The 287,633-nt window shown below is 45.2% G+C and overlaps 7 protein-coding genes and 2 long non-coding RNA genes across 21 annotated transcripts; 4 read left to right on the top strand and 5 right to left on the bottom strand.

Annotated features, from left to right (window-relative positions):
* Positions 1-59,071: 59,071 nt before the first annotated feature.
* CMC2 (C-X9-C motif containing 2) lies at positions 59,072-74,603 on the bottom strand. Of its 3 annotated transcripts, XM_081215565.1 has the most exons (4): positions 74,044-74,603; positions 67,571-67,686; positions 63,225-63,296; positions 59,072-59,458 (listed from the first exon to the last, which is right to left on the bottom strand). In XM_081215565.1, exons 2-4 carry the CDS (start codon positions 67,649-67,651, stop codon positions 59,372-59,374), a joined length of 240 nt encoding a protein of 79 aa, XP_081071691.1. In that variant the 5' UTR covers positions 67,652-67,686; positions 74,044-74,603; the 3' UTR covers positions 59,072-59,371. The 3 variants fall into 3 exon arrangements, with proteins under 3 accessions (XP_081071691.1, XP_081071689.1, XP_081071690.1); XM_081215563.1 differs by lacking the exon at positions 67,571-67,686; XM_081215564.1 differs by lacking the exons at positions 63,225-63,296; positions 67,571-67,686.
* CENPN (centromere protein N) lies at positions 74,517-95,112 on the top strand. Of its 5 annotated transcripts, none has more exons than XM_081215561.1 (12): positions 74,517-74,734; positions 77,128-77,308; positions 78,588-78,633; positions 80,465-80,524; positions 80,825-80,901; positions 86,938-87,114; positions 88,909-89,010; positions 89,299-89,382; positions 90,285-90,348; positions 91,893-92,005; positions 94,036-94,162; positions 94,423-95,099. In XM_081215561.1, the coding sequence occupies exons 2-12, from the start codon at positions 77,138-77,140 to the stop codon at positions 94,503-94,505; spliced, it is 1,104 nt and encodes a 367-aa protein (XP_081071687.1). In that variant the 5' UTR covers positions 74,517-74,734; positions 77,128-77,137; the 3' UTR covers positions 94,506-95,099. The 5 variants fall into 5 exon arrangements, with proteins under 5 accessions (XP_081071687.1, XP_081071688.1, XP_081071684.1 ...); XM_081215558.1 differs by having other exon boundaries at positions 74,615-74,677; positions 94,423-95,103; XM_081215562.1 differs by lacking the exon at positions 89,299-89,382 and having other exon boundaries at positions 94,423-95,088.
* On the bottom strand, positions 89,022-98,194 carry LOC308605494. Of its 3 annotated transcripts, none has more exons than XR_014013698.1 (5): positions 97,848-98,194; positions 97,017-97,151; positions 96,336-96,425; positions 91,209-91,886; positions 89,022-89,339 (listed from the first exon to the last, which is right to left on the bottom strand). It is a non-coding gene; the product is annotated as an uncharacterized lncRNA (long non-coding RNA). The 3 variants fall into 3 exon arrangements; XR_014013699.1 differs by having other exon boundaries at positions 91,209-91,308; XR_014013700.1 differs by lacking the exons at positions 89,022-89,339; positions 91,209-91,886 and adding an exon at positions 92,012-92,963.
* Positions 98,195-98,288: 94 nt separating this feature from the next.
* ATMIN (ATM interactor) lies at positions 98,289-116,342 on the top strand. Its single transcript, XM_081217234.1, has 4 exons — positions 98,289-98,639; positions 109,042-109,167; positions 109,751-109,950; positions 110,647-116,342. The coding sequence occupies exons 1-4, from the start codon at positions 98,301-98,303 to the stop codon at positions 112,457-112,459; spliced, it is 2,478 nt and encodes an 825-aa protein (XP_081073360.1). The 5' UTR covers positions 98,289-98,300; the 3' UTR covers positions 112,460-116,342.
* Positions 116,343-124,132: 7,790 nt separating this feature from the next.
* Positions 124,133-146,790, bottom strand: LOC308606183 (uncharacterized protein C16orf46). Of its 3 annotated transcripts, none has more exons than XM_081216790.1 (4): positions 146,584-146,790; positions 131,822-132,610; positions 130,450-130,697; positions 124,133-125,357 (listed from the first exon to the last, which is right to left on the bottom strand). In XM_081216790.1, the coding sequence occupies exons 3-4, from the start codon at positions 130,657-130,659 to the stop codon at positions 124,344-124,346; spliced, it is 1,224 nt and encodes a 407-aa protein (XP_081072916.1). In that variant the 5' UTR covers positions 130,660-130,697; positions 131,822-132,610; positions 146,584-146,790; the 3' UTR covers positions 124,133-124,343. The 3 variants fall into 3 exon arrangements, with proteins under 3 accessions (XP_081072916.1, XP_081072918.1, XP_081072917.1); XM_081216792.1 differs by having other exon boundaries at positions 132,480-132,610; XM_081216791.1 differs by lacking the exon at positions 131,822-132,610.
* Positions 146,791-146,923: 133 nt separating this feature from the next.
* Positions 146,924-163,319, top strand: LOC308605490. The gene is made up of 4 exons (XR_014013697.1): positions 146,924-147,010; positions 152,661-152,703; positions 162,760-162,867; positions 163,235-163,319. It is a non-coding gene; the product is annotated as an uncharacterized lncRNA (long non-coding RNA).
* GCSH (glycine cleavage system protein H) lies at positions 152,589-163,878 on the bottom strand. Of its 3 annotated transcripts, XM_081215555.1 has the most exons (6): positions 163,605-163,878; positions 160,071-160,150; positions 159,404-159,494; positions 158,858-158,917; positions 153,994-154,065; positions 152,589-153,108 (listed from the first exon to the last, which is right to left on the bottom strand). In XM_081215555.1, exons 1-6 carry the CDS (start codon positions 163,750-163,752, stop codon positions 153,011-153,013), a joined length of 549 nt encoding a protein of 182 aa, XP_081071681.1. In that variant the 5' UTR covers positions 163,753-163,878; the 3' UTR covers positions 152,589-153,010. The 3 variants fall into 3 exon arrangements, with proteins under 3 accessions (XP_081071681.1, XP_081071682.1, XP_081071683.1); XM_081215556.1 differs by lacking the exon at positions 159,404-159,494 and having other exon boundaries at positions 153,994-154,125; positions 158,858-158,921; XM_081215557.1 differs by lacking the exon at positions 159,404-159,494 and having other exon boundaries at positions 158,858-158,921.
* Positions 163,879-167,906: 4,028 nt separating this feature from the next.
* Positions 167,907-249,685, bottom strand: LOC308605428 (polycystin-1-like protein 2; the record flags this gene model as incomplete). Its single annotated transcript, XM_081215450.1, is given in 41 exon segments — positions 167,907-167,996; positions 168,001-168,092; positions 170,678-170,691; positions 171,518-171,845; positions 172,722-172,907; positions 174,883-175,020; positions 178,010-178,106; positions 179,285-179,380; positions 179,382-179,490; positions 180,702-180,930; positions 184,373-184,589; positions 185,484-185,701; positions 186,395-186,594; positions 188,629-188,840; positions 190,300-190,488; positions 192,479-192,907; positions 196,504-196,697; positions 197,260-197,482; positions 200,403-200,498; positions 200,502-200,534; positions 201,229-201,336; positions 201,340-201,355; positions 202,398-202,478; positions 202,584-202,671; positions 204,049-204,193; positions 204,195-204,299; positions 205,842-205,983; positions 209,613-209,700; positions 209,703-209,819; positions 211,341-211,458; positions 213,191-213,240; positions 215,654-215,731; positions 217,891-217,933; positions 217,935-218,072; positions 218,076-218,227; positions 218,230-218,295; positions 220,270-220,387; positions 220,391-220,490; positions 228,767-228,914; positions 234,385-234,531; positions 249,673-249,685. Coding segments are annotated over 41 exon segments (5,451 nt in total).
* An 11-nt stretch (positions 249,686-249,696) lies between these two features.
* On the top strand, positions 249,697-287,249 carry BCO1 (beta-carotene oxygenase 1; the record flags this gene model as incomplete). Its single annotated transcript, XM_081215449.1, has 11 exons — positions 249,697-249,760; positions 253,476-253,604; positions 262,893-263,022; positions 264,794-264,941; positions 266,529-266,676; positions 268,919-269,124; positions 271,698-271,955; positions 279,685-279,790; positions 283,069-283,163; positions 284,951-285,062; positions 287,020-287,249. 11 exons carry the CDS (start codon positions 249,697-249,699, stop codon positions 287,247-287,249), a joined length of 1,626 nt encoding a protein of 541 aa, XP_081071575.1.
* Between the last annotated feature and the right edge of the window lie 384 nt (positions 287,250-287,633).

Raw genomic sequence — 287,633 nt, 5'->3', positions numbered from 1 at the left:
CCCGGCATTTGCCACAAGCCTTTAGGCAGAAGTGGTGGGTTAATAACATCATTTCTCTTCTCACGTCAGGATCAAGTATTATCTCTTCCCTGGTCTCCCAACCTCCAGACTCTCATCAATCCTAAATCAGACTTCCTAAAACATCACTTTTATCAGCTCACTTCTTAGCTGTTGAAAGCCAAAGTTCATCACTTTCTCCCACATTTTCTTTTCTGTCCATGTTCCCAGTCTCACAAGCATCCATCCAAATGCCCAAGCCAGAGTACTGATATTTTCTACTCTCTCTCCCCATAGCCAGTTGGCCACCAAAACCATTAGATTCTCAGGACTTCCCTGGTGGCACAGTGGTTAAGACTCCGTGCTCCCAGTGCAGGGGGCCCGGGTCCAATCCCTGGTCAGGGAACTAGATCCCACATGCATGCCGTAACTAAGAGTTTGCATGCCACAACTAAGGAGCCTGCGAGTCTCAACTAAGACTCAGCGCAACCAAAAAAAAAAAAAAAAAGGTAAAACCATTAGATTCTCCTTTTGAAATGTTTCTTGATCAAGAATAATGGTCCAGATGGGTAGTTCAGTGGAAGGAAGGCAGATGCCATGACTAAGCCCTACTAGAAACACATGGGATGGGAAAAAGGAGGTTTCCCAAAAGAAGTATGATGGGCAAGTAAAACCCATGACAGCATCTCAGCAAGCAATCCAGGGGCTGTGATGCTCCTAAGTCTTGAGAGCTGGCTTCATAAAAGTGTATACAGAGAATCAAGCCACGATCAACAGAACCAGCCCCTCGGAGAGGGACTGGAAATATCAGATTGGGGCGGGCGTTGGGGGAAGGAGGTATGTCCTCGAGAAAGAGATTGAGGCACCAGTCCATTATCAGAACTAGGGCAGCCAGGACAAAGTACCAGACCGGGTGGCTTAAACAACAGAAATTTATCTTCTCACAGCTCTGCAGGCTGGAAGTCCAAAATCAAGGTGGAAGCAGGGTTGGCTTCCTTTGCAGTCTCTCTCCTTAGCTTGTAGATGGCCATCTTCTCCCCTAGTCTGCACATGGTCTTCCCTCTGTATGTGTTTGAGTCCTAATCTCCTTGTCTTATAAGGACACTAGTCATATTGGATTAGGATCCACCCTAATGGCCTCATCTTAACTTAATCACCTCTTTAAAGACCTATCTCCAAATACAGTCACATTCTGAAGTGCTGCGGGTTAGGACTTCAACATATAAATTTGTGGGTAGGGGGAACACAGTCAGCCCATAACAAGGGGCCACAGCCAGAACCAAACTGTCAGCAGAAAGATGACTTGGTGATGAATCTGAGAGAAGTGGCCAGAGCCACTCAGGAGCCTCCTGTGGCCTGCAGCCAACTATGCTCCCCAGGCCCTTCTCATTTATGACACTTTTATTTTTTATTGACTGACTTCTGAGCTGGAGTTGGTTAGGGGCTTTGAAGCATCATCAATGATTAAAGAAGAATTAACTCAGTCACTGCAAACTGGATTCCATTCACAACTAAAGACTAAAAAAATCTTCCCTGGTCATCTAGAAAGCAGAAGGGCAGGTTTCTTTGGCCATGGTAGTGAGTTACCTGGAACTGAAATCTTGGTTTTTATATCACAAAACTCCAAACAGGGCCGTGCTCTCATTGAAGGCTCTAAGAAAGAATCTGTTCCAGGCCTCTAGTCATTCTCAACCTGACATTTATACATGAATTGCATTTCATGTGGGATGTGGGTGCATTTTATTGTGATTGATGGGATGCAAGAAGGTGCTTCACAAAGTGAGAGTGCCTAGGGCCTCTTGTGCATATGGAGATCTTAAAACGGCCAGCCTTTGCAGCGTGCGGCCCCCATGTCAAGAGAATTCTAGCCACAACTCCCAAGTTGTGGAGTTTTGCATTCGGTGGACTTCAAGGTCTCTATAAAACTCCCCGCCTGCAGACAGGGAGCCCTAATTCACCTTGCCCTCGGAGGCCTTTCACATGGATTTCCTGCCAAAATGCACCCCATTGGAGCAACCTCAAGATGGCCCTGACCTCCAGGGTGGCAGCCAGCAGCCCCGCAGGGGCAGAGGAAAGTGGGCAGTAACCGGGGTAAATGCCTCTGTCGGGAGCAGCCTGTGGCACCTGAAGTCACAGCTCCCATCCAGCTTCCTGGAGGGAGAGAAGAGGGAGCCTGAGATACTGCATTCCCCTGTCAGTGTCAGGGAAGCAATTCTTTAGGTCATCAGTCAAAAGCCTCCTTGGAAATGAGAAACGGGCCTGAACACCAGGTCGTTTAAAACGATATTTATTGTGAAATGTAGAAGCAGCAGTGCCTTTCCAGAGCCGAGACAGACGCTCAGCATGAATTACGTCGGCTAAGTCTGGAGAAGCAGGCGGCAAGTACCCGGGTAGAAATGAGATACGACCTCGAAACCATCACTACAAACAAAGGCCTGGGAGGAAAGAGCACACGTCGGGGGCGAGGACACTGGTCCCCAGGACTGTGGAAAGGGAACACGGGGAGCCCATGGCCCAGGGCAGATGCCAGTCCTGGTGGCACTCCCCAGAGGGTCTTCAGCCCTGGGTGAAGAGTGAGGCTAAACTCATTACAGTGCAAATGGAAGATGACAGCTGAAATGACTTGCTGTCTGAAATCTGCTTTGAAACACTCAAAAATATCTATATCTATCTCTCTCTCTCTCTCTCTCTCTCTCTCTCTCTCTCTCTCTCTCTATATATATATATATATATATATATCAGGGGATGGATAGATAAAACAAGATACTGAGGGAATTCCCTGGCAGTCCAGTGGATAAGACTCCGTGCTCCCAATGCAGGGGGCACGGGTTTGATCCCTAGTCGGAGAACTAAGATCCTGCATGCGACACAGTGCAGCCAAAAAAAAAAAAAAAGATATTGATAATGGCTGAAGCTGGGTGATGGATATTTAGGGGTTCATTATATTATTTTTTCTACTTTTGTATAGACTTGAAAATGTAAATATTGAAAACAATCTTTTGAAGAAAATAGGCCTTTATCCTGCATTCATGAATCTATATACATGGACATATATATCACACATATATATTGTATGCGTGGACACACACACACCAGTATTGTAATTGCTACGTGTAAACTATACAGCATGCCAGGCACAAAGTATACCGTTCTATGTGCATTTTATCATTTAATTGTCATGACAATCACATGAGGCAAGGGACTGAGTAAGTCATCCAAGGGCAAAGAACTAATAAATGCCAACTCCAGGTTTCAGGTCCAACACTGTCTGACTCTAAAGCCTGGAACGTCACCCGCCCTGCTATCCTTACCCAGCTAACCTACGCTCTCAACTGAGGGTAGGAAAAGCCTCACTGTACAATCACAAGGCCAACAGAAACGAATGGCTTGTGTCAATGAGGAAAGGTCAAAGGAAGCCCAGCTGGCCTGACTGCTTCTAACTCCCCTTCCACGTCTTGCTTCAACATCACCCCGCTGCTCACGTCCCTTTACGCAAATCTGTGTGCACCTGACGGCACCCAAAGAGGGCCACGCACTGGCAGTTTCTGCATGAACTGCTGCTCAGCATTACGTGGCCACCCGCCCTCGGGCATCTGCAGTTGGCTGTGGAGCAGGACCCCGGAACTGAGTTCAGGGGCCAGAAATGGGGAGAAGAGGAATGGAGTTTCCAAGTGTACAACCCACTGTTATCTTTAAATAAAACTGGCCATGTTTGATTGTCTAAAGATAATTGGGTTCCACCAGAAGCAAACCTTGAGTTAACTTGAGTGCAAGTAGATTCGGGGTAGTGTCAGTAGGGGAGGGGGGGATGAGTCAGGGAATGGAAGGCAGCCACTGAAGGGCTGTGTTACTAAGCAGGCAACCACCATGGGAAACGCGGGAGCTCATTTCCACTGGGAAAGTCTGGGAGACGACGTAGAACATGCATTGGAGTTTCCCACCTAATAGGCAAAGAAGCTGGGACAGTTGTCCTCCAACTCCACCCACCACTGGCTGAATGCTGCTCCTGGCATCAGTAACTCCACCCACCAATGGCTGAATCCCGCTTCTGACATCAGTAACTGCAGCACTTCTAGTACCTCTCTTGCGCCTGGGGCACCATTGACATTTTAGACTGGATGATTCTTCGTGAAGGAAGCTGCCCTGGGGCACTGTAAGATGTTCAGCAGCATTCTTGGTCTCTACGCACTAGAAAGACAGCAGCAGCTCCCCCACCCTAGCTGTGTCCACCAAACATGTCACCAGACATTGCCATGTGTTCCTGAGTGGGAGGATAGCACAATCACCCCACTGGTGAGAACCACTGAATTATGGTGGCCAACCATCCAAGTTTGCCCAGGACTCTGGCTTTAGCACTAAAAGGCCCATATTCTGGGACAGCCCTCACGTCAGTTGCCCACCCAAAATACATTCCCTTTGAGGGCTAAGAGTAGCTCATGTGCCACTGAAAAGCCCTAAGTTTTTCCAGACACCCCAGTCCAGATCCAGAGTGTGTAGGGGACCTTGGGATGAAGCTACAGATAAGAAGACCTTTGAGACATCCCACCCAAGGGGCCCAGGGAGGTCTGAGCACCCACCCCACTAGACTGAGCAGTCCATGAGGGCAGAAGACCAAGTGTCTCCTTCCCCAGTGATACCCCAGTACCCAGCAGGACATGAAACATGATCAGTAAGTATTGTTGACCAAGCGGTGGATGGATGGTTGGATGGATGGATGGACGGTTGGAAGGATGGATGGATGAACGGATAGACAGATGGGTGGATGGATGGATGGACGGGTGGATGGATGGGTAGATGGATGGATGGATGGATGGGTGGATGGATGGGTAGATGGATGGATGGGTGGGTGGATGGATGGGTAGATGGGTGGATGGATGGATGGGTGGATGGACGGATGAATGGATGGGTGGATGGATGATGGTTAGATGGATGGATGATGGATAGATGGATGAACAGATGGCTAGATGAATAGGTGGATGGATGGGCAGATGGACAGACAGATGTATAACTCTAACTAAGGGACCACAATTAGGTTGTTCAATCTTTCAAAACTTCAGCATACTCCTACCCATCAAATGTGGATAGTAACACCGTCTGTGTAGAGCTGCTTGGAAAATTAAATGAGAAACTGAACTGCTGTGTGAGGCTTCCAGGATAATGCAGGCTTAATGCAGTGCCTAGCACATAGTAAATGCTGGCTCCCTTCTTCCTTTTCTGGGGTCCAGAGAACTAGTTAAATTTAATTAAATAATCTGAAACATGAGGAAAGGTAGGAGAGGCCTCCACAATGCCCACAACACAAGCAGGGGCAAGGATGATTGCAAGCACTCTTATCTTTGATTTTTATCTCGTGATCGTAATTTCAAATTGTTCCTAATTCAGATAATGGATCCAGTAAATGAGATCTCACAGTGTCCTGCCAAGTGCATTCTGTCTTGCCTGTCCTGGGGTCGGGGAACCCTTTATAACCAGCCCTCTATGCATTAGGATGACCCTGCTTCTGAGTCATTTGGTCCCTCTCATCACTCAGATCACAAGGAGTTAATCCTCCCACCCACACTGCAGTGCAGAGAAAAGAGAGCAGAAGGCAACAGCCCAGGCTGTACTCAGCATTTTGAACCTGGGGACTTTTGCCTTGGCTCAGCTAGGGGCCCCTGACCCTATGTCCTTCTCAAGTTCAGCAGCTGACCTTGGGCTGGAGACCTCTTTGAAGCCTATGGGGGGGGGGGGAAAGGAAGGAGGTAGAGGAGAGAGAAGAAAGAAGAGAGAGAGAGAGAGAGAGAGAGAGATTTGTATGAATTGATCCCATGGCCATCACTAGGCTGCCACCCACCCTCGAGCCTTCTCTGGTTCGTGGAACCCGCCCACCTCCTTCCCCCCTCAGGCTTTCATGTCTGCTATTGCTCTGCCTGAAACTTACATTCCGTGCCCAGCACAGAGCACGTGAAACATGCCACCTCCTCAAGGGAGCCCTTTCTGACCCCCAATTGACCCCAGACTAGGGATGCCAAGTACTTTTCCATTGTAGATTTTATTGTATTAAAGTTTTAAATGTTTGTAGAATTATATGTTTGATGCCTGCCCTGAAAATTCCTATGTCGAAGCCCTAGCCCCCCGTGTGATAGTATCTGAAGATGGGGCCTTTGGGAGGTAATGAGGTTTAGATGAGGTCATGAGGGTGGGACCCCCATAATGAGATTAGTGTCCTTATAACAAAAGGAAGAGAGACCAGAGCTGGTTTTCTCGTGCACGCACTCTCTGCCACATGAAGACACAGTGAGAAGGCGGCTGTCTGCAAACCAGGAAGAGAGCTCTCACCAGGAAATGAATCTTGATCTTGGACTTTCAGCCTCCAGAAATGTGAGAAATAAATGTCTGCTGTTTAAGTGCCCCAGTCTATGGTATTTTGTTAGGGCAGCCAGAGCTGATTTAAGACAATGTCTGTTGACCCCGGCCAGACCAAATCTGTCTTATTATTGTTCCCTTCACTCCCAGGCCTCACGGGAGACTTGATGGCACACCTGAACTGGATAAGCAGAGGAGGGTTTATTTATATAAAGGGGTGGGTGTAGGGGCTGTAACCCAGAACTTACCACCCCAGGCTTAAAGGGAGGAAAGGAGGGGACATTAGGGAAGCCACAGAAGGGAGAGCTGTGACCAGACAGGGAGCCAGAGGAGGAAGTGCCTGACCCCACCCTCCCTCTTTCTCACAATCTCCTGCCAGGACCCCCTGTTGGCCAAGCCCAACCGGAGGCCAGAGGGCAATGGAGCCCAATGCTTCCCATGTAGGTCAGCCTTCTGGGCCAGAGCAAGGTGGGGACAGGTGGAGAGTAGGTCTGAAGGGGCAAGTGGAGGCTACCTGGAGCATTCCTCTAGCACCCGGCACAGTTCTGAGCACAGGTGTGAAATCAATATTGTTGAATGAGTGACCATTCTGACCCTGAACCTTCTCTCCTATGCCTGGAGTCTGCCTGTAAAAGCAGGTCTTAAGGATTTGGGGTACCTTCCTCCTTTGCTTTGAAGGGAAAAGTGCAGAGGTGATTCCCATACTCCAGTCTTGCGACCATGTGCCCTTTGACAATCAACACCATTTTGGTGAAAAACCACAAGAACTGCCACCTGCTCCAAAGCCATCTGGTTACTGTTCCCGATTTAGACAAAGACAGACACGTTTACTTGGGTACCTGTCTCTGAGTCAAGGTATTCCATATGTCTGCTCCACATGAATGTCTTCTAAAAAGGCCAAACTCTCTCCTTGAAGAGATCTGATTTCTTCCCTTCCCCAACCACCCATTCAACTCAACACGTATTTATTTAAATACATTTCTCTATTCAGGGCATAGTGGGTGAGGGCCAATCTGCGATTAAGAGTATGGCGGCCAGAGAAATGCATTGCTCAGATCTCCAGCTGTAGGAACACAGTTGACAGACAGACCCAGCTGCCACCCGTTGGGATGTACCATGTTCATGACGAGGCTACGCTTCTCCCAGGCTACACCACCCAGTGATTGAGCACAGCATGGTACAGTGCCAGCCCTTTTCCACAGGACATGGGACTCCTCTCAGGGGTGACTTTAGCTGGAGGACCCCTTATCAGCCTGGCCAAAATGTTCTTAGACCTGTACTGTGGTCTGAGGCTCTTCCTGCCTAATCCTCCCTCCTTCCCACTCTCCTTTCAAAGGTGTCAGACTTGGATCTAATCTGAAGGCTCGTCCTACCTCTTCCTGCTTCCTCCCCTTGTCACAATTTCACAGGCAAGTCCCCCAGTGAATCTTTTGCTTGCCTAATCCCATCTTAGCGTCTGCTTCGTGCAGACGCAATCCATCACATAAAGCCTGGCAGTTTGCCAAATTGAATAGGCTGTTGATGCCTACAGGCAGGTGTTTGCTTGGGTTTGCATGCCTGTCAATGCAAAGATGCTTTCATTTATTTTATTTATTTTTATGAAAGAGGATGATGGGGGCTGGGGACTAGGGAGAGCAGGCTGATGGAGGGAATGACATGAGTACTGTCTTTTTACCCAGTTTTAACAGCTGGTTTGAGCCTGAATGGAAGAAGGGGAAATGGCCAAAAGTCAAAGGAGCTTCATTCAAGAAAGGCTGTTTGAGAAGCTGAGCATAAGTATGACCAAACGTGGGGAAAAGGACAGTCACACACACACACACACACACACACACACACACACACACACACACAGTTGGCCACTGACCACCAGGCACTGGCAGAAATGGCTATATGCAGTGGGGCAGTGTTTTCATAGAAGATGGTATCAGTTAGCTATCGTTAACCTCAACATGCCCAAACATTATTTATTATCTTAAGATGACAGTAATTTATTATCTCTCATGTGTCTACAAGTCAGGTTGAGTTTGGCTGATTTAGGCTGGGCTCCACGGAGGTTCCTTGGAAGCTGGGAGAGGTCCAGTGTGGCCGGACCTCAGAGATCAGGGGAAGAAGCGAGTTAAAGGGCTAGACCATGCATGGCCCCAAAAGCCTCTGTAAGATGTTTGAGTTTTATCCCAAGAGGAGATGGAATCATTGAAAGGTCTTCAGTAGAGACATGACATAACCTGATTTGTGTTTTCTTCATTCTCAAGCACTTTGGAGAATGGGTTGGAGCTGTTAAGAGTAGAAACAAGAGGCCTATGAGGAGGCAATAGCCGTGGTCCAGACAAACAAAATGGGGGCCTGGAGATGAAGTGAAAGGGACAGATCTGAGGGATGGCTTTTTATTTATTTTTTTATTTTTATTTTTTGGCTGTGTTGGGTCTTCGTTGCTGCGTGTGGGCTTTCTCTAGTTGCTGTGAGAAGAGACTACTGTTCGTTGCAGTGCGCGGACTTGTCATTGTGGTGGCTTCTCTTGTTGCGGAGCATGGGCTCTAGGCACGTGGGCTTCAGTAGTTGTGGCATGCAGGTTAAGTAGTTGTGGCTCGTGGGCTCTAGAGCACAGGCTCAGTAGTTGTGGTGCAGGGGCTTAGTTGGTCTGCGGCATGTGGGATCTTCCTGGACCAGGGCTCGAACCTGTGTCCCCTGCATTGGCAGGCGGATTCTTAACCACTGCACCACCAGGGAAGCCCCTGAGGGATGTCTGAGAAGTAAAACCAATAGAACTTGGTGGAAGATGAGGGAAGAAGATCACGTTGGTGACCTCTTAACTCTGGACACTGCTTTCCACTGAGGACACTCTGATTTTTCTTTAATGACCCTTATCCAACAGCCCAAGGAAGTCATGGAAGATTGTCTTGGCAGCAAAGAGTATAAAATAGACTCCAAGCTAAAATCCACCCAACACTGCCACAAACTTTCTCATTCCGCCAGCACAGTATGGGGTGAACTACATAGGATTGTGAAACAGAGACCCGGGTTCCGATTCCACCTCTGACCCTCATTACCTAGAGAACTTGTGTGACCTATTTTAACTCTGTTGAGCTTCAATTTCTACATCCGTAAAATGGGAACTAAAATACCCACCTCTTGGGGTGGCTTTAACATGGGTGGATTCGATCAGATGATAGAACGAAAATCTTTACAAAGTACTATATACAATGCTAGTTAATTTGGCACAATTATAAGGAAAATCATCCTCTTATGAGAGTACATTTATCTAGCACACTGGTTTCTGGCAATGGCTAGTTCTATATTTACTCATCCCCCAAAAGGGAAAATGCTCTTTGGGTCTTTGTTGTAATGTTACATACTTAAAATGCAGGGGACAAAACCTCCCTCTGTGACTTGACGATGAAGCCATTTCAAATGGAAGAGCACAAAGTATCCTATTTTGAGGACAGTTTTCTCCACTCAGAAAACCTGTCACCGATGACCTGTTGTCTTGTCTACAGTCCTCTTTGATAAATTATACAGGTGTTGAAGCCACAGGAGAGCAAATGTTCAATGCAAAATGGGATCAAAAGAGGCCAAGTGAGGAGCAGGGCTGGTCCCGAGCATAAGCCTGGTTTCAGGAGGGGAGCACTTCACTTACAGATGACTCAGGACAGTTGAGTAAAACAAGGGAAATTCATTGACGTGAACCAGAAAAGACTGAGGCAGGGCTGGATAGTGGGACTTGAACAGTGTCAGCAGCTTCTCTCTAGCTTTTACTTCTGCCATGTTGGCTGCAGCGTAGATAGACTTTGCCCTCATAGCCTCCCAGTGGCAAGTCCAGCAGAAAAGAGAGAAATCCTCTTCTGAGCGACTCCTGGGCAAGTCCTGGGCTTCACTCTGATTGGGCCCACTTGAGTGTGAACCATAAGTTGGTGAGGCTCGAAGATGCCTCAAGCTATGATGGCCCGCTTCCCCACGCAAATGCAGGAGACCTCAGTTTGAGGTGGCCCAGTGGATCTCCCTTTTATCACACTCCTAGGCAAGGACCTGCCTTCAGACTCCCAAACCTAGTGCCATGGCTCGTGTGCCATGCCATGTGCCATGCCGTCTGCCACTCTCTGCTTCCTGAGACTGCCACTTGCCAGGTATGTCAAATTATTCTAGAGTTAGAGGGACTAGTGTATTTGTGGTTTTGTTGTCCCAGCACCCATTCGCCCTTCTTTTTTTTTTTATTTCTTTTATTTTTTTTTATTAGTTTCTGCTTTATAACAAAGTGAATCAGTCATACATATTCATCCGTTCCCACATAACGACAACCTCAATTTTCCTTCAGAAAGACACATCTTTCTGATTCTCAATCCAGTGGCTTGGGAGAGGGGGACCTCTGCCAACTCCACCCCACTGCCCATTTCCCAGAATGAGCCCATGACACTGGTCTGACCAGTCATTGTAATATCTGCCCCAAGCCACAGTGATTAAGTCAAGGATGGGTATGAACTGAGTCAACCAAGGGAGAGTCAGCCCAAGATCTCTCTTGGGATTATGGGACAAGAGTCTCTTTCTTTTTGCTGAGCCTGTTATGGGGTATTAGAGGACTGTCCTCAGCTCTTCACTCCCACCTGTCATGTGACTTTGTAGTGTATGAGTGGCTGGAGTTTGATTCTTCACCCTCCCCAGGTGACTGGTTTTGGTCAAAGGGCTGTGGTCAGAAGCAACAGTGTGTTTGTTCTAAGCCAAAGCCTTGAGAGGCATCACATATTTCCACTTGCACTCTTGGGCTCCCACCCTTGGCCATGAGGAGAATATTTCATGGACAGATGTGGATCCAGGGAGAATATGGAGACATATGGAGTAGACCTGAGCCCAGGCAATCCCCAACCAAGAGCAGAGCTGTCTCAGCCAACCAGCAGAAAACTGTGAGCCAGAAAAATAGATGTTTGTTGTAGAAAAGCCACTGAGTCTTTGGGTGTCTTGTTATGCAGCATTATTGTGGCAATAGCTGACTAAGATTCCTGTCAAGCTGGTAAGGTATAAACCTAGAGCTGTTAGTGGTCATTGCCCCCGGATAAGAGAAGAACCTACCTGAAAATGAAGCCAACAGAAAGAAAATGTCAAAAGATAGAAATGAACAATGTTTGTATTTAAATAACAATTTCAAAGGCCAAATTAGTCCACTCCCAAACAATTCAGTTCATTAATTCAAAAAAATTTCCAAGAAAGTTTTATTGAGCACCTATTATATACCAGGCACTTTTTTGGGTGCTGGGAATAGAACAGTGCACAAAACAGACAAAAAAAACCCTGCCTTCTTGGAGCTTACATTCTACTGTAGCATATATAGATAACAAACAAAGAAAATAATTAAAATAGGGACTTCCCTGGTGGCACAGTGCTTAAGAATCCACCTGCCAATGCAGGGGATACGGGTTCAATCCCTGGTCCAGGAAAGATCCCACATGCCACGGAGCAACTAAGTCCGTGTGCCACAACTACTGCGCCTGGACCCTAGAGCCCACGAGCCACAACTACTGAAGCCCACGCACCTAGAGCCTGTGTTCCGCAACAAGAGAAGCCACCGTGATGAGAAGCCCACGCACCACAGTAAAGAACAGCCCCGGGCTTCCCTGGTGGCGCAGTGGTTGAGAGTCCGCCTGCCGATGCAGGGGACGCGGGTTCGTGCCCCGGTCCGGGAGGATCCCGCATGCCGCGGAGCAGCTGGGCCCGTGAGCCATGGCCGCTGGGCCTGCGCGTCTGGAGCCTGTGCTCCGTAACGGGAGAGGCCACAGCAGTGAGAGGCCCACGTACCGCAAAAAAAAAAAAAGAGTAGCCCCCGCTCACCACAACTAGAGAAAGCCCACGCGCAGCAACGAAGACCCAATGCAGCCATTAATTAATTAATTAATTAATTAAAAAATTAAAAGATATATAGTATGTTAGAAAGTGATAAATGCTAAAGAGGAAAATATAAAGCTGAAAAGGGGATACACTACCAAACGTAAGGTAGATAGATAGTGGGAAGCAGCCGCAGAGCACAGGGAGATCAGCTCGGTGCTTTGTGACCGCCTGGAGGGGTGGGATGGAGAGGGTGGGAGGGAGGGAGATGCATGAGGGAAGGGATGTGGGAACAGATGTATATGTATGACTGATTCACTTTGTTATAAAGCAGAAACTAATAAAAAATAATAATATGTAAAAAAAATAAAGAAAAAAAAAAAAAAAGGGGAATATGAAATCTGATGGGAGGTGTCAGGATTTTAGAGAGGGTGACCAAGGAAGGTCTCACTGAGAAGGTAACATTTTAGAAAAGACTTGAGTGAGTCAGCCGTTCAGGCAAAGGGAAGAGAAAAGTCTCTGCTCCGAGGTGAGACTAAGCCTGGCATGATCAAGGAGCGTAAGGAGGACATTGAGGAGAAGCTGAAAGGAGGGCAGAGTAGCAGGGTATAAGGTTAGAGAGAGGATTGGGGTGAATAGTGCCTCCCCCTAAAATTCACGTCCACCCAGAACCTCAGAATATGACCATATTTGGAAATGTAATCAGTTAAGATAGGTAGGCCATACTGGATTAGAGTGGGCCCTAAATCCAATGACTGAGGTCCTTATGAGAAGAGAAGAGACACACAGGGGGATACACAGAGGGGAAGGCCATGTGAGGATGGAGGCAGAGATTAGAATGATGCAGCCACCAGCCAAGGAACACCAAGGATTGCTGGAACCACCAGAAGCTAGGAGAGATGCATGGGACCGTTCCTCCCTCTGAACCTTCGGAGGGAGCTTGGTCCTGCTGACACCTTGATTTTGGACATCTGGCCTCCAGAACAGTGAGAGAATAAAATTCTATTGTTTTAAGCTACCCAGTTTGTGGCACTTTATCATAGCAGCTCTAGGACATTAATACACAGAGTCAATGGGAGACACGTGTACTGGAAGATTTGGGACATGGGAGTTACATAGCCTGATTTACATGTGAACAGGGTTTCTCTGAGTGGAAATTACCTGCAGGGGAAACAAGGGCATAAGCATTTAGGAGGCCACTGCAAAAATCCAAGCAACAGATAGATAACGGTGACCCACAGAGAGTGCTGAGAATTGGACTCTGGATAGATCCAGAAAGTAAGCCAACAGGACTTGCTGCCAGTTGGATGTGGGATACAAGAGAAGGAGAGGCATCAAGAATGAAGCCAGAGAAATAGAGACACAGATGTAGAGAACAAACGTATGGACACCAAGGGGGGAAAGCGGGGGGTGGCGAGGGGTGGGATGAACTGGGAGATTGTGATTGGGATTGACATATATACATTAATATGTATAAAACAGATAACTAATAAGAACCTGCTGTATAGCACAGGGAACCACCCCACTTCGCTGTACAGTAGAAACTAACACAACAGTGCAAAACAACTATACTCCAATAAAAAATAAATTAATCAATTAATTTAAAAAAAAGAATAAAGCCAGGGTTTTTGGCCTGAGTTATAGGAATGACGGCACAGCCATTAATCAAGGTGGGAAAACTGTGTCAAAGCCGGAGTTGGTGTGCATGGGGGATACTGGGGCTCTGCTAGGACTTGTTACATTTGAGAAGCCTATTCGACGTCTACGTGGAGACAGTGTGAAGGCAGGTGGATATTCCAGAGTGGAGTTCAGGGGAGAGGTCCAGGCTGGGGATATAAATTTGGAAGTTATCAGCAGCACATGGATGGGCTTAGAACTGTGAAGCTGGATGAGATCACCTAGGAAGAGAGTATGGATAGAAAAGAGGCCCGAGGCCTGAGCTCTGGGGAACTTCAACCTTTAGAGAGTGAATGAGTGATACACACTCAGCAAAGAAGACTGGCATCCAGAAATGGGAGGAGGATCTCAGGAGAGGAGCTTGCCCCAAAAACATGTCAAGGACAAGGGGATCAACCGTGTCAAATGTCAGTGATAGGGCGCATCAGATAAGGGCCCAGAAAGTACAGGGTTTAGCCTCAAGGAGGTCACAGCAAACCTGGAGAAGGGCAGATTCAGTGAGTTGAGGTACAAAAACCTGATGAGGGTGCGTTCAAGAATGAGCGGAAGTGGAGACAGCAAGTATGGACAAGTCTTCATGGAATTCTTGAACCCATCAAGATTTTCTTTTACCTTAAGCTTGTCAATTGCCTTCTGTTGCTCATAACCAAAAAAAAAAAAAAAAGAGTCCACTAAGGAAGGAGGAAAGCAGAAGGCAAAAGAAGGTATTGAATACCTCCTATGTGCCGGGAACTTCATACACATTATCTCATTTATTTTTAATTTTATATAATAACCTATAAAGTAGGTATCCTTTATCCCCATTTTACAGATAAGGAAACTGAGGCTCAGAGAAATTACCTACCCTTGCATTCAAACTTGCATTCAAACCCAGATCTGACTCTAGATCCTACAGCACAGCCATGGGGGGGAAATATTATTGAAGGGACCAGAGGGTGGTCACTGAGGCTCTACTTTTGCATTAAAATATATGCCAGTGGCTCTCGAACTTCAGAACCACATGGAGGGCTTGTTAAAACACGGGTTGCCAGGTCCAGTTCAGCACTGGGCAAGAGAGAGGGGATAATCTGCATTTCTAACAAGTTCCAGTTGGTGCTGATGCTGCTCCAGGGACCACACTTTGAGAACCACCAATCTATACCATCACACTCCCTTGCTCAGGCTCAGGGTGCCCGAAGAGCCCCATTCAGAACTTAGATCTCTCAGTCCCACATATTTACAGGCTACTAGAAGGAACCTCACAGCATTAGACTGTAATCCTTTAGCCTCTTCTTTTGAATCCCTCCTGAGACCTAGCAGTGGGCAGTCATACAGCAGGCACTTCATTTAAAATGTCTTGTGTTTAAAAAAAAGTCTTATATTTAAAAAGACCCCCTATATTTATCATCATATAGCCCATAATCATCTATAATCATGATTGTCGATTGAGACATGGAATTCCTTGAATTCCACTACTTCAGAAACAGTTTCTTTGGGAAATTTGATAGGTATATAATCTAGGGGGATTTCTTCCCAGTTCCTGCAGGCCAGGCTGCTACAGATAGGACCATCCTGAAATTCATGTACATTTCTTGAGATTTACAGCCTCTGCAAGATAATGCGGAGAACAATCCATTGGTGCCTCACCCAAACCTTGCACGGGCCCCTTTGGGCTGAAGAGCCCATCTCCCTGATGCTTTCTGCCCAGACCATAGTTCCCAGCCCTAGAATTTTGTGTCTGCTCCTCTTTGACCCTGCCTATCCTTGCCAAGCCACGGTGTGGGGCTGGGTCCCTTTTAGGTGTCTGCATCAACAGGAGAGAATGCAGGGCTGAAGGGCACACTGATCTCAGCGTCAGACACACTTGAATTCTATTCCATATTCAGCCAGGCAGTAGCTATGTTCCCCCAGGCAAATTACTTGACCTCCCTGAGCCTCAGTTTCTTCTTCTGCAAAAAAGAGACAAAAAGAGGGAAGTCCCTGGCAGTCCAGCAGTTAGGACTTGGCACTTTCACGGCCGTGGCCCGGGGTTCTATCCCACAAACTGTGCAGCGCGGCCGAAAGAGGGAGAGAGAGAGAGAGAGAGAGAGAGAGACAAAAAGAAATATTTCACAGGCTACTGCTGTTGATTATCAAAACTATTTAATAAATGCCCAGAATAAAGGATGGTTATTAACAGTTATTTATCTATTCATTTAGCAAGTATTTATTGAGCACATACTATGTCCCAGGCACTGCACTAGGAGCTGGGGATACAGCAGTGAAGAAAGCAAACAAAAATTTCTGCCCTCCTAGAGCTCAAAGTCTGGTGGGATAAGTCAGACAACTAGTGAAAAGTAATTAAAATTATTATAATTATTATTATTATTACATGACATTAAAAGGAGCTAAGTTTGTTGGAAGGCGGCCAGGGCCTGCTTTGGCAGGGAGTTTGCAATTTTCAAGAGGATGGTCAGGGAAAGGCCTCATGGAGAAAATGCTCTTTGGGCAAAGACTTGAAGGAGATGAGGAGGTGAGTCAGGGAAGAGAGAACAGCAAGCAAAAGGCCCTGAGATTGGGGCATTCTACATGGGTTGGAAGACTAGCCAACAGGACACTGGGCCAGTGCAGAGTGCATGAAAGGAAAAGGATTAGCAATGGGGTCAGGGCGTAATTGTGTGGTTTTTATTAATGGAAGTTACAAGCCAAAGGTAACTCACAGCTGCTCTGTCAGCTCACCTAGTGGCAGCTACCTAAATGACACTTTTTAAATGATTGCAGTATATTACACGTGACACAACAACCCTTTGTAAGCACATCTGAGTAATCAGGTCTTTCCCTGTATTGCCAACTGTTATCAAAAGCGACTTCCACTAATACCAGTAAAACCCCAATTCCCCAAAGGTGTAACTGGACCACGTGGGAAGGAGCAGCTGGATCTCTTGACTTGTTCCCAGAGACCAGTCTTCCTTTCGGGATCTGTCCCAGCCACCGCCCTGCTGGCCGCTAGGGGGCGTTGCTCCCCACTTAACGCCCTCCTGGTCTTGACGAGGAATCATCGCGCTCCTTTAATGCCCCTTAGCACAGGAGTCAAGGCGTTTGCAAATACGAGGAGGGAGAGCAAAGGGGAATGAAACACAGCGGACCTGCTGGAAATGTGATCATCTGGGGCCCTAGGCCAGCCCTAGAATCCAGCTCTCAGCCAGCCTCCCTGAGGTAGGCAGCTTGCAGGGTGTATGTTCATTGAACACATCTCTGTTGGGTGAATACCATGTGCCAGGCACTGTGCTAGGCAATGGGGATATATTTTTAATAAAAGAGGCATAGATCTTACACTTGACAAAGAAATCAATACATAATCCCAAAGTGGAATAGGCCACTGAAGGGAATGGAGAGGTGTGGTGACAGAGAACATCGGAGCTGCGGTAAGGTGGCCAGGGAAGACCTCTCTGAAGGGGTACCCTTTAATCTGAGACTTGAGGAGGAGCGGCCTGCCTTACAAAGATGAAACCAGGCAGGGGGAGAGGCTGTGTAAAGACCTTGATGTGTTAGAGAACCAGAAAGAAGGCCAGATGGGCTTCTCACTGGGCAAGGGCAGGGGACCAGGCTCTCTGACACGGCGTTTGGACTTTACCCAGGCTCGAAATGGAATCCTACTGAAGGTCTTTAAGCAGGGGGGTTCCTAAATGACCGCCCCAAGATCTCCATCCCACACGCCCTTCAGTGCGGCTTGGACACGCCCCCTCTGAGAGGTGGGGTCCACGTTCCCACCACCACCCCTCACCCCCGGTCCCGGCAGGGGCTGAGATTGCTCTCCCTAGCGCAGGGGGCGAGGTGGCGGGCTGTGTGATTCTGGAGGACGTGGGGTCCAAAGGATACAGCTCCTGCCTGTCCACCCTTCTGGACGCCTGCTCTGGGGAAGCCAGCCATCATGCTGTGAAGCCAACCCGAGGAGCGCAGGTTGAAAGCCCACGTGGACAGAACCACGTGGAGGCCCCCAGACAATAGCCGACAACAACAGCCAGACAGATGAGTCAAGACGCCTTCAGAGGACTCCAGCCGCCAGCCCTGGGGAGCCGTTTGAATTCCTCCCCCACAGAATCCATCAATTCAAAAAATGCCTGTTTGACACCACTAAGTTGTGGAGAATGTATTACGCAGCATTAGGTAACCAAAACAAAGGTCTGTTAGAGTGTGAACTGGCCGGAGGCGTAAACACTTTACTAGACATTTCAATTCCTTTAAGTCTAGATGCAAAGAACAAGACCCTGAGATAAAGCAGAATGCGCTTTCTCCCCTGCCTGGGATAAAACTTTCCGGTCTGACGACGCCCGCTCACACTCAGGTGACTGACCTGCGGAAGAACCATTTCCTGTAGGCAGGAGCCGCCTACCCACAGGTGGGATGGGCGGGGCCTCGCGGTGAAGGACCACGTACAACAAACAACAGGATCACCCAGGTGGCCCTACATGGCGCACGCGCTGCCTGGAATCGTTTCCCGGCTTTAACTCTTGAGCATTTTCAGCTTATTCATCCAAGGACATGTCCACCTTAATTTCATACTTGTAGCAAATCATTTGTCAAAAGCAGTTCTTTTTTCCATGATATGTAACTTTTTGTCCCTTCAGTGTTTTTGCTTCCTTTTAAATGTCTTTTGCTATTTTGCCTGCTTTTAGCATTTTAAAGACTTTTTTTTTTTTTAGCCATTTCATCCGAGTACCTCCATCTTAATAGGCTGAAAATCCTTGAAATGTTGAAATGTAGCTAGGCAAGAAAAATACAACCAGGATAGAAGGCTGCCTCTGGCCTTCAAGGAGCAGCACCCAGGGTTCAATGTCTTGTCTTTGGGACATAAAATTCAAAACCCAGAATGCAAAACTCATTCCTTGTGGTGATAAAACAAATGAGTCATCTTTTTCTTATATTATTACAAAATAAATACATGTTGATTATATAAATTTTAGAAAATACATAAGCCAAAAAACAAAGGAGGAGAACGGGAAGCAAAAGTGGGGTGGGGGGGTTAGAAATAACCACTATCACTATCCAGAAAGTTATAATTTCTCATTAATACATCTTGGTAACCTATCAGGTCTTAATATGTTCACTTGGTGCCAAGCCAATCTCTCTGTGTTTGTTCACTCAACTTCTGTACAAACATTTCTTAAGCACCTACTAGGCGCCAGGCTCTGTATTAGGCAATGAAGCTACCACAATGAACAGGCAATTATGATACAGCCTGATACCTGACACTGTGGGGAAAACAGAGGGCACAATAGGGATGCAGGGGAAGGACCCCGACCCTGCCAGGTTGGGGGCTCAAAGAGAGACGTCTAACTAGACTTCAGAGATGGGTAGGAATTAGCTAGCAATGGGAATGCCAAAGGCATGGGGGCCGGGTTGGAGGGGAACTGCAGAGAGTGGCCCCCATACTGCAGGAACTGAAAGAGGATCCTATGGCCGGAGCCTGGATTGCAAGGAAGGGAAATCCGGACATACAACTGGGATAACGCACAAAGGTGAGATCACGAGGCCCTTTATCCTAAGAGAATGCAGACCATCTGTGGCCTGTGGTATGACTGGATTTGAGGAAGGGCAGTAGTGAAGGCAGGGAGACTAGTTAGGAGGACTCTTCACTTACCAGCCCTGGCTGGAGATGCTAGGGGTCCATGGAGAGAAGGGGAGAAGGGGCAGACTGGAGAGACACTTAGGAGGCAGAATCATCAGGAACTGGTGAGTGACTGGATACGGGGTTGAGGGGAAGAAGGATGTTGAAGGTGACACGTGGGTTTCCACATGGACACGTAGACATATTCGTGGTCTTACTCACTAAGAGAGCAGATACTGGGCTTCCCTGTTGGCGCAGTGGTTGAGAATCTGCCTGCCAATGCAGGGGACACGGGTTCGAGCCCTGGTCTGGGAAGATCCCACATGCCGCGGAGCAACTGGGCCCGTGAGCCACAACTACTGAGCCTGTGCGTCTGGAGCCTGTGCTCCGCAACAAGAGAGGCCACAATAGTGAGAAGCCCGCGTACCGCGATGAAGAGTGGCCCCCGCTTGCCACAACTAGAGAAAGCCCTCACACAGAAATGAAGACCCAACACAGCCATTAATTAATTAATTAATTAATTAATTAATTTTTTAAAAAAGAGAGAGAGCAGATACCAAGAAATGGGATGAGGGAGATTTTGGACACATGGAGCTCCAAGTCTCTGTGGGATTCCAGCTGGAACTCAACAGTGGGGAGGTGAAGGTAGTTTGTGTTTTTGTCATTCATGGCTGGTTTTCAGGTCCCCTGCATAGCATCTGTCCCTATCAAACTTTTCCATGTTGGTAATTAGCTGTTTCTCTGCTTGGATACTGGGTTTTGGACTCTTACCTAATTCTGAAGCAAATGGTTACAGAGAAAAAGCTAAACAACTTATTGTTTTGTCCACAAAGTATCAACATTCGAAACAGACAAAAACTTAGTGGATTCACATAGGTGTTTACGCTTATAGACCCTCCACCCACAGCATCTACCAACCCAAGGACATGTCCCTCTCCCCTTATTCAAGGGACCCAGGGACCAAGGGACCCACATCACCAAGTCGGCAACCTGTTGGGGCTCAGAAGGTCACACTGCTTAGTGTCATTTAGGTTAGGCTGAGAATAACAGTCCATGAGGACAATCTCTGTATTCCACAGATGGCTGAAGACTCAGCTCCTGGTGGCTACAAGGCACCTTACAAAGAAGAAAGGAAGACTAAGGAAGTGAAAAGAGGCTGTCAGGACTCAGGAAATAGGCTCAGATGATCTGAGTGTTTACTGTCAGGGTAGTGGCACCTTTTTGTGCCAAAAAGCCATCCTATGTCTGCTCCTTTGAATCTCCCCTCCACCCGTGTCTAGGAAAGATCCCCCATCAGGCTGAGCCCCACCTTTCTAGCCTTGACTGTCAAAGTGAACCAGAGGCAGACCCTCCGTAACTCCTCGTGGAGTGTCTGGACATTGCTGAACCGCCACAGTACAGGTTCAGGGTCACTTTACATCCACATCTTTGGCGTCTTGAATGCTACAGCCAAAAGCCCTTTAGGTGGCTCCTTTGCCCCATTTCAAGGTCTGCCTTCCTACCTCATTTCCCACTGCACCAGGAGGGGGGCACGGTGAGCCTCCTGAATGGATTTACATGATTCATGCCTTTGTGGCTTCAGGAAATGGACCAAAAAGTTTTCAGTCCATTAGTTTGTCCATTCATCCATCCACTTAATCCTATGTTCTGAGGATATGAGAGTAAGAGAAACAGACATGGCCCTTGTCCTCATGGAGGTATACGGTCTAGTGGTGGCAACAGCATTAATCCTGAGTCTCAAGGAGGCTGTTCCTATTCAGCAAGGCATCTGCCAAGGGAAACACAGAGAGTGTCTCCTGCATCTCTGGCCGTGTCCAGAGATGTGGAAAAAACCCAGATTCTTTGTCACATGCTCCCCTCCCCGCAGGGTACAAGAGTCCCTATGTAAATCAGGCCCCATGACCATGCTACAGGATGCTCACATATCTCCAAGGAAGCTGTGCAAGCTCAATCCTAATAACGACCTGGATACGGAATTGGAAATAATCTCTCAGCTGCTTTAAGAAGTTGCTAAGGAGAATGTTTGATTACTTGAATATTCAGCTAGTATCAAAACAAACCACTCCCTTGAATTTAAAGTCACATTTGCTCTCAGTGTGCCAAGGTACCCTAACCAGGTGAGATGCCACCTCACTTCATCTTTCTCATCCCAGGCAGTTACCCTTGCCTCCAGGAGAATGTGTTTAATTTTCAGCATTTTCATTTCTGCCACTAACTATTAAAATTCCATTAAAATTGAGAGCTCACAGCAAGAGAGCTCTCAGGATTGTGCCTCTTTATCCAAGAACGCCCAGAACTGGGCCCATCGTGGTGGAAGATGAGGTGTTGACAAATGACAGCCACTCTCGGAAAGGAGAATGGACAGGTGTATGGGTTCTGCTTCTTAGGGTTCTCCTATTTGCAGAAGAAATTGCTTAAGTAAAAATCTTCTCATCAGAAGTGATTACAAAGGAAAAGACTGGCTGATAGACTTAAATATTTAAAAGTCCAAAATTTTAGAGAGATGTCACAGAACTAAAAAGAGAAGGGTTCAAGCAGAAAGAGAGATAACAAACTGCTATGGTCATACAATGGAATATGACTCAGCAATGAGAAGGCACACAACATGATGAATGGCAAACGTGGTATGCTAAGGGGAAGCAGTCAAGCTCAAAGGGCTACATAGTGCATGTTTCCATTTATATGACATTCTGGAAAAGGCAAAACTATACGTCAGAAAAATAGATCGGTGATCACCAGGGTCTGGGGAAAGAGGTTCACTACAAAGGCTCATGAGGGGATTTGGGAGGTTATGGAATTGTTGATTGTAGTGGCGGTGACACCACTGCATGCATTTGTCAAACCCCTAAAAAGGGTGGATTTTCGCTATATGTAAGTTGTAACTCAATTTCTAAAACTTTAACTATGAAAAAAAGCAGACAGAGGAAAATATTTAAGTTAAATATGTCAAACCCTGAAGTAATTCAGGTTTTTAGGGACACTTCAAGACCTAATAGGCAGATAGATAAAGACTATAAATAGATAATTTATATGGGCAAATACAAGTGGTAAAAAAAGCATATGGAAAAAATCCATACTATTAAATTTTAATGCAGGCTAAAGCAACCTTGACATATCATTTTAAACCTGCCCAAGTTGGCAAAATTTCACAATATAAACAATATGTAATTCAGGCCCAGTTGGAGTGAAAGTAGAACCTCATTCATTAAGGGTGTCATTGTAAATCAAAATGGCCTCTTTGGAAAGCACTATTATAAAATGTTTCCGATCATTTCATTCCTGGAAACTTATACTAAAGAAATGATTCAACAAAAGCAAAAAGCTATATGTCACAAATATGTTTATTACTTTCTCAGCTATTACAGAAAAATAACAACTAGAATCTATCTAAATGTCCGACACTAGAGAACTGCCTTGTAAATTATGATATATCTACTAAAAATGACATCTGGAATACTGAGAAGAATTTTAAAATGCTAGTGATGTATAGTCTTGTGTAAAAAAAAAAAAATAAGACACAAAACTGTATGTACAATGGTTTCTCACCATAAGCAAGAACTAAATTTTATTCCCTGTAAACAAAAAACATCCTATGTATTTCAAGATAGCAGGAGCCAAAAATATTTGGAAAACAAGTATAGGGATTGTGTTGATTTCCATTTCTCTGCTTCTTTTTCTCCCTTACCAGCCGTGTAGGAAAGTCACACCTTTTAAACCTTGGTTCCTTCATTTTTAAAATTATTTAATTATTTAATTATTTGTTTATTTTTGGCTGCATTGGGTCTTCGTTGCTGTGTGCGGGCTTTCTCTAGTTGCAGCGAGCGGGGTCTACGCTTCATTGTGGTGTGCGTGCTTCTCATTGCAGTGGTTTCTCTTGTTGCAGAGCACGGGCTCTAGGTACGCAGGCTCAGTAGTTGTGGCTCGCAAGCTCAGTAGTTCTGGCTCACAGGCTCTAGAGCACAGGCTCAGTAGTTGTCGTGCACGGGCTTAGTTGCTCCATGGCATGTGGGATCTTCCCGGACCAGGGATTGAACACATATTCCCTGCATTGGCAGGCAGATTCTTAACCACTGCGCCAACAGGGAAGTACCCCTTCATTTTTAAATCCAGGTAAAAAATGAGTGTAAAGTACTGGGTTGGCCAAAAAATTCTTTCAGGGGTTTTCTATAAAATGTTACGGAAAAACCCAAATGAACTTTTTAGCTAACCCAATTAAAAAAAAAAAAAAGGAAAGTAAGGTAGGGGAAAAGAACGATGAGAAAAAGTAAGGGAAAACACTTTCTAAACTATAATGTACTATATACACAAAATGTTGCAATTACTAGGAAATAGCAAGAAGTTAAGGGATGGTTCAACAGGAATTTGGAACACTAGTAAATAGCAGGGCTGATGACATAAGATTTTAAACAACATCAGGGACTTTGTGTGTGTGTGTGTGCTGTGTGTGTGTGTGTGTGTGTGTGTGTTTATGAGCTGATTCTAAAGTGAACTTTTCTGGCAGAGTTTTTAAAATTGAAAGATAAGGGACTTCCCTGGTGGCACAATGGTTAAGAACCTGCCCGCCAATAGAGGGGATGCAGGTTCGAGCCCTGGTCCGGGAAAGATCCCACATGCCATGGAGCAACTAAGCCCATATGCCACAACTACTGAGCCCGCGCACCTAGAGCCTGTGCTCTGCAACAAGAGAAGCCACCGCAATAAGAAACCCGCGCTCCGCAACGAAGTGTGGCCCCTGCTCACCGCGACTAGAGAAAGCCCGCTTGCAGCAACGAAGACCAAACGCAGCCAAAAACAAAAAAAAAACAAAGACAATATTTACAACCTAATTTATTCCCCCAGCTAACTTTTAACAACTTGAAAAAAGTTTCTTTAATTTTCTATGTTTTGGGTAGTTCTTACACAATGAGACAATGCTCTCGATCAGTTAAACTGTCTGGATAAATTTGATTTAAGGATGTGCAGTATGTGAAGTCTGGAAGCAACAGTGAAGAAAAATATAATTATCACAGTGTCTTGAACACACGTTATTGAACAAGTGAGTGAATGAATGATCGAATGAATAAATATGGACAAGGGCCAGGGAGGATTTTTTTAATCACAGTGGCAGGCTTGTGGATAACTGGGTGTCATGGACAGAACACAACTTCAGAAATTCCAGGTTAAGAGGTTAAGATGGTAACTGAAATTGCATCTCAAAATTTCCCAGTCCTGACATCTAACACAATGAGTAAAATAGTTAAACAAGCAAAGAACCAAAAAGTCATCAGTACTATTCAAAGAAGACAAAAGGGGTAAACCAATGAAAGATAAATATGGAAAGAAACAAAAAATTCTGGAGCAAAGCAAAAAGTACAACATGGCATGGCTCTCAAGCCACCCTCATCGCCCAGAAGTTCTACCTATAAATCAACAAAATCCAGGGAAGTTTTACTTAATCCCCCAATTCTTATCTCTTTCTCTTCTGATATAGAAATAGGGGAAAGGGCTACTGGGAAGAAATAGGGAGAGATCAGGAAACAACAGAGAAAAGTGAACAGATAGGAAGGCTCCAGGGCTTCCCTGGTGGCGCAGTGGTTGAGAGTCCATCTGCCGATGCAGGGGACACGGGTTCATACCCCGGTCCGGGAAGATCCCACATGCCGCGGAGCGGCTAGGCCCGTAAGCCATGGCTGCTGAGCCTGCGCGTCCAGAGCCTGTGCTCCGCAACGGGAGAGGCCACAACAGTGAGAGGCCCACGTACTGCAAAAAAAAAAAAAAGAAAGAAAGAAAAAAAAGAAAAAAGAAAGGAAGGCTCCAAACCTATATGCTGAATTTGAAAACAAAACACAGGATATCCCAGCCCCTGGAGAAATGGGTGTACACCCCCACAACCCCGCCAACTGAGTGTAGTGAACCTTGATCCAGGATGTTTGGCATAATTTAGAAGAGAGAATAGAGTCCAGGCAACAGACAGCATTTTTGCTTGGAGAGGAAACAATCTGGTTTCAGATAGGGTATGGAAAGAGTCAAGAAGTCATCCACGCTATATAATTGCAAATAGAATGTCCAGTCAGAGCTGCCCGGGCATAAGTAAAATGAAAAGAAATGTGATAGAAACTGTGCAGACTTACTGCAAAAAAGAAAAGAAGAAAGGAAGGAAGGAAGGAGGGAGGAGAGAAGGAGGGAGGGGGGAGAGGGAAGGAGCGGGGGAGAGAGGGAGGAGGAGGGAGAAAGCGGGGAGAAGGAAAGGCGGGGAGGCAAGGACACCAAATATAAAACAAAGAACTCAACCAAGAAGAAAGCACGACTCCAAAAAAAGAAGGAAATCCCTTCCAACTACTTCGTACTATACAGCAACAAATAAGAACATGAATGTCAATAAAACAAGAGCTCCAAACAAGAAAATAAAACAACAGAGTGAGATGCTCTAAATAGACACCGAAGAACTAAGGAAACAAATTGAGGACCAAAACAACAACAATATTATGGAATTAAGACATAATTCAGGACAGCAAAGAAAGAATGGATCTTGTGCTAAAAATTGAATCACTGAAATAAAAAGCTCGCATTACAACTAAAGTGACAAACATTTTTAAACTGTTAGAGAGAAACTAATAGATATGGAAGACAAAAAACATCCAGCATATGGATATTTGATTCCTTAAATTAATAATCCAACCAAGATTAGAGAAGATGTACTTAAAGACCATACAGTGCAGATCATTTTCCTGAAATAAAGAGAGGAATGATTTTTTAGCTCTAAGAGCACAGTTATCCATTGCAGGAAAATTTTATTCAGAATGCTCAAATATATCCCAGTTAAAGTGGAATTATATAGAATCAGAAAGAATCATTCCAACACTCAGGAACAAAAATAAATTACCTACAAGGAAGGAAAAAAATTCTAGTCATCCTCAAACAATTCCACAGGGACTTTCCTGGTGGTGCAGTGGTTAAGAATTGCCTGCCAATGCAGGGGACATGGGTTAGATCCCTGGTCCGGGAAGATCCCACACGCCGCAGAGCAACAAAGCCTGTGCACCACAACTACTGAGCCTGCGCTCTAGAGCTCACATGCCACAAACTACAGAGCCCGCGCACCACAACTACTGAAGCCCACATACCCCAGAGCCCGCGAGCCACAACTACTGAAGCCCATGCTCCCTAGAGCCCGTGCTCCGCAACAAGAGAAGCTACCGCAATGAGAAGCCCACACACCGCGACGAAGAGTAGACCCTGCTGCAACCAGAAAAAGCTGGTGCAGCAACGAAGACCCAACACAGCCAAAAAAAAAAAAAAAGATTAAAAAAACAATTCCACAGCAGCACTCAATGCCAGAAGACAATGGAATCATGTCTACAAAGTTCTAAATGAAAACCAGTGTATCTTAAGAAGGTTACGCCCAGCCCAGTTGTTGTTCAAGCCATACAGGACCCATAAGTCATTCGTGAAACAATGACTTAAATAAATAATTGAGGAATGCAAAAGAAAAGAGCTGGTGATGAGCACTGAATCTATTTAGATATAGAATCAACAGTAAATATGTTTTACTATGGTTTCTATGGGAAATAGATTTAGATAACTGAATATGTAATATGTAAATACATATAGTTACTGAATGTGAACGTTATAAGCCTGTAAAATTAAAAATAATCATAGTGTAACTTTTTTTAAAATCAGGAAACAAAAGAAGTGTTAGGAAGAAATGCATAAATGTCAATGCCCCCATCTTTCTTGGCAAGGATTACTTATACTAGCTAAAAACTAAAGCATGTAGCTTTCACAAATCTCCAACCACTTAATTCACGTTCCTTTTCCCTCTCTCTCTCTTCCTCCTTTCCTCCCTTCTTAAAGGAATATTTTATTCTATCTCTTGTGATAGACACATTTATTTAAAATTCAACAATTCTTTCCATTTCACTATAATTTCTTTTCTTGTATTGAATTTCAATAAAAGTAAATTATCAAATTGAATACTTTTTAATAAAATAGCATTTCATTTTAATAAAATATTTATATCTATCCTCTACTATATACATATACATAATACGTAAAAAAATATGTGCATGTATACATTAAAATCTATCTGGAGCAGGATTCACTCCGTGTTCACCAAGGTTAATTCCAAGCGGTGGGATTTTGCCTTTTTCCATGTGTGAACTTTTCTGCACCCTTGATCTCTTTAAAATAAGCACGTTATCTGTTTAAAAAGACAACAGATTGGTTGTATTATTAAGTACCGATACCAGAAGTGTTAGAGGCGGAGAGGAAGGAGGGGGTATGTCGGGTGGACAGGGAGAGAACAGAGGAGAGAAAGGAGCGGGGTGGGGGCGGGGGTGGGACCAGAAAGAGGAGAGGGCAGGAAGGAGGGATGAGAGAACGGGAACCGCAGGGGGCGCAGAGCGAGGAAGAGCAGAGAGTGCGGAGAAGTGGGGAAGGGAGGGGAGGGCGCGGAGGGGGGCGCTGGGGACCAGCAGGAAGTGCTGCCTGGCCGCAAGCTGACCTACTTTTCTTGGGCCGATTTGTCTGCAGCCAAAGCTACTGTTGAGACAGCCCGGTGCTCGGTGAGACTCGCAGGAAGCCAAGCCGGATGCCCACCACGGCCTCCTCCTCCCTATGCGCAGAGGGCTGTCAGTTTCATCAACTCCAGCTTCCCCAGAAAAGCCAGAATCCCTTCGCAGACAGCGGGGCCAGGCTTCTTGGAGAGATCAGGGGGTTTCATCTATAAACCCGAGTCCCCCCATGGGATTTCCGGCCAGAAAGCAGATTTCCTTTCCCCTGGGGCAGGACTAGACCCCTGTGCTCTGGGACCCTCACCTGATGCTCCCTCTAGGGCCCCCGCGCTTACACACACACACACACACAAACACACACACACACACACCACACACACACACCCCTCCTGGTCCAGGCCAGCTCCTTGGAGTTTCATCTTACTTGTTTTTTAGATGGAGAAAATGCCATCTACATCTCAGGGTCAGGGTGAGGATTAAATAAAAATTATGTGTGTGATAGTGCCCGGAGTGGCAGCGGGAACTTGGTGGGTGCTCAATATAAATGCTGGTTTTATCCACTCGTGAGGAGGCTGCTTCCTAGGGGACACAGCTGATGGCTCCAGACGCTGGCCGATGCTGCTTTATCCACACATGGTCAGGAGTGATTTATGTCATCATAGTTACCTAAGCCCTGAGACATGAAGTAACGAACTGCTTGGGAAAATGCCTTCGTTCTAAAATATTTCATATGAAGTAGTTTGGCCCCATGCCCACCACCTAAAGAACTACCTTTTGGATTATTGGTACAAAAAAATAATAATAAGAAACACTTACAAAGCAATCACTGGGCTATGATGGAGGGTGCCAGAGCTTTAGGTGAAATACCTCTCTTAGCCTCTCAGCAGCAACCACCAGGAGGAAAACTGATACTGAAATAAGCAGCAGAGCTGTGATTGGACATTTGTCATTTTGGGGTCATATGTGTGTGGGGGGTCCATGACCCCTTTTTATGGTTAATATTATCTTGATTTCTTCTGGGGAAATTACTTCGTCTGCACTGTATCATCTCGGGTGACTGAAAACCAAAGTCTCCTGCCCTCCCCAAGCCAAGGAGTGGGCCCATGACCCCACTGGCCAATTGGACTCTCCCTCCCCAGGACGTGGAATCATGAAGGGAACGCACAAGGACAGAAGAAAACAATCACACCGATAATAACAATAATAATAACAACAGCGGGGTTTTTTCTTTCTAGTGGTGGTGCCCTATCTAGGTTATCATTGCTTCCACCATCAGCACCACCCGCAACCCATGGGCCTCATGTCTGTCCCTGTAGGCCCACCTCTCTCCAGAGCTCCAGACACAGCAACCCAGCTGACAGCTGGACAGCCACAAGCTGATGTCCCAAGGGCACTGACATGCTTAAGACTGAACACCTTGCCCTCCCCTCACCCCTAAACCTGCTCGTCTCCCGTGTTCCCTGTCTCAGTGCAGGCCACCACTGTTCACCCAGTTTCCCAGTGGAGAAACCTGGAAATTATCCTAGGTCCTTCCTTTTTCAGCCCCCATCCATCTGGTCTCCAGGTATGCCAATTCTGCCTCCTAAAGAGCTTCTAAACCCATTCCTCTTTCATGGGCCTCAGTTCTTCTGGAAGATGGCAATAGGTTCTCTAGGAAGAGGCCTCCTGCCTCTGGGCCTTTCTCCTCCAACCCATCTTCCATGTTGTAGTGAGGGTGACCTTTCCGAAATCTTCCACCTGGTTATGTCAGGGGCTTGAAACGCGTCAATACTGGGCCCTTGCTCCTCAGTAAAGCCCAGACTCCTTATCATGATAAACAAGGTCTTGTATCTCTTGGCACAGACATCTCTCAACACTCCTACCCAAGCACTCTCCTCTAGCTATACGAACTTCATCACAGATTCCTGGACATTCTTTGCTTCTTTGAGCCTCCAAGCTTTTGCATGTGTTATATTCCTCTGCTTAGAATGCCCTTCACCCTTTTCTCTACCTAGGAAACTCTTCCTTGTGCTTTGCGATGAGGCTCAAACATCCCCTCTTCAGGGAAGCCTTCTCTGAGCCTCACAGGCAGCATTTATCACTCCTTCTTCTGAGTTCCCATTACACCTATACCCCAATTCTACTCTAGCACCTATTTTACCATATTGGATCTATCCTGAAAGTCATGTGTTAATCTGTCCCCTTCGACCAAGACACCACTTCAAAGAGTAGGATGAGTGAATGAGTACATTCTGGTTGGAGATGGGGAAAGGAGATAGTCTTAGGTTTGCTTTTTTTCCCAGGCAGATCATGGGAAGCTGGTTTGAAATGGGCCTCTTTACATTTCTGAGAGCGAATAAGACGTAAGCCTGGACCTGCAGGCAGCCATCCTGCCACTATGAGGTAAACACTGCCTGGGAATGGAACCCAAACAAAGAAGGAGTTAGTACCTGGAGTGAGACCAAGTTCCCATGGTGACACTTGAGCCCCTAGATACAGCTGTGCCTGATGTCAGACATGACTTGAACTTTTCAGTTGTGTAAGCCATTCCCTCTGTTTGCCTAAGACATTGTGAACGTGGATTTTCCATCTATTGCAAGCAAAAGAATCCTGATATCATTAAAAGATGTTGAAATAAGAATACTCCTTGAGAGAAAACCTTTGAAATCCACAGGTCATGCATCAAAATAGAAGTATGGGATCAACTTAAAGAGACAGAATGGCCCTGAAGCTGCAATACTTGACTGCAACCTAATTGAATAGACTTACTGAGGGCATACCTTGTGCCTAGACTCTTAAGTTACTGGACACAGAAAGTGTCCGTGAGAAGGAGGGTTGGTCAGACACAGGTGCCTGGACAAAGGAGGGTTGTGGAGCAAGAGTTGGCAGTGGCCATCCAAGCACCATCTGCGTTAATAGGTATCAGAGTTTCCTTAGCAAGGTTCCCCATCTAGCACAGAGGGTCTGAACCTGGGGTCCCAGGGCTGGGCTTCCTGGAACTTAGTGACCCTCCTGAAATTGTATGTGCAGTTGTACATCTTTCAGAGAAGAGTGTCCACTGTTTCAAGCAGACTCTCAGAAGGGTTGATTAGGTCAGGTAGGTTAAGATTTGCTAATGTAACAAGTGAAAGGGTTTCAGGCAACCTAGTAGAGAAACTCTCCTTAAAACCACCCAAATGCTTTTGTATACTTCAGTCTCATTCTCAGGACACTGCCCTGTGATAATCAGCTTTCCCGTGTGGCTTCCCTCCAGGAAGAGAATGCAGTGAGCAACTGATGGGGGCACCTGGCTCCACCTGAGAGCTGTGTTACTAACTGCAAAGTAAGAAATGTGGACATTGGGAAAGGAGGGAATGCATTCTCCTAGGCAGCCCCAGGTGCAAGGGTAACAGAACCTGGGGATTAATAACTAGTATTTGCTGAGCCTATGTTCCAGATGCTTTCATATGCTACCTTATTTAATCATAGCAAACCAGGGAGAGGGAAATTATTATTCTCATTTTTATATGAGGACACCAAGGTTTATAGAAGTTTAAAAATTTCCTAAGGGTCACACAGCTGCCTGACTTCCAAGACCATGTGTTTTCATGCTGCCAACAATGACCACAAACCACATCCAAGGAACAGTAATCACATGTTGGTCTTTGTGGTAACTTTGGTGATGGTGCTACTGTCTTGCTTCCCCCTTCCACATGTTTCTAGCAGTGGACCCCACCTCCACCACTGGCCACAGGTCTGTGAACCCAGGCATAGCTGACAGGGATATGTCCCTGGACAGAGAGATTGACTGAGGGATGAAAACATGACCCACCTCAGGACCATCAGAGTTATTCCCTGGATTGTGTAAATGGGGAAAGCCCTTTGCTTCTTGGGTCTTGGAAAAAGAAAAAACTAATCTTCAAGAGGACAGAGTAAAGTCAATCAGAAACCAGAAGAGATGAGAGATGGACAGCAGGACTCCAGCAGTTCTAGGCCTCAAGGTCCAGTTCTAGAAGTTCTCCTTTGCATTCTGTAAACATCTCTCCTAAAAGCCTGGACAGATGGAGTCAGTCAGTGGAAAGGCAATAACCATAAACTCCATAGCAACCTTTCACCACATTTATTCTTTGCGTCCAAACTCTACGGTCAGTGCTCTTCTTTTTACCAAAAGGAGAGAAACAAGGAACAAAGTGGTTAAGCAAATTGCCCAGGGTCACACAGAGGCGAGTGGCAGGGCTCCAACTCAATCTCCATGTCACACTGCTTTCCTTTAACATGAAGGAAGTACGTGCCAATATCTGAGCCCTACCAGTGAAGAAGAGGAAGGTCATGCCTCAGTTTGGGCAGGGAGCTGGAAGTAGCTGAGATACCTGCAATGAGGAAGGTTTGCCCCAGAAGATGGACTCTTCCTCGCTTACCTAGAGAACCAATGTATTAGTCAGTAATGTATTCTGCTGTAAGAAACAACTCCAAAAATCTCAGGGGCTTACAAAAACAAGGGATACTTCTTACACTCAGGTTCGCAGCTCTGCTCAGCTCTGACCCACATCTTCTCACTCCAGGACCCAGGCTGAAGGAACAGCCTGAATTTGGGATGTGACGATCTGATGGCAGAACACAGGAAGGCAAGAGGCCAAGCCAAAGTATGCAAGATCGATGAAGGCCTCTGCTTGGACACTGCCTAGATCATGTCCACTCACATTCCACTGGCCAAAGCAAGTCACATGGCCAAGCCTGACGATACAGTCCACCCACTGGAATAACTCCAGGAAAAAATACATTCCACTCATTGGCATCATTCCTGGAAGTCATGTGGCAAAGGGTGTGGATGTATAATACCCTCACCAGGAGGAAGAAGATGGCTGCAAACAATAACGCAATCAGTTATACCAAGAAATGAGCATGTGCGAGAGTAATAGAAGACCTGACAAATCTACCTTTCATCACAGGGAGCCTTCCACCAGGGCTGGTGGGAGGAGACTCAAAGCTCCCAGACTTCTGAGTTGAGCAAAGACAGTCTCAGCTGCAGACCGTCCAAATTTCCGTGGCAGAAACAAAGAGTCTTGAGAGCTACGCTTTTTTTTTTTTAACATCTTTATTGGAGTATAACTGCTTTATAATGGTGTGTTAGTTTCTGCTTTATAACAAAGTGAATCAGTTATACATATACATATGTTCCCATATCGCTTTTGACATCTGGAACCCAAACAGAGGGCTCACAAAAGGCCAGAACACAATGGTCCAAGGGATGCCTCATGAATGTGTCATAAGAATAATCATTGTCTCAAGGCATTGGGTTATGAGTAATTTCCCCTTCTGTTTTCTATTGCGTTATTATGCTACTTTCTTCATTGCTCATTTTTATACCCTTGCTGAAATCGAAAACAGCATGGGCAGCAGAGGCAATTGTTTTTCAGTGTCAAACTTCACGATGTTGAGGAAGGTTTGTATGTCAGATGACGCACCGGGGCTGAGTAATTTCAATCCTGTGGGACAAATGGTCCTGCCACTGACTGGAATGACTGACAAATAGAAAGGTGGTGATCAGGATAATCTTCTTCCTTGGGTTCTATATGTATACAAACTAGGCTTCACTTCCAAAACCTACGTTCCAGGAATTTTCGACTTAGATGCCATCTAAGATTGAAGAAAGAGAATGGCCACCTGTTCTGTATAAGTTGGAAATCATGGATTTCCTTCTGGTCCAAGAAGGGAGATTAGGCCATATGGGCTTACAAATGCCTTAGCCAGCACTGAATCAGCCCTGTGGTTTTATAAAAGTTAAATATGAGTTTGAGGGACTTCCCCGGCGGCACAGTGGTGAAGAATCTGCCTGCCAGCGCAGGGGACATGGGTTTGATCCCTGGTCCGGGGAGATCCCACATGCCACCGAGCAACAAAGCCCATGAGCCACAACTACTGAAGCCCGAGCGCCCAGAGCCCATGCTCCGCGACAAGAGAAGCCACCGCAATGAGAAGCCCACGCACCGCAACGAAGAGTAGCCCCCGCTCGCCGCCAACTAGAGAAAGCCCGCGTGCAGCAACAAAGACCCAACGCAGGCAAAAATTAAAAAAAAAATTTTTTTTAATTAAAAAAAAAATGAGTTTGAAGCAATGTCAGCCCCATTTGATGTAATATGCATGGCAACTTCAGCCACGTTCTTCTGAGTTATACAGACCTTTAAACCTTGCCCCTGTGGCTTGACAGATCTGTGACTGTGGACAACTAATTTAATTTCTCTGGGCCTCAATTTTCTTCTTGAAAAATAGGATAATAATAGCATCTACCTCATTGGAATGTGTTTTTAGGATTAAACACACACACCTAAAGCTCCTAGCACTGTACCCGACATATATCAAGCAAATAACAAACTTTGGTTGTAAGTACTGATATAATAGGGACAAAAATAATTGATATACGTGTGTTCATAGCTTTCCCCTTTCTTTTCCTGTTGGAGAGAGGCTGGCGTTACTTGGTCAACATTTCCTCCTCATGCCCCTTCTCCACACTCTCCTCTACTCTTGGGTCTGTGCGGGACATCTGGCTCATCAGTGGGAGAAGAACCAGAGAAATGGGGATGAGAATGTGTAATGGAAAAAAGCTAAACAGAACAAAACCAAAATCAAGCAAACAATTATGAAGAAAGAGAGGGACTTCCCTGGTGGTGCAGTGGTTAAGACTCCACATTCCCAAGGCAGGGGGCCCAGGTTCAATTCCTGGTCAGGGAACTAGATCCCACATGCATGCCACAACTAAGAGTTTGCATGCCACAACTAAGTAGCCCACGTGCCGCAACTAAGGAGCTGGCAAGCCGCAACTAAGACCTGGTGCAACCAAACAAAAATAAGTAAATAAATAAATATTTGTTTAGAAAGAAGAAAGAGAGACAGAAAAACAGACAGAGGGAGAGAGGGAGGGACGGAGAGAGAGAGAAGAAGAGAGGGAGAGAGAGAGAGAAGGGAAGAATTGGTCCTGAACAATTAAGTGTATTTGTTAAAATTTTGAAAAGAGTGAAAAATAAGAAATAGGATGAGAGATTTTGGAGCTATTGTATAGTGTGAGAGAGGTGGTAACTGAGATCCACCAAGGAAAGGGACTGAATTAGTTACCTATTGCTGCATAATTAATTATCCCAAAATTTAGCCACTCAAAACAATAAAGATTTATGATCTCACCATTTCTATGGGTCAGGAATTTGGGAGAGGCTTAGCTGGGCTCTTCTAGCTCAAGGTCTCTAGTGAGGGTCCTGTTAAGATACCAGCCAGGGCTAAAGTCCTCTGAAGCCTTGGTGGACTGGAAGGCCCTCTTTCGAGATAGCTCACTCATATGGCTGTGGGCAGGAGACCTCAGTTCCTCGCCTAAAGGGCTCTCCTGAGGGCTGCCTGTGTGGCTTCACAACATGGCAGCTGGCTTCCCCAGAGTGAGTGCTCAGGGAGAGAGAGCAAGGAGGAAGCCACAAGGCCTTTTATGACCCAGCCTTGGAAATCACTCACCAGCACTCCCACCATAATCCAATCATCAGAAGTCAGTCACTCAGTCCAGCTCACACTGTTCCGCTGTTCAGTTACTGGCAAGCCACCTTGAACTAGTGCAGGTTTAGTTTTACGATATTAGCGTGGATCTGCGGGAAGCCCAGCCTCTGCAACTGGGTAGGACTCAACTTCCAAACTCTGCCTCAACTGCAAATCTTGTCACGATACTATTGTGGGTTTGTTAGGGAAGGTACAAATCAGGTCTTACCCTAGGGTACGGTTCTCAACTAGGGTGATTCTGCCCCTAGGGGACACTTGGTAATGTCTGGAGACATTTTTGGTGGTCTCAAAGTGGTGGAGCATTCCTGGCATCTAGTGGGTGGAGTCCAGGGATGCTGCTCAGTATCCTACAATGCCTAGGACGGCTCCCACAACAAAGAACTCTCCGGTCCGAAATGTCAGTAATACCAAGGTTGGGAACCCTGCTCTAAGACAGACTTTCCTCCCAAGGTGTGGCCTTTCTAGCATCTCAGCTGGGTGCCAGCATATTCACAAGCCATGAATGGTATCTCTCCACTATGGCAGGACCAAAAATCCAATGATCCCCAGCACTGCTCATCCTCTAGGGCCTGTATTCTTTTCTCAGCCCTATGGCTGCCCTTCTCTGTGAGCCTCAGGTGGTCTTGTTTGCACATGTGTCTCCAGGCCACAAACTCAAAGGGGACCAGCAGAGAGGGGGTCCTCCTGTACAGAGAGCCCTCTTCTGTAACATCCTGCCCCATGGATGCTACTTCTTCACTTGCCCTGAACTCTGATCTCTGCCTCCTTTAGTCAGTGGGACAGCTGTGCTTTGCTCAAATTCTAATTCTTTATGCCACAGTCAGAATATTGTCCCCAGACAGGGTGCTGGATGATTACGGGACTCAACTCTTGAGTTTCCCATCTCTCAGGGATCACGTTATTGCTCTACTTGTCGCCCACTGTCTGACAAAAGTTGCCCCATGTATTTATAGTTGTTTGTGGGGGGATGGTTAATCCACACCAGTTACTCCATCATGGCTAGAAACTCAAGTCCAGTGTGTTTACCTCGGCCTTTCTATTTCTCCTTGAAGCCTTGTAGAAATTGATGAATCTGAAGAACTGTGGTAACACGCCCACGCTGTAGGTGTTCCCAACCTGCCACTCACTGAAGATGTTTCTAGTTCAGGTTCTCATTCAACAGACATGTCCTGAGTCCTCACTATGGGCAAGGTTCTCTTGCAGAAGACAAATCAGTTTATCCTCATAACAACCCTCAGAGGTATGCATCATTATCCCCATTATTTTATAAAATAAACTTGTGTCGGGAAGTGCAATTTTCTTAAGATTTATGGGAGATAAAACAGACCCAGGGAGAGCACATTACTTCCCCAAGATCATATGGAAACATGTCAGCAACATGAATCAGGTCTATCTGATTCCAAGTCCAAAAGTCCTTTCCTTCCTTTCCAACGTCCACAGCTGTCTTTCTGGGATCTATCTACCGCCTCTCAGAGGAGATCAAATGGCCTCAAAACGTGTTTTGAGTTTCTCCCTTCTCACACTCATCTGCTCTCTGATGATTTTATTCATACTTTTCCTTTCTGGCTAACCTGTATGTGATGCTGGGCCTCTTTGTCTAATTTGTCCTGGGACGTATCTGAGGCTGAACACCATCTGTCTCCCAGGGAGCCAGGAACTTACACGGTCAAGAACATGCTGTCCAACATTTACATCACACAACTTCATTTCCTCTGTTAAAATCTAGAAGAAGATAAAAAAAAAAAACTCTCAAATGTTAACTAAGCAGTTATCCAACTTGGATAAGAGAAAATTTAATGCTTTCTGTAGAGCACAAGTAAGTACTGACCTATTTATTCCTATTTTTATGAATCAGGAACCACTTTTTTTTTTTTTTTTTTTTTTTTTCCTTTTTGTGGTATGCGGGCCTCTCACTGTTGTGGCCTCTCCCGTTGCGGAGCACAGGCTCCGGACGCGCAGGCCCAGCGGCCACGGCTCACAGGCCCAGCCGCTCCGCGGCATATGGGATCCTCCCAGACCGGGGCACGAACCCGTATCCCCTGCATCGGCAGGCGGACTCTCAACCACTGCGCCACCAGGGAGGCCCAGGAACCACTTTTTAGGTTGAAAATAAAACCGTGTTATCTGTTTGCGCTGTAAAATCACAACAAAGAGCAACCACATTGTAGTGGGTCGAATGTTGGCACCAAAAAAAAAGCTATATCTATGCCCTAACTCCCCAAACCTGCGAGTATGACCTTATTTGGGAAACTTGTCTTTGCAGATGTAATTCACCTAAAGACCTTGAGATAAGACCATCCTGAGTATCCAGGTGGCCCTAAATGCAGTGGCAAGTGTCCTTACAAGAAACAGAAGTGGAGAGACACAGAGACACAAGGAGGAGACTCTGTGAAGGTGGAGGTAGGTATTGGAATGATGCCAACAGACACCAGAAGCTGGAAGTGTCAAGGAACAGAATCCTCCCCAGAGCCTGTGGAGGAAGCGCAGCCCTGCCAACATTTTTATTTCAGATTTCTGGACCCCAAAACTGTGAGAGAATAAACCCTGTTGTTTTAAGACACCTACTTTGCAGTAATTTGTTACAGCAGACATGGGAAACTAACACACGTTCTCAGAAAAGGACAACCACACTAGAGTCTTCAAGATCTTTTCCATTAATATTTACTTTCCATCTTGTTCATGGGTTTCCTCAATGGCTAACCCTTGTTACTACTACAAGTGTTTATAGTACAAATAGGGGAAAAGCTTAAAATTGAGTAAATTGAGAAACAATTGCTATGTGCTTCCACAACCTATGTGGTACAGAGAGAATGCTTTTGGCGGCAAGACAGTGGAAAGCCCAGACCAAAGTGGCTCAAACCTCAAGAACATTTACTGGCTCCCCTTCTGGAAAAGCAAAAGTGGGGCGGGCTTCAGAGCCAGCGTGATACCGTAAACAGATTTAATCATCTCTCCACTCTGCCTTATACAGTGTTGCTTACTCTTTAAGGCTGTTCCCCTCACTGTTGGCAAGCAGAGCTACATGCTTCCTCTTTGGGGTCCAGGAAGAGAGTCACAGAGTGGGAGACAGAGACAGAGAGAGGCTTCCTGTAGCTCTCTCCTTAGAAAAGGTGCTTCCCTGAACACTTCAGCAAACCTTGCCAAGTTTAATTGAACACAATTGGACCACATGCCCTTTTCTGAACCAACTGCTGGTAAGAGTGATGGGTCCTTAAACTGAGTTCATGCACCCCAAACCTAAGGGTGGGTCAGCTTCCCCGAGCTCCCAATAGGATGCATGAAGGGAGGGTGGATCCCTAAACAAAATGGAGGTTCTGTCAGGAAGAACAGAGGGGAACACATGATGGGTGGGCATTGAATATAAATGATAATGCAACAATGCCAATGTGCCCACCATCGCACCCACCTTAAAATATAAAATACAGCCATGGCTGAAGATTCCTGCACTCCCGTGAACAATGACACTCCCTTCTTCCTCCTTAAAGTTGCCTGCTAATTTAAATTTAGGGCTTATCATTCCCGTGTATTTCATTCTATTTTTATTATATATGCTCGTACGCCTAACCAATATGTTGCATTCTTTTGTGTGTTTTTAAACTTAATACAAATGGGATCATACTGTACACGCTATTCTGCAACTTGCTTTCATTGTTCATGATCCGATTAGTGAGACATGTCCACAGGCATATGCGAAGTTTCAGTTCACACATCTTCACAGATGCATTCCAACGTATGAACGTATTCATTCATTCTCCTGTTCACCGTTTAGGATGATGCTTTTTTTTTTCTTTAACTGCTGCAAAGAAAGCCGCTGTGAACATGCTCATCAGTACACGGCTCTGTATATTCCTAGGGGAGTTTCTTTTGGGTATATGAGTGAGATTGGTATCACTGAGTCATAAGGTATGTGCACCTTTAGCTTTCATTGTTTTCGGTAGAGGCTGTACCAAGTTACATCTCCACCAGCTGTGCGTGAGGATTCTGCCCCTCCACACTCTTTGCCAACGACATGCCAAGTCCCACTTTGAAATGGGTTGGTCTTGTAAATCATCTTTAAATGGTCTGTCACTCTTGCTAGGCTCCAAACTCCACATAGGCCAAGAATGTGTTTACTTCACTCACTCCCAGACACCAGACGACGCTCAGCACTTGTTAAGTTTCATGAGGGAGAGTTGGGCCAGATGCTGAACTTTTTGAGTGCGGGGTCCTGGCCTCATTCTTCTCCTCTGTGTAAATCCTTTGCTGTGTTGTTAACACTTAAGGAGGGAAGGTGGGAGTCTGGTGACTGGGAGAACCTTGCTGTGGGCTGACCCAGCATGCACATGGGATCTGGAGGATGGGGAAAGGATGCCTTTACCTGTGCCCTCAGGTTGCCAGTAAGTCTTATCAGGAGTCCTCCCCCACCCCCACAGTGCTCAGGGTCACTTAGCCCCTCATTATGCTTCCTGGCCAGGGTCTCCCTCTGCCTCTGGCTCAGGCTCAGCCATTCAGGTCCATCAGGTTTACCCTTTGGTGGAGATGGGGAGCAGGGAGGTGGGTGGCAGCACGTGGAGACGGGGATGAAGGAAGAGGAGGAAGGCAACCATCCTGGCAAAGACAAGTGTGCACCACACCCAAGACGTGCATCCAAATTTTTCTGTTCTTTCCAAATCAGTCTTCCCTGCCGTGGTTCTCAACCGGGGCAGCGGCGCCCTCTGGAGGCATATGGAAATGTGCAGTGGCATTTTTAGCTGTCTCCCTGCTTGGGAATTTAGTGGGTCAGGGCCAGGGATGCTGAACGGCCTGCAATGAGCAGCACAGACCCGCAGTGAGGAACTATCTGGCCTAAAATGCCCATAGCGCTCTTGTTGAAAACTCTGCAGGCTCTGGGAGGCTGAGGACAAGTGTGTCCCCAACACCTGGCCCAGGGCCTGGCATAGCGGGAGCCCCATAAATACCTGCTAAGTGAAAGAAGGCATGTGTGAATGCAGTATTCTATGGCACCAGCCCACAGAACTCCAGTGCTTGCTACGAGTACACTTTGAAAACCAGGGTGTTAACTCATCAGTCAGAAACAGACAGGAATCTGAAGGGAAAATATCCTCCCTGTCAGGAAGTCAGTGAGATTTTCTTTCGATGTGGGGAAAAGATTTCGTTCTCTATCCCTGGAAGCTATTGAATCCTGTCTCCTCTCCCATTTAGAAATGTGTTGGTAGCGGGGTGGGCACGGGTGAAGAGATACAGTCACAAGAAAAAAAAAAAAAAGCATAAATGCTCAGACTTTACAAAGCAGCTAAAACCTTATGCACAGTAATCCACACCCCCGAACGCCACGTCAACGACAGTGACCATGAATGAACAGCGCAGGGCAAAATTTGCCAGGTTAGTTCCATGGGCTTTTGAGAGAAAGTTAAGGGAATTCCCGGGCCCATCTCATCAGAGAGGAGAGGGCAAGTGACTAAGAGCTGGGCTCAAACCTCAGCCGTGATGCCTAGTAGCTGAGAATTACCAAACTTCTCCAAGCCTTATTATCCTCATCTATGAAATGGGGATAAGGATACTTATCCTATAGGGCAACATGAGGATTAAATGAGATCTTGCAAGTAAAGCACAGTGTCTGGCGCTTAAGAAACACATTGTTATTATTATTATTATTATTACCATCATCAACATCACCATCGTTATTAATTACTTGAAAAGCAACCTCAGATGAATGGCCAGTAACAAAGCCACTGATCACCTGGGGGAACAGAAGAGATACTTCTCCGCTTCTTTAACCCAAGCACTCAAGCAGACCAACAGAACTCTGTGTTCTTAAGAGACACAAATGAAGTAGTTTTATTCCGCCTCTAAGTCATTTCATCTCCTGTTGAACAACACAAGGTTGTGACTCATGTTAAATGATAATTGTGTTTCTCTATCTCTGTGATGATAAATATTTCACTTTTAGGCCTCTTTTGCCAAAAAAAATGAAGCCAACTTGTTCTTCATTCAAACTTTACAAAATTCATTGTTCTTCCCCCACCTTTTTCCCACCCCAGGCAATTGCTGGCATTTTGCTGTTCCAAGGAGTATATCTGTGGTTGATTCCAATAACTTCGAACATCGATAATAATGAAAACACTTGGCATCTGTTCTCTGTTGAAATATGAAAGCTTCAGAGCAATATTTACAGAACCTACTTCCCCAACCACTGCTCTCAGATTTGATTAAGTAACAGTAAAACATGACATTCCAAATCAGTTACAAGCTGTTCTCGGGCTGTGTTGGGGCCAATCCTTTATATTTTCAAATTTATGAGTATGCCACTAGAGAAACATCACTTACCCAGCTGATCCAACAAATGCTCTCTCCTTTCACTCCCATGCAATACAGTTTGGCTTCTTGACTCAAATCCCAGTCAAAGCCCCCTTCCACAAATATTGGAGACTGCTGGTGATATGGGGAATATTTCAATATTGGAAGTATATGAATTGGGGCATATTCATGAGTTAATCAATCTTTTGGTAAAGATGCTCTGGCATAAACAAATCAAGGTAGGAGCAGGAAAGGGTATTTTATATCAAACTCAAGTCCCTATTCAGAAAGCTGAGACAATTCTCCCCAGGAGAGCATGTGGGCAGGCGGCAACTTTCACACATCCAGTTACACAGCCACGGTATTTGATTTGAAGCAAACCCACATCATTAAATATTACTGTGTGTAGGAGGCTGAATAATGGCCCCCAAAGACATCGGGTCCTAATACCTGGAACCTGTAAATGTTACCTTATATGGCAAAGGGGTCTTTGAGATGTGATTAAAGATCTTGAGATGGGGAGATTATCCTGGATTATCTGGTGGGCCCTAAATGCCATCACAAGTGTCCTTATAAGGAGGCAGAGGGAGATCAAACACAGAAGATAAGAACCTGTGGCCACGGAGGTAGAGATTGGAGTGATGCAGCCACCAGCCAAGGAATGTCAGCAGCCACCAGAAGCTGATTTTCCCCTGGAGCCTTCAGTGGGAACACAGTCCTGCCGACACCATGATTTGGACACAATGAAACCAATTTTGGAATTTTGGCCTCCAAAACTAAGAAAATAAACTTCCGTTGTTTTAGGCCACAGTGTCCATGGCATTTTGTTACAGAGACCGTAGCACACTAATACACCATGCAAATAAAAGGCCAATCGTAAGAGAGCCAAGAATGTAGCACTGGAAAGAATTTAATCCAATCCCTCTGTTCCTGTTTTACAGATCAGGAGACTCAACAGAGAGGAGGCCAAGTACCATGACAAAAACCACACGTAGTGGGAGGCAGAGTTAAAACCAGGTCTTCTGAGTCTCACAGCTCTTTCTTACGAAGGGAGGTCAAGCCTTCGGCCTGCATGGGTACCCTTCTAATTTTCTCAGAATGTTTCCAGCGCTGTACAATACTGTCCAATATGGTAGCCACTGGCCACATGTGGCTGTTTAAATTTAAATGAATTAAAAGTAAATGAAATTTAAAATTCAGTCCCTCAAGCACACAAGCCACATTTCAAGAGTCCTACACTCACATGTGGCTACAGGCTACTGAGTTGCACAGCACAGATATTACATAAATATTTCCATTATTATAGGAAATTCTACTGGACAGTGCTGGGCCGACACATGGAACACCCAGTAGACTACTCACTGAACTTATAAGCACCATGTCTGTTGGTTCATGCTATGTTCCCAACACCTTGGACACTGGCCTGCATGCCCTGGGGATCCCATAAGGATTTGAATGAAGGTGCAGAATGACCCTAGGGGCTGTGACTGCTCATACCTTCTCCTTGCTGAGTAGAGCTTTCCTGCATGCTCTGAGGGACACTGCAATATTGACCAAGGACCACATCCTGGGAAACTCCCTTGTCTGGGCCCAGGAGCAGCACAGGGAGGCCAAGTATAAGACAGTGGGGGCTAGACTCTCCTTCAGAGCATCCCTAAACCCAGCTCATGCTCCAGGACAGTCTACAGAGCATTCAGGGGCCACTCCCTGCTTGTTCTGATGCCTGCTGGGATGCCAAGAGAAGTCTGACACACTCTCTCTAGAAAATATCAATGAATATTTGCATGGCCCTGCATAGTTCAAAAGCAATGCCAGAGTCTCTCCTTTGATCCACCCAACAATTGGTGAAGCAGAGAACTCCATTTTATAACTGAGAAAATTGGGGTTCTATGGCATAAGGAGAGACAACTTGCCAAAGATATGCAAGGAAGCCAAGATTCCGGTGAAAAATTCTGACTCTGAAACTTGCCTTTCACACCACCACCTCCTTCTTCCTTCTTCCCTGAACACACACAGACATATGTCCCAGGCCTTCTTGAGGACACAGGTGGGGTCTTGCTAACCTCTGTAGCCCGGGTGATATCTAGCAGTGCTCTCCTCAGTTAATCAAATGGTCCTTAAGCCTGGTTTTCACATCTCACTCTCTTCCCCTGGGGAAAGTTGAGAAGACAAATCAAGTCCAAAGGAAAATGAGACAAATATATGGAATTACACTTCTGAGCGGTCAACTCCAAAAACAGAGGTACAAATTCACTTCAGAGGAGTGAATTCCTTACACTGACACAGGAAGTTATGTATCACAATTGAGACGGGGTTATAAAGACAGACAAGAGGTATCTGTCTCCATAAGGCCGTGTGCTTGAGTTTCTAGTTTTCTAACACATACATACAAGCTAGGATTCTATGGACACTCACTCACAGTATTCCAAGATCACCACATGTGAAATGTGATCATTTGATCCTCACCACAATTCTATGAGGTAGGTACTATAACAGTCTCATTTCACAGTTGAAGAAACTGAGGTTCAGAGAATTTAAATTTGCACTCCATCACTGCAGATCAGAGGTGACAGAACTGGGATTTGAATATAGGTCTGTCTGATTCCAAACTCCTGATCATGGCAGTGTTCTGACTCTCAACAAAGTCTGAAATAGACATTTTGGATTTATGGGAATTTGTCATGGAAAATAAGGCCCTGGGAGGAAAAAAAAAAGCCTTCAAAATAGTTATGAGTAGGTTTCTGTGTGGGCACATATATATCATATTTTGAACACATTTCTATTCCACTCCTAGCATTTCCACAGTCAACATCTGTCTTTTTTGAAAGGCTGCCCTTTGTCTTCAGCAGAAAAACCCAGAACACTTCAGAGTCAAAAAATTCAAAATAAATCTTAAGTATTTAGGAAAAAAAGAACCAACAGTACTGACTCCTTTCTTCAGAAAAATATGTATTTATGACAAATCATATTTCTAGATGAAATTGCTTCTTGACTCTAAACATCTAGGGCTCTTAAAAAATTTTTTTGGGGGCTTCCCTGGTGGCGCAGTGGTTGAGAGTATGCCTGCCGATGCAGGGGACGCAGGTTCGTGCCCCGGTCCGGGAAGATCCCACATGCCGCAGAGCGGCTGGGCCCGTGAGCCATGGCCACTGAGCCTGCGCGTCCGGAGCCTGTGCTCCGCAACGGGAGAGGCCACAACAGTGAGAGGCCCGCGTACCGCAAAAAAAAAAAAAAAAAAAAAAGTTTCTTATTGTGGAGATTTTCAACCATTCATTAAAGAAGAGAGAAAAGTATAATACACCCTTATGAATCTATCATTCAATTTCAACAGTTATACACTCATGGCCAGTCCTGTTTCATCTAGTAACCCCACACTCACTTTGTTTGCTGGTATTTTAAAGTAAATCCCAAACATCTTATCACTCCCCCGTGAATAATTCCATAATGCATATTTAACTGATAAAGACACCTTTTAAAACGTAATTACAATGTCACTATCAAACTTAACAAAATTACAGTAATCTCTTAACATCATCTGAAGCCCAATCATACTCAAATTTCTCCAACTGTCCCCCAAAATGTCTTTTTTTCAGTTGGCTTGTTCCCATCAGAATCCACACATAAGTCATACATTTGGTTCTTATGTTTCTCAAGTTTCTTACTCTTACACCACTCACAAAAATGCACTCAAAATGGATTAAAACCTTAAACATAAGACCTGAAACTGTAAATCTCCTAGGGAAAAAAAAAGAAGAAAAAACCTCCTTGGCACTGGTCTTGGCAAGTTTTTTGCATATGGCAACGAAAGCATAAGCAGCAAAAGCAAAAATAAACAAGTGGGACTACATCGAACTACAAATCTCTGCACAGCAAAAGAAACAATCAACAAAATGAAAAGGCAATCAGAATGGAAAAAAACGTTTGCAAACCATATATCTGAGAAGAAGTTAATATCCACAATACATAAGAAACTCCTACAACTCAAGAGCTAAAAAAACCACCAACTTAAAAATGGGCAAAGGAAATGAATAGGCATTTTTCCAAAGAAGACATATGGATGGCCAACAAGTACCTGAAAAGATGCTCAACATCAGTAATCATCAGAGAAATGCAAATTGAAAAACCACAGTAAGATATCACCTCACATCTGTAAGAATGGCATCAAAAAGACAGGAGATAATAAGTGTTGGTGAGGATGTGGAGAAAAGGGAGACCTTGTGCACTGTTGGGATATTGGCAAATATGAATCCTCCATGTACAGAGCAAACATTCTAGTGAAAAACAGCCAGGTCTAAAGCTCTCTATACAGAATGTTCCACTTTCTCAGTCCTCTACCCCGCAGCGTTGAGTACAAAGCAAATACCCTGAGAATTTCATAATGGCTTTGCTCCAGAGTTAAGTAAGATTTTGCTGTCATATTCAATATGACAATCTCTCACATTAACACTTCCTCAATGTAATATATCACCAATAGGAATGTTCTCAAAAACCTCAATACAAAAGCCATTTCAGGAAAGTGCTTAAAAATGCTTAAAAATTAACTGCAGAAAAAGGACAAAGCCAGAGAAGTAGTGACAAGAGTGGAGGAAAGGGACTTCCCTGGTGGCGCAGTGGTTAAGAATCCACCTGCCAATGCAGAGGACACAGGTTCGAGCCCTGGTCCGGGAAGATCCCACATGCTGCAAAGCAACTAAGCCACAACTACTGAGCCTGCGCTCTAGAGCCCGCGAGCCAGAACTACAGAGCCCGCATGCCACAACTACTGAAGCCCACACGCCTAGAGCCCGTGCTCTGCAACAAAGAAAAGCCACCGCAATGAGAAGTCCACGCACTGCAACGAAGAGTAGCCCCTGCTCACCGCAACCAGGGGAAGCCTATGCGCAGCAACGAAGACCCAACGCAGCCAAAAATAAAAATATAATTTAAAAAAAAATAGTAGAGGAAGGTTTTTAGCTTCAAAGAAGTAGTCATTTCAAGGAAGTAGTTAGAACAGGAATAGTCTAAGTCAAATTTTCATGTGCATACAAATTGCCTGGGCATTTTATTAAAATGCAGATTCTCAGGAATTTCCTGGTGATCCAGTGGTTAGGACTCCACACTTCCCTGCAGGGGACATGGGTTAGATCCCTGGGTGGGGAACAAAGATCACATCGCTCGGCGAGGCCAAAAAAAAACAAAAAAAAGATTCTCAGTCGGTAGGTCTAGAATGGGGTCTAAGACTCTGCATTTCTAACAAACCTCCCAGGTGATGCTGAAACTGCTGATCCATGGACCAGTTAGGTAGCAAGAGTCCAAACATCGATGAAGACACCTGGAAAAGAATGCTCGCTCCCTAACAGTTCCTCTCTTTGCCATGCCCTTCTCATCTCCCCTTTCCTTCCAACCCCTTTCACTCTCCACTCACCCTCTAGGAATGAGAAATTATTCCTTTAACTGTTTAAAATACAACCATTCCTAGTGAGCAAGTTAAATTTTATGCATGGGACATCTGTTTCTGGTAATATGGATGATTAGATCATCTGAACACCTTCCTACTAAAAAGCTATTTTAAAATACTAGAGCACATCTTTCAAATGAGTTTTTTAAGGTACAGTTGAGCTCACAATAAAGTAAAGAAAATCCTTGAGGGTTGAAAGCACTGTTAAACCAGAAAGGTACGAGCATCAGGAGATGCTATGCATCCTGGACCAGTTCCAGTAACCTAGAAATAGGTTTTCATTCACACACTGAAAAAAGATGGAAGACACTGGGTCTGTATGAGGAGTGGTGTAGCAAGTAAGAATACCACATAGTGCCAGGACCACCAAAGGGTACCCCTCTAAGAAAAGGAAACTAGAAAACATCCACTCACCAGCATAGGGAGACAAGAGTAAAGCCAAGACTCATCTTGGGCTCTGAGCAGAAAACAATTTTTCACCTAGAATTCATAACCTTGAGCCTTCCCTCACCAGAATGTGAGCAATTTTCATTACTCAAGTGATCCAGGAATTCCCAACCAGCAAAATTAGCATAAAAGGTGGCTCTGAGTCCGTAATACCTCTGTGGTGCCTAGTAGAGGCGAATACAGTAGAGATACACCCTCAAGTTACTCTGTACGAAGTCTAATTAAATAAACCCTGCTAAAGATATGGTAACAATAAAGGAATTAAAAACACACAAGGAAACAATCAACCATGAGGAAGAGACAGCAAACAAACAGAAGCACTAGGTATCAAAAACTTCAAATAATAGAACTAGTGGATAAAATATTAAAAAGGAATTTATCTTTAAAAATATAAAGAATTGAAAACATATGAAACATCTTTGTGAAAAAAGAATGGGTAAATTTTGAAAATGTACCAAATAGAACTTCTAGAAAGGGAAAATCAGTCACTGCAATAAAAAACTTGATGGGTTGTTTAAGTAAGTGAAGGAGGGCTTCCCTGGTGGCTCAGTGGTTAAGAATCCTCCTGCCAATGCAGGGGACACGGGTTCGAGCCCTGGTCCGGGAAGATCCCACATGCTGCAAAGCAACTAAGCCCGTGCGCCACAACTACTGAGCCTGCACTCTAGAGTCCACGAGCCACAACTACTGAAGCCCACGAGCCACAACTAGTGAAGCCCGTGCATCTAGAGCCCGTGCTCCACACCAAGAGAAGCCACTGCAATGAGAAGCCTGCACACTGCAAGGAAGAGTAGCCCCCGCTTGCCGCAGCTAGAGGACGCCTGCATGCAGCAACGAAGGCCCAACGCAGCCAAAAGTAATAAATAAATAAAATAAATTTAATAGATAAATAAATAAGCGAAGGAGACAAAGCAGAAGAGCTAACTAATAAACTAGAAAATAGATTTGAGAAAATTATCAAGAAGGCAGCACAGAGTTCAAGTGATAGAAAATTTGAAAAAGTTCAAGAGAAATAGAAAAGGGAATAAAAAGGCCCTATATACATATATATATATATATATATACATATACATACATACACACATAGATATAGATATGTAATAGGTGCTCTAGAAGTAGAAAATAATGAGAATGGAGGAAACAAAGAAATGGCAGCTGAGAATTTTCAAATAAAGGCAAGAATCCTCATATTCAGGAATCAGACAAAATCTCAAGCAAGATTTTAAAAATCCACATCAAGACAAATCATAACGAAACTGCAGAGCACTGAAGACAAAGGGATCTTAAAACTAAAGAAGGGCTTCCCTGGCGGCACAGTGGATAAGGATCCACCTTCCAATGCAGGGGACACGGGTTGGATCCCTGGTCCAGGAAGATCCCACATGCCGCGGAGAAACTAAGCCCGTGTGCCACAACTACTGAGCCTGCACTCTAGAGCCTGTGAGCCACAACTACTGAAGCCCACGTGCCTAGAGCCCGTGCTCCACAACAAGAGAAGCCACCACAATGAGAAGCCCACACACTGCAACAAAAAAGTAGCCCCCACCCGCCACAACTAGAGAAAGCCCATGCAGATCAACAAATACCCAATACAGCCCAAAAATAAAAATAAAAAAATAATGATGCCTTCTGGTATTTGGGGGAAAAAAAAGAAAAACTAAAGAAAAAAGAACAGTTGCTTCAAAGAAGCAACAATTAGACTGACTACACAACAATAAGCCAGAAGATAATAAGAAAATTTCTTCAAAATGATGAGAGAAAATGATAACCTAGAACTCTATACCCAGCCAAAAGATAATACAAGGTGAGGACAAAATTAAGCCATTCTCAGACAAACCCCAAAAAAGTTTACAACTAGTAGACCTTGACTAAAAGAACTTCTAAGGTTTGTTTCTCAGGAACAAAGTAATTAAACCTAGAAGGAGTGGGATACAGGATGGAATGATGAGCAACCTATGGCAAACCTAAACATATACTGAAGTTGAAAAACAAAACAATCACTACTCTAAGGGATAAAAAATAGAGACGTCTCCAAATAGAAAAACAATAAGGTGTAAATAGGAGTTTAAATTAAGTACACTCTACTCAGGAGATACTGATTAACTCTAGCCTTTGTGAATCAAGTGTGCATGATGGGAAATTCTGGAAAGATGGTTGTAGCTGTGGAAGCAAATTTTTGGATCTCTCCAACCCCCCCCCACACAGACACACACACAGACACACACAGAGACACACACACACAGAGACACACAGACACACACACACAGAGACACACACACAGACACACATACACAGAGACACACACACACACACAGAGGAACCAGATAAGTAAACCAAGACAAAGGCCATGGACAACACTTACAACAAAACTAGATAAAAAAGGCAACCTGCAAAGCACAAGTGAGGACAAATCCTCAGGAACCACAAGCGCTGTGATGCATGAGCATCTACTATGTGCAAAGAGGCACACAGGAGCAACTGGGCATTTGAAGCACACAACACAGTCAACAGATCTTCACGGCGAAGCCTGGCAAGCCAATCTGAAACCGGGGCTTCCCTGGTGGTGCTGTGGCTGAGAACCCTCCTGCCAGTGCAGGGGACACAGGTTCGAGCCCTGGTCCAGGAAGATCCCACAGGCCGCGGAGCAACTAAGGTGGAGTTTTGCCTACTTCAACGGTGGGTGAGTGAAAAGGGGCCCATGGATTGTGTGAAAAGGGCTGGAGCAGTTTAGCCCTTGTGAACTCTCAAAACCCACCCTCCAGGGTTCCCTTCCAGGACAAGATCCCACCCTGGGGAGGAAACGCAGGAAGCAGAATAAAGGCTGAGCAGGATATGACAACAGAGGTAAGGAAAAGTGAATGCTCAGAAAAAAATGGAAGAGCAAAAGCCAAGGAATCTCAGAAAGCATAGTATTTGTTTAATACTGTGCAAAACCAATAAGACTTCACACTGTCAGAAAAATCATCCGAATCAAGACTCCTTCTACAAGTTCAGAAACTATAAGGGTGCAAACTGTTATCATCATGCAAAAACCCAGGAAATATTGCTCCCATGAGAACTTCCTGAGGAATCTGCTGGAGAACAAGCTTCAGACAACCAAAATGACTAGACATATTAATATAAGACTAGCAATGAGCATTAAATATATACTTAAAATATATATAATAAAATACATTAAAAAGGAAACAGTGTAGTATGTAATGGCAGAAAAGTATTTACTACAAGGTATTAAATAACCCTACTTAACTACTGAGGAGGATGAAGAAACTTCAGGAACAAATCCCAAAGCCACTCTGCAGGGCTGGGTATATGTTCCTGACACAATTAGGAAGCTGCCTAGCCAAAAAAAAAAAAAAAAGTGTGGGCGGGGGTAACCACAGCAACAATGGCTGGCCCTCTGACTGCTCCCTGTATGCTAGGATCCACACCAGCAAAATGGGCACCTGATGTCCTGCTTCTCCCACACCTTAAGTCAACTTTAAACTCAAGTCTCACTGGTGAATGGATACTAATTCGTATCTGAAAGCCTGACTGTAAGGGAATCCGAGAAAATGCAGCACTGAGCTTTCCCTTCTCAGTAGTTTGGGGAGGGCATGTGGAACTGAGGTGGAGAAAGTCCGTCCACAACATGTACCACAGGAAGAACTTCCTTAACAACAGACAGGTGTTTTCCAAAAACCTACTACAAACATGCTCTCCATGAAATGTTAGGATTTAGTGTCAGTAACAAGAGAAACCTGGTGTTTCTATTAAACATTGTACTAGGTGCCCTAAGTGTAATTAAAAATAAAAAGCCTGAGCACTGGAAAGGAAGAAGCAATACTGTAAACATTCACGAGTGACATGATTGTCTACATGGAAATATCTAAGATAAACTATAAACTATAAACTATAGCAAGCTTTCTAGATATAAGATCAATATAAAGAAATCAATTCCATACCTATATACCACTAACAATAAGATCAAATATGTAAGTTTTTGTGTGTGTGTGGTACGCAGGCCTCTCACTGTTGTGGCCTCTCCCGTTGCGGAGCACAGGCTCTGGACGCACAGGCTCAGCGGCCATGGCTCACAGGCCCAGCCGCTCCACTGCATGTGGGATCTTCCCGGACCGGGGCACGAACCTGTGTCTCCTGCATCAGCAGGCGGACTCTCAACCACTGCGCCACCAGGGAAGCCCTCAAGTATGTAATTTTTAAAGCACCACTTAGGAACAAATCTAGCAAAAGATTCATGAGATGGTTATTTAAAAATCATAAAAATTTATTTAAAAACATAAAAGACCTGAATAAATTGAGAAACATACTATGTTCATAGAAAAACTTAATATCATTAAGATGTATTAATTATATGTCTATAACCATTTGAGGTGTAATTTAGAAACTCCTAGTAAAGTTGAAGATGCATACCTTACAGCTCAACAATTGAAATCCCAGGTTATACCCAAGAGATTCTCTCACAGATTGCACAAGAAGACATGTAAGAATGCCAATTAAAGCACTGTTTATAGTAGCAAAAACTTGGTGTCTCAATGACCATAAAAAGGAAAATGCATAAATAAACAGTGGTACAGTTATACAATGGAACATTATATAACAGTTAAAATGAGTAAAGAGCTCCATTTATCAACATAATATTTTGTGAAAAAAGCCAGCTACACGGGGGCTTCCCTGGTGGCGCAGTGGTTGATAGTCCGCCTGCCGATGCAGGGGACACGGGTTCATGCCCCTGTCCGGGAAGATCCCACATGCCGCGGAGCAGCTAAGCCCGTGTGCCACAACTACTGAGCCTGCGCTCTAGAGCCTGTGAGCCACAACTACTGAAGCCCACACACCTGGAGCACGCGCTCTGCAACAAGAGAAGCCACTGCAATGAGAAGCCCACACACTGCAACGCTCGCCGCAACTAGAGAAAACCTGCGCGCAGCAACAAAGACCCAACACAGCCAAAAATAAATAAATAAAATAACTTTATTTTAAAAAAAAAGCCAGCTACAGAAGGCTACATACATTATGACGACTTCTAATTAAAATGTTTAGACATGCAAAATAATATAGTTTATGGATACTTAACCTATAAATGAGAAGTATAAAATCATACATGGGAATGAAATACAGCAAAGTCAAAATAGTAGTTACCTCTGATAGAGAAAGGTAATGGGATTGAGGTGAGACAGATACCCAGGCAGCTTCACCCACATTTGTAATGTACTATTTCTTAAAAAAAGGAAAAAGGAAAGAAAACTGAAAATCACAACCCTGAAACATATATGGCAAAATATTAAAATTAATAAAGCTAGATGGTGGGTACCTGGGTGTTCATACAGTGTCCGTATTTTTCAGTAAATCTGAAATATTTACTTTACAAAAAGAATGGCAACATTCACGCAGGGACGTGGCACCGTCCTCTGGCTCTTGTGTCAGAGGGGGTCTACACAGAGCCAATTTCTTTTGTGCGCGAGAGCAGCTCAGCCACATCACTCTCACTCCCTGTCTCTCTACCATCAGTCTCGTTTTCAGCCTCCTGTCTGCCCATGTGACCAGCTGCCAGTGAGATCAGACTTGAGCTTAGAGGAAGGAAACTACCAGCCTCCAGCCTAGGCCACCAGCCTCCAGCCTAGGCCACCTGCTCCATCTCTAATACCACAGAGGAAGCAGGAGACTGGTAATAATAAAGCATCCCTCTGCTTTCCCTTTCACTCACCACTATGGACATGTCTCTTTCAGTGACCTCACTGGGGGAAGCAGGCATGCCTGTGGATGAAGGCAGGATTTGGCCTATCTGAACCCCTGGACCTCATTTAAAGGGCACCAATTTCCATCTCAGGGCAGGGTGGAAAAGGCAGCTCACTTGGGACTTGGGGACTTGTTCTTTTGCTAAGACTGAATAATCTCAGGCGTGTCCACCTGGCAGTCCAATGACATCACTGGGGTTCGCCCAAACTCTCTCTCAGGAAACTAACTCTGTGCTTTGAGCTAAAAACCCCATGGAGACTAACCTGATTTTAAACTCCATTTATGAAGGGTCAGAAGAAGCTCAGCTTTCTCTCCTCTCCCTTAGGTAGAACTGTGTAGTGCTCCTTGCAATAAAGCATTAATAAATTTGTTGTGACCAGAGCATCAGGGCTGACAGTGTTCTGCAAAATTAGATTTCTCTGGAAAACACTGGCTTGAGCTCTTCAAGAGATGGTCCTTTATGACCCACAGGCACTGGACACCAGGTAAACCTATCACTTCACTCTGCAGCCCACAGAAACCCGACAATGTCTTCCAGTGCCCTTGAAAGGAAAGCCAACTCTGTACCAGGACTTAGGTGGTCTTTCATAACACAAGCCCTCACCTGGACTATGTCCAGCTTGTTCATCACTGCATCACCAGCACCCAGCACAGTGCCAGGTGCTTGAAAAAGGCAAGAGAACATAGGACTTCTGACCCTCCCTACCCCTCTCTCCCTCCAGCCTCTTAGGCTTCTAATACAAGTGGCAACTGAAAAACAAATGGAAAAGCCAGAAATCCCTAGGAGGAAAGTGCTCTTTCTCTCGCAGCCTGGTTCCCCCCTTCTGCCACTTACCAAGCATTTCACCGTGACCCGCCCCACCCCTCTGCCATTGCCCTGCCCAAATGGGACCACCCCAAGTGATCTGGTACATTCTACCAAGGTGCAGGGGAAGTGTTTCTATTACTCCAGATTGAATGCACTTATAAAGAACAACAATATTGAGTTGAGCCCTACTTTGTACCAGCTAATTTGCTAAGACCTTTACATACATTATCTCAACTAATCCTCACAGTAACCCTATGTGATAAGTAATGATATTATTCCTCATTTACAGATTTGGAACGTGAGGCTTAAAAATTTTTAAGTAACTAAACGTGGGTTGAATTAGTTTAACCATAACCATTCTTCACCCAGCCACCAGACAGATCTTTGTAAGATCCCAGTTCCTTGCTGTGGCTCCCCAGGCCCTGCCCACCTTCCTCTTCTTATCTCTGTCCCCTCTCCCTCATCCGCTGTGCACCAGCTCCACAGCCTTTTCTCCTTCACAAACTCCCTTCCTAGAAGGAGCTGGAAAAGTAGAAAGGGCTGATATGGCCAAGGCCTTGAGTGTGCACATTATTGTACACGGATTAGGACCAGCTGGAATATTCAGAGTAGGACATGAAAAGCAGAGTGTAGGGTTTCCCTGGCAGTACAGTAAGTCCCCTCCATACCAACCTTCAAGTCGCGAACTTTCAAAGATGCGAACGTGCGTTTGCATGTCCAATCACGTAAGTTAGTTCATGTGTCTGGCGTACATTATCACGTGTGTGCATCCTCCACAAGTGGTTGTGCTTTTGTGTACTTTCCTGTACAGTACTGTATAGAGTACAGGAGTACAGTATCTTTATTTCTTGCCTGTTCACTAGATGCCAGCCCCTGTATGCCAGCTGTTGTACTGTACTACTGTACTTTTCAAGGTACTGTACCATAAGATTAAAAATGTTGTTTATTTTTAGTGTTTGTTTTTTATGTATTATTTGTGAAAAGTATTATAAACCTATTACAGTACAGTACCATATAGCCGATTGTGTTAGTTGGGTACCTAGGCTAACTCTGCTGGGCTTAACAAACAAAATGGACTTACTAACATGCTCTCCGAACGGAACTCGTTCGTATGTAGGGGACTTACTGTACTGGGAGAGTTGGTTGTCTAGAGGAGGCCAGACCAGAGCAGGGAAAGGAGTTCTGAGCGGTACTTTGTAACCCTCAATTTAGCCTCCATCCTCCAGGGATACGATATAGTCCTGTTAGTAAAGGTGGCGTCTTACAGCAGTCAGAAAGAGATGCGAAGGTAGGAAGCTAAGACCTAGATGGGATGGAACTTTAAAGGGAAAATGACACAAAACAACAAAAACATCTGGGTCAAATTTCCTTGACAGTCATAGCTTTTTTTATTGCAAAACAAAATTATCTCCTACTGATTACTTAGTGCTTAGTAGGCCTGAGGTAAACAACACAGTAAACTAGTCCGACAACCTCATTTTAAAAATAAGAGTTGAAATCCAGACTGAACAACCTGTGAGAAGTCACACAGCCAGGCGACAACTCAGAGACAGCCTGTGCCCATTTTTGAAGGTCCCCAAAGTCCCTGAGACGGCTACCAAGGTAATGTGATTATGGAGAGGAGGGTTGAGGACAGGAGGCATCTCAGCTCCTGAATTCTGCTGCTGGGGCCCTCAGGGCAGAGGCAGGTCTCATTTCCTTCCTAAACCACCTGGCATATGATTATTCGCTCCTCTACAAAATGACACGCCCTGGAGACACTCTGAACTCCAGGAGTCTTGGACCGCAGCTGCCCTGTCACAAAAGTCACATCACAACACTCTCGCTTTAGCGTTCACCTCAGTTACAGGAACTTTCAACTGACCAAACGCTGGAGGTGAGAAAGGTGACAATCAGGGGGCAATCAAATGACTTGCAGTCCCTTCTGTGCAGCAGTGGAGTGCCCTACGGGGCGGGTGTCAGCTGATACCAGCTCAAGAGAGACCCCTGTGCGCACCTCTTCCCAACACCACCTTCAGTGAGGTCAGCTTGGTACCTTAAAATCTGCCATGGCAGGAGAATTTACACTATGGGAAATGGAAAATGCTGCAAAGGAGTTGTTCCGTTCTGTTTTTTGGGTTTTTTTCTGAGAGCCAGTTATTAAACATTTACCAGCTTATCATTGGTAACTGGTGACCACGTTATTGTGTCTGAGCTTTTGGTGCTCAGAAAGCAGAAACAGAACCTCCTAATTCTTTGTAGAAGAAACAGCACTGTGTCCTGCACAAATAGGTATTTATTGCTCTCTGAAAGAAATACTTAACATTTCCTACAGTGCTTCAAGTTTTCAGAGTTTCTAATTTGCCTTCTGGAAAAAAACATATCACTATCAGCATGAACGCTGAATCTCATCCATTTTTGCATCCTCAAAGACTTGACTCCATAAATATATCCCTCTCTCTTTTCTGGCATTCTTTCAACACATACCCATTCCCAAGTGTCACTCACTACTTCTTTTGATTTTGTAAGAAGACTGTCTCGGGCTTCCCTGGTGGCTCAGTGGTTAAGAATCCGCCTGCCAATGCAGGGGACATGGATTCGAGCCCTGGTCCAGGAAGATCCCACGTGCCGTGGAGCAACTAAGCCTGTGTGCCACAACTACTGAGCCCACGTGTCACAACTACTGAGCCCGCGTGCCACAACTACTGAAGCCCGCGCCTCTAGAGCCCTGCTCTGCAACAAGAGAAGCCACTGCAATGAGAAGCCCGCGCACCACAACAAAGAGTAGCCCTTGCTCACCGCAACTAGAGAAAACCCATGCACAGCAACGAAGACCCAACGCAGCCAAAAATTAATTAATTAATTAATTAATTTAAAAAAAAAAAAAAGAAGACTGTCTCTCAACTCTCCACTGCCCTTCCCTTCAGAGCCAAGCCTTTTCAAAGGTGCTTGAATCCTCCAGCTCCACCCGGGCTTCCACCCACTTCTCCACACCCCACACCACACCATTCTAAGGTCACACATGACAGAGGAACGAAATCAACTGGTACCTCAGCCCTTACTCTGACCCCGTGAAACTCCCTCCTCCATAACTACCTGGCAATCTGAGGCACCCTTCCCTGTGGTTCGCCTTCTACCTCTATGCCTGCTCCTTCTCTGTACACAGGGCTCCTTCTCCTGTCCTGAAATATCCATGTAAGTGCATAAGACCCAACTGTCAACTACAGATTCCTCTGGGGAGTCAAGTAATATAGGGGTATAAAGGGTTTCAAATTTTTACTCTGTAAGACATAAATTGTTTGAATGTTCCATAAAAAATGAACTTATACAATTGTTTTTTAAGTTAAGTGACCCCAAAGTTTCATTCTGGTCTATAAAACGCCACTCACAGTCCACTGTCAACATGGGCCCATGGGGCATTAGCTGCCATCTGCATGCTGCCCTCTCTCAAATCTGCTCTAGTCCTGGTGACTCTAATAAGCTCCAGGTTTGAACACTCAAAAGTCTAAAAGCCACCTCCATCCAGATCTTCCACACACACTGCAAACTCAACACTTCACCACACCTCTGCTGTACTCGCTCCAGTTCAGGGCAGGGACCATCAGCATGAAAACACAAATCAAAAGCCTGAGACCTCCTGGACTCTTCTTAAACCCTCCACCTAGTCAGTCATGCTGACTCTAGGTCCAAATTCCCCTCAAATCTAGTCCCTCTTCTGGATCTCCAAGCCACTTCTTTAACTCAGGCCCTAATTTCTCATTTATGTTGGGGCAAAAACCAAATTGGTCTCCCTGGGTGTAATCTCCCATCTCTTCCAATTTATCCCCCAAACCATAACCAGAAAAATATTATTAAAATACAAATTGAAACACATCATCGTTCCAACTAAGGCCCCTGCACAAATCCCTAGTCACCATTTCTAATTCCCCAACTGGTTATCATAGCACTGAAGATAAAATTGCAACAGAATTCAAAGCTGTTTGGGATCTTCTTCCACCAGTAGTTCTCATATTCCAGTCAGGCTAAACAACCTTAAGTTCCTGAGAAAGTTCCATTTTCACTCTGTTTGCCAAAGGTCACCTTTGCTAAGGAGCCTTCTTGGAATGGCTCCTTCCTCCTGAAGGCTGGGCATGGATGCCCGATGTTTTCCATGACACCTACCTAATCACGGTACTTACTACACTACTGTAATAGTCAACTTGTCAGTTTACTACAAGCTTCTGAAGACAAAATGTCTCACTTCTGTACCTGTACTGCCTGACACTTGGGGGAGGGCTGACTGAATAAATATTCATAAATCTCAGTCCTGAAAGGGACCTCAGAATTAATTCTGATTCTTCCTCCATGCCTTTATCAAATGTCTGTTACCCTGGGTAACCCCCCTGCTAAATGAATGTCCAGCCTCTTGAACACCTCTTGTGATGGGGAAATCACTACCAAACACTGATGCCCAACAAGGTCTCCTGCTGCACATGAAGGCAGAGTTCACTACAAAGAGCTCATGGCTCACAGTCTGCTGACACCTTATCCAACAGGAAGTTCAAGGCCCTGCTGTGGCCATGGCTGGAAGCTGGCTTCCAGACTGTCACAGGTCTCAGAAACACCCGGCAAAAGGAACACTGGCAGGATGGCTGCTAGAAATGAGTCTGGGAAGAAGGGCCCTGTGCCCAGCAAAGAGGAGGCACGCGGGCCTAAGGTTGATGTCCACGAGACAATTGGCACCCAGGGTGGGCACCTTCAACCAAACAGAGAAGCTAAGTCTGCTCAGACTTAAATCCTAGCCAGACACAATTTTATCAGTGCTAAACATTTAACCTTTTGGAAAAGAGCTCTTTAAAAACAATAAAGTTGGAAGATTTTCATAGAGTTAACGCAGCCGGGATTTCCCTAAACTCTGTCTGCCCTAGCTGTGCCTTCAACGTTTAGGCTCCAGAACTGCCACACTGCAAAAAGAGAAGTCTAACGGCACCATTTTGCCCTAATTCCAAGAGAGTCTAAGAGAACAGAGAAAATATTATTAGAATCAATGATTTTATTGAGGGAGATAAGTTACTCAAATGTCAACAGGCCATAGGCAAAGGGAACAAACATGTTAGAAGTCTCAGGTGCGCTGGAAGAGGAGAGAGAGTACTAACAGCTCTGCCCAACCAACATTCCAGATCCAGGGTTTCCATACTTCTCCAAGGCTCGATTTCTCATGGGTCACTTTCCACTCAAAGGATTCTGAAGACCAAATGCAACGGGATTCCTTCAACTACCACCCAAGAGTCTTCGGGTCTTCTCTCAGCCAAGGCATCCAATGAAAATATGATCTATTTTTCAGATTCCTCTGGAGGATTAAAAAGTCTCTTTCGCATTGCATTGCCACGCTCCCTGCTCTTGTTCCTCTTTTCCATGTACTAGAAAATAAAAGGAAGGGGGGGAGAAAAGAGACAATAGATTACGTCATCATTTACATACGTTAAATATTTAGATATATTTGCAAAATAAAAATAACATTTTTACTGACAAAATTTCTACATGGCTCTTATTTCACTGAATCTGAGATTGGAAACAGTGACCTTAGAGGCCATCTAGTAAAATTTCATTCAATACAGTACAGCACCTAACTCCTTGTAGGTGCAGAGATATTTGCTGAGTTAATTTCCTCCCAAAATGTGAATTCAATAAATATTTAGGGTGGATGAGTCCTGTCCCTGTTCTCCAGAAGCTCACAACCTAGCGTGTCATCTAACCTCTACTTGAACACTTCTTAATCAGGAGGCTCCCTACTCTGAGAGGCAGCCTGTTTAACTGTTGGACACTTCTACTTGTTCCAGAGCTTCTCGTGTTGAACCAATAAGCGTTTCCCTGTAAATTCTCCTACTTCCCTCTATTTCTCCTTGCCTGCTACAATCTTCCAAATACCTGATTACAGGTAACCCACTCACTATCTCTTTTACAGGCTGAACGCTGCTGGTTTCTACAACTGTTCCACAGAACATAGCTTCTGCCTTCTAAAGGCTTATCTGTAAAGTGCCTTTTATACAACACTTTAATATGAATAACCCCTTATAAAAAAATACCACACCAGAATTAAATACTCCAGTGCTCTAAACAAAGTCCGGCAGATATGGACTACAGTGGGCCTACTAGTTCTTATGACCTAGACACATCATATTTCTATAAATATTGCCAAAAGAGTAACTGGCTGCTAGTAACCATATTATCCTAATGGTTCATATGGAAACTTATAGTCAGCTGAACTTCCTAGGATTTTTTCATCATGAATAGTCATCAAACCCAATTCTCCCCAAATCTTATGTTCCTGTAATCGGTTGAATCTAAATGTAGTTTTCACCTTGGAGGATTTTAGCCTAGTGTTCTGATCTGGCCAGCAGGTTATAACTAACAGGAAACCCAGAGCCTGGCACTGAGAAAAAGTACTTGTTTAAAGCAGAGAAACTTGAATGTAAGTGGTTTCATAAGTGTATATTTACATGCTTATAATATATACACCAATAAAGACATTTTAAAGGTGCAAGAGGGGTCCTTAGGCAGAGTGGAAAAAAAGGAAAAGCAAATTCAAGTTGAAAAAACTGAGTACATGTGAGTAAGTGGACATCAAAATCTTTCAGCTGTCAGGGATATGGAAAGAAGCCACAGAAACAAAAGATTAGTGACAGCACTAAGCAGGGACTCTGGCTGCCCTCCCCTGAGTCCTGAGGTTAACACCGTTGAGGTACTTCATCTTCTGGGCCAGTAAGCTCAAATGTAAGGAGTTGGGCTAGATAATCTTTAAGAAGTTTTCTAGGTCTAAAGTTTTGACTGAAGAGTTCTAACATATTTTCTGGAATAGTAGCAGTTTTCAAACTTTTTTTTTCCTCATCAAAGGGCCATTTCAAATAACAGATGAAACACCAGGTCCCTTTAACCAAAACATTCCTTTTATCCGTCATACATTAATTTTCTTCATAAGACTGTCAGGGGGAGAGGGGAAGGGTGTTTCATTGCTTTAAAAGGTTAAAAAAAAAAAGTTGTAGAACATGGAGGGATACGTGCTCTGAGAAAAATATTTGATATCCCTCTTTAATCATATGAAGCCTCCAACAATCAGGTTCAAAGGAGGGTCTAATGGGTAAGTCTTCAGAAGACAATACTCTGTAGCAAGCCAATAAAATAAGTCATAAAGCAAATTAAAACAGAGTCTATATTAAAATACATGTTACGGTATCTCCAAAGGGAGTCAACATGGCCCCTGAATAAAAGAAGAAAAAAAAAGGATAACTATGTTATTCACAAAACGCCACCAAACAACACAGACAGCATGGAAGGTCAATTAGCCAAAAACCAAACCAAACAAAACAAGTAAGAGGGACAAAAGAGGATGCTGCAAAAGTAGTATTAGCGATTATTTCAATAAAAAGAACAAAAGCAGCAACAAAGCAGCAAAGAGAGCATCAGAAAGAACTGGCCGGACCTTTTTTCTAGTTAAAAGCTTCAAAGAATGAAGTACTTAAATGACACATGAAGGAAATGGTAGGAGGAGAGCATTAGAAGCAGTAAATGGGAAACTGGGAAGCATTAAAAGCAGAGAGGAAATAAATGAGCACAGGTTCGGAAAATTGAAGGATGAAAGAACAGACAGAAAAACATCTATAAATCAGGTAATGAAGCAATATAAAAAACTACATAGAGGGCTTAGAAAGTAGTCAAGGAGAAAACCTGACATTTATACGAAAACAGACTCAGACAAAATAAGAAAAATATCCACACGGTCTTCTACCAAATAGGAAAAAAAAATTTCATATGAGGATCTAATCACCAAACCAATGGCAAAATCACTGAACTGTAAGGGCAAAAAAAAAATCTAAACTTAGGAAAAAAGCTATCTTATACAACTGAAAGCATGTAAGAAACAAACAGCTATACCAAATAAAACACTATGGGTTTTATTTTTCCATGATCTTACTAAAATAGGAACACAGCCCTAGGTTTAGTTTCCATATAAACTACCATTTACATATGATGAAAAAACTCTTTTCAAAAATCAGTTTAGGGCCTCCCTGGTGGCGCAGTGGTTGAGAGTCCGCCTGCCGATGCAGGGGATACGGGTTCGTGCCCCGGTCTGGGAGGATCCCATATGCCGCGGAGCGGCTGGGCCCGTGAGCCATGGCCGCTGGGCCTGCGCATCCGGAGCCTGTGCTCCGCAACGGGAGAGGCCACAAGAGTGAGAGGCCCGCATACCGCAAAAAGAAAAAAAAAAAAAAAAAAAATCAGTTTAAAACACTTATACCCATTTGTTCACACAAAGAAAATTATTACAACTCCAGGAAGTTTTTCAAACAGGAAAGATGCTGTAAAGGGATTCCAGGAAGGCGGGGGTGTAGGGGGGGAGAACCCCAAAGTGGAAAACACAAAAAATGATTCATAGATGCTGAATGGCTTCAAATATCATATCTAATACCTTTCAATATGAGGCTCATAGGGGAAAAAAAGTTCAAAAGTACAGAAAACACAAATTGGAGGGCAGATTTTTAGTAGTTATATATATTTAAAGGTTCTGGACCTAAAATATCTGATGAACAAAACAGAAATGGAATTAAATTTCTTTTCAAAGATTTAAAATGCACTCTGTTCAGTTTGCAGTACCTGCAAAAAGACAATAAACTTTGGTTGTTTGCCCAAGTCCAAGTCATAGCCTAAAACTCTATTCAGGAAACGAGTCTTTCCAAACAAGTCAAACTAGATCCCTATGGGTTGTACATACTATAATTATAAAGAAGTTCAAAATTTTAAAGCTGAGAAGAGCCTAAGTCTAGCCTCCTCATGTTATACAAGGAAATTGAGGCCCAGAGAGTTTTAGTTACCTGCTATAGCTAAACACTGACTGACAAGTCTTTCTGCTGAACAGATTCAATGTCCTAAACCTTAAAAATTCATCCAAAGGAGTTACAGTGACTATTATAAGATAGTTGTTTTCATTTATGTACATGCAAAAAAACATCAGCAATGTCCCAAAACTGTCCCCAGAAGACACTTTCATTTCTCCTCTTGGTTTTAGGTGAAGACATACATATAAAGTCAATTTTTGATGTTGTACAAAAATTTGCAAAAAACTTAATATTGTTCCAAGATGTTCTTTTCTATTGTTCAACCATTTCCATCCTTTAACATTTTCCTTACCTCATTCTTCAAGCATTTTCTCATCTCCCGATCAAGATCATTGCAATGACCAAAAAATTTCAGAATGCTGTGCTAAAAGGAAGAAAAGGCGTAAAATATTTCATCCCATAATATGCTAAGGTCTCTGGCACACAGAATTGAAACACTTATTCCTACAGAAATGGGTTTAATGGGTCATCTTGTCAGTAAGCAAACAGTTAATAGTTAAGCAAATAGTTAAGTCACAAGTATAAAATATACAAATAAACAGGCGTATCTTGGCATTCCTACAAAAGAGGAATAAATGCTCTATAGGTAGAAATGAAAAATAAAAAGACTTTTCTTTGATAAAAGAGAAGACTATTAACCTGCCAAAACCTCACAATGACCGAGTGAAAAGCATTTTATTACCCAATACCCTTTCTTTAAGGGCATGTTATCCATCCTCTATTATACAGTGATGTCAAAGGGTAGTGTAGCCATATTGACACGACCAGTAACTTCCTTCACGAGCAAACATTCCTGTCCCATAGAAGAGTTACTTATGGAAAGCTTGGTGCCAAAGCCATTCTCTCATTTGCCTCCATTCAAAATGTCATCAAAATAAATTAGAAACACAAAACACTATTATTAGATGGCCTGTAAGGGCCACATAACCAAGCCAGTAATTCACAAGATAAGAAAATCAATGTCTGAATTCAAAGTCTGCTTTGTTTGAAAAGCAAAAATAAAAATCTTCTAGTGGTTTCAAGTCCTGTGACTATTATCATGGCAAAAAGTATATATGCTCCAAAGCAGATAAAGACTGACATCAAGAACCTGAATTTTAGTAGGGCCATAATTAGTGTGTTTGCATGTCACGATTTTTATGGGTAGGTCAGACAGCATGGTGATCTCCTATAATGACATGCCATAAATGCTGAATTTGTAACAATAAGCACATCTTTTCCTTTTCTTTCTAATTAAGGATTTCATGGAAACCAGACAACGCATAATTAGTAATAGTCATGCTACTTCTTTTTTCCCTGTTTCTTCACCACTTTAAATGTACTTTTCTGGTCCACACTGAATAAATGGTCAGAGTTTTTCTGGCAAGCATTTAAGATCTCCTACTGATTACCTAATTACCTTTTCAGGATAAATATTTCCTGTGTATAAACTACCTCCTTGACAACAAACAGGGACAATGCTTTTTCACACACCTTCTGGCCAAACAGAAATACCAGAAAGGGTTAAACTTTTAGAATGTAAGGCAGTATTTCATAGTTTAGTTTATATTTATTCATATCATCCCATACACATACATCTTATTTTAAAAATTCAAGACAAAAACTAATTTATATTTTCACTTTCACCTCAACATTAGCCCAAATGAGAATTATACTCTTGTGACATTATGTGAAAAACGCCCCAGTGGAATTGGTAAAAGAAATGCCCATGGACTGCACTTCTCTTGTATACACGTGCATAAGCCTCCAGTGCCTGGTGTCTGTTTATAGAGAACAAACTGGTAGAGCAACTGATTGAATAAGTGAATCAATTAGCCGGTGTCTGGAAGACAGTGTCCCAGGCACTAGGGACACAACAGCGAGCCAGGTGGACCTGGGCCCTACTCTCATAGCTCAGAGTCAGAGGAAAAGAGACAAATCATGAAGTGACTGCTATAAAGCAGCGGTTCTCAAAGTGTAGTCCCCAGGGCTACCCAAGACCTTTCCAGGGGAAGGTAAAATCTATCTTCCTAATAATTGAAGATCTTATTTGCTTTGCTCACTTTCATTCTCTCACAAGGGTACAGTGGATTTTTCCAGAGGCTACATGAAGTGTAATATCACCACAGATTGAGTGCAGAGACAGATATGAGAATCCAGCTGTATTCTATTAAACTAAACATTAAAGAGAACTGCAAAAATGCAAAAGCAATGCCACTCTTTCCACCATTTTTTTGTTTTGGAAAACAAGGTCTTTTTTATGAAAAATAACTATTGACATGTAATGGGTTTATTATTATAATTTTTAAATAAATTAGTATTTTTCAATTTCTCAGTTTAAATTTCTAATTCACTAAATATTGGTAGATATAGTCCACATAAACAAAAGTTCTTTGGGGTCCTCAATAACTTTTAAGAGTGTGAAGGAGTCCTGAGACGAAAAAGTGTAAGAGTAACTGCCATAACGTAGGAAATCTATTATATACAGTATTACTGGAGTACAGAGAATCCGGGCCAGGAAAGAAAAGGAAGTGGAAATGACAAATTAAGCAGAATAAAGCCTGGAGGATGATAAAACCTGATCAAGCAAATGAGAAGTTGAGACAGTGAGGAAGGCTCTAGGTTAAGCATAGGAAAAAAGCAAGTACAAAGGCTTAGAAGACAAAAACATGCTCCAGTACAACTGCAGACAAGAATACGCAGGAAGGATGAGGGGCGCGGGGGCGTGTAGTCAAGCCCAAGAGTAAGTAGGGGCCAGTACATGAAGGCCTCAAAACACAAAGAAATTTTAGAGTTTATTCTACAGGCAAAGGGAGCCATTAAGGGGAACAGTGATTAAACTTACGTCTGAGAGAGCACTCCAGATGCAGCATGGAAGGTGAATTGGGACAGAAAAGAGGACAAAACAGTCATGGGACCAGGTGGCCCCAGTAAGATAATGCTGGAATCAATTGGTGTTAAGAGCAGACATATAAATCACTGGAACAGACCAGAGAGCCCAGAAGTAGACCCATTCACATATGGTCAGCTGATTTTTGACAAAGCCACCAAGGTAATTTAGTGGGGAAAGGACAGTCTCTTCAACAAATGGTGCTGGAATAACTGGGTATCCACAGGGAGAGAAATAAACCTTGACTCATACCTCACACCCTACACAAAAATTAACTTGAATCACAGACCTAAATTTTAAAAGGTAAAACTATAAAACTTCTAGAAGAAAAAACAGGAGAAAATCTTTGTGACCAGGAAATATACAAAGATCCTTAGAACACAAAAAACATAAACAATAAAAGAAAAAACTGGTAAATTAGACTTCATCAAACTTACAAACGGCTCTTTGTAACACATCTTTAAGAAAATAAAAAAGGATGCCACAGACTGGGAGAAAATATTCACAATACACTTATGAGACACAGAACTTGTATGCCAAATGATAAAAAGAATTCTTACAACTCAATAACAAGACAAAACAACCCAATTTTAAAATATGGGCAAAAGACGTTATATGAATGGCCAATAAGTACATGAAAAGATGCTTAAAGTCATCAGCCCCCAAGGGAACACAATTTAAAACCAAATAATATACTATGACACATCCATAGAATGGCTAAAGTTAAAAAGACTTACAATATCAATTCTCATTAATTATCTATTTTATACATATTAGTGAATATATGTCAATCCCACAGTATCAATTCTTAATCTAGATGTATGGCAGAAATAGTTTACCGAAAAGTATATTGTCATCAACAACATTCTTTGAACCAGTATAAATACCTGACTTCACAGGTCATTGGCATTCCTTACTACCTTACTTTTAGTCTTAAAATTTTACTCCTTTAAATAATACTATTATTGGAATCTGATATATCTACAGTTTATGAATAACATGAAGGAAATAATGCATCATGCAAAGTTAAAGAAAAACACAAATGCTCCTTATAACTGTCTCATACATCAAATACATGAAAAAAAGCTAAATATTTGACAATGGGAAAAATATCAGATTAATTTAACGCATTCCAAAACTGGGCTTATTTTCTATTTTGGTTTTAACCATGGAATTTTATTTCCATTCCACTAACGACTAAGTAAACCTGTCAAATTAGGCCAGTCATAATTTAAATCTAGTTAACATATAATTATAAAAAATGTTTCAACTTCCTTTAAACACAGAACTGTAGAATTCAAGGAACAAGGAACAGGGATTCCAATTACTATATATCATTTCAGAAGCTCCCTAATACACTACCATGCTTGATTTCTACTCATCATAAAGGGAAGTGGTTTCTAAAAAGATCACAAGGGCTTCCCTGGTGGCGCAGTGGTTGAGAGTCCGCCTGCCGATGCAGGGGACACGGGTTCATGCCCCGGTCCGGGAAGATCCCACATGCCGCGGAGCGGCTGGGCCCGTGAGCCATGGCCGCTGAGCCTGCGCGCCCGGAGCCTGTGCTCCACAATGGGAGAGGCCACAACAGTGAGAGGCCCGCGTACCGCAAAAAAAAAAAAAAAAAAAAAATCACAAGCATCAATCTTTACTAAGCTAAGACCCATAACTAAGACATTATCATTTCCTTCCATTAATGGAGATAACGTTTTACATCATTGTGCTGTACCTAGGTTTCATTTTTGCTTTATGGTCATTTTCTGAACTCTTACATTTTTGTGACATTCCTTAAGCAAGTTAATCAAGACGTTGCATTCTTCAGTATGCAAGTGTGGAGATAAGTCAGGATGCATCTTTAGGAGAAGGAGATGGAGCACAGCAGAGCAACCTGTGGATACAAGAGTGTCTTGAATATGTGTGACTGTACTTGTTAATGCGACCTAAAACTATTTTCAGTGAGAACCTGCAGTGACTTTTATCAGAAAAGAATGCTGACCTTAGGCAAATTATTAAACTTGAGCCTCAGCTTCCTTAACCAATGACTTAACAGATTTGGCAGGTTATCAGGAGTGTTTAGAGAATATGCAGGTTCAGGAAAAAGCGGACTCCTCAAGAGACCCAATCCTGGAAATAGGTGCTCAAGCAGAAACAGCTTGCCTATATTAATAAGCCTGACTTCAATTACTTTTCCCACATTCCTGAAATTGATTACAACTCATTTTGTTCGGATGAAATTCTACCAATGAAGAGAACTGGCCTATTAATCCTTTTTAAATGTATAAGGGTTAAAGGGCCATTAGTCAGTCTCACATCAGTGTGAATTAATGTAGACTGCTTTCTTCCTAACTAACATCTGGCTGAGAAAATCTAACTAAACCATGAAGAGAAACAAGAAGCAGATGTGGAAATTTTTTCCTCAAATTAAGCATATATGCTCATAAAATGCAATTATTACAATGAAAACAAGAACCTAAAATCCCTGAAATTAAGTTTAATTGCTTCATTTCACAAAGAAGAAAATTAGCAGCCAAGGTCTAAGATAAAACATCATTTTCAGGTGTTTGCTATATTTATGCAGCACTATTCACCTATTCTTTTCTTAAACCTATTCTTTTTAACTCAGAAAAGATTACTACACATCCACCAGAATAGCTATAATCACAAAATCAGACAATACCAAGCACCAGTTAGGATGTGGAGGAAAGGGACCTTACTCATTGCAACTGGGAACGGTAAATAGTACAGACACTTTGGAAAACAATTTGGCAGTTTCTTAAGAAGTTAAACACAAACTTAACATATGACCTGGAAACTGCACTCCTAAGACCACACCCAAGAGAAATGAAAACATATATCCCCACAAAGACTTATATGTGAATGTTCATAGCATTATTCATAATAGTCAATACTGGAAACAATCCAAATGTCTAATAATCAAATAATGGATAAACAAATCGGTATATCTATACAATGGGATAATACTACCTAGCAATTAAAAAGAATGAACTTATACATGTGCCAACAGGGAGGAACCTCAAAAGCACTAAATTAAATGAAATAAGCCATATCCAAAAGACTGTAATGCATGAGTCCATTTATATGCAATGTCTAAAAAGGGCAAATTTGTAGAGGCAAAAAGCTGATCAATGCCTAGGCCCAAAGGTGAGAGTGCGGATTAATATGCAAATGGCACAAAGAAAACTTTGGGGGACGAAAATGTTCTAAAATAGGATTGTGGTAATGGCTGCACAACTGTAGAAGCTTACTAAAATCACTGAATTCACTTAGAGTGAGCGAATTCTATGGTATGTAAATTATACCTTAATAAAGCTGTTAAAAAAAGTTCCAAGAAATTCAAACTGCCCATCAACCTCCCACTCCCAACAAATAAAATCCTTAAAAATGACTAAACAAATAATTGCAAAGAATTATAATATCTACTATTTCAGATTTCAAGTGATAAAAATATCAGAAGATCACTGTTCCACTAACTACTAAATACACACACACACACACACACACACACACCCCACAGCTAAAGATCACAAATCAGGCAGCTGTGCCAAGTAAGTATTTGAGTATTTGAAATGCAAACTGGAAATGCAGCCAAGTTCAAGTTCTGTCTGCCTGTCACTGATGACAAAGTCTTTTCAATGATATGAAAATTTTGCCTCAGAAAAATGAGGTCTCATGCAGTACAGCAATTTAAGTCATCTAATATTATACCAGTATTATATACCTACACTTATGTATATATTAGTTATCCTACTTCTGCCTTGCTTATTTTTTCTGAAGGGAGATGTACACTGGTTTAGTCACCCAGAAAACGCCATTAACATTTTATTCCATAAATATATTTGACAAAATATTTTTGCATATTTCTATCAACCAGCCCTCAAATGTGTGCTTTTACAGTTCAGAAACAAGCTTCTGACGTACTGGAATGGCCTCTCTCACTGGTAAGGTAAAACTTAAGAACACACTTGGCTGCTGAGATAAATATACACATGCACCTTGTATATAAGCGTAAATGTATATCATGATACATATTTTTCCTCCCTCCACAAAAGTTTACATCAAATATATACGTTACTGTAGACCCAGTCACGGTGCCAATAAAACATCTTCCTGTCTACCTACTTATCCTAGGTGATTGTGTCAAACAAGAAAATGGTTTCATATAGTTTCCTTTTCCTATTCTTCTTGGTGAAAGCTGTGACTTAACCTAAAGCTCTAAACACTTACCTATCCCTTATCTAACAAATTCCTTGCTTTATCAATCATTCCCCTCTTGCCTCCATCCTCTCTTTTTAGTTAGATATTCTCTTCTTCCCCTTTCCCTCTATCTACAGCTTTGGCTAACTGTTGGTGTATATGCAGATGCACTGCTGTACTCCTGGGTGTAATATACAAAACATAACTCTAAAACAATGGCATTGTTCTTAGAGCACATTTAAATGAGTGCTGACACCCTCCAGTAGTCATCTTTAAAAGCTTATTCTAGTAACACTATTGTAACTAAAAGTAACGTTTTATGAACTGAATAAAAGCTAAATATATATTGCATATTCTTATTTTTTAAATCTCATCAAAGCCATAAGAATATATCCACATTATTAGAGTAGAAAATAATTTCTTGAACACTTACCACGTGCAGGCACAAGTCTTATAATCCTCCCAATAACCGGAGGAAGTAGGTACCTTTTTAAGTTCAGTTGAACCATAAGAAAGAGCTTTTCTGTAGGTCAAAGTACACATTACTCATATTTTCATAGCAAAACTAATCCCCGGGTCACACAGTAAGTGACAGAGTTACTACCCAACGTATCTCCCACCGTGACAGATTTTTCCCGCATTCAAAATAGGAAGGACATGCCTTCCCAGCAGTTTGTGAACGAAATAAATTCAGACAGAAAAAAACTATTTCCCAAAGAACCTCTGGTTAGCTACAACTTCAACAGGGACTAATTCTAGGCCTAGGTTCAAAGAAGTCAATGTAATATTATCCCATATTATTAGAAAGAGAGGATCTGTCTACATCAAGAAAAAGAAAAGTATTATGTGTGTCCTAATCAGCCATGTCCAGAATACTGACAATTTGAGTACCCCCGGGGGGAATGCTCAGGATGGAGATGGCTCTGAAACTAGGTTTAAACAGGAAGCCATTCATGAAACTGGGAATATTTACTAACTTAGGGAAACCCACAACAGAGGAGACAGATAAAAAGAACAGCCTGGTTAAGTATGACAAGTAATGGATTTGAAGGGAGAAGATGTGGGTCTGAAGGCAAAGGCTGTGGACACAGCTATTCACAAGTTTTATCACTTCGGCTAACTTAATCTGAGACCTAAGTCTCTTCTTCCATAAAATGGAATTAGCTCTTGACCTATAACATGAGGTTTAAAATAACATATGTGAGAGTATCTGAAATAGTGAAGAGTGAGTGCGACAAAGGTAAAGCATTATTAGTATCTCTGAAATGCCCCGTCATCGGATGGGAAAGGCTGAACTGAACTGACTCTGAGATGTGTCCGAGGACAGGACTGGAAACCAAAGTGTGGCAGTTACAGAGGCAGTTGTCATCTTACTGGAGCTGTCCAACAATGAAACAGGCTGCTGTGTGAACTTCTCATTTATCTGTCCTAATGTGCCCAAGAGACTGGCTAAGTTAATTAAGGATGTTACAGAGTATATTCTTACGTTGCATCCTTACCTTTCTTCTCAAATCTAAGTTCACAATTAAATTTAAGCCATTCCCAAAAATAAAATTTGCCCTCAAGGGATAAACGCCTGTTACTACTGATAACACAGAAAACAATCTCAAAAGGCAGCACCAAGGTAATTATGAACATCAGCCGCACTATTGAAGCAAAGGTGAAGGGAGCGTTCATTGGTGACAAGACTTTGTGTATGGGTGTTTGCAGTGAGAAAGAGAGGGATAAATTCCTTTCAAACTGTTAGTACTTAGTTAAACACAAAACTTCAGTCCCACTTTTACACTGGCATTTCGAAACCATCAGAACGGTTTACTTGTCACAGCTACAGCTCTTCCTTCCCCATGCCAATCCCATCCACTTCCTCAGGGATGCACACATTGATACCACAACAGTCCACTTAAACTCTTTAAAATGTTCATCTGTGACAATTTGATATTTTGATAACTGGCTAATAGGCCCCTGAAAAGCAACTGTAACTTTTACTTGGGGGTAAGCTGGGAGGGTTGAAGCAGTAGGGTGCCCTCACTAAAGATATAAAGACTATAGTCTTATTTTACTCACTGCTTCACCTTATTCTACCAAGACCCTGAGGTAAAATTTTTCTAACGAGTATTCTATGATAGGCTGAAGATTTCAACCACCAGGTGGCACAATTTTAGAAAATTAAAAAAAAAAACGAGAGTAAGAAATACATTAACTAGTGAAGAAAAGGGAGGAAGCATTCTAATAACACATTTCAGCAGATCTATGATCACAAGGGGGAAACCCTATATTTTAATGCCACTTAGGCTTTCTTTAGAAAGATTTTGCTATTGTGTGACCCCACCAGAGAGAAATTTACACTACAATTATGATTTCTAATGTCATTTTTTTTTTTTTTTGCGGTATGTGGGCCTCTCACTGTTGTGGCCTCTCCCGTTGCGGAGCACAGGCTCCGGACGCGCAGGCTCAGCGGCCATGGCTCACGGGCCCAGCCACTCCGCGGCATGTGGGATCCTCCCAGACCAGGGCACGAACCCGTGTCTCCTGCATCGGCAGGCGGACTCTCAACCACTGCGCCACCAGGGAAGCCCTCTAATGTCATTTTAAAACGAGGCCAGAAAAGCTCTTGTTCGGAGTCTGAAGAATCTGTTCTCCAGGAAAAATGATGAAATAATTGTTAGTGCTCTCTAAAAGATATTTTTTTAAGTCTCATTTCAGAAAGCACCGGAATTAGTTAAATGAGTGTTTCTCTACTTCAAACTGCACCATATTCAGCAGAGGTAGCAGACACAGCAGGGGACTACCTACCCTACCCACTTTTACTTATCACAGCTGCAAAGTCACCAAATCTAAACAGATGCTTTTGAGTAAGTGACAAGTGCTCCCAGAGTATAGACCGTGCCCCACTGCTACTGAGAGCCACCCACATAGTTCCTTAAGGAATGGGCCCAGGGGCAGCTTTCCCTGAACTAATATTTATCAGCGCTTACTTCGTGCTGAGCACCGTCAGATCACGTGAATTTCAGAGGAAACAAAATCAGTCCGTGAACTTCCACGAACACACAGGCTAGTGAGGGAAGGGACATTCTCCTAAATGCACATAGCAAATGCCCAATAAATGTTTGCGGAACGTTGAGTATAGGATTACCATGGATTTGAGAATGAATTCAGACACCGACATAGTTTCTTTTTTAAAAGGTGGGAAATGAGGGTCACTTTAAATCAACCAAACAAGTGCAGAAGCCTGTGTGGATAGAAAAGGAGACACAAGGGGCTGTCACAACAGAATTCCTTTGCCAGCGCAAACTTCTTTTATGCATTTAAGTCTTCAAATGAAGGCTTCCAGAACTCGGATTTACTGAAGACTCTTCATAAACCACTTACTGTGAAACGACAAGCTCAGTCATCTTGAAACCCAATAAACGAGATTTGAATGTCACTTTCCTTGAAAAGCGTACTGAGGGTGATCTCACTGGATTCTCGCATCGCAAGACGGATTGGTGGGAACTTTCTCTGAAGCTGAGACGCGCCCTAACAGGCTCCCACCTACCACAAGCAAATCCTAAACGCCTAGATACCCAGTAACAGTAATAGTCACACAACGTACTGAGCGCTCACCGCGTCAGACACGGTGTTCAGGGCTTCCCTCCTCACAACCGAGGCGCTGGGTTATACCCATTTCACAGGCGAGGAGGCTGACGCTCGTGGTGAGGAGGAGCTCGCCCAATGTCACAGGCTCGAGGGCGGCGGCGGGGCCCATTCTCGCAGACAGTGAAAGTCTACACCGAAGCCGGCTCTCAACTACCAGCGCGCGTCCCAGAGAATGCCCGAGGGCGGGGAGCTCAGGACGACTCCAACGCCCCGGCAACACCCAGCGAAGTGGTCCCAACCCCCCAGGCGGGCGCGAAGTCCCGGCAGGATGGCACACAGCGGGGCGCGCGAGTTGGGGACCTGAGGGGGGACAGGTGAGTGTCCCGCGGCCTCCCCTCACACCTCGGCCACGAAGAGAGCGCTCCTCGGAACGGCCCGGACTCCCGAGACTCACCCGACTGGCGGCCACACCCGGAAAGCGGAAGCGGTATTCACCGGTGAAGACTCTGCACCCAAAAGCAGGCGACCAGGGCGCCGGAGCCTGGACAGCTCCGGGTGGCGAAGGTTCCGCGCCCTCCACGCCTGACCCCGCGCGGCCAGCCCCCACCGCTCGCCGCCCGATGCGCATGCGCCATCCGGCCTGGACAGGCCCATTTTCTGGCGCTGTAGGGGGAGGGAGAGCGAGTCCGCGAAGGCGCGGCAGAGCCTGAACTTTAAGTCGAACCGACGAGCCAGATTTCGTGGCTGGGATTAAAGCATTCAAACAATATTCTCTGCTAAGAAGAGTGAGGCGGGGACTCGGCGAGTTTCACTCCCGTCGCTCTCCCCACACGGTCCCCTGTGCCGAGGGTACAGTCCAAAGTGTTGGCTCTGGTGGGCGGGGCTCCAGGGCGGCGGGAACTCCAATTGGTGTCTTTGAAGGTGTAGCAGGCGGGAACAGCTGATGAGGAGAGAGGCAGCCGGCGATGTGGGACGGTAAGAGGATCCCTGGCGGCATGGCATCGGGCCTCCGAGCGTGGCGGGAGCCTTGAAGAAGCCACGTCCCACGCCTCTGAGGCGACTCTTTCGCGACTGCCGCAAGTCCCAAGGTGCGGGATTGGCCCTTGGTCTCGGGCCGGAGGCTGGGGACTACAGTTGAGGCTGAGGTGAGGAGGGCGGTGACGCTGGGCCGTGACGTCACATCCGCCCGTGGTGGGGCGGGGCCTCACGTAGGGCCTGCGTCATGCTGGAGCCGCGCCGAGCTGTCACCGGCTGAACTATCCGAGCCCTGGGTTGCTGCTTTCCCCAGAGTTGAGTGTTCTTGGTTTTGGTTAACCTTGGCGTCCGTCCTTTTTAGTCTTTGCAGCCTCTCGCATTACTCCTGCTGCTCCTTGTGGCAGCTCTTAGCCTGTGCAGATTTCCAGGAAAGTTACTTAAAAGGGACCTTTTTTGTCATGCGTTCATTCAGCTGTTATATCTCGAGCACCAAGCCAAGCACTGTGCTAAGCGCTCAGATGTAAAAAGAAATTAGCTAATCACAGGGAATCAGAAGAGTTTATTCAAGGGTTTTCCAACTTTATTGATGAGATTGCGTGTACTCTTTCTACCAGAATTCTTTAGAATGGCATTCCCAACGTTTAGCGGGAATTAAGACTCTTAGTCTTAAAATGCAAAAATCTCAAGCCCTTCTCGGTCCCCCACACCCACCCCAGTTTAAATCGTTGGAGTCCAGGAATCTGCATTTTAACAACCACCACCTCCAGTGTTTTTGATGGGAGACGTCGGCTTGATATTGTCACCGACTGTTGGACCCTAATCCTTCCCAGCTTGTTTACCTCCTCAGGCACGGCTGCTTCAGGAGAGTCTCTAAGACTTCATTCCACAAGTATTTCCACTAGACAGTTATTGGGCTGACACTGTTCTAGATTCTAGGAATGCAGCTATGAATAAGACAAACATAGTTCCTGCCCTAGTGAAGCTTAATCAAATATTTAATGCAATAAAGTAATCAATAAGCAAGATAATTTCAGATAGTTCTGTAAAGACAAGGTGGGGAAATAACTAGGTTGGGTGGTCAGGGTAATAACTAGATTGGGTGGTCTTCTGTGAAGAAGCATGGCTGAGACCTGAATTACAAGAGCCATGTGAATATGTGCAGAAGAACCTTCTAAGCAGGGGTCACCACAGATGCAATGGCCCTTAGCTGAAGGGATCCTCTTGTAATAGACAAACTAGAAGGGCAGTGTAGCTGGAGCTCAGAAAGCCAAGGAGAGAGTGGTAGATGACAGGGATGCAGGAACCAAACAACGCAGGGCCTTGTGGACCATGGTGAGGATTTCAGTCCTGACATTAAGGCAGGTGGGTCCTGCATCTGGACAAGGAAATGAGTCAGGCTCAATTTTCATGATCCTGATGCTGCTCCCACATTCTTAATTCAGTTATTTTTCTCTCTAAAGAACTAATCATTCTTCTTTATTTTTAACTATTGTTTTTAGTATCTTTTCAAAGTATTGGGTTGGCCAAAAAGTTCGTGCGGGTTTTGCCATAAGATGTTACAGAAAAACCCGCACGAACTTTTTTGGGCAACCCAGTATATTCAACTACCCATATATTTTCAGAAGTGGGTGATGGTAATAAATTATATGCCGTGTTCAACACTTAAATGGTAGAAATACGTCGCAGCGAGGATTCTTTTAGGGGAATCTCCTCTATTTGTCCTTGGAAATCCCATAGTCTGGTAGAAGCAGGTGAGATTGACAGACTGACTTCTGCCTCTAGTCATAAACACAGACCTTCATGATCTCTGACCTCACCTCCTCCTCTGTGGCTTTTCACTCACCACTCTGACCTCTCTGGAGGCCTCCTTCTCCCTGTCCCTTGAAGGCCCCGAGGCTTTTGCACTTGCTGTTCCATCTGCCTGGAAAGCTCTTCCACCAGCTAGCCCCATGGCTCACTCTCCCTCCCCAAGGATTGGCTCAAATGTCACCTTCTCTCTGAGGCCTGCTCTCCATCCCCACCACCCATTGCCAGCCTGCTGCACTTTCACTGCTTCCTAACACTGCTCCGTTTTCTCCTCAGCACTTATCGCTTTTAACAATTTTTGTGATTTTCCTGTTGCCTGTCTCTCCCAACTAGAAAGGACGCTCCATATTGGCAGGGATTTTTGTCTTTTTGGTTAAAAGCTGTATCTATCCCCAGTGCCTAGAAAAGTGCCTGGCACACACGGGTGCTCAGTAATTTGATACATGAATCAGTAAATGAGTGAATGATTCACATGTCATTGCCATCAAAAGATCAAAACACTCTAGCCAGGAAAGGAGGGAGAGCACTAATTTTTAAAAACTCTAAAACATATTTAAATGAACGCTTAAGGAGAAAATAATTTAATCCTCCTGTTGGAACACTGTTCCCAGAGCGCCTGAAAAATGGTAAACATTTGGGTGTTTGACCTGCAAATCAAAATTCTGGCTAAAAATATCATGCTGAAAATTCACTAACTTACACTTTTGTGTTTGGTTAATACTTTATCGTGCTGTTTTTGGTTTTGTCTTTACGAAAGTGCCAAAGGGATGGATGAAACTGTTTCCGAGTTTTTCAGGAGGACCATCTTGAAAATCCCATTGACTGAAATGATGACAATACTAAAAACCTGGAATTTTTTGTCTGAAAATCAACTGCAGACTGTAAACTTCCGGCAGAGAAAGGAATCTCTTGTTCAGGACTTGGTTCTGCTTTGTGAGGTAACAGTGTTCAAAATGATTAACCTTGAACATGACGCTACCCTTTGGTTTTTTTCTTTCCTTTCCTTGGTCGGAAAGAGATGTAAGGTAGCTGCTAGGGTGTGAAGTTAGGAGGGCTACGTACCACGATAGCGGAAAAGGAACTAATTTTTTTTTTTTTTTTTTTGGCTGCGTTGGGTCTTCGTTGCCGCCCGCGGGTTTTCTCTAGTTGCGGCGAGCGAGGGCTACTCTTCATTGTGGTGCACAGGCTTCTCAGTGCGGTGGCTTCTCTTGTTGCGGAGCACGGGCTCTAGGGCGTGGGCTCAGTGGTTGTGGCGCACGGGCTTAGTTGCTCCACGGCATGTGGGATCCTCCCGGACCAGGGCTCGAACCCGTGTCCCCTGCATTGGTAGGATTCTTAACCACTGTGCCACCAGGGAAGCCCCTCCTCATTCATTTTTAAATAAGTATACTTTATGACCCAGCAATTCCACTTCGAAATTTACATATATGGAAAACATAATAAAAAATAAGGAGGTATATGTAATATCATAATTGATAAACATTTATATACCTAGTTAGTTATAGATATGTAAATATCTATATATAAAGATGTTAACTAGCATTGTTTACACACAAAAAAATTGGAAACAACTATACTTAGGAGATTAGATAAATAATGATATGTCCACATAAAATATTCCTTAACCATTAAAAAGAATAAACTAGATCTTTCTGTATAACACTGAAAGAAACTATATAATATGTAAACATACAAATGTGTGTGTATAGAGCAGTGGTTCTCAGCTGGGATGATTTTGTCTCCCAGAGGACACAATGTCTGGAGACGCTTTTGGGTGTCAAAACTGTGGGATTGGGGTGCTGCTGGCTTCCAGTGGGTAGAGGCCAGGAATGCTCCTTTACATCCTAGGACAGCTTCTACAACACAGCTTTATCTGACTCAAAATGTCACTAGCACCTGGTTGAGAAAACCTGGGATAGAGGAAATCTAGACAGATACCATAGATTTAAAAAAAAAAAAAAGTTAAAAGTGATAAATGAGGATTAGATCGGGGGAGAACAGTGTGAGAACCTGTAATGAGACACAGAATCAGAATGAGACACCTTCAGAATCAGAAGGTGTATGTGTTACCTAACAGGAGAGCAGAGATGGGAGACAGGTTGTCAGTAGAGTATTGAGAGGGCCCTCATCTGCTCTAAGCAATCCTAAAATGTGCTGTAGATGGGGTAGAACCACACCTATCACCACGATTACTAAAAATGGTATATTCTCTTTCAGGAGAATCGTGCAAGTCTCAATGATGGAGCCCTTTTAGACATCATTTGTAAGTTTTGGTGATTTGCATTTACGCTTAACCAGTCCAGTTTCATCAGAGAGGCAGTTTTGTATTTAGCGGCTCAGATTCTAGAGTCAAGTTGACCTGGTTTCATATTTCAGCTCTGTCACTTACCAGTCTTGTGTCCTTTGCCAAGTCACGCGACCTTTTTTTAAGCCTCAGACTTTTCCTAAGTAAAATTGACATAATAACAGCTTCTACTTCACAGGATTGTTATGAGGGTTAAACAAGATAAGACTTGAAAAGCCCTTAGCACAGTAACTGGCATACAATAAGCACATAGTTAATGTTTGTTAGGCTTTGTATTATTATTAACAGAATTTGAAAATAGATGTCTGCGAATGTGTTCTAATTACAGTGCAGCTTGTAAGGAATGTAAGGATTAACACTGACCATACTTGCATGTCGAGTGGTCATGGGGGCACTAAATGGGAGAGGCATACATGGCTCTGGGGTCTCTATGTGCAACTAGAAGGAAATTGGGCCCCCGGCTAAGATAGGAGACACTAGAGGTGGACCAAGCTTGTCACAAATATCATGGATTAGTCTAGCACGTGTTCTATTTGAGGAAATGTCTGCATTTGTATTTAAGTCCTTGCCCCTTATCATGAACTTCTACACGGTGTTTAAAAGAATCATTAATGACAAAAAGTTTTTAATCTCCATCATTACGATAGCAACCTTATTCAAAGATCATTTAGCAGGCCATCTGAACTCTGAAACAGAGAACCAAGGAAGAAAATACCGGAAAGAAACAAAACCCTTTGGATGCTATCTTTCAGGGCAGGCATCACATTATACCTGATTACACCTGTTTTGGACAGAACTGGATAATCAAGAATTGTCAGGCCATCGCCATAAATGGGGTGGGATGGGGAGACAAGGACGCCAAGGCACCAAAAAAAGAAAAAAGAAAAAAAAAAGACACAGGACAAGAAAAGTAATAAGACAAAGGCACAACAGGTTGGTGCCCTTGAGTACTGGGGCCAACAACCCCTCTTATGGGGTTCAGAGCACCTTGGTCCTAGGTCCAAAGACACAGGGATGCAGACCGAGGTCAGCGCAGCGACAGAGTAAAGCCAGGATGATAATGTGTTGGGACTGAACTCAGTAACTTCCGAGGCCCATTTTCACTCCAAGATACTCTTTAAGTTTGTAACTCCTGGAGGGTGTCTTCTACATCATACATTCATTCATTCATTCATCAAATATATATGTTTAATGCCAGCCAGTGGCTAGATGCTGGGACTACAGCAGTGAACAAGACTCAGTCCAATATCCCACAGGTACAAGCAGTGTACAAATGAACATCTAAATGTATGCTGCAATGTCAGGTAGTGGTAAGTACTATGAAGGAAACTACAGCAGGGCGGGATGGGGGGGTCGATTTTGATAGGGTGTTCAGGGTAGGCCGTTCTGCACTGTGGCATCTTAGTAGAGACCAGAATGAGATGTGCAGCGAGCTAGGTGAAGAGTGCTCTGGACTAAGGAAAGCCGATAGCAACACCAGTTCCAGGAGCACATCCTCCCTGGCTTGCTGCACAGATGCAGCAGTCTGTGGAGTAGACCTGTGTGGACAGAATAAATGGTCTAAGAATAAATGCTAAATCTCTACTATATGGAGTAATTCTTTATGACTTGTTTTATTTGTCTGGAGTAAATTTAATCCATTTAAAATTTATATTTTGAATAAAGATCTGTATAACTTAATTCGTAAATTACTGTTAGTTTTCTCCACTTTCACATTATTAAAAATATGTATTTATAAGTTGAAAGTTCTCTCGATATGATAGTAATAAGCTCTTCCTCCCTGTCTCAGATACTCAATTTCATCGGCATCAGAAAGTTTGGGATGTTTTTCAGATGAGTAAAGGACCAGGTAATGTTTTCCATTTTTAACTGAACACTTGTATTTGATGTTTTGGCAATTTAAAAATGAGTAGCAGTTTGTTCCTCTTAAGTCTCTTTTCTTTCCAAATGTGGTGATTGTTACTCATGTATAGAAAAATGAGAAACATATCTGGTGATGCTCTGTCAGGGGTACCAGCAGAGTTTGTGTGATTTGATCATTACTGCTCTTTGAGGTTACACCAAATGCTTATCTTCAGGATCTTTGTAAACGTATTGAAGACACTGTAGCTCCCTTGATTCTTCTTGATTTTTCTTTTCATTTTGACAGGTGAAGGCACTGACCTTTTTGATATGGAACAATTCAAAAGTTCATTCAAGAAAATTCTTAAGAGAGCATTAAAAAATGTAAGAATAAAATTTATCTGAATTTCCATAAAATTCAATTTCATGGCACCTGTGCACTTAAAATTCGCTACTACATTATTTTTTTCAATTTGTAAGAATTTCAGTTAGTAATATTCCATACTGTTCTATTCCATATCAAAGACAAACTCTACTCAGTGTAAAAACTTTCCTCTCCCCTTACCTCTCAATTCAGGGGTACTGCTTCTTTCTCAAGAGCAGCACTGCCCAGTAGGACTGTACAACAATGGAACTGTTCTAGATCAGCACCGTCCAGGACCCAGCTAGTAGCCACGTGTGGCTACTGAGCACTTGAAGTGTGGCTGGTGTGACTGAGAAACTAAAATGTTCGTCGTGTTTAACTGTAATGAATTTTAGTTAAATGGCCCTAGGTGGCTGGTGGCCACAATGTTAGGGTAGCTCGAGAGCACCGAAGAGTCCTCAGCTGCCAGTCTGTTTCCACAGGTACCACCTCAACATCTTATCCTAGGTTGAGGTGATTGCTTTTTTTTTTTTTATATTGGAGTATAGTTGATTAACAATGATGTGTTACAGGCATACAGGAAAGTGATTCAGTTACACCCATACAAGTATCCGTTCTTTTTCAAATTCTTTTCCCATTTAGGTTATTACAGAATATTGAGCCAAGTTCCCTGTGATATACAGTAGGTCCTGAGGTGATCACTTTTTAACAGCCTCCCCTACTTCATTCCCTTTCCTCCTAACTCTGCCTGAGTCCTCCTTGCATATAAAGACATGCCAAAAACTCTGTCCCATTCACTGTGCTCTGCCTGTCCTCTCTGGCATAGTGGTGTTCCCTCTTCTCTGATAAACTCCTTGACCTGTCTCTCCATCCCCTTACCTCATCCTGTCTCTAGCTGGTCCTGCTTTCTACTTACCCACCTGTCACCAAACATATTCCTTCATCTCCTTTCTTATAATGACCCTCTGTGTGTGCGGTGAATCATCTCCTATGTCCTTATCCAACATACCTGCTTTATTTTCCTCTGTTCTCTTGCATCCTTAATCTCTTGCCTCTTCTGATTCCTACTCTACTGCTTATAAATGTGCTCAGGTCTCAGTAAAAGTACATCCTTTTCCCAGGCTCATCCGCAAGCTCTGTTCTTTCTGCCACAAGACTCTTGGAGGGAAATATTTCTTCTTGCTCCTGATGTGTCCCACACATGGAAGCAATCCCATTGGCCCCTCCTCACTGCTCCCTTCACTTTCCTCCAGCAGGAGCAGGGCCTTAGCGTGAGTGAAAGCAGCTGCCTCCAGGCAGCACCTACTCTGGTCTATTCCTCCAGGGCTGGCTCTGCCCCTGCAGGGAGACCACTCAGAGCGGTCCTGCCAGTTACCATGTAGGCTGCTCTGCCTGCTTCTGGATTTGGTATCAGGAGGGCCACTTGCCTGGAGCAAACTCCCCATTCCTTTAATCGCTGTATTTTTAAAAACATTTCAATAACCCTTAAGACAAGTCAACCTGGCCCCTACCCCCAATTACTCTTCTTTGTGAAAAATGTCCTAACTGTTTCTCCAGATGAATCTTAGAAACATTTTCTCAGGTTTACAGAACAAAACAAAATCTTCAGCCTTTTGAGTAGGGGTGCATTTATTTATTTTTTGACTGTGCCACACGGCTTATAGAATCTTAGCTGCCTGACCAGCGACTGAACTCAGGACCTCAGCAGTGAGAGCGCAGAGTCCTAACCACTGGACCACCAGGGAATTCCCTGCATTTAATTTATAAATTAATTCAAAGAAAATTGTGAACCAAGAGAAGGTATGTCTCCTTTTTTTTTTTAATTTTGTGAATAAGCAAGCACTTTTTTTTACGTTGCTCCTAAGTTCTTATTTTGGATTATATTATTTGAAAACTCTTCTTACCATGAAATTATGAACTTTGCAGACATTACAGGAGAGTCCTGTCTGGACTGTGACTGTGGCACATGCACCTGCTTTTTTTTTTTTTTAAACAAAGAACCTCATTACCACATAACCCCTGGCCACCCCTCCAGAAGTGTTGTGGATATGTGGTTTGGACCCTTCTGGAAGCAGCCTTCTTATGAAGCTGAACATGACTGGCTAACTCATCTTGAGAAACACTCGCAGCAAACACTCCCACCCTACTTCACCCAAAACAAGAAACCTAGAGAGTGTCTCTCTCTCTCTCGGGTCCAGTTCAGAGTTTATCTGCATCTTCCCTCCCAGCACCTTCTCACCTGATGGTCTTTCCTGTCCCTGTTTTAGGCACCAGGAACTTCTGTTCTTTTAACCCCAGGCCACTGCCCTCACCACGCATGGAGAAAAGAGTCTGAAACACTCACATTTCCTCCCACTTTGATGCCCATGTATTTCAGTTGCTAGATTTCTCTTTTCTTATCACTACCAAAAGCTTTTGCCTCCTGAATGAATTTCAGGCACACTAGCAGGGGAGGCTGGGGGGACAAAGGAGCTTTTTTACTGATCATATCTCTCCTGCTTGAAAGGCCAGCTAGAGAGTGACGTGCTTTGTATGCTGCAGGTTTTAGATGAAGAGGATGAGCAGTTAAAGGCCGTGTGTCTTCTCTGTCTCCCCGTCCCTCTACTCCGAGGTGGCCCACATGTCCTCAGCCCTTTCCTCAACTGAGGACTCCTGGCTTATCTTCACCTTCCTCCACATAACTTAACTAGTGGCTGGATAACCCCACTTTCCCAAAGGCTGATGATGGTGACGTCATGACAAATAGCATCTCCTGGTGCCCAGGAGTGAAGAGTGACTCACCTGCTGCTCTAGGACAGGCACCTTAACCTTTTTGTGCCAAGGACCCTTTGGCTATTAGTGAAGCTTATGGACCACTTCTCAGAAGAGTGTATTTAAATGCTATAAAATAAAATCCATAGACTCACAGGGGAAACAAATGATATTAAAAATACAGTTAAGGTATTAAAATGGCAAATTGTGATAAGTAATGCATGTGCTTCTTTATTAACACAATAAATAATCTCATAATGGGTCTAAAAGCAACTAGTTTCAAAGTACTAATAGGTGTAAATGGTATTTTTGAGGCATGTGCAACAATTATAACATGGTAAGAGTATTTGGGATTTCTATGGACAACAAAGTAACGGTCCTAAAATTCCACTGTTTTGATGCCTACTTTCCAATTGAAGGAGATGCTAAATTTCAGTTGAAATTAGTACAAATAAAGATGAAATTTTTCCCCCAGCAAGTCCACAGATGCCCTGAATTCTAACCATGGACTTCAGGTAAAGAACTCCTGCTCTGAACCAATGGGGGAGAGAAGCTGATATGAGAGGACACAGGGAGCTTAACTGGGGAGTGATGGGTGGAGAGTGAGTGAGTGTGTGTGTGTGTGTGTGTGTGTGTGTGTGAGAGAGAGAGAAAGAGAGAGAGAGAGAGAAGATTAACTACATCTTACCAGGTAAAACTCTTCAAAATACAAAGTTCTTGAAAAAACTTACAAAGAAGAGAGAAACTAAAAACTGTTTCAATTGTAAGGTAGCACATTTTCTGTCCCTTTCTATGCCTGTATCATGTAGTGTAATAATGATGGTCTGTGTTAAGTATGTTTGTGTTAAATATGTGGTGATTCTTTGTATTGTAAGCTTCATTTGATTCTCATGCCAAGCATACGTATGTTCAGTAGCTTGTGGGCCTTGGCCAGTTACTGACAGTTGATGGCCAGTGGAGGATACAATGGCCAAGAGAACAGTCCCAGTTTCGCCAAACCACTTAGGACCCTTGGCCACACTCGTTTATGTCATCTTAAATTTTTTTTTTTTTAATTTTTTGGCTGTGCCACATGGCATGTGGGATCTTAGTTCCCTGACCAGGGATCAAACCCGCGCCCCCCGCATTGGAAGCACAGAGTTTTAACCACTGGACCGCCAGGGAAGTCCCTTGGCTGCACTTGTTTAAGCTTGAGCAATATTAATCTGAGCTCTCCTCTGTGAAACACTTTATCACAGGTATTGCAGGAGGATATCCATTGAGTCGTTTCTTGGGAAAATAATAAATGGGCCCTGCCTCTACAGGTATCTGAATATCTTCTTTACTGTAAGAATGTGAGATGGAGCATCGGCCAGCCGGGCCAGGATTACACTGACTCTGTGGACGCCCTTTCCTCTTAGCCTACTGATTTTTAACCTTTTTTTGGACTACAGACCCTTATGAAAATTTTGATAAGTGGCATAGCACCTCTCTAGAAAAGCATACCTTTAGACATGTCCATCCAACGGTGCATCCAATTCAGGAGGTCACAGACCTCTTTAAGTCCCTTCATGAGCCCTCACTTAAGTTATCCTCATTCTAGACTAGAGACTACCTGACTCCGTTGAATGCTACCAATTTTCTCCTAGTGAAAATGTGCCCTCCGGATACTACACTCAATGTTGACTTTACACACTTATTTTCTTTTGTAATGTGATGCAAAGAGGCTATTCAGAATAAGATCCTGTCCTCTTCCATTCGAGCTGGCAGAGGTCCACTGCATGCCTGTTGGGGCCGAGGGCTGTGCTGCTCATCCAGGGGAAGGTCAGACTGCTCTGTATCCTCCATGCCCCCTGTCTTGGGTTCCTCGTCTGATACACTGAGGAAATTTGGGGAAGCAACCTGATAAAGAGCAGGCAGAGTCAAGATACAGTCAGCCCTCCATATACATGGGTTCCGCACCCATGGATTCAACCAACCACAAATTGAAAATATTTGGGGAAAAAAATTCTAGAAAGTTCCAAAAAGCAAAACTTGAATTTGCTTTGGGTCAGCAACTGTTTACATAGCATTCATGTTGTATTTATGATTATTTACATAGCATTTACTTTCTATTAGGTATTAGAAGTAACCTGGAAATGATTTAAAGTATGTGGGAGGATCTCATAGGTTATTTGCAATTACTACACCATTTTATATAAGAGACTTGAGCATCCTCAGATTTTGGTATCCTGGTATCTGAGAGGGGTCCTGGAACCAATCATCCAGAATCCTTAGGGACAACTGTAACTGCCTTCTTTGCTAATGTCAGCAGCCATGTGATCACCAGGAATAAGATACAAGAGGGAGGAAATAAAGAGATGCGGGCAGGGGATTCCCTGGTGGTCCAGTGGTTAGAATTCCACGCTCTCACTGCCGAGGGCCCAGGTTCAATCCCTGGTCAGGGAACTAAGATCCTACAAGCCGCGCAGCACAGCCAGGAAAAAAAACAAAAACAAAACAGGGATGTGGGCAAGCCAAGTGCGCCTGTCTCAAGTATCTCCAGGGTCTGAGCTGCAAGCGGGGCTAATAATCTAGGAGTGAGCTATTAAATTCCATAGAAACTGGCAATCATATTTAAAAGTTTAGAAAGTTCTATATTTTATCCATGAAATGGAAACCATGTAGAATTTCTTATATTCTCGCTATGTAACTTTGCTTTGGGGTAATTTTTAGCACCTGAGCTAAATGCATAAAAGCATTAGGATTAGTACTTTTTAAGCCCATTGCTACATAGAAATCTTACTATTAAACTTTACAGTGCACGCTAGGTCTGTGTTCAATGCTAAAAATGCTTCCTTATAAGATATCTCATTTGTGAGGCTGCTTTGCTTCATAAACTCTTAGTTTTTCAGGACAAAGCCCAAGAAATTATTGAAAATTTTTGATGTCATATCCTGCTTGTAGGATTTAAAATTTTTTTCCTTCCAAAAGACTTTGCAAGGCACAAACGTATCTTTACAAAATGACCACAAAATATTCTCCCAAAGATTTCCCAAAACACTGTAATGAAAAGTAGGAGAGGGACTTCCCTGGTGGTCCAGTGGTTAAGGCTCCATGCTTCCACTGCAGGGGGCATGGCTTCAATCCCTGGCTGGGGAACTAAGATCCTGTATGCCTCATGGCACGGCACGACCAAAAAAAAAAAAAAACGTAGGAGAAAAGACTGCCAGACCTCAGCCTGTGTGCAAGATTATAGTAACATCCTTCACCTCTAAAAAGCACCTGTTGTTGGTGCCACATGAGATTTTAATTAGGAAACTTACATCTTTTTTTTTCTAAATAAGGTGACAGTCAGCTTCAGAGATGCTGAGGAGAATGCAGTATGGATTCGAATTGCCTGGGGAACACAGTATAGAAAGCCAAACCAGTACAAACCTGCTTACGTGGTGTATTATTCCCAAACTCCATATGCCTTCACTTCTTCCTCCCAACTGAAAAGCAATCTCCCCCTTCTGGGTCAGGTATGGAACCAATTACTATAAGCTATAACGCTGTATTATCCTTATCTCAGGTCCGTGTAGGTTTAAACTGCTCAATATCATTTGATATAAAATGCGACCTGTAGGGGGACTTCCCTGGTGGTCCAGTGGTTAAGTCTCCGCGCTTCCACTGCATGGGGCACAGGTTCAGTCCGTGGTCAGGGAACTAAGATCCAGTATGCTGCATGGCGCAGCCAAAAAAGAAAATACCACCTGTAATTCTTTATCTCCTAAAATAAGAAGCAGAAAGTGTTCTTATTCTACAAGTGGGAGGACAGCATAAGCATTGGTTTAGAACTCTTCATTACTGTCTTGTAACTGAGAAGTAGTACACAATCAAGGTAAAACTCCAACCAACATAGAAGTCTCTGAACAGTCTTTTAAGACTCCATACCCTTCTGCGCAATCCCATTCACCCAAAATAACTGCTTTTAACAGTTCTGCTATTTCCTTTCAGAAGATGTTTTATTACAAAAACCACACTGGTACATAGGGTCTGTAATTTGCTTTTTCTAACTTAACAGAACATTTCAGTGAGGTTATATATGAATGTGCCTCACTACTTTTTCATGACCTCATCATGTGCCTATTAATGAACATTATTTTCATTTGTAACCATTTTCCCCACATTGCGTACACAAGAAGAGTGCTTTAACAGAAGATGGTCCTCTGGTCAGAGCCTGCTTCTGTTTATGGTTCTGCCTTTGGTATCACAGGCTTCCTAGCGTTTTCCCCCAAATAAGCCATCCCTAAATTAGCCTGGCAACTGCTGCTGCTTCCACCATCTTAACATTCACAACTACAATGGTGCTTCAGTTGGTTCCAGAGCTGATTGTAGATAAGCAGCTCTGCCATCCTGGCTGCATCATCTCTAGCGCCAAGTAGAACACCAAGTCCTCCAGGCAGGCAGACTTGTCATTTAAATTCCTTAGGTGTTTACTGAAATGGCAGAAAGATTGCTACTGCTGCTCACTTCTATTTCTTTCTAACACTTAACTCTCCTTTACATTTGGAGTCTCTTCCTCCATAATAAATACTGGTTTTCCATCCACTGACAGCCAGGTGAGTCCACCCTGTCCCACCTAGTTTAAACATCACCCCAAAAGCTAACATTCTTTTCTCATGTGTATCTTAAGGCAAACTTATTTCTACCCTCTAGTTCCAGGTAAATACCTTATTCTATTAATTCTGTTTCAGTCTTCCAACTTGTTTCCCCAGATGATGGGAAGCTTTTATAAGCTGCATTTAATCTGCACTTTTTTCTTCAAAATTTGTCCTAGAGCGTACATACATATTTGCATTTTTGTATGGCAGTATCGTTGTATTAATGACTAGTAATCAAAAATGGTAACATTTGAGTATTCACTGTTTATTCTTAACTCTGAATTTCATTTATTATAATTCCTAACTTTAAACAGGATCACTTTGGGACTTCCCTGGCAGTCCAGTGGTTAAGAGTCCGTGCTTCCACTGCAGGGGGCACGGATTCGATCCCTGGTTGGGGAACTAAGATCCCACATGCTGCTTGGTGCGGCCAAGAATTTTAAAAAAAAATTTTTTTTAATAAAAAAAATAAACAGGATCACTTTTCTTAAAATGGTATTACAAAAGACCTTGCATTTGTGAGAATCTTAATGCCATTAGCCCCTGTTTTTGTTTTTCAAGCTGAGTAACAGGCCATGAGATTTACTTGTTCTGGATTTTTTCCTGAACAAGTATTGTAAATACAGAGATAGACACAGTAATGCTAATAGTCTTGCTAATTTTCACTTCAAGGCACTGACAATTGCTAGCAAACACCATCAGATTGTGAAAATGGACCTCAGAAGCCGGTATCTGGACTCTCTTAAGGCTATTGTTTTTAAACAGTATAATCAGGTGAGCCCATCAGTCACTCTGTTTAAAGTTAAGTCTCCATTTTCTCTTTCACACATAATTTAGAAGCTGAGCAGGTGGGAAAGTCTACCTCCAGCGATAGGAGATCACATCAGATATCCCTGAAGTGCAGAAAGTTTTCAGTTAACATGAAAGGAAACAATATAATTTCTCACTCTCATCTTTTTATAGTTGCGTTGTATTTTATACTGCCCATTAGTCATTGGGGTCTATGTTATAGGTCCCCGTTTCCAAATCATCTATTCCAATCAGAATTTATTTTCTCTTCAGAGTAACTCGACACTGTCTTTTGAAGCTGATTATATTCTGTTCTGCAAGAGAGAAGCGGAATATTTTGTCCCATCAGTCAAGCAGGTGATACAGGAGTTGGAAGTAAAGGAGAAGGCATTGGTTTATTAAGTCCCACAATTTATTTGTCAAAATTATTTGAACGCATTCTTCCCCTTTAATGATAAGAACGGATCTGGCCTTGCTCCCAGGCTCAGGGTTGTTTTTTTTTTTTTTCCTCTGCATGGCATCTGTGTGCTCATATGTTCAGACTCCTATAGGATTGTTAAGGCTCTGTGTATATCTTTGAGCCCTTAGGTATGTTATACTTATGTATTTTCATCTGTTCTAAGTAGAAAGAAGTGATGGCTCTCTGCAAGCTACTCTTTAAGGAAAAAATCTAACATTAAGAAGTTAGATAATGATTTTCTCCCACAGCAGCCCCTCCCTCTTACCTACCACCCTCCTACCAAATTGCTATCAACGGTTCTCCTATGACCGTTGCATTTCTAGGAAAATTCATATTGTCAAACAATTAATTATAAAAACAATGGCTTCAGTGGGGAAAGTAAGCAAAGGGGTCTGAGAGGTTCAGACTTACAATAGGAAAGTTATTTTTCGATAAGGAATCTCAGCAAATATTTTACAGTTATAAAGACATAGATAAAAAGCTGAAAGATCACATTGTAAATGCTGCTTCTGATACCTCTAGCTTTTACATTCACCAGCTATACTTCTTCCAGATCCATTTTTTATGTTAACAAGGTACAGAGCTCCTCAAGCAAAGCAGCCGTGTTGCTGGCATTCTCTGCCAACATTGCTCTAGGAGAAATGCTCAACTCAGTCTGCAAATGGCCTCAAATCTTTGTGTTGGGAAAAACTAAAGATAAGATTTGCCATACTTTTGTGCATTGAAGCCAATTAATATCTATACTTCAAAGTGATAAAATTAGGAAAACATTCACTTTTTTCTCTTTTCTTTTTCCTAGACCTTTGAAACTCACAACTCTACTACACCTCTACAAGAAAGAAGCCTTGGGCTAGATGTAAATAGTATGTGTGTTTTAAGATAAAAACTGAAATTTGGAAGAACATTCCTTTTCAGATTTCTGTCATCCAGGAAAACATTTATGTACCAGGATGTGATTCAAAAGTATTTACTCTTTTCAGAAAATTGAAAATTAAATTTCTGTTGAAGTGGGGAAGCTAAGCTACCATAATCTCTTTTAGAATTTACTAGACTGGCATCTAATAATAATCGGAACAAAAACAAAAATTAACTAACAGTTGTTGAGCATTTCTTCTGTGCCAGGCACCATACTAAGGTGTTTATATGAGTCATTTCCTATTTCTTCACAGCAGTCCCATGAACAAGCTCTTTTCATCAGGAAACTGGGTTTCAGAGAGGTTTAGTAACTTGTGAGGCAAAATCACATAGCTAGGAATCGGCAAAGCCAGGAGTGAAATCGGAATCTGAGTCTGGAGCCCAGGCTCTTAATGCTTCCTGAGTACTTTATTGCATCTCGCAGGTATTGCGTTATTTACAAATTGAAGGTTTGTGGCAACCCTGCGTTGAGCAAATCTCTCAGCGCCATTTTTCCAATAGCACTTGTTCATTTCATGTCTCTGTGTCACATTTTCATAATTCTCACAATACTTCAAACTTTTTCATTATTATTATATTTGTTATGGTGATCTGTGATCAGTGATCTTTGATGTTACTACTGCAAAAAGATTACAACTCCCTGAGGGCTCAGATGATGGTTAGCATTTTTTAGCAGTAAAGTACTTTTTAAATAAGGTATGTACATTGTCCTTTTAGACATAATAGTGTTGCACACTTAATAGACTTCAGTACAATATAAACATAACTTTTATATGCACTAGGAAACCAAAAAATTCATGTGACTCACTTTATTGCAGTGGTATAGAACTGCACCCGCTTATCTGTGAGGTGTGCCTGTAATCAGAATTGTTACGCTGTTGCTACTCACAGGTGACATGAGTCCTTTCCTAGAAAACCCAAGAGAATAGAGTATGAAACTACTAATGTGGATCAGAAAGCTCAGAAAAGTGATGGGTTACAATATAGATTTATAAAAATGAAAATGTTCCTCTCACTTGGCAGTGATTTGGCAATAAAATGAAATGGTACAGCCATTATGAACTAAACATATTTATGACTTTCCAATGGCACAGGAACTGCTGTTGATTTCATGTTAAGTAAAGAAAGCAGAAAACAAAATTGTGTGTATTTTATAATCCCAGTTTAAAAAATACATATCTTTTTATTCACTGAAAAAAGGGTTAGACAAATAGATTAAAATGTTAACAGTACTTATCTCTGTGTGGTGGAATTATGGGTGATTTTTATTTTCTCTTACCAGCCTATACTTTCCAGCTTTTCAACAATAAGAAATTATTACAATCGAGAAGAAACAGTAAACATTATTTTTAAGCTATACAAGCAAGTTGAAAGGTTAGGAATGAAAGGAAGATACTTTATGGATGAAATATATTAACATACATAAAATATATAATATTATAATAATATTAAATATATAACAGCTGTTTCTCTTGAAATCTTCCATCTGTAGTGGATTCAAGGATCATTCATGAAAACAAAACAGAAAAAGAGAGAGTCCATAGAGTGACTCAAGAAATTTTTGGAGACTATCCACAACCAAGACTAGAATTTGCACAATATAAGGTAGGACACTGCTATAAACTAACTACAAGTTATCAATACTTTTTAAAAAGAACTAAAACTAAGTGGAAAACAGATCTAAGAAACTGTCTCTTATTCATTTGTCACTTTAATGTTGTATAATAAGTTTATGAGTTAAAGTAGACTTCTTTATCATATTTAGTAAGTTCCTCTGTTGCAAAGGAGACCTTTGGAAATTTTGAATTTGCCTTTTCATTTCACCTTTCATATTAATTGTTATGTATAACCAGCTGTGATCTGTATTTTTGAGAAAAAAAAATGGTAGGTTACACCTTTCTAGCCCATCCACACCTAGAACAATGCTTGCACATGGTCAGTGCTCATAAATACTTATTAAATAAAAGAGTGAATAAATAAGTCATTACAAAGCCCAGTTGGCATCACATGGAGAAAACCCAGCAGCCTGCAAACCTGGCTCATTCCAGAAGCTTGCCCACCAGGAAAGCCAGGTGGGGGGCAAGCCCATGGCCACCATTAGAAGAATTCAAGGCTTATATCACGATCACCCTAACCTAATACTCATGCTCACCCTCGTAACACCCTCCTCCCCTCAAACCTTCCAATAAAATTCTTTCTGCTTAGAAGGAACCTTCTGTACCTACGGACCACACTTTAAGTCTACCATTGATCTGCTCACTCAGGCCCAGTGCCTTTTTGGTTTGATTTGTTTTTAGTGGGAAAAGTTGACTGACACCTTTCAAGTTATACTCCCTGAATGGCAGGTTTCAACCCATTTCTTTTAAACAGCTCACACTCTTAAGACAGTCATTCTCAAAGTGTGGTCCCCAGACCAGCAGAATCGGCCTCAGCTGGGAATATGGGTAAGAAATGCAGGTTCCTGGCCCCATTCTAGTCCTACTGGATTGTGGACTCTGGAGGTGGGTCCCAGACATCTGTCTTCACAAGCCCTCTAGCCGATTCTGCACAGAGAACCACTGATCTAGGATACATAAGATTTAGCCCACAAAACTTCTCTTTATACACATCTTAGAATGGGTCTATTCTATAAGTCAAGGCGCACATTTATTCATACCTGCTACTAATTTTTCCCTACCTTTTCTATCTTGAAAAATGTCAAACCTTCAGAAAACATGCAAGAATATTACAATGAGCATTCATTTCCCCTTTGTTTCAAAATTTACTAATTGTTAACATTTTGCCACATCTGCTTTCTTTCTTTCTCTTTCTTTATTCTGAACCATTTGAATTAGCTGCAGACATTACTCACCCTCTAAATATTTCAGCATTCTGTCTCTAAATTTTAAGGATCATTTTAAGTTAAAAAAAAAAATGAAGTTAGAATCTAAGAGCCAAGTACCTACTGAAGTAGCAGTACTTATATATGTGATGATATGAAGGAACTGTTATTCATTTTTTTAGGTGTGGTAATGTTATAGGGGCGAAGTTTTGAAAAAGAGTCCTTTTTAGGACTCTTAGATACATTGAAATATTTGCAGGTGGGATACTATGGTGTCTTGGATTTGCTTGGAAATAATCCAGTGGGGGTGGGCAGTAGGGAATGGAAGGTAGAGTAATAGATGGAACAAGACCAGTCATTGTTTCAGCTGGGTGATATGCACATGGGGACTCATTACACTGTGCTCCTCACTTTTGTATGTTTTCTAAATCTTCTATAATAAGAAGTTAAACTGCGGTAGTGACTCAAAACACATGGCATTTTTACATTGAAATGACAGATTACAAAAAACAGTGCTCATTTTCCATTAAGAATGCAAACCTAATGCTCAGGTGAATGGCATCTGAGGGCGGAACTGACATGCAAGGTCTCCCGTGTGTCAGGCACTGTGCACGCTTGGCTTTTTGCATGCGATATTGCTGGATATACTGGTTGCCCTCAACGTTTGCAATTAGCAAATTAAATGGTTCCCACCCCCATTAGTCCCTGTGTTTCTTGATAACAAGAATTAGTGAAATACATAATCCTATTTCTTTATATTTTGCCATTGCAACTGATATATTTAATCATCACTTAAAAATATATCTGTTGACAGCTTGAAACGAAATTCAAAAGTGACCTAAACGGGGGCATCCTGGCTGAGAGAGAAGAACCCCTCCGGTGCCTGGTTAAGTTCTCTAGCCCCCATCTTCTGGAAGCACTGAAATCCTTAGCACCAGCCGGTAAGTAGTCAGCACACTTCATCAGCCGGAAGAATTAACAACATACTACATTCGACCCTCTCTTCGCTGACTAATTGCCCCTGAGCTTTCTCATGGCTCTAGTCTGCTATCCCATAATGCCCTGTTTTGCATATTCTGCTTCACTTAATAGGGGTCCATGATCCACCCTCTAATCTTGGTCATTTTTAAGCTGACTCAAATCGTTGTCCCTGTGATTATTTTCATTTTCTTTTCTTTTCTTTTTTTTTTTTTAATTTCAGGTATTGCAGATGCACCACTTTCTCCATTGCTCACTTGCATACCCAATAAGGGAATGAATTATTTTAAAATTAGAGATAAATAAGATGTATGTGGTTTTGTAAGCACAGCATCCTTGACTGTATTGCATATGCATTTTATAATGACTAGCTGGATAGCTTCTATCTGCAAACTTGTTTTAGAGATTAATCCTTGATGTTGACGATTTAGAAATGTTCAATATAATTCTTGGGACTGATTCTTTCCTCCTCCTGCAAAGCATAGCAGTTGTGGGACTTTAAGATGGGATAGGATGTCTTTTTTCTCACTCCTGTCTCTCCTCAATCCCGGAGAGGTCTGGTTCCAGTTGCTGGTTTCCAGGGATTTTCTCTTAAGCCTTGGATCACAGAAAGAAGCAACAAGAAACTATACCCAACGCAAAACTTCCCAGGAGAATCATAAAATTGGTCCATTCAAAAGGTAGAATTGGGCCCATTAAGTTATTATTGCAGGAGGTAGCCTATCAGTTGATTCAGCTATATAAAATAATGATTTCATTGTAAATGTGATACTTCTCATCTATTTTATCATACATATGGCATTTGAACTGACAGATAATATACAGGTTTGTGAATAAAGATACTTAAAAATGGGTGTATCGGTCACTTTTGGTGAAAATCCTTCAGTGATCATCACTAAATCGCATGTCCTTTTACAATAACACTTTAAAATCTACTCCGTATCTTGATCCACAAAGGATTTGGGGTTATAACAACATATGTTACAATTATGATAAAACTAAAAGGTGAGGGGCTTCCCTGGTGGCGCAGTAGTTAAGAATCCGCCTGCCAATTCAGGGGACACGGGTTCGAGCCCTGGTCCAGGAAGATCCCACATGCCGCGGAGCAACTAAGCCCATGCGCCACAACTACTGAGCCTGCGCTCTAGAGCCCGCGAGCCACAGCCACTGAGTCCACGTGGTGCAACTACTGAAGCCACGCGCCTAGACCCTGTGCTCCGCAACAAGAGAAGCCACCACAATGAGAAGCCCGCGCAACACAACGAAGACCAAACACAGCCAAAAATAAATAAATTAATTAATTTTAAAAAAATTAAAAGTTGAGGAAATCTGGGCAAATGAAGGACAGAAAAAGAACAGGAGGACAAAATAAAACTAGAGGTAAGATTACCACGTAAGAACATACAAGTGCCTCCTCAACTGCTAGAATAAAAGGAAAAATTTGGATGGCGTTAGCCAGTGGCCAAAGCAGAGGAGAAAAACACCAATTTAAATGAGATATTTAAAAACTGGTATATCAGTTACTTCTGATGAAAATCAAAAAGAGGCTTAATATACAGATATAAACACAATCAGAAGGGGCTAAACAATGCTTTATACCAATATAATGTATTGGTATTGTCTATACCAATACCAATAGGTATTTTATGTGAAATATATTTGTTTAGATTTAATTAGCAAATGGCTTATTAGACACTTCAGTTATCCCAGAGTGAGGCACTGAGTCTGTAGGGGCTTAATAATGCTAATTTTTTTTGTAGACCACAGTCATGGTTTAGAGCATCTGTTCCTATGTGCACACATATGGTGGGCACTACGACTCAGTGCCTGAATGCCCACATTAGGTCTGCACAGAGGCCCTGCAGGTTCCTGGTGTGGTTTCCCACAGGCTCACAGCCCTTTCTGGTGCTTTTCAGGTATGTGCAATGAGAGCCTGAATGAGAAAGACACTAATCATATTGGGTTGGCTAGAAAGTCCCTTCAGGTTTTTCTGTAACATCTTACAGAAAAACCCGAAGGGACTTTCTGACCAACCCAGTATTACCCAGCCTACAGGGGAATCACTTGAGCCTGCACCCTGCAGCCCTCCCAGACAGAGGCTTCTGCTTCAGGAAATGAGATACAGGGAATGCTTACCTGGTATGTGCTTGACGGTCCAGAGACACATACGCCATTCAGATGCAGTCATGGGATCAGATGGAGCAGTAAATGCAGATCCAAGGATCTCTAGGCCAAAGGAATTTAATGCACATTAGGTAGGGTCTCCAAAAATGAAAAAGAGCTAATGTTTACTGAGAACTTACTATGTGGCAGGCGCTGTGCCAAGTATTTTATACGCTTTGTCTTATTTTCATAATAATCCTATAAGGCAGGTGGCATTACTAGTCTCACTCTATTGACGTGAATACCAAAGCTTAGTAGTAGCTAGTAAGTGACTGAGCCCACATTAACCCCAGGCAATTGGCCTCCAAAGCCTGCCCTCTTGGACACTGTGCTGGAAGAAACAATAGCCCGTGGATGCTATTTCTCACACAGATGTGGGGGGTTTGGGGCCCACAGTACTTTTTAATTCAGAATTTGTTACTGTGAAGCAGAATAGTACCCTTCTCAAAGATGTCCACATCCTAATCCCTGGAATATGTAAATCTGTTACTTTACAAAACAAAAGGACTTTGCAGATGGGGACGTTATCCTGGATGTCCTGGATGGACCCAGTGTTATCAAAAGGGTCCTCAAAAGTGGAAGAGGAATAGAAGAGAGCAGAGGGAGACCTGACTAGTGAAGAAATCAGAGTGATGTGAAGAAGCCTCAACTCACCATTCATTAATGACTTTGAGAAGCTGGAAAAGGCAAGTAAACAGATTCTTCCACAGAGCCTCCCGAAGAAATGCAGCCATGCCAACACCTTGATCTTCACCTAGTAGACTCATTTCAGACTTCTGACCTCCAGAACTGTAAGATAACAAATCTGTGTTGTTTCAGGCCACCAGGTTTGTGGTAATTTGTTATTGCAGCAATAGAAAACAAATAGAGCTGCTAATATATGAAAACTGGGAGTTTTCACATAAAAATCTTGAAAAATAAATCCGACGATACCAAAGACGAGTAGTAGCCGCTGCCCCCTTTAAACAAAGGATGTAACTCCCATTCCGCTGCAGTCCTCACCCCTCCCTTTTGACTACACCTGGCCTCCTACACTCATTTAAATGACCTATCTGGTGGTCTCTCTTCCGACTTAGGTTTTGGAACCCTCCTCTGAGCTACACTGTCTCCCAAACAGTAATCAAATTTCAGCAGTTAGGGCTTCCCTGGTGGCGCAGTGGTTGAGAGTCCGCCTGCTGATGCAGGAGACACAGGTTCGTGCCCCGGTCCGGGAAGATCCCACATGCCGCGGAGCGGCTGGGCCCGTGAGCCATGGCCGCTGAGCCTGCGCGTCCGGAGCCTGTGCTCCGCAACGGGAGAGGCCACAACAGTGGGAGGCCCGCGTACCGCAAAAAAAAAAAAATTTTCAGCAGTTAAAATACAGGCAAGTAAATCTACCCTCCCTAAAATGATTAACTCTGTCAATTATAACAATCCTTTTGTTTGTATAATGTGACCTCGGGCTAGTTACTTCTCTGCAAATGTGGGAAAACTTACAGTACGTACCTGCTAGGTCTGTTTCGAGGACAAAATGAGATACTGAATGAAAAGTGCATTCCCAGTGTCTGGTAAACAGAGATAGTTGTAATTCACATACTCTCGCCTCTCCTCCTGTTGAACACTTGGGTTATTTCCAATCTTTGGGAAGTAAAGTTCCTGAACGCATTGCTTTTTCTTCTATACAATTGTGGCCCGAGGTCAGATTTCTAGGAAGGCGAACAATGAATCAGCGGGACCAATACGTCCTACCTGTCCCCAGGAACCCCTGTGAAGTTTTGTAACCCGCCCGCCTCATCTGGTGGTGGCTCCTGGCAGACGCGCCCTCCGCCATCTGTACACGACGCCGCGGCCGCCCGGGCCCCGCCGGATGCTAATGAGCCGAGAGGCCCCGCCCCCTTCCGGAAGTCGCTGCGGCGGGAGGCGGGGCGTCCTAGCTGTCCGGGCTGAGGTGCGGGAGCCATGGCGGCCTCTGAGGCGACGGCGGCGGCGGCGGTGGCGGGGCCCGCAACTCTGGTCTTGGGAGCTGCGGCCGTCCCGGCGGCCGCGAGGGGAGCCGCTGCCGCCTCCGGCCCGTGGGATCCCCCCGGGCGGCTGAGGGGCAGCCGGCCGCGACCCACGGCGGCGAGGCAGCAGCCTGCGGGTGCGGCGCCGCCGGCCCGGGAGCTCATCCAGCCGTCGGTGAGTGAGCTGTCCCGGGCCGTGCGGACCAACATCCTGTGCACGGTGCGCGGCTGCGGCAAGATCCTGCCCAACAGTCCCGCGCTCAACATGCACCTGGTCAAGAGCCACCGCCTGCAGGTGAGCCTGCCGCGGACAGCGCCTCCCGGGGCCTGGCGCGACCGAGCGCCTGAAGCGGGCGCTCGGGGCCGAGGGCGGCCAGAGCCGCGGACGGGAAGGCGCCGAGGTCCGGCCGGCGTCGGCGGGGGTTTCCGAGGCCCTAAAGTGCCAGACCGGGGAGGGGGTCCCGGCGGGGAGAGTGGGAGCTAGGAGGCAGGAAGGCGCAGCGGTAGGAAAACCCTGTGTCATGCCACTGCGCTGTCGGGCTCGGACCGGCCAGACCACCGGCCTCGCACTTGGCGTCGCGAGCGTTTCTCACGTTCGTCTCGTGAGCTCTCACGGCACCTTCGTTCTACTGCAGAGAAACCGATGACGCACCTGCGTCGTGCTGGGCTTTAAACCCGGGCTCGGGTCGAAGCCGGTGCCGTTTGCACCGCACCCACACTGCCTCCTTCTCCGGGCCAGTTGTTAGCAGGGAGCTGCAGCTTTGGCAACATGTTCCACAATGTTGGTAAACATCACCTTTGCTCAGGGGTGAGACCTAAGCGAAATTTCTCCCGTGGATCTTGTTTAAGGGGGGACACGGTATATAATAACAGGACAATAATCTGAACGTAAAATGGGGCGACTTTCAGCCTTCAGTGCACATCTGTGGAAAGCTTCTTAAAAATCCAGATGTCCAGCCCCATCCCAGACCTATTAAATCATGATTTCTCAGTCATTACAATAGGAAGTTTACTTGCACCTCTTCTTCAAGTCTTTCTAGGCCAACAGGGGCATAATTCCAAAGCACGTTACTGAAAGGAGTTTCGTGAGTATGTAGCTTTCGGTGGTCTGAATTGATTCAGGAGTAAGTTGAAATTACCTCTCCTGTTGCATGTTCCATCTGCCCTTCAGGTAAATCTTCCTCAGAAACGTTTTTAGAATCAGGCTTCTGATAAGAATTTAACAGCAGAAAGTTTGAGGTGATGGTCTCTAGTAGGGCAGATGTGATGCCCCACGGAGGGCAGCCCCCTTCTAGCACCAGCTGGACACAGGCAACAACGTCCTGAAGTGACGATTAGGGAGGCCCGGTCAGGAGAGGTACATGGAGGTACGCTGAGGAAGACCTTGCAGGTGGGGCTGCAATTTCCCTGCAAGTTCTGCGTCTCTTCCACAACACAAGTGAAGTAACTCTGGGAATGGTCTTCATTCTCCTGTTTTCTCCTCCATCCCGAATTTTAATTAAACACTTCCTTTTCTTAACCATATTTTATCTTGAGTGGATGAACTGTATATTTGCAGGAATTCTTCAGCCTAATCCCTGGGTTCTCTTCAGCTCATGTATAACAGCCATCACCCACCTTCAGTATCCTCCCCTCACTGGTAGACAACTAAGGCAGACGTTACATCTCTGAGCACAGAGGAAGCTGCCAGTCTGACCACGACTCTCTTTGTGTTGGCCTGAACATCACTCTCGCAAGCACTTTTTAACAGTTTACATTGTTCTTTTCTATGGAATTGCTGTCAGGGGCTGTGTATCTCTCCAGACTTTGTGAAGCGTCTGTTAAGCGCAAAGATACCATTTACTTGTCAGGACTAGTATACGATGGGTTTGGTAGTATGCAGTAGGTTTATTTCTAATTATGTTTTTAAAATATGTAAAGTTCAGGAATTCTGAAGCTACCAATCCTAAGCATATAATAGGCCTAAGAAGGAGGAATATGTTTGAGGCAACTGTAAATTTTAACAGTCAGACCTTTACTTGGACGTTAGCACAGCAGAGTATCAGCATCCCCCCTTGCTTAGAACCTATGTGAAGCCATTCTTCCAGTTTTAGTCATTTTTTCATATTTCTCTTGTCTGCAGACAGCACAGTGCACTCAAGATTGCTTTCTGAACGGCAGATCTTGAACAACTGAAAAATGGACTCTCCTGAGTTTCCTTCCTAGGTCACTAGAGAGACCTGTTTCAGCAGGAATTAAAGAAACCTCACCCTGAACCATCGTTGTTTCTTCCATGTCAGACAGGCTCACTTTCCTGCCTTGTTCCATCTTTCTAACCATGCAGCCCCTGAACATCTGCTGTCTTAGTGCAAAGGGGGTTCTTTTTTTTTCATGAAGGTAGCCTATGTGACAAAATAGCCCTATCTGTATAGTGTTGGCCCAGTGTGGGGAATCTGTCCGCACAGTTGGGAGCCAAGTCGTAGGCTCTTGAGTTCAAACATTATGCTTGACCCTTGATGTTCTCAAGTATTGGGAGGAGGGAGGGGGAAGAAGGAGGCCTAGTAAGGACAAGAACCGACTGGGAGCTCCCTGTGGCTTTGAAGGCGGTCTGCGTTTGGACCAGAGGCTCCACTAGCCGTCGAGTGTGCTCCTACGGGCCCTGAAGCGTGAGTGTATCTGCTTGGCAGATCTGCATCGTATTCAATGGCGATTTTTCCCTTTGTTCTCTTGGTTACGGCTACTTACATAATTCTAGTTTCTGTCCTAGTTGTTGTGTTTTTTTTCTCCTGGATTATGATAATATATATATTTTTTAATTTATTTTATTTATTTATTTTTGGCTGCTCTGGGTCTTCGTTGCTGCGTGCGGGCTTTCTCTAGTTGCGGCGAGCGGGGGCTACTCTTCGTTGCAGTGCGCGGGCTTCTCACTGCGGTGGCTTCTCTTGTTGCGGAGCACGGGCTCTAGGCGCGCAGGCTTCAGTAGTTGTGGCTCGTGGGCTCAGTAATCGTGGCTCATGGGCCCTAGAGCACAGGCTCCGTAGTTGTGGCGCACGGCTTAGTTGCTCCACGGCATGTGGGATCTTTCTGGACCAGGGCTCGAACCCGTGTCCCCTGCATTGGCAGGCGGATTCTTAACCACTGCACCACCAGGGAAGCCCCTATGATAATATTTTATTCCCTTCCTTCCCCGTTATTTGTTGTAAGGTTCTTATTTATTTCTAGTCTTCAGAAGATACCCTGCCCTCAGTCAAATACTCCCTTCTTAATGATTAACAAATCCTTCTGAAGGATGATGAATAAAAGTGCAGATAGAGTTGTAAGGTGTAAAGTACATGATACCTTTTGGTTTTATGTGGGTTCTTAAGATATATGTCTATATTCCATATCCTGTAAGTAAATCTGGAAATATCCTAGTCCAGCCTTGCCTACAAGGGGATCCATGGAGAAATGAAAGCTGGTGATTCAGGGAAAAGAAGAGTAGGAGTAAATGGGCATTTCTTGATTCTTTTATCCCTCACGTTTAAAAATAGTGAAGGGGACAGGGGCACCCTTAAATAACCTCTTATCCAGCAACACATATTTTTAAAACATGGCTTAGTGGATTTTGTGTTATGTTCAGTCCAGGGGTTTGCTTTTAATGATTTGCCAGGAATTTTTTTTTTTTAAGAAAAGTAAATGTTCCAAGTTGCTCTATAGATCATAGTATACAAAGACTTCTAATTTTAAATTTACAATAAGACAACAACAAAGCAAACTACTTTTCTTCTTGGATGTTTTTCTGCGAAGGCAGAGAGATGCTAGAGTAGCTATAATGCCTTTTCTTCTTTTTTTTTTTTTTTTCCCCAATTTGTGCCACAGTTCTTACAATCCTTTCCTTTTATCCTCTCTTCATCGGAGTCCTTCCTCTCGCTTTGCTCTTCTTCTCTGTTTACTTTTGTCCATCTTGTTTTTCAGTTATTTCCTCTCATAGGTTCTTTTTCAAATTCTTTTACTTAAAATGTTTTATAAACAAGTACCCAAAAGGTACAAAAAGCATGAAGTAGTTTTTGTCATTTTTTTCGGTTATGCACACAAAAGGTACAGTTAAAAGAAAAGTCTGCTAAGTTTTATTCTAGAATGTATATAGCACTTCAGAGCAAAAACATTGCTTTCTTACTCCAGTTCATGTCTTATTGTGCCATTACCATTTCTTATCACCCCATTCTCATCTCAGAGCTTATTTTCTCAGAACAAGAATGGGAAGAAGGCCAGGAACTGGAGAAGAGAGGTGGTGATGGGAGGACTGAGGAGTTGGCCCTCAGAAAGCAGGAAAACGAACAGCGTCGGGTTGTTTCCACACCTGTAATGACAGCAACAAGTAGATGTTGTTGATGTCCGATATGACTGCCTTTAGTGTCTCATCCTGGTGTGTGATACAGTTTTGACTTAGATGGCCACTTAAACATATTCAGTATAATGCCCCAAGTTTTTACTGAACATTTACTCTTTTTAAAACATTCCCAAGTGCAACAAAGTTATAAATATATTCCTCCTTTTGAAAAGGTTTGGGGAATTTTAAGTAATTCCATTAGATATAACAGAGAAATGATGGAAGAGAAGCATAGTTTGAAGCTATATAGTACAGGACTTTGGACGTCCCAGTGGCTAGAGGAATTTGGACTTGGGGAGTATTGGGGTGCCGTTGAAAATGTTTGAGTGAGGTGATGTCATTATCAGAGGTATATTTTAGAAAGGTGAGTGTGGCAAAGTGTGAATGAAAAAGAGATTGAAGGTCTAGAAATTAGTTAAGAAGTTAGTGAGAAAGTCCAAACAGAGAGTCAGGAATACTTGAACTAATGATGGTAGCAGTGAGAAAGGAAACGCGAGGAGGTGGTAGGAGATGTTTTTAAAGCATAACTGCCAAAGCTTGGAAGCACCCAAGATGTCCTTCAGCAGGTGAATGGATAAATGAACGATGGCCCATCCAGACAGGGGAATATTGGTCAGCACTGAAAAGAAATGAGCCATCAAGCCATGAAAAGACATGGAGGGGGCTTCCTTGGTGGCGCAGTGGTTGGGAGTCCGCCTGCCGATGCAGGGGACACGGGTTCGTGCCTCGGTCCGGGAAGATCCCACGTGCAGCAGAGCGGCTGGGCCTGTGAGCCATGGCCACTGAGCCTGCGCGTCCGGAGCCTGTGCTCCGCAACGGGAGAGGCCACAGCAGTGAGAGGCCCGCGTACCGCAAAAAAAAAAAAAAGACATGGAGGACCCTCACATGCTTATTACCAAGTGAAAGAAGCCAATCTGAAAAGGCTACATACTGTATGATTCCAACTAAATGATATTCTGGAAAAAGCAAAACTACAGAGACAGTAGAAAGATTAGTGGTTACCAGGGCTTAAGGGGAAAGGTGTCACGAATAGGTGGAGCACAGAGGATTTTTAGGAAAGTGAATATACTCTGTATGATATTATAACGATGGATAGCTGTCATTATACATTTGGCAAACCCATAGAATGTGCAGCACAAATAGTGAACTCTAATAAAATCTATGGACTTCGGGTGATAATGACGTGTCAGTGTAGTTTCATCAATTGTAACAAATGTACCACTCTGGTGAGGAATGTTAATAGTGGAACAGGCTGTGTTGCGGGGGTGGGGGGGGGGGGGCGGGGCACTACAGTGTATGGGAACTCTGTACTTTGTGCTCAATTTTGCTGTGAATCTAATAAAATTTCTCTTAAAAAATAAAGTTTATTAATTTTTTAAAAAGTGAAGTGAACAGGTATATTGAGAACATGATAGGGAGTTTGAAAAGGGATAATAAAAGGATTGCTAAGCAAATTTAAGATGTATTAGAAGTAAGCATGGGGACTTCCCTCGTGGTCCAGTGGGTAAGACTCCGTGCTTCCAATGCAGGGGGCCCGAGGTTCGATCCCACATGCATGCTGCAACTGAGACCCGGTGCAGCCAAAATAAATAATTTTTTTTAATTGTCCTAGCCTTAAAAAAAAAAAAAAAAGAAAGAATTTTAGAGCTTTCTTAATATTCTCTCTGTATTTGATTTTTTCTTGCAGATAACACTAGAAGGAAAATAATATAAGTTTAAAAGTATTTCATTTAAAAAAAGATGAACTGGTAAATGGGATGAGTTTGGTGATTGAGAGACAGTGTTGGTTGTCATTAAAGCTAGCAGAGGCCAGTGTTTCAATAAAAGTGGCATTTCAATCAGACTTTCACAAGGACAGTATTTTTTTGTTTTTTTGAGATGAATCCATGGATTTTTCTTTCTTTTTTTTTTTTTTTTTTTGCGGTACACGGGCCTCTCACTGCTGTGGCCTCTCCCCGTTGCGGAACACAGGCTCTGGACACGCAGGCTCAACGGCCATGGCTCACGGGCCCAGCCGCTCCGCGACATGTGGGATCTTCCCGGACCGGGGCACGAACCCGTGTCCCCTGCATCGGCAGGCGGACTCTCAACCACTGCGCCACCAGGGAAGCCCTCTTTCTTTTTTTAATTGAAGTATAGTTGATTTACAATGTTGTGTTAATTTCTGCTGTACAGCAGAGTGACTCAGTTATATATACTTTTTATATATATATTATTGTCCATTATGGTTTATCACAGGATATTAAATGTATTTCCCTGTGCTATACAGTAGGACCTTGTTGTCTCTCCATTCTCTGTATAATAGTTTGCATCTGCTAACCCCAAACTCCTAATCCATCCCTCCCCTACCCACCCTCCCCCTTGGCAACCACAAGTGTGTTCTCTATGTCTGTGAGTCCATGTCTATTTCATAGATAAGTTCATTTGTGTCCTTTTTTTTTTTTTTTTTTTGCGGTATGCGGGCCTCTCACTGTTGTGGCCTCTCCCGTTGCGGAGCACAGGCTCCAGACGCACAGGCTCAGCGGCCATGGCTCACAGGCCCAGCTGCTCCGTGGCATGTGGGATCCTCCCGGACCGGGGCATGAACCCGTGTCCCCTGCATCGGCAGGCGGACTCTGAACCACTGCGCCACCAGGGAAGCCCTGTGTCATATTTTAGATTCTACATATACGTGATATCATATGGTATTTGTCTTTCTCTTTCTCACTTCACTTAGTATGATAATCTGTAGTTCCATCCATGTTGCTGCAAATGGCCTTATTTTGTTCTTTTTTATGGATGAGTAGTATTCCACTGTGTGTGTGTATACACACACACACACACACACACACCACATCTTTATCCATTCATCTGTCGATGGACATTTAGATTGTTTCCATGTCTTGGCTATTGTGAATAGTGCTGCTGTGAACATAGGAGTGCGTGTATCTTTTGGAATTATAGTTTTGTCTGGATATATGCCCATGAGTGGGATTGCTGGATCATATGGCAACTCTGTTTTTAGCTTTTTGAGGAACCTCCATACTGTTTTCCACTGTGGCTGCACCAACTTACATTCCCACCAACAGTGTAGGAGGGTTCCCTTTTCTCCACACCCTCTCCAGCATTTGTTATTTGTAGACTTTTTGGTGATGGCCATTCTGACTGGTGTGAGGTGGTACCTCATTGTAGCTTTGATTTGTATTTCTGTAATAATTAGCAATGTTGAGCATATTTTCATGTGCCTGTTGGCCATCTGTCTTCTTTGGAGAAATGTCTGTTTAGTTCTTCTGCCCATTTTTCAATTGGGTTGTTTTTTGTTGTTGTTGAGTTGAATGAGCTGTTTGTATGTTTTGGAGATTAAGCCCTTGTCGGTCGCATCATTTGCAAATATTTTCTCCCATTCCGTAGGTAGTCTTTTTGTTTTGTTTATGGTTTCCTTTGCTGTGCAAAAGCTTGTAAGGTTGATTAGGTCCCATTTGCTTATTTTTGCTTTTATTTCTGTTGCCACAAGGACAGTATTTAATGTAAAGTACTGGTTTAGATTAGCTTATTGGCCTTAAGTTGGTTGGCAGAAAGCAAAAGAAGCAACAAAAATCTCCACAGCCGATAAGTAATAGCTATAGTAATTAATTGAGTGATTATATGATAAGCACTGTTCTAAGTCTCTTAAATTATTCACTAAATCCTCACAACAACCCTGAGGTAGATCGTACTATCATGCCTACTTTACAAATAAGGAAACCAAGGCAGTTAATTTTTTCAAGGTCACAGAAAAGGAGCAATGTAGAGAATTCCATATTCCAGAACCCATGGGTTTAACCACCGCACCATGGTTCTTAAGCTAGGCTACACACTGGGATCATCAGGGGAGATTTTTAAACCAAATACGAAACCCACCCAGAACTAATTATATCATTCCCTGGGACTGGGACCCGGCACAGGTATTTTTTTTTTTAATGCCTCACGTGATTTTTCACAGGCCTGTAGGTTTGAGAGCTGCTGCCCTACACTGGACTGCCTTTCTACAAGTACTCTGCCTGTAGTGTGCAGTCTAAAGCATGAAAACAGTACCAGGAGATGTATCAACTAGTTTCTGCCCTTAAGAAATTTAGTCGAGGAGACAGGAATTCTAGAAGAAGATGAGAGTTTGCAAGTTAAGTTAGCTGCTACCTTGGATTTCAGACAAGGAATAGATCTGGGTGGTGAGCAGAACAAGGGAGTGCTATTTATTGAGAATGTGAGCAGGCGCCATGCTAATCCAGTACTAGATAATCCTGAGAGTTAACTATTCTCTCTGTTTTTGAAATGAGCAAACTGGCTCGGAGATTAAATAACCTGTCTAAAGTCATGTGCCTAATCAGTGGTGGAAATGGCTTACAGGCCTCTCCATGCCGTGCCCTCTTCCCACCGTTGCATTCTGCCTGGAGGGAGACAGTCATCCGAGAGTGGCTGTAGAAGGTGGAAGTGGAAGTGGGAAGAGTGTTAGGCTGAGCAGGGGAGTGTATGAAAAGGGAACAGAAAAAGATATGGTTATGGTGGTCGATTGGAGGCATAATGAGGAGATGGGATTTGATTTGATTTTATTTATTTATTTATAAATTTTGTTTATTTATTTATTTGTGGCTGCGTTGGGTCTTCTGTTGCTGCGCACAGGCTTTCTCTAGCTGCAGCGAGCAGGGGCCACCCTACATTGCGGTGCGCGGGCTTCTCATTGCAGTGGCTTCTCTCGTTGTGGAGCACAGGCTTTAGGCACGTAGGCTTCAGTAGTTGTGGCACGCAGGCTCAGTAGTTGTGGCACACAGGCTTAGTTGCTCCACGGCACGTGGGATCCTCCCAGACCAGGGCCCGAACCCGCGTCCCCTGCATTGGCAGGTGGACTCCTAACCAGTGCACCACTAGGGAAGTCCCAGGATTTTATTTTATGTGCCTTTTTTTAAAAAATAGTATTCGGTGATATATACAAATAATTTTTTGGAATGTCAAATTTGTTCTGACATTAGAAGAGGAAGGAAAATTATTTAGGAGACCATTTAAATAATCCAAATGAATATGAATCTCTAGACAGTGTAGTGCAGTAGGATTATAAAAGGATGGACCAAGGTAGAAGACATGGAGGAATAACTGACTACATTTTATATCATTGAGAGATAAATTACGTTGTTTAAAAATGAAACAAGAATAGCTTCTTTTCCCCTCTACATGAGTGGACACAGACTCAACAAGATCAACATGTTCCTCTTGAGATCCAGTAGGAAAGCAAACGGAGGGAGTCCTAGCCACACGGTGATTCGTTTCTTCTCTAGATGCACACTCATGGGAGCGGAGGAGGTGGGCATGTTCCAAAAGTAGTGAATCCTTTCCCATCACAGCACCTAAGGACTAAAACGTCTAGGTGCTACAGCGGTAGCTGAGGCCTGAGCACGTGTCCAGTTGTTTCCACCCGTAGTAGGGAGGTCCTTGCCCACCCCAGCACCCCATCCACACACCTTCCTCTGGGGCCAGCTGGGGGTTGCCAGATAAGAATTCTACTGGAGGTCATAGGTTTCTCACTCCTGAGGGATGTGGGCTCATCAAGGGCAACAAGACAGCACTTTAAGCTAAATTAACTCACCAATTATTTTAAAATTCCCAGCCTAAAAGTCAATCACATACTTAATAAGAAAGGATTACTAGGATGAGTTAATATATATAAAGTGCTTAGAACAGTGCCTGCCACGGTAGTAAAAGCTATGTTAGCACTGGCCATTATAATGATTACTGAATTTCAAACAGAGCATGGTGCCTGTATTCACGCTACTGTATAAAAGTTGTGTTAACTAGCTTTAGCTACTTTAGGGGGCATTGTGGTGATCAGAGAAAGTCACAGTTCTCTTTATCAGGAAGACCTAGGTCATAGTCAGGTCTTTTTCAGAGACTCACACTAATTCATTGGGGGTGGGATTAAAAAAGAAAGGAAGACTTAAGGATGATACCAGGTCTTGAGCCTGAGAAACTATAAATATACCACTTAACGATTAGAGAAGCTGGCTTGAAGGGCAGAGATTTTGAAGTCTAGAAGGAGTGCTAAAGGAATGGATAGAAGGTTTTTAAACAATGTAGTTGGTTTTTGTTTGTTTTAAAATTTTTTAACAGATTTATTGAGCTATGGTTTACACATGATATAATTTACCCATTTTAAATTAATAATTCAGTTATTTTTTAGTAGATTTACAGTTGTGCAACCATCAACACAATCCCAAATTTTAGAACATTTTCATCACCCTAAAACGATCCCTTGTGCACATCTTTATTCATTCCTTGTTATCACTCCCAGCTTGTTCTGTTGGTTTTTTGAAGATAATTATTTAAAGTAATTTTTCTTTTGCAGGATGGCATAGTGAATCCGACAATAAGAAAGGATTTGAAAACTGTACCAAAATTCTACTGTTGTCCAATTAAAGGATGCCCTAGAGGCCCTGACAGACCATTTTCTCAATTTTCTCTCGTAAAACAGGTATTTTACTTGTCTTTAAGTATACTTCTCTGAGGATGAAATGCAGATGTCATAAACCTCATGTATTCTAATTACTTACCAATCATAACTAGAGAATTGAGCAGAAAGCTGCTTGTAAGGACAGCCACCCAAGTCTCCCACTTGGGGAAAAAATGAGTAGGATGTAAGTGAAGGAGACATGGCTTGTTCTGGAGGGGAAGTTGTCCAGAAGTGGATTTGGAAAGAAAAGAAGACCGAGTCAGCAAAGTATGATAAACTGTGTACTTCCAGATCTCTTGTGTGAATCTGCATGCTTTCAAGGTCAGAGGAGCAAAGGCACAAAGGAAATGTTCTCCCAAGGGATTAAGAAACTGCAGGGAAAAGAATAATTTCAGAAGCAGCTATCATAAAGAGGAGGGAGGGACCCAGCCAGTGGGGAAAGAGATGATTCTGGACTGGAAGAGTTGCCTGCTTTTACATTCTTTTGATTTGCACTGCTATATTGTATCATGTAAAATCATTGTTAATTTGGGTATGTTGATGGTTTTTGAAATGTTCTGAGCAGTTGCAGTTTTTCATTTTAGTCCTTTTGTGTTCTTCCTAGCACTTTATGAAAATGCATGCTGAAAAGAAGCATAAATGTAGTAAGTGCAGCAATTCGTATGGCACTGAGTGGGACTTGAAAAGACATGCAGAGGATTGTGGTAAGACCTTCCAGTGCACATGTGGCTGTCCCTATGCCAGCAGGACTGCATTACAGTCCCACATCTACCGAACTGGCCATGAGATCCCTGCAGAACACAGGTAAAGGGGAAAAAATGGTGGCCCAAAAGCCAATAACTGTGGGAAGAGTTTCAAATTAAACTTCCTGTAGAGCCATTCGTGTGGGGAGAAAGGAGGCATGGCGGAGAAAAGGTGTGACACGAAGAAGGGACTTTTGGAAATGGCAGCAGTAGTAGCAAGTGACCCACATATACTTGACCCAACTGTTCTTCCTTGTTCTTTCACCAGCTCCTTTGGAGAATCCCTTATTATTCCCAACTGAAAACCTAGTGGGTTTTCAATTCTTCAGAAGCTTCCAGCGTTTTCTGTTAGAGGGATACTAGACTGTTGAAGAGTTTTGTATCATGAAACTGTGCTTCATTTGAAACGTCATCTTTATATTTGGACTAAGAGCTTCCTACTTGAGAAATGATAATAGTTGCATTATATAATCTGTTAGCTTCCTAATGCTTACAGATCTAAGTTGAGTTCTGGTACTTAGCACTTTACCCAAAAAAAAGGTGGGCTTCCCTGTTGGCATGTTTCTGAACTTCTACCTACCATATATTGATAATAGGCCGAGTTACAAAAGAATGGATTTCTCTTCGCTGGGTTGAATCTGACCTCTGCTGTAGATGTGGGAAATAGAATTTGTAAGTGAAGATACAGTGCCAGGGTTGATGAAGAAAACTGCAGTTTAAAATTGTTTTTCTCTTTTGACTCTGTCACTGTTTTCAGGGATCCACCTAGTAAGAAAAGGAAAATGGAAAACTGCCTGCACAACCAGAAGTTGTCCAGTAAGACTGTTGAATCACTGAGCAACCAAGCAACCCCAAGACCAGACGCTCAAGAACTAGAAACTTCAGAAATAAAGCTAGTGGCTTCGTTTGAAGATTCTTGCAGCTCTAATGCCAGAAAGCAGACTCTTCCAACACCTCCAAGGTATCCTCAGAAGTTGCTTTTACCAAAGCCCAAAGTGGCTTTGGTTAAACTCCCCGTTATGCAGCTTTCTCCTGTGCCTGTCTTTGTGCCTACAGCCGACTCCTCAGCCCAGCCTGTGGTGTTGGGTGTCGATCATCAGGGCTCTGCCCCCGGTGCTGTGCACTTACTGCCCTTGTCCATCGGAACCCTGATCCTCGGCCTAGATTCGGAGGCTTGCTCTCTCAAGGAGAGCCTCCCTCTTTCAAAAATTGTAAATACTGTTGCTGTTGAGCCAATTAGCACAGGCGTTCAAGTAAACTTGGGTAAAAGTCCATCTAACCCTTTACAAGAACTAGGGAACACATGTCAGAAGAACAGCATTTCTTCAATCAACGTACAGACAGAACTGTCTTATACCACACAATACTTTATACCGTCTGCAGAGTGGGCTAGCCCTGATTCCTCTGTGTCATCTTGTTCTCAAACTGATTTGACATTTGGTTCTCAAGTTTCCCTTCCCATTAGTGTTCATACTCAAACTTTTTTGCCCAGTTCTAAGGTAACCTCATCTATAGCGGCTCAGACTGATGTGTTTATAGATGCTAGTTTCCAGTCAGGTGGGATCTCCAGAGAAACTCAGACCAGTGGAATGCAAAGTCCAACCGATGATCGAGTACAGATGGACCAAGCTGTAATGTGTGGAGACATTTTTGAGAGTGTCCATTCGTCATATGGTGTTTCTACAGACAGTATTATAAGCAGCAGCTTAGTAGCAGAGACTGTGACTCATGGTTTGTTACCTCAGAACCACCCTAAAACTTTAAATCAAGATATTGAGAAATCTGTACCAATTATAAACTTCAGTGCACAGAATAGTATGCTTTCTTCACAGAGTATGACAGATAATCAGACCCAAACCATAGATTTATTAAGTGATCTAGAAAACATCTTGTCAAGTAATCTGCCTGGTCAGACACTAGACAATCGTAGTCTTTTGTCTGACACAAATACTGGACCTGACACCCAGCTCCCATCTGGCCCAACCCAGAATCCTGCAATTGATTTTGATATTGAAGAGTTCCTTTCGGCCTCAAATATGCAGACTCAAACTGAAGAGAGTGAGCTTAGCACCATGACCACGGAGCCAGTCTTGGAATCTCTGGACATAGAGACCCAAACTGACTTCTTACTTGCAGATCCCTGTGCCCAGTCCTACAGTTGTAGGGGAAATTCTAACTTCTTAGGCCTTGAAATGTTTGACACGCAAACACAGACGGACTTGAACTTCTTTTTAGACAGTAGCCCTCATCTGCCTCTGGGAAGTATTCTGAAACACTCCAGCTTTTCCATGAGTACTGATTCATCTGACACAGAGACCCAAACTGAAGGAATCAACACTGCTAAAAACCTACCTGCTCTAGAAAGCAAAGTTCAGTTGAACAGTGCAGAAACACAGACCATGAATTCTGGCTTTGAAACTTTGGGGAGCTTATTCTTCACCAGCAATGAAACTCAAACAGCAATGGATGACTTTCTTCTGGCCGATTTGGCCTGGAACACGATGGAATCTCAATTCAGCTCTGTTGAAACCCAGACATGTGCAGAACTACACCCAGTCTCCAACTTCTGAAAGTGAAATCCACATGGGGGATGGCATTTACAGTTGGTTCCCTTCTGGATTTAGAAGATGGAGAACTGGGACAACAGTGTTAACTCTATTGAATGTACTTGATGATACAGTTACTTCAATTATCTGAGGTTCTTTGCCTTTTGTACTTGTAAACATGAAATTTGTGTAAAAATGTGTGAGTGTATTATAAAGTATAAGATGTTGATCTAACAATGATTGTTTTTGTGTTGCCTACATTTGCCCTTTCAGTGTAGTCTTCCCTTCTTAAAAAAAAAAAAAAATGTATTTCACACCTTTAAAACCCATCTAACCATTTAGCTGAAGCCAAGCTCAGCAGGACTAGGGTACAAACTTTTCAAACCTTCAAAACATTTTAGTCAAAGTATGAATTACTTAAATTGCACCTAAAATACTTTTTGCCAGTGCTTGTTACGAAATTCCTGTGTCCCAATAATGTCTAAAGAAGTCTGACGCTGCACCATCAGATTTAAACACCAACAGCTTCATCTGCTTTGACATCTTACTCTCCCGATTTGAAGACACAAAGGAAACTACACTTGTCTTTAGCTTTTGAGACAATTTTCATATAGTCAATGCCATCCCTCCTCTACGTGAACTCTTACTGATACCAACATTAAGTGTATAGTACTTTCCTCACAAGACGTGTTGCTGTAAAATTATTGCTTAAAGAAGTAGCGGCAAGCACTTAGTGTAAATAGTGATCCTTTCAGTCTAAGTGACAGTAAGTCACCCCAACTATGGAAACGCTGGGCTGTGAAATCATGCCTGTTAGCCCAGACTGGAGTGTGTCCTACGAGCATCTCTCCTACTCTCTACAGAAGGCCAGGACGGTGGCTCCAGAGCTGCTCCTCAAAGCTCACCCACCAGCTGAGTCTGAGTTTTGTCTCTCTAAATGTTTAAAAAAAAATAACATAAGGAGAAAAGGACATTCCCCCCTAAATTTCAACACTTTGCATAAGCTTGATAGGGCAAGAGTGCAATCAGCAGCTATTTTAAAGTGAATCTTCTTTTCATCCACCTCTCATTTTTTCCTTAAATGAGGAAACACATTGGTCTAGCAAGGATAGTATTTGTGCCTTGAGGATAGCAATTACAGAATAGATCCATCTAAAATATGGTGTTCTGCATTTTGTTGCTTTGTTTAGAGAGGGTAATACCAAACAGTCTTCAAAGAAAATGAGGTGAAGACCAAGTGCTTCAATAATCAAGAACATCTGTGTTTTGAGATGGGTGTGTGATTAAGTATGCTTTTGGAGTTTTCTGTATTTAGGAGATTCTGAGTTCTTGATTGTTGGCCAACTTTCAGGCAAGTAAAAATCAGTGCAGTCTGTAAATTTTTCTAAGTTTACCCAGAAAAATGTTCTGTTCTTTCTGTGACACGTGCTTATGCTGCTGAAGGCTAAATCCTCAAAACCTAAGGAGGGGACTAAGAATTCATTGAAGTAAATTAGTGGTGTTGCTACTAATTCCTATCCTGTAGAAGAATTATTGGTAGTTGATAAATAACATATCCTGAGCAGATGAACTCAATCTGATAGATAAAAGTTTGCTTTGGTCACAGTTGCCTATGAATATGGGTTTCAAAACAAACATAAAGCCTTAACTTAGAATTTCATTATGTTTTAGAATCATCACTGCCTTAATGTTCAAACATCTATTTAAGTTCTCCTAATAAGGAGAAATGCATGTTTGTTTATGGCTTTTTGTAAATATATATGCAGTGATCTATGGCTTTAAAAAAATTCTGTGTTTCTGTGACAGTGTTTGTTAATCCAGCCAATAGAGTTATTTGCAAAAAAATGGAGCATGTAATAGTTCTTCATGTACAAGAACTGTTTCCCCCCAAAACCTTAGTTACCTGAATTGTTCTAAGATTATTTGTAAAATCTGAAACTCAGTGATTAAAGAGAAGTGAGAATTCTACCTTTTGTGTGAATTCTTCAGCATACTCATAATGTGACTTCGTTGCCTTAACTTTTCACAAACTCATCATTGTCTGAAAGTCACACGATGAAATGACTGTGCCTAGTTATTTCCATTACTGTCTTTCCTTTGTTCATGAAAATATGCTAACAATTTTCCTAGTAGAAAATGAAAAGACATTCCATTACCAAAACTTCTGGGTTTTTTGGGCTGCACCATGCAGCTTGTGGGATCTTAGTTCCCTGACCAGGGATTGAACCTGGGCCCTTGGCAGTGAGAGCACAGAGTCCTAACCACTGGACTGCCAGGGAATTCCCAAAGCTGCTGTTTTGATGTAAAATTTTTATTTTGATAAAAAGTGCCCTATGATTTAAGTTTTGGGAAAACTTTTTCAAAGGAAATTTGAAAAAATAATTTCAAAGGAAATTACTCTGATTCATTTTTCATCCAAATGTCACCATTTCATAATGGGGTGTCTTTTATCTTTGTAAGTAATATGGTTCTGGCTTAAGAGCAAAAATAAGAGGGTAGGACTATGACTTGTTCTTTGCTCATACTCAGTCACTAATTGCAGGAAAGCCAAATCATTGTATTTGATTCCCTTTAGATAAAGGGAAATAAAAGTAGAAATTTTTTATAGACTTACCTGAAAGATGCAGAGGAAGGTTTGCAGCTACCTTTTTTTTTTTTGGCTGCGTTGGATCTTCGTTGTTGCTAGCAGGCTTTCTCTAGTTGCGGAGAGCGGGGGCTTCTCATTGCGGTGGCTTCTCTTGTTGCGGAGCACGGGCTCTGGGCACGTGGGCTTCAGTAGTTGTGGTTTGCGGGCTCTAGAGCGCAGGCTCAATAGTTGTGGCGCACGGGCTTAGTTGCTCCACGGCATGTGGGATCTTCCCAGATCAGGGCTCGAACCCTTGTCCCCTGCGTTGGCAGGCGGATTCTTAACCACTACGCCACCAGGGAAATCCCAGTTTGCAGCTACTTTTGATTGGAAGAAAATGTATCAGTGTCAGGCTATTTGTGAAGTTGACTTGTTTAATGACAGGGTGATATTTTCATGTAATCCTTTACAGTCTCAATTTTAGAATGCTTATCTTAGTCCCAGTCCAAACTTGTTATCTAATATTGACTCTGAAGAGTACTTACTATCGTGTATACTTAAAGAAATGCTTCTCAGACTTGTTTTCAGAAGGCTCTTTAATAAAGAGTAGGAGGAACATGTAACTTTGGGGCATTTAGGAATGAAGCCTTTGAAGTCTCAAGTATTATGCGGTTTTATTTTCCTTATATCCCAATATATGTGTGTGTTCTCACCTGAAGTGTGTTAAAGTGCCACAGATTAGATTTGACACTAGGAGAGGACATGTCAGTCTGTTGGCTTAAATGGCATGAATTTAATCTAGTTTTTTCAGCATGATGTCGGCTAGTCTAATGTTCTTATAGTCAAGAAGATAGTCGACTAAATACCATTGTTTTGCAATGCTTAAATCCAAAGAGTTCTCTCAATTGTGTGAACTGTATTAGCAGACACACTGATACACTAGTTTACATATCAAGAGAAGCAGGCTAAAGAGCACATGGAAAGGCCTCTCAGGTTGTTGGTGTCCTCAAATTAACACATTTGGGCACTGTATTTTAAAAATATGCATGTTTGAAAGGAGCAGGTGTCCAAAGTATGTGAATGAATAAGAGCATTGTCTATAATACTGAAACTGAAAGAGGGCTAGTATTCATTCAGTTCTTTCAACTTCAGAAAAAATCTAAATTTATATATTGCCTTACTAATAACTAACAAAATAAACACATTTGTAACTTTGTTCTAAATCCACAAAATCAGGAATAGTGAAGGTTGTCATAGGAGAAACTCGTGGTCAAGGCCCTTCCATTAACTTTTGGTTCTTTACCATCAAGCAAGTTAATATTACAGGTCATAAAGGCTACAAAAAAGAAACAACAAAATTAAATAATATTCATTTTTAGTTTATCAGTGAAATAGTCAAATATTTCAGAAAATAAAAAATTGTTTAAAAAAATATATCTCCATGGTGACTTTGTTATTCTCAAAAATATGTTACCTATGTGAACAAAGACTTTTTTTTTTTTTTTTTTGGCCTAAAGGAGTGAGCTGATTAGCATATTATGTGTCAATAAGACCTTGTTCCAAGTTAGGCATCTTCTTATTGCTTCTGCTTGCAGCTTTTTACTCTTTGCTTTCTGGTGATCTAGTGCTTTTTCCATGTCCTAGGTGAAATATTTGGTTTTATGATTGCATCTCAAACATTGTTGCTGCTTAGGACTGAATTTGAAACTGATCCCTCTCCTACTTTATCTTCCTTTTCCTGTGCTGTAACAAGAAATTCAGTGACTTCAAAAAACGTAGCTCGTGCTGCAATAAAAATTTGGTAGGAGTCAATGCATCTGAATTAATCACAAAAGGATATCTAACCTTAAAATGCTCTCCAAAGACTTTTCCCTATTTAAAAAGTGAGCCTTCAAAAATTAAGATTTTTATAGTATGCTTTTTGAGGAACCACCCAAACTTTGGCAAACTATGCTTTAGGAACTGTTTATATTGTCTTAGTTCAGTTCGTGGTAATAGTTTTTGTTTAGCTATTTTTGAGAGTCTAGTACTTACTAATGAATTGTAAGCTGGTATCAGTTTTTTTTCTTTTGGTAAGATGTGTATTTTAAAACCATTTAAATCCCATTTCTCTAATGAGATGTGTGTCTAAGGAGTAAGCCTTCAGATTTCAAGTTTTCTCATTAGCTGCCATAATGGTATCTCCCTGACAGCCCATTTTCCTGGAATTACATTAGAAAAGTCAGTCATGAGGATTTGGGTGAATAGCCATGAAACTAAACCTTCACAGAGCCATGAACAGTATCAGGACCAGTGGTTTTTATCTCAAATTAGATTTCTACTTTTCTTCAGAGCACATACAGAGGTTAAAGCGAATGAAATTGCTGAGAGTTCTTCCACATTTACAGACTTAGTGAGTAGTCCTAACCCTCCTGTGGTGCTGGAAATAAGACTAGTTTTATGCTATGTTTTCAAGTTAGCAGTGTTCAAGTTTTAATAAGCGAGAAATGGTTTCATTTTAAAAGATACATAGGGAAGAAAGGCTTGTAGTTTGAGCTAAATGGGAGAAGAAAGCCATTTTCATATGTGTGTGTGTGTGTGTGTGTATACATATATATGTATACACACACACACACACACACACACACACACATATACATGAAGTATAGATTTTCCAGCGGTTACTGAGGAGGGTCCTACATAGTGTTGGCTGCCTCTCAATATTCACAGTCATTTAGCACAAGCAGTGAAGTTGAGAGTACTGGTTAAAAAAGTAGAGAATTCTGAATGATGCCATTAAATGTAAATACATCAACTTAACATCTTAGAATTTTCTTGAAAACCTTGCCAAAACAATAATGCACATTCTCCTAAAAGAAGGATAAGAGAATGCCAACAGCTCTTCCTGGCGCTGGCTAAATGAGCCCTACTGTTACTCTGAGAGAGACTGTCTCAGAGAAAAGCAGGCCCGGAGTCACTTCCTTCAGAGGGAAACCGGGCAGGTGCCCCCAGAAGGCCCTGAAGGACCAGGACAAAACTGAGAGCACCTATGCTTTCCAGGATGAAGCAGGCAGGACATCTCCCACATTTCCTTTGCCTCTGTGCCAGGGCTTCTGCTTGCTCTGTAAGTAAAGTTGTCAGGGAAGCAGCAAACAGAGACATTCTAGATAACTAATTCTAGGATTCTAGATAACTAATTCCCTAAAGCACTGGTCCTCACCTGGGCCGGTTTTGCCCTTGTGGCACTTGGCAGTGTCTGAAGGCATTCTTGATTGTCACAACCGGGAGGGGACTATTGGCATCTAGGGGGTAGAGGACAGAGATGCTGCTCAATATCCCTCTGTGCACAAAACAGCCCCACCACAAAGAATTATCCAGCTCCTAAATGGTAACAGTGAAGGTTGAAAAGTCCTGCCCGAGGCATAGGGCCAGTTGGTGGAGTGGAATTTTAAGCATTGCTGTGGATGCAACATCAGCTGAGCACTGGAACATTAAAGAAGTATGTGTGTTCACAAAAATAAACTCACAATGGATTAGAGACCTAAATGTAAGACCAGAGTAATGGAAATAAAAACAAAAATAAACAAATGGGACCTAATGAAACTTAAAAGCTTTTGCAAAGCAAAGGAAACTACAATCAAGACGAAAAGAAAACCCTCAGAATGGGAGAAAATATTTGCAAACGAATCAATGGACAAAGGATTAATCTCCAAAATATATAAACAGCTTGCAACTCAATATTAAAAAAACAAACAACCCAATCCAGAAATGGGCAGGAGACCTAAATAGACATTTCTCCAAAGAGGACCTACAGATGGCCAAGAAACACATGAAAAGTTGCTCAACATCACTAATTATTAGAGAAATGCAAATCAAACGATGAGGTATCACCTCACATCAGAATGGGCATCATCAGAAATTCTACAAACAACAAATGCTGGAGAGGGTGTGGAGAAAAGGGAACCCTCTTGCACTGTTGGTGGGAATGTAAATTGATACAGCCACTATGGAGAACAGTATGGAGGTTCCCTAAAAAACTAAAAATAGAATTACTATATGACCCAGCAATCCCACTACTGGGCATATACCCAGAGAAAACCATAATTCAAAAAGACACCATGCACCTCAATGTTCATTGCAGCACTATTTACAATAGGCAGGTCATGGAAGCAACCTAAATGCCCATCAACAGATGAATGGATAAAGAAGATATGGTACATATCTTCTGACAATGGACTATTACTCAGCCATAAAAAGGAACGAAATTGAGTCATTTGTAGAGACGTGGATGGATCTAGAGACTCATACAGAGTGAAGTAAGTCAGAAAGAGAAAAACAAATATTGTATATTAACGCATATATGTGGAACCTAGAAAAATGGTACAGATGAACCGGTTTGCAGGGCAGAAATAGAGACACAGAGGTAGAAAACAAATGTATGGACACCAAGGGGGGAAAGCGGTGCGGGGGAGGGGGGGTGGGATGAATTAGGAGATTGGGATTGACATATATACACTAATAAAAAATATATATAATAGATAAATAACTAATAAGTATAAAATAACTAATAAGAACCTGCTGTATAAAAAATAAATAAAATAAAATTCAAAAATTCAAAAAAAAAGTATGTGTGTTCAGAACGTACAATACCCAGAATGACGCTGATGTAAACTATGGGCTTTAAGTGATATGACATATCGGCGTAGGTTCATCATTTGTAACAAATGTCCACACTCTGGGGATGCTGATCCTGGGGGAGGCTGTGCATCTGTGGGGGGTGGGGGGACAGGGGGCATATGGGTAAACTCTGTACCTTACTCTCAATTTTGCTATGAACTTTAAACTGCTCTAAAAAATTGTCTTAAAAAAAAGAAAAAGGGGCTTCCCTGGTGGCGCAGTGGTTGAGAGCCCGCCTGCCGATTCAGGGGACACGGGTTCATGCCCCAGTCCGGGAAGATCCCACATGCCGCAGAGCGGCTGGGCCCGTGAGCCATGGCTGCTGAGCCTGCGCATCCGGAGCCTGTGCTCCGCAGCGGGAGAGGCCACAACAGTGAGAGGCCCGCATACCGCAAAAAAACATAAATAAATAAATAAGAAAAAGTACGTGCGTTGTTTATAAAAATGTGTTAGTAAAGTTGAATTCTCATAATCTTATGTAAAAAAAATTATTTTCTTAATCTCTTTAGGATTTTTACTATAAACAACTTTTGAAATGTACAAATTGAAATTCATTTAGATTTTTTTTTTTAATTTCACACTACAAAAGCCAGCATCCAGAGGAAGTCTGATCGCAAATCTGTGACAAAAAGAACTGTTCACATTTGAGTGTCTGGTAATGTTTACAGGCAAGTTAACTGCACTTAAATGACAGAATTAGGAAGGACCCTAGGTATTAATCCCCTCATTTTATAGGGCAGAGTCAACAATGTCCAGGGGGAAAGCTGGGCTATTAAAAAAAAAAAAAAAAGTCTAGTTCTCAGCTCTTAGGAAAAAGGGTGATGGTGCTAGTTTTACTTGTTGCACTGGAGCTATCCGAAGGCTGTGCTCAGGAAGATATACAATAGCTTTGATCTGGGAGATTAAACTTGAAAAGTAAATTTTTTGCTATAACACCTCAAGGCGACACAAAATCAGTATGAGAGGCATGGTATAAATCTGCAGAGCAATGGTGTTTAGACTGGTGCAGTGGAAATTCAAGCAAAACAGGATGAGGAAAAGGGCCAGGGAATGAAGATGGCCCATGGATTAACAGGAGTCCCAAGCAAGGACCCTGAGTCGACAAGTTAGGAAGCTGAGTTCTGAGGACTTTTAAAGAGTGAAGACCCATCAAACTCCAAATGACAACTGGCCATGCCCACAGGATTTCTAGGTGATTTTGAACAGCCAGGCATTCATTAAAGAGAAATGATCCAGCTATTTGTATTTGATCTGATCCCCACATTCAGGAAAACCACAGATCAAACCTCTATTTGATTTGTTTTACATACATTACCTCCTCGTCTTCACCACATCCTATGTCAAACTGTTCCCATCTTACAGGAAGGAATGATATTCTGAAGCCTTCCTTCCTGCCTTATGTGATACTTTCCACCCAGTGCTCCAGCTGTTCCCTCACCTTGGAGATAAGTTGGCACCTTCAGATGCCCAAGGTGCACACCAGGCCTGACTAAGCACAAGCTCTCTGTTGATTGGATTCTCCTTGGGTCACAGGAGAAAATGATCCCCAACCCTCATGAATTTGCTCAGGATAAAAAGAGATAATACCCAGAAGAGGCTTTGAACTCTTAGAACAGTGCCTTGCCAATTCAAGTGGAATTATTGTATCATGTGACCGGCTAGTGGAGCTCAGGTCAGAGTTTAGCCTGGGCATCAAGGGCACAGCACTGAATCTCTCCTGGCTCCAGTGCCCCAGTTAGTCTGGCAGACAGTGGGAGAATGTTGCCCGTGGTACCAGGGACCACCCTGGTCTGCCCTCAGTCACAGCCACAGGAGCCCGTTTCTTCCCCATCTGACTTTTCCATAGCCTCTAAACTGCAGCACTAAGGCTGCACTGGACCCAAGCCCAGACACCCAAAAAGTCCCAGATGCGAGGACTCCAACTGTGCAGCTGGGGGAGCCCGCAGGGAGACGGGCTGGGGCTCCGGCACTTCGGGAGAGGTTGAAAGCAAATTTGATTCTGGGTTCAAGTCATTTTATAGCATGGTCCTGGAAGTACAGGTGAATTTCACAATAGGGGGCAAAGTCCAGAATAAAAAGAACATAGCTAAAAATTAGGGAAAGTCTCCCTGAGTAGCCAAAGCCCTACATACTTGTCCAAATGTCGCCGGGTCTTATTCTGACTTAGTCTTCCCTTGGCCTTGTCCCTCGTCTGTCAGATCTATACGTTCTCTTTCTGAGGTTTCCAGCCCCTACGGCCCTGCCCTTGCCCAGGAGCATCCCCAGACCTCAGCCTGGCCTCACCCAGTAGTTGACCTCAGGCCCTGCAGGAGCCCTCTGTCGGGTGCTGCCACAGTTCCACTCGGTGATTTTTTAAATTTCAAAAAAGAATAGGGGTTTGGAAAGCTTTACTAATGAGACAGCCAAACATAACAGAATGAGGGGTGAAACACAGAGCCCTCCATGCTTGGTTTGGGAAGGACTAGAGGAATCAAAACCTAACTGAGATCATCACCTGGAGGTCAGAAGAGGGCCATTGGCACTGAATTATAACATGCTTAACTCCTTAAAATGGCAGGATTTTTGTTAGTGACCTAGAACCCTAAGGGGGGCTGCATTCTAGTAAACATTTAGCCTTTATCTAAACTTGGACATCAAAGACCAGTTCGGATGTCCTGATTTAATCTGAATAGAAATTGGGACAAGGCCTAGAGTGACTATCCACAGAGAAACAATTTAAACCAAGGCTAACACAGTTAAGATCCCAGAGGGCCTTTAACAGGTACTTGAATAATTACCTAAAGAAAAAGATGCCAAATGCAAAGCATTCTTAGCTATTCACAGAGGGATCTTCTAGTCAACATTTTGTTGACCAAATTATTTGCTCAAAAAAGATACTACAAACCTTTAAATTTGGCCCTTCCTTTGTTCAAACTGGCTCTCCTCAATTCTAAATTATTATGTTTACCCCCAAAGCTATAGAATTTATAATCCTTATCTCAAAAATGAGTTTTTCTTAAGAAAAAAACATGATGTTGTAACTTGGATCAGTTCAAACTGCCTCAGATTTCAACAGGTAAGTACATCTGGGCTGAGCAGGTGGGCTTTGTCCCTCATACTGGTGGATACTTTTTCCCTCCCAATCAAACACTTTTGACTGCTTTACATAGTAAGCTTATTCATTATTCTGCAGCTTATAAAGAGGGGCTTGAAGAACCACTGACTCAGGTGGGCAGGCTGCCAGAGCTGGAGGGTCCTCAAACAGTACTGGGTCCAAGACCCCCACTGTCCAGACACAGTGGGAAATCAGGGCCTCTTCTTGGGGATGAATCCAGATGGTTTCTTCATTCAGAGAAGAAAGAATGAGTAGAACCTGTTTGCTTCTAGACTGTAAAGTGTATGACCTCAAAAGGCAAAATACACCTTTCAGTGATGGTTGTACTATAGTCACTCCTGCATTTCTGGTGTTTTGTAAAGACAAACCAACAAAACAAAACCAAAAAACCTAAACTTAGACAGACAAGACATCACAAAGACCAGTTATAGAAAGCAGATGTTTACAAATACAGTCATATATTCTGTCTGCCCATCATTTAGGAGATGGAAAGCCTAGAGGTCAAGTACAACCTACCTTAAGCACATGCCAACTATGTAATTACAGAGCGGCTAAATGGTTATGCATATTACAAAAACGTTCTTCAGAGCATTTCTCTACATAGCATTGTCACGTCACATTTAAAATATAACTCATTTACAAAAGTTTAATTTATATACAACTTCAGGAAATATGCACTCGGGTAAAATGAGGGGAGAGGAAAAGTGGAAGAAGGAAGAAAGTCACAGCCCCATTCCATACTTGTCTGTTTGGGGTTGTCGAGTTCCCAAATAGCAGTTATAAGGTAAGACTGGAGGAAGCATGTGTGCTGACAATAATCACAGTGACATTTAAAAAAAAATAATTATTCTTAACCTGCCTCCCAAGATGAATTCTGTAGAATGGTAGGAAAAACTTCCCAGACACAGAGACGAGCATGAGGCTATAATATATGAAATCTGGGACATATAGGAAACAAGGGATACCGTACATCCATGGATATAATATAAGGATACACCACCTTGGACAGAGGATATTCATTTGGACACGGGCTGGAATTTTTCTCTTATAACACTGTTTCTATTAAAGCAGATCTTTGTTGCAAGAGAAAATGCGGCAACAGACAGACATCTGCCAGGTTCAAAAGATCAAGAAACTATATGGTCTACACACGTCCAGTACCCTTGGCTTAAGGCACTGGGGTTGAGGGGGCAGAAAGAGCCCCTGCGGGTTGGCTCAGGGCTGGCATGGGGGCATCCCTGAGGGAGGCCCTTCAGATTCCCCACCATCCACTTGTCTTCCAGTGCAGAGATAAGTCAGGCAGAGGCTGAGACTGGCATTACCAGTTTGCGTTTTGTAAATGGCTAAGCAATAGAAGCAGGTAACACATAAATATCGGGGCTTTGAGAGCACATCATAACCCATTTAATGAGGTTCAATTTCCTCTGATTATACTACAAAAAAGCACCAGGGGAGAGGGGGAGGGAAAAGTGTACGAGAAGACAAGGAGGAGGACGAGGAAGAGACTGGGGTTGGGGCAGGAGGGAGAGAGGGAAGAGAAGATGAACAACTTTCAGACGGTGCTTATTCCCAGGGAATTACATCGTGGCAACTCAGAGGAGTCTGTGCGTGGGAACGGCCATAACAACTCTGCTCACCTGGAGGGACGGCAAGAGAGGTCTTGAGAACACTTTGGTCTCCAGCGTTTGGGGCCTGTTTGCCGGCTTGGCCGCTGTGAGAATGCGCTGTGGGGTTTTCACGGGAGGTCTCGGCTCCCTGGCTTTGTATCTGGCTTTGTAGGTCTGCACTCGTTGTTTCTGCACAAGCTGCAGGGTGGCGAGATAGCGAACACTGTTGTGGTGGGGAGGGCACACCAGGTGTTTTTCAGGCAGGAGAGACCAGGGCAGGCAGCAGGGCTCGGGCCCGGCCAGCAGGGATGTCCGGGCCACCGGGGTGGGGAAAGGCTGCGTTTCCTTCCCCTTGTGGTGCTTGGCCAGCTCAATGGGCCTCTTTTCACCTGTCCCGTCGACTGTTTTCACTCCGTATGCACAAGCCACTCGCTTATCCTTCGCCACGCTCGGCCCCTTCTCTTCTAGCTGCAAGAAGAAGTTCTGACTCTTCTTACCCGGCACATCCAAGCCATTTGGGGGTGAAGCCTTCAGGGCAGGGAGAACTAAAAGGGCCTTGGAAGTCAAGGAGTCTGCTACGGAGGCACTTCCGTCAGCGCGTCCGCTGGGGCTTCCGGGGTCGTTGCCCCTCACAGCCTCGGGAGTGGCCCAGTCTTCCAGGCACCCAATAAACTCTTTTATTTGCAGACTTTTTTTCTCTCCCTGACTGTAAGTGGGAAGGCAGATCCCGTTAACTTCCCGGTAGGCAGTGTTGGGGCCTGGCGGGGGGCCCGGAGTCTGGGAGAGGCTGCCTCCATCCTCCTCCGGCCCCACCTCAACCGGAGCTGAAGCCGCCGACTCCAACTTCCCCGCCTCCGACTGAAGCCTGGCCTCCAGGCTCCCTTGGGAGAGGCTGCCACAGAGTAAGCAGCTGCTGGCACTTTCTCCCATCTTCGCCTTTTTAAGCTTCTTCCTGGGCCAGATGCAGGCAGTTGGAGAAATCCTTTCCCAGCCTCGGACCTGCAAATAAAACAGCGTGTTACCCTCGGCTGAGCTGCCTAGACTCCAGTTGCCCCTACTTTGGCCCCATTCCCAGTCTGGCTGTCCTATTTAAATCAATATGTCTCTAAAAATTGACTTCAATGTTTTAGTTTTAACTTTTCATGCCTAGTTTAGCCTCATACTAAGCAATAGTACTTGTAACAGTATTTTTAAAGACGAAAATACGAAGCGATCGTCTCTATAAATGGCCACATCGATGTCCTGACTCCACATTGTTTTAGATGTGCATTAAAGTAAATTCAGAATTTTTAAAATAAAATCAAAAGTGTTTGTTCTTGTCTCCCCTGCCAGGCTTTCTTGTACTGCAGGCTCCGTTTACCACACCCGGGAGACGGCTGCTCGGAGAGGCTGAAGGAAAGGCGGAGGAGCAGGGGCAGATGCAGGGTCAGCAGGGCCCGGGCACACCCATGCCCGCGGCCCCACCCGGAGTCCCCTGGCTGACCCTGCCACAGAGGTCACAGGTAAACAGAGCTGTTAGATAAAAATACAAGACCACATTCGGGATATACTTACACAAATTAGGTTTACCGAAAGTCAAGTTCAACTGGGTGCCTTGTGTTTTCATTTGCTAAATCTGGCAAACTTATATGTTAAAAAAAAAAAAAAACAGCAAAAATAGCTCCCACAATTTTACTATGTTCCAGGCACTGAGCTGAGGCTCTCTTGGCATTCGTTCATTTAATCCTCACAGGAGTGCTACAATTTAGGTATTCTGATATCCAGGTTACAGAGGAGGAAACTGAGGCTCAAAATATCCTTACAGCCAACAAGTGCTGGCACATTCAGGAGGTCTGTGCGTCCCCAAGCAGAGGACAAGGAGAGCCTGTGAGGAGCAGCATTGTCTCCCGGGCCTGAAGGTGGGGCCAGCCTCTGGTCCTCCTGCACAAAAACATCCCTTTCCCATCATCCCCTTGTCACCCTCCACACCCTCTCACCTCACATGGTCAGCTTGCCAAATTCCTGTTAGAAATTCGTGTCAAGAAGCACCCCTTTTTATTTTTTTATTTTTTAAAGGGAACTTTATTTTTATGTATTTATTTATTTATGGCTGTGTTGGGTCTTCTTTGCTGCGCGGGCTTTAGTTGCAGCGAGCGGGGGCTACTCTTCATTGCGGTGGGTGGGTTTCTCATTGCAATGGATTCTCTTGTTGCGGAGCACAGGCTCTAGGCACACGGGCTTCAGTAGTTGTGGCACGAGGGCTCAGTAGTTGTGGCTCATAGGGTCTAGAGCGCAGGCTCAGTAGCGCAGGCTCAGTAGTTGTGGCGCACAGGCTTAGTTGCTCCGTGGCAGGTGGGATCTTCCCGGATCAGGGCTCGAACCTGTGTCCCCTGCATTGGCAGGCGGATTCTTAACCACTGGGCCACCAGGGAAGCCTGCAGCATCACTTTTTTAGAAAGTCTAGTAAGTGCTATTGGAGTCCGATACTTTCTTATTCCACAGGCCTAGCTCTTCCCAAAGCCGTGCTGCTGAAGCCTTGAATATGTTCTCATAAAAAAAAAAAAAAAAAAAAAAAACATTTTCTTTAGCATAGTGAAGTCCCAGTTCTTGGATGGCTACAAGGCCGCTGCCCAGCACTGCACGCTGAGTCAGCCTGAGCACATCTTCCCCAGCTTCCCCCTCCCTCTGCCTCTGTTCCGGGAACCCCCTCCCGTCACGTGCTGCAGGGTCGGCACTGCATCTTCAAGAGGACCATGCTGCTTGCCTCACACCTCACTGCTCTCGACCCTGGCTCCCCAGGTGGTTTTCCAGCTTTTATAGAAAAGCAAGGGTCCCAGCCCATTTGCTAACAGGTCCTCAGGCTGACAGCTTCTCTCCAGATGGTGGCTTTGGTGGAGTGAGGCAAGTCGCTTGGTCCCCACCTCCAGCCAGGCAAGGGGATTTGTCTCCAGGCTGTGTGTGTGGAAAAGGCCAACTCTGGCTTAACGGGATGTTGAGTGAGGGGAGCCTAAAATGTGGAGCAACCCCTGAGCTTTTGTCTTTCTGAATCTATTAAACAGGCCCAACTGAGTCAGCGGAAGGCTCCCCAGTTGCCTAACCCTAAGAGTCACCTGAGCTGCTTTTCAAAATCCAGAGTCCCAAGGCCCACCCCAACCTACTAAGCCAGTACTCAGGGGAGGGGCTTGGGAAGGGTCAGGGAATTCCCGGGAAGGTAGATTTTAAAAAGCACCCCAGGGACTTCCCAGGCGGTGCACTGGTTAAGAATCCTCCTACCAATGCAGGGGACATGGGTTTGATCCCTGGTTCGGGAAGATCCCACATGCCGCGAAGCAGCTAAGCCCATGCGCCACAACTACTGAGGCTGTGTGCCACAACTACTGAAGTCCGCGTGCCTAGAGCCTACGCTGCGCAACAAGAGAAGCCACCGCGGTGAGAATCCCGCAGTGAAGAGTAGCCCCCGCTCGCCGCAACTAGAGAAAGCCCACGTGCAGCAACGAAGACCCAACACAGCCAAAAATAAATTAATTAAAAAATAAAATAAAGATATCTTTTTTAAAAAATAAATAAATAAAATAAAAAGCACCCCACATGGGAGTTCCCTGGCAGTTCAGTGGTTAGGACTCGGCGCTTTCACTGCAGAGGCCCTGGGTTCAATCCCTGGTCCAGAAACCAAGATCCAGCAAGCTGCAAGGCACGGCCAAAAAAAAAAAGGCACCTCACATGAGCCTTGGGTCGAGGCTGATACAGAGGATCTACATCTCCGGGGTGTTCAGATGGCCTGGCAGGGGATCCAAGTCCCAGGGCACGGGGCAATGACACCTTGCCTTTTTGGTCCTTACAGGTGAGGTGTCACAGGTAAGCTAGGTGTTTCCAAAAAGGTCTGGATGTCTGCCAGGACTTCGAGCCCAGCTGCAGTGCAAGGTGACTGTGCCTCCTTCCTGACTGAGTGTCCACAGAGCCACCAAGTGGTGTGGGCGTCCACAGGCTGCCACGGGGAGAAACAGCAGGGTAGTGATAGGAAAAGCTCCTGCACTGGGTCAGCCCGGGTCAACATTGTGCAGCCCTGAGGCATCCCATCCTCTGCCTCCTGTGAGGTCCCTTGGCTCTGCGAGCATAAGAAACTCTCACGAATTGCTACCAGCAAAGTGTACTCTGTCCTCCTCTAAATGCTGGCCCAGGGGTCCCTGGCACCAGCACAGAAAGGGTCAGGGGGCCATGAGCCAGTGCAGGAAGCCAGCCTTTGCAGGGGGCGGGGACAGACCTCAGTCAACCCTCCTGAGCCAAGGCCGTCTGAGAGGTGGGGTAGGGCTGGGTGGGCAGGGGTCGGGGGCTGGGCAGAGAGAGCAAAGAGTAGCAGGCAGCAGGCGGGAGGAAATGGCCACACCAGACACAGTGTGAACAGCAAACGTACTCTCAGCAAGGGGAACAGGGCAATTTTTCCAATTAAAAGAAAATTGTTTTCCTACAGCCCTTGGATGTATATTTCAAAGTAATTACCTTGAATAGTAAACTGAACCTTCTAACTTCTAAGCTTAGAAAGTTTTCCACGCTTAAATAGAACTCTCTACCACCTTGACTTACCTGATCCCGGGGTGGGGGGGGTGTATGGAAGGTCATATACGCTTAACAAGGTGTGGTGGGGGGGGGGGCGTACAGTAGAGAGAGCACCAGAGGAGGCTCCGAAGACACATTCTTGTAACTGTCAAGTGGACTTGGGTAGAGTCACTCTGCCTTATTTTGGCCTCAGTTTCCATATTTATAAAATAAACCAATTAGATCAAGGTTTCTCAACATTGGCACTACCAACATTGGGGGCTTTTTATGGGTTGCATGTTTGTGTACCCTCCCCCGGCAAATTCCTATGTTGAAACCCTAATCCCCAGTGTGATGGTATTTGGAGGTGGGTGTTTGGGAGGTATTAGGGTTGGATGAGGTCAAGATGGCAGGGCCCTTATGATGGGATTAGTGCCCTTATAAGAAAAGGAGGGGACTTCCCTGGTGGTCCAGTGGTTAAGACTCCACACTTCCACTGCAGGGGGCAAGGGCTCGATCCCTGTTTGGGGAACTAAAGATCCTGCATCCCACATACTGCATGGCACAGCCAAAAAATAATAAAATAAAATGAAATAGGGCTCTCACCAAGAACCCAACCATGCTAGCACCCTGACCTCGGACTGAGAAATAAATGTCTGTTGCTTAAGCTACCCAGTCTATGGTATTCTATTACAGCAGCCCAAGCTAAGACAAGGCTGGATCATTTCTTTTTTCTTTTTTCTTTTTTTTTTTTTTGGCTTCGTGGCATGTGGGATCTTAGTTCCCCCACCAGGGATCGAACATGTACCCCCTGCAATAGAAGGACAGAGTCTTAACCACTAGACCGCAGGGGAAGTCCCAAGGCTGGACCATTTATTGCAGTGGGAGCCACCCTGGGCATTGTAGGATGTGGAGCAGCACCCCTGGCCTCTACCCACTACATCCAGTAGCATCCCCTCTCCCTCCCCACCAGTGTGACACTACCAAGTGAAAATCATTGGATTAGACCAAATTCCCTTACAGTTCTAAATTTAGAACTGTTTTTCTATTACTGATTCTAACAATAGTTTAAGAATAAACCCACAGGGTTCTGAGTAGAACCACCAGGATAAAAATCTCAGGTCTCTTGGGGAATTAAGTAGCTTGGGTTAAGTTAAGTGGCTTGGGTTCTGGAGTCCAGAATAGCTGGGTTCAAGCCCTGCCTTGACCACTGCCTGGGTGACCTTTGACACATTTCACCTTTTGGGTGCTTTGGTATCCTTGTCCAAGAAGTGAGGCTGTCTCACACGATATTATGCCTCACATAATACCTGCCTCACAGAACTATTGAGAAGGTGAATGAATTGATGTATATAAAGCATTCAGTACTGTGCTTGCCAATAGTGAGTGTCCATAAATACTCAATAAAAGGTACAGCTATTATCATCATGAACATTCTACCTCTGTTCCAAAAGGTTTCTATATTTCATCATTTACACATTTTTTTTGGCAATAGTTTAACTATTTTTGAAAATAGTAAAAGAAAAGGCTTGTGACAAAACACTGACATGCAAGAGACCTAACTCAAGAAAATACTCACTGCTTCTTCCCATCCAGTTCCAATGACAAACTCTTTGGCTTCTTCATCTTGTTCAAGTGTAATGTCACTGATATTGAGAAGACAACAAACATGATTCTTTTCACTTCTTTCATCTGGACAAGTATAGATTAATTCAGTTTCTTCTGTGCTTTGAATTTCATTATTTTCACTATTTTCTAATTCAGTCTCATTTTTCAGACTGAGATCCATTACTGTGATGGTTGCTGAAAGTCTTTAACATCTTCTTCCTGTGGTTTGAAATGCAAATTGAACTTAGCATTTAATTTTTTTTTTTAAAAAGCAATTCAACAACTCAGGTGAAATATCTTCAAGATACGTTCAGGAATAGACAGAAGAAATATTACAAAATCATCCTTTGCCAGCTATTGACATTGTAAAAGATAAGGCTAATTTTAAAGACTGATGGATTTAAAGACCAAAGTTGGAAGTGAAGAAAAGAGGGTAGAAAGATGTTACCACAGACTCTGTCTCTCGTAATGGGGTACCAAGTGCCCCTACAGAGTAGGCATCCCTACCCTCCACTCCCAAAACATCCAAATGATACTGTGCTAATATGAAGAGAACCATCGTGTTATGTGTGACTGATGCATACCAGCCACCTCCTCTGTCCTGTCCAAACAACCCTGGATGTCGGCTTGGGGATCCTTTGGCTTCTGAGGAAGCTGGTGGAGAATGTGGTCAAAGCTAAGTCAATTGGTTCACCCTCATCCACCCTATATGAAGGTGTCCGTATAGAGAGGGGAACTTTGGACACAGACATGCTTAGAGGGAAGACAATGTGAGGAGACCCAGGGACGAGACGGTCATCTACAAGTCAAGGAGAGAGGCCTGGAACACATCCCTCCCTCACAGCCTCAGAAGGTACCAACCCAGGGCGAGGGATAAATTAGGAGTCTGGGATTAACATATACACACTGCCATGTGTAAAATAGATAACCAGCAAGGACCTACTCTATAGCACAGGGAACTATACTCAGTATTTTATAATAACCTATAAGGGAAAAGAATCTGAAAAAGAATATATATATTCTTTCTGAAAAAGAATATATATATTATAGATATATATTATATCTATAATATATATATATAACTGAATCACTTTGCTGTACACCTGAAAGTAACACAACACTGTAAATCAATTGATTTGTTTAACAGTTCAGTTTAACAAAAAAAAAGGGAGGGACTTCCCTCGCGGTCCAGTGGTTAAGACTCCGCACTCCCAATGCAGGGGGCACAGGTTCGATCCCAGGTCAGGGAATTAAGATCCCACATGCTGCACAGCGTGGTCAAAACAAACGAACAAACAAAAAAAGTGAAAAGACAACCCAGAAAAAAAAAAGAAGGAACGAACCCTGCCAACACCTTGACTTCGGACTCCAAGTCTCTAGAACTGAGAGAGTAAACTTCTGTTGTCTGTGGTGCTTCGTGGTGGCAGTCCTAGAGAATTGATAGAGTAGGTGGTGCTGACAATGGAGTCGGTGGCTGTGGTGGTGGTAGGTGGTGGTGATGATGCTGCTGTCTATCTTTAACTGATGTTTTTTGAGCTTGAAAAATAGGACTTGGCATTCATAAGCCAGCCAAAGTGTTAGGAAAGTAATAATCCTTATCAGGAGAGCACAGACTCGGGTTCCAATCAGCCAGGGTTCCAATCCTATGTCCTAGCTGTCTGTCTTGTTGGGCAAGTTACTTTTCCAGGTCTGTTTGCTCATCTATAAAACCAGCATGATTGTAATACAGTCCCACAGATGGATTCCTCCTGGGGACCCCGCAAGCTGTGTGGATGAACTCTAATGCCCAGGCAATGACCACCAATATTACATCAGCACAATGACTGCTGATGAATGGCCAGGGCCTTCCTGAGGAAAACTTTGCTTGTAATGAGACAGAGGCCACTGGGGATGACACGCCTTGCTCTCTCACGCCAAAGTGACCCCTGCCAGAAGCATACATTTTCACTTTCTGTCTAGGTAGAGATCAGCAACTTCTTATAACAATATCTGTTTAATTACCATTTTGGCTTTTTCACACAGGCTTAAAATGGCATTTTGATGCTAATAAGGTTCCATTTATCTATGGAAGGTCAAATATCTTTGGGCATCCTCATCTTTTCCAATATGACATCAGAGGAAATGAATGAAAGCTGAAAGGGAAAGAAATGATATTACAAGTGACTGAAAACTAGAAACACTGGGCTTCCCTGGTGGCGCAGTGGTTGAGAGTCCGCCTGCCGATGCAGGGGACACGGGTTCGTGCCCCGGTCCGGGAAGATCCCACATGCCGCGGAGCGGCTGGGCCCATGAGCCATGGCCACTGAGCCTGCACGTCCGGAGCCTGTGCTCCACAAGGGGAGAGGCCACAACAGTGAGAGGCCCGCGTACCAAAAAAAAAAAAAAAACTAGAAACACTATTCTGTTTCCAAACAGAAGTATGATTAAGGACCAGACAGATTGTGCAAACCAGCCTGGGCCTTTCATATTGTGAAATTTCACTTTAGTTGCTGCCCAGGCCAAAGAAGCTCCTATAAGTACACTCATACCTTTGCAATTTTAAATTACAAATGCAAATACCACAGAACCCATAGACTTAACAAGTGTACAATTGGAAAGAAAAAAAGCAGAGAATCAAAAGCGAAGTCATTTCTTAAATAATAAAATAAATGTGAACTTGAGGTTAATAGAGCCAAGAAATAGATACTGTTTGGGAGAGATTAAGTATAGTTAGAATGTTCAAATCGATAAGAAAAATGTTCTGTGCTTGAAGTATCTCCACTGACAAGGCACTCACTACTTAAAGAGACTGTTCCAATGGCAAAGTTCTCTAATTAACTGATTCCTGAACTCGGCTGCACCTTGGAATCACCTGGGGAGCTTTATAAAAAGTAAAAATGCCCAGACTATACCCACAGAAGTTCTGATTATAGTCGGTCTGGGCACAGCCTGGCCATCAGAATTTTTAAAATCACCCTAGGTGATTGTAAAATCCTGCAAAGTTGGAGAACTACCACTCTGTTAGAAAGGGCATCCTAATATGGATCCAGGACTTCTTTCCCTGCCCATTCAACATCGTCCACTCCCTGGTCCTTGTTTTGCCCTCCAGACCAAGACAGGAAGCAGCCTTCCCATCCACGGATGGGTTTCTGGAGGTCTATGATGCCTCTGCGAACGCTCAATCATTTTGGGGAGGAAGGGCTTGCATCAGAGGTACAAAGCAGTCTGTCACTACAGAGGATTGAAGAATCATTGATTCAGAGACTGGCCACTGCCTTAGCCTCCCAACAGCCCTATGAAAATGTTCCATGTACTCTTCTCTTACAGGTTAACCATCTCCAGATCCTCCATCTACTTCTCACATGTGAAGAGAATATGTGAAATCCGAGGGGAAGACTATATCCCTATCTCTATCTCTATATCTAGAGAGAAGAACCACAGAGGCCAAAGATGTGGTATTAGGTGAGCACCCCCCTTTTTCTTGGCAGCATTGGGTCTTCGTTGTTGCGCGTGGGCTTTCTCTAGCTGCGGAGAGCAGGGGCTACTCTTCATGGCAGTGCACGGGCTTCTCACTGCGGTGGCTTCTCTTCTTGTGGAGCATGGGCTCTAGGCTCGCGGGCTTCAGTAGCTGTGGCTCACAGGCTCAGTAGCTGTGGCACACGGGCTTAGTTGCTCTGCAGCCTGTGGGGTCTTCCTGGACCAGGGATCAAACCCGTGTCCCCTGCATTGACAGGCAGATTCTTAACCACTGCACCACCAGGGAAGGCCCAAGCCCCTATTTTAGAGTCAGTAGAGGGAAATTCGCTGGTGGGTCAGTGGTTAGGACTCCACGCTCCCACTGCAGGGGGCACAGATTCGATCCCTGGTCGGGGAACTAAGATCCCTCATGCCACAGCCAAACAAACAAACACAAACAAACAAAAATCAACAACAACAAAAACTAGAGTAAGTTAGAAGAAGGACCTGGTGAAGGCACCAGAAGAGGTTCCAGTCACATTATATTACCAACTGCCAAAGGAAACCCAGGTAACAACAATAATTTAATAATAAAACTTACTGTTACATAGCTCTTACTATGTGCCAGGCACTGCTATATGCACTTTACTTATTTGTTATAAATACTACATTTTTATTGGGCTGGGTTCGTTCGGGTTCTCCTGTAACATCTTACGGAAAAACCTGAACGAATTTTTGGCCAACCCAATATAAGTACTTTGCTCATTTAATGGGGGATCATGGGAACTATACTGACTCCTTATGACTGAAAACAAAGTATCATCTCTGAGTTGGTAAATGCAGTATTCTTCGTCAAATGGTCAGATTACTGCATACCAGGTTGCTAGGTGCTCCTCTGGAACACTGGTGTTCTCAAACTGCGTCAAGATGCTCCAGTACTAAAACAGAATATTGATGGGCTTTTCCTAACTAGAAAAACTTCAGTAAGTGTAAAGAATCATCTTAATTTTCAGTTTTCCTCCTATAAACATGACTTCAAGATTTTTTAAAATATCTAATTAGTTTATTTATTTATTTTGGCTGCATCGGGTCTTAGTTGCAGCACGTGGGATCCTGTTGCAACATAGTTGTGGCACGCAGACTCTTAGTTGTGGCATGCAGACTCTTAGTTGCACCACGCAAGCAGGATCTAGTTCCCTGAGCAGGGATGGAACCCGGGCCCCCTGCACTGGGAGCTCAGAGTCTTACCCACTGGACCACCAGGGAAGTCCTGTGCCTTCAAGATTTATTGCCCATTCTTGTCCTCCAGCTCATGTAAGAGATGACAAATAGAAATGTGCAAGAAGCAATCAAAGGTCAACTGAAAGAGTGGATATGTGATTTCTTACAAATTACATGCAGTTTTCCTTTTATGTTGGAATGCAGAAATCTGCAGTGATATAATACTCATTTTCTGATGATAAAATGATGCCTTGTTTATAGATTTGAAGTAAATCAGAACTCATGTTCTTCCACTTCTTGATTTCCACAGAGCTTTACAACCTGATTTGGTTTAAGAATCACTGGTATAGGGCCTCCCTGGTGGCGCAGTGGTTGAGAGTCCGCCTGCCGATGCAGGGGATACGGGTTCGTGCCCCGGTCTGGGAGGATCCCATATGCCGCGGAGTGGCTGGGCCCGTGAGCCGTGGCCGCTGGGCCTGCGCGTCCGGAGCCTGTGCTCCGCAACGGGAGAGGCCACAACAGTGAGAGGCCCGCATACCACAAAAAGAAAAAAAAAAAAAAAAAAAAAAAAGAATCACTGGTATAAAGTATAAATAAAAGTCCATATGTTTTCCAAGAAAATTACATCAAGGAAACACAAAAATCACAGTGAAAATGCTGCCATGGGAAAATGCATTTGCAGGTGCAACTAGAAAATTGGATTTGGAGTACAAAGCAGGAAGGCACACAGATGTATGCCAGAAGGTATTAAATTCTCTGACATATGCTATTGAAGTGGCTAGAACTGAAATGTACAAAGAAGAAAATTTTGACTGAGGTGCAAGCCCCAGAAGTACATGTTTGGATAAACAAGAATAAACCCAAAGAAAAACTGATCCAAGGAACTTAAGATATGTGGAAATGAAATAAAGAAGATGAATGAGAGTCTAAGAGCCTATGGAAATTCAGTAAGATACAGAAAATATCATTTCTAGTAGCATTTAAAGTAAACAGAAATGGGATTTCCCTGGTGGCACAGTGGTTAAGAATCCACCTGCCAATGCAGGGGACACGGGTTCGAGCTCTGGTCTCGGAAGATCCGACATGCCATGGGGCAAATAAGCCCATGTGCCACAACTACTGAGCCTGCGCTCTAGAGCCCGCGAGCCACAACTACTGAGCCCGCGTGCAACTACTACTGAAGCCCATGGTCCTAGAGCCCATGCTCCACAACAAGAGAAGTCACCGCGGTGAGAAGCCCCTGCACCGCAAATAAGAGTAGCCCCTGCTCGCGGCAACTAGAGAAAGCCCGCGCAGCAACGAAGACCCAACGCAGCCAAAAATAAATAACTTTGCAAAAAAAAAAAAAAAAAACAGAAACGGAAAGAAAGTGATCAGCAAAAAACCTGTAAAGTAGGTTATTATTTTACCAATTAAACATAAGCCGTTATGATTTGCTTCAAAAGTCCTGCAAGGGGGTGGGTGTGGCCATGGTTAGAGAGAGAATGAGGAAATAAAAGTAGCCATAAATTCTGTTTGTTGTAGAAGGGTATGAGGACACGGAGGTTAATTGCACTATTCTCTCTACTTTTATGTCACTGTGAAATTTTCCATAATAACATGTTTTTTTAAGCCATCGTGTTATCAGAATATGGTAGAAGTGAGCGAAGTATGAATTTTGACCTTAAGCAAACTGAAGTAAATGTATCAAAGAATAGATTACACGGTTTGTATAATTTTAAGCTGGAGTAAAGACCTTGAAGAGGGACTTACATAAAGAGAACAGATGTACCACAAAGTCAAAAAATATCAGAGAATAAAGCTTACGAAGGTGATTTGGAGACACTCCATAAATAATTGGCCAACTACTCATAAGTCAAAGTACTCAAAGCCTTCTCATTGAATTTACTGAATGCAAAAGAAAGGGCTTGAAATGCAGAGGGAAAAAAAAGTAGACATTACCTTCCAGATCTCTGACTCCGCACTATGATGGTGTAGTTTGTGAATGAAGAAGTACAGAGACTACCAAATGCCTTTTTGTTATACATCTGGCAAAATCAATGGAGCTTTGACAGCCTAACCAATCTGTAACTTAGAATACAAATGTCCTGCTCCTGAAATGAACAAAGATTTCCATTAAGCTGCCACTGGCCGGTGGCAGAGGCACACCGCTATTACAGCGGAGTCCAGCGAAAGGACATGTCTTCTGTTGCTATGCTCATGGATGTGTTGGATGAAAGTTAAAATAGGGTGGCAGGGGTTGAAATTCTTGTAAACTGGGAACAATGACCATATCTACTATTTTCAAATAAACAATGCTGCCCAGAGAGAAACATACGTGAAAAGAGGAGACACCCCCCCAACCCCAACCAAGAACACAAAGACATTTCGAAAAGGCTAGTAGCTGAAGAGAAGCTAAGAAAAGGGATAGCAGAAGACACAAGAAGAGACAGATAGAGTATGCTATATTATTACAGAAAGAAACTTTGTATTTCCTTGGTCAAGAAGGTGATAATGTAGTTACTTTATCATTTTAACAAAAGTAGAAATGGGTCTATTTGAAAATGCCCATAAAACTCTGAATTTTTGTTTGTTTTGTGTGTGTTTGCCCCCGATATGGCTTAAGCTGTCAGGTTCTTTTTGGAAAAGGTTGCCCTGGCAGCCTTACCAGGGTATACTTCAGTTTGACATGGTCACTGTCTGTTAGCCTCAGCTACCTAGTATTAGTCAAGATAGTCAAGGTTATCCTGCAATAACAGGCAATCCCAGGGTTTTTTTTCCAGTGGTAAAAAAACAACATGAATTTATTTCTTTTTTCTTTTTTCTTTTTTTTTTTTCTGTACGCGGGCCTCTCACTGTTGTGGCCTCTCCCGTTGCGGAGCACAGGCTCTGGACGCGCAGGCTCAGCGGCCATGGATCACGGGCCCAGCTGCTCCGCGGCATGTGGGATCTTCCCAGACCGGGGCACGAACCCATGTCCCCCGCATCGGCAGGCGGACTCTCAACCACTGCACCACCAGGGAAGCCCACATGAATTGATTTCTAACTCATGCTGCATGTCCACTGTACGATGCTTTGGACTCTGCTCCACATTATCCCCACCCTGGAACTTGAACTGATGGAGACACCATCCTGGGAAACCGTAGCCAAATGCGATGGCAGAAGGTGATGGCAAACATGGGGAATCACTGGCTCTTAGATGTTTCTGCCTAGAAGTAACTCATATGACTTCAGTCCCCAAGTGATTAACTGGAACAAGTCACAAGGTACTGCTTAACTTCAAGGAGAAGTGGAGATAATACTTCCTCCTCTATCTCCAGAAGGAAAAGGAAGCCAGATTTTGGTGACCAGTAGTAATGTCTTGGTTCCACACTGGTCTGGTATCATCAGAGGTGAGATACAAAGCAAATGACCTTTAATAACTATAAATATCACTACCTAAAATATAGACATTTGTGGTCTTTGAAAATAGAGTCCAGGGCCCCTGGAAATGGAAAGTCCTAGATCTTGGGAAGATAGGACTATAAAGTTAAAATTATTTTCTTAAAACTGTTTTCAATTTTCTGGATTCAAAAACGTATGTGAGGGCTTCCCTGGTGGCGCAGTGGTTGAGAGTCCGCCTGCCGATGCAGGGGATGCGGGTTCGTGCCCCGGTCCGGGAAGATCCCACATGCCGCGGAGCGGCTGGGCCCGTGGGCCATGGCCGCTGAGTCTGTGCGTCTGGAGCCTGTGCTCCACAACGGGAGAGGCCACGACAGTGAGAGGCCCGCGTACCGCAAAAAAAAAAAAAAAAAAGTATGTGAAAATACAAAGGCCCAAGAATAGATAGACAATTTCAAAGAAGAAGTTGGAGGAATAACTGCTGAATATCAAGATATGAATCTAGAGCAGGATTTATTATAGATATTAACAAACTGGTTTTAAAATTTATTAGGAAATGTAAAAGGAACTATGATAGCTGAAACAATTATGAAAATGAAGAACAAAATGGAAGAATCACATTACCCAGTTTAAAAAATTACCATAAAACTATAGGAATCAGTATGGTATTTTGTTGTGGTCATCCATTTACAATGCTTGGTGTCAGTTTATTTAGCTCTTGTAAAAATAAAATACAGTGTGTGTGTGTGTGTGTGTGTGTGTGTGTGAAAAAAAAGAAAAACGTTCTGGAGGTGGATGGTGGTGATGGGTGCACCAACAATGTGAATGTACTTAATGCTACTGAACTGTACACTTAAATATAGTGAAGATGGTATGTTTTATATTATGTATATTTTATCACTATTTTTTAAAATAAAGAATAATACCTTTTTAAACTCAAAAAACAAAACAAACAAACAAACAAAAATTACCATAAAACTATAGGAATCAGTATGGTATTGGTGAATGCAGAGACAAACAGAGAAATGGGCCAGAATAAGGGGTTCAAAAATATGCCCACATAAACACGGCCAACTGATTTTTGACAAAGATGCAAAAAAAATTAAGTGCAGAAAGAACAGTCTTTCAACAAGAATGTTGCAATAATTGGCCATTCATATGCAAAAAAATTAACTCAAAATGGATCATAGATCTAAATATAAACCATAAAACTATATAACTTTTAGAAGAAAATACAGAAAATCTTTAAGAACTGGGGTTAAGCAAAGTGTTCTAGACATGACACCAAAAGCATGATCCATAAAATAAATAGATAGATAGATAGATAGATAGATAGATAAACTGGTCCTCATTAAAATTATGAACTTTCACTCTGCCAAAGGCTCTGTTGGAGAATGAAAAGAGACAAGCTACAGACTGGGAGAAAATATTTGCAAATCGCTTATTTGATAAAGGACTTCTATCCAGAATATGTAAAGAACTCTGCAAACTCAATAGTAAGAAAATAACAACAAATAGAAAATTGAAAAATTAATTTTGCCAAATACAAGATGGACAAAACACTTGAACAGACACTTCACCAAAGAGGATATAATAAGCACATACTTCTTAGAGGGACAAATGGCATTCAGCCACCCAAGATTGAGCAATAACAGGTCTGTGATGCCTAGCTCAGTGTGTGCCTACCCTATGCCGGCAGACGCGGGTAACCTGTTGAACCCCATTTGTGATGGGGATCAGGGATTGTAATTATTCCCCATTAAAAAAAAGCACATAAAAAGACATTCAACATCATTAGCCATTAGGGAAATACAAATTAAAACCACGTATTAAAATGGCTAAAATTAAAAATAGTGACCCAGAAATCCCACTACCAGGGATATACCGAAACAACCTAAGTGTCCATTGACAGATGAATGGATAAAGAAGATGTGGCACACATATACAATGGAATATTACTCAGCCTTAAAAAGAAGCGAAACTGAGTTATTTGTAGTGAGGTGGATGGACCTAGAGTCTGTCATACAGAGTGAAGTAAGTCAGAAAGAGAAAAACAAATACCGTATGCTAACACATATATATGGAATCTTAAAAAAAAATGGTTCTGAATAAACTAGGGGCAGGACAGGAATAAAGAGGCAGGTGTAGAGAATGGAATTGAGGACACTGGGAGGGGGGAGGGTAAGCTGGGACGAAGTGAGAGAGTGGCATGGACATATATACACTAACAAACGTAAAATAGATAGCTAGTCGGAAGCAGCCACATAGCACAGGGAGATCAGCTCGGTGCTTTGTGGCCACCTAGAGGGGTGGGATAGGGAGGGTGGGAGGGAGACGCAAGAGGGAGGAAATATGGGGATATATGTATATGTACAGCTGATTTACTTTGTTATAAAGTAGAAACTAATACACCATTGTAAAGTAATTATACTCCAATAAAGATGTTAAAAAATATACATATATAGACAATACCAACTGTTGGCAAGGAAGCAGCAGCTGGAATTCTCATACATTGCTGGTAGAAATGCAAAATGGTAAAGCCCCTCTAGAAAACAATCTGGCAATTTCTTATACAGGGAGACATACACTCACCAAACTACACAGCAATCTTACTCTTGATTACTATTCTAGAGAAATTAAAACTTATATTCACACAAAATCTGTACATGAGTATTTATAGCAACTCTGTTCATAATTGCCTCAAACTGGAAACACCCCAAATATCCTTCAATAGGTGAACAGGTAAACAAACTGGTATACGCATACAATGGACCACTACTCAGCAATAAGAAGAAACAAACTCTCTCTATGTATATTGACATGGATGAATCTCAAAGGCATTATGCTGAGTGAAGCCAGTCGTTTTCAAAAAATTGTACTGCATGCTCTACAGTATAGAGGAGTGTATACTCTATATGACATTCTCAAAAAGACAGAACTATAGCAATGGTAGACAGATTGGTGTCTACATATATGTTAAAACTCATAGAGCTTTACACAAAAAGTCAATTGAGATAGCACAACATAACCAAAATTTTGGTAAAGTTTAAAAAAAAACCTGTTGATAAAGTGTAAAATGTCGATGGTAGGAGAGTAAATGGGTATACTTTGGAAAAGAGTTTGGCATTAAAGATGAAAATTTACATTAAAAAATAACTAATGAGAGCTCTTTATAAAGTACGTATAACTATGAGACTTTTTTTTTTTTTTTCTGTACGCGGGCCTCTCACTGTTCTGGCCTCTCCCGTTGCGGAGCACAGGCTCCGGACGCAGAGGCTCAGCGGCCATGGCTCACGGGCCCAGCCGCTCCGTGGCATGTGGGATCTTCCCGGACCGGGGCACGAACCCGTGTCCCCTGCATCGGCAGGCGGACTCTCAACCAGGGAAGGCCGACATTATTCTTGTATAAGTGTTATGTTAATCATTGGATCTGAGGCTCAAATTGGGAGTGTACATTTTTATGAGTTGGGCCCTTTGTTGTAAATGACAGAATCCTCATTGATTTTTTTTTAATCTCATACTCCTAATTTGTCTCTCTTCCCTTCCCTCTCTTGATTGTAACCACAAGTTGTTTTTTTTTTCAAAACAAACAACTTTTTATTGAAGTATAGTTGATTAAAATGCTGTGTTATTTTCAGGTTTACAGCCAAGTGATTTATATATATATATTCCTTTTCAGATTCTTTTCCATTACAGGTTATTACAAGATATTGAATATAGTTCCCTGTGCCATAAAGTAGGTTCTTGTTGTCTATCTATTTTATATATTCCTCATTGGTTTTTAATAACAAAATTATCAGAAGTTATTAGGTAGCCTACAAAATCTTCAGGGGAAGAGTGGGTCAGAAAGCCAGACTTTGAAGCTATAACGTCAGGAAAAATTTGTTCCTGGAACTATTTATTCAAAATATGTAACTGACTCAGCTTTCAGAAATAGGACACTTGGGATTGGATTCCAAAGCTCTGCCACCCCAGCCCCAAAGTGTCAAATGCCTCTGCCACCATCACGACAATTTTCTTTCACCCCTTTGCAAACGACCACTTCTTCCTGTTTTTCACTTCTCAATGCATGTATTGTGAGGGTGCATCTAATTGGTGGAAACTAGGTCACATGCCAGAATCCTTGCTACAAGGTAGTACAGGGGTCTTGAGTTTTCTGTTCTACCTCAAAGAGGGTACTCATAATACGGTATATATTACCAAAATGTAAAGATACTGGGCTGCAACCAATTTCTACCATAGCATTGCAGAGTCAGTCTTATTTCTCAGGAAACTCGTTGAAGAAAGGTAAGCTTGAGGAAAGGAAGGACAACTAACGCTTGCCAAGTGTTTGATATCATTACAATATTAGAATAGGCAGAAGCTGAATTGCCTTTTACAACCTAGCCTTCTAAGTCACATCGTTTCACTTTTGCTGGACTCAACTGGTTGACCAGCCACGGAGGTCATCCCACACACAAGAGGAGGGGACACCCACACTCCACTTCTTCTCCATGGGAGAAGGATCAAAGAATTTACAGACATGTTTTTCTGACTCTAAAGTCCATGCATGCTTTTCTTCATGATATTGTGTGGAAATTCTTGTCCCTGGGAATCCAACGCCAATCAGAAAGCAGCAGTCTGATGGTTCTGGCGGTATGAGACTCTCTGTCTAGCCACATTGAGAAGGGTGCAAGGGACATCCATACCTGGTCCTTGTCTTTATTGTTCTTTATTAGAGATCACAGTCTATTCAGAATGCTTCAACCCCAATTCAGAATGCTTCAACCCCACTCTAGGTGGGAAAGGACAGCTCAAAATGACTCAGTCAAATGTGCACATTATTACTAATCAATACAAGCCACCAGCTGTCTGTGATCAAGGTTGGAAGAATGCCAGAAAAGAAAATATAACGGCTGGAGGGGAATGGAAATCATTATATTGAAATGAACAATTCCGAGACAAAGATGACATACAAGAAACACTGGTTTCAACTCAGCTAAATAAAAATAAAAGTCAACATATATTTATATCTGGTACCTATACGGAACCTCTGAGAGAGAGAAACTCATATTTACTGATTATTAGTATAATTTTATTAATGAGAAAACATACTGGAAGGTTGGGAAAATTTCCGTGGTCACTGTGAGAAAGTTAGTTCTCCCAAAAGAGCCATTGTCTTTCCCTACATTGCAGCCTCTCTTACAGTTGTGTTAGAGCCCTGTGACTAGTCTAGCCAGCAGAATGAGTGGAACTGATTATATCACTTCCTGGAGGAGACAGTTAAGAGGTACAGTGCCCTTCAGTTCTCTCTTCTCCTCCCACTATGACCTTGGAAGTCACATGTTGAGTTGGTAGCACCGCAAAATGAAGGAAGCCTGGATCCCAAGTCACAGCTTTGGGGAGAACCCCCATAAGCACTCATCAGACTATGCATGAAGGATAACACACTTAATGAGTCAAGCCACTGAGATTTTAGGATCTGTCTGTTACCGCAGCAGAGCCTGACCTCTACCGATGAACACAGTCACTGAGATTGTTAGTGTCAACTGAAATTCCAAGGCCAGACCTTTCTGATTCTAGTGCTGATTCATTTAACTATTACACCACAAGCAAAAGAAGAAACTAGCTATAACATAGTTTTTAAAATAACTGGATGAAGAGTTACATATTAAAGGGACTAGAGTGCTATTTAATCCTGTAAGTTATCACTATTGTATATAAAGCTACATAATGATAGAAAACAAGAACTAGCTTCAGGTATGAAAGAAAAATAAATGTAGTTTTTCTATGAAAAAATACCCCCCAAAAGCATATTTTAGCACTATAGAAAGGAACAGATTTCTATAGGTATTCTACTGTGCAAAGCCAGGCTGGTACGTATCATAAAGTCAGAGTAAAAGATGAATATTTCAGATTAAAAGTATCAGAATACAAGCTCCATTCTTTGGAAGACCAAGAGTGTACTTGAATCAATTCAAAGATAAAGTTCTGATTAGAGGTGGAACTAATAGTGTGTAAGTGTGATTTATGTTCACGGAGAGAAACTGGGAAAAAAAAAAAAAAAAACCTGTTGCAGTAGCTTTTCTACAATATTCCTGGAAGATAATGTAGTAAATTGAATTCTGCCAATCCTCCCTCCACAAGGTTTCCCATCCTAATCCCTGGGACTATGAATATGATGCGCTATAACATCCATGAGCAAGTTATATTATGTGGCAAAGGGACTTTATAGATGCAATTATGGTTGCTAATCAGTTGACCCGAAGATAGGGAAATTATCTTGGTTTATCGGGGTGGGCCTAATCTAATGATATGAGCGCTGTAAAAGCAGAGAGCTTTCTCTGGCTAGCAGCAGCAGAAGTCAGAGATTCAAAGCACGAGAGGAATTTGAGGCACCTTATTGTCTTTGAAGAGTGCCGACACTCTTCTTTCTTTCTTTTCTTTTTTTTTTTTTTTGTGGTACGCGGGCCTCTCACTGTTGGGGCCTCTCCCGTTGCGGAGCACAGGCTCCGGACGCGCAGGCTCAGCGGCCATGGTTCATGGGCCCAGCCGCTCCGCGGCATGTGGGATCTTCCCGGACCGGGGCACGAACCCGTGTCCCCTGCATCGACAGGCGGACTCTCAACCACTGAGCCACCAGGGAAGCCCTCTTTCTTTCTTTTTGCAATCTTCTTTGCCACATATTCGCTATCACCTGTCCATGCAGTCAGACTACAAATGCCTTACCCTCTATTCCTGTACCTAGTTGACATATTCTGAATCAATTAATCATGAACGGAATGTTAATGGGCCAGAAGAGGTGAAAAGCCCAGAATGTTGAAGTCAAAAGCAGGTTGTTTCTGTCGAAAGCAGGCTGTGATTACCTCAAAACTCCTTACCCCCTCCCTGCCTCTACGCCATGCCCACACACCTACCCCCACTTTCCTAGAAGTTTCAGGTTTCAAAGAATCTTGAATCTATGCCAGAATTCCAGCCAGGGAAAGTCGGGTCTCTGGCAGCCTCACTTGGAATTCTGAATGGATATTCCTGTGGATCCTTATCAACATGTGTTGAATGAAGAAATCAAAGAATACCAACACTCTTAGCCATGATGGAAGTTAAGTTTCTTACTGCAGAGCTAAGTTTTATGCATATGAACTGGTTAAATAGGTCTTGAAGATTGGCCTGGGCATGCTGATCACTGGCAGTATAGCTTCTAAAGGAAAATGATACTGGGACTGCGACCTAACTTACCGTCTGGGAACACAACTTGGCAGTTGAAACTTCGCCTCAAATGTTGCACCACCCCATTCGAACAATTTGTTCACATTCTCAAGAGTATAAATTTTATCTCCCCATGTTCATTATCTGTGCTTTGTGCTTCTTATACACCTACGGAGCACAGCAGCTTTGATTATTCACAGAATGATTCCTAGGACAGCAGTTTCTACAACCATCCCTCCCTATCAGAACATTTCTACTCCAATCCCAGTCTCCAACTCTTCTGCTTTTTCCAGTCACATTCATTACTCACTAAGTGCCTATTAGATGCCTAGCACTGGTAGTAAAATGGTAAAGCAACGCCCGTCTTCCCAGCTCTCACACAGCAAACAATGTACAGGAAAGTTCAAGTCTTGAAACACACACTCACTCCACCTGTGGCTCCTGAAGCCCAGGCAGTTGACACCTGGCTCCTCTCTTTCCTCTAGTAACCCCACCCCCTCCCCCACAGGCCCCTCCCCTTCTTCCACGATCCTTCTGTTCTCCTCATCTAGCTCCTCCCCTTTCTCCAGCAGTTCCTACCTTGCCACAAAAGATGCTCCCCTTCTTTTTTTTTGAATTTTTGAATTTTATTTTATTTATTTTTTATACAGCAGGTTCTTATTAGTTATCTACTTTATACATATTAGAGTATATATATCAATCCCAATTTCCCGATCCCCTTCTTTCAATAGTTATGCCCTCCAGCAAAGCGCCCCGGCTTGCTCCACAAGCCCCACCCCTTCCTCCATTGGCTCCTCCCTCACAGGCCTCCGCCCTTTCAATGGCTCCTCCCATTTCCCCACCCATTCCGCGCCCTCCTCCCCAGGCCCTGCCCCCCTCTGATTCCAGCCCGGGCCCGCCCTACCTCTCCTTTTTGCCTCCCCGCCTCAGAAGGCAGCTTCCTTCCGAACTGGGCAGGGGGTCTCGCTCTGCCGCCCGCGGAGTGGTCTGGGGACTTGCCCCGGAGGCGCGGAAGCGGCCGCCGCTGCTCACACCCTCCTGGGGGCCGGCGGGGTCCAAGGCCCCCGGGTAGCTTAGTCCCCGCCGGCGGGCGACAGCAGCAGTTGCCCTGGGTTACGGACGCACTGGGGGCGGGGCGGTAGGCGGGCCTGAGGGGGGATTCGCAGTGGAAGTGACGTATAAGCGCCACGCGCAGCAAAACTGAGCGCGGGAGGTAACGCCCACTGACGGCAGAGGGCGCGTGCTCCCGGCAGGCTGTGCGCGAGCGCGAACCTTCCACCCGAGCGTGAGGAGCTCGCTGCCGCTGAGAGCGCGGGAGGCCGCCTCGCGAGGTACCGTGTAGACTTAAGTGCCGGCCAGGGAAACCCACCGAGGGGTTGGGTGCCCCTCGGACCCTGGAGTTAGAAAGTGAGGGCTTTGGGACCAGCTCCCCCTCAGAGACCCAGGACCTCTCCCTCCGCACTGCTGCCCTTGGCGCGGATGGTTCTGTGATGGGGGTTGGCTAGCAGCGCCCCTGGCCTCTACCCACTAGATGCCAGGCGACCGAAAATGCCCCCAGACTTTGCCCACTGTCCCCCAATCGCCTCTCCCGCATAAGGACTGTGCCAGGGTAGTGCAGGCCAGTAGGTCTTTAAGGCGCCACCCCCTGTCGTGTAGCAGCGCAGCCTGTGAAGTGGGCATTGGCATCTTTTATACAAATGTAGTAAAGTAGACCCACGTTGCTAAATCAGCTGAGGAACTCGTTGAAGACAGTGAAATGTCACCCCCTGCTCCCCTCCCAGCTTTGGTGCTGGTATTTTCGAGCATCCCAAGGTGCAGCCAGGGGTGGGAACCTGTGCCCGGAGTCAGGCATTCGTGGTAGAACCCAGCTCAGGTCTGGTTCCAAAGCCCTTGTGCTTTCTGGTTTTAAAAGGGTGAATATTTCTGCTGGAGAAAAATATCATAAGCCTTTTATACCCCTGTGATTAAAAGCCATTTGGAGGGACTTCCCTAGCGTTCCAATGTTTAAGACTTTGCCTTCCAATGTAGGGGGTGTGGGTTCGATAACTGGTTGGGGAGCTAAGATCCCACCTGCCTCCAGGCCAAAAAACCAAAACATAAAGCAGAAGCAGTATTGTAACAAATTCAATGAAGACTTTAAAAAGGGTCCCCGTCAAAAAAAAAAAATCTAAAAAAAAAAAAGCCATTTGGAATGATAGATATGTATTACTGTATTTTTACAAAAGGCACGGTATTAATTAGCCTATCAATACTATGGAAAGACCTTTTTTTTTTTTTTTTTTTTTGCGGTACGCGGGCCTCTCACTGCTGCGGCCCCTCCCGCTGCGGAGCACAGGCTCCGGACGCGCAGGACCAGCGGCCACGGCCCACGGGCCCAGCCGCTCCGCGGCACGTGGGATCCTCCCAAACCAGGGCACGAACCCGCGCCCTCCGCATCGGCAAGCGGACTCCCAGCCACTGCGCCACCAGGGAAGCCCAAGACCATTTTTTTATGATGTATAGATTACATTATTCTAAGACGTTAGAATGAAGTACTCTTCTAGAATATGACTACTTTTTAAGGTATTCTTTACCTAAAAATACACACTTTGGGATCGTTTGTGTTTCACAACCTGGAATTAACAGTATGCCTGCATACTTCTAAAAGGAATTGTACAAAACTGCATACCTCATTCCACTTTTTTGTGTTAAAACACAAAATTTTCTATCATAATTTTTTTGGGCTGTGCCATGCGGCTTGTGGGATCTCAGTTCCCTGACCAGGGATTGAACCTGGGCCCCAGCAGTGAAAGCCCAGAATCCTAACCACTGGACCACCAGGAAATTACCAATCACAAACTTTAAAGGATGTACCATCTAGATGATCATAAATGTTGGCATTTTAAAATGCACATCACTCTTAAAAGTACTGAAAGAAATCTAAATTTAATAGCATTTTCATACCCATAAACATCTATTTAAAAATACATGAATAAACTAAAAAATTGAAAATTTTCTTTTGCTTTTTCTCCCTAAATTCATAATTATATTTCTATTCTACTTTCTCCACAGAATTTCATTCTAACATATATATATGATCAAAAACTTTTGAGTAATCTGTCATGTTTCTGTGCAACACAAAAATATAATCTGAAAATGAAATTTAAAAATTTTTCATAATACTGTAAGTCTACATTTCTTTCCAGATTTAAAATTACCTTTATTTCTACTCACTTGGCAAATAAAAGAATATATTCCATGCGTTCATAAATAGTAAACAAAAGAATGTTACTGAAAGTGTATAGAATGAAAGAGATGGGGCTGTTCCTCCCCTCATGCCAATTCATGTATCTATGAGTAAATATTACATATTGCTAGAATGAGACAGATTCAGTCCCAATTTTATGGGTTTTTTCATAGATGTAAGCTGAGTGAGATACCTTGTTCATAGCAAGATACACATGAAGGGGTTTTGTCACTGCAGTGTCTCTTAACTTTTTAAACTCCTTTCCACACCAGAAATCACCTAGTAAGCAACAAATTTTTTTTTAATTATCACCTGACAGTTTGGTTAGGAAGAACCTCCTTTAGTTCTGTTGAAAATAGAAATTTTTTTTTTTTTTTTTTTTTTTTTTTGCTGTACGCGGGCCTCTCACTGCTGTGGCCTCTCCCGTTGCGGAGCACAGGCTCCGGACACACAGGCTCTGCGGCCATGGGTCGCGGGCCCAGCCGCTCCGCGGCATGTGGGATCTTCCGGGATAGGGGCACGAACCCGTGTCCCCTGCATCGGCAGGCGGACTCTAAACCACTGCGCCACCAGGGAAGCCCGAAAATAGAAAATTTGAAACCACCTGACTAGCAGAATTTGTTAGCCAAGTCATTAAAGCTGTGTTCTCAGTTTCTGGAAAGTATACCAAAAGTCTTAACTAAGATTTACTAAATAACTGTTAAACTTCTTGACTGAAAGCACATTCTCCTAAGTACATGTGGAAGTGGAAGATCTGGCAAATGATTTGCTTCACACTAATTTTGCCTGCATACCCGTTTTAAACGGGCTTCTAATCACTGTTGAAGCTTAGCAGGTAAAAGCCTGATAGCAGGGGTAAGCTGGGACAAAGTGAGAGAATAGCACGGACATATATACACTACCAAACGTAAAATAGAGAGCTAGTGGGAAGCAGCCGCATAGCACAGGGAGATCAGCTGTGCTTTGTGACCACCTAGAGGGGTGGGAGGGAGACGCAAGAGCGAGGGGATATATGTATACATACAGCTGATTCACTTTGTTATACTAACACAGCAGAAACTAACACACCATTGTAAAGCAATTATACTCCAATAAAGATGTTAAAAAAAATCCTAATAACATGACTGAGCAGAAACTTGAAGGGATGAGTGTTTGGCTAGTCATGTTTATAAAAAGCCAAAGTAGAGATGGAATCAAGATACAAAAGCTCTAGTAGAAAAAGATCTCAGAGTTGGCAAAGGGCTGTTTTGAAAACACCAAGATGGGGGCAGGAAGTATACAGAAACTACTTTCTGCTCAATTTTGAACCTAAATCTACTCTCTAAAAAAAGTGTATTTAAAAGGAAAAAAAAAAAAGACTGATAGGGATAGGTAGTTAATAGTAAAGCCATGTTGCTGAGAAGAAAAAAGAATTTAATCCCTTAGAAAGATGCATGATTAGGTCTGAAATAATACAGTGATTGTTGAGAAGTAATGAAGGCACAGTTATAGTTAGCGTAATTTTAAAAACTGAAGGTGGGTGGTACTCTGACATTTTAGCAGCCCCAGAAAAGTTGCAGAAATTCAGAAAAATTCAGAAATTGATTTGCTTGAAAGTTGATCTGAAATACCAGCCTCATTTTCATACTAGCATGCCTGTACAGAGAGCCCTCTAGTGGTTTCTTTATTAAAACTTAATGCCGTCAACTTCTTTCAACTATTCAACTATCTGGGAGGTGATACGAGAAAAAAAATTTTTTGAACACTTCCAGGGTAACCTGTTCCATTTCTTGAATTTTAAATTATTAGAGAGCATTATTCAAAACCTATATTAAGCTCCTCTATTAAGACCAAAACCATTCAAAGGAATATGAGGTCTGAGAAATTGAATTCTCTGTTGATTTAGTCCATTTGGAGGGCCATTCAACACCTATTATTTTCAGCAGCACTAAAATAGAAACGAAGGTTGAATTGGCTCTGTATTCTAAACAGTGAAAAAGAGCAAGTTGTCATAAAGTTTTGTTCTTTGATCCTACCCCTGCCTGCCAGATTCCCATTTAAGTATATTTTTGGCCACATTAACGCTTCTTGTGGGATGTTAGTTCCCTGACCAGGGATCGAACCTGGGCCCTGGCAATGAAAGCGCCTAACCACCGGACCGCCAGGGAATTCCCTTAAGTATTATCATAGTAACTTACATTTGCTAGGGAACTGATGAAGAGTGAGCCAGGAAATGTGAAAATCCTAACCATATCCTCTTATCCTCTCCATCACCTTATCTGTGAAATGGTGGTAGTTATGGATATGCCCTACCTAGCTCTGGCTATTGTGGTAAAGATGAAAGAAGGTAATATATGAGAGTACCTTTAAAACAAGATTTATTTAGATTTAAATGAGCAACTATTACTCATCCCTATTTCCAAAGCAGACAGTCAAATTAACCTGATTAATAGACACAGCTCAGCAGTGATATGGCCACTGGCAGTCCTAGAAAGAATGCATTCTTTCTGCAGAGGAACAGGAAAGACTTGTATGTTACTTACCTACCTACGTACTCTATATTCTTTATTTACCAGAAGATAGTAGTGTCTACATACTTCCCTTTTCCTCTAGTAACTGGGAAAATGGTAGAAGTTTGTTCTTGCTTTGTGTGTGTGTATAAGTATATATATCTGTGTGTATGTATATACTTATGTATGTTCTATCCCCTGCCCCAAATATCAGCATACTACAGTACTACCATTGGCTTAATTAGAAAGTATGCTGTGTTGGCCACTGTGTCCACTTCTGTCCCCATTACTTAAGTAGAAACCTTATGTGAATGTGGTTTAACTTAAGGATGTCATGTGCTATGCTGATCAAAATTTCACCTTTCCTTGTTTTTACTCCTCTCTTCTAATTGGCATGATAGAAAAACAAAGTCAATGATTTCTTTTATGTTAAAAATGAGCAAAAGGGCTTCCCTGGTGGCGCAGTGGTTGAGAGTCCGCCTGCCGATGCAGGGGACACAGGTTCGTGCCCCAGTCTGGGAAGATCCCACATGCCGCGGAGTGGCTGGGCCCGTGAGCCATGGCCGTTGAGCCTGCGCGTCCGGAGCCTGTGCTCCGCAACGGGAGAGGCCACAACAGTGAGAGGCCCACATACCGCAAAAAAAAAAAAGAGCAAAAGGGCTTCCCTGGTGGCGCAGTGGTTGAGAGTCTGCCTGCCGATGCAGGGGACACGGGTTCATGCCCCGGTCCGGGAAGATCCCACATGCCGCAGAGTGGCTGGGCCCGTGAGCCGTGGCCACTGGGCCTGCGCGTCCGGAGCCTGTGCTCCGCAACAGGAGAGGCCACAACAGTGAGAGGCCCGCGTACCACAAAAAAAAACACAAAAAACAAAAAGACCAGAAAATAGTACTTGATGCTATCAGGCAATTAGATCTTTGCTTAAGAAAAGCAAGATTTGTGACTAAAAGGAAACATTTTCTTGGAACCAACCTTTCATCGCTAGGACTTAAAATTCCTTTTTAAAAAATAACTTTCCATAAGTCAAAACTAGCATCTTTACAAATACTAGCAGAGCCACTAAATGAAATATTAACAGCAAAACAAAAAACACAATTAAGAAGTTGAATATTTTATTATTAAACTGTTTCTTATTTTCCTGCAAGGCTGTTGCTTCACTGTATAAAAATAGCACCAGCAAACACAGTACATTGCAAAATTAAAATAGTAATGTTCTTCACTGGACACTATACAACTAACAAACTTTTCTCCACTGTCATTTATTTCCAGTGGCAAGTTCATTGAGTATTTTGACCCAAATCCAGGGATGGCTGTAAGCAAGTTACAATACTATATAAAGTTAAGATAACAATGTTATCCTTGAATTAATTTTTATAACTAGTTTTACCACAGATAATTTCAGGAATTCTGAGTATTATAACTGGAGACTAGCCTAAAAATCACAGGGTGTTGTGAAAAAGATGCATGGTGTTTATGTGAAATCATTAGGAAGTTAAGGGGTATTTTCTTCAGGCAACATTGTTGCTAAAAGTTGCTTTTTAAAAATCTATTCACCACTAATTTAAGACAACTATACTAGATTAAGTTGTTTCCAACTAGTTTATTTAGGGGTTCCATTTTCACTCCTCAATAGATTTTATGTATTTCTCATATGCTTCTTCACTCATTAGTTCATCTAGTTCTGAAGGGTTACTGAGTGTCATCTTGATCAGCCAACCTGCAACCAAAAAAAAGTATCTTATATTAGTATCTTATGTTCCAAATCACCTTTTTAAAGAGAAAGTCAAATTCATTCAAAATGTAAATTCTGAGTGCCTCAAAATTAACTTACTATTCTTTACATAAATCACTCATTATTTGTTCAAAGAGCTTTAAATTTTAGCCTTAAGAATTAAATTAATATTCCTTACATATCATAACTGAAAAGAACCAGAAGAAATTCTACCATAATGGATTAAGAACTTCTAGGCTGTAATAAGCATCAACAACTTTACACACGGATCCAAATACACAAGGCCAGGTATATCTTTAACAAAAGGAACACCAACACTGTGACTACTTAGATTAATGGCATTAGAAAGCTTTAGTAGAGAGAAGTAGGTGATAGGAAACAGAGAACTACAACCTAATGCTAATTTTGCATCTTGTTGGCTGTGTGACCTTAGCAGAGAAATCCTTTGGCCTCAATTCATCTACAAAATGGAAAAAATTGCTGCTAGCTTACCTTACTACATTATTATGAAGATGAAAATGTGAGAAAACTGAAAATTAATGTAATAAATGTTATTCTATTACCACCTACATCACACAATGTGATTAGATGCTTTATGACTGAAGAGGTAAATACTCTGAAGTGTTTACAATGAGTCTACACTATGATACTAAGAACCCTATAAAATAAGGAAATGCTTTTATTGACAGAGATTTTAAACATAACCTTATATATTCAGCTAAACTGTTTTCCCTTTTTAAAGCAGAATATCTCTATTTAGTACCAAGAAGGGCAAAAAGAAGTCACCATCAGCTAAAGATTGCTTTAAATTCTAGATTAAATGTTAACTGCAGCAAACAATCCTTAAAAAAATTTCTAGCAACAACTTACCATCTTCATAACAAGATTTGTTGACAAGTCCTGGATTTTCTGCTAGAGCTTCATTAATTTCAGTTACTTCTCCTGATAGAGGAGAATAGAGTTCACTAGCAGCTTTCACACTTTCCAAAGCACCAAATTCCTCTAAATTGAGAAAATTAAAGAAAATATTAAATGTCAAGTTAGTGACCCCAAAATACAAAATATGGAGAAGTGATCACCTCTAATACAGTAATGATAGAAATTCCTAAATATCTTTAATTAAAGTAAAACCATAGGTTTTGTCATGCAAGATCTTCATTTATACAGTCTGTAGCCTGACAACATGGCCCCATCCAAAGAGCACAGGGTAACTAGAACACAAGTAGAAAACCAGTCTGATTTGCTAAAGGGGTCAGAGGATGGAGTGTGGGCCCCCAAGGTGGCTGGAAATTGAGGGTTGAAATTCTAGAAAGAAGGGAGCAATAGTTTAGAGAAAAAGTAGTCAGTATAGAGATCTCAAAATGATCCACAGACCCACATGTTGGAATTAGCAGAGAACCTTAAAATAGCTACTGTAAGTATGTTCAAAGACCAAAAAAAAAACAAGAACAAAAAACCAGTGAGTGAATATATGGGGAAATTCTTGCAAAGAAATTATAATTTTTTAAATGGACATTCTAGAACTGGAAAGCATAATATCTAAAATAAAACATTCACTAGATGGCATTAACAGTAGACTGGATACTGTGCAGAAGGGTCAGTGAACATGAAGATCATCTGAAACCAACCAATATGAAGAATAATTTGAAAAGAAAAAAAAAGACTGAAAAATTAACAGAGCCCTGGGATTTCCCTGGTGGCACAGTGGTTAAGAATCCACCTGCCAATGCACGGGACATGGATTTGAGCCCTGGTCTGGCAAGATCCCACATGCCACAGAGCAACTAAGCCCGTGGGCCACAACTACCGAGTCTGCACTCTAGAGCCCGCGAGCCACAACTACTGGAGCCCGTGCACCTAGAGCCCGTGCTCTGCAACAATAGAAGCCACTGCAATAAGAAGCCTGCGTACTGCAACGAAGAGTAGCCCCTGGTCGCCACAACTAGAGAAAGCTTGCATGCAGCAACGAAGACCCAATCCGCCAAAAATAAAAATAAATAAATAAATAAATAAAACAGAGCCCTGCTCACCTACAGGACAAAATCAAGTGATCTGAACTGAATGTGATGAATACAACACACCAAAGTTTGTGGGGGCAGAGCTAAAAGAGTGCTTAGAAGGAAATAATATCTTTAGGCGTTATTTAAAAAGAACATCTTAAAATCAATGACCTGGCTTCTAAAGACACTAGAAAATGAACAAAAGCAGTCAGTTTATGGAAAGGAGGCAACATTAGAAAAAAGGGATGACACTGGTGATTTTTTTTAAATGATTTTTAGCCTTGAAGAAAGGACACTGATCTGTGCCAGGTGGAGCAGCCAAAATTCTGAAAGAAAATCTCAGTCTTACTGGTTTAAAGGCCTAGGAGACAAGAGTTTGGAGCCACCATAGCTACTGGAAAGTGAGCTGGAAATCTCATTAAGGATAGAGATAAAAAGGAGAGCCCCAAATTCTGTCCAGGTCTCTGAATGATCCCTGGATCATATGTGCATGGGGCAGACTCCAAATGTCCTAGATAAAGCTAGAAGAATCAGACTAAGATTTTAGCTGCCACTCACCACAAGGGAGACAGCATTTTACAGTATGGATAAAAGAAGTCCAGTAAAAAAACCCTGAAAACCAACAAAACCACAAGTTTCCAGAAGCTAGAAAAAGGAAATTAAATCTAAGTAAGTTGGAGGAAGAAAATAAAGATATGAAAGAACAAATGAAATGGAAAATAAGAGAAAATTTAACATAGCAGAAATTTGGTTCTTTCAAAAGATTGATAAATTTGATAGAGCTAGCAGACTGATTGAGAAGAGAAAATTACCACCAATATGAAGGAATGAAAAAGGAGTCCTTACTACAGATCGTATGGGTATAAAAGGATAATAAATGAAAAATATGAGCATCTTTATGCTGAATATAACAACATGAAATGGAAAAATTTCTCAAAACCAATGTAAGGTAATATAGAAAATCTGAATATATATTAAAGAAATTTGTATCAAAAACCTTCCTACAAAGAAATCTGGCTCATATTCCACCAGTTAATTCTATCAAGCAATTAAAGAAGAAACAACACTGATCTTGCACATTCTTTCAGAAAAAGAAAAGAGGTAGGAATATTTCTAAACTTATTCTATATAACAGATATAACAGATTCCAAAATTTGACAAAGCCATTTTAAGAAATGACCAATATCTCTCATGAACATAATGTACAAATTAGCAAATCAAATCCAGCAGTATGTTTTTAGAGATAATTTTTAATTTTTGTATCATGACTACCAGGAATGCAAGGTTGGTTAAACATTAAAAAATGAATCACCATTCATCACATTAACAAGAAAAACCCTTCGATCATGTCAATAGATGGAGAAAATGAATTTGACAAAAATTCAACATCCACAAATGATAATTCTCAGCAAACTAGATATAGAAAGGAACTGCTTCATCTGATAATGGGCATCTATGAAAAACTCCACAGCTAAATATCATACCTAATGATGAAATACTATATCTCTGCGAACCTTGGTATGGGCCACAGTTGCTCACTTTCTCAGTTCACAGTGCCCTGAGTGTCTCAGTAAGGTTTTGTGGTAATCTCTAGACCAAAACAAATACCTAACACTTCAATTTATTGAAGGTCCAAACTACTTAGTAAGTTTTTATATCCTATCCTAACAATTGAGTAGCAGTTTGAAAAAATTAACACACATATATTGAACAAAAAAGAATTTTCATTTTTAATTACAATTTACAGATATGTGTCTGTGGCATACTGTATTAAGTTCTCCATCAGGGAATCAGGTCACATCAATCATTGCCGTACCTGATGTTCCATGCCAATTGTGCAGTACTTGCTTCAAAGTCACATTACGCAAAGTAATATAGTAAGATCCAACATTGAAATTGTTACCTCCATTGTTTATTAGTTTGTGTTGTGTCCAACAGATGTTAAAAATTAAAAATACCCCACAGCACCTCATGGCACTAGGGTATATAGTCTGGGAACTATGAAGACAGACAAAAGATTTCTTAGAGAAGACAATGTTCCATACATATATATGACAAAATATTCATAAAACACATTTCTGAAAAAGGATTTGTGTCTAGAATTTAAAATGATGCCTAAAAATCAATGGTAAAAAGATAACCCAAGTAAAAGACTAGAGACTTCACAAAAAAAGATGTGAGTGGCAAAAAGCACATGGAAAGGTGAACAATAATCTGTCCTAGGGAAATGCAAGTTAAAACCACAATGAAATATGCAGCACCTGGAACTCTCTCATACTGTTGGTGAGAGTGTAAAATGGTATAACCTCTTTGGCAAACATGATGGGACTTTGCAGCATAAAAAAGCAAAATACTGATCACTCAATATGAATAAATCTCAAAATTATGACATTAGACAGATGAAGCCAGACATAATACATATTGTGTGATTCCTTTTAAATGAAGCTAAAGAACAGGCAAAACTAATCTATGGTGACAGAAATCAGAAGTGGTTGTATATTGAGAAGAGTTTTGATTGGCAAGGTTTACACAGTGTATAAACACAGTTGTCAAAACTCTGGCTTATACAATTAAGATCCATGCATTTTCACTGTATGTAAATTTTGTATCACTTTAAAAAATACCTTTAGCAGAAAGTTTAAAGAAAGCATTCATTAGTTTAAGGGTATTACTCAACATATTTAGATTAATAGAATTTTTTCTATACTAGAAGCACAAAAAGTAGGTTCATGCTCCTCACTTGCTATAAAGAGATGTTCAGAAATTTCTGATCTGCTTGAGAACAGCAAAGTGCATACACAGTAAATAAAACATGATTAAAGAAAACAGATACTTAAATTCTGTCGGACTATCTTACATAGGTAAAGGAACCCATGAATAATAATATACGTGGTTCCACTGGCTGACATTTATCAAGCACTAATCTTATGCTGGATATTATGCTAATTTCATTTAATCCTTACAGCTACTCTATGAAGTATTATTATCCCAACTTACAGATGAGACCTACATTAAGTAATCTCTCCCAAATCACACAGCTGATATGTTGAGAGGCCAGGATTTAAAACCAGATTCTGACTCAGAAGCCCATGTTCTATCCTGATATTCTTTACTGCCTCCAAAGAAAGACAGATTTTATTTTTTAAACTTCAGAGACTTCAGCTATATTATACTATATCAACGTGTGGCGGGGAGGGTGCTAAGAGCCATTTCCCTCTACTTCCTGCCTTCCATTGTAAGGTCTGAAAATGCTCATTATTCTCCTCACCATCATTCCTTACAGTTAGGCATGGCAATACGACTTGGACTTGGCTAAATTGATAAAAGAAAAGGTGATCTGAGAGATTTCTGGTTGAGATATTTGTTTCCGATAAAGAGACAAAGAGAGTCTGTCCTTCTCTTCCTACTTTTGGATACTGTCATTGAGAACATGATGCTTGAAAGTTCTGCTGCCATTCTGTGACCTCTCACATGCTGAGGCAGAAAAAGTAAGAGAGAGGTTGTGTCCTTGATAATCTTCACTGAACCACTGAGTCAATCCTATATCCACCTGTTTCCAAGATTGCTTGTATGAGATATGATAAACCCCTGTTGGTTGATCTACTCTTATGTAAGTTTTCTGTTACTTGAGGAAAAAGCACTCTAAATGATCCTGGGTACAAACAAGTTATTATGCAAGATAAAGAAAATTCATGGCATGAATCATGACATACCAAGATGAGAAAAACACTCACCTTGTTTGTTCAATTTTGTCCCAACTTCAGGCAGACTACAGTAAACAACATCTCCCAAAGCTTCCTTTAAAAAACAAAAACAAAACACCAAACCTCTAAGAAATCAAATTAAACCTAGTAAATAGGAACAAGCCAAACACTGAATCCCTTTAATTCAGACAGTACATACTTTACATCCGAGGGGCCAAATTCTTTAGTTTTTCTTATAACCCTTTAAAAATGCAAAATTATTCTTACCTCAGGATCTGCAAGAAAACAGGCCACTAGCTCCATTTCCCAGAGGTGGCAGTGACCCCGTCACAAACCATATGCCCCCTAAAGGATTACTAGCTCCTCTAAGAACACACTTTGTGCTTTTCCACCTCTGCAATTTTACTGAGGCCATTTCCCCTACTGCATCTGCTGACTAATAAGTAATGATCTCTCCATCAGGTGAGGGGGTTACAACGCCTTGTACTACTCAAGGCACCCGTCACACAATGTTTTGTATGTCATTTTCCATGTAGTTGATTCCCCCTCATAAACTCCAGGAGGGGAGGACAATACTTATGCAATATTTCACAAAGCATGCTGTACTGGGCCTCAGTAGGTACACAGATATGCCCATGAAGATATAGTTGTCATTGATTCTCAGTACCTGAGATCGCAACATTTCTGAAGAATACTGTATACTCCCATCAGTTAATATCCCCTGCCCCACCCAGAGATCCAGCTGAAAATCAGTGATGCATGCTGCTATTTGGCTTCTCAAGTTTTCTTTTACACAATATCTCAATATGGGATCAGTGGCAATAAGGGAATTAGTAGAGACAAACTCTAAATAAAAGGTTTATCTTTGTGTAATCTGTGCCAATCTAGGTGTTCCCTCTTCAAGTCCCCAGATCACGTGTCGACCATTGTTATACACAAAACACTGTCAACACTCCAGCCCTTTTGCTTACTCTGCTTCTTTCCTTAACTGCCCCAACATGAAACAAACATTTCTCTCTAATCTAATTTTTAATTTGAAGTGTTAACCTTTCAATATCTCTAAAAACACTATATGCTGCCCTAACTAAACTATGTTTTACTTTTTCCATCTATGACTGATGTTCTTCTTAGGGCCTTTAAAGGGCCCAAAGTAATACTAAGGGACAGAATAAACAATTTTTAAAAGGTAAAGCAATCCAATTTAGGCAAGAGCAGACTGAAATATTTCAAGACAATCCGATACCTGTGCAAAACTGCTGATTCCCACTGTTCCAACACCGTTTTCTGTTGTTACCCATTCATGTTTGTCTGTGAATTTACGACCTAAAATAGAAGACCAATATTTCAGAAACGCAGTGGCATCACTTCTTAAAAAGCATTTTTTTACATATCAATGCTGTCAAAGGGCAAGACCTTCCCAGTATTTGTGTTTCACTTATTGGCATTGCCATTCAACAGTATACTGCCCAGGACAAAAGAGATCATGTGAGAAGACACATCTCAACAATGGTATCATTTAGGCAAAGATGGCTTGATGTGAACACCTTTGCATCTTTTGGAGATATATTATTTGCCCTTCACATTACTCAGTCTAAATCACACACACACACACACACAAATTTTGCAGCACATTTCAAATATATATTTATCTATTACTGGTCTGTCATACAAAGGAAGTCTGTCCCTCTGAAGAGTGATGAGGTTTTGGGAGGAGCATAAAGACCGCTCATAAATGATTTAACCTAAAAAATTATGTGCCTCTTTAGGTAGAGCTGTGTGGAATCTTAACAGGAATAAAATTGACCTGGAACAATTATAACTTGACTAAGTTCTTGATTCCACCTTAAATGAATTCAAGTTCCCCCTTGAGGAAAGTGGCTACCATCATTTAAAGAAGCAAACTATACGATCAGAACTCAATAGTCACCTCAGAGCTAAGACATTAAATGGCAGAAAGGCAGCCTCTGCTCGACATTCATTGGACAGGTTAGGCCTTGGCTTTATGGGCTGCTTCTCTTCAAATACACGGATGGCCAAAATACTCAAGGATTCTTGGAAAAAAGACCTGCCAAAGTTCGAGTGATGTGAAAAAAATTCCTTACGATTTAATGTCAAAAGTACTTGCTTAAAATAATACATTTAAAAAAAAAAACTTACCTTCTTAAATATATATCACATTCTGAAGTGAAGCAGTATTTTTCCAAAAATACTACATCGTAAGTTAATAAGAAAATGGCTCGTTAATTTCAATACTGTTTTACAATAAGCATTGCTGGTTCACCCTTACCCAAAAGATAACTGTACTTAAAACATTAAACTGCCTTGATTACACAGCTCTGATACACAGCAGAGTGTAAATAAAGAGTATTTCTTTCTTTTACTCCCAATCATTAAAAAACTTTAATATCATACTCCTCAGTGGAAGAGGTTGCAAAATCTGCCACAAAGTAACTTGCTTTGCTTCACTCCACTTCAAATTCCTAAATGCTTCAGGTCAACGTGTGTTTCCCTAAGAAAGTGTGTTTGTACTTAGTGTTCTGACTGCAACCCATTCTCCCCGCCGCCTTTTCTTGACTTTCAGATCTCAATTTAGCAGCTCTGCCTGCCAGATGCCTTATGCAGCCCTCCAAGCCTGGGTTCCTGGGCCGTCTAACCTGCTCCCACAGCACTCTGCACCACTCTCCCACCCCATTCCCCCCACACACTCACAGCACTTTACAGTTTCCCCCAGGCAGTAGACCAAGTACAAAGCAAGAGCAGGCTTTATCTCATCTGTATTCCCAGTTCAAAACACAGTACTTGGCATATAGTAAGCACTCAAAAGCTGGAGTGAAGTAATTTTTTTTTTTAAGTTTAAGAGGATGCTCAGCAAAACATCTAATATATAGTTATTTGGCTACAGGACTCAATTCTCCCTAACATTCTGTCACAACTCTAAAACTGGCAGTTTAAATCTAATATACCTTTTAAAAGTAAGGACTGGACAACCATAAACATATGACTTCTCTGAAATTACTGTCCTGACTTTGGTCTTGCCATCGTACCTAATTGTAAAGATAATCTTAGGAGTAAGAGTGCTCTCACATTCAATTTAGCAGCGGAGCAACCACAAGTTTAGAGGAAAAGGCAGCAACATTGCTAAGCTAAATGCACCTAGGTCCACTTGATTTCAAAGGCCATGAAGTCTTTGTACTAGGCCATGCAATTTAGGCAAAAGACGATGATTCGTACAATTCTCCTTTAACCCTTGGCCCAACAGGAAAAAAGGGAACAGGAGATTAGGTAAATAATTACTTTTCCTCTGAGTCTTGAAAAACATGGGTTTTGGCCCCCCCAAAATTAGGTGTGTTGAGTAATTTATGAGAAGTTTGCATTCTCCTCCCTTCAGTCACTGAGTCAAATAAAATATATTAACATTTGATCAATTTTCCGCTATCTATTTGATTCTATACACTAATATTTAATAAGTAATATTTATCAAGTACTATGCGTCAAGCTATATGTACAGCAGTTACATTATTTCATTTCATCCAACAAATCTGTAAGGTAGGGATTATCATTTCCATTTTTCTGATTAGGGAAACAGACTCAGAAGTTAAGTGACTACCCAAGATGTCACAGCTCGTAAGAGGTGGAGTGAAAATTTGGAACTCAGTCTCTTTAGTATTAAAAACCTAGGTGTTCAACCAGATCATGGGTATTGATATCTTGGGCAATATTTAACTAGATAACAGGAAAATGCAAAAAGCTAGTGATAATGTAACAATGAATAACCAAAATACATAGGTTTGAAATTCCGTTCTTATCTGAGAAATGCTCTTCCCTTGAAATGCCGCACTAAAAGAGCTGAGAGATTATAATGGGTGGGTGGGGTGGGGAGGAGGTAAGCGTCATTATGTTTGACCTTGGACTAAACCTATCAACTTTTCTAGTCCCAAACAGGTTTCTAAAACAACGAACTTAATGAGACAACAGCCACCACAGACCTGTGCTCTGTCAGCAAGAAGCCTGAGTTCTCGGAGGTGCAGTTAGTGTCTCAGGTATTGGTGCAGGAAGTAAAACGGTTTTTCCTCTGCGGTAACGTGTGCTAAAGTAGGACAGATGGCCAAGACATTTACGGGCAGGTCTCCCTGTTACTTCAAGTCCATGTAAGTAAGGCCTCGTTTCAGCCCAACACACATTCACGACTCGATACAGACTTCAGTAGAACGTCTTCTGTGGAGTCCAGTAGAGTTTTATCTCACTGCTTTAGGAAATAGCCGTCTCCAAAGTTGTGCCAGCTTTAGCTGGTAAAAATCTAGACCCAGTGCTTTAAATTTCAATAAATGCTCTTGCTTTACTTTTACTTCAGAATTCAGTGACGATCCGGGTAGCAAAGTAAAGCCTATTATTTGTCTTCACTCTTAGGGTCCACGATGCTCACAAATGCTAGAAACCTAAGGTCAGGAAGGAGCTCGGCGACGCTCGCCCGGGTCTCCAGCAGCGAGCGCCCGACGCTCCTGCCGGAAGCAGCCGGGACACAGCGGCCGCGCGTGTTCTCCAGGCCTCCCCGCCCCCTCCCCCCGCCTCCCAAGCCGCAGGACAAAGACTGCGGGGTCGTCCAAGTCACTCAGGGAGTAGCGGCCTCGCGACACGGGATCCCAGCAACAATAAGCGTGCGCAGGGGTCGCCTGCCTTGACGGGGGCGACCAGCGGCGGGGACCCGAGGTGAGGATCGAGGCCCCAGCCCCTTCCCCCGAGTCAGCTTGGCTCGCCCCACGTGCCCGGCCGCACTTACCCGACAACAGAACGGGGCCGGTGCACAGCGGCCGGACGGCGCCCGCCCGCAGTCCCCAGGGCCACGGCGGGCAGGGCGCGTTGGGCGCAGAGATGGCGCGCAGGCTGCAGACCGCGGCCCGCATGCTCCGCGCCACTCGCAGCGCCATGTTCGCAGGGGTGCAGAGGGTCTCCGCGCAACATCTAGAGCACCCCCGGCCGGAGGGGGCGGGGCGGGGAGGGGGCGGCCCCGGGCCGGAGCGAGCCGGAGCGAGCTGGCTGGACCGGCGCGCAGGGGCGGGGCCCCGGGAGGGGCGGGACCTGGTGGGGCGGCAGGCGGGAGGGGCGTGACACTCGGAACGCTTTGTGGCCCGGAAGGGGCTGCGGCGAGGGGCGGGGACTAGTAAGGGGGCGGGCCGGGCCGGGCCGGCCGTCAGGGGCGGGGCCTCCCGGGAGGCGTGGAGCCACGCCTTCCGGCATTGCTTCTGGGAGAGTGAAAGCGCTAGGTCAGGCCTTCTTGCCTCCGCGACCCAGCCGGGCGGTGAAATGGGCTCCAGTCAGGGGTGGTACTGCTGGGCCAGCGCATTCCAGTGCCCTTGGGCCCTGGGGAAGGCAGGGTGCTCCCAGTTCTGTTAAAAGATTAGTTGCCTCCCTTCTACGAGGATCAAGGTCACCCAGAGCAGGATTCATAGTAGGTCCAAACAATCATGCCAGCCAAAGATGGTTATTGGGCATTGGCCAAAGGCTCGGTGACACAAATGCAGTTTCTCTTTGACTTTTTGAAATATTGAAAACAGTCCAGGAACCCACTTTATTACTTTACAGATCCCAAAAGGCCCACGGTCCCCAAAGAGGGTACAGACAGAATCATGAAACTCATAGAGGGGCAAGGACTTGTTCAAGGGGTAGGAGTGGCTTCTTGGTGGAGTCTGGACTGCAGGAGCAATCAAAAGGCAGAGAGTTGAGACCCAGCATGATCAGTTCCTTACTTAAGCAGGAGACATGTCCCACCCAATCCAAGGAGACAAAATAATTAGGTTCGAGGAAAGATCTCACCTTTAACATGGATTTTATGGAGTGGGCATGAATCAGCAAAGAAACGGGGGAGTGAAAAACACTTCAATCTCTACACCTTCAGTATTACAGGATGAGTACCTTGAAGTGTGTGTGTGTGTGTGTGTGTGTGTGAGTGTTTGTGTTTGGGCGACCCAAATGTTACAGTGAGATTCTGCCTCATTTATAAAATTGGAGATGTGGGCACATGTGTGTGGTGGCTTGCAAGGGCTGTTGTGCTCCATTTTCCTCTGAGTAAATCATAGCCACTTATTGAGCCCTTGTTATGTGCTGGGACTGTGCAGATATTATCTTTGTAATCTTCTCCAAACCCCTTCTGGTAGGTATTATACTCATTTTTTAGATGAAGAACTGGAGACTCAGAAAGTTTAACTAACTTTCCCAGGAGTGGAATGAGGAAGGCATTTTATGACTTAAGCAGTTACTAGGTGGCAGTAGCTGAACTTGCCCTCTAGTCTGATTCACAATCAACTGCTCTTAAGCTCTGTTCTACTTGCCGCTGTTTGGGATGCTGTCTGGCTCACAGTGGTCTACTCTAAACTCCAGATCTTGGCTGGTTTCCATAATGTCATGTTCTGTTTTTGTTTTATTACAAGCCCCTGCAGCATAATGCAAGCCATGCCCTAAAATATTTATTCCTAGCTTCACTAACTCATTTGGTATGAAGAACAAGATCACATATCAATGTGTGGGCTATGTCGTGGGTCCTTACGCCAAAGCAATAGGAAGTGTGTCTTTTTTTTTTTTTAATGTAACAAGCATTGTGGATTAAAAAAAATTTTTTTTTCGTCTGATTATCTTTGTAACATCCATGGCTTGGAATGTGAAAGGTCATCTCATTGTACAGTTGGTACAGGCACCTGAAAATGCAGTGGTCATTTCTTTCAGGTATCTCAGGGGGGCCTGCTCATCTCCTTGAGAAGATATATTTTTCTCTCTCACAACAAGAAATTTCCAATTTGATATTTATAGTCAACAGAGAAGTGGAGAGTGGATGGGAAAGATGGGAAAGAGAAATGAAGAGTTTATAACTTCTCTAGATCTTCGAACTTTTCCTGTTTAAACTAACGGACTGTATGTGTCTGGGTAGATTTCTGTATCAGACTTTCCGGAGACATGTGTGCACTTGGTATGAATTATTTGATGCTTATCTGCCTATATAGCTCATGTTCATACCTGACACAATAAAGAATGAATGATGGGCTTTGGGGTGGATAGAAGATAAATACCCAAGGTCTTATGTGTATTGCCACGTTATGTGTCTCTCTGTTTATAAAGGATTCTGGCTTTTGATTGTCATGGTAGTTAGGTGGGATCCTGGTTCAGCCATCATAAAAGGATATTTAAGCTCTCATCCAGATAGAAGGCTGGCAGTAGTTCAGCTTCACGGTTAAACTAGCTGTTTAATGACCTCATCAAGTGTGCACGTTCCTCTCATCTTTCTGCTCTGCCATCTTCAGATTGTTCCCCATGGTCTCAAGGTAGCTGTCAGAGTTCCAGCAGTCTTAGACCAGACAATGTCCAGCACTAGAGCCCATCTCTTTTGATTAGCAAACTGACCTTTCCCTAAAGTGTCCTAGAGACCTCTTTTCATTTTTCATTGGCCAGACTGGGTCATGTGGCCACCCTAAACAGCTCATTGTCAAGGGCTTTTTTTTTTTTTTTTTTTTTTTGCGGTACGCGGGCCTCTCACTGCTGTGGCCTCTCCCGTTGCGGAGCACAGGCTCCGGACGCGCAGGCTCAGAGGCCATGGCTCATGGGCCTAGCTGCTCCACTGCATGTGGGATCTTCCCGGACCGGGGCATGAACCCGTGTGCCCTGCATCGGCAGGCGGACTCTCAACCAGTGCGCCACCAGGGAAGCCCTGTCAAGGGCTATTGCTAAGACAAATCAAGATTTACTTTGAGGTGGCCACAGGGTCACCTTACCATGAGTCATGTAGGGTAGGGGTAGGGGCTACCTGAACAAATTGGGATTCTGATAGCAAGGAGGGAAGCATGGAATGGATTTGGGGCAGGCTACCTAGAGTATCTGCTACAATGGGTGTGTGAGGAGGAGAGACAAGACAGGGTGAATTGAAGAGGATTCGTGAGGTGCTTCTCCTGCATAGGAGAGGGGAAATGTGCACTTATCCACATAGTCACCTGGAAGACTTTTATTATCTAGGTCTGTGGCTCTCAGAATTTAAAGCATGTTTATCAAGTCTGACTGCACATTGGAATCATCTGGGGGTGCTTAAAAAATATTGATGCCTGGGACCCATCGATTCTGATCAATTTGGATGAAGTCTGGGGTTTCTAGCGTGTAGCCAATATTGAGAACCACTGGTGTAGATCAACGATTCCCAAAGTATTGCCTAAGGAACACTAGCCCTGATTGAAGTGCTTCAATACCAGAAGCCATGGTCATAGGGGTTTGGGAATCATTACACACTTTATTGCTCACATTCATCTCATCCCAGAAGACTCACAGTGCACATTTAGCATATTAAAAGCTCTAACAGTTCCCATGCTAAAACACTTGTGTATCCAGTGTTTCCCACATTTGATCTAGAAACATTTGGGGGAGGATGACACCTGTCATAAGTTGAATTGTGGCCCCTAAAGAGATAGGTTGAAGTCCCAGCCCCAATACTGGGAAGAAGGCCATGTGGCAACAGAGGCAGAGGTTAGAATGATGCATCTACAAGCCAAGGAACGCCAAGGATTGCTGGCACATGCTAGAAGCTAAAAGAGAGCCTTCCAAGGGAACACGGCCCTGTTGACACCTTGATTTTGGACTTCTATCCTCCAGAACTGTGGAGCAATAAATTTCTGTTGTTTTAAGCTACCCGGTTTGTGATACTTTGTTCTGGCAGCCCTAGCAAACTAATATGACACCCATTAGCATCTCCTGGACACAGTTTGGGAAACCCTGAACTAGAATCATTCAAAGGCAACTCCTGACTGACCAAGAAGATGAAATAATTAGTCTGTAGAGGGGATTTCCCACCACCCCCCCGAACTCCAGACAATATTTGTTATATTTCTAGTTGAAAATATATTTGAACAAACGTCTATGACAGTGGTGGCAACTGTATGGAGGTATGTATGTATTTTTCCTTTTTTTTTTTTTTGCTTGCCAGGTTTGGTAACTCTTCTATGGACACAGAAAAATATTGACCTGGAGAGAATATAGAATCACTGGTAAGTGTTGGCCTAAGATACTGGCCCTCCCCTACTCTACAGATGATTGTGCCTGGACCAACAGCTTAAATTTGGGGCACAGCTGATACAGGTTGAGGGGCCCAGGCCTCTGACAGCAACTCAGGCTGCTCACTGCCGCTTCCAGGCTCCTGTCTTACATTTAATGCCCAGGAAACTGAGTATCTTCATCAGTAGCAAATCGACAATCTCTCCTTCCTCCGACAGCTGCAGAGGGAGAAAGAACCATGCAACTTAGGTAGGGCCATTCTCTTTGAGGGCTTTTCTTTCTAAGGGGAAACCATGGTTTTATCGTCTAATTTGGTCCCTGCCAAAGTCACTTCACTGTTCAGTGTTGCTTTTGTGTTGGAATTGACCTCCTTCTGGGAATCCCAAGGGTGTTTACTCCTGCCTTTATCCCCACAGGGTTCCTTCTTTATCCCCAGGGGGTTCCTTCTTCCCCTCCATTGAGAATGACAAGATGCCCTCCACCCCCCCACACCCACCCCCACAAAGGCTATTAGGAATTTGTGTACAAAGACCCTCATTGCTGCTGGGAATGTGAAATGGAAAACAGTTTGGTGGCTACTAGGAATTTGTGTACAAAGACCCTTATTGCTGCTGGGAATGTGAAACGGAAAACAGTTTGGTGGTTTCTCAAAATGTAAACCAAAGTAACCATATGAACATCTTGAAATAAATTTCTGGGCCCAAGATGGAGCTGCTCCTGTGCAGGGTGCCATGTCAGCAAACTGAAACTTGGATAACTTTTGTGCCTCTTTAAAGGCTCCCCTTGACCAGAAAGGCAGTATATCCAGTCAGCTAATCCCCAAACACCAGGCAAACTCCAGGCTCTATACTTATTTCCTCTTCCTTCTCATCCCAAACAAGGTTGACTCTGTGGCCCTGGCCAATCAGATACTTTCTATTTTCCCCTTCCTTGTTCATTATTCTTTACCCTACAAAAGCTTCCTGCCTTCCACTCCATTTTGCAGGTCTCTGAATGGAGACAGTCCACTTCATGAAAAGTTAAAGTTTGTCATCACCTAAATTGTTTTCTTTAGTCATTTTTTCTTTAGTCATTGTTTTCTTTAGTCATTTTTCCAGTGGGTTCTCAATCTTGGCTGTGTATGCAAACCACATGGGAGATTTCAAGATACCAGTGCTTGGATCCTTCTCCTAGGAATTCTGTTTTTATTGGTCTCAGGTGCAGTGGCAGGCATTGCCAAAAGCCCCCAGGCGTTTCTAATGTACAGTCAGGGCTGGGAATCACTGATGTAATGAACAGAGTCCCACGAGTCAGGAGACTTGATTCTAGTCTGCCCTTCATTTGCCATGATCTTGGGGAATTAATTTCCTCTTTCTGGGCCTCAGTTTCCCATCCCATGTGCAAAGGTCCCCTGGCCGTCAGAGCAGAGGTTCTGAAAATGCAGTCCCCAGACTGGTAGCACCACATCATCTGGAAACTTGTTAGAATTTCAGATTCTCAAGCTCCACCCGGATCTCCCCAGTCAGAAACTCTGGGGGTGGGACCTGGGAATTTGTGTTTTGATGAGCCATCCGAGGGATTATGATTGGCGTTTTTTTGGTTTGTTTTAAACATTATATCTATCTATCTATCTATCTATAAGTATAGTTGATTTACAATGTTAATTTCAGGTGTACAGCATAGTGATTCAGTATCTTTATAGGTTTTACTCCATTAAAAGTTATTGCAGAGACTTCCCTGGTGGTCCAGTGGTTAAGAATCCACCTGCCAATGCAGAGGATGTGGGTTCGCTCCCTGGTCAGGGAACTAAGATCCCACATGCTGCGGGGCAACAAAGCCCATGCTCCGCAACTACTGAGCCTGTGTGCCACAACTAGAGAAGCCTGTGCACCACAACGAAAAAGATTCCGCATGCCACAACAAAGATCCCGCATGCCACAACTAAGACCCGGTGCAGCCTAATTAATTAATTAAAAGTTATTACAGAATAAGGGCTATAATTCACTTGGGAATTATATAATATATACATATATATATATATATATATATACATATAATATATCCTTGTTGCGTGTCTATTTTATTTTTTATTTTTTTGGCCATGCTGCACAGCATGTAGCATCTTAGTTCCCCGACCAGGGATCGAGCCCATGCCCCCTGCAGTGGAAGCACAGAGTCTTAACCACTGCACCACCAGGGAAGTCCCAATTTTATACACAGTACTTCGTATATGATGCGTTTTAAAGTTTGAGGACCATGGTGTTAGAGCAGCCACATAGAACATCAGGGGCTTAGGCAGGCAGCAGCTGCAACTGTCACAGTCCCTCTTGGGCTGGCAGTTCACAAGACCAGTTCCTGGAGATCTGCTCACGGGTGCCATGGAAAGAGCACATGCCAGAGGGACCTGGGTTCAAACCTTGCCTGCCTTGTGGGCAAGCTGATAATGTCTTCAGGCCTCAGTTTCCTCATCTGCAATAGTGTTAACACCAGTGCCTCAGGATCATTGTGAGGAGGAAATAGAAGTGTGTGTGTGTGTGTGTGTGTGTGTGTGTGCACATGTAGTAATAATAGCTGTTATTACTTAGAGCAGTAATGATGGGCCTGTTTTAAAACGTGCCGTGTCCCTGATGGGTCTGCGTCCTGCTTTGATACATAGAAGCAGAGAGAGAGTATCAGTTGTTCTGAGTGGCAGGAAAACACCTATTATGTGGAAATAAGCTATTCCTGGCCTGTCCTTAATCCCAGGGGACCCCTGCCAGGTGTCCTCCTTTGGGGCTTGTTACCTGTGTTCCTTGGTGCTGTAATAGTGCCATGGAGGAGATGGAGGTTCACATGGGTTCACTAACTCACCTGGGACTATACAGCTAACAGGAGCAGTGCCAGGGTTTCAAACCTAGGGCTCTCTGACTCTAGAGCGTGCTGGGAGACGCAGTGTGTGTGGGCCCTGAGTGTCCCTGCACATTCGTGCTGAGAATTCCAGGAATGCAAGGCTCTGGCTGGGCTTTACCCAGGCGTCATCTCAGGGCTGAGTTTGCAGTGAGCAACCTCAAGGGATGAGGTGACATCCTCCTTCAGACAAAGAGCAGGCTTGCTTCTGCCACTGTAGAAACAGTTAATGCTCCAAGCTCAGTATTCCTCCTTGGTACTGTAACTCACTGCATGGGCAAGCATCTGTCATGGCCCTTCCTGGGGAACTGACTTCAACCACCATGAAGCTCTGCTACTGCTTTTGCTGTGAGTAATGAAATCCTTTGTCTCTGACCTAGGAGTCTTGTGTCTTCTGCCAGCATCCATGAAACAGGCTAGTGTGTTAGCTTATGAGTAGGGTAAGACCGCAGACCCTGCATAATTCTTGGTTAAGGTTAAGAGCCTTCACCACTTCCTACTTGCCTGGTGGTGGACGCTTTACGTCGTACTAAGTTCCTCATCCCTGTATTGGCTCTAGCACAGGCCACCAGGCTTGGTGCACCAGGCTGAGAATGCTGGAAGCAGGATTTCCCTTCGAACTCTGAGATTGCACAGTTTCCAGGGGCCTGAAAATATGACCTGAATGCCTCTGAATCCCCCAGCCCCTCCCCACAATGATACAGTGAGCTTGGCTCGGCCTGTTTTGAAAGCTGCACCCTCCAATCAGACCTGGACTTGAGCAAATGTCTTTCCTCTGCTGCGTGTGAATCCAGTGAGCCTTACCTTGACGCACTTTGGCGGTCAGTCCCCAAGGGGACCACGTAACCTCCTCCCCGGTACACAGTGAGTTTGCCCCAGATGGGATACCCTCGGCGCTGGCTCTGGCTCTGGTACTGCCAAGCCTGGCAAAAGTCATTGCCGTTATTGAGGATGGAGGCATTCCAGCCTTCCCCATAGTCTGACAGTTCTTCAACATCCAGGGAATATGGCACACAGCATCCATCAAGAGAAGCCTGCAGCTGCAGGGCAAGAGCGCAAGAGCTTTCCTGGACCCTCACTTGGCAAATCTGGGCACTGCCCACCAGCTTGGAGTTCCCATCAGTGATAAAGCCTGGAGATGAGAAACAAGTGGATAAATCTAGCCATCAACATCATCTTAACACATCCCAAACTTTCTGGCCTGGATGCTAACGTGAATTTCAGTGTACCCATTGTAGAATTAGCCAAAAGAAGTTCATGGCCAACCACAGACTACATTCAACCATTCATCACCATCTCCCCACCTTGGACCTGGTCTACTTCTTGCATAACTTCTCTTGGGGAATGGCAACTCCTACCCAGTCATCAACTTGGAGACCATTTACGTCCTTTCCCTTGATGCCCACATCCTAAGGGTCAACGAGGCCCACCAATAGTACCTTTTCAATGTTATCTGCACCCACCCCGTCTCTCCATCTCCTCTGCCCTCATCCCTACATCAGTCGCATCATTTTTGCCCAGCATCCTAACTTGCCCACCCTCAACTCCAACTTCCAATGCAGCTTTATACCACAGATGTGATTACGTTACTGCCTCACCGAGAAGCTGTCAATGGCTCCTCACTTCCTTAAGCATAAACTATGAGCTTCCAGAGCCTTCATGATCTGGCCCCTGTTCCTCTCTCCTGCTCTGCTTTTCGTGGGTCCTCAACGCCTACCGTACACTGAAGTCGCACTCAACGCTCTGTAGTTCCAGGAAGTATAGTGCCTCGGTGTTTCAGGCTTGCCTTTTCTCATGTTGTCCCTTCTGCCTGGCCAATTCCTGCTCAGTTATCTAAGAAGGAGGTTCTCCACTCTGCATCCAGGGAGGGCTAGGGACCCTCAGAGGGTCTCTCCTTCAAAGCATATGGCTCTGTGGTTATTGGTTCTCTGTAAGGCTGAAGTTGACAGTGACCCACAGCTGTTCCCAGAAAGGAGCTGACCCACGTCCTGGGGTGGGTGGACGGTACCTGGGTGATGACTGTCCAGGTTGCTCATGAGGGTGGTGTTGGCCCATGTGAAGAAGTCCTGAAAGTCTAGCACGGCTGAAAAGCCTCGGGTGAAGCTGTGCCCAAGGTGTCTGTTGAAGTGGTAGGCGCTGGGGTCCCCCTGCCCGTAGGCCACCAGCAGCAGCATCCACAGGGATCCCAGGTGCGCTGGGAAGGGGGGCACAGCCCCTGGTCAGGCAGAGGCCCCAGCTCCTACCAAGTCCAGGGCAGGAACTGGAAAGGCACATGGCTCAGAATAGTTGAGGTCTTGTAGACCAGCCACTCGCCTCTCTGGTGACAAAGGAATCAGTCCTTATAGGGACAGCAGAAAGAAGTAAAGTTCACAGGCCATGAGCCTCCTGCCTGGGTTCAAATCCCAGCTCTGCCACTTCCTATCCATGAGCCCTTCACAAGTGACTTAACCCCTCTGTGCCTTACTCTCCTCATCTGTGAAATGGGGATAATTCTGTCACACAGGGTTGTGATGAGGGAGTCAACAAATTAATATTTATAAAGCACTTAAAATAGTGCCTGAACAGACTTCGTGCTGTATGAATGTTTCTTAAAAAGAATTTTTTTTAAATGGGGCTCTGGGGAGTTCCCTGGCGGTCCAGTGGTTAGGTCTCGGAGCATCCACTGTAGGAGGCAGGGGTTCAATCCCTGGTTGGAGAACTAAGGTCCCACATGCTGCATGGTGTGGCCAAAAAAAAAAAAAAAATGAGGCTCTGCCATGTTGCAGTGCTGAGGATAGAGCAATAAAGATGACAGACGTGTTCCCTGCCCTCATGGAGCAGGGAACCTGTAGACAGGTGAGTGTGACCTAAGGGCCCATTAGGTACAAAGATTTAGTTTAGGAGGCCCGACATCAGAATCATGTTGGGGGATGCAGAATGTTACTGAACCAGAATCTCTGGGCCCAGGGCCTGGGAATCTGCATTCTGGCACCAAGATGACTTGTTGGGGTTCTGCCCACATCTGTCTTGTGCTTCATTCTGTACATGCAGCTCCTATGCAAGCTCCTCCACTCTGTGGTTTGGCCACATGGGCTCCCCGTGGGAGGGCAGGCCAGGGCTGCGGCAGAGTCAGCGCCCTCTTCGGAAGTAGGCCTCACCAGTGACCTGGTGGGTGGCAACTAGGGGGTACATACTATGCTCGCCCCTCCCGAGGTCTCAGCAGGACTGAGCCCCAGTTGCCCACATGGAACCCACTCACCAACCGCCTTCCATCGGCTTCCATCTCTTTCCTGCACTTTTTTTTTTAAAATAAATTTATTTATTTATTTTTGGCTGTGTTGGGTCTTTGTTGTTGTGCACAAGCTTTCTTTAGTTGTGGTGAGTGGGGGCTACTCTTCGTTGCGGTGCACGGGCTTCTCATTGTCGTGGCTTCTCGTTGTGGAGCACAGGCTTTAGGCGCGCAGGCTTCAGTAGTTGTGGCACGTGGGCTCAGTAGTTGTGGCTTGCGGGCTCTAGAGCTCAGGCTCAGTAGTTGTAGCACACGGGCTTAGTAGCTCCGCGGCATGTGGGATCTTCCCAGGACAGGGCTCGAACCCATGTCGCCTGCATTGGCAGGCAGACTCTCAACCACTGCGCCACCAGGGAAGCCCTCTTTCCTGCACTTTTTCCTACCAGTGCTTCTCAGGATCGCCTCCCACACCAACTACTTGTGCCCAGATCTGCCTGTGGGGGAACCCAGACTAAGACACACAGTGAGATTTGAAAGCCTCTGGTCAGCAGGCCAGAGGAGGCTCTCTGACGACACAGACTTTGGGCTGAGAATTGAAGAATAAAAGGAATTAACCAGAGGAAAAGGCAGGGAGGAGGGTGCACACATTCCAGGCAGACTAGATGCCACAGGGCCTGGGTCAGGAGCTGCAGGACGCAGTGTCACTGGAGCTTAGGGCACAAGGGGCCAAGAGAGGTGACCTGGGTGGGTGGAGCACAGCAGGGAGTTTGGACGTTATCCAGGGGCCTGGAAGAGCCACGGAAGGATTTTAAGTTTAGGGGAGAAGCTAGGGAGAGTTGATATCTGGGGCGATGGGCCCAGAAGCAGTGTGGGCCTGTCAGAGATTGTACCACATCTGCTCAAATCTATGTTGAGAACCAGCGAGTGGGAAGGTTGCTCATAAGTAATCTTGGCTGCCTACCCAAGATTTCTCTGATTAAGGCAAGTGCTTTCTGTTCCTTGAGGTGAGTGGTTTTCATCTTCTCAACATCAGAGGCCAGAGGCTTCTGGTAGATGTCCCTTCTGCTGTTTCTTCGTGCTCGGAACAAGGCAGAGGGGTCTGTGAAAGCAAGGGCACAAGGACAGTTCCCCAAATGGGCAGTGGAACCAGCTTGTATGTTTGCAACCAAGAGACTCCCCTCACCAGGTACAACGGGATCCACTGTTCCTCCTCCTTGGGAGCCATTTCCCAACGCTACCCTCCATGCCTCTGCCCGTGCTATCCCAGTGCTCAGAATTCCGTCCCTTCTTCTCCAGCTGGAGAATTCTCCTCATACTGAAAGCACAGATGCCTTTCTCACCTGAAGTCTTGCTGATTCCTGGATGCTGTCCTTCTGTGTTCCTGAACTCTAAGATGGATCCCAATGCTCCCAAAACTTGGAAGGATGGAAGGATGAAGGTAACTAATATCTCAAAGTCCTGTTATATGTAATTCCAAGTATCTTCTTTTTCAAACCACCTTATTGACCTATAATGTTCATAATTTTCACCCGTTGGAAGCCTGCAATTCAGTGATTTTAGTAAATTTGTAGAGTTGTGCCACCATCACCACAACCTAGTTTTAGAACATTTCTGTCACCCCTAAAGGTTTCCTCATGTCCCTAAAATTGGTCTCTACTCCCACTCTATCCCCACCCTTAGCCCCATTAATTTTCTTTCTGTCTTCATAGATTTTTTTTTCTGGACTTGTCATATAAACAGAATCATATGTACATAGTTTCTTGTATCTGGCATCTTTCACTTAGCACAATGGTTTGGTGTTTGTCCATGTTGTGTATATTAGTAGTTAGTTTCTTTTTCTTTTCCTTTCTTTTTTTTTTTTTTTTCTCCCATGCCACGTGGCTTGCAGAACCTTAGTTCCCTGACCAGGGATCAGACCTGGGCCCCCTGCAGTGGAAGCGCAGAGTCCTAACCAATGGACCGCCAGGGAATTCCCTGTAGTTACTTTCTTTTTATTGTTGAGTAATATTCCATTGTACGGACATACTACCTTTTGTTTATCCATTCACCTGTTGATGGACATTTGGATTACTCCTAGTTTGGTCTATTAAGAATAATGTTGCTATGAATGTGTTGTGTGGACATATATTTTCATTTCTCCTGGGTAGATTCCTAGGAGTGGCTAAATATCTTTTGACTGTTACAAATAAAGCTTCTGTGAACATTTGTGTACAAGTTCCTCTATGAAAATAATTCTTCATTTCTCTGGGATAAATGCCCAGGAGTGTAATTTCTGGGGTGTACGGTAAGCCCATTTTTAGTTTTGAAAGGAACTGCCAAACTTTTCCAGAATGGCTGTACCATTTTACATTCCCACCAGCAACGTATGAATGCTCCAGTTTCTCTGCATCCTTGTCAGCATTTGGTGTTATCACTATTTTTAGCCAGTCTGATAGGGGTATATTGACCCAACTATCCTTTGGATCCATGCCCCTCTGTCCACCCCCACTGCTAATGCATGCCATCTCTAGTCTGGACCATTTCAGTAGTCTTCCTACTGGCCTCCGCACTCCTACTTTTGGCCCAGTACCTCTGGTCTCCAAGAGCAGTCACAAAATCACAAATCCGATCATGCTGCTCTCCTATTTAAAACACTCCAAACCCCCGGCATTGCCCCAGGCCCTACAGGGCCCTGTATGACCTGCTCCCCATCCACCTCTCTGCCCTCATCTTGAAGCATTCCTTCCATGCACACACAGCTCCCCATGCTCTGGCCACCCTGTCAATAATTGCTATAAAATGACAAGCTCTTGTCCCACCTCAGGGCCTTTGCACATGCCCAGTGTCCAGACCCTCCCTCTCCCATCCTCTAGGAGCCACCCTCTTATTCTACCCCCTCATTCTCTCTTACAAGTCGTTTTGTGCATTTACTTGTTTAATGTGTCTTCCCAGATGGGCTGTTCATTCCAAGAGCAGCAACCTGTTCCATCCAGTCAGTGCTGTGTTGCCAGGGCTGAGGCTGAGAGTGGGGATTGACTTCAAATGGGCAAGAGGGAACTTTTGGGGGTAAGTTCCAAAAAGTTTTGGGGGTAAGTTTCAAACAGCTGTTCTAAATCTGAATTGTGATAGTTGCACGACTCTATAAGTTTACTAAAATCAGGAATTATACACTTACAATGACTGGATTTTATGTAAATCATGTTCCGAAGCCATTGTACTGCCTGGCACACAGAAAGTACTCCCTGGATAATTCCCAAAGGAATTACTGAATGAATATTTGATTGGTCAGGAGGCTGTCGTCTCTTTGGAGAAAAATTACTCTTATGACTTGGGAAGATGGTTTTAATGGACTTTTTGGATCTAGAAAGCCAAATCCGTATTGTAAGGCAGAAGAATACAGTCCCATGGGGAGGTCACCACACTGCATGATGAGGTAGGGATGTGGGCTTTCGTTTGTTCCTGTTTTACTTTCCCTGAAAGTCAAACTCTCTGTATAGACTATTCGAGTGTTGAATCTGTTCTGTTTGCTTGTTTGTTTTTTGTAATTTTCTTATTGGAGACACTCTCAGGAGTTTTGGCTGGGAAGTGAGAAATCAGGTTGGGGGGAAGAGGGCTGGTCATGGGCTCCTCTGACCAGCCAGCATGGCTGTGTTCCACTAAAACTGTTTACAAAAACAGGCGCTGGGCTAGATTTGGCCCCCTGGCTGTTGTTTGCAGACCTTTGTCTTAGAACCCTAATTATAGCTCCCTCACACCCCTCACCCACACAAGCTCCTTGTTGTTTGGTTGTCTAATGACCTGAGCCCTGGGGAAGAAAGCTGCTTGCTTGGGATTACACAGAGGATGATGGCCCTTGCAGAACTGGACCCCATGGTGCCTCTTCATGCTTAGGTGTCAGAGAGAAGGGCTCGGAAAGGGGAGGAACAGGTTGCCCAAGAGACAGAGGAGGAGTCACTTATCCCTGGATGGATTGGGGGTGCTTCAATAGTCAGGGTGAAGGCTGATGGGGAGCGAAGGTCTGAGGCCGGGACCACCCAGTGTCTGGGCTCCACGGGGCTTTCTCAGCCTTGTCAGGTTCCAGAGCCCTGCCTGCACCCGGACACCATTACCTGGGCCAGAGACGCATCCCAGGAGGGGGGCCACAGGCTCCTCCTCATCCTCTACTGTCTTCAACACCAGCGCAAAGAAAGCAGCAAACCCCAGCACCTGGAAAACACCCACTGTGAACCCCAAGCCTGGGTTGGAAACTCCCTATCAATTCCTGGTCTGAGCTTGGGTGGAACGGGAGCCACACTTGTGTCCTGGGTGCAGGAGCCATGCTCTGGGGAAGCCATACTCTGCAGAGAGGGGACGTGGTCATAAAGGGTCAGGGGCAGGGCTTGCGTGCCTGGCCACCAACCAGGCAGAGACAGGCAAATCCTTGAACTCACGCTGCTTCCGGCATTCTCCGAGCCCTCCCACCTGCTGGTCTTCTGCTGCTCGGCCTTTCTCTTGCCCCTCAGCCTGGTGACTCACTAGCATAGCTGCTTACACCTGCCTCCTCCCTTCTTCCCTCCCTCCCTTCCTTTCTGTGTTAAGTAATTCCTTCCATTACATTCTCTCTGCACCTTCAGTGCACAAGCACAGTAGGATTCTGTGGTTTGACTGGGGAACAAAAAGGTTCAGGACTCTGTTCTTAATATCCTCCGACTAGATTGGGGGAGGTGTCAGGGGCTGTTTAAGTCTCTGATGAAGGCAGTTCAGGGCAGAATGAGGGTGGGGGATTCTGTGATGCCTCGTAGATGGAAGGATTTTCTCTAAATATTCCCTCACTTGTGCAGCTCCCCCGACAGTGTTCCTACTGCCTGGCTCCTTCCAGGCCGGGCTCAGGGTCTCTTTGACTCTCACTGCTCTCTTATGTAATTTTACATTTTCAGAAATAGGAACGTATTTCCAGTTCATGCACACATTTAATGGCTTGGTGGTTTTTTTTCTGAAGGTAAAATTTGTGTAAGTTGCTGGCCCATCTCACAATCAAAAGCATCCTAGACCTGAGGAAATATGATATCATTCCTATTTATACATGTGGCGTAAGGGCAAGATTTTTTTGTGACCTTATCCTCTTAACCTCAGGTTTTCTCATCTGTAAAATGGAGGTGAGGCCCCTCCTAAGGGTGATTGTGATGATGAAATGTCAGCCTCTGGCCCTGAGGGAGCGTGGGTTATCCTGGTAATTGCCTTCCTGCCCCAGGTCCACCCAGAAGTGGTGCTCCACGTGGGTTTGTTGAATGAATAGGTTGAATAGATGAAGGAATTGCTGAAGCCTAAGAACTGGGCAGCTGGCAGGAGGGAACTCATGGGCAGAGGGAAGGAGGGCAGGAGGGCAGCCACACAGGGGTCCTGACCTTCAGGGGCTGGGTGACAAACACACTCTCCACGAAGGAGACGGCCATGGAGATGAGCCACTTGAGGGGGCTGGCCCACCCGTAGTGCAGGCCATAAGAGCATGGTGAAGAAGGCTGCCATTCCGCTGGTGGCTGCCACCAGGAGCCAGCCCACCAGGACACACCACCAGGGGAGTCCTCGAGGGGGCTTGCTCGCCTGCAGGGAGCTGCAAGAGAGGATGGGTATAATCAGGGCGGCACCATTTGGGCTCCAGTTCAAACCCTGCCCCAACCCTACCAGCTGCGTGACCTTGGCCAAGCTCCTTGACCCCTCAGACCCTCAGTATTCTCCTCTATCCTATTCTGTATTCTATCCGGTACACATATATATATTCTATTCAGGTCACCTTTATTCAGTGCTTACTAGGAGCCAGTCCCCATGCAAACTGCTTTATACAGGTTTTCTCTGTTATTCCTCATGGCAAGCCTAGAAGGCTGGTACTTAAGTTTTTATTATGAAAATTCCCCATTATACGGAAATCAGTGAGTACAGTGAACCCTCATCAACTACTTTCAACAACCATCACCTCCTTGTCAAATGTGTATCATCTATCCCCACATGCTTTCTTTTTTTTTCTGGAATATTTAAAAATAAATTTCATACATAATATAAAATCGTCACCAATTATTTTAGAATACATCTCAAAAAATGGTCATTTTTTCACTGAATTATGGTGCTATTGTTGGGGAAGAAAAAAAATTTCCCTCTACCCTTTCTAGAGTCTTCTGTCTGGTCTAAATTAACACGAGAGAGATTAACAGGAGAAAAAAAAATTTAATTACATATGTATAGGGGCTCCAGAAGAATATAAGGCTCAAGGACAAGTTAGGCAACTGAGGGTTATGTGGCATCTCAGAGAAAAAGGGGGTAAGGGTTTGGGACCTCAAAGGGGAGGAAGGCAGTTCACATGGAGATGAAAGCAAATGTTTGGTAAACAAAATGTTTGCTATGCCAGCAGTGACAATGGGACCCTGGAGAGGACTTTGGTCTCCAGGCCCTTCCATGCTTAGCCCACAGGCTGCTCTTCATGGACCAGGCCCTTTGAAATTCTTAGGTTTGAACCAGGAGACAGGCATTATCATTCCCATGTTACAGATAAGGAAACTATGGCTCAGAGAGGATGAGGAGCTTGTCCAAGAGTGTGCAGCTAGGAAACACCCACGTGAAAATGGTTATAAACTGTAAAGTGCTGTACAAAGGGCTCTAATCGTCATCTAGCAAAATCACCCTGTTCAAAGTCCTCTTCCCTGAATTTGTGCAGTCCATAATCACTGCTTCTTGGGGAGATCTGGATGAATAACCTTCCGAGGTACCGAGGTACCGGGATGCGCTCTCCCTGCAGGCCCCAGGCTGGGAGCACCCAAGGGAGTGTATTACCTCGAATGTGCTGGGGGCAGGGTTCCGGGCTGCCCCCCCAGGCAGCCCTTCAGGGTCTGCAGCTGCCCCAGCGCCTGGGTGTGGCTCTGGACTTGGGAAAAGCCCTGGGGCTCCAGCAACAGCAGCTCTTGCTCTAGGTGCTCCAGCTGAAGGTAGAGACACTGCCTGTAGGCACTGTCCTTCCCAGCGTCTCTTGGGCCCACCTTGGGCCTGGGGCACTGCATTTTTTCTGGAGGACCAGGGAGAGAAAGAGCATCAGCTGGTGCTGAGTGACAGAGCAGACCGCGTGCAATAGAAACAGGAGTGTTAGTAATGGCTTTCTTGTATCGATCGCTTACTGTGTGCCAAACCATGAGGAATCTGAGGATCAGAAAGATGGGATACTTGGCTCATATGGTCAGTTAGGATTTGAATGTTTCGCTTTTAGTCTTTTATCAAGGGCATTTTCAAAATTTCCTTACACGTAGAAGAGACAGGAATAGTATACCCATTGCCCTCCTGCAGCAATTACCCACATTTTGCCAAAATTGTCTCGCCTCAGCCCTCCAATTTTTTTTTTCTGCAGTACCTTAAGCATATCCTAGACATAATGTCTCTCATCAGCAAATATTTTAATACGTACAAGATTTGAATTTGAACCCAAGTTTGCCTGTTGCCAAAGATGGTATAAGTCTTAATCTTTTCTTTTTAACTTTTTATTATGAAAAAATTTAAATTACAAAAGTAAAGAGAATGATGAGATGAACCTATACCCATTGCTCAAAATTATCACCTCATCCTATTACCAGTCCTGTTTCGCCTGCACCCCACCCACCCTCTCCATGTGGATTATTTTGAAGTAAATTCCAAGCCCCAATGTCCTGACACTAAATATTTTAATATGCTCCTATGGAAGAAGAGGACTCCTTTTAAAAACAAAACCACAATGTGTCATTATCAATTTTTAAAACAATAATGATAGTCCCTTAATAGCGTGAAACAACCAGTCAGTGGAGAAGTTTCTCCCCGTTATCTCTGAATGTTTTTCTACAGTTCGTTTGTTCAAATTTCAGTTTCCTTAAGTTTTTTTTTTTTTTTTTAAAAACAAAGGTGTTGGGCTTCCCTGGTGGCGCAGTGGTTACGAATCCACCTGCCAGTGCAGGGGACACAGGTTCGAGCCCTGGTCTGGGAAGATCCCACATGCCGCAGAGCAGCTAAGCCCGTGCACCACAAATACTGAGACTGCTCTCTAGAGCCCGTGAGACTCAAGTACTGAAGTCCACAGGCCTAGAGCCTGTGCTCCGCAACAAGAGAAGACACCAGAATGAGAAGCCCGTGCACCGCAATGAAGAGTAGCCCCCGCCCGCTGCAACTAGAGAAAGCCCACGCGTAGCAATGAAGACCCAACGCAGCCAAAAATAAATAAATAAATAAATTTATTTTTTTTAATTGATATTTAAAACAAAAAAACAAAACTAAAAAAAAAGGTGTTTTTTTGTTTTAAATTACAGAGGTAATACATATTAATTGCAAGAAAAAAACAAATTTGAATCTTTTCATTATTCCCCAAGCCTTCTAAGGGAAGCTTGGACTCTCCAGGTGGAACCAGGCCTGGGTCCCTGGAGCCTGAGCTGGGAGGCCGGTGCCCAGGGGCACATTCTCTTGGGACAGGAAGGGCCCAGGTCTGGACCAGTGTGCATCTTCACAAGGGGTGCGTGAAACTGGATATAGAACATGGCAAAATGGAGCACCCTGACCCCAGGACCCCTCCCCAGTCACCAGTGAGAAGTGAATGAGAAAATAACAAGTGATGTGGAGAAGGCTGTGGCTCAGACCCGATGTTGGTAAAGACCTGGCAACATTGGCTCTGACTCCCTCTGACTCAGGCCTCCTACCTCCCCCTCCCTCCTGGGCCTCCCTCACTGAAGCCACAGCTAATGGTTCCAGCATCAACAGCCTTTGTGTTGTAAGCATTCCGGCAATGTTTCCGGAAGATACCATCATTTGCAATCATAAACACTTACTGAATCCTTGCTTTGTGTCAGACTTGGGTCTAAGTGCTTCATGTGTCGTATGATCTCATTCAGTCCTCAAAACAAGCCAAGGAGCTGGGTGGATCAGCGCTTCCATTTTATAGGGGGGAGGAAATAATCTCAGAGAGGTTAAACAACTGTCCAAAGTTGCACAGCTGCTTTTGCATCTGGGAGAGCCCCAGGTCTGGCCAACTCCAGAGCCCTTGTTCTAAGGCCCATGCTGTGAATGCCAAAGTCCCCCAAACCCCAAAGACCCCAAACAGGGCCAAGTGTCCAGCTACTGCAGGGACGACCTTCATGGGCAGCCCAAGCCCAGCTCTTCAGGGCTAATCCTCCAGAGTGGCTGGAACACGGGGGTCAAAGTAGGGCTGACCATGGGGTCAGCATAGGCCTGGCCAGGAGGGAGTGCTACAGTAAGGACTTGGGACCTGGTCTTGAGGACGGTGGCTCTCAACATTCAGTGTGCATAATAGTCACAAAAGTGACTGGTAAAAAATGCAGATTCCTGGCTTCACCTTAGAAAATTTAATTCACTGTATCAGAGGTGGAGCCAAGAGTTATGAATTCAAACTCCCTAATCTATAGACCCCATGTTTATATTCTAAACAAGGTTTAGACTGTGACCAGCCTTGTGTTTTAAAAATGGCAGCATTCTTAACCCACACCATCCAATATGGCAGCCACTTGCCACATGTGACTTTTTAAAATTTAAAAGTTTTTTTTTTTCTAGTGCCCTGACCAGAGATTGAACCCCGGCCCTCTGAGTTGGGAGTGCAGAGTCTAATCCACTGCACCACCAGGGAAGTCCCTCAAAAGATATTTTCAAAGGTGTGTATTAATTGCAAGTGAGGGTTGCAGGAGAAAGAGAAGGTGATTCTGAATTTTTAGTATTTCATAGGAATAACAAGGAAGAGGAACAGGTTTTTACGGGAAGATATATATGGTTTAGTTTTTTTTAATAAACTTATTTATAAAATTTAAAATTAAAATAAAAAATTTAGTTCCCTAGTCACACTAGCTACATTTCAAGTGTCAATAGCTACATGTGGCCAGTGGCTGCCATATTGGTCAGTGCAGATATAGACCATTTCTGTCACTGTGGGAAGTTCTATTGGACAACCTGATCTAAACACTGGAGGCAGCGATCTGGGTGGAAGATGGAAAGGAAAGGGGCAAGAGCAGAGCCAGAAAGACTAGTTCAAGCCAGAATAATGTGCAATACATATGTGCAGCTCTTCACACAATTCATGATTTGGCAGCAAGCAACGTGAAAGCAGTGCAAGAGACGCTTAGGGGCTAAAGAGCACATGGTTGGAGACCCTGTTGTGGGCTTGGAGGTTGGGTTGCTCCCCTGAGGAAGGGACACATCAGCCAAGAATAAAGTCTGAGTAGGCATTGGTCAAGTGAAGAGAGGAGAAAGAACATTCTAGATCAGAGGACAAGCATGTGTGCAGGCCTTAGTGGGAAGGCAGCTTGGCGTTGTGTGGAGAGCAGGATGCCTGTGGTACTGCGCGGGAGGCGGTGGCGAGTGGTTGGAGTGGAGGCTGGTGAGGGAGACCCCCCGGTAGGACCTCTTGACTCCCTCGTGATAGTGAGACAGACGTGGCCCTCGGTCCTGCATCCACCTGGCTCCAACGGCCCAGAAATTTTAGGACTCACTTTTCACTTGTACAAACCCAAGAGTGAGTGTTAAAGGGCTCCCTGTCTGGCTGGCTTCCTTCCAGAACACCTGCCCTGCTTTGTTCTGCTGACAGATGACGTCTTCCACCAAGGCCAGCAGTTGGTTGATGTCCATTGAGTTCGCGAAGTCCCAGCCCGAGCAAGGGGGTGGCACCTTCAGAGCTTTGAACAAGGAGCTGACGAGTCTCCACAAATCCTGCAAGTCACCCAGGGGGAAGGGGACGTGAGCTACAGGTGAGGGGGCAGCAGAGTGGTCAAGAGCACTCGCCCTGGGGCTGGACAATCTGGGTCTGAATCCCAGCTCTGCCTACTGAGACATGACGCTGGGCCACCCTGAGCTTCTGTTTTGTCCCCCATAAAAATCCCTCTTCTAGGATTTCAACTGATACATTCCAGGCTGTATTCCTTGAAGTGTGGAACACAGTAGGTGCTCAATAAATGCTTAACGTGTGCATGAATGCAGAGGGAATTCTTTCTGTGTGCTTCCAGCCTGCAATCTGTTTGAAAGTACAATATTTTGTACATAGTAGGTATGCAAAAATGTGTTTGCGTGTGTGTATATGTTGTAGGTGTTTGCGTGAATATATGTGCCTGTGTGTACGTGCATGTAAGCATGCACATGTGGCATGTGTGCACCTATGTGTACATGTATGTGTGCAGGTGTGTGCAGGTGTGTTTTCAGGTATGCATATGTGTGTACATGTGCACACATGTACATGTAGGTGTGGGGTATATGTCTGTGGATGTGTACACATGGCATTTGTGTATGCATTCATGTGTAGGTGTGTGTGTATGTGTACATGTGTACACTGTGCAGATATATGTGTATATGTGTGTACACATGCACATGTGTACATGTTTGTAGCTGTGTGTGCATGCTGAATGTGTGCACATGTGGCATGTGTGTATGCATGCATGTGTAGGTATATGTGTGTACTGTGTGCACATATGTGTATGTGCATGTGTACGCAGTTGACGAATCTTAATGACTGATGCTGTCTGGCAACGTGGGTTGTAGGCCTCAAACCCCAGTCCCCACCCCCTTCTGCCCAGGCTAGAGCTCCCCACACTGCCAAGGTTGAGGACCTGCCTTGGTCACTGCTTCAGGTGTCAGAAGACCATCCTCCACAGGCTGTGGTGAGGGGGCCAGGCTGAGGGGCCCCCCATCCCGTTTCCCAGCATTCTGCTCCTTGGTTACCCAAGGATGGGTGTTCCAAACAATCTGAACAATCAGGAGGTTGATGGGAAACATGAGGAGTGAGCTCTCCAGCCCAATCATCACTTCCTGCCAAGTGAATTCGATTTTACCTGGGGCAGATGGAGGGAAGGGGTCAAGGGGAGAGTCCCCTCCACCCCTTCCAGAAGGTGGCTGTGCAGTGAGGGTTAACCTTGCCCAAAGAGAGGTCTGCCCCTTGAGTGGCTCCTGGGAGGTGACCACTAAGCCCTTGGGCTGTCCTGCCTGGTGGGTATGCCTTTGTTTACCTGGGGTCTTGGGCCACTCCATATAGTCTATGCTAACAGTGTGATTTATGGTGGGGGCCTTGGTTGCACCGTATCACCTCAACCTCTGGAGGGGCTGGAGGCTGAGGTCAGCCATACTGGGGTCAGCCATGTCTATGTGAACGTGCCCCAGTAAAAACTTTGGACACCAAGGCTCGGGTGAGCATCCCTGTTTGGCATTATTCCATGCATGTTGTCATACATCATTGTCAGGAGGAGTGAGCGCTGTCCAGACTCCACTGGGAGGTCATAACTGGAAGCTCCGTGCTTGGTCTCCCATGGACCCTGCCCCACGTGCCTCTTCCCTTTCCTGATTTTGATCTGTATCCTTTCTCTAATAATTATGAGTATAATGGCCTTTCTGACTACTGTGAATCCTTCTAATGAATTATTGAACCTGAGGGTGGTCTTGGGACCTCTGGAATTGCAAGGCATTTCTGGGGCAGTGACAGTTCATGTCCACCAGCCACTAGCCCTGATCGCCATGACAGTGGGAGTTACCCAAGTCCATCTTTTGCTCAGCTGGGTCCTTGGGGACGCCCCAGAACATGATGGTGGTCAGTATGGTGCAGAGGAACAGTGAGAAGCAGCAGGACACCTGGTGGGCATGGGGGAAGTTGCTCCAAGCTGAGCTGCTGAAGGTGGAGTACCAAATGTGGCCATCCTGGAGGCCTGTGGAGGTCTTCATGAAAAACAGGTGGCTGTGGACAGGCCGGGGGAGAGGGACAGGCATTTAGGGAGACAGGGATTGGGAGAAGCCTAGTCTCTTTGGAGCAATCCTGGGATGAGAGGGAGGGATTTGTTTCTAAAATTCATCATCTGTTTTTTTCTTTTATAGAAGAAATACAGCATCATAGTAGCATCACTTCAAGTTAATGATGGGGACTCTGGACAGAGTGGTTGGAACCCTAGACAGCCCTCTTACTACTGTGTGACCTCAGGCAAGTTACTTTACTCTTTGTACCTCAGTTTACTCATCTGTAAAATGGGGGTAATAACAGAACCTGCCTCACTGGATTGCTGAAAGGATTAAAAACAATAATCTTTATAAAGCATTTGGCAAAGTAGCTGGCATATAGGTGAGTGTTCATCAGTGTTAGCAATAATTTTTGTTATAATTTTAAAATAATAATATATAACTCTAATATTATTTGTTTTGTTATAATTAGGGCATTAGGGAATAGTGGTTAAAAATCCCAGGCTTTGGGTTCAGACTCAGTTTGGGAGAATAAAAATTGTGAGACAGGGTTTCTGAAAGTGGCACCACATTCTCCTAAAGAATCTGTATTATTTCCCTATGAGTAGAATGTAGTTTAACCACAGGAGCTATTTAAAGGCCCAGATTCTGCTAAGAGTATCTAGAGTAGAGATTCCCAGCTGCCGCCTGTCCTGATTGGTCAATGCCAGAACCCTCCAGGATTGTACAATGCTTTGTCACTCGGGGGTGTTCCGGTGGCCTGGACTCAGAATAAAGGTGCAGAAAGAGAGAGGTCGGTTGCCAACAACGTAATTGTCCATGTTATTCATCTTATTCAACAAATATTTGATGCCCCTGGTGCTGTGTCCCAGGCTCTCTGCTGGGCACCAGGGATTCACGGGAGGGATGAGGAGCTCTTGCCTTCAGAGAGCTCCTTGCCGAGTTTCTAGGCATCACATGTGCTGATGCACTCGGAGATAATACCTGCTTCTGTAATTGAGTACTTAGTGTGAGCCGCATAGTGTGCCAAGCACATTACTACATCGTTTCATGGGACCTGGGACCCCCTATGGGGCAGGCACATTGAACTCGTCATCTTTCAGATGCGGAAGCTGAGACCTGGAGAGGTGCGGTGACATATCCAAGGTCACGCGGCAAGTCAACAGCAGGCGTGTGGGACTTTGTGATCCGTGCCCACGTCTGTGTTATACCTCTGTTGGGGTCCAAGTCTCTCTGATTCAGACCTTTTCCCCCTTGGAGGCTGAGATGCTCACAGTGGCAGCTGGGAGGAAAAGTCGTCTTGCAGTAAATGCACTAGAATTAGACTGAATGCCCATCCATAGGAGAATGGTTGTGGGACATCCATTCTGTGGAATATCATGCAACAAATAAGGAAAATTTGATCCAAACATACCCTCCTGGAAGGATGTGCGTGATATATTATTAAAGAAAAAAGGCAATGGTATATTATTAAAGAAAAAAGGCAACATATTTAGAGTAGCATACCATTTAAAAAGTTATAAAATAACGATCTGTGGTGTTGTGTGTGTATGTGCATGTGCATGTGTGTACATTTGTATCTGCTTATTTGTGTTTGGGGACAGATGTGAAAGGATGCACGACAGGAAAGGGGGTGTGGGAGTGAGTAAAGCAAGGGGAAACATGCTGAAAAATGCATCTAGGATAAAACAACGTGAAGAAGAAGCTCCAGGTGGCCAGATGTTGAATCACCATTCAGATCAGTCTGTTCACTCATGTAAACAAAATTATTCTGTGACATTCATAAGTAAATATGGATAAGTGTTCCATAACTGTTATCACCCCCTGCAGATAATTCTGTCTTGGAGGGTCCATGTCCCTTCAGGGCCCTTTAATTGCAACAAGAAAAACTGGTTATTAATGTCACACACTCAGAGCTACCCCGGCCCACTAGCTGAAATGTGCTTTTATTTGGCTGTGACTGAATTATAACACAACTTTCCTAGAGATGAAAGAACAAAGTAAAGAACATTTGCTTAAAAAGAAAAAAATATAGTACCTGAAGTGTTTCCTGTCCTGCTCTGTGGCCACTGGAAATACCTTGTCAAGGACACAGTCTCCGACATTGATGGACAGCCACGAGTTGCAGAGGAAGTACCACTTCTGGTCCATTGCCAGGTCATGCACCAGCACCCGGCTTACGTACCTGGAAGGGACCCACACTTTTGAGGATAATGTGGTGGGGGGGCTAGGTGCCAGTAGCATCTCTTCCTCTCCCAAGTTGTGACAACCAAAACCACTTCCAGCATTGCTAGCTGTCCCTGGGGGCCAACCAGTTGAGAACCACTGTGCCAGGAGAACCGAACTAAGACAGTATCAATTGAAAGGTGACTGCAACTCTCCATGAAGAGAAATGGCCTGTGGATCACAGATTCTCATTCTTTCTTTCCCTGTAAGGTCAGCTCTTCAGTGTCAGATGGAAGTGGGATGGATGTTTCATTAGATGGATGAAAGTGACTCCTGCATTTATTCAACAAATAGTTACTGAGCACTTACTCTGTGTTAGCTGGTTGAGGCCCTAAGATGCAGCAATAAATTTTTTTTAATTTAAATAAAAATATACATAAATAAAAATAATAAGATTTAAATAAGATTTAAAAAATAAAAAGTAAAATGTAAGTGGACACATGTCCTGCTCTCACGGAGCCTAATGTCATTTTTTTAAAAACAGGGACTTCCCTAGTGGTGCAGTGGTTAAGAATCCGCCTGTCAATGCAGGGGACACGGGTTCAAGCCCTGGACTGGGAAGATCCCACATGCCATGGAGCAACTAAGCCCATATGCCACAACTACTGAGCCTGTGATCTAGAGCCCTCGAGCCACAACTACTGCAGCCCTTGTGCCTAGAGCCCGTGCTCCGCAACAAGAGAAGCCACCACAATGAGAAGCCCTCACACTGCAACTAAGAGTAGCCCCCGCTCGCTGCAACTAGAGAAAGCCTGCGCACGGCAACGAAGACCCAACTCAGCCAAAAAATTAATTAATTAATTAATAAAAAACAAAAACAAAAAAACAATGGAGATTTCTCCAGGATAGTACACACAGTGCCTGTGGTTCTTAAGCTGGTTCCATGGAGCTCCATGCAGCCCAGTTTCAGTAAAGGAAGCTTGGAGGCTGCTGCAGGGGATGCTACATTCTGATGAGTGATAGGGTGAGGCCAGACTTAACTAAGGATGCTGAGACATGACAGAGACAACCTGCTCTATGCTCCACAGCTAAACGTAAGGGTTTCAGAGAATTCATAAACAAATGGAATTGTCTCCTCATTACCTCTAGTCAGCCTTCTCAGGGACAGATGGATGCCAGCTAATCAGTTTTCCTAAAAATTGTAATTCAAGGCTCATTTTCAAACGGTCGCCATTGTTTGTTTCTTTCCTTTCTCCCCTTTCTCTTAGAAATTCTGTTTTCCCCCTTTATTCATTGATAATAGTCTACTGACTGTTATTCATATGTGAGCACATTTGCGTGCAGGTAACCAGCTGTCTGAATTATTTTTTAATTGGGTTAAATGAGAAGACCAGTGAGTATAGTACCAGATCCCAACTCTCCCTTAATCCACTCCTCCTTTATATTTTTAAATATGGGGGCTTAGGGTGTTATTTCGTCTGGCAAAAAGATACTTTTCTCAAAAAAAAAAGCAAAAGTGAAAAAACCCTACAACAAAATCCACTGGGCTAAAGTAATTCAACAATGGACTGGCAGGCGCTTTGCTGAGTGGGATATGCTGATCAACCGAGGTGTCTTGCAGGTCATGTACCTTTGAGGAAGTGGCTTCCCCCCTCCGGTGTCCGGTATAAACTGTCACCAGGTGGTGGTACTGGGCAAAGGGGTCATTGTCCTCCAGCACTGTGACCTTCACCTGGACAGAAGGATGGCATTAGGAGGGCTCTGCTTGGTGGGTTCATCACCGCAGAACAGCCAAGAGTGAGGTGGGCATTCATGGTAATTAGAGGGGGAAAGCAAAACTATGTGTGCTATTGATTCATTCCATCAGGTGAGCACTGTTCTTTACCACAGCAGGGTTTTAAGTGAAAACCAAAACTTTTAAAATAAAAAAATACATTCATTATTAAATATCACCCAAAGTAGTCAAGTTGGAAATGAACTTGGTATTAAGCTGAGAATGTTTAATGCTTGAGCTGATGAATGCAAACTCTGTTCATAAATAATTTCTCATAACCTTGGTAACCAGATTGTGCCTCTAAGGGAATTTAGAAGGAATGAATGTTAAGTTGTTTTAGCAGAAAATAAATAGCAGGGGTTGGTCAGAGGCTGCAGAGCGCTCTGTGATGAGCTGCCCAGATCTCCTGTCAATGGAGGGCTGTTTTCCCAGTTGCCGAGGTGGTGTAGCCAGGAATGCAAGAGTCGCCTCTGTCAAGGTCGTGCCCCGTCCTGGAGAGGCCGATATCTAAGAACAGATTGATGCATTGCCCAAGATCAAGACCTGGGCTTCTCAACCCAACTCAGGACAGTTCTGGAGCTCCCCAAGGGGTCACCCAGCTGTCAGTGGGCTGCATCCCAGCTTGACTTCTCCCCCTGCCTAAAGCTGAGAGACTTAACGTATTAATGTTAAATCCCTTGGGCAAATCAAAGACAGCAGGATAAATGGGGCAACTATTTTTAAGTTTCAAACCATCCGAACACCCTGAGAAGTATTGCTGTGTATAGGGACGGTTGGGAATGTTGAAAGTTTCAGAGCTTTGTGACAATGTATCCTTGTATTCATTTGTGTGCTCAGTCACTCATGAATGTTTATTGAAGGCTACTATGTGTCAGATATGACGCATGTATCAGAAAAATAATCCGAACTTTGTTGTCATAATTGGTTGCACAAATGGTTATAGTTTGATCTCGTTTCTATCCTCAGACCTGACTTATTGTCAGGCAGATCTGGGTTTGAGTTCTGGCCCCTGGGAGGGAGGTGGCTTTGGAGTAGTTAATTGCCCTCTCCGCTCCTCACTTGCCTCCTCTGTAAAATGATAGAGGTGCTGTGCAGTAAAGGGTGAATTCAGGGGGCTTGGGTTATCCAAACCCCACATATTCCAAAGGATGGACTGGTTTGGGCCAGCTCGTGGAAGATAACCTCTAAGTCCTTGAAATGGCCTGCATGATAAGAGTGTCTGACTAGTGGGGCCTTGGGCCACCCCAAGCAGTATGTGCTAACAATGTGATCTGTGGTAAGGGCTTTGGGCCAGGCTCTGTCAGTCTGACCTGGGCAGGGGTGGGGAGCAGTGGTTGCTGGAGGCTAACTGAAGTCAGTCATGCAGGCTCCATACCTATGGGACTTAGTCCCAAGAAAACCCTGGGCACCAAGGCTCAGGGGAGCTTTCCTGGTTGGCCGTGCTTCACATGTGCTGTCACACGTCATTGCTAGGAGAATTCATCTGTCCCTAGGACTCCACGGGGGGAGGAATATTAGAAGCTCTTGCCTGATCCCTCCCGGACCCTTTCCTTTGCCGATTTTAATTTGCACCATTTTCACTATAATAAACCATAATCGTAAGGATAGTGGCTTTTTAAAGTTCTGTGAGTCCTAGCAAATCACTGAACTCGAGGGTGGTCTTGGGGACTCTCAGCACAGTATCTTCCCCTTGGGGCTATCGTGAGCATTAAATGGGGGTAGTACCTGGCACATAGTAAATTCTCAATAAGAGGTCAGTTTCATACTCCTCCTGATACATTTTACTGGTCAAGAGGCTGAGGGGCCAGCTTACCTGAGATGACTCCAGGGGTCAAGGCCTGGATTTGCAGCTGGCCCCTCAGCTCCCCACCTGGGCTCCATGGCCTGGAGCCCCTGCAAAGGGACACTCCTGTCCTCCCTCCTGCTGCCGGGGACTGTGCAGCCTCACCTTGGCCTGATCTTGAGCATCCTTCCTCCTTGCCCAGATCACCACTAGCACGTAGGCCACACACAGGCAGCCCACAGTGGTCATGACCACAGAGCTGTCCTCGAAGGTGGCAAAGAGCTCAGCGGTCTGGCGGACGTCCACGGCATTGGGCATGACCAGGAGCGTGCTTCCAAAGAAGGTGAGGTGGTTGCAGAGGCAGTGTATCTGGGAGCGGGTGGTCTGTGGCCCCCCGCAACCCCAGAGAGGTCCTGGTAGGGATATTGAGGGAGCACATCCCCGCCCACCCGAGCTCAAGGTGGGAGAACTGTGGGGGGGACACTGTCCTGGGGAGGGGCTGGGGAGGCTGCTGGGAGACCAGCTCCAGGATTCCTTTGGGCTTTTATTTTTATTTTTTAAATTTTTTTTATTTTTTATTTTTTGCGGTATGCAGGTCTCTCACTGTTGTGGCCTCTCCCGTTGCGGAGCACAGGCTCCGGACGCGCAGGCTCAGCAGCCATGGCTCACAGGCCCAGCCGCTCCGCGGCATGTGGGATCTTCCCGGACCGGGGCACGAACCCGTGTCCTCTGCATCGGCAGGAGGACTCTCAACCACTGTGCCACCAGGGAAGCCCTGCTTTGCCTTTTTTAGGTAAGAAGTATTACGGGTAAAATTGAAGTCCCTTCTGTCCGCCAGCCTCCAAAAGCAGCCGTTATCACACATTTGGTGTGCATCCTTACATTACATTCTCCCACCGGGTGCTCATTCACTGGGCAGCTATTTGTTGGGTGCTACATCCAGGCCAGGCAGTGGGCAAGGTGCTGAGAGGACATTCAGGGTGACCAACTCATCTCAGTTTGCCAGAGACTTTCCTGCTTCTCACACTGAAAGCCCCCTTAGTCCCAGGAAAACTGGGACAGTTGGTCATCTTACACTGAAGAGCAAAAAAAAGACGGAGGTTGGGGGAACCATGCAAGAAAAAGGGAAGGACAGATATTTAAATCCTAAGCTGGTGTCTCAGCACCAGGAAAAAATTCTCTAAATTTTACCTACCTTAGATCGACGCACCTGCGACCCCACCCCGTCCTGGGCTCATGCTTTGAAGAGTCCCAGTCTAGCCGTCCTCAGGCTGCGCCCTTTTGCACAGGATGAGGAGTTGGGAGCGGGGCAGGGCATGCCCACCACAGCACATACCACTCAGCCAGGACTAGGGCGAGGTCCTAGGTGACCCCAAGGAAGATCCCCCCTTAAATTTTGCATTCTAGATGCCTCACTTGCCTTACCTAGTCCTGGCCCTGGGACGCCCGCTTTTAGATAGTGGTTTGGGGACCTGGACCTTAGAATTCCCTGTTACAGGGCCTGCCTAGACCCATTCCTCAGGATCGTCCTTCTGTGGAGGACTGGCTACTGCTGTGGCCATCCCTGGGCACAAGGGTGGCAAACTGTGGAGAAATGGGGTGTGTAGATGGAACTTGGGCACAGGGTCCCTGGCGGTGTGGGGAATGCGGTTGTGGGGGAGAGGAGACAGGGATGAGGCAGGGCAGGGCCCCCATCCGGCTCTTAAGTCATACTCTGCACTTAGGGGCAGTCCTTCCCTAAAGCCCCCAGCCAGCTTGCAATCCACCCAGGGCCATTTGGTGGGTAAAGAGTTAATCCAAACCCACAACCCAGTACTACCTTTTCATTCCAGGGTCCACAACGAGATGGTAAGGTAGGAGGCAACAGAAAACACTGGCATGCGGAAAGTTCTGTGCCCAGCACCTGGTGAGGAAGAGCCCGCAGCAGCCCAAACATCCCAGCAGGTAATTCTTTTACCTTGAACGAGCCACAGAGAGAGGCCGACCCCTCCAACAGCTATGGCGTCAACTGCTTTATTGACAGATTTCACGTGGGTCTTAGTTCCATGTTTGCTCACCGTTTCCCAATCCTGGTCAGCATTTGGCACACAGCTGTGGGTCTTACAGGAACCCTTGGCACACCCAGGAGGGGTGGGGCCCGTACAGAGAGGAACCCCAAGCGAGTACCAGTGACAAGACCATCTCAGCGCTGGGAGCCCAGGGACCAGAGCTGATTGATGCCCAACATCTTTGCCCTCCTGGGTTTTCACAAAGACTTGGAGGACAGTGGCTTTCCCAGTCTTTTCCAGCATGAGAAAACCATAAATTAATCTGGAAAGACCGGAAAATTTTCATGAGATCCCCTCGTGACAATAGTTTCACCTTTAGTATCCTTCGAGAAAAATGTATAAATAAGAATGCAGTTCTCAAACCCCTTGCAATAATTCTGCATTTCCTCCCTGATAAGGTCTGCAGTTTACAGATTTGGAACTTTCTTCAGTTACTTTGAGAATACAGTGGTGGTTTTCCATCCAAACTTAGTGATCCCATTTACTTATTTTTTTTCCCCATTCACTTATTTATGGCTCCTCAATGATCTCTATATATCTGTATCAGTATCTATATCTGTATCAACATCTATATAATGAGCATCAGGTACACAATATTGGGTTAATATAATTTGGGCACTATAACACAACTCCCACATTCTTTTGTACACCCCACATTTGTGTATGTGTGCATTAGTAGCTGTATATTCTTAATAACATAATAAGCACCTGGGAACCCATGACTCCACTCAAAAGCTAGGAACTTTCCAATAAGTTACATCTAGCTAAGTGGTCCTCCTGCAGTCTGTCCCCATGCTCCCCCTCAACCCAACCACATGCAGAATCCTATGTCCATTGTTTTCCTTGATTTCCATTTTATATAGTTTTGTCTTCTCTATGCTCAGAGTGTCTAACACAGCAATCACTTTAATCTGTGGAGCACCTCCTATGTGCCAGGCACCACATTAAGTACTTTATACCCCTAACCTCATCTAGGTCCCACCCTGTGGTAAGTGGCAGCCATCCTTTATCCCCATTTGCAGATGGGAAAGTTCAGAGAGGTGGGGTGCCTTGTCCAAGGTCACCTTGCAAGTACTGATGACGTGAGATTGGACCCAAGTCTGTCTGATGGCAGAGCCAGTGCCGCCAGCCCCTGCACCATCCTGTTCTGAGCCCCCGGCCTCGGAAGGCAGCCTGCAGCGGGTATTCTGCCAGCAACGTGGGGATCGGACAAGCTTTTGGTAGCGAGGACTCTAAAAGGTTGCAACACACCCAGGGTCTCGTTCACGAGGTACAAAGACCTGTGCTTCAGGTGTGGGGGACCCACTGTCTCTTGGACATCTCAACGTGCCTTCGTCTCTTCTTGGCACTTTGTGGGGGGGGGCTCCCTGTGTGTGACAGCTGGAAGCAGGAGTTGACAAGGAAGCCAAAGATGCAGCAGAAATAAACCCGGAAGGAGCTTGGCTTTAAGTCCCCTTCTGTGGCTCTGCTGAGACCTGGCTTCTTACACTACTTATGACTGTTGTCATTGGACATATGTGCCATTTGCTTCTTGTCTGTGTCCTTTGCTAGACTGAAAGCTCACTGGTTTTTCTCATCATTGTATCCCTATCAGTTGGCCTTGCACCGGGTGAATATTTGTAGAATGAATGTAAGAAGGTATATGGTGTAGGGGATGGAGACAGGTGTGTGACAAATTTCAACTAGATGTGGAGGTTGCTGTTCTTGGGGAGGGTATGGAAGTCCAACAGAGGGAGACTGCAAACATCTGCCACCCAAAGAAGGTGGCATTGGATTGGGAGATCGAAGGGTGATTGGGAGTTTTCCAGGCGGGGTAGGGAAGAAGGGTGTCCTGGGGGACACAGCAGCGTATGCAAAGGCATGGAAGAGGGAAGGGGGGCACTGATACCTCAGGGATGGCTTCTGATGGCCTCAAAGCCGATGTCTGTCACCAGGACAGTGTCACGGGCTTGGCTCCTTGGAGGCAGAGCTGAGCTGCCCTGAGACAGGGATCTGATTGCAATGAATAGGGCCACATGCCTCCAAGGGCTCTGTGAGTTCTGGAGAAGCAGTGCCTCACGTCGCTTAGAGCTTTTGCTCTGGGGACAGACCTGGGTTTGAGTCTCAGCTCTACCACCTTCTTCTTTGCTTCCCTTTCCTTACCTGGCACGTGGAGTTGTCCCAAGTCCCCTGGACCTCATCCCAGAACACACAATGGGACAGGAAGGTGGTGATGCCAACTGTGAAGTCCCTGCCGGGGGCCAGCTCCAGGTCAGACTGGGGGATCACAGACAGATAGTAGATGCCTTCTCCAAAACGCAGGTCCTCTGGGCTCAGGATCCATGTGGACAGCCCATCTGCAGGAAGCAGGGGTCCGGGTCAGTCTGAAGCCTCATGGAAACTGGACTAACATGACGGGAGAGGGGCACCAAGATGCCTTGGCAGGGAATCCGATCCTGATGGCCGCCCTGATGTCCTAGGAGTACCCTCTCCTCCTGAGCCCAGGAGCATGGAAGAAGAGGCACTCCCAAGTCAGGGTGCTAAGCACAGCTGCCGAGTCAGACTGACCAGGGCTCAGATTCTGACTCTCTCCCTTCTTGGCTGTGTGACTTTGGGCCAGTTACTTAACCTCTCTGTCTTTATCTGAAAAGTAGAAATTTCATTCTTCTTCATCCCTAAGGGCTATTATGAGGATTGTAATGAGTTCAGTTCTGTGAGTGCTTGTCAGCTTCTTCAGGGCATATAGTAAGTGTTCACCTAATATCACCTAGTAATAGCAATAATACCACCAACAGAAATAAGCACTGAATGTAGCAAGTGTTTTTTCTCTGTTTTTCTTTTTCCCTATGATTCTCAAGTTTTAAACTGGTCAAATCCCCCAGGAAGCAGCTCAAGAAACTGGCCCAGTGGTGGGACTACCTGGAACGGCCGTTGGCAGGAGGTGAGCTTGGGCGTCATCGCTGGTCACGCTGGGGTGGTAGCCGTAGCCCAGGCTGAGCATGAGTGGGATGTCAGGTCTCCAGTGCAGCTGGATCCCCAAAGCCACGCCCCCTGAAGTCAGGTTCACCCACAGAGCTTCAGGTCTGGTCAGGTTCAACACAGTTGGCTCGCCGTGTCCTTCTGAAAGCTGAGGCGGCAGGATCTGTCGTCAGAAACAGTCAAATCCAGGGTGTGCCAGGACAGGAATGCCAGTGAGCGTCAGGGCTGCTGGGCAGGGTGAGCCCTTGGGGACCCAAAATCCACCCTGCACTCTGCTCTTTCCACTAGTTTCCGGGGGCTGCCGTGACAAATGACCACAAACCTGGTGGCTTAAAACAACACAAATTTATTCCCTTACAGTTCTGGATGCCAGAAGCCCAAAACTAGTCTCACAGGGCTGCAGTTGGCAGGGCTAGTTCCTTCTGGAGGCTCCAGAGGAGAATCCACTTCTTTGCCGATTCCAGCTTCTGGAGGTGCCTGCAGTCCTTTGGCTCATGGCCCCTCCTTGCATCACCCAACCTCTTGCTTCTGTCATCAAATCACCTTTTTCTTTCCTAGAGTTAACTCCCCCCTCCGCCTGCCTCTTAAAAGGACCTCTTGATGACACTGGGCTCACCCAGATAACCCAGGATCATCTCTATATTTCAGGATCTTTAACTTGAATCACATCTGCAAAGTCCCCTTTTGCTATGTCAGGTGACATATTCACGGCTCAGGGATGAGGATGTGGATAGTTTGGGGACATTTATTCAGCCAGTGCTTATCAATCTGTTCACCCCAGCTTGGGGCTGCATCTGCACAGAAAGTGCACAAGGGTGCATCTTTCTAGTTTGCACAAAGGTGGCATATGAACTAGTGGTGGTGTTGATCAAAGAGTGAAACAAGTAAGATTAAGTTAGGAGCACAGGCCGCAGAGGCACAGAGACCTCTGTTTGATCTTGGCTCTGCCCTATATTAACTCTAGGACTTCTGACCAATTAACAGACCATTCTGAGCATCAGTTTCTTTTCTTTTTCTTTCTTTTTTTTTTTTTTTTTTGGCCTCACTGCGTGACTTACGGGATCTTAGTTCCCCAACCGGGGATCGAACCCAAGCCCTCAGCAGTGAAAACACGGAGTCCTAACCACTGGGCTGCCAGGGAATTCCTGAGCCTCAGTTTCTTGTCATCAGTAGAATACATAGACTCACGGAGATTGTTCAAAATGTTATCATATACAAAATACTGAGTCAAGTGCCAGATACACAATAGCGCTCAACAGTTAGTTGCTGCTATTCCTCTGCTTTTACTCTTATATTAGAATTTCTCACAACCACTCTCCATTTAATCAGCTCTCCAGATTAACTGATGCCCTCCATCCCCTTTTAAAAACAGACTGATTAATGCCCACCATGCACTTTTTATTTGCTCCTGGTGGCCCTCTACGGTAGACACAGGAATATGCCAGCCAGCTCTCCCTTCTAGGAAGGACCTCCTACCCAGTCACAGGGAGTACGGTCAACAGACAGGCTCCAGCTCTCAGCTCCTTCAGGGTCTGCCCTGAAGAATTTATTACTTATATTTCCTAGGAGCAGAGGACCTGCCATGCCACGTGGGGCCACAAGGGAAGCACTCGGTCAGGATGCAGAAGCAGGCAAGGGGGAAAGCCTAGTCCACAGCTTCATTGGGGTTTCCACAGGAAAGGCAAGACAGGGCATAGAAAACAGCTTAGGATTGGCCAGTCTGAATAATTTCAGCAGACTTTGGCTATAGGGCTGGTCTCTAGTTGATACCTGGCCCTGGGATGATTTGGGGCAGAGCTTGAATATTGGCCTGGTGAGTGAGTCAGATAAAGGGGGTGGTTGGGGTATAGACTCAGGACTGGTTGGTGTTCACATGAAAGGTGTGCCCTGGCAGAGCCCTTGCTCTCTCTGAGAACTGGCTGGCCCTGGGAGGTGCAGTCTCTCCCCTCCAGCAAGATTTTTAAGATATCAAAACATCATAACATACAGAAGATAGCAAACACGATTGCTAGAGCCCTAGTGGCTGCTACTTGCTGCAGAGCCCCCTCTGGGTTGACTGAGCCTTTGTGGCGTCTGGATTGTAGTCTGACTTCTGTCCAATCCTGTTTTCTTTCTTCACTCGCCACAAGCATTGATCTCTAGCAAACATCTTGCACCACAAACACCTTCTCAGTGCCGGCTTCCAGGGAACCCAATCTACGACATCTCCTCTCTAGTAACCCTGGCAGCCCCTCCTACCTGTCAGGCTGTATGCTCAACAATAGACAGTTGTGTCTGATCCCACACCTGCTAACGCCCATTGTACTTGTGATTGTAAGGGTCTGTTTTGATGATAGCTCTCATAGAGTGATAAGTTGACAAAGTAGGAGTGTAAAAGAACGATTTGCATAAAAACTTAAGTTGAAGGCTTTGAGAAGACTCAATAAAGATGAGTGGGGAAAAATTGTTATTGAATTAGTCACTGATGAGAAAACTGTAGAAGATTAGAAAAAGAGTCATTAAAATCTCAAAAGAATCTGAACTCATATTGTACCAGTGTGCCTACATTTTTTATTCACTTTAAAGAAAATCTAACTATGTTCAGGGGATGATTTATGTAGTGAAGATGATTAAAATTCCAATCAGGGCTTCCCTGGTGGCGCAGTGGTTGGGAGTCCGCCTGCCGAGGCAGGGGACGCGGGTTCGTGCCCCGGTCCGGGAAGATCCCACATGCCGCGGAGCAGCTGGGCCCGTGAGCCATGGCCACTGAGCCTGCGCGTCTGGAGCCTGTGCTCCGCGGCGGGAGAGGCCACAGAGGTGAGAGGCCCGCGTACCGCAAAAAAAAAAAAAAAAAAAAAAAAAATTCCAATCAACAGATTTAAAGAAACTTTCAGTTGTACACCTTAAGATTGATAATGACATACACTTATAGTTTTACGTTAAAATACAATGCTTAATGGAGGGTAAAGATCATTTTTAATGATTCTCTTCTTTAATCTTTCTTTCTTTTTTTTTTTTCCAATAACCGACCAACTTTTGGTCCCAACCAAGTTGAAAAAGAAGACAGAAGCACCTCCTGACTTCTGAGAGCACCCCAAGTCTACCTCGATATCCTCCGACAGATTCTTCACAGGGATGAGCTGTCCACTAGGGCTGGTCAGAGAGAGGCCACCAACAGTTCCGCTGACATCGAAGTGACTTCAGGCTGGGAATGGGTTCTTTGGGAAACTCATCATCTGAAACCAGGAACAAAGAGTGTCAGCCAAGGGCGCCGAAGGCCGGAAGGTGACTAGGTCCCTGTGTGAAGGATGAGGTTTCCTAAGATGGGATGGACAAGTGGCCCTTGGCCCTGTGGGGTGACTGGGAGGGCCCCCCGCCTTTAGCTGCTGCTGTCTGTCCTGGTATGTGTCTTCCCTTCAGGATTGTGGCTTCAGAAAGCTGGGCCTAGAGACCAAATCGGACTTGTTACAGCCGAGCAGTTACTGGGCTATAAACAGTCTGAGCCTTTCTTCCTGCAAAGCCAGCAAGTCTCTAAGAGAAAGAAGTTTGTCTGCTTTCTCTGAGGCTCAAGGAGCAGAGAGTCAGATGGGCCCTAATTTGGGAATGGAGAGAGCCCTGAGTTTACTGTTTCAAAGCTATGGAACAAAGTCTGAAGAGCTTAATTTCCAATGACTAATTGAACCAGGGCTGCTGGAGAAATTCCACAACACAGTAGAAAGAGGATGGACTGGGGAGTCAGAGGCCTGGGTCTGAACCCCAGCTCTGCCACTTTGCTTGTGGCCTCAGGCAAGTCACTGAACCTCGCCTGTAAAATGGGCATAATAATTCCATAACTGACAGGGTTGTTATCAACGTAAATGAGCAACTATATGTGCAGGTGCTTTGCAAACTCTAAAGGGCTGTTCCCAAGGAGATTCCTTCCGTTGTTACCCTTATGTCCACAGGCACCCTACCGTCCTCCGTGGAGCCAAGGGAGGGGGCAGCGGGCAGGGTGAAGGTCGCAGAGCTGGCAGCGGCAACGTGCACAGGGGAGCCTCGCTAGCTCCGGGGCTGTATTCCTTCCACAAGGTGAGAACAGAGGTGCCGGGAGAGAGGGGAGAAGGTCAGAGTCAGAGGAAGATCTGCCCACCTCTTGCTCTACAGGGATCCCGGCTTTAGCATCAGAGTGGGCGGCTTTTTTGGGATCCCTGTAGATAGTTCTGCATATTTACATCAGTAGGAGCAGCATAAAAGGCAGCCAATGTCTCCACTCTGGGCTGGCGGCTCCATGAGGACAGGGCTGTGGCCAGCTTTGCCTACTGTGGCACCCCAGTGCCTAGAGCAACGCCTGGCTCATGATGGTGGTCAATACATATTTTGTTGAATGAGTAAATGAGCTTGGCTGTAGACATCTCTCCAGACTTATCTCCCCTACCTACTTGACCTCTGATGTCATGGGCTCCCATAAAGCCATCTTTACTGGCCTTTGACCTCATCCCATCTGAGTAGGCTGGGGATCTGGTTTCAGATCCTAGTGCTGATATGGATGCTGCTTTGGGAAACTGCCCCTGGGATCCAGGAGAGCACCCCTGGCAGGAGGAACCAAGGGCGGGTGCTCGGTGCAGGGGGTCTCAGCGGTGCCTGCAGCGTCGTCCAGCCCACGACTGTCAGGGGGAGGGATGGAAGGGGGAGGGCATCCCCAGGTACTGGAAGAGGGCTCAGTGAGAGGTAGGCAGGAGCTCCACGGAGAAACTCCCAAGGGAAATGTATCTGGAATCCCCACAGGTCCACGGAGCAACAGGTTTTCCCGACACACACTGGGTGAGGTTAAAAGTGGGCTAGTGCCCTTCATTCTGCCCCCTCACCTGCACAGCCCAACATGACCCGTCTCTTGGGACACATGCGTGGCTCTGACACTGGCATGGCACTCACCACGTCCCTTCCTGTGCTGCACAAACACCCAACACCGGGACCTTCTCTTGGTGAAAAGCCCTTTCCACTCTAGGTCCCATCACTTCCCCCACTGCCAGGCAGGTCTCCTGGGCTCTGCCTGTCACAGGGTCTTGGGATGTGGGTGTGGCATGAGCCCGGTCAGGGGATTCCACAGTGTAGCCGGTTACCTGTTTGTGTATACAGAGATGGAGGGGAAGGCCAGCGTGGCTGGAAGGCCCCCGGGCAGTCCCCCCCGGCAGGACGGCGGCCTGCATGTGCCCCACAGCTCCCAGCAGCTGGGGCACTATGGCTGTCTGGAAAAGGAAGCAGGGGACACTGCTGTGGACCTGTGTCCGTATGCCACCTCTGGTTACTGCCAGCAGGCTAGTGTGCCCTTTGTCAGGGACCGGCAGAGGAGCAAGGCGGAGACCATGATGGAAGGCCCCTTACTGGGCCCAGGCGCTGTAGGGAGCCAAGAGTGAGCACCTAGAAGACTCCAGGCTCTGCCAGCAGGTGCTTTACCACCCCTGTTTGGCAGACGGGGAGACAGAGGCACAGAGAGAGCGATGACTTGTGGCGGCCACACACTGATAAGGGGAAGAGCCGGGATCGTGGCAGGGCTCACTGTGTGCCTGTCCGTGCTGCTCCACTGGACCCTGACATCTGCCCACAGCCCAGGTCTTATTCATGGGGAAATGGAAAGTCACAGGCAGAGCCATTGCACGGGGTCACCCGGGCTCAGACTCCAGTCCCCATGCAACCCAAACCCTTTGGTGAAGATGTGGCCTCGCTGAAGCCAAGGCAGGTGTGGGGAGCAGGAGGGCTGGACGTTTGTGCAGAGCTCCTATCAGTGCGCAGGTTGCGCATGCATGTATGCATTATGCTGACGGGTGTGTGACTGTACGTGCGTGAATGTGAGTGTTATGTGTGTATTGAGGGTGACTGGGTGTGAATGTAAGTATTTGAGTGTATGTGTGTGAGTGTAAGTGGGTGAATGTGTGTCTGAGTGAATGTGGTTTGAGGGTGTGGGAGTATAAGTATCTGAGCATGAATGAGTGTGCGTATGTGGTTTTGTGTGCGACTGCAACCGTATATGAGAGTCTGTGTGTGTGACTGTGTGGCCTTGTGTGAAGATAGGAGTGTAAATGTGCATCCGTGTGAGTGTGTGCCGGAGTGTGTGCTTCCCGATGTATGTGAGCGTAAATGAGTGCCTAGAAGTGTGCGTGAATGTGTGAGTGTGTGTGATTGAATGTGTGTATGAGTGTTAGTGTTTGTGGGTGTGTGTGAGTGTGTGGATATGTGTTTGAGTGTGTTTGTGTGGCCACCTGCGAGCATGTGTGTGTGAGTTCTTCTTGAATGCAGTGACGGCCCCGCATGGTAAAGGGCTGTGGAGCAGCAGGTAATGGGTTCTGTGGCTCCGTCATGATGACGTCCTGGGTGCTGTGGCCGCGTGAGGCTGTGCCGCGGCTCTTCTTCCTCTGGGGGCTGCCTCTCTTCTAAAGATGTTCTGTATCCTTGGCTCAGATTCAAACTTGCCAGGGTGAACCTACGGTCTCTCCAACGGGCGGCCTCTCCAGGACGAGGCAGAGCCTGTCACCCTACTACAGACGAGGAGATGAGGCTGTAGGAAGCTGTGTCACTGGCCCAAGTCACAAGGCTCGTGAGTGACAAGGTCAGGGTTCAAACTCAGGCCGCCTCTTCTGAAGGCTGCGCTTGGCCTGCTGTACCACACTGCCTCCCAGAAGCTCTGGTCTCTGGAGCCTTCCTTTCAGCTCCTAGAAAGGACTTTAACCTCAGTGCCTCAGTTTCCTCATCTGCAACATGTGGAGAAAGATCCACCTAGAAGTGCTGGTATGAGCTGGGCACGCGGTAAGCGTGACGTCTGTGTCTGGGCTAGGACACCTACCTGGCTGCCATTGGCCCCTGCAGGCTTTTCTGGTCTGTCCCTCAGGGAAGCTTCCAGCACGCTGCCCACAGCCTGGAACCAGGTCTTCGGTGGCCTCCTGGTGCCTCTGGTCCTCAGGATGGGCCTCGGCACTCACTGCCAACAGGGCCTCACTGGCGTGCTGCAGAGCCCTGCTGGCCTCCTGCTGGGCTCACCCCAAGGAGGAGGAAGAACAGCATGCGCTCCTGCCTGGGTTAGCCCAGCCTCTGGGCCATTCCAGGGACCAGCACTGCAGTGGAGGGGAGCAAGGTGGGGGCTCAAGCCAGGGAAAATCTGGGCTGGGCCCGTCACACAAGCTGCCTGTGTCGCTGACTTGAGGCCAGGTGTTCCTTCCCTATCACGCGCTAAGTTCCTTCAGGACACTAGCCTCATGCATCTCTGGATCTTTCCCAGAGTGCCCTGCACAATGCCCAGCACATAATAGGCATTCAGTAAACATTCACTGACTTGAGATAGCTGGCTGGCTAGCTGGCTGGCTGGCTGGCTGGCTGGATGGATGGATGGACATAGCACTTATTCCGATTTTGTAATTATATATGTATTCGTGAAATGGTTTAGTAACTGGTGGGCCCAGTTGTCTAAAAGTGCCATGAAGGCAGAGGCCATGTCTGTGTGATTTGCTGGTGAATTTTCAATGAGTTGCATAGTACCTGGCACATTCCAGGCATTGGGGGAGCACTTGTTGAATGAATGAAAAAATTAATGTATGGATAAGTGAGTGGAAGGGTGGAGAGACGGATGTATATGTACATGTATAGATGTATGTGCATAGAAGGGATGCATGAGCAAATGGATGTGTTAGTGGGAAGTATGATATTAGGGTGATCGGGGTCCCAGAAATAAAGGTCAGCATAGCAGGCTCCAGGACCAGGAATGTGAGGGGACAACCTCCTGACAGAGTGGGTGGGTCAGAGCCGAGACAGCTCTCCCCTTTACTGCTTATGGCTTCTTTACTGACATTTGGCTGCCACAGCCTTGGCAACGTGGTGATTCAATCTGAGTCCTCCAAGGAGCAGGCCCTAAGGCAAGAATCTGACAACCAGTCATTTATTTGGAGATAATCCCAGGAAACGCTGGAAGCAGAATGGGGAAGTGAGACAGGGAAGGGTAGGAAGCCAGTCCAGGGGGTGTGATCAAGCCACTTAGCTGGGGCTCAGTCCTACTTGGGAGGCCTCCACCAAGAGGAGCGGGGGAGCCGGGGTGTCTGTACCCCAGCCCATTAGTCACTGAGAGCTGCATTGACCCCCTGACATGTCCAACCTGCCAAGTTGGCAGGCAGAAAGGACTCTGGAGGGGAGGTCAGAGAAGGCCCCCAGGCAAAGAAAGGCAAGAGCTGGCAGCTGGACCTCACAGTGCACTCAAGTGGGGGACATGGCCGGGTCAGCAGCAGCATCTGGACACACCCTTGACCCCCCAGTGATTAGTTAGATGCAGGTGCGCACCGGCTGGCGGGGGAGTGAGGTGTGTGAGCACACAGGCCATCACAAGCAGAGGGAGACACAGGACTGTGAGAGGGGCACCTCCCCTCCCTTGGCATCGCCCATGTGGGACCCTTGGGAACAAGAAGGCAGAAGTCTTGGAGGCCCTGTGACTGAGGGACCTGTGACCTGGGTTGGGGGTTGTTGTCGGCCACCCACCACAGAGGTGCGCGTCCTCTTGCCTGGCTCAGCGGGTGGGAACTACTCACCCGGGCCGAGGGCGTGGGCTCCTCACTGCGGCGGGTCAGCTCTTTCAGTGCCTTGGCCAGCTCCTGCACCTTCTGCATGCCCCCCAAGGCGACGCTGACCGCAGGCACTGACCCCACAGGCAGAGAGGTTACGCCCTCTGACCTTGGCATAGACATAGGAAGGTGAGGAGAGGAAATGTAATTCCAGTGGCTTGATGAAGCTGTTTCAGAAAGATTTGGGGTCTGAGAAAGTGGCCAGGCTCGTATGGGGTTTTCCAAAGCCGGTGGACCTCTTCTTGTCTCCTAAGATGTGTGGTGGGCAGGATCAGAGCCTCCCAAGGATAGCTACATCCTAATCCCTGAAATCTATGGGTATGTTACTCACATGGCAAAAGGCACTTCGGCAGAATCACTTTGGAGATTTGATTAAGTTAAGGATTCTGAAATGGGGAGAGTATCCTGTATTAACCAGTTGGGACCAATGTAATCACAGGGGTCTTTACTAGAGGGAGGTAGGAGGGTCAGAGTCAGAGAAGATGTGATGGTGGAGGCAGAGCTGGTGGAGAGGGAGAGGGAGAGGGGTCGGGATTTGAAGATGCTGGTGTTGAAAATGGAGCAGGGAATGGGAGCAGCTTCTAGAAGCTGGAAAAGGCAATGGGTGGATTCTCCTCTAGAGCCTCCAGACAGTTCACAGCCCCACCACCGCTTTGGTTTTAGCCCAGTGAGACTCATTTCAAACTTCTGACTTCCAGCAATGTAAGATAATAAATTTGTGTTGTTTTAAGTCATAAAGTTAATGGTTATTTGTTATAGCAGCAGGGGGAAACTAATACAGGATATCTCAAGCTTTCTCCAAATCTTGAAATCAAATCTGTAATATCTGGGGAATTCCCTGGCAGTCCAGTGGTTAGGACTCCGCACTCTCACTGCCAAGGGCCTGAGTTCAATCCCTGGTTAGGGAACTAAGATCCCATGTGCCACATGGCACGGCCAAAAAAAGAAAAAATCTGTAAAATCTGGCATTATTTAAAAACAAATGGTGTCTCAGGGTCTCACTGTGACTAAAATGGCATGAAATTCAGAAATTGGATTACTTTGTTGGCCCAGTATGGATAGGAGGTCCTGTTGCAGACTTGGGTCCCTGTTTGCCTTTGGGGCAATGGGGACAAGGATCCCTCCAGCCATCCCCCAACTTCAGCCTTAAGCCAGACCTCCTGGGGCTTCTGGGGAACATGCTTTCTAAGCCGCAAAGCCCTAACGAGAGGGGCTGGCTTTGGCTGAGGCAGAGAAAAACCTAAGAATATAACTTTAACACCACCCCATCGAACTTTCTGCGTTTATAGAAGTGTTCTATCCCTGTTTTGTCCAGTAACATAGCCACTTGCCAATGTGACTATGTATTAAGCCCTTGAAATGTGGCTAGTGCAACCAGAGAACTGAATTTTTAACTTTATTTCATTAAAATTCATTTTAATTTAAATGTACGTGGCCAGACATGACTCATGGCAACAATCTGGAAGAGCACAGATAGAGGTGAGTAATTCCGCTTACCCTCCCGTCCTGCTTGCTACTCACAACTCACTCTTCTAACCCTCTAACAGTCGTTCACAGCAGCTACAGAGTTTGAGCATGTCTGCCAACAACTCAGGGTGCAGCCAGGCTTTCATTCAGGGCGTGGCTTGGATGGAGGAAAGAATAGCCCTGTCTATGAGGGGACTCCTGTCAGAACGTTCTGGAAGGAAAGTCAGGTAATGGATAATCTCATGTTTGCCTCTGCAGCTCTTCCCCACCCTTGGTCGCCATCCTGGAGGCTGCTTTCAAGGAGATGTCACTGGCTGCTGAGCCTCTGGCCCATGGATTCACTCAGCGGGAGACGAGAGGGCAGGGGGAGAGAGAGCTGGAAGCTTTGCTCCCAGCGCCCTCCCTGCTGGGGGTTGCCTGCCTCATCCTTCAAAGCCACCGCTCCTACCAGGGAGCCCCCTCCACGCGTAGCTGCCCCTTGCGGATGCTGGTCACTTCAGGGTGAGCCCCTGGGGTCCTGTGTTCTCTCTCGTTTGTTTCTGAAACCTTGCCCCCAGTGTTCTCAACAGAGCCCTTCTTAAAATCTTCTCCATTGCCCAGTTAGAGCTTGACATCTGTCTCCCGACAGGACTCTGGTGTTTCATGAGAAGACCTTGCATCAGGCTGTGCAGTCTGTGTGCTTAGGACCCCAGGGCGTCCAAAGGGAAGTCTGCTGTAAGTTATGCTCGGGGTGAATGAGAGCCAGGTGGGGTGTGCAGGGGGTGGGAGTGGGGGAGCTAGGTGAAGGAAGGGGCTGTGGTGAGAGGGCTAAAGGGGGGCAGGGGAAGAGCGAACCTGGGTTTGCTCCTGTCTTCACCACCTCCTGGAACTGTGGACCCGGGAAAGCTGCTCACATTCTCGGCACCATGCTGAGGACTTTCAGGCAAACCCTTCAGGAGCCAGAGGAGCCTGTCTTCTGTCCTCCGTGCCCAGCAGGTGTGAGGCTGTGTGTGGTGCACACAGGTTGCATGCCTGGGAGCACACACGGGGAGTGGAAGTAATCATACCTTTTGCCAGAGTTGTTTCTAATGCTAGGTTGTAGCACATGGAATGGCCATTTTTGTGGATTAAAACTGGTTGAGGGCTTCCCTGGTGGCGCAGTGGCTGAGAGTCCGCCTGCCGATGCAGGGGACACGGGTTCGTGCCCCGGTCCGGGAGGATCCCACATGCCGCGGAGCCACTGGGCCCGTGAGCCATGGCCGCTGAGCCTGCGTGTCCAGAGCCTGTGCTCCACAACGGGAGAGACCACAACAGTGAGAGGCCCGCGTATCGAAAAAAAAAAAAAAAAAAAAAAAAACTGGTTGAATGTTGGCAATTTCATATGATTTGACCCACAGCTACAGTGAATATAATTCTTAACATTCACCACAACCTTAAGAGGAAAACACTATTATTGTCCTTGTTTTCCAGGTGGGGAAACTGAGGCTTAGAGAGATTCAGGCCTGTGACAATAGAGATGGCAATTGACAGAGCTGGGACAACATCAAACCATTAACCGTACGACCAAGATGGGGTCACTTTTCTCCTCTGGGCCTCGGTTTCATCCTCTTTAGTAGGAAGAGACTGGAGTGGTACCCTCCAAATTCCCTCCCGCCCTAGAAGCCTGTGGCTCCATGAGGCTGAGCAGAGAAAGCAGGCTTCCTTCATCCTATGTCACTCACTGAAAGGACCAGAAGAGGGAGGTGACATCAACAACTCGGGAGGCACCAAAGACTTCTCCACAGATCCGTGGACCCCACTGCCCACCCCGAATGGCTGCATACAGACCCCAGGGCCCCAGCAAAGGGACAAAGGAGTCCATCGGGAGCACCTTCTGTCTGGCGTCCACTCAGCGGCTGCCCGGAGCCAGGCCCTGCCTCCTCTTCCTCCATGCTCCAGCCACACCAGCCTCCTTCACTTCCGGATTATTATATGCTCCCTCCCTTTACTGTCTGTTCTGTCTCCCGCCCTCCCTTTTCCTGGCCAAGTTAATTCCTCTTCTGTCTTCACATCTCTGCTGAGGGCAGCCTTCCCTGACCCGAGTCGGGGAAGTTGTCATAGAGGCGCACTCTCTCCTTCCATTCATTTGTGTGAACCACTGCTTATCACCAAGTAACCCCAGTGAGAACTGAGACTGGGTCTGGTCTTACCCACCACTGTACACCCTGCCCCTTAGTCAGTGTAGCCAGAGCTGGCACTCAGTATGTGTTGGCCAAATGGCAGCCCTGCAGGAGTTTGCTCTGGTGCTCCCACCTGACTCGCGGCCTGAGTTCCAGGGGGGCAGACACACAGAGGCACTGCTTCTCCAGGTTCTCCAGCTCCCGGCCTCTGCAGACTGCCAGCGCAGGGTAACAGCAGAGTCAGGAGTCGGCAGGCAGGACGGTGGCACTACCAGCTCCCTCTGGTCTGTGCGGAGCAGCCGCCTCTCAACACAGTCGCTCCACTGAGCCCAGCAGTGCCCTGAGAGAGAGAGGTGGGCCAACACTGTGATCCACCCAGGCACCTTGAACTTGACACATGTGGCTACCTTCTGGTTTGAGGTTTTTAGAAGAAATGGGTCATGGATAAGAAAATTGGTTCCAAATAGAGATTTTTTGTTTTTTTTTTTAGTTTTACTTTCAGGTTGAAGGAATGGTGCCACGGAAGAATGTTTCTGGGAAAATGACCCCCGCTTCACCCAGACTCTGAGCAAACCTGCAGGATATGTTGGCTTGTTTTGCATCAGTGACTCGCAGTGGTGAGCAGGCCAGCACAGAGCAGGAGAGGCACCCAGAGGATATACAGCCCCGCCTGGGAGAAGGCACCTTCTTGTCCCTGGTGTAAGTGATTGTCCACAGCTGTTTGTCTCTGTGCGGTACACTGGGGACCTGGGAGGCTGATCTCTATCTGGGAGGCTGCATGTCATCTCATGCTTTGTACCAACTCAGTAAGTCTCTGTGTCCTTTGCCCTTCAACTCTGTTGATTAATGTGTATCCACTACCCCAACTACCCCTGATATGTAGTCATTCACAGGATATGCCTGGGGTCAGGTCATCAGCTCAATCACCTAAAGCCTATATTTGTATCCTCTATTAATTCAGATAACAAGAACTGACATGCTGAAGGATGTCCTGAGCACTTACCAATTAATATCAAAAGACTTCAAATGTTACATGACTTTTGACCCAGTTATTCCATTTCTGGGAACTTGTTTATGAAAGTAACCACAGCCGCAAATAAAGATTGAACTGTAAGGATGTTCATTACAGCGTTGTTTATAAGGGCAAATAATTTGAAACAACCTCAATGTCCAAAAAGAGGGCACTGGTAAATAAATGATCATGCAGCAACTTGACAGTCTATTATGCAGTTATTATGAAAATCAAGTTAGAGAAGAAGATACCAAGACATGAAAATATGTGGGATATATTGTTCAATGAAAAAAGTAACAAAAGCAATATGTACAGTATGAATGGCATTCATTTTATTTCTAAAAGAGTGTGTGCATAGCTAGGATATATCCCTATAAAAAGGAGAACAACCATTTCTTAAAAATGAGTACTAGTGCTACCATCTTGGTTTGTCAGAAAAGGCCTCATCAATTCCTCCTTCTAAACTGTCTTCTCAGTGGCATACCAAGAGCGTGGAGGTTAAAAGAGGGGTTCAGTCCAAGAGGGGAGGAGTATTTTACTGCTAACGTTGTTTGTGGTGATAATAAAAAAGCAGGCTGAGTTTTAGGGTTTAACTATTGTTCCTAAATTCTCTACAGATAGTGCCTCCCTTGGTTGCCTGCCTTCAGGGCCACCCCCATCGTGGTTTGCCACTGCTTCCCCCCACCTCCCATTTCCATGGAATTCACAATCTCTGGCACATACAAGGCACACAAAATGTCAAGCATGAGTAATCCTGGTGTGAAGGTTAAGAAAAAGAGCAGCAAAAGCTGACCGCTGTCCATCACTCCGTGGTGAGATAGGACGGTTCAGAGTTCTAAGGTCACCTACCACATGCCCACTGGAAGCAAAAGTCCTTGTTACTGTCTGGCCAGCCCAGAGTCACTGTCGTGAAAGGATCCAAATACTGACCGGGTTCCACGCACAGCTCCACATCCCCTCTATCTCTCTGCAGAAAAAACAGCTGGCTGGTGAGACGCCCTCCACAGTTGGCACCCCACCTTGCGCCCCAGAGCAGTCTGTGCCAGGGGTGGCCACAGTGTGAGGCATGGAGTGGAGACAGACCTGTCTGATCCCCCTAGCCTGCAGGGGATGGATCACTGGGTAAGTGACTAGGCCGAGTGCCGGCTGGGTGCCAAGGGTTCATCACGTGTTCAGCTGCATTAACGGAGCCTGCTCTGGGCCAGGCCCTGTGCTTGAGGCCTGGAGATACTGGAATAGAGACCCAGCCCCCGCCCTTATATCTAGTCTGACAGACAAGGAAACCAACAATTAAAACGCAGAGTGCTAACTGCTGCAGTAGAGAGAGCTCAGGGGATCGTGATAATAGAGGAGGGAGGAAGTAGGTTAAGAACGTCTGTTCCCCCTAAGGGTTTGACAGTGTCTGACTCCTGGGGCTGCTGTGGATCAGATGAGAAAAACGAGTGACGCGCTTCCTCTTGTGTCTGCAGCAGAGGACAGCGCCGAGCTCTTACCTCTGCACAGCAGACAGCTGGTGTCAGGGCAAGCTTCCCAGAGGACCGGGCCCCAGGGCTATGGAGCCGGGGAAGGAGGAAGAGTGAGGGCGAGCTGGGGCAACGATGGAGAGCACGTGGGTTCACGGAAAGGGGTTGGCAGGCATGGGGTGCGTTCCAGGGTCAGTTCTGGTTAGACCTGTTAAACAGCTCAGGCCCAGAGGGCTTGTCCTGGGAATAACAGGAGGCTGTGGCAGAACTCAGTCCCCAGGGGTCTCTGTGGTTTGAGAATAAAACTCAGCCCCCTTGCCTTGGCACCTGAGACCCCATGTGATTTGGCCTCTGTCCGTCTCTATAATCTCCTACAGCCTCCCCGCCTCCAACAACAGGCCTCAGGGCCTTCTCATCCACATACCTAGACAGCTCTTGTTCTGCTTTCCAGGACGGCTGACTGTCCTATCTTCAGGTCCCCACTTAAATGTTACCTCTCAAGAGCCCGTGTCTGATCACATTTGCTAGTCCACCCTCGGTTAGTTGCTGTCACTGCACTGTATTGGTTCTAGTTAGACGCATCACAGTTCTTAATTATATGCTAATTTGTTAGTTAGTCTCACCCACTAAGCTTCATGAAGGCAGGGACCACATCTGTGTGTTCACCATTGTTTCCCCAGCCCCTAATAACAATCCTTGAACATGGTAGAGGCACAATAAATCTTGTTATTGAGTAAATGCACGCATGAGCAATGTCAACAGCAAGGAGTCAAAGACTTAGTCTTGCTATAAATACTAAAAGACCTGGGCCTTTTTTCTAATATAAACATTAAAAGCCATGGATTTCCATCCAAGCACTGCCTTAGCTGTATCCCATAACTTTGGATAGGTTGTATTGTCATTATCACTTAAAATATTTTAAAATATCCTTGTGATTTTTTCCTTTGACCCACTGATCTTTTTTTAAAGAAGTGTGCTGTTTAACTTCCAAGATGTCTGAGAGATATCTACATATCCTAGATAACTTATTATGGATTTATAACATGATGCTGTTGTGGTTAGAGGACATGCTTCATTTGATTTCAACCCTTCTGGGTTTCGTTTTAAACAGAAGAAGCCTCAGTGATTGCTAGTGCTCTGGCTGTTAGCACCAAAAAGCCCAAATTCAAAACTAAAACAGAGTACTTAGACATCTTTTTCTTGTGAGGTTAAGTGTTTTAAAAAGAAAATACTCACATTCTTTTCCTGAGCCTTTGTTCCAGGTGGTTCTTGGAGATTGAAAGTAGCTACGAACACAGTGGGAATGGGTGTCAGCCATTGGTGGTGTTTATTAAGCTCACCAAAGGGCAGTCAGAGGGTACGCTGAGGATGCCCTGGGAGTATCTGCCTGTCCTTGGAAATGGTTTAGGGACACGCAGAGAATATTCAGGTTGTAGGAAATGGGTCAAAAGCAAAACCATCATGTTCACCGCTGGGCTATAGACACCTCTTTGGCAGGTAAGAAAGAGGCAGGCAGCTAGCTGCCAATGGCAGGTAGAACAAGATTAAGGTCAGACTTGCAGCCGTTCACCATTAATGTTTACCTGCCAGTTGAAGGGTGAGCGTGGGGAGCCCTCATCTCATACGCTATTTTCTGTGGTGCAAATGTTCCCATAAAGGCAGATTTCAGGATACCAAGCTGGCCTCACTGAATGCATAGTGGGAGAGATGGGCACAACCAGCTCTGGCAGGCTGGTAGGAGCTGGACTCCGCACACCATGGTGTGTTTCTAGATCCATTCATTGGCCTCTTAATGGCTGTGCGAACCTCAACAGGTTAGTTACTCTTTCTGAGTCTTAGGTGCCTCATCCATAAAGAAGGCTGAAGGCAGCCCTTATTTCTCAAAGCTCCAGGAGGACTGAATGCTGTGCTGTATATATTAGTGCATTGTCAACTATTCATCTGTAAAGAATATTAGTGTGTCAAGTTAAAAAGAACGGAAAAGGTACTCTCAGCTGATATGCTCTGAAGATATTGAAATGTGAGTTTGATTAATGTCTAATTAAAGTGTAGTGGTGAAGCTAAGCACTTAGGGTTGGTCGTTCCATGTGGTTCACTAGGCCCTGGTGACTTGGATGTTTTAAGATCAGGGTATTACTGATCTTTAAAAAATTCCCTCTCAGTGAATTCTTATTCTCACAATAATAAGTTTGAAGGTCTGTAAAATTATACAAAACAAAGCTAAAATGCCAGACACAGAGATCTCTCTTAACCATAAGAAGGAAGATGGTCCAATAACCCTGAATGAAGAAATCCAGAGAAATTGTTGCTACCCTGATCTTGCCATGAATTAGCTGAGTGACTTTTTCAAAGTCAATTAACCTCCCTGGACCTCAAATTCCATACGTGGAAACTCCTAGGAGGACTGTGGACAGTAAGTAGAACAGACATCTCATATTTTCTTCCCCCGTCCAGGCATCCACACCCCCTTCTTTTGATAATGGCACTTACAGATGATATTTTCCCTGGGGAACCATCCCTCCCCACCCTCAGTGCTTTGCGTGAATCTGATCCTACATCATGTTCCGGGGTGGACGTGTGATCCTGGTCTGCCCTGAGTACCACTTCCCTCTGATCTCAGCAACAGGTCTAGGAGGGACCATGAACCAAGCTTAGACAAGTGAGAGGCAGCCTCAGGACTTGTTCTGAAAATATCAACACAGAGATGCTCTTTCTCCTCTGGAGTTAAGGACTGAAGCCTGCGGCCATCTTGCTACTACTTGGGAAGAGGGAGTTGGACTGAAGTCAACATAGAACCAGGAGATGGAGAGAGGCAGATTTCCGAAGACATTGAGTGGCTGGATCCTACTGTGCCTAAACCCTGGACTTTTATTTTCTGAGTTGATAAAATTTCCTTTGGCTTGAGCCATTTTGAACTGCTTTTTTTTCTCTTGCTACTCAAAAGTCCAGGCAAACACAGTCAAGGTGAATTTTAAGACAGTGACATCTACTATTGGCTGCCTACCAACAGCCAATAAATACCCTGCTCTTCCTCTTGGCTGTCAGAATCCATCTTCTCCCACAGAGCCTAACAATACTGGATTCCCAGCATCCCTTACAGCTGGGCACCTGACCCTACTTTGGCCAATGGTATCTAAAGGGAAGATTGCTGGGGACTAGTGGGAAAGATTTTTTTCCCTAATAAAAAGAGATGCACAGGGGGACATGGGTTTCTGCTGCTGCTGGATAATGCTGGGTTGACATGTGATGTCTGGAACTGCGGCAGCCATCTTGATTGCATGAGACACAAGCCTAAGGACCAAGCGAAAGCTCTGAGGATGGCAGAGCGGAATGACAGAGTGAGCCTGGGTCCTCGCTGGTGACACTGAGCCACTGAAGCAACCCTGGAACTAACTTCTTAGTTATGTAAGATAATAAGACTTGAACTTAAAGCCACTTATGTTGGGCTTTCTATTATTTGAAGCCTAAAGCAGTGTAACTAATACAAATTCGAATGTTTTAGAATTCTGTATCAACGGTTGGATGTTCTATTGCTTACATTATTGCCTATTTAGAGTAACCAGGGAATTCTTAATATCTGTAGAACAAAATAAGTATTCAAAGCTCTGTTTTGAGGGGCCCCTCACTAGATTCCCGAGGAAGTGCAAGGCCCTAAACTCCTGGTCATAAGTTTTATACCCCATTGCAGAAAATTCTTACCTGTGACAGTGATGCTTCCAATTTTCAAACTCAAGTTTGAGAAGGCATTCCTCACCAGCACAGTGACCAGAAAGGTACCTGCAATGCCAAGGGTGGAGAATTATGGGCATTGTAATAAATCGTTTAACTTGCTCTGACACAGTTCTCCCAGCCTGTGCTTCTCCAGTCCTCTGATGGCAGTATCTGACTCTTTCATCATCGAAGAAGTTAATGTATCCCTGATGTATGCCAGGCATGATGCAAGGCTCTGGGGACACAGAGATGAATGAAACATGGTCCTTGTCCTCAAGGCCTTGTGGTCTAGTAGGCATGTGGGACACTCCAGGGTAGGAATTGGCATGGGAGGCAGTGTGGGCATGGGGTTGGGGGTCTGCTTCTACCTTGGGGGAGAAAGAAATGGTTAATGAGGTGGGGCAGGGGCTAGAGCTGAAGTTGAAAGGATGAGCAGGTGCTCATTTGCCAGATGAGAGAGGAGATTCCAGCAGAAGGAGGCCCATGACACGGTTTTAAAAGGGTCGAGAGAGTGGGGAGGGGAGAGGAGGATTTGTCAGAAGACTTGGAGAGAGCCGCTGCTACATGAGTGTCCCCGCCCCCCCGCCTCCCTCACGGGGAAGAGGTGGTGGGTGCTACCTTCTTCTCTTCTCAAGCCTGGAGAGAAGGTCTTCAGAGAGGGCCCTTGGTGAGCTAGGTATGTGTTCTTTGAGGCTGGGAACCCCCAGGGACGGGTTCCTTACTCATGCCCTTGGAATGATCTATGACAGGTGGAGGGAGAGGGAAGGGGAGAGAGGAAAGGCAGCATTTCTGCATTTGGGAAATGACTGCAGTCAGCTGGAAGCAGCCGAGGACTGGGTGAGAATTTTCTAAGGACCAGATGTTAGCCTTGGGGTGGGGGCAGTGGAGAGGGTAGAGAGAACAAGGAGAACAGAGAAAGGGACCCTGTTGGTGACAGGAGAAGCACCAGCTGAGCCGACGTGGCCTCTAAGGAGAGGCACCACCCCCACCCCAAGAGCTGTGGTCCCAGGGGCCCAGCAGGGAGCCTCAAGAGCCCATAGAAGCTCCTACGAGAGGCTGCTGGGCGGTGAGAGGAAGGCCAGAGCCACCAAGTGAGGACCTTCCTGTCCTACCTGGTTCCCTTTCCTTCCCCCCTCACTCCCTTCATCCCTGGAGGCATCCAGTCTGTTTTTCTCATGGGGAGGAGAAGACTGCTTACCATCTAAGAGTGAACCCCGAAGTCACAGGGTGTATGGAGATTTTATCTCTTATCTCCTACCAAGTAGCTTTTATAGGAGACAAAAATTAATTTGCATTTGAATTACAGCCTCTTTATTATATTTTCCATTGTCATTCCATTTCATTTCCAGATTCTTCCTGTTCCAAACTGTACCTTTGGTACCTGGCAGAATTGCAGTGTTTCTCTTCTTGACTCTGTCGTTCCTTCTGCCATCTCTTTTGCCACATCCCTTGCTGAGGGCATGGTAGCCCATACCTGCACATCATTACCCCCTTTCTCACACACCCCTGAGGTCCAGGGTAGTGGGCCTGGGTGGGCTGGAGACTCTGCCACCTTCATCACTTTCCTGCCTGCTGACCTCACCACACTGCCCTCAGAGACACTCTGTTCTTTCCAGATTAAATGCACATCAGCTGTGGCCTCCTGCCCTGGCTGGTGCCAGCCAGTCTGCTGCCCTATCTCTATTCCAGCCAGCCTCCTGACACCTCCTCTCTTGTTCCTCTCTCTCCCACCCTTTAGTTTTTACCTATCTCTCCCCCACAGGGCATGGACTGCAGTTTCCTGAAACACATTCTCCTCTAGAAATGATGGAAGAAATCCAAGTACTCCCGCTCTCTTCCAGTGATTCTCAGTGGGGGTGATTTTGCTCCCCAGGCAACGTCTGGAGACATCTGTAGTTGTCATGACTTGGGGGCTGGGGTTACTGGCACCTAGTGGGTCGAGGCCAGGGATGCTGCTAAACATCCTGCAGTGGACAGGACGGTCCCCGCAACAAAGAATTATCTGGTCCCAAATGTCAGAAGTGCCAAAGTTGAGAATCCCTATGACTATAAGTTCTATAACTGCAGGTAATATCTGTCTCTTCCTTATTTTGTGACCCAGGCTGGATGCTGTGAACCATCTTTTTGTCTAGGACACACTGAAAGCCGGCTGGCAGAACCCTGCACACCAAGTCAGGAAGGGAAGAGGAGGGAGGTTTGGAAGGGGAGCCACAAACTCCAAGTACCTTCAAGAGGAACTGCCACGTGGTAAGTCCCACATGGCCCCCCCTAGGCTCTCTTTCTCATGGGAGAAGGTTGCATTGAGTCCTGCCACCTCAAAGGTCAGCCTCTCCGGGATACCGTGAGCCGCCGAGACATTGACCAGTAGGTCCTGTCCAAGCTCCAAGTTGCCAGAAGCCCAGGAGGCCTACAGGCCTGACAGGGACTCCACGAAGTGGATGGTGATGTTTCTGGAGGGGGCAGAGGTGGTGGTGTTGCTGGTGGCTCGGATCTCCAAGTGGTGCATCCCTGGGCCCATCCGTTGCTGGACTGCTCCATCCAGGGTCAGATTGTAGGGGAGCGGCCCCTCTGCCTGGTGAACTCAGCCAGGGTTGTGTTACCTGACAGTACAGTGTCAGTCACCCCTGTTCCTATAGGTGGAGTAAGACACGTTGAAGAATGTCAGTCACGCAGTAGATTATACTGAGGTAGTTCAGGCTCCAGCTGTAAAGTCAGATTCCACATATAGACATAGATATGGATATAAAGACACATGTAAGGATATATCCTCCCACCCAAATAGTAAAACGGAATATCTCTGAGTACTGGGTTCATGAGTGATTTTTCTTTCAGGGCCCTCTCTGCTCACCTGCATATTCTAATTATTTTATTTATTTTATTTTATTTTAATTTTATTTATTTGGCTGCGCCGGGTCTTAATTGCAGCACACAGGATCTTCATTGCCACGTGCGGGTTCTTAGTTGCAGCATGCAGGATCTAGTTCCCTGATGAGGGATCAAACCCAGGCCCCCTGCATTGGGAGCGTGGAGTCTTAACCACTGGACACCAGGGAAGTCCCTCTAATTATTTACACTATGCATGTGTTACGTAAACTTAAAAGTTTGTAGTAAAAGCATCAGAACATTTTGTTGATAGAGATATCCTTGTGGCGAGGAAGGCTCAAAAGGTAGCATCTCTTAAGGGTGTGGCTGGTTTTTATGCATGAGAATTAGCCTCCAGTCTTGTCTTAAGCCGAAGCAGTGAAGCCCTTTCCATCTCCACGACTAACTGCCTGAAACCCTGCCCAACGAGAGAACTCAGGCTGTTCACATTAAGATGAGGCTCCCTTACAGACTGGGGCTGGTTATCCTAACTAGATGCTAAATATTGTGGTTGACTCTTACAAAATATGATTTAAACCACTAAATTAAGATTCTTTCCAATAGAAACCAAGCTAGTATATTTCTTGTTTGAGTGATGCTACTGTTGCTGCTGATGGTGTTGAAGTAAGCCCTCTGAGAACAGGAACCCTGACTTTCATGTTTATTGCTGCCTCCCCCCATACCCGACAAAGAGTAGTCACTCAATTATATTTGTAGAATGACAAAAGATTATCTTAAGTTTTTCCAGGTGCACCTAGCAAGCCATCTTCAGCCAACAAGCACACCAGAACAGAAAGGAGCCCCAAGCACTGTGTTTAAAGTCCCGTTATAGATCCATGAAGTCACTGCTCTGAGTGAGGCTCCGGGTGGTATGAGGTTGGACTGAGGCATGTCCTCACCTCCACAGCTCTGTGCCACTCAGTTTATATCAACAGGCCTCTGTCCAGATCTCAGACTGGACCTGTGCCTTGAGGAAAGGTACTGCCTTCGGTGAGGATGGGAGAGTCTCTACTGACAGAAGGGGTGATATTCAAAATATTTAACAACTGAAACTGCATGGGCACCAGCTAAGTAGAATGATGTTCTGATAAATCAGAATGGACACTGTGACCAATCTGAATGGATGCTGTAACCAATTAGAATGGACGTTGTGACCAATGAGAAATATTGCTATGACCAATCAGAATAGATGCCATGACAAATCAGAATGGATACCTTGACTGATCAAAATGGACATGATGGCCAATCAGAATGGCCTCTGTGACCAATCAGAAGAGAAACTGTGAGCAATCAGCACAGACACCAGCCATAACAGCTGCTGCAGTTGATTATCAGCCCTAACTGGGGGCAATGTGATTGTGTCAAGCTGGTCAATGCTGGCTGTGCTGAGATTCACATTCCCCCAACAGGGAATGGCTTGGAAGTCCAAGTCTTGTGATGGGACTAGGGGCATGCAAATGGTCTTCAGAAGGCTGGTTGCTCTCACTAGCTTACTAGCCTTGTGACTTTGGCCAAATTTCTCAACCTTCCTTCCATTTCTTTCTCCGTAAAATGTATTGGCTGGGCTACTATATAAGCACTTAGACCAGTTCCTGGTATACACTAGGTGCTAAATAAGTGAATGGCTAAGAAACTAACTCCATAAGTGATTGCTGTTAGTATTTATTGAAGCCTGGGAGCTGGATGGATAGATTGGGGACAAATCAAGCTTGCCTTGACCTTGACCATTTCTGCAGACTCACCTCCATCAAGCTCCACCGGAATCCACAGGGGGTCCCTGAAGACTGCCCAGCAGAGAGGGTTGGTTCCTGATGTGGACAGGCCAGAACACCCAGTCACACAGAGCCTCTCCATCTTGTCTCACATCATCACTTGCTTCTGAGCTATCACGTTCCACTCGCTGGTTGTACACTCGACAAACACAGTGAATTCCCCAGGGGCTGTGAACTGGTGGAAAACACTGCTGGACAAACTGCCAACAACGGTCAGAAATGTTACCAGTGTTGGGCTCACACACACGCGCATTCACATGTGTGCGTGTGTGCACTCCCACCATACATCTCCCCCGCTCTGCAAAGATAAAAAACAATGAAGAAAAAGATGGTACACGACCAAGCCACGCTCTCTGTGTTTGTGAAGGTTACACTGAGACTCCTGGAGCAGGTGAGAAATGGAAGAAATAGCTCTGACTAACTAGGGAGTCGAATACTTGGCTGCAAGTCCGTTGTCTGCCATTTTCTCCCTCTGTGGCTCATATACACCCCCTCTCTGGGCCTTCTTGCTTCATCTGTAAAATACTATGCCCCAGCCTAGCTTTCTGAGCCTTGTTTTCCCCATTTGTAAAATGGGATGAGTCCAAACATATCAAAATTGTGAGTATGTTTTGCTTCTCATTTTCCCTAGGGGACTAATTTTAAATCTCTCAAATGGCCCCAAAAGATTCATGTGACCTCCCCTCCTGTCCTCCTCCTCAGCTCCTGCCACACTCCCCTTCTGTAACTATACTGGTAGCTCAGACCTGTTTCCAGTTCATAGAACATGTCACTTCCTCCCCACCCCAAGGCCCATAAGTGCTCTTTACAGGGAAACCTCTTGCCCATCACTTTGCTCATACTCTTGCTCTTCCTTCAGTTCTCGGCTTAAACATCACCTCCTCAGGGGCGTCTTCTTAGATTCCTTTTATAACTGCCATAAGCTTTGCTGCTTCTCCTAGGTGACGCTCACCGCTTTTGTGCTCACTTACTCACTGTCATGCTTTGCTGTGGGGCTGTCAGCACAGACAGTGTCTGTCTAGTTCTCCCTTTATACCTGGCATCTAGCACAGAGCCTAGCACATAGTGAGGGCTTGGGAAATAGTTTACAAATGGATACAGTTGTGAAAAAGCTTGGAGAACAGTAACCTGATTCTTGGTGCCGGCCAAGATGGAGTTAGCCCACTATAGCCTATTTCTTCCATTAATTACAACTAAAAGCCTGGGCAGAACACAAAAAGAAACTACCAAAGGACTCTGAAAAGTAAAAAACAGTAGACAGATTGCAGGTGAAAGTCAAAACTTTAAGAATCATCCATAAAGACGGGAGTTTCCTGTTTTCTTTCTGGTTTTTTTTTTGTGTGTGTGTGTGTGGGTTTGTTTGTTTGTTTGTTTGTTTAATCTCCTTTATCTCTTGACTTTGTCCCAAGGGTAGTCTGGGTCATGGTACTGCACAGTGAGTAAAGAAAACACAAACCCCAAGAGAAACACCCTCTGTTTAGCCAGAGAACCAGAAAAAGGGCCCCAGTGAGTCTGAGGCTACAGAGGAAATACCCATTTTTGTTTTGTGTTGGTTTTTTTTTTTTTCTCTCCTGTACCTACCCCAGGCTGTCCTCTCTCTTGGAGCCTCACTGACTGTGTGGGATGATGAAGGCTCCAAAATCCCTAAGAGAAAACCGATCTTTCTATCCAGAGGATCCATGGAAAGGGGCCTGTGGGAGCTGGAGATTGTGGGGAAAGTCCTGAAAAGGAGAGATGCAGGGAAGATGATTCCCTAATTCTGTGTATGGCCCAGCATGAATCATGAGTTCACCCAGAAAATGCGCATGTGCAGAACAGACCCAAAGAAATATAGCAAAGGCCTCACGGACTAAAGTACAACATAAACCAGCACCCGGAGTGGCACATGAATGGAACAGACCCTGACGGCTTTGGAAACTGAACTGGAATGGGAACCACTGCTCACAGAAGGCAAGTCAGAATGTGTGGTCTGAACCTAACTGGGTTGGTTGCCTGCTAAAACAAAAAGACAAGAAAAAATTAACATTTTCCAGAGTATTTTTAAAAGGACCCAGAGTGTCAGAACCTACTACCTAAAATGTTCAGAATATAATCCAAAGTTGCCTGATACACAAAGAACCAGAAAAATGTGGCCAAATTTCAAGAGAAAACATAATCAGTAGATGTCAGCCCTGAGGTGACTCAGATATTAAAATGTCAAAGACTTTAACCCAACTATTATAACTATGCTCCATGAAGTAAAAGGAAACCCTCTTGAAATGAATGGAAAGCTAGACATTCTCAGCAGAGAAACCAAAACTATTAAAAAGAGCCAAATGGAAATTTTAGAAATGAATAACACAACGTCTGAAATAAAAGATTCATTGGTTGGATGCAATAGCAGAATTGAGATGGCAGAGGGAAAAGTCAGTGAGCTTGAAGACAGAGCAAGAGAAATTATCCAATCTAAAGAACATAGAGAAAAAAATATTAAAAATTAAAAATGAGCAGAATGTCAGCAATCTGTGTCACAATACCTAAAGGTAAAACATTTGTGTTATTGGAGCACCAGAGAGAAGAAAGAGGTTGCTGTAGAAAAATATATTTGAAGAAATAATGGCTGAAAACTTTCCAGATTTGACGAAGCACATAAATTTAAAGATTCAAGAAGTTCTGTGAAACCCCAAATGTAAAAAACAAACAAAAACAAAACAAACAAACAAAAAACTTAAAGAAAACCTTGCCCACACATATAGTGAAGTGCTGAAAATTGAAGATGAAAAAAATCTTGAGATCAGTCTGAAAAAAAATGATACACTACATGTAGAGAAAACAGTGATTTGAATGACTGTAGATTTCTTTGAAAACTGGAGGTCAGAGACAGTGAATGACATCTTCAAAGTGTTGAAAGAAAAGAGCTGTCAACACATAATTCTATAGCCAGCAAAAATATCTTCCAGGAATTAAAGCAAAATAAAGACATTCTCAGGAATAAAGAAATTCTGTAAGAGACTTTGTTGCTGTAAAATCTACTTTAAAAGAAATGCTTGGGCTTCCCCAGTGGTTCAGTGGTTAAGAATCTGCCTGCCAGTGCAGTTCGAGCCCTGGTCCAGGAAGATCCCACATGCTGTGGAGCAACTAAGCCCATGTGACATAACTACTGAGCCTGTGCTCTAGAGCCCATGAGGCACAACTACTGAGCCCGTGCGCCACAACTACTGAAGCCCATGTGCCTAGAGCCCATGCTCCACAACAAGAGAAGCCACCACAATGAGAAGCCCGTGCACTGCAATGAACAGTAGCCCCCGCTCACCACAACTAGAGAAAGCCCATGTGCAGCTACAGAGACCCAATGCAGCCAAAAATAAATAAATAAATTTATTTTTTTTTTAAATGAGAAAGGAAATTTGAAGGAAGTTTTTCCAGCTGAAGGGAAATGATATCAGAGAGAAACTCGAAACTTCAGGAATGAAGGGAGAGTGCAAGAACAGGTAAATATCTTGGTAAATGTAGCCTATTTTTCTCCTCTTAAGTCCTTTAATATATGTATGACTGTTGAAAGGGCTTTTCAGTGTATGTAAACGTCCTACAACTGACAATTATAACATAAAAGATGGCAGGCAAAGGAAACTATATGCTGGTAAGGCCATAACATTTTACCTGAAGTGGAAAATATTAACTCTAAGTAGACTGTGAAAGGTTAGATGTGTATATTGTAATCCCCAAGGAAACTATTTAAGAAGTAATACAAAGAAAAATAACCAAAAAAGCCGATAAGCTAAAATGGAACGCTGAAAATATTCAAATAATCCAAAAGAGGGGAAGAAAGGAGAGGAACGGGGGAAAATAAACAGAGGGTGCAAACAGAACACAAATAATGAAATAGTAGACCTAAATCTAACTATATCAATAATTACATTAATTGTAAACAGTCTAAACATACCAATTATTATGCCAGATGAGATTTTAAAAAACCAAGACTCAACTGTATGCCGTCTATAAGATGCCCACTTTAAATATGACAATATAGATAGGTTAAAAGTAAAAGGATGGTTGTATAGCACAGGGGACTCTACTCAGTGCTCTGTGGTGACCTAAATGGGAAGGAAATACAAAAAAGAGGGGATATATGTATATGTATAGCTGATTCACTTTGCTCTACAGTAGAAACTAATACAACATTGTAAAGCAACTATACTCCAATAAAAATTTTTTAAAAATAATCACTTTGAGAAAACAATAACAGTTAACAACAACAGCAAAAAAGTAAAAGGATGGAAGAAAGATGTAACAGTAAACACTAATCAAAAGAATGTTGGAGTGGCCATTATTAATATCAAACCATGTAGATTTCAGAACAAGAAAACTAACTGTAGAAATGTGAAGATGGCCTTGAATCCTACCTGTTTTTCAGCAATCTGTCTGGAAGAAGCAATTTATTCCATTCTCTAAACTCTGGTGCCAACTGAAATTGCCCAGGACTAAAAAGCAGAGAAATGGATTTTTCTTGATTTGTCACCCAGTGATCTCACCCAAGAGAAAAGAGTGCAAAGTGGTTTAGTAACTGCTGCCAACAAAGAGAAGCTGTGCTTGGAGTACAAAGCAATGGAGACAACAACTTAAATTTAATGATCCTATAACCCAGGAATTCCACTCCTGGGTATAAACTCAACAGAAATGTGTACATATGTGCATGAAAAGACATGTGCTAGAATGTTCACAGCTGCACAAGTTGTAATAGTACAAATGGGAAACCACCCCAATGCGTATCAACACTAGAGTGGATACGTTTGAGGAATAATACAACAGAATGTTATACAGCAGTGAGAAAAAAGAAATCACAGTTACACACAGCAATATGCATAAATCTCAAAAACATATTTACTGAGCAAAAGTAAGACACAAGAGAAAATATACTTTACGATTCTATTTATAAAATTTTCAAACACAGGTCACAGTAATCAATGATGTTAGAAATCAGTATCCTTGTGGGGGGGGGCGGCCCGTGGAGGATTTCTGGATACTGGGTCATGTTTTGTTTCTTGATCTAGGTGCTGGTTACATGGATGTGTTTATTGTGTAAAAATTAATTGAGCTGTATCTTTTTGTGCAGTTTTCTATACATATCTTATGCCTCAATAAAAAGTTTAAAAATTAGTTCAAAATTCCATCACTTACTGGTTTGTATACACTGCTTTGATACTTGACGTGAATGTGATACAATTTAATGGGAGGTCCCCCAGACTCAGCTCTGTCCAGAGGTGACTCAAAATAAAGGCCCAAGAATTACGGCAATACCCAGATCTGTCAGTAGGTGGCGCTGAATTACCCAACGCTGGACTTGGACAAATTTCACTTTATTCAAATTGTCTCTATAGGCACATAATATAATTTCAGAAATGTAGAAAGTTTCCCACGACAAACAGAGAAACAAAACAGCTTGCCATGCAAATGAACACAAGACATGGGGAGTGCGAGGCTAGAAGGAGCTTTTAAAGGAGAAATCCTTTGACTTCTTACGCTGTTTCTATTTGAGGTTGAATCCTGTCCATTAGCTCATGTGATTTATCTAGGATGGAGACGGAGTCCGATTTGAAAAATCCACCTCTTAGCGTAATGAGGAGTTAAGCAAAAGTAGGAGTCCATACAAACACATTTTTAAAAAGCATAGTGACGTTTGCACGAAGTATGTGACTTCTGTATACTTACAATTCATGCCATTTCTCACATTGTAAACTGAGTTCTGAGGCTGCTAGTCCTGATAAGAAAGCAGCAGAAATATATCTCCCAATGTTAATAAAAATGATAGCAGAAGTTGAGTGGGTAGTTTCAAGGTCTAACAGATCTTTAAAGTAGACAAAATTGGGTTACTGGGTTGGAGTGGTGGTGGAGGGTATCACCATCTATTTCTTTAGAAAGAGAAAAGAAAATGCAGTAGCTTTCACTTACAGCAAATGCCCAGAAGGTTTGCAAATGTAAAGCATTGTTTATTGCTCTTTCTCTTAGATTATGAAAACATTTAATCACACAGAGAATTCCAGAAAGTAATATGATAAACACCCTTGGACTCACCATCCAGAGTGGACAAATATTTGCATTTTGTCCCATTTGCTCCAGTTTTTAACTACATTTGTATATTACTGAAATGTCCTTGTGTAACTAAAGAACTTAGCAGGGCTACAGTCAGTCAATTTTGACTTATGCCAAATGCAATTTGTATAAAATTTGGGGGCTGAAAGACTGTGTAACTTAGCATTTCCTTTTTTTTTTTTTTCTTTTTTGTTTTTGGCTGTGTTGGATCTTCATTTCTGTGCGAGGGCTTTCTCTAGTTGCAGCGAGCGGGGGCCACTCTTCATCGCGGTGTGCGGGCCTCTCACTATCGCGGCCTCTCTCGTTGCAGAGCACAGGCTCCAGACGCGCAGGCTCAGTAGTTGTGGCTCACGGGCCCAGTTGCTCCGCGGCATGTAGGATCGTCCCAAACCAGGGCTCGAACCCGTGTCCCCTGCATTAGCAGGCAGATTCTCAACCACTGTGCCACCAGGGAAGCCCCAGCATTTCTTGTTTTATTGATGAAATGGTAGCAAACACAAAGAAACCTGCAGAAAAATGCCATGGGTATTTCTATCACTTAAACCTTTTTTTTCTCCAAAGCAACTTCATATATAATTTCTCATTTTACTCTCTGAAACAGTTAAGATTGCCATCAATATAAATGTGATAGGGAAGGAAATGGAAACCCAGAGATTGTCTCTGGGTCTCACATCATATCTGGGATAAGAACCCCAGCCTCTGGACACATTTTATTTTGCGGCATGGCACAATGCCTGAGACCCCAGAGGACTTCTGAGTTTGAGACCCGCACTCACTGGATCAGATTTGGACTGTGGACCGGGTTGGCCCCCGGGTTGCCCCAGCCCACCCAGACCTTCTGGGAATGGCAGGCACACACAGGGCTGAATTCAGAACCTCTAGCCCACACAGAGTAGAACCAGAGATGTTTCAGGGTTAGGAGAGGTGCTTATGGGCCTCCATGATTTCCCTGGGGATCCTTGATTTCCCTGAAATAAGCCAGATGCCAAGGAGGATCTGGAACTGATGGGGCACCCCTTCAGCTGGGGCACCCAGCAGGGTAGAATGGAGCTTACTCTAGGCCCAGGTAGGACTTTGAAATGTTATGAATTGTGTTCAGCTGCCATCAGCTTGGGGAGCTACTCTTCCCTGGAGGATGCAGCGTCTGGTGCCCTTGGGCCCCGATGCTGCGTGCTGTGTTCTCCACCAGGGCCTAAGAGCCTAAGAGCCTGAGCTTTGATTCCAGGCAGTCCTGGCTTGCCTGGCTATGCTGTCACTCACCAGCTGCGTGGCTTGGGCAACACTACTGGACCTCTTTAAGCCTCAATAGCTTTGTCTGTAAAACAAGATGATTATGTAGTTCAGCACTGTCCAACAGAAACAGTGTGAGCCATGTGTGTCATTGTAAACTTTCTAATGGTCACACTGAAAAAAGTGAGAAGGAGCAGGTGAAATTAATTTAAAAATTTATTTCCTTAAACCCAATAGATCCAAAATACTATCATTTCAATGTGTAATCAGTATCAAACATCACTTAGTGAGAGATTTTACATTCTTTCATGGGAAGGGAGCTACATCTTCAATATCTCACGTGCATTTACATTTACAGCACATCTCAGTTGAGAGCAGCTGTATTCCAAGGGCCCAGTAGCTCATATGGTGAGTGGCTGTTATTCAGGACAGCATAGCTCCTGCTCATGGGGATTATGTGAGATTGGGTGTGAAAGCTGCTTAGCTGGACTGTTATTAATATTGCTACTGTTATTTTTATTATCCTTATCAACAAAAAACATTTGTACACCCAGGTGAGCGTCTTCTTCACCCCGTTACTGACTCCTTGGACAGTGACTCAGGGGAGATTCCACAGAGCCGAGCTAAAAGGACCCAGCTCTCCATGACTGTTGGAGTGAACTTCTCCACTGAGAAAATCTGTGAGCACCATTCCTCCCATTCCCGTATGTATGCCCCTTTGTACTGTGACTCTGCCTTTCCTTCCACCAACAGGTGGAGACTATTTCTCCACTTGTTCAATCTGGGCTTGGCCATGGAACTTGCTTTGGTCAATGGGACATTAGAAAATGTGACACAAGTAGTGATTTGAAAAATGCTTACACATTGGGCCTTGCTTTCACTCCCTGCTGGAAACTCTTCTGCCACCATGCAGATGAGCCTAGGCTAGCCTGTTGGGTGATGAGTGACACATGCCACTAGCTGACATCCAGCTAACTGCCAGACAAAAGAATGAGGTCTTCCTAGGCCATCCAGCTGAGCTAGTCCAGACAAGAAAAGACACCTAGCTGATCCAAAGAACCATGAAAAATTATAACTATTATTGTAAGTCACTACGTTTTGGGGTGTTTTGTTATGCAGCATAAACTGACTGATACCTTTTTACTCAAGGCTCAGAAATTCCTCTTACCTTGTGGGGTAGTAGGGATCGAAAGTGTGGCCATCCCCCATATTAATTATACAGGACAGGTTTCCAATGTAGGGAGAGAGGAGCCATGTAAGAGAGATGGTGACGTTGTCAAAGATGAAACTCTCATTGCACACCGTCAGCTTCAGCCCTGCAGATCAAAACTAAAAATATCATTTGCCGTTGCAAAGCAGATGTTTCTGTTTAAAACCTACTCTCGTCTATCTACCTGACCTTTATCTTTAGTGGGGCTTTTAAAATTTTTATTTTTACTTTTTAAAGTTCTTTTGAATTTTACTTTTCATTCCTAGGTAATACATGACCCAGATACAGAATTTGAAATGTACAAAAGGGTCTACAGTGACAAGAAAGCTCTCCCCGACTGCTACCCCTCAGTCCCCCAGTTCTGCTCCCCAGAGGCAGCCATTGTTACCAGTCTCCTGGGTCTCCTTCCAGAGATACCTACACACTCACAAGCATGTACATACTTTTCTATTTATACAAATGGTGCTCTGTTCACTATTTAGCACCTTCCATTTTTTTCACTTAGTATATTTTGGAGATTGTTCTATATGAATTCGGTTAGAGCTGCCTTATACTCTTTAATAGCTGCACAATATACCCTAATTTATTTGACCAGGATCCATTGATTGTCTAAATGTATTTTATAATGATTAAAAAGGCAAAAGGCAAAGCACCTTTAGGAAAATCTCCTTGGCTAGGGTGGCTGATGAATCATTGTTAGCAATTTAGTGCACATTAAATTTTACAAATTTGAGCTTCACAAGTTGGCCTGGAGGATGGGGTGAGGGGTAGAATTTGTGGTGGTTCACCCAGCCATGGGCTGATTGGTGCAGCACAGTCTTGTGGCTTCTGACTTAAATGAGAAGGGAAAATATGTAAGAAGCTGAATGCAAATGAAAAGGACTTTCCTGAGCTTGTCAGAAAGCCATCGTGGTCCTGATTGGTACTGATTCATGATCATCCGAGGAAACTCAGGATGCAGCAGGCCCTTCTGGGCACAGAGACAGGAGGTGGGGGGCAGGGGATACTGCTGGATGAAGTCCTTCCCTTCAGAAATCAGAAACTGATGGTGATCAGAACACACTGATTCACAAGGGACAAGATATTTGAAATCAAAGTCAGGACAGAAAATCTGGTCCATGTGGTAGCCAGACCCAACTCACCCCCTACCCCTAAGCTACCCGTCTGTCTGACGACAGCAAGGCTGCAACTGGCAGATCTCCAAAGGGCACCCTTTGTCCAGGAGCAAAACCACCGAACGGAAAGTGCTGGCAAACCATGTGGCCTCTCTTCCCAGAAAATAGAACAAGACACGCTGCTCACTCTTACTCCACCCAAGTGTGTTCTGAAAACTAGTGCCACCCCCGCTTCCTGCACCCTCTCCTCCATGCAGCCCTCTTCCTCCTGTCCCCAAGGACCCCGCTCTCCTGGATGGCCGCTGGGGACCCCAACCTTCTCTGACTCATCTTTCCCCTTCAGAGCTCCTTGAACCATTACTCACGGACTCGGTAGAATTTGCCATTCTGACCGATTAATTGGTTGGACAATGGCATAATGTGGTGTCCCAGCTTGAGGGGAAATTTGCACTCACACTGTAATAGGAATGAACTCGATACAGCCATCTTGGAGGGTAATGTGGCAATGTCTACTAACATTTAAAATGCACGTACCCTGTGACCCAGCATTTCCGCTACTAGGGATCTCTCCTCTAAAAATAATCCCAGGCATATGTCAAGATATATGCACGAGAATGCACAAGGGAGCACTGCAGAGTGATCCATAACAACAAAAACTCAGAAGCAACCAAAATGTCCGTCAAGAGGGGAACAGGTTGGACTTCCCTGGTGGAACAGTGGTTACAAATCCGCCTGCCAATGCAGAGGACACGGGTTTGATCCCTGGTCTGGAAAGATTCCACATGCCGCAGAGCAACCAAGCCCGTGTGCCACAACTACTGAACCTGCGCTCTAGAGCCCGTGAGCCACAACTACTGAGCCCACATGCCGCAACTACTGAAGCTCTTAATCCAGTATGACTGGTGTCCTTTGGACACAGAGACAGGGCACGTGAAGTTGGAAGCAGAGATTAGAGAGATGCACCTACAAGGGTTTGTGGCCAAGCATTGCCGACAAATACCGGATGCCAGAAGAGGAAAGGAAGGGCTCTCCCCTGCAGGTTTTGGAGGTAGAGAAGTCCAGCTGACACCTTGATTTTGGACTCAGCCTCCAGACTGCAAGAGAATGTGTTTCTGTTGTTTTAAGCCACCCAGTTTGTGGTACTTGGTAAGGCTGCCCTAGGACATGAATACAATCTCCCTCCTCCACCTTTGCCACCAGCTGGTCCTCCCCCAGCCTCTCCTCTCAATGCCAGGGTCATCCTGAACTCCCATCATTGACAAGTCCTGTCAGTACTTCCTTCTGTTTCTGGAATCTGTCCATTTCTCTCCATCTGCATTGCCCTCCATCCTCCAGTCTCTCTCACCTGGGTTTCTGGCATCAGCCTCCCTTGTTTGGACTCACAGCAGCCTGTGGGCAGCTTTAAAATACACCTGGCCTTGATCGTCCCCTGCTCAAAGCCCTCCGGTGCTTCCCCAACACCCTGGGGCTAGGGTCTGGGTTCCCCAGGCACTAGTGCCCCACCTCCACCCGTGCTGAGTGCTTTGCAGTTCCCTGCACCTACCACACTCTTCCTCGGACTTGCATGGGTTCCTCCCTCTCCCCAGAACACCCGTCCCCATTCACCCAGCTGTCCTTTTCCTGCGTGACTCCTATCATATCTTCAGGTCTCAACTTAGATCTCACCTCTTCTGGGAAGGTGGCCGGCCCTTTGACCGTTGGCCCACAGATCCACCCTCACCACACTTGGTTCCAAATTGCAGGGAGCTACATTTCCCAAACTCCCCTGTGCACTGGCAGGCGCTGATGGAAGACTGAAGACGACGTATTAACTTCCAATGGCTGCTGTAACAAATTACAAAAACGCAGTGGCATAAAACAGCACATTTATTACCTCACCTTTCTGGAGGTCAGAGGTCTGGGTGGGCTCAGCTGGGCTCTGCTCAGGGTATCACAGGGCTGAAATCAAGGTGTCACAGAGGCTCTTGGGAGGAATCTACTTCCAGTCTCATTCTTCTTGTTGGCTGAATTCAGTTCCCTGGGACCGTAGGACTGAGGTCCCATTTCCTTGCTGGCTATCAGCTGGGACCACCCTAAGCTCTTAGAGGCCTCTCTCCAGTCCTCCCATGTGACCCCCTGTCTCTCAGAGCTGGCAGTGAGGCGTCAGATCTGTCTCATACTTGAATCTCACTGACTTCTCCATCTGCCACCCCTCTCTTATGCTTCTAGCCAGAGAGAATTCTCTGCTTTGAGGGGCTCATGTGATTAGATTGTACCCACTTCAGTGATCCAGGATAATCTCCCTATTTTAAGATTAGCAACCATAATTACATGTACAAAGACCCTTTTGCCACGTAAGTTAACATATTCATGGGCATGGCATCTCATCATACCTGCAATTCCAGGGATTAGAGTGGGAATTTGGGGGTTCAAAGTCTGCCTGCGCCAGACAGGAAGAGGTACAGGGCAGGGTGCTTTTTGCCCTCTCTCTCACCACATCTCCTCTGAAGCTCCAGCTCCCTCTGACCAGTCCCTCCCTCGTGGTCCTTGCTCCCACAGGGCAGATCATGGTTCTAGCACGTGCTGGGTGGCCCTGACTTCTGGTTTTGGTGTGACATCCCCCATGGTTGTCCCTCCAGCCCTTTGGGGTGGTAGCAGCTTTCTGCTCCTCAAATCTCAGGGTTGAATCATCATCCCCTATTTGGCTTCTCAGCACTTCCGTGACTCGGGTAACCAATTCCCTGCATTAAATTCCCTCTGATGGAAGACCGAGCGTGATTTCTGTTTTCCTGCTGGGACCCAGTTTGCTATACCCCTCAGTGTGAGATCTGTACCCTACTAGGTGCATCCACAGCACTAGGCTACAATCTCCAAGAGAGAGGGAATGTTTTGTTTTGCTTTGTTTTTGTTCACTGCTCTATCTCTAGCACACAGAACAGTACCTGATGCATAGCAGGTACAAAATGAGTCTTGCATGAGTAAGTAAACAGCACCTTTCTCCCTTCTGTGTGACATTGAGCACAGTGCTAGGTAATTGCCTGTATTTGTATCTGTCTCCCCATTAGACTGTGACCTCTTCGAAGAACAGATTGTGTTTGATTCATCCCTGCATCCACAGAGCCCAGGATAGTGCATGGCACAATTTTGGTGCTCAATAAATGTCTATCAGCAAACTGACTGAATGAATGAGTGATGGTGACACTTAGGTACAAACAGACTCCCTGGGGCTCTGCCCAGATCTCCTCCAACCCTCCCCAAAAGGGTGCAGGGCTCCCATCCAATGTGCCCTCTGGGTGTGGCTACAAGGTTTGGAAGCTTGCATCTGGGCCTTTAAGGAAATAGCCCACTGAGCACCATCTGTGAGGGAGGCACACCCATTGGCCCGTCCTCCGGGCCTTTCCTCCTTGGTGGGCCAGAGCCTCAGGAATGCTGGGGCAATGAGGTGAGCCGAAGAGAACCAACTGGCTGATTTCGGTATTTCTTTCCCCCACGCCTGCTCTAAGGGGAGCAGGGGTGATGTGGGTCAGACGTGGCGGGAAGAGGTGCAAGTTTCTTTCCAAGGGAAGATCCTTGTCACCAGACAAACCTGGCTCAGAGGCAGATTTAATCTGATTTAGAAAAATAAGACCCTAGGGGGCTTCCCTGGTGGCGCAGTGGTTGAGGGTCCGCCTGCCAATGCAGGGGACGCAGGTTCTTGCCCCAGTCCGGGGGGATCCCACATGCCGCAGAGCGGCTGGGCCCGTGAGCCATGGCCGCTGAGCCTGCACGTCCGGAGCCTGTGCTGCGCAACGGGAGAGGCCACAACAGTGAGAGGCCCGCGTACCGCAATTAAAAAGAAAAAAGAAAAATAAGACCCTAGAGAAACTCTCCCACATGAAGGAGAGATACCATCCAGAACAGGATAGATACCACCTGGAACGTTTGTTTGTTTCAGGACTATTCACAGTAGCAAGGATTAAGCAACAATCCGCACATGTCTCAATAGAGGAAAAGACAAACTATGATATAGTTACATAATAAATGAAACAAACTAGTACAACATGTATCAAGACAGATGATACGAATCTAATGTTTTATTCATTTCTGTAATGAGGGAATCTTAAGCAAATATGGCATAATGCTAAGATTTGACAAAGTTGGGTAGTGGGTCCAGGGGATTTCATTGAAATTTTTTTCATTCTTGTCTGTGCGTTTGAAGTATTTCAAAATTTTAGAAATTTAAATTAAAAAAAAGAAAGCAATGTTTTTGCACCCAGTTGGGGTGGGGAGCAAAATGTCCACCTGACCCGTCGGGTGGGTTTGATGTCAGGTGAAGGGTGAGCCACGGCCCCCTTACTCCCCTGCTTGGTGCTGTGGGCAGACTGGCCAGTTTTCCTATATGATGGAGGCCCAAGGTCAGATATGAAGATTGTTCAATCCTTCCAGACCCCTTTGCTGGGCACAGGGCACCAGGAAGTGCCCTGCACTTGCATCCAGAGCTACAGAGCCCTTGGGCCCTACCTGCCACTTCGTCCTTGATGCTGACCCAGCTGCATTCCTCCTCCAGGTCTGAGGGGTTCCCGGCATCCTGGATGCAATAATGGGGAGTCTGGCGCCCATAGAAAGCATCCTCGATCTTGATCACCTCCCCTGAGCATTGAGGCTCTCACAGGCCAGACTCTGGCCGACACCTGTGGCAAAGGTAAGGTGACACCTAAGGGGAGCTCGTGGTCACAGATGGGCAAGTGGCCAGCTGATGGGAAGCAGAGGGGTCTCAGGGGTCTGGACTGTGAGATGCAAGGACACAGTGGGAGCTGACTCAGCAGGGGTGAGAAACAAATGTGGTGGGCATGAGCATGGCTCTGGGGCCAGACTGCCCAGGGACAGGGCCAGCCCAGCCACACTTGGGCTGTGTGGTCTTCTGCAAGTTATTCAGCTTCTCCGTGCCTCCTCTTTATGGGGGGAGTCAATATCACACCCCATAGAGTCGTTAGGAGGATCAAATGAGTCTCTACATTTAGGGTCAGGACTCTAAAAGTGGCAACAATCATTCCACCTGTTTTGAGTGCCTTCCTTGAGACTTATCTGAAAACAATGCCTGGCACATCATAAATGCTAAACAAGCATTTGTTGAATGCATGAGTGATTTCACTGAGTCTTCATACCAGTCCTATGAGCTGCACTATTATCCTCCCCTGTGGTAACATCGGGCTCTGTGGGGTCACTGTGCTGATACCCCACTCCAGCCCAGCTCCTGGCATGTGGTCTATGCTCAGTAAACATTTGTTGATAGAGAATGACCTGGCTCAGATGTGCACAGCACAAAGTAGGAAACACTGCCTTCAGACTCAGGCCCATCTGCCTGGTGGGTCTGCCACAGGGCAGGGGTTGAGATAAAAATCTGTGATCATTTCCTAATGGCTGCTGTAACAAATTACCACAAACTTAGTGGCTTAAACAGCACAAATTTATCTTCTTACAGTTATGGTCAGAAGTTCAAAATGGGCTTTACTGGGCTAATACCAAGGTGTGGGCAGGGCTGGTTCCTTCTGGAGCCTCTAGGGGAGAAGCTATTCCCTTGCCTTTTCCAGCTTCTAGAGGCTGCCCCTTTCTTCATCTTCAAAGCCAGCAGCACAGTATCTCCCAGTCTGTCTCTCTGATCTCCCCATCTCATCTCTGTCACCTCCCAGCTGTGTGGAACTTACCCTATCTGAGCATCACTTTTCTTAGCTTTATCATGGGCCTGCGACAGAACGATGGAGATATTTCTACTGTGTGATGAATAAGTGCACAGAGGCACGTACAGCTCAGTGCCTGGAACTCCTGCTGGATGTATGTTAGCTCTTCCTAGTGTGACCTCGTGCCAGGGACTGCAAGACCCTGGGGACTAACGGTGCTGAGACAGGCTTGCAGTGGGGGTGGGGAAGGGTATGGGGTTTGGCGGGGAGCTTTGGTAAGAAGTGAGGAAGTTGGGCTTCCCTGGTGGTGCAGTGGTTGAGAGTCCACCTGCCAATGCAGGGGACACAGTTTCGTGCCCCAGTCTGGGAAGATCCCACATGCCGCGGAGCAGCTGGGCCCGTGAGTCATGGCCGCTGAGCCTGCATGTCCGGAGCCTGTGCTCCGCAACGGGAGAGGCCACAACGGTGAGAGGCCTGCGTACCGCAAAAAAAAAAAAAAAAAAAGAAAGAGAAAAATACCTAGTAGGCCATTTGGGCTGTGATAGGGATGACACCGAGGGCCTGGTTTGTACCATTATAACAAGAGATGGTCTTCATAAGAAATTAGAAATTGGAGGTTGGAGAAGGGAACCATGCAATGTGGTGGGACTCTGGAACATTCAAAAAAGGTGTCAGATAAACCGTTTCTTGTGGCAGGGTGGCCAAAGGCTTTAGAGAACACGGTTGTCTAATGTCTGGTTTTAAGCTGTTAGCTTGCTCTGACCTAAGTTACCATTATTTTGTTTTTTGCTTCCACCCCTCTCTCCCCCAGCCCCTGGCAACTACGACTTTCTATCGCTATGGACTTAACTGTTCTGAACATTTCATACAAATGGAATCATACAATACGTGTACCTTTGTGCCTAGCATAGTTTCTCAAGTTTCATCCATATTGGACCATGTATCCATACTTCATTCCTTTTATTGAAGAATAATATCCCATTGTACAGATAGACCACATTTTGCTTATTCTTTTTTCTCTTGATGGACATCTGGATTATTTTATTCTGTGAATTTCTTGGGGGGAAGGAATAATGTCTCTTAACCTCTGTCTGTCCCTTGGCTGGCACACAGTAGGACTCAATGAGCATTTGCCAGCCTGGCCCCATCTCCCAGGTCCCTGGGGCTGACACTTGACCCCCCCCTTTCCCAGAAACCATTCCAAGACCCCTGGAGTAGCCTTGCCAGGCAGAGCCCTGGGTAGAATGTGATGTCATCGCTGACTCACAGGTTGGAGCACAGGCTGGGCAGAACTGGCCTCTTATCTCCAGGGGCTAAGCATCTAATGACTTTCATTAGAAAACTATGTGGAAGGCCACACACAGAGATAATGTATCTCCTGGATAAAGGCTTAATTTATGTCCCTCGTGGAACATGCTTGGAGACATTCAATAAGGAATGCAAATCTGCAGGCTGAATTCCATTTCCACATTCTTTATATTCTGATAAATTGCAGACTCCTGGGCACAGAATTCATCCTGGTGATGTCAGCTCCCTCTGTGTATGTGAAGAAAGGAAGCAGGACATGGCTGGACCCATGTGAGCCTGATTCCAAGGATCCGATCCAGCTGCCTAAGCCTCCAAATCCTGCACTGCAGGATCAGCCAATGAAAACAGAAAGAGAGCAAATTTGGTTTAAATAGGGCACTGAGTTCATAAAAAGAACCATAAAGCTATTCACGCCCTGTGGCCCAGACATCCCAGTCCTGGGAATAGACCCATTTTAGTTTTGGTCCCCTCAGAAGCTGAGACAAGAATTTAAGTGCAAGCAGCTTATTTGGGAGGGGGTGCAATTCTATATGAACTGGTGTTTTTGTTAGTCATATTGAATCTTTGCCTTCCATTCGATCAAAAAGACAACATGACAAAAGAATTTGCGTGGTCCCATCACCCTAATACATTCTCATTTCTTTGTGGTTTCTTCAAATGCTTCTTCTCTTGAAGACAGATGTTTACCCAGGCACAATCGTAGTGTACATATAACTAGCTCATATTACATCCTGCATTTCCCACTTAGCATTAGATAGTAAGCCTCTTCCATGTTGCTAAAGGGCATTGAAATCCGCATGGTGGTGGCCGAGTCTCCTTTCAAAGAATGGACATTGACTACACCATTCCCATTTTGCTAGATGTTCTATGTGGTTTTCGTCACCTGTTTGTGATCTGTTCACTTTTGCTATCCTAGTCAACACTTCTATGAACATCTTCTTGCACTTACCCTTTAGCCTGGGCTGAGTTATCTCTTGAGGGTTATAGCAGACACTGTCAATGCCCCGCCTTACCCTACACTTACCATGTAAGGCTTCTCAATGCACCCATGGCTCTTTGCCTCCCTCTGCACACAAGGAACAGAATGGAAATGCCTGGAAGTTAGAGCCTCTCGGAAAAAACTCTCACCTTATTGACCAAAGTTGCTGGGTCAATCCCCCAGCTCTCTAAAGATTACTCTAAGGCGTGTTCACACCATCTGCAGAGTCTCCCACCAGACTGAGCCTCAGTTTCCTGAGATGGTAATGACCTTGATAATGTACTGTTAATGTCTACCCTCCCTGTTTCACTGCTCCACTCCTGGGTTCACCACCCAAATAAACCATTTGCACTGGAATGTTTGTCTTTGGGTCTGCTTCTGGGAGAGCCAAGCTCAGACAAGTCTATCCTTGGGACTGGGATGCCTGCCCACAGGGCATGAACATCTTTGTGATTCTTGCTATGGACTCAGCGCTGTTTAAACCAAATTAACAATCTCTCTGTTGTTCATGTTGCTGATCCCTCTTGAAGGCTCAGACTGCCAGATCAAATTCTGGGAAACACGCTCACACAGCTGAGTCGTGCCCTGCACACTCTTCTCATGGTTTCAGTTCTATACTTGAGGACCAGCTCTGAGCAACTGATAACGACCTGAGTCATTGGAATGGTGGGTTCTCTTGTTTTTTTTTTTTTTTTTTTTTGCTGTACGCGGGCCTCTCACTGCTGTGGCCTCTTCCGTTGCGGAGCACAGGCTCCGGACACACAGGCTCCGCGGCCATGGCTCGCGGGCCCAGCCGCTCCGCGGCATGTGGGATCTTCCGGGATAGGGGCACGAACCCGTGTCCCCTGCATCGGCAGGCGGACTCTCAACCACTGCGCCACCAGGGAAGCCCTTGGTTTTTTAAACATGTATGTAGGTGAGGCTTCCAAGTTTGCTCATGTATGCCTTGTTGTTTGCTTCTATAGGGTGCCTGGTAACCTGGATCTTAAAGGACTAGTCAGGAAGAGAGGGGTGAGGTGGAGGAAGGGGTCGGGGAAAAGCTGGTAGAAAGGGGTTCTCAGGGAGAGGCCCCAGAATGTTAAGTCCCTATTGCGTGTCAGTACCCCAGAATGAACATAAGCCACAAAACCCTACATTATACCCCCTGGGTGGTCTGCCACGGCAGGCCACACCTCCACACATTTGCACATGCTGTTTCTCCACTGAGAATTCCTCTTATACGCTTGCACACTTACACCCTTTTTCAAGAATAACTCAACTATAAACCGTTTCTCTGAAGCCTTCTCAGCCTCTGCACGAGTTAATTGCCGCTTAATCCATGCCCTGGTAACAGTTTAATCTACTTCCATTTTAGCATTGCTTAAGTTTTCAGCCTTAAAAAAGAGAACAAGAGGGCTTCCCTGGTGGCGCAGTGGTTGAGAGTCCACCTGCCGATGCAGGGGACACGGGTTCGTGCCCCGGTCCAGGAAGATTCCACATGCTGCGGAGCGGCTGGGCCTGTGAGCCATGGCCGCTGAGCCTGCGTGTCCTGAGCCTGTGCTCCGCAAGGGGAGAGGCCACAACAGAGAGAGGCCCGCGTACCGCAAAAAAAAAAAAAAAAAAAATAGAGAACAAGAAAAAAAATATATATATATGTATATATAAAAGAGAACAAGAGAGAAACTACAAGAACTTAGATGTAAAAATAAATCCACTTACAGCCTTTGTAGTTTCCACTTTTGAGTTTTTTGCTTAATGACTATTGTGGGTTCAGGTGTAACTTCCAAAAAGATACATTGAAGTTCTAACCCTTGGTACCTGTGAATGTGACCTTATTTGGAAACAAGGCTTTTGAAGATGTGCTCAAGTTAAGAAGAGGTCATGCTGGCTAAGGGGAGCCCTAACGCAATGACTGGTGTCCTTATAAGAAGAGGGAGATCTGAACATAGAGACACACAGACACAGAGGCAAGAAGGCCATATGACAACCGAGGCAGAGGTTGAAGTGATGTCGCTGCAAGTTAAGGGACATCACAGATTGTTAGCAGTACCGGAAGCTGGAGGAGTCTGCCCTCAAGACTTCAGAAGGATCATGGCTGTACTGTCACCTTGGCTTCAGACGCCTGGCCTCTAAAACCATGAGAGAATACATTTCTGTTGTTTAAGCCACCAAGTTTGTGGCACTTTGTCATGGCAGCCCTAGCAAACTAATACAATGACGATGTAGCCCAATGAGGCCACGTGCCATTCATTCATTCAGTATCTCTTGAGACCTACTATGTGCCGGGCACTGTGCTAATCTCCGGATTTTAAATAGGAGAGTGATGTGGTCAGCTTTGAATTTCAGCCAGGTCACCTGGTGGCAGCAGGGAAGGTAGATTGGAGGGGGTGGGACTGGGGCCCATGAGGAGGCTGCTCCTAAGAGGTCAAAACTAGCGAGGATAGCAGCTGGGGGGCTGGAGGTGAGAGGTGCAGTGTGAAAGATTATTTAAGAGGTAGAAATGTCAGGACATCGTCCAGACTATAACTCAGTGGTTATTATTTAAATTGAATTTTTGTCCAGCCTCACTGACTGGGCCCTGAAGTACATGGTGGAAAATTGAACCGTTCCAGCTCAGGCATTAGAAGGCACTTCTTTTTCTACCAGTGATGTCTGCTGTATTTCAGTCTTGTCAATTCTCCCAAGTGTGGCAAATTAGTATTATATAAATGATAATACACAGCACCTCTGCATGATTATTATTATTATTTGCATTCCTTTCTCCCTTGTTAGACTCTGAGCTCATTGAGGTCGGGAGCTATGATTTCCCATTTCTCTGTCTGAAATACCCTATACGACACCAGTCTCTGCTGTTTAGTAGAACTTTGAGGAAATTACGAATCCTCTTGAATGTTAATGGCATAATTTATGGTCTTTGTTTAGTGGTGAAGTGTGCACTCCGGGAGTCCTGGGGAGGCTCTCCCACCACTCCCTATACCCTGTGAGTCCTGGGGAGGCTCTCCCACCACTCCCTACACCCTGTGTCCTGGAGCTCACCACCAGTGCTTGTCCCTTGGGGAGGCAGCTGCCACCTTTGCTGGCACTTTTCCTGTTACCTTGAACCCTGCTATCCGAGATTTCCACATTATCCTGCTCAGCTTATCACACTGGCTAATTAGAGGCACCATTTAAAAGCTTACTGAATGGGAAAACCACAAAGTAATTTAGATATGATAACATTATCTCCAAAAGGGAACTATTAACTCACTTTAGGCCATAACTTTGTTAGTAGAAGATACAGAATTGCAAAATAAGGCTGTTGTTTTTATAGCACAAAAAACTTTTCCTTTTGAATTCAGCTTTGCATCTTCATCTCGAGATTGCTTTATGGACACAGCACATTCCATGGAAAAAGTGGCCTTGGAGAAGGGTAGCCCCCTCTTCCTGCATCCTTCCCCAAATTACAAGGTAAGAGGATTCCACGTTCAGTCTCCCACCCCTGCCACGTGTTGTGTGATTTCTGGTCCGGGGTACCACCTCCAAAGCTTCAGTTGCTTCCTCCATAAAGAGGGGATAGTAATAGTGCCTGCCGAGTCTGTGTCACAATAAGAAGATACACAAACTACAGAGCAGGGGCACACATCTGGGAACCCCCATCCTTCTCCCTCCCCAAGGGAGGAGGCCAAGCCTTCCTGCTCACCCTGAGAGCCTCTCAGATCCTCCAGAGGGCAGACTGTGTGTGGTTCTGTACCGTGCCTTCCACCCTCTGGAAGGGAGTCCTCTTCCACAGTCTCTGGATCACTGCTGGAAGCAACATAGCCAACTTGTGCAAACGTGTATGACTTGGGAGGAAGCCCAGGGGTTACTCAACCCAACTCAGAGAAGGGCACTGCCAGTTAACGCCTCCTTGAACCCCAGCCTTCTTCCTGCTTCCCTCAGCAACCCAGCCTCCAGTGCCTCAAGTCTGAACAATTTTCCTCTTCCCCCACCCTCTCTCCTGCCTGCCATTTCCCCTGGTCCCTGCTCCCCTCTCCTGCACACCCACCCCTTCAAAAATCTGGAATGACGTGGTGTGGCCATGCTGTGGGATGCCTCTGAGTCTTCGCACAAGCTGTGGCCCTTTTGGACCACTCTTCCCAGCTTCTCCACGTGGCCAACTCCCAGCCATCCTTCAGCTCTTGGCTCGGCATTGCCCCATTCAGGAAGCCTTCTGGAAAACCCCTCTCCCTGCCCTGGAGGATTTCTCACTCATGCCTCTTTGTCACCGCTTCTGTGCCACTACAACCCCACCCTGGACGGGTGGCCCTCTGTATTTGTGGAACAGCTGAATGGATGAATGAATGAATGTGTGGGCTATTCACATTTTTACCATTGACAACCATGGGCTTCTCTGACAATTGTACTCTCTAAACTGGCTTGTTGTGCAGTCATAACTGCTTCTGTCCACCTGAGTCACATACAAATGCCATCTTGGCAGCTATCCTGCTAACTCAGCCCTGTCAGTAGAACTTTCCATGATGATTTGCACTGGCCAAGATGGCAGCCACCAGCCACATGTGTCTACAGAGCCCTTGAAATGTGGCTAGTGTGGATAAGGAATTTAATTTCATTGCAATTAATTTATATTTAAGTTTAAATAGCCACATTCTACTAGCAGCTACTGTGTTGGACAGCACAGCAAAATTCCCACAGAAATGCCTTCCTGGACCTGGCCTCTTGACTTAGGACACCATTGCCTACAGCGTAAAGCCCAAATTCTTACAATATGGCACAATCCAATCCCTAAACAGGGATCGGACTGTGCACTGTTCATTTCCACTACCTCCATCCCGGAGGTAGTGGAAATGAACAGTGGTTGCAAGTACAGCTCTGGAGCTAGACTGCCTGGGTTCGAAGCCTTGCTCTGTGGTGTTGGGCAAGTTACTTAGCTCCTCTGTGCCTCACTCTCCTTGTCTGTAAAATGGGGCTAAACACCTGTACTTAAGCTGATTGTGAGGAGTACATGATCATGTGTACAAAAGGCTTAGAAGAAAGCCCAGTACCTAGGAAACTCTCAATAAATGGCACCTATAATTGTCATTATCTCTTACTAAGTCCCTAGTAGCACCGGCTCTGCTTCCTCCATGCCCGCCTGCTAGAACTGTCCAGCTCCACGCCATTGTCCACTCTGGCCCTCCCACCTGCCTCCTCTTTGCCCATCCAACTGCTTCCCACCCTCAAGGGCTCAGCTGTGCACCTCGTCCTCCAGGAAGCCTTCTTTCTTAACCCTCCCCAGCCTGAGCAAGATTTCCCTCCTCAGAACTCCCATGATACTTCTTATCTGTGCCTCTTCTAGAGCAGGTATAATAGGGGACTAGCTATTACTTACTGTGTACGTGTCTTCACAGCCAAACTAGAAGAAACTTAAAATCCTGTACTCGGTCATGAGGGTCTACTTTCCTTCCAGGGACAGACCAGAGTTGTATACATTGTAGCTGCTCCAAAAAATTAATGTTTCTGCTTACCATACTGGCTGACCTTTCCAAATGTTCTCTCTTTTCCAAGAAACGATAGGAAAGGAACATGCTATGAGCTCCTACTATATTCTAAGCACCATGACATACACGATTAGAGTTTACAAAGTTTAATTTAAACTTTGCAGCCACCTGTGAGGCAGATATTATAATTCCTATTTTAGAGATCAGGAGACTGAGATTCTGAGATTTAAGCCAATAGATCAGCACTCAGCTTAGCAGGTGGAAGAGCTGAGGCTCTAATGGAAATGGGTCTGTTGAGGTCGTGAGTCTCCACAGAGGTGGCCCCAAGGGACCACACAGCCCAGGCCCATATTCACACCCTGGTGTGGCCCCTCCTTGCCCCGTGATTCATGCTAACCAGTCAGGGGAAGTGAAACTATGCCAGGCCTAGGTTCAGCCTTAAAGGAGATTGGCAGCTTCTGCTTCCTCTCTCTTGAAATACTCACTTTTGGGGGCTTTTGCTGCCATGGAAGAAGTCTGGCTATCCTGTTAGAGATATCTCAGGGAGAGGGTCAAGGAAGGCCCTGAAACCACATGGGGAGGGAGAGAGGCCCAAGCCCAGCCCTCCTAGTGTCCCCGTCAACTGCCAGCTGACTCACAGCCACACCAAGACCCCACACTGTGAAAGCAGAAGAACTGGCCCACAGAGCACCGTCAACCCACAGAGCTGAGCCCACAGAACCCACAGACGTGATCAAATGCTTGTTGTTTGAAGCCACTAAGTCTTTTTGTGTGTGTGTAAAAGTGTTTTTTTAATTTAATTTTTATTTTATATTGGGGTATAGTTGTTTCACAAAGTTGTGCTAGCTACAGGCATACAGCAAACTGGTTCAGTTATACATGTACATATATCCATTCTTTTTCAGATTCTTTTCCCATATAGGTTGTTACAGAATATTGAATAGAGTCTCCTGTGCTATACAGTAGGTCCTTGTTGACTATCTATTTTATATATAGTAGTGTATATATGTTAAGTTAATCCCAAACCCCTAATTTATCCCTCCCTCCCATCTTTCCCCTTTGGTAACCATAACTTTGTTTTCTAAGTCTGTGAGTCTATGTCTGTTTTGTAAATAAGTTCGTTTGTATCATTTTTTTAGATTCCACATATAAGTGATATTGTATGATATTTGCCTTGTCTGACTTACTTCACTTAGTGTGATAATCTCTGGGTCCATCCATGTTGCTGCAAATGGCATTATTTCATTCTTTTTATGGCTGAGTAATATTCCATTGTATATATGTATCACATCTTCTTTATCCACTCCTCTGTTGATGGATATTTAGGTTGCTTCCATGTCATGGCTATTGTGAACAGTGCTGCAATGAACATTGGGGTGCATGTATCTTTTTGAATGATTGTTTTCTCCAGATATATGCCCAGGAGTGGGATTGCTGTATCATATGGTAGCTCTATTTTTAGTTTTTTAAGGAACCTCCATACTGTTCTCCGTAGTGGCTGCACCAAATTACATTCCCACCAACAGTGTAGGAGGGTTCCTCTTTCTCCACACCCCCTCCAGCATTTATTGTTTGTAGACTTTTCGATGATGGCCATTCTGACCAGTGTGAGGTGATACCTCATTGTAGTTTTGACTTGCATTTCTCTAATAATTAGTGATGTTAAGCATCTTTTCATGTGCTTTTTGGCCATCTGTATGTTGAAGACACTAAGTCTTAGAGTGTAGAGTGGTGTGTTACACAGCAAAAAATGACCAAAACTCTTGTGTGTGAAGAGCTACTTCCCTTCACATTACCATTACCATTTTCTTATGCACTGGCCAGTCTTCGTCCCATTTCAAGGCAGCACATGCATTTTAGAAATTGTGGAACACCTACTTTTGCTCCCACATCTCCTCTGTTCTCAACTATCAGCTTCAAAATGTGGGCAGCATTACTGGCTAGTGGGGGAGAACATACGCTGACTAGCTGTTGACTTTGATCAAATTCCTCCACGTCTCTGAGGCTGTAAAAATAAGATTGCTAATGACTCCCTCACAGAGATGAACTAAAAGACAGCTAATAAGACACTTAGCATGCTACTTAGCACGTGTCAAGCAACCAGTGAATGGTGTTTATCAGAGGCCGGAGGACAGGCCAGGAGACAGCTCCTACTGGCGACAAGTCCCTTGTCCCACTCTTCCCATATTAGCAAAGACATGGAAAGCAGGGGTCAGGCTTTCACGGTTCCAGAGCGATGCCAGAGCTTCCTGGGAAAGAACAGCTGCTGCTTGTTATTTTTGTTTATAAAGAGGGAGGCTGGAGGTTTGACATGAAGGCAGTCCTGTGAACCCCTGCACTGCCTCTAACTGCCTTGGGAAATGCATGTTTTTGGGGATATGCAGACTCACCCCCCAAACAGAAGGAACATCATGAGAGCCCGAGAAGGCAGGGACTGACTCTCATTAATCACTACTATATCCTCAGAATTTGGCATGTAGTTGATATAATTTCTGAGAAGGCACAGAATTGTTTTCCCGTTTTGCTCACAGCTGTATTTCCAGCACGTAGTAGGCGCTGAGGAAATATATGTTGCGTGAATGAAGGTGAGGATGCATGAACGTTGTACTGCCTGCAGACGACACTGTAGGTTGCCTATCCCAAGCCATTCCCTCGTTTTTCCTTGCTAATGATATCCTGACATGATTCAGGTAGCAACGTGCTCCCCAGGGGTGACTCGTGATGGGTTTAAGGAAATCAGGGCACTCCTGTTCCTCCTTGCCAGGGATTGGCCTGGGGGGCGGGGTCACGTGACACAGTTCAGCCAATGAGACTAAGAGAAAAATCTGCTCAGGGGATCATGGGAAAGAGTTGTCTCTAGCACAAAAAGAGAGGAAGCTGGAAAAAGAAAATGCCTGCTTCGTCCCCGTCTTATCTCCTTACTTTTGTAGTTATTGTGCAAGGACATGATTCCTGGAGGGAAGGCAATCATTCATTAGCAAAACCGAACAAGCCCAAGAATGAGAAACCAACCCTCTGAGGATGACAGTGTGGGAGGTGGGAGCCTGGTGAGATGACCCAAACGAGCTTCTGAGCCCGCCAGGAGCCCTAGGTGACTTGATGTCTGAGACAAATGCACATCTTTGGTGTGTCGGCAGATATTCTGTTACTTTCAGCCAAAGCATCTTGCATTAACTCATTGTGCCTTCATGATATTGTTATGGGCTGAACTGCGTTCACCCCCGGATTCATACATTGAAGTCCTAACCCCCGACCCTGAGAATGTGACAGTATTGGAGGTGGGGCCTTTAAAGAGGTGATTAAGTTAAAATGAGGCCATTAGGGTGGGCCCTCATCCAAACTGACTGGTATCCTTATAAGAGGAAAAGTGGACAGACACACAGAGACACCAGGGATGTACATATCCGGAGGGAGGACCATGTAAGGACACAGTGAGAAGACTGTCTACAAGTTAAGGAGACGTCTCAGAAGAAACCAACCCTGCCGACACCTGCATTATGGACTTCCCAGCCTCTGGAGCTGGGAAAATTACTTTCTGTGCTACTTTGTTATGGCAGCCCTAGAAAATATATAGATGTCTATTGTTATGATCAAGTTACTATCACCATCGTGAAAAAGTCCTTTGTTTCACCGTAACATTTTCCCTGAGGAGCAGCTGGGAGCTGAATGAAGAGAGCTTGCTCAGTATTCCATGACAAGGCAATCATGTAAACCCAAGCCTGGCCCTCTTCGTCCGCCACCCTTCACCTCATTCAGTAGAAACCTAGCAAACACCCCTCACGCGCTGCAGCTGTGTGGAATTGGCAGAGTATATATTTCGAAGTCAGGCTTCCTGGCTTTGCTTCCTGATTCAATCTCTTAGCAGCTGTGTGATCTAAGGCAACCTGGTTATCTTCCCTGAGTTTTCTCATCCCCCAAACACTGCTAAGAACACCCATCTCATAGAATTATATAAGGCCAGAGCAAGCCAGTACATGCAGAGGGCTTCACCAAGTACTTGACTCAGAGAATAGTCTTGATGGATGGGGACCATTTCTCTTCTGAATACACAAAATGGACAAGAAAGGAGAATACGGTCATGTTTTCACTTATATAACTTCAGTCTAATCCTCTCAACAAACCCTGTGACAGGGCATCGCCAACCTGTTTTGCAGAATAAAGTGAGGTTCAGAGGAGTCATGTGACAAATCACAGTTTTAGATCCTAGGGGCTGAGATTCCAGCCCAGGCCATCTGATCCCCATAAGCCCTGAGCTCTTTTCTTCTGCACCAGAGATGCCACCCTTGGTAGTGTAATTTTTTCCCAAGCACTCAATGTATGCCAGACATTCTCCTTTAATCCTCACGAGGACTCAGCGTTCACAACCTAGGAATAAATAACCCTGACATGGTTACACATGTTTACACCAGACAGCAGAATAAACCGGTGAGCTATTGTGGGACTGCATGGAAAATGTGGATCAAAGGGAAGTGCCTTCGGAGACAGCAGGGAAGAAAGGCCAACATTAACTGTTCGGGGACGAGGGCTTTCGCTAGACCCTTGCCTTTGAATAACCTTGAGTTTTTTTTTGTTTTGTTTTGTTTTTTGCAGTACGCGGGCCTCTCACTGTTGTGGCCTCTCCCGTTGCAGAGCACAGGCTCCGGACGCGCAGGCTCAGCGACCATGGCTCACGGGCCCAGCCGCTCCACGGCATGTGGGATCTTCCCGGACCGGGGCACGAACCCGCGTCCCCTGCATTGGCAGGCGGACTCTCAACCACTGCGCCACCAGGGAAGCCCAATCTTGAGACTTTAATATTGTTATACCCCCGTTTTACAGATAAGAAAATGGAGGCTCAAAGAGGGTAAGTAACATACCTCAGACACAGAAAAGGGAGGAACGTGAATCTGGTATTAATGCAAACATGTAGCATCTTCCCCTGGAACAGGGTTTCTTAACCAGGGCCTGCTGTGCAAAGTAGAGTACTCTGGAGAAGTTTTAAGACTACTGAGGGCTGGGCTGCACCTTCAGAGACTCTGAATGGGTGGGTCTGGAGTGGGGCCCAGCACAGGCATTGCTAAAGCTCCCACCAGGTGATTGGAATGTGCAGCCAGGGTGGAGCAAAGCCAGGCCAGGCTGCTCTCAGGACTGAGCTCTGCGATCCTGGAGCAGTCTGGGCCCAGCCCTGATACTACTAGACCCAGCTGGCTGCATAAAGGCCAGCTTTTCTCACTCCACCCAGAGAGGGAACAGCTGGTTCTTTCTTAAAGCAACATGAGGGAAGGTGAGGCCAGTAACTCATCACCCAACATGCATAGCAAGTCGAATATGGATTTTAGGCAATGGCATCACCTGGAGATTCATGAATACAGGGGAACCTTAAAATCAAATACAGGCATAGTATCTCCCTCTTGACGGGCCAGAAAGTTGGAGCTGAAGTTTGTTTTTTACTATTCCTTGTAGTTCCTGAGTAGAGTTTTTGGTTCCCTGTATTTATTGTTTAAATGGGTACATGGAACATTTTATGTTTACTTCTCCAAAAAATGAAGTATAATTATGTTGCTCTTTACATATGATTTTCTTCTTTCTGAGCGGTGGGGAGGGTGGTGAGGAAGCTCAGGGACCTTTATTCACAACAAAACAAAACAAAACAAAACAATACTTTCCCTCTCTGGCAAACTGAGTTCCCATGCTGTGCAGTAGGGATTCACGTGGTTGATGCACCCTGGGCTCCCCTAATCCAGGTGTCCTAAGCAGAATGCACTGCTAAATGATCCCACCTGTTGTTTTTTTTAATTTTTATTGGAACAGAATTGATTTACCATGTTGTATTAGTTTCAGGTGTACAGCAAAGTGAATCAGTTATACATATACTTATGTCCACTCTTTTTTAGATTCTTTTCCCATATAGGCCATTACAGAGTATTGAGTAGTGTTCCCTGTGCTATACAGCAGGTCCTTATTAGTTATCTATTTTATACATAGTAGTGTGTATGCATCAATCCCAATCTTCTAATTTATCCCTCCCCCCCCGCTCCCCCCCCACCGGATCCCATCAGCTTAAACACAGCAAGAAACTTGCGTTTCTTGGTTCAACCAAAAGTAGAAGTGGAAGTGGAGAGCTGAGGACACAATCAGAGAATTAAAGATTAGCTGGGACACATGGCTGGGGAATTGACCTTTGACCAAACATAAATAATGCCAGCGCAGCTTCCCGCTGCCTTGTGCACGAAGAGATCCCAGGCCCTTGGAGAGCGGAAAGCAAAGCGAGAAACGAAAGCAAAGGGAGAAACGAGTGGCATCAGAAGGGAAGGAGATGTAAAGGAAGCTGCAGGAGAGCAGGACAGGAAGACAAGGAGGGGCCAGGAGCAGTGGCCTTGAGCACAGAGGAGCGTCTGTTCACTGCTAATACCGCTCTTGCTCATCGCCCTGCACGATGGATATAATATTTGGCAGAAATAAGAAGGAACAACTGGAGCCTCTGAGGGCCAGAGTGACAGGTGAGCGTTTTCTATAAACGATGGGGGCTTATATGTTTAGATGTACACTTTTTTTCTGCTTATAAAAGTAATGTTTATTATAAATTATTTTTGGAAGATCTGGAAAGCGGTATATAGAGGGAAGATGATCCATAATCTAGATATATTCTCTGTGAAAAACTAGTTGTGCTTTTATGCATTATAACAGTTTTCAAGGAGAGAGAGTCGTTCTCACTATTTCCAGGAGAAAAGTCCCGGGACTGCTGCAGTTGGCATACAGACAATGGGATTCTTCTGCAAGTTGTGCTCCATCCCCAGTGCGTGATATATTTGTAAAAATGTGCGCGTCCTAAGTTAATTTCAAAGTAATAAGAGAATCGAGTGGCAGCGCCCACTGCTGCACATGCGCGCTGGGGCGCATCGCGGGGCCCGATGTGATTTCCTAGAAGGTGCGATTTCAGGATGCGAGTACCTGCAGAGCCCAGGGTGGGAGCCTCCTCAGGAATCTACGTTTCATGGGTTTTCTCCGCCTCTTCTGCGTGGCCACTTTCATGGGACCATTTTGTTTAGACTCTGCAGGGCAGTGAGTGGATCTGAACTCTCCCGTCCCGGGAGTGGTGCTGAAACAGGGAGGGGGTTGGCTCAGCCACACCACCGTTTTGGACAGATGCACAGTTTTCACAAGGACAGGACAACAGTGCCCTTTGTGAGGCAAATCAGATGGGAGCTTCTCAGCTGAGGAATTGCCTTGGATGGCTTTTGAAAGAAAAAAATAGCTTTTATGTATATTTTTTCTGATTACAAGAGGTAATGTGCAATCTATATGTGTGTCTATATTACATATAAAACTTGGAAGTGCAAATGAGAACACAGAGGAAAATAAAACTCAGCTGTATTTCCATCTCTTAAGGACTATTAATATTTGAGCCTATTTAAGTTTTTAAAAGATACATAAATATAGAGAGTACAAAGATCTATTAATAGATTTTACATATAAATAGTTTTTCAGAAGACAAATGTACACTTACTGTTAACTTTTTATTTTTAAAAAAGGGATCCTTGATGCCTATCCTTTTATGCTCTGGGGTACCACAGACATTTTGCCATTATACCCCTTTATAGCTCATGTTTAGTGACTGCGTGGAAATGCTTGGAAATTTTAGAAAACAAGAATCCTAGGACCTGAGAAGCTGAATGAACCTCTAGATCTAGATCAGCTGTTCTCAGAGGATGGACCCTAGACCTGCAGCATCAGCATCCCCTGGGCTCTTGTTAGAATCACAGATTCCTGGCCTCACTTCAGACCCTCTGAATCAGATACTCCGGGGGTGGCGCCCAGAAACCTGTGTTTTTACAGCCTTCTGGGTGATTCCAAGTGGGGGACCACTGCTGTAAATCAGGCCTCCCTACTGGGCAGGTGTGAAGCCGAGGGCCAGGGAGAAGCAACAACTTGCCTGAGTCCCGGCGGCCAGCAGAGCATGGGCTCCAGCTTAGTGCAGGCCTCCAGCCCCGGGTCACGTCTAATCAGCTGGTCAGCGTCCGTTGGCAGACAGCTCACTAAACACTGTGCCTGTGTGGACACGTCTGCGCCGGGGGGCCAGGCCAAGGCTCTGGCTTCACGTCCAGCTGTGCATTCTTGGCTCTGAGGCTTCTTTGGCGAGTTACTTAAGCATTTTCTGACTCAGTTTCCTCTCACGTCTCATAAAGTCAACATGTACCTACCACATGAGATTGCCGCAATGACTAAATGATTTAATCCATTAAAACACATAGTGCTCGATGAATGGTCCTCTTATTATGTCTAGGGCTTTACTATCTGCTCAGGTTCATCTCTCCCTGCTCTGCCTCAACCTGTTCCTCCTCCTGTGTCCTGGGTCTCTGTGAACAATCCCACCCAAGGCAGGAGACTCGGCTGCATGTTTTGAGTGTTCCCCTCCCCTTCCCCACACATTTAGTCAAACTCTAAGTCCCTTTGCTCCATTGGTTTCTCTCCATCCCCACTGCTGCTACCCTGTTCCTCTCTCTGGCCTTCCCACCTTCCTCTGGCTCCTCCCGTCCACACTCCACACTCCACACCGTAGCCAGAAATAACTTTCAAAACCCCCAAGTCTGATCACATTCCGTTAGTATGAGAAGAGGCAGATCCTTAGAGACAGACCTTGGATTAGTGGTTGCTAGGGGCTGAGAGGGGGATGGGGATTGACTGCTAATGGGAACAGGGCTTCTTTTTGGGTTGATGGAAATGTTCTGGAGTTAGTGGTGATAGTTGCACAACATTGTAAATATTCATTAAAAAATAATAATCCTGAACTCTACACTTTGAAATGGTGGATTTTATGTTATGTGAATTTTATCTCAATTTTTTAAATCGCAGCAAAAAAAAATCTGATCCTATTTTCCCTGTTAGAACCATCAAAGGTGTCCCATTCTTCTGAGCACCAAATCAAAGCTTGGTGTGGTCTTGTTGACCTTGGTCGCTTGGCCCTACTTAACTCTCCAGCCGCAATATTTATGACGTCCTCGCTTGAAAGTTACAGGCCAGCTCTTACTAAACAGCTTGCACATCTCCTGATCTTTGAGTTGGTCTTTGATCTCTGGGTTCGGGTTTCTCCAGAGATAAGAATTCAGGTGTAAGTCGTTTATTTGGGATGTGCTTCCTAAGGAACACTGGGAGGGAAGCCAATGAAGAAGGCATTGTCAAGCCATTGACCACCAGGAATCATTGGAGCCGAATCCTCTGGACAAAGCATAAAATATGCCTTGCATTGTGTCAGCCAAGGGCAGGGAAGTGGTGGCCTTTGACCCATAGCATCCCATCCATCTTTGGAAGAGAGCAGCTTTCAGGGGCATTAACTCTCCAGTGAGCTTCCAGCTCATCCACGTGTGGGCAGAGCTGCTCCACAGTGAGAACAAAGCCCTCAGGTAGAGAGCTGTAGGTATTTGCAGAAAGCAGCCTTCAGGGAGAGGTGAACGCCAGGGAGACATGGGCGGGACCCCAGCAGCACCTGCAATGCCGTCCAATGGCAATATAACGCCTGCTCATGTGTAATTTAAAATTTTCTAATAGCCGCATTCAAAAAAATACAAAGAAACAGATGAAATTAATTTTAATAGTATATTTTATTTAATACCACATATCCAGAATGTTACCAGACCAACATGTAATTAATATTTTTAAATTGCTAATGAGATGTTTTACATTTCTTTTTCATACTAAGTCTTTGCAATGTGGTGTGTGTTTCACATTTACTGCACATCTCAGTTGGGACTAGCCACGTTTCCAGTGCCCAGTTGCCACTCGGGGGTGGTGGCTACCACATTGGACAGCACAGCGCTAGAATGTTCTCTCCTCAGGCCTTTGCAAGGCAAACACCTACTCTCCCTCAAAACTCAACCAGGTCACTTCTTCAGGAAACATTCCTCACCCTCCTGCTCTCACCCAGTTTCAGGGTGGAGTTCTGTTCCACGTAGCACCCTTGCTGAGTCTGTTGCCTTGCCTTTAGCACAGTGTATTTTGAGTGTTTTCCTTTGTTTTTGCCTCTTAATGGATGGGGAGCAACTTGGAGACAGGGATGATGCCTGTTCATCTTGGTATCCTCAGTGCTAGCACAATGCCAGGCATATTCTTTCTGGAAATGAATGGATGCAGCATGTGGTACAGGGGCTATATGGCCACTTCTTTTAGCTTTTTGGTTTAGGTGCAGAACTGGAAACTAAATCTTCTTTCTCTCACCAGGCAGGATTCCAGCATGGCTGCAGGGGACCCTGCTCCGCAATGGGCCTGGAATGCACACAGTGGGCGAGACCAGATACAACCACTGGTTCGATGGCCTGGCCTTGCTCCACAGCTTCACAATCAGAGACGGTAAGAACACCATGTGATTTGCCATGGCTGCCGTAACAAATGACCACCAATGGAGTAGCTTAAAGCAACACACATTTAATTCTCTTTCAGTTCTGGAAGTCAGAAGTCTAAAATGTATGTCCCCGGGCTAAAATCAAGGTGTCGGCAGGGCTGTATTCCTTCTGGAGGCTCCAGGGAGAGAATCCGTTTCCTTGCTTTTCCTAGCTTCTAGAAGTCACTTGCATCACTTGGCTTGTGGCCCCATCTTCATCTTCAAAGCCAGCAGCATAGCATCTTGTGGTCTCTCTCTTTCTCTGTCTCTCTGCTTCTATCATCACATCCCTTTCTCTGAGTCTGACTCTCCTGTCTCTCTCTCTCGCTCTTTTTTTTTTTTTAATATTTATTTATTTAGGCTGCTCAGGGTCTTAGTTGTGGCACACAGGATCTTTGTTGCAGCATGCAGACTTCTTAGTTGTAGCACGTGGACTCTTAGTTGCAGCATGCAAACTCTTAGTTGCGGCACGCATGCGTGGAGTCTTACCCACTGGACCACCAGGGAAGTCCCCTGTCTCCCTCTTATAAAAGCTTTTGTAATTACTCTAGGCTCACCCAGATAATCCAGGCTAATCACCCACTTCAAGATCCTTAACCCAATCACGTCTATAAAGTCTCTACTGCCCTGTAAAGTAACATATTCAAAGGTTCCAGGGATTGGGATGTGGACATCTTGGGAAGCCATTATTCAGCCTACCACAAGCACAAACCTCCCTGGAAAGGTGGCCAGGGTTGTTTTTCAGCGAGTTCAACTGGAAAAATAATATGCATTCTCAGTAAGGTGGGCCGAGACAGGTGGAAGTTTACAGGCTTTGGAATCAGACACACATCAAATTAAAGTAGGAGTGTAGAGCTGAAAAGAACAAAGTGAGCATGTTGCTCACCAGGCAGGGAGAGCCAGATCAGTCATGTCCCTGAGAGGACACTGAACACAGAGCAGAAGGTAGGAAGTGCCGCAACTAAAGTGAAATTCCGAGTTCAGATGACTGACTCAGGAGGTGGCTTGTCTACTCTCTGCTGTTGGTCATTGAGCTGATTTATGTCACAGAGTACAAGCCAGGTTCTTAAAAGGTCTGGAGTGGGTTCTGGGAGGCTCCAGCAGGCTCAGGGCCATGTGGTAGGGTTCAGCATGGTGAAAGTTTACTCTGACCCCTGAGTTCCAGCTTGGGCAAAAGCTGCAGCCACGCCACCTCCCTGGGCCTCAGTTTCCTCATCAGTAAAAGGAACTTGATCATTCTGCCTGGAAAGCTTTTGTGATAATCAGAAGTACTAGGTGTCCGGCAAGGATTTGATGCCTGGTAGATGCTCAGTTGATTAAAAACCACCATCATAGGACCTCTCTGGTGGCGCAATGGTTAAGAATCTGCCTGCCAATGCAGGGGACATGGGTTTGAGCCCTGGTCGGGGAAGATCCCACATGCCGTGGAGCACGCCTAAAGCCCATGCTCCGCAACAAGAGAAGCCACAGCAATGAGATGCCCGCACACTGAGATGAAGAGTAGCCCCCACTAGCCACAACTAGAGAAAGCCCGCACGCAGCAATGAAGACCCAACACGGCCAAAAATAAGTAAATAACTTTATTAAAAAGTAAAATAAAATAAAAACCACCATCACTGTTGCTGGGTTTGAACCCCAGCTCCACCATCCTAACTAACACATACCTAAGCTGTGTGACTTGGCCAAAGTTACTGACCCTATCTGTGTCTCAGTCTCCCCATCTGTAAAATGGGGCTATTAGTAGCATGTCCTGTAGAATTGATGTGGAATTTAAATAAATTAATATGTGTGAGGGGCTTTGTGTAATGCCCGGCTCATCATATGTGCTCCATAAGTGTTAGCTATTATTTTCACATAACTGTCATCTCTTTCAAGCTAGTCGGCAATTATTTTTTGAGTGGGGACTCTGCCAGTGACTTGCTCTAGCATTTCATGAACAGACACTGTGTGTGAACGCCATGAGCTCCGAGTTTGCAAAAGCTCACAGTTTTTACTGTGACTCAGCTACAGGGTGGGTAGTTCCATATTTCCCGACAGCCTTGAGCCTTAACAGTCCCCTCTTTTCCTAAACAGAAGTTCCCAGTGATTCTTGGGGACAGAAGTGCTGTTCTGGATGAGGTGCCTGAGAGGCTTCCCTTCTCTGAGGCCCCGCCTCACCCGCTGCCAGGTCCTTCATGGTCCGTTTCCGAGCTCACATTCATGTGTGTGGGAGGTACTCTTGTCTCCTTGCACATGTGACACTGAAACTTTAGGGAGGTTAGGTGACTGATCCAAACTCACTGACGTAGAGCTGGGATCTGAACTTGTCTGGAGCTCGTTTGCAGCTTTCTCTTCTGTCCTCAGCCCAGCACACATGCACACACACACACACACACATATGCACATATACCTCTGAGAAATGGCAGGTGCTTAAATGGTATCCTTCAGTAGAGAATCCAGGGACAAGGGAACCAGCAGGGGATGACCGAGCCCTAGCCGTCTTGCAGAAGTATGGCTGCTGTCCACCAAAATCCTTGAGTGGGCTAAACGGGCCAGTGACCAAAGTTATCCCATACTATTCAGACTTTCTAAAAGCCTCTAGTAGGTTTTCAAACTAAAAGTTTACTGTCAGAGGTAAGTAGCTGTTTTCTGTTCTTTTCTGAGATGGTCAGTCAGGTGCAACCACAAGAGGAGACACAGAGAGACTCAGGAAAACAAAGGTTATTCTACCCACAGGTGCTGGACACAGGAGGCGAGTCACACAGGGCACATGGGAAAGACACCAGGATGGACAGGAGACAGAAGACAGGAGCAGGGTGAACTCTGAGACTGAGGCCTTTATTGGGGTTTCTGAGGGCAAGGCAGGAAAGGGCAGAGTGAACAGCCTAGGACTGGCTAGTTGAACAATGCAGTGAACTTTGGGCTAGAGGGATAGTTCCTAGTTGCCTGGTACTGGGTCCTGGGCTGATTAAGGCAGAGGGATATTGTCTCCGGGGGTGTATGGACCAGATGGAGGATTGGTTAGTTTGCATATCAAAGACATACTGGGCTCTTTCCTACCTCTAAGAATTGTCTGGTCCAGGGAGACACAGCCTTGTCCCAGCCAGAAAGTTTTTTAAGGTGTGAAAACATCATAATACGCAGAAAAGTTTAAATATATACAATAAAGCAGCATGAAAGACAGTTCTATTCATAATCTGGAATTGGCTAGAAAGTGGGAGGAATGGAGACTATGGCCAATTACTCGCCCTCCCCTGCCTGTCCTGCTCTTGAACCTGGGCGTGTGTCGAGGGTGTGTGCCCCACTCTGCTTTGCAGTGATCAGTGTGCCGTTCTCCAGCCTAGGGTGGAGGCCCCAGAGTGCAGGGTCCCTGTTCAGATTGTTGTACCTTCATCACTTAGCACAGGGTCTGGCCCACAGGGGCACTTAGGAACTCTGTGGAGCTGAAATGACACAAACAAGGTGAAGATGTTTTGGTAGAAGGAGGCAATACTCCCCCAGTCCATCTCTTCAATACTTGCTACAGGGAGTGCTTGCTGGCCATTGGCCTAAGTGGTTCATGGCCATCCACGACTCAGCCCTCACTGCAGCTCCTGGGGAAGGGACCACTCTTATTATCTCGATTTTACAGGCGGGCATCTAAGGCCCAGAGTAGCCAAAGAACTTACCCAAATGCACACAGCTAAGAAGCAGTGGTAGTTAGTTATAAACTCAATGCTCTTTAAATCCAGAATCCTAAGTCCTAAGCATTATGCACTTCTGCCCCCATTCCCCACTCCTGCCAGCTGCCATCTCTCCCCAACTCTCCAGCCCAATCCTCCCGAGGCTGGCAGATTGCCAGTGTTGGTGTAGCCAGCCTGGCATTGTCTCTCCTCTCCTCTTGAACTCTCAATGGCTCCCCAGTGTCTTAACAGTGGAAATATAAACCCAAAATATTAAGTACTACCATACACAATTTAAGAGGACAATGCACAGGGCAATCAGGGTTCTCTGATTTGCAGGTAACACAAAGCCAGTATTTCTCAAAAGGTGGTTTGTGGGCTTCCTGCATCAGAATCCCCCAGGATGCTCATTTAGGTTGTGAATCCTGAGACCCCACCCAGGGCTTGAAGGGTTGGGATAGAGCATCTATGTTTCCAACACGTTTCCCAGATGACCCCAAGCACACTGGTGGTTTGGGGCTTGGGCCTTCACGATTTTTTTAAAGTACCAGGTTGTTCTAGTGCACAGCTAGCTTGGAGAATGGAAATTAGTGCCAAACCAGGAAGAAAGGACTGGAGTAAGAAAGTAAGAAAGCAAAGGACAGGAAAATGACTCATAGCCTTCAGCAGAAGTTGCTAGAAGATAATGCTTTAAAAAACTAAAAAAGATTTGAATAAAAAAGGCAGAGTGGAGATGGGGAAGCCGGGTGAAGGGTATACAGGAGCGCTCTTTTCTGTAAGTCTAAAATTCTTTGAAAATTGAAAATTTTTATAAAGCAGGCATGGAGATGAGTCAACCCAGGTCCCTCTTAGCAGCAAATTTGATACTTTTCCAATAAGAGGCAAAGTCGGTGTCCCGTGAGGATTTGAACATGTGAATTCCAAGAGTCAGAGTCACAGAGATGTTTTTTTTTAATTGGAGTATAGTTGATTTACAGTGTTGTGTTAGTTTCTGCTGTACAGCATAGTGAATCAGTTATACATTTACATATGTCCACTCTTTTTTAGATTCTTTTCCCATGTAGGTCATTACAGAGTATTGAGTAGAATTCCCTGTGCAATACAGTAGGTCCTTATTAGTTGTCTGCTTTATATATAGTAGTGTGTATATGTTAATCCCAATCTTCCAATTTATCCCTCCCCCACTTTCCCCCGGTAACCATAAGTTTGTTTTCTTTATATCTGTGACTCTATTTCTGTTTTGTAAATAAGTTCATTTGTATCATCTTTTTAGATTCCACATATAAGTGATATCATACAATATTTCTCTTTCTCTGTCTGACTTACTTCACTCAGTATGACAATCTCCAGGTCCATCCATGTGGCTGCACATGGCATTATTTCGTTCTTTTTTATGGCTGGGTAATATTCCATTGTATGTATATGTGTATGTATGTATGTATATATATATATATATATATCACATCTTTATCCATTCCTCTGTCAATGGACATTTAGTTTGCTTCCATGTCTTGGCTATTGTGAACAGTGCTGCAATGAACATTGGGGTGCATGTATCTTTTTGAATGATGGTTTTCTCCAGATATATGCCTAGGAGTGGGATTGCTGGATCATATGGTAGCTCTATTTTTAGTTTTTTAAGGAACCTCCATACTGTTCTCCATAATGGTTATACCAATTTACATTCTCACCAACAGCAGAGTCACAGAGATTTAGAGGCACAAAGCCTCTCCAAAGCTGACTTTTTCAACTGTTGTAGCTCCAATGTAGTCTTTTGGAAAGTTTGCTTTAATTTTTTTTAATTAAAAAAAATATATATATGTATATTCCCACCCCACCAAATAATAACACTTGACCCAGTTCTGGAAGATCCCAGGCAGGAACGTGTCTGTTTACTTTTGTCCCTTTAGAAGGAATGTGGTTAATTGGGCTCCCGAGAGCAGGGTGCTAGAGAACGCTCTGTGCCTCCTTCTTTAATCTCAACCTCAAAGTAAGTGTCAGCCTTGAGTAATTCCAGAGACACATTTCCCCGTGGCCCTCTGAGCGCTCCCTGCTCTGGGGCTGGTTGTTTGTAGCATATGGGCTGCCTGTTGACAACCAGACTGGGCTGGGTGTTTATGTTTCATATGAACAGAATTCAGCATTTTAGGCAAAGCACATTAGCCAGTACCTATGGGTGGCAGCCCTCAGAGAGAGTGACCGTGAAGGGCAGGCTGGCTCAAGGGGAGACCAGAGTGACCTTAAAGCTGGTCCTGTGTAGCATGAAGACCAGTAGGTGTGGCCTCACCAGCCCCCAGGTGAGTCTTCCTGCCTCCAGGATTTTGGAGAATTCAGAACTGCAGCCATCACTTATCACGTGCATGCTGAGCGCCAGGGAGCCAAACTCCTTCTATCATCCCATCTCATTTAAAACTGCCAACCCTAGTTGGGGAGGACTGTATGATCCCCAGCTTCCAGTTGAAAAAACTGAGGTTCAGTGACAAAGGGACTCACCCAAGGTCACATGGCTTGGATGGGGACTTGCCCGGAGCCAAAGCCTTGCCCCAGCTACCTACTATATCTGACTAGCATATGTAGCTTTTTATTGAGCACCTACTATGTGCTAAGTGCTTTACAGGCCTTAAATGTTATAGCAGCTCTGTGAAGAAGGTATCAGGATTCTCATGTCAGAGCAGAGGGGACTGAGGCTTGCCTTTGACACAAGGTCAAGTGCTTGGCCGGTAGATGATGGAGCAAGGATTCATATCCACGTGGAGGCTCAAACCTACTTGGGGTGGAGATCTTGCCTGTCCCACTCACCATTACATACATCCTGGCCCATCCGGGTGTTTAACAAATAGTGATCAAATGCATGAACCCCAGGCCCAGTTAGCCCCAGAGCCCTTGCTCCTAACCATTCCTCCATGTTCCTTTCCGCTGCCCCAGGAACAAAGCTCCCCCCACCAAATATCTCAGAGATACTAATGTACAGTAGCCACCCCTGAAAAGATGCTTGCAAAGAAGACAGATGATTATCTGACACACAGTTTACCTCCTGAAGACTGGAGAAAGCACCAGAAGGTCCTTCATGGTCTCTTCTAATTTTATCATGACGAGTGTTACCATGATTGTTGTTGTTGCCACTTAAATGCACAGGTTGGAGTCATCACTGCTGAAACATACACTCACATCCTTTGGAAACAGAGGTGAAAATGCAATCCTGAGGGCAAAACTAACCAAGACTGTTGGAAGTCAAGATAGTGGTTCCCCTGCAGGGTTGGGATCGGGGAGGCTAGTACAGGATGAGATATGAGCGGCCTTCCCAAAGGCTGCTCACATTCTGTTTCTTGATCAGGAAGTAGTTTATATGGGTAGGTTGAGTTTGTGAAACTTCACCAAACCATACAGTTATGGTAGCATATTTCTATAGGTATATTTTTAATAACAAGGAACAGATAGAATGGGCAATTGATGTGGTCGCTGTGTCAGGATCTTCCAGTTGCCAGCTTTTGAGTCCAGTTTACCACTTGCTAGCTGTGTGGCTTAAGGCAAGGAACTTAACCTCTCTGTGCCTCGATTTATTAGCTGGGAAATGGGCCTGCAGGGTCGTGAGTGCCCAAGCCCTTTGCACTTCATTTTGTAAAAAATTTGAAACCTTCAAGCATTGTTTAAATTTTGTTTTATTTGGCTGTTAATTAGTAAATGACATTAAGTTGATTTTTTTTCCCTAAAGAATACATTTCTAGTTAGAGTCTTCTATACACTTCTTATGTTCAGAGGATTAAACCAGATAATACACATAAAGTGCCCTCACAGTGATTAGCACACACATGCTCAATAAATGTTAGCTCTTAGTTTCGTTTCCTCTCCTGAAAATATAAAAAGGCCCTGGGCAAGAATTTCTTGGGATTCAGTCTCTCCTTGAAGCCCATCATTGTGACAGTGGATACATGTTGGGCGTTTCTCTGATGAAACTCTTTTTTATAGGAACAAACTGTCAGTATATCCTGGACCCTACTTTTCTGCATATTATCATTGCACTAACCCTGGAAGCATAGGTTATACTACAGCAAGGAATGTGTTCTCTAGAGGGGAAAAGTCAACATAATGTCATTTGCTAACTAATGGCAAAATAAAATGAAACAAAAACCCTAGAGGTTTCAAATTATCCACCAAATGAAGGTCAAAGGCCTCAGTATTCACAGCCCTGAAGACTTAGTAAGGTCCCCACCTGACTCCCAGCCTCATCTCATTCCTGCTGCTCCCAAGTGCCTGGTGCTCCAGCCCACACTGACTTAAGCCCTTCCAGGAAGTGGGCTGTGCTCCCCACCCTCAGGTCTTTGCTTACAGACTTTCTGGGGAGAGTTCATGGGAGCACCTGACCCTCTCTCCTAGCCCCACCTCCCGCATCTGTTGCAGTTCAATTCTACTCATCCTTCAAGGGCTTTTTCAAGTGCTACCTCCTCTGTGAAGCCTCTCCTGACTCACCCGCACCCACTTATGAAAAGTATATGTGTCTCTCTCCCTCCATATCTCTCTCCCTTCTTCCCTCTCCCCTCTCTCCTCTCCCCTCTCTCCCCTTCCCTCCCCCTTCTCTCACCAGAAGGAACCTGTGAATATATTATATGCTATTCTACATGGTAAAAGGGTCTTGCAGCTGTGATTAAGTTAAGGACCTCGAGATGGGGAGATTGTCCTGGATTATCAGGGTAGGCTCGGTGTAGTCATAAAGGAAAGAGGAAGGCAGGAGGGTCAGAGTCAGAAAACATGTGACAGCAGAATCAGAGGTCAGAGTGGTGCAGCCACAAGCCAAGGAACAAAGGCAGCTTCTAGATTCTCCCCTAGAGCCTCCAGGAGGAACTAGCCCTGCTGACACTTTGATTTTTGCCTTGTAAAACCCATTTCAGACGATGTCTTCCAAAACAGTAAGATAACAAATTTGTGTTGTTTTAAGCCACTACATTTATGATAATTTGTAACAGCAGCCATAGGAAATTAATATAGGTCTAGAACCATCTGTTATATTTTCACGTTGGTCTTGGTGGACTAGTCAAGAGTCCATGCTTTTCTGGAGTGAGTCAGATTCTCTGCAGTGTCATCAACACATGTACTGACCCTCTACTGTGTGCAGAATTGGGTATAAGGGTGCTCCCTGGTTGCAAATAGATATGAAATGTTACTCCAGGGGCTAAATTGTCAGTGTAGGGCTCCCAGAACTGAACTGGGCCCTGGAGAAACCTAGCCTCAGTACAGGGCCTTCTGGACCAATCCTCCAAATCTGGACCTTACCTGGAAGGATACAAATATGGTGGAAGGGGTGGTTGATGGCCTGGGTCGGCGCCTCTCTGGGTGATGCTGGGCAACGGAATGGAACACTTCTGAGCCTCCGTTCCCTCATATGAAGATGGAGCTGGGAACAGGAATACTTACCTGGACATACTGTTGTGCATCTCAACCTTGCCAAAATGTGTGTGAGAGTTCCCTCCAAATGCTGATTGTATCTAGCACACACATTAAAGGGACTGTCCCAGTGAACTCCCCCCCGCCACCGCCCATCAAATCCCTGGAATGGCTGAAATCAACTTCAAAGCCCTGTAAAGGTGTCAGTCTGGGATGATTCTGCTGCTTCTCTTTCAGGTGAAGTCTATTACAGGAGCAAATACCTGAGAAGTGATACCTACAATGCCAATATTGAAGCGAACAGGATTGTGGTGTCAGAATTTGGAACCATGGCCTATCCGGACCCCTGCAAAAACATATTTTCCAAGTAACTGTCCATTTTGAATCTAGTCCTGCTTTCCAACGTCCTTTATGGTCAAAACAACCAGCGTTTGCTCTGGATGGTTGTCTTTAGGTTGGGTGGACAATTTCCTGTGATGGCCTTTGACCATAAACGCTACGCAGTTTTTGATCACTGATAGCAAGAGAGGCAAAGAGCATCTGACAGATTTTTAGGTATTCTCCCACATAGCTGGTGGGAGTTCACTTTGGAATTATCTATCAAAATTACAAATGCGGGCTTCCCTGGTGGCGCAGTGGTTGAGAGTCCGCCTGCTGATGTAGGGAACACGGGTTCGTGCCCTGTTCCAGGAAGATCCCACATGCCGCGGAGCAGCTGGGCCCTGCGTGTCCCGAGCCTGTGCTCCGCAACGGGAGAGGCCACAACAGTGAGAGGTCCACATACCGCAAAAAAAAAAAAAAAAAAATTACAAATGCACATTCCCTTCAGTCCAGAGGGGTACTTGCTTGTGTCTGAAATGACAAATGTGCAAGGTTTTTCATGGCTGAATTATTTGTTATGATGAGGAACTGAAAATAACTCAAATGATCATCAACAGAGGAGTGGTTAAGTAAATCACAGTAACACTACAGGAGAATACCAGGCAGGTATAAATAAAGGAATGAGGATGCTCTCTATGTTCCAAATGAAAGATTTCCAAGATATACTGTTAAGTGGAAAAAAAAAAAAAAAAAGCAAAGTATAGAAAGAGCATATAATATGCTATAATTTGTGTAAGAAGGCAGGGGGAAATCTATTTTTATTTTCGTATGTGCAGAAACTCTGGACGGATGCATGAGGGAGGTGGGGAACTGATGAGAGGAAGGATGGGGGAAATTTTCAGTTGTATACAGTTAAAATCATCTGGGTTGTGGTGCATATGAATGTATTACATACATGTTCAACACTTAAATTGTTGGCCAGGGAATCAGGCCAGCCATCAGTACCTCCTTTCTGATACTCTTTAGACATAGAAGGGTTGTGAAATGTCTTAGGGGTAGACTGGCCCAGAGAGGGAGGCTGGCTTCTGCTTTTCCAGAACTGACATCATCTCTCCAGTCCTAGCGTCCAGTGCTGAATCCAGCACACAGCAAGCAGGGAACTCCCATTCCCGGCTGGGGGAGGAGCCTGGGGGAGGGGGAGGGAATGAATTTAAAACTGCAGCCTGTGGGACCTCCTTGCTGTTACACTGTCTGCCAGTAGGGGGCGCACTAACCAGTACACGGGGTCAGGACTTCCTGCTTTGAGTTTGCCTTCTAATCAAATGATCAGTTCTTAACTCATAATTAGTTCGCTTTTCTTTTTCAAAAATCTAATATCCTGGACAAAGTTAGGTAACCAGGGTGGGCTCACATTCCTGCCCAAAGCAGAGATTAGCTGTTTTGCTAGTCTTTGGGGGGCCATTATGGGTATGACTATGATTTCTGTCGAGCTTCTTAAAATACTTCAGAACAATCCACCAGGTGTTGATGGCTCTGGTGCAGGAGACTTCTGGATTTGGGGAGCCCAGGAGGGCTCAGTGGGCAGCCTTGTTGTCTCAGCTGACTCCCTCCTTAGCTGATTGAATGTGGTGGTATTTTTGGGTAACTTGATCTCTGAGGCCTCAGGATTCCTCAAGGGACCCATTGGGACCCAGTACTTTTTCTCCCTTAGTTGAAGTAGAGTGTTTTAAGTGGTGGGAAAACTAAAACCGTCTCGAGTAGAACTTTCCAGCTGGATGGACACAGCCATTGACCCCATTGACTTGCTTCCTCCCCAGAGCTTTCTCCTACCTGTCCCACACCATCCCTGATTTCACAGACAACTGTCTGATCAACATCATGAAGTGTGGAGAAGACTTCTATGCAACCACAGAGACCAATTACATCAGGAAAATCAACCCCCAGACCCTGGAAACCCTGGAGAAGGTATCAGTAAATCTACAACCAGCCTCAGTTCCTGAATCAAGAAAGGAACCCCCTTCAGGAGGCCAGGAGCCTGCAGGAACTCACAGAGGAGCCCTCCTCTGATGCCCTTGGGTCTTGGGCTCTCCCAGCTCAGCACTTAGCACTAGATTCTAAGCTTCCTTACAGCAGGACTGTGTCCTGTCATCTTTGTGCCTGTATTCATTCCTAGGACTCCCATAACAAAGGAATACAACAGAAATGTATCCTCTCACAGTTCTGGAGGCTGGAAGTCTGAAATCAAGGTATCGGCAGGGCCATTCTCTCTCTAAAGTTTCTAGGGGAGGATCCTTCTCTGCCTCTTCTAGCTTCTGGTGGTTGTTCCTTGGTTTATAGGAACAACCAATAATTGTTGTAATCCAATCTCTTGTAAAGCTACAAATCATTGTGTGAAGGCCCACCCTGATCCAGAATGACCTCTTTTTAACTTGATTACATCTACAAAGACCCTATTTCCAAATTTAGGCACCAGGGGTCAGGACTTCAACATATCTTTTTGGAAGATACAATTCAACCCCTAACAGCGTCCATAGTCCTTGGCACTGAGTGGCACCTCAATGGAAAGTTGAATGAATGACTATACTGGGCCACCCAGGACTCCCATCAGCCCTGCCTTGTATTGACCTGAAGAGGGAGGCATTAGGCACAGAGCAAGGGCGCAAAAAAAATCAGTGCCCAAGCAGATACCTTTCCTGGGTAGAATCAAGTCTACATTTTCATGAAGATCAATAGACCCACTTTCAGTTTTCTCCAGCTGGCAGTTCAAAGCCTGGATGTCTTCGCAGTACAATTTAACGATCTGTTGGAAGGAGTGCTTTCCTTAGCTGTGAAATTACGTCCAGCTCCTTTTAGGCTAGGCAGCGTAGGTCCAACTGATGTACGCTTTCCACAAAGCTGCAGAGAGGAATTACTAGGGGAGAACGAGGTATCGCCTGACTTTTGGCTGGAGGAGGTTGTGCTATTCTGGGGGAAGAAGGGCAGGCAGTGGGTTCCCGGGCCGCCCCTTTGCTGTATGGTTGTGGCCTGTTCAGAGTCGGGATCGTTATTGAGCTCGTTAGTCTCGTTTCCCTTTGACCAAATGTTTTTGTAACCTTTCTGTTCCCAGAATAACCCTATGAGAGAGGCCTGGAGATTTATGCCTCTGTGGGACGCAAAAGGGGAGAATTTAAATAGCTTCACCAAAGCAGTGGCCAAGATTAGCCCTAAGGCTGCCTCTCTGCCCAAGTTGTTACTTGGAGCTCTCTGCAGTGAGGCGTCCTGTTTCCATGCTGAAGCTAACCGGCAAGGCCGGGTGGCAGGGTAGGAACAACTGTCAGAGAAAACACACGTAGCTCACCAAGTCCCCTGCAGCCTATTCGCTGTGGAAGGCCCCCTCGAGGTTACATCAGGTTGCAAGAGGAAACATCTCCTTTAAAGGTGATGTCTGCCTTATTTTCAGATCAGGAGATGTGCAAAAATAATCATCATCTCTCTGAACCTGGAGTCAGTCAGCTTTTCACAGGATTTCACCCTCTCCCCTTTCAAAAACCAGGTGGCTGTCATGTTTTGCAGGTTGATTATCGTAAACACGTGGCTGTAAATCTGGCAACATCCCATCCTCATTATGATGACGCTGGAAATGTTCTCAACATTGGCACGTCCATCGTGGACAAGGGGAAGACAAAATATGTGATCTTTAAGATCCCTGCCGCAGTATCAGGTGGGTCATTCTGGGGCTGTAATGGAGCACAGACACCAAGGGTGGCTCTTTCAAAGAGTTCTGATTTTGGTTGATAACACAGCACCCAATCTGACACTTAACCCGCACAGATAATTCAGAGGAACGTGAACTCACTTTTCTCCTTTAGGAGAAAAGAAATGATGCTAGGCTTCCTTTTGGAAGAAGTGAATCCCTTCGCTATTCCAACCTCCTTTTCTTTAGGTTCCTGTTCATTAATTCATGAATTTATCCATTATTCATTAATCATCTACCTATCAATCCATCCATTAATGTATTCATCATCCATCCATCCTTTCTTTCATTCATTTTTTTAGTTTTCTGACAAACCTCTGTATGTCAGGGCTGTGCTGTCCTCTTTCATCCCAGCCCCTGAAGCCAGGCTCCCAGGGTTGCTCAGGGAGCTCAGCCCTGCTGGCACCCACTCCAGATCCCCACCCTGTTCTGCGGGCCTTCTGGACCTTCTCCCTTTAGAGGCAGGAACCTGGCGTGGAGCCCAGGCCGATTGTGTTCCTGAAGGGGAGGCGGGCAGGGCTCCTAGCCCTTATTTGTCCAGGACCCTCTTGTGAACCACACCCAGGAGACCAGGCCTCCAAGAGTGGCTGCGCGGGCTCAGGAGACAGAACTATGAGGGTGCTTGGCTAGACCTTCTGGTTTAGGAAGGCCGCTTTCCATCTGTGATCCCTGCTGGCACCCCTCCCTCACAGTCCCGTGGAGCCCCACCCCCGAGCAGATTCCAGGCTCTGCTGGCAGATGGGAGCCCCCGAGGTCAGAAGGTACAATGCTCTTGTTAAATGGAACTCCCATTAATTAAGCCAATAAAGGGATATAGGGTCTGGCTTGGGATCCTAGAATGCAGACCTGGGGGTGGTCTAGGCATTTGAGTTTGCCATCTCATATTACAGAGGACTGCGAGCCCCAGGGGGATCAGGTGACATGCCCACGGCTCACAGGAGGTTCCCTCTGCACACCTGGTCCAGGCTGGCACCTTTGCTGGGATTCACACCTGTATCCTGCCTCCCAGGCCCGGGTGCCTTTCCTTTCAGTTTGGTTTGTGTTCCATTTGTTTGGTGAAGAAAAGAACGACCCCACAACCCAGAGCATCCCTCCCACCAGCCAGCTGTTTACAGTGTGCACAGGTGGCCACAAGAAAGGTGGCCGACGCTTGCATGTAACTCATTATAACCCAGCCCCAGGCCTGGGTGGGGAGGCCTTTTGGCCAGCGGGTGACTCATCCTTGCAGAGGAATAAGAAAACCGAATAGTCCTGAGTACCTTCGTGATGGATGCTGAGCAAGGTACTTGGACTCCTGCAGGATTTCCCTTGGTCTCTCCCTTCCCTCTAATAACAGAGTAGGCAGCCAGTCTAAGAGGCCTGTGTCTTTTCGGCTTAACCCTGTGCCTCTGGCTGTAATGATGGAGCGTCCCACCAAGCCCTAGTTTCCCACCTGTACAATGGGAATCGTACAGCCTACCTTGACTCTCACAATCTGTCACATTACCATAGACACTTAGTCTCACTCCCAGGTGTTTCAGAACGGACAATGCCAAAAGAAATTCATAGAAACCCCATGAAATACACGTCAAATGATGGTTCTCAGCAACATATCAAAGCTTAACCTTGGGAAGCTAGCCCACTGCCTGGGAGCTTGACAGAAGTGCAGGGCCTCGGGCCCCCCGCCACAGGCTGAGTCACACTCCACATTTTGTCATGACCCCCAGATGATCCGCGTGCACGTGAAAGTGAGGATCATTGCTCCAGAGCAGGGGTTGGCAAACGTTTTCCATAAAGGTCCACAAAATAAGTATTTGAGGCTTTGCCACCTGTATGGTCTCCGTTGCGTCTGCTCAACTCTGAATCTCGAAAGCAAAGCAGCCGTGGACCCTGCAGGGGCCACGCTCCCGATAAACCTCTGTGTAGAAAGCAGGTGGAGGCTGGGTTAGCCCCGTGTTGGAGTTGCACACGCCTGGCCAGAGGCCCAGCGGTCCAGAGGCCCAGAGCCTGGGGGTGCGGTGGTTTTGGATGCCAGACCAGATCTCACGGGGGAAGGGCCCCGTCCCTGCATCGGCCACAGGCAGCAGCCCTTCACCCGGTTTGCTGTCGGCTCTCATTCGAAGGTTCTTCTCAGCGGCCGGGTGGGTTTGAGAGGCCGCGCTGCAGGAGATGGCGGCCCCGTCGGGGGCCGCCAGGCCCTGCGCTGTCCCTGAGGCTGGCTTCTCTCTAGGGAGCCCCCTGAAGCACATGGAGGCGTTCTGCTCCATCGCCTCGCGCTCGCTCCTCTCCCCGAGCTATTACCACAGCTTCGGACTCACCGAGAGCTACATCGTTTTCCTCGAGCAGCCTTTCAAGGTGGATATCCTCAAGATGGCAACCGCCTACCTCCGGGGCGTGAGCTGGGCTTCCTGTCTGGCTTTCCACAGGGAGGACAAGGTAAGGCAGGGCCAGCGACCCCGCAGCACGAGGACGGCCAGAGCAAGGTGGAGGTCAGCAGGCAGGGGCGGCTTCGGGAGGGAGGCTGCCAGCTGCCACGCAGTCTCCCCAGAGGCATGAGCCGACCTTCCAGCGAGTTCTGAAGCTGGGATGGTCCTTCACAGTGGTCCCCAGTTAGGGCAAGGGGCTGGGCCTTTATGCCCCGACGTCCATAAGTCAGTAGAGCAGACCATCCCCAGAAGAGCATGTGACCTTGGGCGAGGCAGCCTCAGCAGCCAAGGCAGCCCTTACTCGCCCAGCAGCAAAGGGACTGCTCCTCAGCCCTGACCGGTACCTGGCCTCCTCCAGCCTCCGCCATCCATTGACAAGGCCCTTTCAGCATCCCTGCTGGGGGGCGGGGAGGGGGTGTCACAGATTATTTAGACATCATGATGATAGAGCGTCCCACCGGATGGTGTAACAGAAACGTCTTCAATTTAGGTACACCTGAGTGGAGTGCTGAGAATATCTGTGTGCCTGTATGTACGTGTACCTCTCTGTATATGTGGTGTCTGCATGTGTGTATGTATGTATACATGTGGGTATGAATACATTATTCATGTATAGGTGTATGTATGTATTTATTTGCTATTGTTACTTGTGAAAAATAATCAAGTAATTCTCCGTGCCATCTATTCAAATAGCACACAAGCGTAGAAAGCAACAGATCAAGTCCCCTTCCTCCTCTCCATCCCATTCCTCCCACCTCCCCGTCCAGCCCCCTCCAGAGGGAGCCACCACCATCCATCCGACCCCCTTCTACTCCTCTTTCTGTGCACCACGTGCATCTTCATGTTCCCATACAAATCTGTGTCCCGTGTGTGGCTGCCACCTCTATGACGCCTGTATTCTCAAGGAGGAGAGTGAGGTCCTCGAGGGAACAAAGGGGTTAGGCGAGATCCCTCCTCTGCTCAGAACCTTCTGGTGATTTCCCGTCTTCCTCAGAGTAAGACCCAAAGGCTTCACTCACCAGCCCATAGAGGCCCACATGCCCTCATCCCAACCGCTGGCTTCCTGCTCGCGTGGTCGCCTCCTACACCTCAAACCTGCTAAACACGTTCCTGCCTCAGGGCCTTTGATTTTGTGTCCCCTCCACCTGGAATGTTCTTCCCCAGATGGCTTCCTCCCTTGATCAGTCCCGGTCTCGCTCTACGCTCCCCCATCCCTGAGGCCTGCCTGTCCATCACAGACCCCCCCCCCCGACAGGCTTTCTCCACCCCCCACTCCATGTTCTCAGTCGTGCTCATCCATCATCCCTGACACGTTGTATATATTGATCACTGACCTTGGCCTCACCCCCACTGAAGTATATGCTCCATGAAAGTGGGCAGGTGGTTTTATTTTCTCTCTCCAGTTCCCCAGAAAGTGTCTGATGTGTCTTAGGCGCTCATATGAATGTCTGTGGACTGAATGAGCTGGGCGAGGGGGCCAGCAGGGAGCCAGCAGAAGTGGGTTTGCTCCGCAGGACCACGAGCGTCCTGCCGGCAGGAGTGTCAGGGGCCCCTAGGCCTCCGGTCTGCAGCCCCCGGGGACCTCTGGCCCTGGAGAGTCCCACAGTGAGGAGACAGAGCCCCTGAGGACGGGGCACAGAGCCCTGGGAAGGGCTCTGGAATGCATTTGGAGAACTTTCCGAGAAGTCCCTGTGGCTGACCCTGGGATTGGGTTTATGGGGAAGAAAGCCTACAGTAACCAGGCCTGTGTTCACCTCCCCACACCCACCCTCCCCCACAATGCCCTCCTCCTCTGTACACTACTACTCGCCCCTCCCCCACTTAACTGCAAAGCCTGATTCTGGGAAAGGGGAGAAAGAAGCAATGAGCCAGAGGAGGTGGGGAAATGGCAGCCTGGAGCAGCCTCTCCCTCCTTTCAGAAGGAGGATGGTTAGGCCAGAGCTGCCAAATGAAAGAAAATACCCCTACCCCCTTGGATTAGGCAACTGGAGCTGGAGATATGGCTACTTGCCACCCAGAGTGATACTGCCTGTGACACCCAGAGGTGCATGAGGATGCCTAATGAGCCGATACTCACGTGGGCTCCTTGACTAGACTGGTCACTCAGCACCGCAGCCCTCCAGGGCAGCCGGGTTACTGGGAAAACCACACCTGCAGTGGGCAAAAGTCAGGAGAGGGGACCCAGTAGGGGCTTTAGGGGCTCTGGCCACCACTGGGGCCTGAGGAGCCTTAGAGGGCTGGACCTGACTGTTTCTCCCCAACCTGGCCTGGCCTGGGAGCTGGCCTGTCGCTGCCCACCTGGATCACAGTCAAGTGAGGGCTGGGGAGATGGTACACTCTCAGATCCTGTATCTCCCCGGGTACTGTCCTCCTGGTGAGGGAGGGGCCCTGGCAGCAAAACTCCCCTCCTCCCTCAGCACTTCTGCGTGCGTCTGGAGGTGGTACAGAGAGGCTCTTAAAGGGGAGGGAATGCTTCAGGGTCACTAGCAAGTGGATGGCAGGGCTGGGTCTTGTCCCCTGCCTGATGCCACTGTGTTGGGCCTGCAGAGGAAGAGCTGACCACTGATGTGCATCTCCTTTCAGACTTACATTCACATCATTGACCAAAGGACGAGGAAGCCCGTGCTGACCAAATTTTACACGGACCCCATGGTGGTGTTTCATCACGTCAGCGCCTACGAAGAGGACGGCTGCCTTCTGTTCGACGTCATTGCCTACGAGGACAGCAGCCTTTACCAGCTCTTCTACTTGGCCAACCTGAACAAGGACTTCGAGGAGAACTCCAGGCTCACCTCCGTCCCAGCCCTCAAGAGGTTCGCAGTGCCCCTCCACGTGGACAAGGTAATGGCTTGAGTCCTGGGAGATGTGAGCCCACTCAGGAAGTGACTTTGGCTCTAATTTCGTTAATATTGAAATTCAAAATGAGCTGTTCTTTTCTTTTTTTGGCTGTGTTGGGTCTTCGTTGCTGCACGTGGGCTTTCTCTAATTAACGCGAGCAGGGGCTACTCCTCATCGCGGTGCATGAGCTGCTCATTGCGGTGGCTTCTCTTGTTGCAGAGCATGGGCTCTGGGCACACGGGCTTCAGTAGTTGTGGCATGTGGGCTCAGTAGTTGTGGCTCGTGGGCTCTAGAGCGCAGGCTCAGTAGTTGTGGCGCATGGGCTTAGTTGCTCCGTGGCATGTGGGATCTTCCTGGACCAGGGCTCGAACCCTTGTCCCCTGCATTGGCAGGCAGATTCTTAACCACTGTGCCACCAGGGAAGTCCCCAAATGAGCTGTTCTTAAAGAAAGACAGAAAATGCTTTCATTATTTTCCCAAATATGGTATATATTCAAGGTAGAAACTTTAGAAAATATAGATTAAGTTAAAAGGAAAAAAAATTACCATAAACCCATTGTGGATATATTTGTATTGCCTCCCAAGTCTCTCTCTATATATAGATAAATAGATAGATAAGCAAGTAGACAGAAAGATATACATACACAATATATATTGATATGTATGTATATAATATATATACATATTGTATATATATCTCAAAGCTGTTCAAAATTATGTACAGTATAATTTTCTTTTCTAAAATTAGTATTTAACATATAAATACGTATTTCCTAATTTTGGAGAAGAAAACTATACTGTACACAATTTTTAACAGCTTTAATGAAACATAATTCACATACCATACTATTCACCCATTTTCACTCATTTAAAGTGTACAATTTGGGGCTTCCCTGGTGGCGCAGTGGTTAAGAATCCGCCTGCCAATGCAGGGGACGAGGGTTCGAGCCCTGGTCCCGGAAGATCCCACATGCGGAGGAGCAACTAAGCCCATGAGCCACAACTACTGAACCCACACACCTAGAGCCCGTGCTCCGCAACAAGAGAAGCCACCACAATGAGAAGCCCGCGCACCACAACGAAGAGTAGCCCCCGCTCGCCGTAACTAGACAAACCCCGCATGCAGCAACAAAGACCCAACGCAGCCAAAAATAAATAAATAAAATAAATAAATTTTAAAAATTAGGTGTACAATTTGGGACTTCCCTGGCCGTCCAGTGGTTAAGACTTCGCCTTCCAATGCAGGGGGTGAGAGTTCAATCCCCAGTCAGGGAGCTAAGGTCCCACATGCCCTGCGGGCCAAAAAACCAAAACATAAAACAGAAGCAACATTGTAACAAGCTAAATAAAGACTTTAAAAATGGTCAACATTAAAAAAAAAATCTTAGAAAAAAACAGTGTTCAATTCAATGGCTTTTAGCATATTCACAGAGTTGAATGTACCACCATCAGCACAATCAATTTTAAAACATTTTCATTTCCCCAAAAGACACCTTGTACCCTTTAACCATCAGCCCCCCAAGCCCGCCATCCCCCCCAGCCCCAGGTAACCACTAATCTACTTTCTATCTCTGTGTATTTGCCTATTCTAGATATCTCATATAAATGGAATCATACAATATGTAGTCTTTCGTGGCTGGCCTCTTTCACGAAGCATGTTTTCACAGTTCATCAGTGTTGTAGCACATATCAGGACCTCATTTTTTTTCATGGCTGAATATGTACATACTATTTTGTATACTGCTATACATACTATTTCCACCTACTTGTATATGTAGACATCTCTCCATGACATTGAATATTCTTCTATGACATCATTTTAAATATTGGCCTGACAGTCCATGGTGGGGATTCATCACCAGTTGCTTACCCGTCTCCCTGATGTTGAACAGTCCTGTTCTTACGTTAAAAATGACTCCTGGGCCAGACGTTATCCTTAATTAGGCTGATGCTGCCAGGGCTCTGGGTTTGGTTTTAAAGGCTACAGAGGCTTCTGGCTCCAGAACTTCCTGACTTCATGACTTAATTAATTTAAATGAATCCAAATTCAATTCAATTCAGTTTTGACGGCTCATCCTTACTGAATGCACTCTTTGTGCCAGGTACTTTGCTAAGCATTGTATTTTCCTTACCTAACTTAATGATCAAAACAATCTATGGGAGAGATCCTCAGGTTAGCCTCATTTTACAGAGAGGTTAAGGAATGTGCCCAAGGTCACACAGCCCAGTGGCAGAGCCAAGATTGGCTCTAAACCCTTCCTTGGAGCTGGTAAGGGGTATAACTCTGCTGATCTCCCGAGCAGGCCTAACTCCTGGAAAGAGTCCCAGAGGGTCACCCTGACCTCTCTCAGGGCCCTGCACGCCTAGGGAACAGAAGACACTCCTACAAGCCCGGGGAGGCTTCTCCCACCCTCCAGGCTCCTCCATGCAGGAGTTCAGGCACCTCCCAACCAGTGGGCGGAAGACCCGCATCTGAACCCAGCTTTGTCCAACTCCAGAGGTGGGTCCTTTCTCCTCTCTCCAGCATTTCCCCATCTGCAGGCATTTGTGTATCTCTGTCATGATTTTCACCGTATTTCCTATCACCTCTATTAAATTAACATTTACAAAATCATGTTTTCATTTAAATCAACTCACTCTTCCCTTAACTCACTTGGAAGGAAACCTATCACGACCCAGTGGAAAGGCAGCATTGTGCGCTGCAGATGGAAGAGCTGATGAGCGTGAAGGGCTGGTAATAAAGCACAGGTCCTAAGCTCTAGCCTGATGCTGTTGCCCTTGCCAAGACCTGATCTCTTCCTTAAAGAGAACTTGGAAAAGTATTAGGTGTCAAAGACATAGTGGCACTTAACTGAGACTCTCGCCTTGACCCAGTTGGAAAGATTGGAAGAGAAAAAGGGATTAACTTTCTCCCCATGTGATTCAGGGCTATTGAATGAATGGCCGTGTCCCACAAAATCATCATCTGAGCCGCTGGCCTCTGTGCCCGTCACTCTGGGAAGTTCCATAGTGCAGCGCTTGGGGTGTCTCCTGGCTCCAGGGTGCAATGGGGGGGGGGTGTCACAAAGCACACAGGTGGCAAATCCTGAGGCCTGCCCACCTCCACCACACCTCCCACCCCACCCCCGCCTTGTGGAGGCCTCAGCCTGTGGATGATACCCAGAGAGGAAACACTCCCTTCCGCTGCCCACACACTGCAGGATTTTATAACCTTTTATCAAGCTCTAGAAATGATTTGCTTCCTTGGAACCAAGCTAAGAAGTTTAGCACGTGTATTTTAAAAAGGCACTGCGTGAGCCATCTGCAAAGAAGAGCGAGCGCTGGGAAGGGTAGCTCCAGCCACGCTTTTTAATTGCTGTTTATTGTCCCTTAAAAATGTCTCCTTGCTTCACTTTCAAGTCACCCCACCTGCGTGTTGAAAGGGGAAAGTCGAGCTACAGACATGGCCTATGTGTCCAGATCCGGCGGCTCTGATTCCACCCTGTCCAAAAGCATATTAGGGAAGGGCCTTAGGGGATGCTGCCCTTTCTCAAATGCCCTTCAGTCTGGGGCCTTTGCAGGTCGCTGCCCCTCTGCCTGCAACCCTGTCCTCTTCCCGTGAGACCTCTGCTCCTGTCCCGGCTGCAGGTTGGACTTACCTGGGGGCTCTGAGACCAGCCCAGTGAAGCCACAACCTCCAGGGGATTCTAATCCCTGCCCGTCCTTCAGGTCTGGCATCCTGACTCCCTCAGTGGGTTTGTATATTCTAATGGCACCTGTAGCTCTTTGCTCACCTTGATGGCAGGTATAATGAGCTTCCTGTTAAAGCTCCCAGAGGGCTGGGACTCCTGGTCTTGTCAGCAGTTTATCCTGTGAGCCCATCACAGGGTCTGGTACTCAGAGGGTTCTCATTAAGCCCTTAGATATTTTAAATAAATGAATGAACGATGAATGAATGAAAAAGGTGAAGCAAGGTCTCTAAAAGGGCACAAGGTCTTCCTTTAGTGCTTGGAACATTTCCCAAGTGGAAAGTGCCTTCCACATAGAATGGGCTATACTGAAGTGTGTTCAAAAGTCTGGGGCCTCCCAGCTGCCCCAGCTTCTCTGGCGTTTGGGCCAGCTGGGGTCAAAGGAAGGAGGGGCCCACTGACACCCTCTGCCTGTTTGTGTAGGGTGGTGCGGGGGTTGTTTAAGGTGGGGCTGGGCCCCAAGGGGTGTGGGCGGCGCCAACAGTCCCTGCCAACCACCCTGCCCTCATCCTGCAGGGCTCCAGGAAGGGGCGGGGCTGGCATCTTGGAGCTAGACGGGGTGGTTCCAACTCCTGGCTCAGTAGATTTGGTTTTTGTCTTGTTTTCAAATGCAAAAATGAAGACCCAATAATAAGAGAAGCCACCATTTCTCGAGAGCTCACTCTGTGCCCGGCCCTGTGTCAGATGGCTTTTCTGCTCTTAGACCCAGGCCAGAGGGGCCCCCTGCTCTGGCCTTTCTCCATCAGTGTCCCTTCACTGGGTGAGGAATTCACAGGGCCACAGGGTGCCCACCCAGAGGGGCACCCTTCCGACCCCAACTGTGACCTGGGATCCCTGAATTCCCTGCAAAAATGACCCAAGCCAGCCTGCAGCAGCTGCCTCTGTCCTCCTAGGGCGGGCTGTGCTGCTGGATGCAGCCCTCAGACCCACCAGGGAGGCCAGGGCTGGCTGGGGCTTCCGTGCAGTGGCAAGAAAAGGAGGAGGGAAGCCCGGGCCCAGAGGTCAGCCTTCACTCTGCCACCTGCTTCTAGCTCAGAATGCCAAGGAGTCCTGGAATTCTGAATTCACATGCATCCTTCCAGACCAGCACTGGGCACTAGAACCTGCTGCAATGAAGGAATATTCTCTGTCCAAGCAGTAGCAGCCAGATATCTAGGCTACTGAAATGTGGCCAGTGCAGCCGAGGAAGGGAATTTTAAATTTCATTTAATTTAAATTTAAATAGCTATGCATGGCTGGTGGTGGTTGCCGTATCAGACAGCACAGTTCCACAACATTATGAAGCTCTGTGCATAAAGGAAGGCGGGAGAGAACGGTATTTTACTTAACAATTTGCTATATGTGGACATAGGTTTGGTGGGCCTCTGTTCTCATTCCTGGGTCCTGAATATTTTTGGCCCTGTGAAATACTTCTCACCGAATCTGTATGACAGTCCTTGGGGTTATTTATCATCCCCATGACTGTAGATGAGAGAGACAGTAACTTGCCCAACATGGCAGAATCATCCAGAGGATTTGAGTTGGGATTTGAATGCATGTCTGTCTGGCTCCAAATTACTGACTACGATGGTCTGGCCCTGGATCAGGTGTTTTCATAACCATTATTTAATTTAATCCTAACCACAATCCCCAGATGCAGGTCAAAGGGACCTTTGCTTGTACTCACCACCCGTCCAAAAGTTACAGATTGCCCCCCTTTATACAAAAGAGGAAGCAGGCTCAAGTTCACGTAGAAAGCTCTACAGTCATACTTCACACCCAAGGCTGCCAAACTCCAAAGCCAGTGTTTTGCGGGATTACTGAGATTACTGCTTCTCATGGGAGTTCCCTCGAGTTGAGGAATTTCAAAGCCAGACTGCAGGATTTCGTTGAATTCTGTCTGGAAAGTGATTTCTTCCCAAAGTTGAGCACATTGGCCATAGAAAGCTGCCAAGTCATGTTCGTTACTGCTGTGTGTGGAAAAATTCACAGTTTATGCCTCAACCAGTCTGACCAGTTTCATGCTGCAGCTAGAAAACGTCTCTGCAGACTGACTCCCTGAGAATCAAGCCCGGGACATGCACAAGAAGCCTGTGGCTGCCTCTTGACTAGCAAGGCACAGGGCAGGGCCTCTCACATGTGGGGCTGCACATACAGGTGAAGGCAAACAGAGCTTCTGCTTCCAAGTTACCCGATGTGCTAGGCACTAGACGACCTTTTCACGCCCTTCGTTTGATTTTTACAACCACCTGCAAAGCACATGTTCTGCCCCTAAGAGTTGAAGGAAAAGCTCATTGAGTCATGCATTTGCTCATTCCTTCAGCAGTTACTTCCTGGGAGCTGACTATGTGCCATGCACTGAATAAAATCTGATCACTGTCTTCACAGGGAAGACAGCATGAAAGAAGGAAGCAGGTCCCTAAAGGAGATAATTACAGCTTGGGACACATGTCTTGGAGACACTGCAGACTAACTTGTCAGGGAAAGGGATGTTTGAGCCGAGAACTATGGGATGGGAACCGGCCAGCCTCAGGGGCTTTGCTTTGCCTGCTGCCTGCAGTGCTTTTGCTTCTGAGCAGAAGAATCTCAGTGCGAAGCTCTGGGCCCAGCCTCTGCTCCCCTCTGTGTGACCTTGGGCAAGCCACTTTCCTTCCCTGGGCCTCAGTTTCCTCTCCTGTTAATTGGGATCGCCCTAAGCAAATCTCAGAGGGGCCCTACGGTTCAGCTTCTAGGATGCAGTAAATTTCCCACCTTCTCAGCAAAAAGCTGCTATTGTTCAAATAGGTTTGTTTTCATTATAAAAGCTTATTTTGGAAAGTTTGGAAAGTAGAGAAAAGTTTAAATGAGAAGTCAGACATGACCATACTTCTCCTCCTGTAACTCCGTGAATGCAGAGATCTGTGGTCTTGTTCCTCCTTCTCCCCCAGTGGCTAACCTGAACTCACCCCCAGGGGCAGTGGTAGTAGTAGTAGTAGTAAAAATAATGATAATAATAATACGATTATGTTATCAATAGCAGTTAACATTTATCCAGCATTTACCGCTAACCAGGCCCTCCTATAAACCAACTGCATGGATTATTTTATTTAATCTGCATAATAACTCGGAGACACACATACTCTTTATACGATGCTTGTGCTATACCTCATTATACAGATGGGGAAACTGAACTTCAGAGACACCAAGTAAGTTGTTCAAGGTCCCATAGAGAGTATGTGGGGACACAGGGAGTAGTAGTTGCTCAACAGCTATTTAATTAATTGTGTTCAGTCTCTCTCCTGAGTTACAACGATGCTGGTAAAGTACTGAGCAAAGTCTGATTGTCACCTGAGACCAAGAGATGTCCTTGATAGATATTTTTTCTCCCAAGTCATTTTTATTGCGTGTTTGTTTTCTTTTCAACAGGGGTACCTTTTCATAGGAGAAAATACTGAAAATCTAGAAAAGCCTAGAAAAAGAAATGAAAGTCTCCATAATCCCATTCCCTGCTATATTGTTACTATTTGGTATTTCTCCCAGGCTGTTTTCAATGTCATTTCTTTTTCTTTTTCTTTGTTTAACATGGTTGAGCTCAGGCTGTGTATGCAGTTTACTCTGCTGCTTTTTTCACTCAGTATTCTATCATGAGCATTTCACATGTTATTATGAACTTGTTATACACACCTTTTGAATGACTGATGCAGCCTTTTACAGATGAATCATCCAGTATTTAAAAAGCGAGAACTTATAAGTACACTAATTCACCTGTGAGGGATCAGGCAGCCCAGAGTAGAAGAAAAGATCCAGGGTTTTTAGGGCCCCCCCTTCTACCGCCCACCAGCTTTGCCCTCTTTGGGGAGTTACTTCCAGCCCCCAGTTCTCATTTCTAACTGAAAATACCAATCCTATAATAGCTGCTTCCGGTGGTTAATGTGAGGCCAGAACAAGGTGACAGACACTAAAGCATTTTTTAACATGTGCACAGTAAAACAAATATTTGATCTGGATACCAAGTTTTAATTTTTCTGGAAAACTGATTCTTTCAGAATGCAGAGGCGGGTTCCAATTTAATCAGACTGTCATCGACAACAGCAAGAGCCCTGAAGGAAAAAGAGGACCAAGTCTACTGCCAGCCGGAGTTGCTTTATGAAGGTAAAATGCATCCTCTCTCCTGTGTTTAGGGAGGGGCTGAATGTCCTCTCTATGTGATAACTCTTTCTGATGCAGAAGAGATGTGCGTTGACAAGGGACTGAGAGGAAGGCTGTTGGGATGCCCAGGGGAAGGCATTTGGGGACACTTCTCTTTCATGTATCTTCATACCCCTCCCAGGGAGGTACTTGGGTTTTCGTTGGACGCAGGGACTTTCACAGCTAGCCTTTCAAATGCTTCTGTGTTTTTTTTTTTTTTTGCTTTCTTTTTAAAAGTTTATTTTATTTTTTTGAATTTAAATGTTTTATGCAGTTTTTAAAGGTTACTTTCCATTTACAGTTATTACAAAGTATTGGTTGTATTTCCTGTGTTGTACAATACATCCTTGAGCCTGTCTTATACCCAATAGTTAGTACCTCCCTCTCTCCCACCCCTATATTGCCCCCCTCAACTGGTAGCCACTAGTTCGTTCTCTGTATCAAATGCTGCTGTGTATTGAACGCTGACTTATTGAAAGGCATGGCTTGTGCAGATTTCTACCTGTGCACACTCAGAACACCCTGCAGAATCGGTGCTATCAGCCCCATTTGCCAGAGGAGAAAATTGGGTCTCAGAAAGCCCGAGCTACACCCAGAACATAAACCCCCTCAGAGAGAAGCACCCACCAGAGCAGGGCGTCCCAATGTGGGCACTGCTGATACCGGGGCCGGGTCATTCTTCGCGGTGAGGGCGGCCCTGGGCATTGGAGGATGTTGAGCAGCGTCCCTGGCCTCCAACCTGATTGAGAACCACTGCCTTAGTATAGAAGCCCGTGGGGTGGGGACCGTGTTTGTGTGCTCAGTATTGTCACCGACACGTGACAGAAGTCTGGCTTAGAGCAGGGTGTGCTCAGTACTGCGGCGTGGAATGAACAGGCCTGCCCAGAACAGGGCTGGGGAGCGGCGGGCGGGGCTCTAGGCTGGGAGCCCAGCTCCCCATATTGCTGCCCCACGCCAGGGCCAGGCGTCTGGAAGGACAGTCCTGGGGACTCTGCTAGGACGACCTCAGATTTGCCCACTAAGAACCACATCTACACATGGCAGCCCATGGATCCCATAATGGGTTCTGTGTGGTGCCCCGGCCCCTCAGAGTCTTTGGAAGTGAATATAGACATGTTCGTCCCCATTCTTAAGGCATCAACTTCCACCTCTGCTCACCTGTCACTCACATGGGCAGATGGAGGAGTAAAACACTACGGTCGTTTTATTTCTGGGAAGGGAATTCTTGTTTATCGTAGCAACCTTGGGCAGCGCTGAAAAGCATGACCGGAGACAAATCCTTCATAATCCCTCCACCTGTGACGGCCGTTTGGAAACATCCACGCAGTCTTTCCATCACGTAGGCGTTGCTTGGCGCATGCCAGGTCCTCTTCTAGGGGCTCCCCAACTTCCCGTCCTTTCCTCCCCAGTCTCATCCTGGTCTTATCACATTAGGTGAGTCCATGCATGTAAGGGGCTTAGCTGAGGGCCTGGCCCGCAGTGAGGGTCCAGCTAAAAGCAGCCGTGATTAGAACACCTCTGAGAGGCAGGGGCTGCCATGTACTGTTCATGCGTTAGAACCGAGGATAGCAGAGCTGAGAATAATTCGATAACTTGCCTGAAGTTGGGCAACAGAGCCAGCATCTGAACCCAGGCTTCACTGACTCGAAAAACCCTTAACCTCTGCATTTATGGTTATACAAAATGCATACCATACCATCTAGAATGTTCTGAAATGGCTTCTTCCACTTAATGAACGTAGCCTGGGAGTTTTCCCACATCCCAAAGATTCTTCAAGAGCATGGCTTTAATAGCCGGACAGAATTCACAGGGATGAAACACATTATGCTTAACCATGGGCATATAGCTGGTCATTTACAGGGTGGAGGAAAGGGGTGTTCCAGACCAGGTTCAAGGGACCCAGGAGCATCACAGGGAGTCTCAGACCTACTCTGGGACCAACAGTGGGCATCTTTTTCCTGAGTTGAGTGTGTGGGTGGCCCCTCGTCCTCATGTTCGTCTTGACCTGTCTCTTGGGAATTTCGTGATGACTCGCCTGTGGGATTGGACGTCCTCCCTTCCTAGTGCTCCACCCCACATCCCTCCCCACTGAGCCCGATAACCATTTATGCCCTGGGTCCTCTTCAGGAGGCTTGTATGTGGCAGATGTTTCCATCTCTGCTGCTTCTTTCCTTGGACATTATATTTTCACCAGCAGTTGGCTCCAACTATCTGCAATATTTCATAAGAGGGACTTTCATTTCAATATTCAGACTTAGAAATTTAATTTGACACAACAAGCATATATAAATATATATGCATGGGCATGGACACATTTTTAAGGCTTTTTGGATTACAAAAGTAATAGGTATAATGAAAATTTCACACAATGAGAAACTTAGAATGGACAGTACAAACTATAAAGCACCGTGAGGAAGTTATCACCCCAGCAATGCTTCCAAACTTTTTCTCTTCATTTATAACACAGTGGAGATAATTCCATAAGCAGCCTTTTACATTTAATCTTATGATGTAGACATTTCCCCATGTTATTAAAATGCTTTGTAAATGTTACTTTTGTATAATGTTATTATATGATTTCACCAGATTTATTTAAATATTCCCCACTGATGCTCCTTCCACGGCTTCAGAAGTTTCTATTCACACCCACACATGTGCACGCACACACTTTTTTAAAAAAGAGCTTTAAAAAATTGCAGTAGCCTCTGATTTTAATCATGCAGTTTTCTTTGATTTCTATCTTGGATAATTAAAGATGTTTATACACTTAAAAACCCAGGTCTGGGCTTCCCTGGTGGCGCAGTGGTTGAGAGTCCGCCTGCTGATGCAGGGGATGTAGGTTCGTGCCCCGGTCCGGGAAGATCCCACATGCCACGGAGCGGTTGGGCCCGTGAGTCATGGCCGCTGAGCCTGCGCGTCTGGAGCCTGTGCTCCACAACGGGAGAGGCCACAACAGTGAGAGGCCCGCGTACCGCAAAAAAAAAAAAAAAAAAAAAAAAAAACCCCAGGTCTATCTTACCTTGCTCTTAATGGAGCTTCTAATGGAGCTGGGGTAGTTATCAGAAGTTCCCTCCTCCTGCCCTATGATCACTCTTGATCCAATCCAGGGCCTGAATCAAGTTCAGGGATCCTGGCTTGGGAACCGTTTTTGTGAAAAGGATGCCCAGCCTGGATGCCACAAAAGACAGGTGGTCCCAGCTCTCAGTGAAGGGGCCTTTATCAGCTGTGTCATTTCTCTCTAGGCTTAGAGCTGCCTCGGATCAATTATGCTCACAACGGGAAGCGATATCGCTATGTCTTTGCTGCTGAAGTCCAGTGGAGCCCCATCCCAACCAAGGTACTAATGCTTGGGAGATGGCAGCCTGTAACCATCATGTCTGTCTGCAAAGCTGAGTTCCCAGGTTCTCAGGGAGGTCGGAACCGAGGTCCCCTCGGGGTGGGGGTAAGTCAGAAAGTGACGTCAGCTTGGGACAAAATACACTGGAAGCAACGATGGACCATCCAGGGGAGAGAATTGCACCTTATGGGCTGTCGCTCAGGAAGGATGTGGTGGCTGGAGTTTATCCATTGATTTCTTTTTTGGCTGCATGTTTATTGAGCACCAGCTATGTGCTACAATGTGGTAGGCACCGAGGAAAAGGAAGTGAACAGGGAGATCCCAGTTCCTGCCCTCAAGGAACTCACTGTCTCAAACAGAGAGGGTAGAGCTGAAACTAGGAGGATTTACATTTTTTTTATTAACTGATTATTATTATTTTTTTTCTTTTTGCGGTATGCGGGCCTCTCACTGTTGTGGCCTCTCCCATTGCGGAGCACAGGCTCCGGATGCGCAGGCCCAGTGGCCATGGCTCACGGGCCCAGCCGCTCCGCGGCATATGGGATCCTCCCAGACCGGGGCACGAACCCGCATCCCCTGCATCGGCAGGCGGACTCTCAACCACTGCGCCACCAGGGAGGCCCTATTAACTTATTTTTTTTAATATTTATTTATTTGGTTGCACTGGGTCTTAGTTGCGGCAGGTGGGCTCCTTAGTTGCGTCTCACGGGCTCCTTAATTGTGACATGCAAACTCTTAGTTGCAGCATGCATGTGGGATCTAGTTCCCTGACCAGGGATCGAACCCAGGCCCTCTGCATTGGGGGCGCGGAGTCTTATCCATTGCGCCACCTGGGAAGTCCCTATTAGCTTAGTTTTAAATTGAAGTATAGTTGATTTACAATATCTTGTTAGTTTCAGGTGTACTGCATAGCGATTCATATTTTGGTTTTTAAACTGCTATTTGTTTGAACACTTGCTGTTTCCCAGGGACCATGCTGAGTGCTGTACAGACATCAGTTTTCCTTAGTAGCTTCAGTTTTTAGTAATAAAATGGAAAATCTTTTTTTAAATTTATTTATTTATTTTTGCGGTTCGCGGGCCTCTCACCGTTGTGGCCTCTCCCGTTGCGGAGCACAGGCTCCGGACGCGCAGGCCCAGCGGCCATGGCTCACGGGCCTAGCCGCTCCGCAGCATGTGGGATCTTCCCGGACCGGGGCACGAACCCGTGTCCCCTGCATCGGCAGGCGGACTCTCAACCACTGAGCCACCAGGGAAGCCCTCTCTATTTTTTCTTTAAATGTAAGCAGTGCAGAAATGTACAAGGCAAAAAATTAAGGTTCCCCCCCACACATACACACACCCCGAGTCACTCCCCACTAATCCCACACCTTCAGGGGAAAGAGGCCTATTAGAGATTGAGAGAAGGCCATGGACTCACGCTTTTAAAACAACAAAGGAATCATATTATGCTTTAAAGGTTTGCGTTGAATACTTTAGTTTATCTAATGTGTATAAAAATCGCAGTATAGTGCCAAGTACCAGATAAATCCAAGGATTTTGTTTCTGAAAGAATTCAGTGTGTACTGTCAGCTCTGCAGTGGCAGGAGGACCTTTGCTTCAAGTTGGAGAAGGAAGCAAGCTGCCTTCCTTTCTGCTGTTACTCTGACCAGAGGCAGATGCCATTTGGGGTCTACGTTCGCCAGAGGCCACTCCCCTCTCTCTGGGGCCTTGATGCCTTCCTATTCGCAGGGAATAAGCACGCTCTCCAACCACTCATTCCCATGACTCTCCCCTTTGGATGCGCAGATAATAAGATACGACATTCTCACGAAGTCATCCTGGAAGTGGGGAGAGGTGCACTGCTGGCCGGCGGAGCCGGTGTTCGTGCCCACGCCGGGCGCCGGGGACGAGGATCACGGTAAGGCTCCAGGAAGGGTAGCCCACTTGCTGCACTGTGCTTGTGACCACCCCTCAAACAGACATCGTTTAGGGGCAGTGACCGCCCCCCATCGCACAGCTGGTGGAGTCATGCTTTGAAGCCCAGGTGTGTCTGAGTCCAAAGCTGTGGGATGAGGGGGTCCCCCAGCCCACCCCCACTTCTGACACCAGCTGCAAGTTCGGGGGTCCCCAAGACCACCCTCAGTTTCAAGAGAAGAGCTCACAGAACACACCGAAAGCTGTTGTACTCATGGTTATGGTTTATCTCGGCAAAAGGGTGCAGATTGAAAGAGAAAAGGCGAGTGGGGCAGGATCCAGGAGGGTCCTGTGCTTGGGGTTTCCGCTGGTCCTCTCTTGTGGGGGTTAGGACCACGCCAACTTCCCCAGCGACGTCCACAGAGTGTGGCCAGCCAGGGAAGCTCTCCAAGCCCTGTGTCGGAGCCCGTGTGGGGCGTGGTCATGCGGACATGGTGACCTCCAGTCTTCAGCCCCTCTGGAGGTTGAGCTGACACCTGTGGCCCAGGCGTCCCCCTAAATCACTTTGCTAGGATGGGTTATATGCAGTGGCCCCAGGTAAACAAAGGCACTCTCATCAGACCGTCAGTCCAAGGGCTTAGAGGTCATCTCCCAGGAGCAGAAGGTCAGACCTCCCTTCCGGGGTGATTAAATTGTTTGCGACACAAAGGCCACTTCCTTTCCACAGAGCAGCACTACCCTTGCCCAGAGTATAGAATCTTGGTTTTTAAATCCATTGCAATGGCTGGGTCTGAATTTGTAACTCCTCTAAGCATGTAAGTTTTCCGTGGAGCACCTAGAAATGCTTGTGGCCCTCCTCTCTTGTCCAGGTTTCCACCTGACCAAATGGTCCTTTCCCTCTTTGATTCTGCCTTTGCCCCAGAAATGCCCTGCCGACCCCCTAAGGATGCTAAGGAGGATACTAGAAGCCTGGGTGGGGCTGCCCACGCCTATGGGGAAGGGTAGGCTGCCCCGCTGAGCCTGCCAGCTGCTTCCCTCAGCTGAGAAGGGAGTGGTTTTCTACCTGGGTCTTCCTATCGACCTGCACTGCACGGCACGACAAATAAGGGACCCCGTGTCACTGTCACCTCCAAGGTGGGGGATGGTTGGTGCCACCTCCTGCTGAGGCTGGCCTCCCCCTGGGCTGGGCAAGTGTGTCCTGCACAATCTCTTGTGGGCAGGGAGCAACCTGGTCTTCATTCCACCAAAGGAGAGGCTCAGAGAGTGAGGTAACTTAGGCACGGTCTGTCACACGCCCAGTGCATACAGAGGAGGGTTGAATTCAAGCTGATCTGACCTCAGCTGCTCTCAGCCACTCTGAAACCCGGAGGCCTTGGGAAGAATCACAGATATTTGCTGGAAGTTTATGGGCACTACTTCATTTAGCCCTCTGTCCCTTGAGAGTGGGTATTTAGAATATTCCCATTTTACAGAGGGGAAAGCTGCACATGCATGAGACGAATTGGACTCATTCAAATGTCATTTGAGTGCAACTGGTCCGGGTTTAGCCGAGTGACGGATATTAGCCTAAGTGCAGCGTCAAAGCTGATTCTCTATAACCGGAGTTTCTAAATAGTAGGAAAATAGCCATTCTTCAGTGCATGTAATGATTTACAAAGTTCTGTCATAACTGACCGTGCAAGATCCTCTCAGCAACCCTCTGAGGGTGGGGAGGATTATCCCCACTCTACAGATGAAGAGACTGAGGCTCAGAAAGGTGAGGGGACTGGTTCAGCCAAGCCTTCCGATTTCCCTAGCCTTTCCCTTCTGCTCCCACAGAATATCAAATTCGCTTCCCTTCTGTTTTGATTAGATAACTTACATTCAAAGGACAGGGAGATAGAGCTGAGAAACTTATCCCCCCAGCTGGACCAGGTTCAAGGCTGCACTTTAACAAGGTGTCTCTTTTTGTTTCCCCAAAGGGATTATCTTATCAGCCATTGTCTCTACCGATCCCCAGAAGCTGCCTTTTCTGCTGGTTCTGGATGCCAAAACTTTTACAGAATTGGCTCGTGCCTCCGTTGATGTAGAGATGCACCTGGATCTCCACGGGCTGTTCATCCCAGGTGCCGACTGGGATGCAGGGAAGCAGGCCCCTTCCCGGGAGGAGCGGGACAGGGCTGCTGAGCGCCGTGTGGCCCCAAGGACCTGACAGGGTGGGGGCCTGGGCCCTGGAGAACGGCTCCACCAGACTCAAGGGTGGTCCCTCCCTGGGTGGGGGGCAGGGGGGCCCTTCATTTTATTTTGCACTTATTCTTTCCATGGTGGCTTTGAGACAAAGTTACGGAAAGAGAGCTTTTATCAGTATCTTTTCTTTCATTTCATTTTGGCCATAAGAACCTTGTTGGAAAGTTGATCAAATATTTACTGATTAGTTCTAGTACTTCTAAAAGCCCCTTTCCTTTAGTATAAAGACCGTGGCCATGAATCAGCAATTGTATTAAGGCACATAATCATTGCTCCTAGAATGGGCAGTCACTGACCCACTGGAGAAGAGACACAGAAATATTTATCGTTGCTCCTCCCTCCCCAGCTT

Source organism: Mesoplodon bidens, assembly GCF_964165515.1.
Source record: "Mesoplodon bidens genome assembly, chromosome: 18".
Taxonomy (NCBI): domain Eukaryota; kingdom Metazoa; phylum Chordata; class Mammalia; order Artiodactyla; family Ziphiidae; genus Mesoplodon; species Mesoplodon bidens.
This window is presented reverse-complemented; position numbering and strand designations above follow the sequence as displayed.

What these genes read in the sequence shown, in the direction of transcription:
- CMC2 (XM_081215563.1), bottom strand. Translation starts at nt 74,217, where the DNA reads ATGCGCATCGGGCGGCGAGCGGTGGGGGCTGGCCGCGCGGGGTCAGGC. An exon ending in CGGGTGTGGCCGCCAGTCGG is followed by an intron (nt 63,297 to 74,043) that starts GTGAGTCTCGGG and finishes TCTTCCTTTTAG; the next exon opens with CACAGCATTCTGAAATTTTT. An exon ending in GAAAATGCTTGAAGAATGAG is followed by an intron (nt 59,459 to 63,224) that starts GTAAGGAAAATG and finishes TTTATTTTCTAG; the next exon opens with TACATGGAAAAGAGGAACAA.
- CENPN (XM_081215558.1), top strand. Translation starts at nt 77,138, where the DNA reads ATGGATGAAACTGTTTCCGAGTTTTTCAGGAGGACCATCTTGAAAATC. An exon ending in ACTTGGTTCTGCTTTGTGAG is followed by an intron (nt 77,309 to 78,587) that starts GTAACAGTGTTC and finishes ATTCTCTTTCAG; the next exon opens with GAGAATCGTGCAAGTCTCAA. An exon ending in GAAATCCTTAGCACCAGCCG is followed by an intron (nt 94,163 to 94,422) that starts GTAAGTAGTCAG and finishes TTTTAATTTCAG; the next exon opens with GTATTGCAGATGCACCACTT.
- ATMIN (XM_081217234.1), top strand. Translation starts at nt 98,301, where the DNA reads ATGGCGGCCTCTGAGGCGACGGCGGCGGCGGCGGTGGCGGGGCCCGCA. An exon ending in TCAAGAGCCACCGCCTGCAG is followed by an intron (nt 98,640 to 109,041) that starts GTGAGCCTGCCG and finishes TTTCTTTTGCAG; the next exon opens with GATGGCATAGTGAATCCGAC. An exon ending in GAGATCCCTGCAGAACACAG is followed by an intron (nt 109,951 to 110,646) that starts GTAAAGGGGAAA and finishes CACTGTTTTCAG; the next exon opens with GGATCCACCTAGTAAGAAAA.
- LOC308606183 (XM_081216790.1), bottom strand. Translation starts at nt 130,659, where the DNA reads ATGGATCTCAGTCTGAAAAATGAGACTGAATTAGAAAATAGTGAAAAT. An exon ending in GAACTGGATGGGAAGAAGCA is followed by an intron (nt 125,358 to 130,449) that starts GTGAGTATTTTC and finishes TTTTATTTGCAG; the next exon opens with GTCCGAGGCTGGGAAAGGAT.
- GCSH (XM_081215555.1), bottom strand. Translation starts at nt 163,752, where the DNA reads ATGGCGCTGCGAGTGGCGCGGAGCATGCGGGCCGCGGTCTGCAGCCTG. An exon ending in GAATCAGCAGTTTTGCACAG is followed by an intron (nt 159,495 to 160,070) that starts GTATCGGATTGT and finishes TTGCGATCTCAG; the next exon opens with GTACTGAGAATCAATGACAA. An exon ending in GACAAAATTGAACAAACAAG is followed by an intron (nt 154,066 to 158,857) that starts GTGAGTGTTTTT and finishes CTCCTCTATCAG; the next exon opens with GAGAAGTAACTGAAATTAAT.